The 248,873-nt window shown below is 37.2% G+C and overlaps 1 protein-coding gene across 1 annotated transcript; it reads right to left on the bottom strand.

Annotated features, from left to right (window-relative positions):
• Window positions 1-15,343: 15,343 nt before the first annotated feature.
• LOC137248664 (tyrosine-protein kinase receptor torso) lies at window positions 15,344-208,930 on the bottom strand. The gene is made up of 20 exons (XM_067779566.1): window positions 208,803-208,930; window positions 200,987-201,155; window positions 186,394-186,421; window positions 186,244-186,324; window positions 186,101-186,183; window positions 183,702-183,846; window positions 183,461-183,641; window positions 129,649-129,881; window positions 126,660-126,712; window positions 125,368-125,522; window positions 112,217-112,256; window positions 102,366-102,531; window positions 99,166-99,320; window positions 87,728-87,914; window positions 84,764-84,899; window positions 84,593-84,698; window positions 77,864-78,050; window positions 74,900-75,035; window positions 74,729-74,834; window positions 15,344-15,691 (listed from the first exon to the last, which is right to left on the bottom strand). Exons 2-20 carry the CDS (start codon window positions 201,098-201,100, stop codon window positions 15,344-15,346), a joined length of 2,640 nt encoding a protein of 879 aa, XP_067635667.1. The 5' UTR covers window positions 201,101-201,155; window positions 208,803-208,930.
• Window positions 208,931-248,873: the final 39,943 nt, after the last annotated feature.

Raw genomic sequence — 248,873 nt, 5'->3', positions numbered from 1 at the left:
GTGCTGATTTATTTTTAAAAAGTTGTTTTTAACTAAGGGACACATTTTATAAAACTAATGCGCCACAACGATTAAGTTATTCTCGTCTCAAGCCGAATTCGTATAATATGGTGATAGTAAACCTAACTGCCAAAGTGGATTATTGTGTATTATATAGTGGTGAGTGACTACAACGCAAAGTATCATGGCCTCATAAAAATCAGGACACTGATGCTTGAATCGACGTTACGATTTTATCAGTACAGATTACTGTGGCGAAAACAGCTGGTCTCGGTCGAACAAAACTCTTAAAAACTCTAGATAAGCAAGAAGTTTTGAACTGTGTCTTGCCACTGAAGTTACTATCTCAGTGAGAATTATTCTGTCTGGTTCGATCCTGTTGATTTTTGTTTCGACACTCCATAGCACATTTTTTAAAAAATCTAGACATTTTTCACCATTGGTTCTAGGCAAGGATAACGATTTTGAAATATTTTTTTAGAAAATTGTTTTTTTCTGAAAGTCCTCCAAACAAGTTTGCCTCGTTTAACCGCCTTCTAACAAGCCTTAAGGATATTTTTGTGCAAAATGACTGACAAATATCGGATGCTATCTGTAGAGATGACATAAATAGATAATTTTTCATCATCCTTATAATGGCAGCATCCGTTCGCGCATCGGTCTTTCGTAGTCTTGGCTTCCGAGTTTGAGCTTTCATCAGTATTTCAGGGTTATCCGCACACGAAGTAAATGCATATGACCCTTCTTCAATGCGTTAATTGTTATACTCAGTTGAGCAGAGCTCACAGAGTATATTAAGTTTGATTGGATAACGGTTGGTTGTACATATATAAAGGAATCGAGATAGATATAGACTTCCATATATCAAAATAATCAGGATCGAAAAAAAATTTGATTGAGCCATGTCCGTCCGTCCGTCCGTCCGTTAACACGATAACTTGAGTAAATTTTGTGGCATCTTGATGAAATTTGGTATGTAGGTTCCTGAGCACTCATCTCAGATCGCTATTTAAAATGAACGATATCGGACTATAACCACGCCCACTTTTTCGATATCGAAAATTTCATATATAATATTACATATATAAATAAATTAGCAGTATCCAACAGATGATGTTCTGGGTCACCCTGGTCCACATTTTGGTCGATATCTGGAAAACGCCTTCACATATACAACTACCACCACTCCCTTTTAAAACTCTCATTAATACCTTTAATTTTATACCCATATCGTACAAACTCATTCTGGAGTCACCCCTGGTCCACCTTTATGGCGATATCTCGAAAAGGCGTCCACCTATAGAACGAAGGCCCACTCCCTTTTTAAAATACTCATTAGCACCTTTCATTTGATACCCATATCATACAAACAAAGTCTAGAGTCACCCCTGGTCCACCTTTATTGCGATACCTCGAAAAGGCGTCCACCTATAGAACTAAGGCCCACTCCCTTTTAAAATACTCATTAACTCCTTTCGTTTGATACCCATATTGCACAAACGAATTCTAGAGTCACCCCTGGCCCACCTTTATGGCGATATCTCGAAACGGCGTCCACCTATGGAACTAAGGATTACTCCCTTTTAAAATACTCATTAACACCTTTCTTTTGATACCCATATTGTACAAACAAATTCTAGGGTCACCCCTGGTCCACCTTTATGGCGATATCTCGAAACGGCGTCCACCTATTGAATTAATGATTACTCCCTTTTAGAATACTCATTAACACCTTTCATTTGATACCCATATCGTACAAACGCATTCTAGAGTCACCCCTGGTCCACCTTTATGGTGATATCTCGAAAAGGCGACCACCTATACAACAACCACCACTCCCTTTTAAAACCCTCATTAATACCTTTAATTTGATACCCATATCGTACAAACACATTCTAGAGTCACCCCTGGTTCACCTTTATGGCGATATTTCGAAACGGCATCCACCTATAGAACTAAGGCCCACTCCCTTTTAAAATACTCATTAACACCATTCGTTTGATGCCCATATTGTACAAACAAATTCTAGGGTCACCCCTGGTCCACCTTTGTGGCAATATCTCGAAACGGCGTTCACCTATGGAACTAAGGATTACTCCCTTTTAAAATACTCATTAACACCTTTCATTTGATACCCATATCGTACAAACGCATTCTAGTGTCAACCCTGATCCACCTTTATGGCTATATCCCTAAATGGCGTCCACCTATAGAACTATGACCCACTCCCTCATAAAATACTCTTTAATGCCTTTCATTTGATACACATGTCATATAAACATATTCCAGGGTTTCCCTCGGTTCATTTTCCTACATGGTTATTTTCCCTTGTGTTGTCACCATAGCTCTCAGCTGAGTATGTAATGTTCGGTTACACCCGAACTTAACCTTCCTTACTTGTTTCCAATCAATTTAAATAATAAAAAACATGCTGATATCTTTAATCGAAACTTTTGTAATTTTAAAGAAAACTGTCAAACTAATGTTTGGATCATTATACGCAAAAAGTAATGCGAGAAGTAAGAAATATAGTCAGGCAAATAACAAATTTAAAAACTACACTATAAAATTAATAAATTGTGGGGAACTCATTTCCGTACCATACACTGGTAAATTTTCCAACAAAACTCAATAAAACCTTACCATAAATAAATTTGAAATTGCATCTTTTGATACTCAGATCAAAGAAAATAATTCTTAGACCTTTTTGATTTATTAGCATTTGAAAATGCTACGGTCGCGCCATGATTCTTTTTTTTTAGTGTATTTTGGGCAATATCGCCACAACCGGTTGCTATAGACAAATGAAATACGTCACATCTTAAAAGTCCTTTCGTGAGATCAATACTGGCGTAGAATGCCTTGAGGCCATCCAACTCCATACTTTGGTCAACATTTCGAAAACGAAGGCTAACATAGAAAAATGATTATAGTTGTATCCGCTCCGTTTCCCGCTTAAAAAAAAAATCGGCTTTAAAAATTGTACCTTAATTATCAAGGAAAATTTACCAAATCTTACGGTCGCGACAATTATAAAAAGTAAAAAAAGAATTAAACGGTCTAAGGTTTTCTATTGAAATTTTGGTATTGAAATGTTTAGTTGCTGTTTAACGCGTATGCAAAGAATTAAATTTGCGAAAGTTCTAACTCCCATGTTCTTAAACTTTTTCCCCTTTTCTGTTACGGTCGTGACACCACTTTTTTAAAAAATATATTTAGATACAGGCCCGTAGCTACGTACGGGCGTGAACGGGCCTTGCCCGTACAATCGAATTCTTTGCCCGTGAAGAGCCCGTACAGAGAGTAAGTACAATCAGTACCACTTTTAAAAATCAAATTCAAATATAACTATTTAATTTCCATTTTTACCTTTTTTTTACCGTGGAATCGAAATTTGATTTTTAAAAGTGGTGGTTCCAACCTGACGGACATTTTATGAGGGTTATAGTAATTATTATAGCGAGAACCAACGCAGTATCTACTGTAGCAATTTTTTCAGTAAAAATTTTGTCTAGATTCACACCAGTTTACTTAAGTTAAGCCTTGCCACGCAAAAACCTGCCCGGTATTTACGAAGAACATCGTACTTTGGTCAAATATTTCAAGACCCTCTTTAGGAAATTCAACTCAGGAAGTATCTATATAGTGCCAGTGAAACGCAATCGAGATAAAGTTTGCCTGACTTGAAACTGGCTGTAGATTGAATTAGCACAAAAAGATATCCAGCTTTTGGTAAGTGAGTGAAAAATAGCAGGTAAAGTTCATGATATTTTATTTTACCTTTTTTGTTTCAACATAACACAGTACATCGTGCAAACTTCGTCGCTACTATTTAAAAAATGCAAAACTCTTACTGTCAACTTTTGTGAAAAATGTAACACTTGTTTGTTTTGGTCCAACTTGAGTTCTATTGAATTTGAAATTTCTCAAAAACAAGTGTGTGAAATATCTTAAAGTTCACTATTGAAAAACTGCTTCTATGTTAAACTTCGGTGACATTGGCTGAAGTTGGTTAACTACTACCTTTTCTACAGTTCATTTTACATTAACATTTTCAAATCAGAAAGTGAACGTAAGTATCATTTCGATTTTCTGTTGGGGTTTCTGAAACAATTATCTTTTTCAGCTATTATGTGCATATAGAATTATTTCGGCGGAAAACGTCTCCGTTTAGAAGAGACTTCCGACGGGCCTTCTACCTCTTCATCCAAAAATACTATAGATGGCCAGGCTAGCTCGCAATCTGAATCTCAATCAACATTAACAATATCAATAAATGAGATAAAAGATTTACCTAAAAAGGGAGAACCTATCAAGCAAATAGTTTTGACGCAGTACCCTAAAAGTAATAACCGTTCTTTTCTATCCTCATGGTTCCACGAATATAAATGGTTGATGTATTCGGTGACAAAAGACGCTGCTTTTTGTTATGATGTATGCAGTTTAGACCATCATATTTGAAAGATGTGGCATTTACTTTGAGTTGCTTTAGAAACTGGAAAAATGCGAAAGATGCTAAAGAGGACAGGATCGCATCTTGAAGCTATGATTTTGTGGGAGGAAAAAAAGAATCGGCAAAATACAAACACAGAAATTTCAAATCTTGTCAATGACGAAACATTTGGTAAACATAGATATTACATAACATCAATTATTGAAGTCGTTCAATTCCTGGCGACCAATGAACTTCCCTTTTTAATTTTTTTTTACTTACCCTAAAATAAATCGAGTGACTGATGAAGTAGTTACCCAGTCTAAATTGTTCAATGGAGAAGAAAGAGCAAAAAGTATTGGAATCAAAACAGTCATAAAAAGGGAAGAATTTCGATTTTGTTTAATTTTTGCAAACAATTTTACATCCAGCGGACGCTGCAATGCAGTCACGAACAGCGAGCTTGAAAGACGGACTAGACGTCATAGATTCTTCAACAACTTCAAGTTATGAGATCAAGCCTGAAGGAACTTGAATTAATTTTGGAAGATGCGTATAAGTGAACGAAACAATGTCCAAATGAAAAATTAAATTAACTGAGCATCCAAGCTACATAACTGAGACCAGATTACCTTCATACTCTGCGAATCGCGCAACTGATGGGAACCTATAAGAGTCAAATAAGAAGCTGAAAGGAATTTACAATGAATGCCATGCTCTTATAATAAACGAAATCAAACGGCGCTTCTCAGAGAATCAAAAGCTAGTTACTGCGATTTCCAACATTAGCGAATTCAACACGGATGATTTGAATATCTTTAGAGAACTAGGTAATTCGAAACATTTACTATAAACGCAAAATTTGTCCCTTCCATTTTACTAGCACTTACAAATTTACATGTTTACAGGTTTGAAAGTTCCCAGCGAAGAAGAATTGACACTCGTGAAAAACTTTTTCAAGAATCGAAAGGAACAGGCTGACGATGGAACAAAGTTGGAGGTACTTTTCAGATTTCGTGAAGCTTTCAGTGATACGTTCGAGCTGATGGCAGCTGTTGAGACATTTGGGTGTAGTACAGCAACTTGCGAATCAACGTTTTCGGCATTGACCGCAATTAATAGGCCGCAACGCCTGTCGATGACCCATGCCCGAATGGCTGATCTCGTCTACTTAGCTTTTGAAAGACATCGCACACGTGCAACTAATATCGATAAGATTCTCCGAAAATTTAGTAATAACAAAAATCGTAAACTGCCATTGTACTAAGTATCTATTCTTAACAATATTTTTTGTATGTTTCTTTTAAGTATTAATTGAAAATTGAATTTTCTTATTTATTTTATTTATAACTATTTAATTGTGTATATAATAAAATAATTTATTAAAAAAAAAATTTATTACACAAATAATTTTAACCAATTATTCATTTAATTATTTGTTTTTGCAAACTTTTAATCCTGCCCGTCCTTCGATAGTGTCTGCCCGTACAGTTGGTTAGGTCTGGCTACGGGCCTGTTTAGATATTTACTGTGAGCAGTACGTACTTCCAAAGATATTGTGATTTGTTTCGATCATCGAGTGCTGCATCCTCCTTTGCCAACTTATCGGCCTTTTCGTTACCTTCTATTAGTTTATGACAGAGAACCCAGCCTAGCTGTATGGTCCGGCCTGAGCGAAGTCTCTCCAATGCTTCTTTGCATTTTAGGACACTTCTTGATGGAGTACTGTTTGAGATTATTGCCTTTAGGATACTTCAATGACTTTTGAGTTTTCGAGATTTCATTTTAAGCTTTATGTACCCCACTAACGTGTCAATATTCAATCAATGGATTTACTTTGACAATTTTTTTTTTACTTTCAAGTTATTTTTATTGGTTCTTTTTTATAATCATAAGAATCACTTATTATATTGTATAAAAACAAACAAAAAATTCGGATACATTTTTTACTTGGGTGCCCTCAATATGCGAAAAGGTCTTTCAATAATTAAACAAGGAAATCGCGTTTTCGGGATTTTTTCGATAACTTATCTATGACTTCATCAGCTGTGATTACAATGTGATGATGAATAGCCAGAGTAGCCAGTCCATTCAGGTGGTTCTACAATAAAAAAATAAGGCGAAAATTAATTTTTAATTTTAGAATAAAATCTAAAGATCTTAAAGTAAATATAATTACTTCTTACTGCGTTCCGCGGTTCATGTTGATACCGGTAAAGTAACTAATATCCTCAGCGATACGTTGATATTCGAAAAATTTTCTTCTGGACAATCCTCAAGCGCATCCAAAAAGTTTCCAGGTTTGATAACGCCTCTGCGAATCAAATATCTTTTCCACACTTCCGATTCGGCAAAAACAGCAGGTGGCCCCGAAGTGAGAAATTCCTGGTAAAACTCGACTGTCTTAATGAATTTATCAGTTACCTTTTCAATTTCAATCAAATCATGCCGAAAATCCTTCTAGTATATTTTCATGCTTAGTGAATCTTTCTCCAAGATCCATGATGTAAGATTCTAGGAAAGGATCGATCACTGTTACCCGAAAATAATCAGCCCTATTCTGCATTTCGACTTGGATTGGAATTTTTTCGATTTGGCAATTTTGGTATTCTGTGTTCCAATCTCTTTCGATCCAACTTCGAATCGTTCGATTTTTTGTATTCTGCATTTCGATCGTAGTTCCGTTTTTCTAAGTTGCAAATTTGTTGGCGGAAAAATATTTTCTTTTTATTTTTTTATTAATTTATAACAGAATTTTAACAAAAATGTAAGTAAAACTTGTTAAGAAACGTAGAAGGCTTGATGATTATTGTTTTTTATATGTTTCCAGGTCAAAAACAACATGTCGATGTCGAAGTCCTTGGACGTATTTGCCCCGCAAAAGTATCTAACACATACTTTAAAGCATCCTTGTTAAGTCGAACGTTTTTTTTTTGAACTTAATAAGAAAATAAGTCATTAAACTTTACCAATTTTAACTTCAATTTCTTACAATTCGTCACTCATCTCAAATGTATTACACAAATCTCGCTATATTTGCCTTTCCATTCTCGCCTGGCAATTTTCGTATGCGTTGCTTTCCAACTCCATAAATAATACCGCGGCTATTGATTCCATTATAATAGACAGCTATAATTTGTGTCTGTTCGTTGGGTCCAGTTATATGCCAAAGCAAGCTGCCGGCGTAGAGGAAGGTGAAGCGAAAACGTAAACAATCCTTGCGGAATGAATAAATGAACCTTTATAAAGTATTTTAGGCCAGTGCAATGAAATTAGCATACATAAAATTCAGAAAATGTCAACTATATTCGTGCGAGAATCCGTTTTAACAAAACTTGGTGGCCACGGCAGGGAATTGGCCAACAGAACGACACAACACACTTACAATTATGAAAGCACTTCACTCAAAAAAATATAACACTGCGGCAATATATTCTATTGCTTTTTTTTGTACAACATGGCGTGGATAATAAAATATAAACGTTTTTCAGTGTTTTTTACAAATTTTCTTTAATTTATTTTGTTCCAATGTTCACACATTCCGTACCAACAGCTGATTTCGAAAAATCATTTGCTCTTCCTCTTCTCTTTACGATTCCGTCGTAATGCAGAATACCAAACTTCGATTGAAGCGGAGCGTAGAACGGGAACGTAATCGAAATGCAGAATAGGGGTGAATCTTTTGTACTTTGAACTTCAGGATTTGCTCGATTTTTTTGTCTACGCGCTATTCGTTTGTGTTTAATCTCAATGTCAAGAGTTTCACCAATTTTTTTCGAAGCTTTTTTACTTCCTCGCGCAAATCTTTGGCGAGATCCATGGCTTGAACCAAATTAAAATTAACCTTTTGCAATTCATGACTCACAAGCAACGAAAGTTGAAAAATTACATTGATAATAGCCGTGTTTTTTTTTTACACATATATACATACGTCTACGTTTGCGGGTGAAAAAAACACTTATCTTCACTTAGATAATGTTTAGGAGACCCACTAGCGGCAACTGACTACAGAACATGTTGTACCGAAAAGTGGAGACAAAAACCTCTGGTGGTCATAGTGTATTGAAATTCAGGAGTACTAATTTTCTGCGCAGCAATTTCAGAAGAGTAGATAAAGTTTAACGCTTAGCGGTCCATATAAACTTTAAGCGTAAACGTATATAAATGTAAAAAAAAACACAGCTAATATGTAAACATATAAAAAAATTCAAAATCCAAAATGCAGTACATGTCGATTGAGAGTGTAGAATCGGGAGCGACTACTGGACTCTGATTCACATGCGAAACATTCGGCGCTGTTCTCTGGTTGATTGAACTTTGTGTGTATTAGTGTAGTCGGGTGGCGTCGTGACACAAATTCATAACTATTATGAAAGGATTTTTTTCTTTCTAATTTTAGAGCGATATATGTAAATGATTTAATACTGCAAGAAGGTTAATAATATTTCGAGAAATGAATGCATACATGAATACGTATTAGTACAATTTTTCAAAAATTATATTTTCAATTTCCCATGGGGGGAGAGGGGATCAATCCCCCACGACGTGCGTTATTTTCACCGTCACTTGTTTTCTTTTATTACATTTTCTATGAAGAATTTTGCATGTTCAAAGATTGCATAGAAATAATGTATGTATGTATATTTAAAAAAGTAGTTAAATATAAACATTTAAACAGAAAATGAGTGTATTAAAAAATAAAAATATATAATTTTTCAATTTTACATTTAGCCAAAATGTTGTGTTAATATAATATTATTTTAGTAAACCACTTAATTTATATTTGTTCATGTTACAGTTTTATGTTGTTGTTGAGCTGTGCAAATGACAAATTATTCGTTGCCACAGCATTTTTCTTGGCCACCGAAGAGTTAGTATTTGTTAAACATGCAAAAAGTTCACTTCTGTTTAGAAATTATAAAGGAAAGTATGATAGTATAATAAAAGAAAATCAAACAATAATAATATTAATAGCATTTGCGTTATGGTTTTATTAACAATAATTTACACACATATTATAATTTACATTAGTCATACTGTACAACAAAATTTAACTTTTTTCAAAACAGCAATTCGGTTAAAGGGCACGAAACCAAATAGACATAAATTATAGTTATATAGTTATCATCAGAATGGCATTTTTTGAGAAAGCTATCAAAATTCATTCCTTCTGGTACACTTCTTGATTCACTGTAAAATCCACTTGCCTGGAACCAAGGCCTAGAAATTCGTCTTTCAGATAATACGATGTAGAGCATTAAACCTTTGGTTTAAATTTGGGTTTGAACTTTATTTTAACATTGTAGCCACATTTGGAAACGCCATTTGTATAAAAGCGAATAACTTTCATCGTCTAAAACGTATGCTTTCTTGCTAAAATTCCAAATCATCCAGCGGCATTGCGACTTTATTTAAGATATTTGCTTGACCGTATATTCTAGTGGCCTATCTTTTTTTTTGAGCTTTATTTGAAGTTCTACCGATAAGTCAAACCGATAATCCTGGGTCAGGGTTTTTGATTTTGCCCCTTTCCTCTTTTTTTCTTTTATGTTTATTTAACATAAAGGCTATAAACATTGTTTACTATATAGTTTGACAACTTAACAACAAACAAATAATTTAAGTTTTCGAATCACAATAACGGTAAATTGATATATAAATGTCAAAAGCGTGTATTAGTGTGCGTTTTTGTTTAATTGAAGTTAGAAGTATATACAAAAATTGAAGAAAATGAGAAAAAGGTATCAGAAAAAAAATTTCGAAATTTTCTTTCATTTTCCTAAAGTTTAGGTCTTTTGATATACGCTCACATAGAATTCACAAATATATAACGACACGTTTATACCAAGAAAGTGTCTTTAAATTGTATAAAGAAATGAGTCACATGTGACTCATGCACTTATTTCAATACGCTCTTGTGAGTCACATATGACTCATTGTACAGGGAAGTTGTTAAATTGAGGTTATGTTGCGAATAGAACGGAAGGCAGTAAAAGAAGGCAATCGAATGGGGTGGAATGAAGAACAGCAGGAAGAGAAGAGTTACATTGCATCAATATACCTCCAATCTTTGAAGCAATATTGAAAAAAAAAAATGTTGAAAAAATAACTAAATATCTGAATATAAGCAAATATTTTCTCTTAATTACTGCAAATAAGGTGTCCTAAATACTATATTTTCCAAAACTATCACAGTTTATAGTTTGTCTAAAAATTTAACTTGAGTTTCTTTAAAGATTTTCGTAATATGGCCATTAATGATGTTTGTGTGTGTGCTAATTTTGGGCGATCAGCTGTTAGTTGCGCTACTTGGTACGGTTTACAATGGCTATAAAGTTGTATGTATGTAAGAACGTTACATAATATATAACGGTAAAATTTTAAAATAATTTCCATGCCAGCAAAAATATACGAACCATAATTATGAAATTGAAATGGAAGTAAAAAAAAATACGCAAATGTAACCACAATTTAAGTAGCTTAGTTTTGTAGTAACTTACAATTTGTAACAATACACACACATATACATACATACATAAACTAAAAGAACAAGTAAGAATATATTAAAAAGGCATAAGAAAACCTTTACAAACCATTTTATGTTTAAAATTATTCAAATTTATTTTATTTTTACGATCGATGTTATAATAAAAACCGGAAATAACAAATTAATACCGTCTATAAATAATAAAAATTACGAAAGTTATACATAAATCGTCGCCCGCTTGCCAGAAGCATGTATGTGCCAAAACGAAAATGTTGGGAAATCGAGTTTCAAAGTTTATTGCTCCCTCAAAATTAGAATAATTAGTTTCTAATGTAAAAGTGTATCTATATATTATATTCACACTATGCTCTTTCAACTGAGATAATCGCCCTGCTCGCATCCCTTCTATTTTCCGAGATTTAGCACATTCATTTTTCTGGCGCAACAAAAAATTTTAAAAACTGATAAAATTTTTTGTTAACAGCTATACAAAAAAATTAAAAGTAGTCGGGTCAGGTAATGCGACTTATGTTTTCTATACATTTTGATGCGCTGAATCCAAATACGCTATAAGAATTGGTCGAAGTGGTCATAGTATGGCCTTAACCTCAAAATACGTAAAAAAAAATCACTGCATATTGATTTTTGAATAATGTTAGGACCAAGCCAATACCTGCTAGGCCAATTCTGTTGCCGGATTGGGATTTGGAGCATCACAGTACTTGGGAAAACATCTGCGGCTTTGACTTATCGAAAGTATGTATGTAATACTGATTTCACACAGACGGCTTATTGAATAATATAGGCAGTTTTCTACATTAAGGCGCTTATTGAGCTCAATCTTCCCTACAAAATTCGAATCTATTATTATTTCATTAGTAGCTAATCGAATGCCTAATGAAGTCAAAAGCACAATGCAACTCTGTTGGCAGCGTTCCGCTTCCGTTTCCGCTTCTTAGTTTTCAAAGCAAATGTCATTGTCTGCATGGCGGAACGATACAAGGTGGCCGCATCGAACAGCTGATTATAACCCTTTTTATTTGATTTGATACATCAACTACCGGCGCAGTACGATTTTGACATTTGTCCATCGAATTTACAAGTACGTGGCATTTTTTTGTTTGTAGGTATGTCACCATGCTCCCACCTTGTATCGCTCCGCCATGATTGTCTGTCTCATCCTTCATACTAATCGAGCAGTTACTTCTGTGTGAAAGCAAAAATTTTACGATTTCATTAGCAGGTGAAATGAGATCATTAAGTTTCTGTGTGAAAACAGTATAAATGAAAAAGTTACACAGTCAATTCAACTTCATATACACTAATGTGTTTTTATTTAAGATATTATTGCAAACTTAGAACTAGTTCTTATTCTCATCAGAATCAGAATCTGCTGAAATATTTTGTTTGGGTAAAGCGTTGCCCTCAAGGTTTTTATAAAAATAATGATATTCTTTTGATATAACCAGTTTTTCACACAATTTTTTAAAGTATATTAGTTTTGATTCGAGAAGAGGCAACGGCTTCGAATAAATCGGTTTGTCTTCAATTAAACAACTATATTTTTTTCGGATATTCAGCTATTAAAAATTCTTCATCGGTATAATTTTTTATGAAGAATACCTTATACAGCTCATCTTTTGTGTATCTCAACTAGCATATATGTATATCGCATGGGTAGTTTTATAGATCCCTGAGTAAAATAATTATAAATAAAAGTATCGTCATACAATTGTGTGTGAACCTCGAAAAGTTTTGGTGAGTTACGAGTTGGTGCCCAACATTCAGGCACGTATACCGGAACATTCGAACATACCAATGTGTGCTGTTCTTACTTTTTTTCAAAAATTGTTTAGCCATATCAACGAATGTGTCATATAATCAGGAAAATCGTTACCTTGTTGCCAGTCAAAAACATGAATGTGGTACATTCATTTTTATGGCTCAACCTTGTGTGACTGAATTGTACATTCATAAAAATGGCACTGCAAATTATTGGGGTTTCCATGTTCGTAGGAAGCTCTAGATTTAAGTAGAACATAGAGAATCTAAAGGGTAATATAACGAGGCCTATAACACAAAATCAGAAAAATTGCACATTCATGCTTCTGGTAAGTGGGCGACGAAATATTAACTATTTCACTCTACAAACTAGTATCCGATCGAAAATGGACGCAACTCAGCACACATACCGGAAAGGCAAATGGATGAAAGCTTCCTTGCACGAGGTAGTTAGAGCTATCAATAAACAGTGTTTTTTTTTTTTTTAAGTCGGAAAATTCCGGGTACAAAAATTGTCCTGGGTGAAAGTTTATGGGATCCTGGAGATCCATACAGCATTTTCATGACAAATCATGCATCCTTGTCGTAGCCAAAGCACTAGAAACACTGGAAGAGAATAGCTTAAACTGCAACCGTGTTAAGACCGGCCAGATTAACCTAACCTATGCATTCTTTTTATCTTTCGAATTTTTTTTTTCAAAAAAGCCCACAAATAAAAGTCAAATCCGTACTTTTTTTTCAAGAACAGAACAAAAGTCCGGCCCAAAAAAATTATATGTAACTCTGCGTAATACAATGTCACAAATATACGCGCCAAATCTAGTTGGCATAGCTTCTTTAGATACTAAAATAACGTATGTTCTGTGTTTTATGTAATTTTCTATATACAAAAAGTGGGCGTGATCACTAGCCTATTATGTCTATTATCATACCGAATCCTTCTTGTTGCAACAGAAAGCAGTGTATCAAATTTCAAGGCAATATCTCAATTGGATCAAACTTTATGAGCTGCTCTTTTAGTTAAAAATTCCACAGTGGCTGAACCACCAGCGGAGTAGAAATATCGGGGAAGATTATTGCTTATTTGCGCATTTCATAATAACATATTTTTGAAACAAAAGCTCAAGCGCGTAATTTAAGGCTTTTTAATAGTAGCACACAGTTTCAGTTTTGAACCCAGTAAAAATGGATCACCCAAAAATTAATCTTTAGCTCGTATATTACTCCAAACCGTATTCATAAGCGAGGAATCCGAATTAGACATTTCATTTTTTAGTTATTGTACCCAATGGAAGAGCAAGTCATTATTCCTTTATTATTCGGTTGTGGTATTTTTTCCTTGGAAGTCTTGCAATAAATGCAGCAGCTAAGAGCGAAAAGAATATTTCGCACACATATAAACAGCAATAAATAAACAACTATGAGATACAGAAAAGAGAAACATGCAAGCAATTATACGAGACGGATGTTCGCGAAAAGTTTAGACCCTGGAAGAAATACGTGAACGAGGCAAATTGAGAGTATAAAAGAATCTTTAGAAATTAGTCTCATTGGCCATTATATCGATCGGATACTAGCGCTGCTTCGTCAGATACCGTTTTAAAAGCACTACATACTCGGATCCCTCCAAACTGGAGCTCGATGAATATTTGGCCGTCGTCGCTTCCGCCCTCTTGCATTTAACATTGTCCTCGATCACGACGTTACGGGTTTTGATGCCTTATCGTTAGCATATTCGAAATGGGTTTTTCTGTCTATCTGGTAGGATTTCTATGTCATGGCTACCGATTTTTATGGTCACTTGCTCTACTTTCTTTCACTTGCCTTTGTTTTTTGTTCGGCAAGCTGTAATTAGTGTTGGATAAGCCATGATTGAACGCTAACTATATTGTTTATCAGTCAAACCAAACACCGCTGTATAGCTAAATGGTTAGCGCAGCGTGCCTAAAGCGTACTTATGATGAAGGCTTAGCACCCTTCGAAATGGATCTATCTGCGCAGCTATGGCAGGTTGTATGAAAATTTTTCTACTTACTATTCCAAAAACAAAATAAAATTTTTCAATTATAGAAAAATTAAAAAAAAAACAATAATCATTACAAGATATTATTGTTCTGGCCTTGAGCTCCTTTCGAACCTTGTATATTGTGTTAGATTTGCTGTATATGTGGCTTAAGCGATTGGCTGTTACCACCAATGCTATATCACCCGCGAAGCCAATACATTTTACTTCACTGGGCATTTTGAGGCGTAATAATCCATCATACATAATGTTCCACAACAGTGGACCCAGTACGGACTCCTGTGGGACGCCGCCCTTAATGTGGATCTTCTTTGTGCCAGCGATATTTCAAATGTATTAAAAGGTATTATTTTGAAAATTAATTAAGCAGTTTTAAAACTTTTATAATTTTTGGTATACACAGCAACAGTTTAAATAAAGTTATCTTGTGATTATACAGCTTCTAATAGTGATTTGCGATGAAGTACGACTTTCCAGGTGTTGAACTCAAATGAGGACTCAAAATTGAAAAGTAGACAATACTCATTTTTCTGTCTAGTGCTATTAAACATACAAATTAAAAATATAAAATGATAACCGTTTTACAAAATATTTTCAGAATCAATTTTAATAAATTTGATTATTTTATCGGTGGAAACACATAGTCGTTACTTAGACTGTTAATATCAACATATGCTGCACTCGGACTTAGAATTTTGTAGAGTTCTACAAAGGTGGGGCGCCCTTCTACATTCTCATCCCAGCATTGTAACATAATATTGTAAAGCTGATTCGTGCATATATCCGGCTTTTCCAGCCTTTTCCCGGACAACAAATAAGGAATTAGTTCATGGTTACCAATGGTGGGATATGGCGAGGTTCCTAAAGTTCCAATTTCCCATAAAACGACACCATACGCCCAAACGTCACTTTTGTTGGAGTAAATATTATCACGAATCGCCTCAATAGACAGCCAGCGCAATGGTAACTGTAATTTAGATAATATGGATTAAAAGCATATACTCGCCTATGCGCATCAAGAGCTTACAAAAGTTTACTTAATGGCAGATTATTGAATCTGGTTTGAAAGCCTAAAAATATCACATCATTTGCAATTGTTTTACTATACTACTTTTAGTGTGGACGAAATAATGCAATACATATATGTGATCTGAGGACGATAAACTTGTCTGGCAAAAAATCTTCGTGCTATTAGTACATAATATCTAGGAACCAAATAACAGCAAATCGCGTGCAGTTTCATAAAGGTAACAGGATATATTATATGCACCTCGTGGAAGAGACCAAAGGGTAGACAGAACAGGCAGGCGGCCGCAGTGATGGGGAAGTAGCAAGTTTGCCTACCACACCGAAGGTCCAAGTCCCGAGAAAACAACATCAAATTTGTATAGAAAAGGATTTTCTAAGCCATGCCGGGTACATTCTGAGTGTATTTCTGCCATGAAAAGCTTATCAGCGAAAATTCATCGGTCTTTCACATGCCGTTCGTAGTCGGTATAAAACATGAAGGTATCGTCCCGCCAATCTCTAGAAAAAAAAATAAAAATAAAAAGTAGCACGGCGCAATTTGGAAGTGCAGTTCGGCCTAAACTTCCTCGGAGATATCTCCGCACCATTAAATTATTAATTTTTTTTTTTATTTGTTAGACGGCTCATGCGAGTGCTATGGTACGTTTATCAAACAACCACAACAATTTTGAAGAAATTTCGGCGTTAACGAGTATTGGGAGCTAGCCCAGAGCACTTCATAAAGGTACAACTATGCTTTATACGAGTGTAATTCTCTTAAGTATATTCTTTTTCAGCAGATGCAGCAGTAACAGTACCTTTTTCTTGTTTTAGATTAAACACCTTCCATAAGAAAAAGAATAAGGAGCAGTCTCGCTGAAAGCAGAGCTCCGGGGTTAACTGTTGCATTGATATAATAGCTCTTGGTGAAGGAAAAAGACCGAGTCACTCCGGGGTATATAAAAGGCTGTAGTAGAAAATTGCTTGATTGTGGATTTTCCATTTGATGTTTAAATGCCCCTGGGTGCCATAGAAATGCACCCATTAAAAAAATCCCGGGTAATTTAACTTTAAATTTAAACCTGGTTCGAGCACATCTGCACCAACAATACGATACCCCAAAATTGTTTTGATAGAGTGTAATAATCATGTCGGTACGAATAGAAAGCTTTTGAGTATGGCAACAGTATAGGTCGCGGCACAATGATATTTTTCATATAGATGCGTTTAATACAAGCTTATGCATTCCAATAACATCGCCACAATCAACCAAGATGTTGCGTTTGTAACTATGAAGGAACTTCAGACTTGGCAATTGAAGTTTATTACGCCTTGCCCATTCACATGCAAAATTTTGCGAAGCACTGTTGTACACATTCTCCCTATATAACAAAACTACTTGCTAACATATTTTGTGTCGTATTCGGTTATTATATTGCAGTTTTTAATTGCGAAAAATGTTAGAAAATTTACCAACCAGTGGGAAAATAAGTTCACTTGCAAAGTGTGCCAACTCCCTTAGCCAAAACAAATGTCAAATTCTTCTTATTATTTGCTTGCAGAAAAATTTGGGAGTTGGCTACTTTTCAATATCAGATGGTGCCAGTGTCGCTCATTCCACCGTTCTCCATTAAAATAAGTGCAATCTACTCATAATGCAAAAGCTTGTGTTAAACTCATCTATATCAAAAACTGCTTATGTGTCGGGTCTTTATTGCTTAAGTGCTTGATGGAATGTTGCTGATGCTCAAGCTGATAGTGTGCTTCAAAGTCCGGTGAACATTTTTATGTTGCGTGAACTTTGCTATTGATTATCTATAGATTGTCAACATTTCATTTAGTGAACGCGCGGCGTTGCCACAGTTGCTCAAACTTTGCGGAAGAACGTGTTGCAACAACTGTAGCTTGAACACACCCGTTCTCTGACATGAGTCTACTGTGCATGTCGGGATTGTTCAAATAAATTTTTACGCAGAAAATATTGTGGAATGTTTAACCAGAACAGACTAAAAACTACATATTTTCCAAATGTTTTTCAGAAAAAGCCATGTGTTTCAGATATTTCAATTGTTTTTCAAAAAATCTCAATTTTATTTTAGAAATGGTCAAATGTACATATTTGAGAAAAGACCAACTGTATTTTAGATTTTCCAAAAGTATTCCAGAAGACCTCAAATATATTTCGAAATACCGCAAATGTATTTTAGAAGATTGAAAAAGTATTTCATTAAACACCAAATTTGCTCAATCGATGCTCAATCCAATTGGCAATTCATTCGTAAAGACCAGAGGTAATTGAAAGAGGTTCGTACTTAATATATGTAGGAGTTTTTCAACAAAGAACAAACACGGTTGCAAAATTTGGTTGTGTTCGCGCGATACAGAACTCAATTAGTTTTGTTTTAGATGCTTCGGATCACGTTACATGTACATATGTCATGTAAGTAATATCGTTGGTTTCTCATTCCTTTTAATTCGCTACTTTTTTCTTTCTTTTAGCTTGGTTTACTTTGTATTTAGAATAAAATGTCATTGCTGATGGATTTTTATGGAATATTTGAATGACGCACACAAAAATTTACCGACAAATTCGATGACAGGCGGAAGTTTTTAAGTCTGGGGCAAACTCTTGTAAGAACGAAAACGGCGACCTTATAACCGATGTCCATAGAGTACTAAGTTTATGGAGGTAACACTTCTTTGCTCTCCGAAATGAAGACGGCGACGCACCGCACAGGGATGATGAACCCGATCCCGCAATCGATGATTCAATTAATGCCCCCAACCCGATTATGACGAAGTCTGAATGCACGGTCAAAAATTTTCGTTTATTTTTTAAACCGAGTGTAACTTCTACCTTCGATGGTTAATAAAACAGCAGAAACGTCCGGATTAATTATCTTAATACTTTATTCTTCATTCGTCAATCCAATAATGAACCGGAAGTCCACCATCTTCTCTTTTCTTCCTTTACAGTGATGTATTTTTGCTTACTCTATTAATTAGTTGACATGGTTGCATTTATGATCTTACAACTCGGCCAGCCTGCAACTGTATCGACCTCGATACATTATCTTAATTTCTATTTTCACTGTCATACATTTTTTAATCTGATACAATTCGCTATTTGTGTTCAGAGTTATAGCTCGTGTACTGTATTGACCTTGATACATTATAACTTAATTTCTATTGAAATGTTTGATTTAGAATAAAAAGATGTGAAGGGTTTGGTAGTCAAAACATTAATTCTTTTATTAAATAAATTCTTTCTCTTTTATAGTTATTTACTTAACCTATACATTCATAATTATCTTAATACTAATAAACTAAAAATATGTACATTGGTAATGGGGTATGCATACATGTAGGTTTGTATACATGCTTGCATACATGTAGATTTGTATGCATGCTTGCATACATGTAGATTTGTATGCCTGCTTGCAAAGTCAGCAGATCAATGTGAGTATTTGGTTAATTCACATTATTGGTTGTATGTAAGTAATAAGCAGAATTTATTAGCTGTGAACGGACAAGGGTTTCATATTCGGCATTCCATTGATGTTAGCTAACCGCTGTGTTAGTTCAATAATTTATGTTGTATAATATTGTAATATGATTGTTACTAAGAAGTTTTTGGCATAGAAGTTCATGATGCGTAATGCCGCAAGTGTATTGCATAGGTGGGTATGACGCATAATGCTACACCATACGCCTTAGAAAAAGAGGGTTATATAATTGTTTTGTGCACAATTGTATAAGACTCTTTGTCGTATTTTCAATGATTTTGATATTTTACTGTAACTTGATATTGTAGTGACAGAGGTTGTTTGCTTTGTTTCTGATTTGCTGACCTTTATATTTTCATTGTTTACATTTTATGCATATCCCTTTTTTTTAAATTTTAAGTTTAATGATTATCTTACTTAATTTACTTATTGTATTTATTGTATATATTTTATAGCCGGATTTTAAATGTGTGCACTCATTTAAAATCCTCTTTTTTTTGAAATTATTTTCTAATATTTATATGGAAATATGAAGCAGAAAAAAAAATTTTGTTTTCAATTGCTTAGATACGAATTATTATTAAATAACTGAGTAAGTTGGAATATTTATGTTTAGATTATTTTCAAGAGATATCTTAGATGGACTACTAATTCCTTATCTTTATTGCTTTTATTACTAGTTTCTAAATTATTTTTATTGTTCCTACCATTTTTATCCTACCATTATTTAGTAACTTATGCAAACTATTTTCCTATTAATATTTTCTAATCTATTGGAGCTAAAGTAGAGTACTTCCCTAATATAGAAAAATATGACCTTATGAGACCTAGGTATTAAATTATTTTATTTTATGTTATTCAAGGAAAAAGGATTTTTTTTCACTTGACATTTTTTTTTCGTTTATAATAAAGTAAATCTGTAATAAATTGTATTTACAATAGAGGGGTTGCTGATGGAAGAGCGGGGTAGCTATGTATTGATAGTAGTTTTATTAATGGATAAGTGGAAGGTACAGTGGGTGTAAAAAAAAATTTCGTATCTTTAAATTTTTAATACTTTCCCTATTTTCCAGCAATATCTTTGGTCTTATGTGATATACGATACGACAGGACCTTTCAGATTTTTAGCCAAATCTGTCAGGATCTTTTCCTCCAGCAAGATCTAGCTAATTTTGCTTAAGAGCAAATTTTCAGCTAATTTAAGATCAGGCTGGCAGGATCGCCATGAAATGTTTGTTCTAGAATAAAAAGATGTGAAGGGTTTGGTAGTCAAAACATTAATTCCTTTTTATTAAATAAATTCTTTCTCAATTTTTGTTGTTATATCGGCCTACTGATTTGTAATATCGCGAGTTAATATCGAGCTCAAGGCCTAACAATAATTATTTTATCATTATTATTGTTATAATATATTTTTTCTTAATTGAAAAAATTTTAAATTAGAATAGAAGAAAGAAAAAATTTTAGACAACTGCCAAAGCTCGTTGTATAGATCCATTTCGGGAACTGCTAAATTCCTTCATCGGCAACGTTTAGGCGCCGCTGCTATAACCATTCAGCCATCACAGCGGTTTTTTGTTTGTCTTCATTATTCCTACTTCAATTCTGTTCCTTGCCAATTGATATTCACAGCACTGCGACATCTGTTACAGAATAGTTGTGAAAATTGGACTTCGTTTATGGCGATGATGCCATAGTGTCATATTTTATTGACACTTTTTCCCCGTGCTCTGGGATGTATTAACAATTTTTGTTGTTATATAATTTAAAATTTTTTCAATTAAGAAAAAATATATTATAACAATAATAATAGGGGGACTCATGTAACCGTATAAATGTCTTATAAAGTGTGTAAACGTATAAATTTATCTAGTTTACGCACGAGCTGTCAAATTTTGTATGAAAAATCGTTTAGACAATTTGTATAAATTTACGCGCACATTTCATTGTGTAAACGCGGTAAACTCAAAGGAATGCAACCTTGCAGACATTACAGACGGCATTTTCATCAAAAATCTCCAACATCAGCAAGTAAAGGCGTTTTAGTTTTGATTTTTCACTTAATCTTGGTATTTTTTAATTTGTATAACAATCAAAAAAATTTGTTTGGAAATAATACAGCTGAAAAACAATCAAGTTTATCAAGAGTATTACTAGGTGCGTTCACATAACCGCGTGTGTAAATGGATATAATTTTACACCTTATAAGTTTACATGCTATCATGAGTCCCCCTAATGATAAAATAATTATTGTTAGGCCTTGAGCTCGATATTAACTCGCGATATAAATTCTTGCTCTTTTATAGTTATTTACTTAACCTATACATTCATAATTATCTTAGTACTAATAAACTAAAAATATGTACATTGGTAATGGGGTATTCATACATGTAGGTTTGTATACATGCTTTGTATATATGTAGATTTGTATACATGCTTGCATACATGTAGATTTGTATGCATGCTTGCATACATGTAGATTTGTATGCCTGCTTGCAAAGTCAGCAGATCAATGTGAGTATTTGGTTAATTCACATTATTGGTTGTATGTAAGTAATAAGCAGAATTTATTAGCTGTGAACGGACAAGGGTTTCATATTCGGCATTCCATTGATGTTAGCTAACCGCTGTGTTAGTTCAATAATTTATGTTGTATAATATTGTAATATGATTGTTACTAAGAAGTTTTTGGCATAGAAGTTCATGATACGTAATGCCGCAAGTGTATTGCATAGGTGGGTATGACGCATAATGATACACCATACGCCTTAAAAAAGAGGGTTATATAATTGTTTTGTGAACAATTGTATAAGACTCTTTCTCGTATTTTCAATGATTTTGATATTTTACTGTAACTTGATATTGTAGTGAAAGAGGTTGTTTGCTTTGTTTCTGATTTGCTGACCTTTATATTTTTATTGTTTACATTTTATGCATATCCCTTTTTTTTAAAATTGTAAGTTTAATGATTATTTTACTTAATTTACTTATTGTATTTATTGTATACATTTTATAGCCGGAGTTTAAATGTGTGCACTCACTTAAAATCCGCTTTTTTTTTTTTTAATTATTTTCTAATATTTATATGGAAATATGAAGCAGAAAAACAAATTTTGTTTTCAATTGCTTAGATACGAATTATTATTAAATAACTGAGTAAGTTGGAATATTTATGTTTAGATTATTTTCAAGAGATATCTTAGATGGACTACTAATTCCTTATCTTTATTGCTTTTATTACTAATTTCTAAATTATTTTTATTGTTTCTACCATTTTTATCCTACCATTATTTAGTAACTTATGCAAACTATTTTCCTATTAATATTTTCTAATCTATTGGAGCTAAAATAGAGTACTTCCCTAATATAGAAAAATATGACCTTATGAGACCTAGGTATTAAATTATTTTATTTTATGTTATTCAAGGAAAAAGGATTTTTATTTCACTTGACATTTTTTTTTCGTTTATAATAAAGTAAATCTGTAATAAATTGTATTTAGAATAGAGGGGGTTGCTGATGGAAGAGCGGGGTAGCTATGTATTGATAGTAGTTTTATTAATGGATAAGTGGAAGGTACAGTGGGTGTAAAAAAAAATTTCGTATCTTTAAATTTTTAATACTTTCCCTATTTTCCAGCAATGTCTTTGGTCTTATGTGTCATACGATTTCTGCGGCGGCCACCAAGACAGAAAAGTCATGACTTTTATGAAGAATATTTTTATTTTTATACCGGGATTGTCACATGCACAACCTCTTTGGTTAGTGCTATTATTTGATCTTAGAGAACTTGGTTAACAATTATTATTTTATAAATTCGCCTACTGCAGTAAATATTCAATTCTCTATCACCAATTTGTCCCTCAGGACAACTGTGTTTTTCCTTATAAATTTCAGGTCCTGTATTGCCGGCATTTCTTTATGCCTGGTCGAATATTGTCCTAAGTCAATAACTTCCTCAACAATCTGGTTACTTGAAAATTTTCTACGCTACCATTTTTCTATCCTAAGATGAAAACGAGCGCGAGTAATCTTTTATTGCAAATTTATATAGCGCTTTAATATATCTATATTTATATATAAGTTCTCTTTGTGACTTTTCTTCATTATATTTTTTTTTGTTGTTATGGGCTGGTTTTAATAGTTTTGTATTTTTTTTTTTTTGGTCTTAGTTTTTGCCTATTTCCACTGTTCTAGAATTTCCTATTGCTTCATGACCATTTTTGTCAGGAGCATTCAGACGTGTTATGCAAATTTTTGATTTGCTGTTCGCTTTAGGCAGGGCTGCCTTTACTGTCGATTTTGACATTTTTAGGTTTGCTATTTGAAATTTACTCGAATTGTTTATCGCTCTTCCTCAGCTTTGGTTTGGTTTAGGTAATGGGTTAGATACGAGTTGTGGCGGGTTTTACCAGTTTAAATTTGTGCTTCATATAGTTTTTGAGCATCATAGCTATTGTGATGATCAATAGCATGAATACACAACCTATAACTGCTAACAAAACATCTGGGATGTTCGGAGTATTTTCTGTATTTACCTTAGTTGGTGGCTCATACTTGATTATCTTGTTATCTGTTGTTTCAGAGCTTTCTTTACCTACCTCGTAGCCAGCTATGGCTACCATAATGCCTTGGGCTATTTTTGTCCACCAAGACATCTTGAAAGTTCTCTAATTTTAATAAGAAGTTAGATATTTTGTTTTATGACTTTTTATTTTGTGGATATTGTTGATTAAAAATATTTTTATAAAAAAAATTTTTATATTCCAAAAAAAAATTTTTCTTAGTGTAGTTTATAATATATTTGGAAATATTCTTATCTATTCGTATTAAATGAGCTTTTAATATATATATTTTTTCTTTGTTTTTGATGCTACTTAACATTTTGAATTTTCGGGGAACACTTTCCTAATCATACGCATTATTTCCTCTTCCCTGGTAGTAGGGTTTATAATGACCTCTATTGTGGGTTCCCTTTCCATTCCTATTATCTTCCACAATTTCTTTAATCCTTCTAACTCTTTTTGTAGGTCCCTAGTGTGTCGGGTATTTTCGTCCCACCAATAGAGAGGAAGATCTGAAGAGTTTCTTTGCATTTAAGTAGTTATGGTAATTTTAATTTTTAAACCTTATTAAAATGTTCTATGGGCTTTCTTTAGAGGATAGGTGAACTGTCTGAAGTTGATTGACTATTTTACAGAAGTGTCCTAAACATTCCAATTTACTTGAATTTTTTTTTCTTATAAAAGTTTAATTTAAGATTTTTAGCATTTTAGCCTTTTTTTCGAATAACAAATTTTTAATTTTCCTGCTACTTCTTTTTTCCATAAAAATTTTACTTAAAATTTTAACAAATTAGATTTTTATATTTTTTTTAAAAAGTAGATTTCTATGTATTATTTTTTTAAATTTTCAAGCAAAAAAAAAATTATTTAAAATTTAGTACATTTTGATTTTCTTGCTAAAAATTTTTTGTCAAAAGAAGTGTTTTACATTATATTTACTTTTTAATTCCTATTTTTAAAACTTTCGTTTTTGCTAATGGTTTAGCGTCCTTAAAGGCCGCTCAAATGATTCTAAAAATTTTAATAATTTAAATATACCTAATATACATAACATTCGCTGCACATATTATGATTATTCCACTCCATTTATGCGTTTAATTTATTATCGAGCTTCCATTATTTTGCTTCAAACAAACGTGCATAACTAATTGATCCAGATAACCACCATGAGTTTATTCCAAATTGCCAAAAGTCCGTTAAAATATTATTGGTAGTTGTCATACCAAGTTACGTTGGGTTGATCTAGCTTGCGATGTAATTATTGCTCCTTTTCCTCTGTGCAGGATTTTTATCCAACATGATCTCAAAAAAAAAAAAAAAATTTTCTCTATGTTTTGAACTTGGCAGGACCTTTCAGATTTTTAGCCAAATCTGTCAGGATCATTTCCTCCAGCAAGATCTAGCTAATTTTGCTTAAGAGCAAATTTTCAGCTAATTTAAGATCAGGCTGGCAGGATCGCCATGAAATGTTTGATCTAGAATAAAAAGATGTGAAGGGTTTGGCAGTCAAAACATTAATTCCTTTTTATTAAATAAATTCTTTCTCTTTTATAGTTATTAACTTAACCTATACATTCATAATTATCTTAATACTAATAAACTAAAAATATGTACATTGGTAATGGGGTATGCATACATGTAGGTTTGTATACATGCTTTGTATACATGTAGATTTGTATACATGCTTGCATAAATGTAGATTTGTATGCATGCTTGCATACATGTAGATTTGTATGCATGCTTGCATACATGTAGATTTGTATGCCTGCTTGCAAAGTCAGCAGATCAATGTGAGTATTTGGTTAATTCACATAATTGGTTGTATGTAAGTAATAAGCAGAATTTATTAGCTGTGAACGGACAAGGGTTTCATATTCGGCATTCCATTGATGTTAGCTAACCGCTGTGTTAGTTCAATAATTTATGTTGTATAATATTGTAATATGATTATTACTAAGAAGTATTTGGCATAGAAGTTCATGATGCGTAATGCCCAAGTGTATTGCATAGGTGGGTATGACGCATAATGCTACACTATCTTAACTATCTTAATCTAAATCTAATAACTAATCTAATACAATTCGCTATTTGTGTTCAGAGTTACCGCTCGGCCAATCTTACACTGTAATCGACCTCGATACAGTATAACTTAATTTCTAACAAATATTAGTGTGGTCTACTGTGAAATATTTTCTTTGAAAACGGCTCACTAATACCTTCAACTCATCAAGTGTTTTGGCCGGTAACAGTAGATGTGCATTTAGCACTACATTGCCTATGCCGTCTATTATGAAATCGGTGATTTCTGTTTCGCATATGTTTGCCCGTTTTCCTATTGCCTGCATCAATAGAACGTATAAATGTAATGACTCGCTCTTTTTGTCCCACTTACGTTTTGCCAACATCTTATAAACTTCGTTCCTCTGTATCGGCACGTCAAATTCCGTCGTAAGGGCCTTTTTTAACTCCGCATAGCTTAACGCTTTGGTGGTGGTAAGGAAAACTTTGGGTGTTCCCACCAGGTAGCGACGAAAAGCCAGCAATTTAAATCGTTCGTCTACTCTTGACGACTCCATTACTTCTTCGAAATCTTGAAGAAAATATCCCACCGTCACTGATGTATCATCACCACTGAACTTGGGCATAGTATGCTCTATATCGGCAAAATCCAGTCTACTTTGCTGTTGTACCCCAGTACTTCATTAATTTTAACATTTCCATACGTTTTCGTAGCGCCACCAGTTCGTCATCCACACTTATGGTCGTGGCTCTTGCGTCAACTGGGGCAGAGTTTGATGGGGCGGCAGCAAAAACATCGTGAACAGCAGGTGTTGAATTTAATTCAACCAAAACATCGGTAGTAGAGGCAGTTGGAACGGCAGTGGCGGCAGAGCAAACGGTAGCGGCAGCAGAATAGACGGCAGTGGCGGCAGTATGAACGGCGGTAACGGTAGTGGCGGCTGAGGAATTAATAGAAACGGCAGCGTTTATCTCAATCATTTCGTCCGGAATGTTCTCCGATATATTTGTGTTCGGAGTGGTATTCATCGTATTTGCGGAGCTATTATCTCCCACTCTAACTATATTTTGCAGTAATCTGCGTAATTGTATAATGTTGGCAGTAGGAGGGAAATCCACATTATTTTCAGTTAAAACTATGATAATGTTTTCTCGAGCATCCATTTTACAAAATAATTTTTTATAATAGTGCGCGAAGTTCGTTAACACACCTGAGATGTAACTTCTACCTTCGATGGTTAGTAAAACAGCAGAAACGTCCGGATTAATTATCTTAATACTTTATTCTTCAGTCGTCAATCCAATAATGAACCGGAAGTCTACCATCTTCTCTTTTCTTCCTTTCAGTGATGTATTTTTGCTTATTCTATTAATTAGTTGACATGGTTGCATTTATGATTTTACACCAGCAAAGTTTACTGCTGAGTTTAAGCTTTTTTCTAACTACATTTAAAACCACTGAATAGTTTTAAGCTACTTTTAAGATATTGGTTTAAATTTTAGCCCAGACACTTTAAAAATAAATTTTCGATGAAAAGTTTAAAGTTTAAACTAAAACGTTTTATCCGTACTGCGTTTTTAAACTTTTTTGGTATACATTGTAAACTATTAGAGAATTAAACCAATTTTTCATAAAAATTGGGATTTAATTTTAATCCACAAGTTTGAAAAAAAGTATTTCCAATGAAACCTTAAGGTCATACATTCTAAACTGGCAGGGACTCATTTTTAATATTTTTCGGTTTTTATTTTAGACCAATGAGTGGATATGACACATATCACCTCTTCGTCGATTTTAAAGCCGCCTTCGACAGCACGAAAAAGAGCTGCCGGAGCGTCTGAATTTAGTAGGCCCGCAATCTGAATTTAGTTTGCCCGCAAAACATATACCGCTGTGCAAAATGACGCAGAGCAACACCATCAGCTCCGTCAAATTGGGAAGGACCTCTCTGAGCCGTTAGAAACTAAACGAGCTTTCAATCAGAGTGACCCCTATCGTACGATTTCTATAACTTGATGCTGGAGAAATTTATACTAGCTGCGGAACTTAACAGCTCTGGAACAATATTCTATAAAAGCGTGGAAATACTGGCGTGGGCTGACGACATTGATATAATCGGTCTGAACACCCACGCTGAAAGTTCGGCTTACTCCAAACTGGAAAAAGAAGCGGAAAAGATGGGTTTGATGGTGAATGGGGAAAAACAAGTACCTGGTGTCATCAAGCAAAGAGTCAGCACATGTGCGCCTTGGCAGCCACGCCCTCTCTCTGACACACTACATGTCATTTATCGTACGTATCGACGCTCCGGCTAAGAAAGTATTTTTATCGGAACCCGCCTATGAAAGAAGAGGACTGGAGCGACCCCACTCCGCTGGAAGGTCCATTAGAAAATGGTTTAAGTTCCCTTGGTGTGATCAACTGGCGCCAGTTAAGCCAGAGGAAAAGCTACCGCCTTGCCTGGTTGGACGCCAATTTGGTAAGTAATCTGAAACTTTCTGAAATAAGTACATTTCAGATTTTCTGTAACACGTTTGACTTTTTCTGAAATACTTTTTCTATCTTCTGAAATACATTTGTGGTTTTCTGAAAAACATTTGGTTTCTAGAATACATTTGCATAATTTGAAATACAGTCCACTTTTCCTGAAATACACTTGAGCTTTTCTGAAATAAATCGGTGGTTTTTTTTTAACCATGTACCGTAGTACAAAGCTGCAAAAATAATTTCATTTTTTTACTTTCATTTATAGCTACTTTTTGTTTTTGATTGATATAGTTTTATTTTCCTTGCCACCACTGTTCAGACTTCAAAACTTTAAGTAACATAGCTCATGTCAAAAACATATGTTTTGAACTGAGTTATCGACACATCTTGGAAATGCAAGGGTCTAATATCATTTCCTGAAAAAATCATTTTTCTTTTCCTGTGGAGATCTCAAACAAGTAACATGGTTTGTAAAGTTGTCGCGGTCATATAACTTATTTATGTGTTAGAAGTGAAGCACAAGTAACGCTTTGTAAAGATAACTAAATAATTTAAATAGCGCCCGTGATCTACTAATATCTGATTAACAAAAAAACACCAAAAGCAGCCGTCAACTTCGGGCCGGAGCCCTTGCTACTTACTCTCTAAATTTTGAATATATTTACATGGTAAGTGTACAAACAAGTTCATACACCCGTAGGTGAAACATTTCCCCTTTTTTTAATTCTATATCAGTTTAAATAAAAATATAAAAACTGCGGTATTTTATTTATTCTACCAGATTTCTTTCGAGAATTCCCCGCAGAAAAGTTGTATCATATCGAGCCCTTCGCGCAATTTAAGTGTAACCAACAAAAATACAGATATTAGTTTTTTGCTGAAAACCGATAGTTTTGCATGATTTGAGTCATCTCACAAATTTTATAATAGAGAATAGTACCGTTATCAAGCTAAATCAAAACAAAATTTTAGTGTAAGTGAATTTTGAGGTTTGTTTACTTTTTTTGTGACCGCAAATTGCTTCTCTGTGGTATCTTACGAGTAATGTTTATTTTCACTTTTATCGTGTATATTTATAAGGTTCGCAAAATCACTGGTTGCAATTATACTGTATATGCATGATTTAAGCAACCATTTTGCAAAAAGAAAAAAATATGGCTGAAAACGAAAATATATATTTTAGTTTGATACAAATCTTCTCTGCTTAAGTTCGTGAAATCCAGTAAAATTGTTTTATTATTTTAATATGGAGCTTTTTCAAAATAAGGTGATTAATTATTTTATACTATATTTAAAATAAAATAACAAAACTGTGTTTTTATACCAATGAACGATCAAGAATAACTCACTGGTGCCATATAGCGATACTGAGTCTGGAAAGACATATTCTGGGGAATTAGAAATGAGATATGCGTTGGAACAAGAGGGTACAAGAAGGAACGAAAACTTCCTAAAAGACTTCGAGGTAAAAAGCGAAAGCTGTATGAAGTTAAACCAAATCCCTGCGTAGGTAAAAAGGGTGGAAACAAGTGTTGTGAAAAGCTTAGCGGTTAGTGCTAAATGAACACTTTTCGGGCTTAGGCAACAAGATACAACAAAGAGATTGGCTTCTATCGTGCATGACCCGGAAATGCGTTTAAAGGAGAACATCAGATAGCCTTAAAAACCAGTGGAGCTATGCATATTTCATTACCTATAACGAAAAGCGTTTTAAAGTTTGTCAGCATTTTTTACTCAAAACACTTAATATTTCCCAAAACACGTTAATATGTGTTAGAAAAAAACATAACTTTTCAAATACCTCTTGCCTGACCAAAAAAGACCTCCTCCCCATAATAAGTCGGACGAAATAAATGTGGCTCTTTTGAAATAATTCATTGAACACCTACAAGCAGTTCCTTCCCACTATTGTTGGAACAAAAGTACTAAGTTATATCTTCCACAGTGCTTTCGAAACGTGCCAACTTTGTATAGGTTTTACACGCAGCACTTGATAAATACAAATCAGGAGCAAGCTAAGTTATCCCTAAGAGTTTTTCGTACCATTTTCAAAAATGAATACCATATAGGCTTCCATTTGCCAAAAAAGGACAAATACATTATTTTTGAAAAGTATAAGAATTCGGACAGAGAAGCACAAAACCTTTCACAACAAACTGAGGAACATAAAATGCACATACGGGACAGAGATAAATCAAAAGAAATTTTCACAAATGTTTCACATTAAATTAACTTACCTGTTGCCTGGGCATACCATGATGCCCGTAGACTCCGTACATAGCACTATTGAGTCTTTTATTCGCGATAGAAATGTTTGGGCTCCAAGTGAATGGTATACAATTATTTCTAATGCAAGAACTATACCAGAAAATTATACATGCATTTCAATTCATAATTCGGATTTTAAAGATTGGAAAACCTTATCTCAAGCTTTGCTTCCAGCTTCAGTTAAAATATCATTTACGTCTTTGCGTTGCGCTATCTTCGAAAAAAATTCTCCATTGGTTAAACTACACTATGGTTATTTTGACGATAGCGAAAAAAAGGTATACAATCTCAGTACAATTGTGCGGTCAAGACGAAATTCTCTCATACTTAGTAAGGGTCCTGTTACCTTGTATGATCACTTCTTACACATTTCATCTTCAAAATATAACGACCTAAAAGCTCTCTGCAAAAAGAATATCATACCAAAACAATTTCACTATGAATATATTAGCTTATCCCATACTGGAAGGATAATAGATACATTGCCTGAGACAGACGAAGATGACTGAATTATTTTGTTTACAACAATACTGTTTAATGTATTGTATTCAAATTTGGAATTGTATAAGTTTCCTTTAATTTCAAATGTATGTATGTACTAAAAAATTACAATAAATACGCCTTTAATGTGCCCCTATGTAATCTGTAAAATGTAATTAAATAACTTAAAATTTAAGGTAACCAACAAAATAGTGTTTGGAAAGGGAGCCAACATGACAGCAAAAAAAACGTAAGTACAGATAACAGGACTTTCGGTACAGTGCGGTCTTAATTGTAGGCTAAAGAAATATTTTATACACATACCAAATTTCATGACAGTAGCTATTTTTTGTCAGAAGATAATTACAAAAAACTTTCTACTGTAAAATTTACTTTATGTTGGTTACACTTAAATTGCGAGAAGGGTTCGATATGCACAAGCACGGTTCGCACAAGCAACCTTCTCCCTCATCTCCCTGCATTTCGCCATCAAAAAATAATTCTACTAAAACGCTGCAAAAGTGGCTGAGATCCGCCTAGGGCCACTCTTGACCTACCTCCAAGTCCAGCTTCATCGAGTTTTCCCCCCCAGCTTTGGAATTTTCAAAATAAATGAATAGCAAATCCTCTCTAACATTTGCATAAATATTAAAATATATAAAAATTTAAAATTTGGCATATAGTTAAAATGTATGAAGAAGAAGAAGAAGTTAAAAGTTAGTATACCGAAAACAAAAGTCCTTAAATGCAACTAAACTGTGGAGCAAAAGGTTGCTAATATGAATGTATACGAGAGAAAGATGTTGCGAAATTGAAGTTATTATTATTTCCGATTAAAAACATCAATCAAAGGAGGATTATTCAATTAAATTAAAATAATACCTAGATTTAGTCCCATTTAGATTTAAACCCACTGTGGAAAACAAAAAAAGTTAAATTTTAAATATCCGTTAGATTTTCATATAATAATTATCAACGTGAATATGTAATGTAACTAGCGATCGCTCATCAACATATGCCTATGTTGTTGTTCGTGTACAGCAGCCTCTCAAACATGCGACAAATATAAATTGTAAGGAATGAGAATGATCGAACATGTTTGAGAGAGAGTTGTATGATGTGGTTTGAACCCAAATTATAGCTTAAAAAATTTTTTGTTGCGATCTCTCTTAAGCATTTTGTATGAATTCGGATGGTTACCGTCATTCGCAAATTTATTATATATGGGCAATTTATATTTAAAAGAATATTTGAATGCTTATGATATTCCTAATGCAGCAACTGCAAGCGTGAAGGCCTTCGATTCTATGTAGCAATGCAATATATATATATATATTTATATACTGTTATGAATATTAGCAAAACTAAGGGGTGCTGCCATCTCCAGGCCGATGCTAAGCAGTGACGTGAATTCACATCAATAATTCAATCATTATGTATCTACATAAACGAATCAATAATTGCGTCTACACATATGTACGTATACGAGCAGCGGAGAACCAATGCACAAACACATGCATATATCTTATCTGAGTTGTCACAAGAGAGGGCAATAATTTGTGCAAGTATTACTCAAACGAGAAGTTATAAACGTAGTTGTGGCTGGCGATTTTGTAGCTGAAACTAACTAGTATGTTCTGGAATTGAAAAGCCTAGAAGTATGCAATGAGAAATCAAAAAGTATAAAAGGCGCGACAGTAGAGGCGAAGAGAGAGTTTCATTTAAGCTATCTGTCAGTTTGGTTGTTAAGCCAGCTAGTTGCAAAGTATAAGTGTAGGTAGGTAGGTTGAACTGGCCGGTCCATGAGGACCTCACATAGACTGATTGAGTCCGTAGTGTTACCAGAAGTTTGTTTTAACGACCAAATTGCAAAACCCTATCAAAAACCAGGACCTATGTTATAAAATAACTCCGTCCTCTTAGCAAATACTAGAAGCTTCCTAGGACTTAAGCCACTTGCTGCTTCTAGATCTGACAGCTGTATCACTTCTAATAGCTGGAGTCTTAGCCTGGCAAGTGCAGGGCACGAGCACAGAACGTGCTCGATCGTTTCCTCCTCCAACCCGCACTTCCTACATCTGCTATCACTGACCAAGCCTAGTTTAAAGGCATGTGACGCCAGAAGGCAGTGTCCAGTCAGAATACCCGTCATGAGTCTACAGTCCTCTCTTTTTAATGATAGGAGCAACTGTGTTAGTCTAATGTTGTAAGACCTACACATAATCTTCGACACTTTACAGCCCCGCGCTTGAACCCACGCCTTTCCCGCTTGGTCGATCATGTGCACCTCTCGCCTTCGCTTAATCTCGCCCAATCTAATTGGGACATCTACGGAGCAAGCTTCAAGGGATGCGCCCTTTTTAGCTAGTTCATCCGCTTTTTCATTCCCATCTATTCCCATATGCCCTGGGACCCAATATAGATGTATGCTTCTCCCTGTCCCGATTCTCTCCAGAGACTGCTTACACTCTAACACGCATTTAGATGCTGTGCTATGCGAGATTATTGCCTTAATTGCTGCTTGACTGTCAATATAAAAGTTAACACGGTTGCAGCTTAAGCTATTCTCTTCCAGGGTTTCTACTGCTTTGGTTACGGCTAATATTTCCGCTTGGAAAACGCTACAGTAATCCGGCAGCCTGTAGGATCTACTTATTTCCGGATCAGCGCAGTATACCGCAGACCCTACTCCTTCCACTACTTTGGAACCATCGGTGTACACATGTATCGCCTCGTCCGCCATTTGCGCACCCTTGCGCCAACCGTCCACCGCTATTGTGGCCTTAAGATCTCCCTCGAAGCGCAGATAGGGAATCATGTAGTCTGTCCGTCTTGTGATTGATGACGCTATACTACTATGGCCATATGGTCGGCGCTCAAGCTGCCCCGAAGCACCAAGCCTGGTTGCGGTCGTTAACGCTTTGTTCTTTGCTACCAGGTCTACAGGTGGGATATGCAAAATGGCATACAGTGCAGCCGTCGGGGTTGTTTTCAGGGCTCCCGTAATGCTAAGCATCGATAGTCTGCATACCCCCTCTAATTTTTTGAGGTATGTTGTTTTTTGTGTGGCTTTCCACCAAACAAGAACTCCATAGTATAGAATAGGGCTTACAATCGCTGTAAAAACCCAATGAGAAAGAGAGGGCGATAGGCGCCATGTACACCCCAGCATTCTTTTACATGAGAAGGGTGCCGTTGAGGCCTTCTTGACCCTCTCCTCCACGTTGAGCTTCCATGACAGCTTACTGTCTAGGATGATTCCTAAATATTTTGTGCAAGGTTTCTCCTGTAAGGTCACCCCTCCTAACTTAGGCCTGGTCCAATTTGGGACCTTGTACCTCTTTGTAAACAAGACCATATCCGTCTTCTCCGCATTGACATTCAACCCGACATTAGATGCCCAGGTATGAATATCGCGAAGCGCCCGATCCATCAAAGAACTAATCGTTGGAAGGCACTTTCCACTTATGACAATTGCAACGTCATCTGCGTAAGCCGTAAGTTTTACGGGTCCCTCATCGAATTGCCTGAGCAGTTGGTTGATGACCAGCGTCCACAGCAGAGGTGATAGCACCCCTCCCTGCGGCGTGCCCCTGTCCACTGATTTCGTGGCCTCGTACAATCCCCATTGTGATGTAATCTTTCTGCAATTTAACATGCAGCCGATCCATCTGATTAAGGCAGGATGTACTTTAATGTAATTAAGACCATCCATAATCGCCCATTTTGCAACATTATTGAAAGCCCCGGCAATGTCCAGGAAGACTCCTAGAGCATACTCCTTATATTCCAGGGATTTCTCTATGCTTATTACCACCCTATGCAATGCGGTGTCTACCGACTTGCCTTTGGTGTACGCATGCTGTGTTGTGGAGAGCAGCTTTTCATCCACGTTGGACTTCATGTACACATCTATCAGCCTCTCAAAGGTTTTGAGCAGAAATGATGTTAAGCTAATGGGTCTATAGTCTTTGGAATACATGTGACCGATCTTCCCCGCCTTTGGTAGAAAAGCTACACGAGCAGTTCTCCAAGAGTGCGGTACATGATTCAGTCGTATGCACCCATCGAATATTATTTTAAGCCATTCCACGACCGCCCTACTTGAGACTTGTAGCATAGCCGGGAATATACCATCTGGGCCCGGCGATTTAAACTTAGAAAACGTCTTCACTGCCCACTCGATCTTGGTATCGGTCACCAAGCCCGGCACTACTAGCTCCGTGATCGGAGTGTGAGTGATGTTTGCTGGCTCCTCTAAACCGTCTCCCGATGGGAAATGTGTATCGAGAAGCACCTCAAGGGATTCCTCACTATTACGTGACCATTACCCGTTCTCTTTCTTTATTAGTCCCTGGACTATGTTTCCCTTTGCTAGGACTTTTTTCAACCGTGCTGTTTCGCTGGAGCACTCTATGTCCGTACAGAAACTTTTCCATGAGTTTCTCTTCGCCCTGGTAATTTCACGCTTGTAGATCCTCAGTAGATCCCTGTACTCGTCCCGACACGCTTCGCTTTCCGCGGTCTTTGCGAGCTTAAACATTTCTTTAACCTGTCTTCTTAGAAGACTCAGCTCATTGCTCCACCATGGCGGCTTTGCTTTTCCTCTGAATCTTCTTAGAGGGCAAGCTTTGTTATACGCAGTCATAAGCGTCCTTGTTAGGAATTCATTCGACTCTTCCAGTTCCTCTACATTAGCAACCTCTTTGGGTTGTCCCAGTTTTGTTTCTACATGTTTCTGGAATTTAGTCCAGTTCGTTGACCTAGGGTTTCTAAAGGTTCCTCCCTTCTCTACCCTCTTTAGGGGGATGTTGAAGCTGATATACGCATGGTCTATCAAGAACCATCCAATCATACCTTGATATATCACGCTCGGAGCTCAATGTAATATCCAGAACATTGCTGGATGTTGGACCAATGTACGCAGGGACATTTCCCCTGTTGGCTATCTGCAAATTGGTTTGCAGGATGTAACAAAACAGAGATTCGCCTCTCTCGTTCGTATCTGCTCTTCCCCACGCATTGTGGTGCGCATTTGCATCTGCGCCTATGACCAACCGCCCTTTGCGCCCTTCCTCCTGTACTAGCCTTTTGCACTCCATCGGTGGGACCACCGCAGCATGGGCCATGTAGCAGGACGCCAGGATAAATGCCTGCTTATTCTTTTGCTCAACGGCCACCGCTACGAGATCCTCAGTGGTGTAATTAGGCAGCATATATGAATGCAGCTGTTTCCTTACCATTACTACAGCTCGCACTCGTCCTTCCGTTTGCGCGTAGTAAACGCCAAACCCGCGCACGCTAAGTCCAGAAATCTTTCCTCCCGATGAGAGCCACGGCTCCTGGATCAGCGCCACGTCAAACGAACCCTCCTCAAGGGTTAGGAGGAGTTCGCTCGACGCCACTTTACTGTGTTGGAGGTTTATCTGTAGGACTCGCAGCACCATTGGGCTGTTTGTCCCCCTCCAGCACCTCCGTCTTGACGTCTTCGTCCTCCCCTTGCCCTTTTGGTTTAGAGTATTCGAGGCCCCCTTCAGCCTCTCGTGACTGTTGTGCAGGGTGTTCCTCTGTGCGAGTCACAGCACCATTTAGCGGTTGGTCCTCTTCTAGCACGTTCGTGGTGACGTCGGGGACCTCCACCTGTCTTTTTTCCCTTAGGCTTTTGAGGTCCTTTTCGACTTCGCCCACCTCTAGCGTGTTAGGGTTTTTATCCTCGGGACTTCTTTTCCTGAGTCGCATGTAAATTTTGCCAGTGCCAAAGGACATTTTACCAAGCTGCGTGTACAAAATATCCTCCGCCTGCTTGTTTATTTGGAAGATGTAGAACTGACCATCCTCGGTAGGCCGAGATACAGTAAGTATCTTCCAATCCTGTGTCGGTATGTTCGGATTCTGATTCTGCAGAAGTCGCAGTGTATCCTCCGACTTCATCACGCATGGTATCCATACCTTAACTTTTGGTACCGTGGGGATTTGCGCTTTATCCACCACCTCAAACCGCTCGTTCGTGCCTTGCCTTTGGAGGTTTGGAACCACTTCCTCCAGCCACTGCAAGCTCGCGATGTTGTCGCACGCTATCATCTTCACACCGTTATACCATCCCCCCGAATCAAAGGTTGGAAGGGGCTTACTTGGTTGTTCCCGCATCATCTTAAGCATTAAGCTAATAAGCTCCCTTTCCACAGATCTCCACCTTTCAGTAGTCATTTGTCCGAAAGGACTGCTACGATCAACCAGCGCCACAGTCAGTGACTGCTTTGCCACATCACTCATCTTCTCGGGAAAAGCAGGAGTCTTAGTGTTATCTCCCTTTGGCACCTCCGAGAAAGCCGGAGTCTTAGCGTTAACTCCCTTTAGCGCCTCCGAGAAAGCCGGAGTCTTTGCGTTATCTCCCTTTGGCTTATCTCCTACTTCCTTAATTGGAACTTCCCTCTGACTCGCAGCTTTCGAGGTAGTTGCTACCTCGCTATTGGAGCCCATATGTCTTACAGCTTTGGGCCTACTTGTCTTGTCTATGCGACTGCCCTGCCTCGCGGCTCTAGGACTGGGTCCTTTCTGCCTCTTGAAAGCAGGCTTATCGCCTTCCGCCGAACGCTGCCTCTTCATTCTGCCATTCGACGCTTCTTCCTACTCGTACCGGTTGCAGAACCGAGGGTTTCTCGCAGCAAACCTTTTGCACTGCCTTCGACCTACTTCTACCGCTTCATGGGCCCATTCCAAGCGCTCGATCTCCACTTCTGTTGGGTCGACCACTGCTCCCAAGCGTTGAACAATTCTCAGTGCTGCACGGTACTGCGAGAGAGCTCTTTTACTTCCTCTGCTCCGTACCCTTCTCCACTCTTCTACTCCGTTTTCATTTGTGTGCTTCTCCAACACGGAGCTCATTGAATCAGCACTACTCTCGCTCCCCGAGTCCGACGCATCGCTTAATTCGTATTTGTCGTCCTTGGATTGCGACTCAGTCCTCCTCTTTACATCGTCCTTATTACAGTCAGTTAATGAGTCGTTCATCTTGGTCGTGCGACCACCTGCCCGACAAGGCGGGCTCAGCGGTCCAGTATTATATACGGGGAAAGAACAGTCCGCCACAGCAGCGCCCCTTGCTGTGGTAAGGCCATTAATACTTCCCGAGGTGGCCCGGTATCGGGAAGGCTCCGTTCGAATACAGCCGAATTTATCCCCTGGCTGCAAATCGTCCAATAGGCACGGTCCGCATAACACCCTGGATTAGGGGGTTGGCAGTTCTTGGTCACCGACATCCCGCCGCCCTCGCATGAGGCGAAACGGCGTAGATGTCAGTCCTAACCAGCTCCGCCTCATAGTCGGGCGCTATGGAGTTCGGCTAAGCCCTCACACCAACGACAAGGTGCCTACCCTAGTGAGGGAAGTATAAGTGTTATTGTGAATTACTTTAATAAAGGCTATTTTTCCATTATTCAATATTGGAGTTATTTATTCAACAGTTTAGTGATTCGAACTCAGTAGAAGGTTGCAAATAAGGGATTTGCAAGTAAATTCGTTACAATTGGTATCAGAAGAGGAATTGTTGAATAAATTCCAGAGGACAACAAGGACATGGCAAAGGTCAGTGATTTGAAGAGCCAGCAACTGAAGAAGGAGTTGGAGAGCCGTGGATTGAATACAAGCGGCGTTAAACTCGAACTTCAGGCACGGCTACGAGAGGCAATGGAAGCAGAAGGAATTGATGTGGATGAGTATGTCTTTTATCCTGATGGGGACGAGACAACAACAAAAATTGAAGAGAAAAACGAAACATCACAGACAGTTACGAGCACAGACTTGAACATGATTTTAGCTGCAATATCTGCTCAAACAACGACAGTGTCATCTCAACTGGCAGAACAGCCACGTTCAACATCCCAACTGGAATCACAGGAGCCACGTATTACATCCAAGATGGAAACTCAACTGGCAGAACGGAAGACATATATGGTATCCCAAATGGAATCACAGGAGACACGTATATCCAAAACTTCGTCACAAATAACATCCAGGATTGAAACAAAGGAGGCACGTATATCCGAATGGCGTCACAAATAGCATCCAGGATTGAAGCACAGGAGGCACGTATATCCGAAATGTCGGGACAAATTTCAGCACAGGTATCATCGCAGATCTCTGTACAACTAGAAGCCCGTATGGACGAAAAAATATTGCAGTTTGAGAACAAAATCGAGGCTGAGGTAGATGCTTTAAAAGGTCGTATACAGGAGCTGCAACTAAATCGCCCAGTTATTTCAGCAAGCAATACGAAGGTAAAAACAACCATCCTTTGACGGTTCTGTTCCTTTCCAGGTCTTTAAGCTACAGTTTGAGAAGACCGCAGCAGTTAACAACTGGAATGTGGAAGATAAACTTGCCGCACTCTTCGTAGTATTGAAAGGACCAGCTACCGAAATCTTACAGACTATTCCAGAGTACGAACGGAACAGTTATGTCGCATTGATGGCTGCTGTAGAACGGCGATACGGAAGCGAACACAGGAAACAGATATTTCAAATAGAATTGCAAAACCGTTACCAAAAAGCTAATGAGACTTTGCAAGAGTTTGCTTCGGATGTTGAAAGGTTGGCTCATTTGGCAAATGCGGACGCACTCGTGGAATCCACTGAAAGAGTAAAAATCCAGAGCTTCATAAATGGCATACGAGATGTGGAAACGAAGAGGGCTACATATGCGAATCCAAAACTAACATTTGCTGAAACGGTATCCCACGCACTGACTCAGGAAAGAGCGTCACTTTTGAGTAAGCCTGCATACAAAGCTCATCGCGTGGAAGTGGAAAGGCCAGACTTGGTAGACACAATTTTGGAAGCATTAAAAGGAAAGCAGCAGAAAAACGATGGTGCCGTCAAATGCTTTAAGTGTGGGAAGCCAGGGCACATTGCACGTTATTGCAGTACCAATCCTAACAGTTCCAGCAATGTGGGTGGCCATAAAGGCAAAGCTGGAGGAGATGAGCAAGAGCGAGTAAGAGATAGAGATCGAGAGCTAGATCCAGCTATTGAATGCCCTGTGATATCTGTGTTGCAAATTGGTAGAAAATCGAGCAGTCTTACCGTCAGAGGGAATGTGGATGGTAAAGAACGTGTACTGACTGTAGATACGGGCGCATCTCATTCCTTGATCCGATCTGACTTGGTCAACAGGAGAATAAAACCGTTACCTGGAGCAAGGTTGCGTACGGTCACTGGCGAGTATAACCAAGTTCAGGGAGAAGTGATATGTGAAGTCTTGATTGGAAAGGTCACGGTTCTACACAAATTTGTTGTGGCGAAGATCGTTGAAGAAGTCATATTGGGAGTGGACTTCTTGGTTGACCATGACATCAAGATCGATATGCAGAGAAGGGTGATGCGTTATGAGAACCAGGATATACCACTTAACTTCCAGTTAGAGAAAGGGTTCAGTAGTAGTCGAGTAATGGTGGAGAAGACTCGACAAAGGACACGAAAGTCAAAAGGAAAGGTTGATGGATCGAATGGGCCAAATAAAGAGAAATTAAAAGTACCTGCGAGAAAAAGACCGGCATCGACAAACCCTAATGGACGCACTAAAACGACTGAAAGAATTTTTCAGAAAGTATGCAAGGGTGGTTTCAAGCCAGCGCGCACTACTGTTGTGAAACGTCCAGACGATAATGATGATGCAAAGTCAATCCGTCAAGTGCAAGCTCTGCGAAGAAGTTCATTGGCCAAACAACAGAGTGCGAGGGAAAGATCAAGAATAATGAGTAGTAAGATGAAACGCAGGTACAATGAGAACAAAAATTCGGAAGGTTTCTTGGAAGGAGATTTGGTACTGTTATACAACCCTCACCGGCAGAAAGGTGTTCCGTCCAAGATTCGGTGCAGTTGGGAAGGCCCGTACAAAGTTGTGAAGAAGATCAGTGATACCATCTACCGCATACAAACCACTGGGAAACCACGGAGTAGAAGAGTGGTACATCTGGAGATGCTAGCGGCGTTTAGATCGGGAGATTTGTCTGATCGGGACGATCAGACCAGGGATGGGCGTTATCAACAAATTTGAATAACCATTAACGAAAAAATAAAAAATTAATTTTTATTCATTATTCAAGAAAACTTGAGTGATGAATAACATGTTATTTTTTATTCAATCATTTCTTGAATAATGAATAACATTTTCTCGTTATTCAAAATATTCTGATTGATGATAACCGTTCATTCTTATTTTTGCAAAATTTGAATAAAGAGTTGAGTAATTATTCCTTATTTACAAAATATGGAATAACAATAAAATTTTAGTTTTTATTCAGTTATCCAAAAATAAAAAAATAAACCATCGAGATGCCCTGAAAATATACCCATATGCGTAACCAGTTCGTGTGTAGTTCTGAAGCTTCTTAGGGTAATATTGAGATGATTTTGGGGAGTATTCGTAGGGTTTTTTGGGGGCGGTTGGGGGGTAATTTCTGGGACACCCTGCGGATCCTCCCGGGCCTATTGGGGTCCATTCATTTTGGAATGGTTTAGGGGAGTACCACGGGGTCCTCCCGGGGTCATTCCGTGATCTTTTTGGGACTCCCTCGGGGTCATTTGGGGGTCATTCCGGGATGATTTTGGGGACTTCCTCGGGGTCATTTCGGGATGGTTTTGGGGACTCCCTCGAGGTCATTTCGGGGTCATTCCGGGATGTTTTTGGGGACTCCCTCGGGGTCATTTCGGGGTCATTCCGGGATGATTTTGGGGACTCCCTCGGGGTCATTTCGGTATGGTTTTGGGGACTCCCTCGGGGTCATTCCGGGATGGTTTTGGGGACTCCCTCGGGGTCATTTCGGGATGGTTTTGGGGACTCCCTCGGGGTCATTCCGGGATGGTTTTGGGGACTCCCTCGGGGTCATTCCGGGATGATTTTGGGGACTCCCTCGGGGTCATTTCGGATGGTTTTGGGGATTCCCTCGGGGTCATTTCTGGGTCATTCCGGGATGATTTTGGGGACTCCCCCGGGGTCATTTCGGGATGGTTTTGGGGACTCCCTCGGGGTCATCCCGGGATGATTTTGGGGACTCCCTCGGGGTCGTTTCTGGGTCATTTTGGAATGGTTTTGGGGACTGCCTCGGGGTCATTTCGGGGTTATTTCGGGATGGTTTTGGGGACTCCCTCGGGGTCATTTCGGGATGGTTTTGGAGACTCCCTCGGGGTCATTGATGGATGGTTTTGGGGACTCCCTCGGGGTCATTTGGGGGTCATTCCGGGATGGTTTTGGGGACTCCCTCGGGGTCATCCCGGGATGATTTTGGGGACTCCTCGGGGTCGTTTCTGGGTCATTTCGGGATGGTTTTGGGGACTGCCTCGGGGTCATTTCGGGATGGATTTGGGGACTCCCTCGGGGTCATCCCGGGATGATTTTGGGGACTTCCTCGGGGTCGTTTCTGGGTCATTTCGGGATGGTTTTGGGGACTGCCTCGGGGTCATTTCGGGATGGTTTTGGGGACTCCCTCGGGGTCATTTTGGGGTCATCCCGGGATGGTTTTGGGGACTCCCTCGGGATCATTTCGGGATGGTTTTGGGGACTCCCTCGGGGTCATCCCGGGATGATTTTGGGGCCTCCCTCGGGGTCGTTTCTGGGTCATTTCGGGATGGCTTTGGGGACTGCCTCGGGGTCATTTCGGGATGGTTTTGGGGACTCCCTCGGGGTCATCCCGGGATGATTTTGGGGACTCCCTCGAGGTCGTTTCTGGGTCATTTCGGGATGCTTTTGGGGACTGCCTCGGGGTCATTTCGGGGTCATTTCGGGATGGTTTTGGGGACTCCCTCGGGGTCATTTCGGGGTCTCTCCGGGATGACCCCCGAAATGACCCCGTGGGAGTCCCCAAAACCATCCCGGAGAGGCCCCGAAATGACCCCGAGGGAGTCCCCAAAACCATACCGAAATGACCCCGAGGGAGTCCCCAAAATCATTCCGGAATGACCCCGAAATTACCCCGAGAGAGTCCCCAAAATCATCCCGGAATGACCCCCAAATGACCCCGTGGGAGTCCCCAAAAAGATCCCGGAATGACCCCAAAATGACCCCGAGGGGGTCCCAAAAATGTCACGGAATGACCTCCAAAAGACCCCGAAGGAGTCCCCAAAGAGATCCCGGAAACACCCCCAAATGACCCCGAGGGAGTCCCTAAAACCATCCCAAAATGACTCCCAAATGACCCAGAGGGAGTCCCCGAAACCATTCCGAAATGACCGCCAAATGACCACGAGGGAGTCCCCAAAAAGAACCCGGAATGACCCCCAAATGACCTCGAGGGAGTCCCCAAAAACATCCCGAAATGACCCCCAAATGACCCCGAGGAAGTCTTCAAAAAGATCCCAGAGTGACCCCCAAATGACCCCGAGGGAGTCCCCAAAACCATCCCGAAATGACCATGATCCCGAGGGAGTCCCCGAAACCATCCCGAAATGATCCCGAAATGACCCCGGGAAGACCCCGAGGGAGTCCCCAAAACCATCCCGAAATTACCCCGAGGAAGTCCCCAAAATCATCCCGGAATGACCCCCAAATGACCCCGAGGGAGTCCCAAAAATGTCACGGAATGACCTCCAAAAGACCCCGAGGGAGTTGCAAAAGTCATCCCGAAATGACCCGAAAACCCTAGAAGGATCGCGAGGGAGCCCCTGGAATGGACCCCGGGAGGATCCCCAGGGTGTCCCAGAAATTAACTCCAAACGGCCCCAAAAAAACCCGCGAATACTCCCCAAAATCATCTCAATATTACCCTAAGAAGCTTTAGAACTACACGCGAACTGGTTACGCATATGGGTATATTTTCAGGGCATCTCGATGGTTTATTTTTTTATTTTTGAATAACTGAATAAAAACTAAAATTTTATTGTTATTCCATATTTTGTAAATAAGGAATAATCACTCAACTCTTTATTCAAATTTTGCAAAAATAAGAATGAACGGTTATCATCAATCAGAATATTTTGAATAACGAGAAAATGTTGTTCATTATTCAAGAAATGCTTGAATAAAAATAACATGTTATTCATCAATTAGAAAATTTAAAATGATGAATAATTTTTTATTTTTTATTTTGATTTGTTTCATTTCAAAATGACTCAACCCTGGATCAGACTTAGGTGGAGGGCAGTGTTACGAATATTAGCAAAACTAAGGGGTGCTGCCATCTCCAGGCCGATGCTAAGCAGTGACGCGAATTCACATCAATAATTCAATCATTATGTATCTACATAAACAAATCAATAATTGCGTCTACACATATGTACGTATACAAGCAGCGGAGAACCAATGCACAAACACATGCATATATCTTATCTGAGTTTTCACAAGAGAGGGCAATAATTTGTGCAAGTATTACTCAAATGAGAAGTTATAAACGTAGTTGTGGCTGGCGATTTTGCAGCTGAAACTAACTAGTAAGTTCTGGAATGGAAAAGTCTGGAAGTATGCAATGAGAAATCAAAAAGTATGAAAGGCGCGACAGTAGAGGCGAAGAGAGAGTTTCATTTAAGCTATCTGTCAGTTTGGTTGGTAAGCCAGCTAGTTGCAAAGTATAAGTGTTATTGTGAATTACTTTAATAAAGGCCATTTTTCCATTATTCAATATTGGAGTTATTTATTCAACAGTTTAGTGATTCGAACTCAGCAGAAGGTTGCAAATATGGGATTTGCAAGTAAATTCGTTACAATACATATATAATATATACCTATATCTACTTTTTTTTTGATGCCCCTAAATATTCAAGCACACCACGTACAAATGCATATCTAGTTATAAGATTTTATTAATGTTACTTAAATACATATTTTTCATAAAACATAGTTATTTTGTTGTTGTTGTACATACATATTGTATGTACATAAGCATGTGCGGATATACGAATGCAATTTCAACTTAAGTGAAATTCAATTATTTATAATGATAAATATTTTGTTTATGCAAAGTGAATTTTTTTCCATTTACACACATATGTATAAAGCTTTTTGGTGAATTTGAAGTTAAAGATAAAAAAACGAGTATGCTTGTAGGAATCATTATAGTTCTACCACCTCATACTTTTTGTTGTATTTTTATGAAATAATAGGCAAACTAAGCTAAGATCCTTAATATTGTAATGGATTGATTTTGATAAAGTAATAGTTGTTAAACAGGGTAGATAATTTGTGTTTGCTTTGGTTTGAGACACAGGAGTTAGTGGTAATGTATCGGGCATCAATAACATCTATGATGCCAATGGTAGGGCGGGTACAGAGGCAGCCACCCATCATTGCAACAATGAGCTGCCATGCATAAAGGTAGGTATACGGTGTGTCATATTGATGAAGTGTGGCATGCATGTGCGTTTGTGGTTTTTTTTTCTTATGGTAGAGTATCCCAGTGTACAAAACAAATTATTCTGTTTGAGCATTGACTGGGGAGAGTAGTGCTGTGCAGTGATCACGTTAAGGAATCCACGAAGCTTAAATTCTTGGCCTGAACGCCAGTGCACACGCCGTGGTCATTGCACCTTGTCACAAGCACTGCTGCTCGTTCTTAAATGTGCCAGTTGCACACTCAGTCGATGGATATCATAACAGATAAAATGGGGCCCAACGTGTAGCCCGATAGAAGAAAGCAACTTTTGTGTGCTTTAGTCAAATATTGGCTTCACATGTATGATTCACTCCTTGAATCAAATAGTCTGTCTGGTTTTGGAATTTTGTATTAGATTAACTTTTTATAAATTTTTCGATTTTTTTTCTCGATTGTTGTTGTGTTCAAACAGTTTTGTATGGATGCGAACAATTTTCGCAGGAATTGACCATCCTATAGGCTAGATGCTTTGAGATGCGTATCGCGTTAAAACTTCGCGTTTAGGGAATTATTTGAGCATAGCACTTCTTTTGGTTTTGTTGAAAAAATACATTATACGCTTTTTAGAAATTTTTGTCATTAAGGCTAAATGCCATTTGGCTTACCAGGCGTTCACGTTTGCTACAATCCAATAGAAAAATATATGCAAGTTTTCATTAGTTAATACATCTCAAACTCATAGTCGAGATGCCCCCTCAATTTTACACTTTTTTTATAATTTTAATTTAATTTATTTGAGAAAGATTGTGAATATGTCGGAATTTGTGAATTTAAATCAAATAAATCACAAGCGATCTATCTTTCTCAAAATGTTGCATGCCACAACACAGTCTGACATTATGCCCTTACTTACACCTTTGTGCAACATTACCACTACAGAGACTCCCATGGTCTCAAACCAAGTTTATTTTTGATGATTTTTTGTTTTTTTTTGATAAAGAACTTCTTTTTGCGTTGATTACCGAGCGAAAAAGCTTCTAATATTTTTGGTGATTTTTTTTTTTTGGTTTTCTTAAAAACAATTTTGTGTGCGTTGAACTACCTTTTTTAACACTGCGTTAAAGGGTAATATCATTTTTTTTTTTTGCAAGTGCAAATATACATATACCTTTTTTTAAACATTTTTTGGGAACATGCCATTGCGTCACAGCGACGAACACGCTCCATTGCAGGCTGGATGTTTTCTATGTAGGAAGGCTTACGAATAGGGATAACATACTAACTACCGCGTGTGACCACCGCTTCCACCGAAACTGCCTATTGCCGTGGCTTAAGAACAATTCTTCTTGCCCACTTTGTAGAGCTCCTTGCCGCTGTAGGGAGTTTAATCAAAATATATATAACACTAGATTATTGAAGACGATGTCCCAGGGCAACGCTGGTAATACTAGTAGGAGTGAAAACCTGCAAAAGTCCCATAGGGAAGAGGAGCATGAGCTGCAACAAAGATCCGAAAATGCCAATAATTTGTCAGCTGAAGGAGCACATGGTGGTGACGTACCACCAGTAAATAAGGACGAAGCTCGTATTAGGAATATGGTCTCGGCTATTGGATCAGCAAGGTCAGCAACCGTTTTAGAAGATCTAGAGAATCGCGTAGCGCAAATGGTAGAACAGTGGATAGAAAATACTTTATCCAGTTTTTTAGAACGGTTAAATATTAACCCTACATAAGCAGTCCCTGTAGGCAATGACATAAGCCAACCAGATAATTTTTCCACAGCTCAACACCCACCAAATAGGTCTTCTCCAGTATGCGTAGAGATGTGCCTCCATTGCCAAATAATACCAATACAAGTTTTCATAACCAAATTGACCAAATACGGCTAAGTGATATGTCGACCGTGCCGTACATGGGTAGAATAGCCCAATTAATTTCAAGTTGGGACGTAAAGTTTGACGGTACGTCTCGTTTATCTGTAGATAGTTTCTTATCGAGAAAAAAATTGTTAGTTATCGCTTAACGGCAATTTTAACCTTTTGTGTGAACACATACAAAGCCTTTTTATTAATGAAGCCAAAGACTGGTACTGGCGATACCGTAGATCTGTCGAACGTGTCACCTGGCCAGCTCTTTGCCAAGCGTTAAGAACAAATTTTCAACAACATAAGAGTGACTTCGAAATTAAAGAATCGATTCGTGCTCGAAAGCAGGGTCAAAATGAATGTTTTGACTAATTCCGTAAAGCCATATTGAAAATCGCGGAACCTCTTGAAACCACACTTTCAGAGGTAGAGTTACTCGAAATTTTAAAACACAATTTGCGACCTCGTATTCGGCAACAGCTCCTTTTCATTCCTATTCATTCTGTGGCAGAATTACGTAGACTCTGTTTGAAAGGTGAGAGTCTGCCAATGAAATTGCGAAGACAACGCCATCTTCACAAACAAACAGCTCTCGACTATTGCCTAGGAGACAAGTTAACGAAGCCTACCTTGACTTGGAAGTAGAGGATGACGCGATAGTGCAAAGTGAATTTGCTAAGGTAGATGCAATTTTTCAGCTAGCTTCCAACCTAAAACCTGGCTGCTGTAATTGCAACAAGGAGGGACATAGATATTATGACTGCCTTGAGGAGCGAACGGTGTTTTGCTACGGTTGTGGCGTAACAAATACTTATCGTCCCAAATGCCCGCAGTGTAGCCTGGGAAACTGCAAAACGAACGAGGAATCTCGACTGATCCCTCGCAACGACAGCAAACGCTAGACAGCAATATCTCACACAAGTATACGCTGTGAACCGTCAAGTATACACACTGGTGAATCTCAAATTTATACAACTCCGCCAAGAAAAGAAATTATTCCATACGAAGAACGGTTGAAGAGATACAATGAAGTTAGAAGAAGAATATTTAGTCCTGATGATAATACCTCAGAATTTCCAAAACGTTCCTCAACTCGTATGAAAGACTTTTGGATAAAAGTTAAAACAAATAGAAAAAACTTAAAGAAAGTTATTTGTTCGTTGCAGCGAAGTGAAAGTGATTTGAGGCCCTATGCCAAGGTTAGGTTATTGTAAAGCGACCACTTAGGCCTCCTAGACAGTGGAGCTCAAGTGTCTTGCCTAGGAGGTTTGTTAGCAAAGGAGGTTTCCAAACGTCCTTTACGAAAACACCAAATTCCATTCTGCACAGCTGATGGCAAGAATCAAATAGTTTTCGGTACTATAGACCTTACTGTAAAATATAAAAATAAAACAGAAATCATAACTTTTTTTGTTGTGCCGAGTATGTCACAGGATTTGATACTAGGTGTCGACTTCTGGCTTAAGTTCCAAATTGCGCCGAATATTATTTCGGAAATTTCACTTGATGAAAAGTATAATGACGAAAACTCGCTTTCGTTGAATATTGAGCAACAGCAGCAGTTAAGTTTAGTTAAAAATAGATTTCCAAGCTTCGTAAAAGAAGGCTTAGGAAAAACTTCTTTATTGGAGTACGAGATACAGCTCGAACCCCATGTCCGTCCGATAAAGCAGCGTTACTTTCCAATTTCACCAGCTGTCGAGAAAATCGTACATGCCGAAATTGATGAAATGATTAAGTTAGGTGTAATCGAGGAAGCTCCAAATAGTCCATGGTCCAGTCCGGTTGTGTTAGTGAAAAAGCCAGGTAAAGTCCGTCTGTGTCTTGATTCAAGAAAAGTAAATAGCGTTACCGTGAAGGACGCTTACCCCCTTCCTCATATTGATGGGATTCTTAGTAGTACACCCAAGGCAAAATTTACAAGTTCACTAGACTTAAGGCGTGTCTTTTGGCAAATTCCCCTAGCCGAACAGTCCCGAGATTACACCTGTTTTACCGTCCCTAATTATCCGCTTTACTGATACCGTGTCATGCCTTTCGGTCTTTGTAACGCCCCCACAAGCACTTTGTCGTTTGATGGATCGCGTAATTCCACCCAGTCTAAGAGATCAAGTTTTCGTCTATTTAGACGATTTATTAATTGTGTCAGAAGATTTTGACACACATATGTCCGTCCTTGCTTAATTTGCTCTACATTTAAGGAAAGCGGGGTTGACCATAAACGTCAACAAAAGCAAATTGTGTATTAAAGAAGTGAAATATCTGGGGTATATTTGTGGGCAACGAAGCTATACGTACCGACCCCGAGAAGATTTCTGCCGTAACCCAAATCCCAGTTCCAACGAATGTCAAGCAGGTTAGACGATTCCTGGGAATGGCGGGTTGGTATCGCCGATTCGTGGACAACTTTGCTGCATTGACAAATCGTCTCACTAATTTGTTGAAGAAGGGAAAAGGTTTTGACTGGAACGACGATGCTCAGCAAGCTGTCTGCGCTTTAAAAGAAAAACTTTGTACAGCACCAGTTTTGGCCAGTCCCGATTATAGCAAACCTTTCATCATCCAGTGCGATGCCAGTAAGCTAGGAGTTGGTGCGGTATTATTCCAAAATAATGCTGATAATAGGCGGCCACCGTGGTGTGATGTAAGCGTGCTCCGCCTATCACACCGTATGCCCTGGGTTCAACTCCCGGGCAAAGCAACATCAAAATTTTAGAAATAAGATTTTTCAATTAGAAGAAATTTTTTCTAAGCGGGGTCGCCCCTCGGCAGTGTCTGGCAAGCGCTCCGATTGTATTTCTGCCATGAAAAGCTCTCAGTGAAAACTCATCTGCCTTGCAGATGCCGTTCGGAGTCGGCATAAAACATGTAGGTCCCGTCCGGCCAATTTGTAGGGAAAAATCAAGAGGAGCACGACGCAAATTGGAAGAGAAGCTCGGCCTTAGATCTCTTCGGAGGTTATCGCGCCTTACATTTATTTATTTTTATTTTTAATGCTGATAATATTGAGTTCCCTATAGCATACTTATCCCAGAAGTTGAACAAAGCGCAAAGTAACTATAGTGTAACAGAGCTCGAATATCTAGCAGCTTTGCTTAGCTTGAAGAAATTCCGAGCCTATGTAGAGGGACAAGCAGGGCCGTAGAGAGAAAATCCGGGCCCGGGACTAAACAATTTACGGGCCCCCTATAAAAAATCCACTAATATATTTGATTAATTCGAATTAATGACGTCTCATTCATGAATCATTATTGAGGGATGACAGACCTTTATCAAAATTTGCTTCGTAAATGTGTTTCAAGTGAATTATTTCGCATTCTAAGCCTTGAGAAACGTCCGACTTTTATTTTTCGACCAATTTTGCTGCGCTCCCCCGAACCGTAGTTTCATCCATGCCCTCTATATCAACATTCAAGTTGATATTTTAAAAAAATCTTTTATTTTCGGTTTTAAATATAAAAATTTATTTTTGTTTATTTTTGAGTTTAAATATTTTCAAACTAATTAGAATTTTCTTTTTTTGAAGTTATTCAAAAATTTTAAGTTAACACGAAAACTCAATTAAAATTATTTTAAAAATTAAAGTAAAGAGTACAAAGTAGTTAACACTATATTTACTCCCCCTCCAAGAAAATTTGAAACAAACAAATTATTAATTAATATTAAATGTAACCTTTTTTTGTTTTTTGTTGTTTAATGTATTTGTATTTAAATTAGTGTTAATAAGTATGTTTGCTGGTTTAAGTAAATCAATTGAAATATTTTTGATAGTGTTTTTGTATTGAATTGTAAATGTTTTTTGTTTCTTAGAAATAACTTTAAAAGGTCCTTCATAAGGTGATTCTAAATTAGATTTACGAAGAACTTTAACAAAAACATACTCACAATTTTCTAATTGTTTAGGAACGAAAAAATTTTCTTTGTTATGATGAAAAACTTTAGAACGAACAAGCGAAAAATAATCTCTTATTTTATGAAGAGCGTCATTAGAAAAATCATGTTCTTTATTACTATTTGAAATAACTAATTCACCAGGTATTCTAAGTGTTTGGCCATAAACAAGTTCAGCAGATGAACATTTTAAATCTTTAATAGAAGTTCGTAAACCAAGTAGAATGAATGGTAAAATGTCAGACCAATGAACCGAGTCGTTTGATGCTATAATTGCTGCTTTTAAAGTTCGATGAAATCTCTCTATCATGCCATTTGCTTGGGGATGGTAAGGAGATGTATGAATTTTATGAGAACCTAAAAGTTTAGTTAATTCCGTAAAAAATTTTGAAGTGAATTGTGAACCTTGATCTACTGTAATATTTAATGGTATACCAAATCGTGGTATATAATTTTGAATAAAAGTTTTTACTATAGTATTTGTTGAAATATCTTTAAGTGGATAAGCTTCAGGCCAACGTGAAAATCTGTCAATAATTGTTAAAATATATCAATTTCCATTTGAAACTGGAAGAGGTCCAACAATATCCATATGAATATGTTCAAAAGGGCCTGATGGTATTTGAATTTTTTGCATAGGAGATTTAGAATGTCTTGAAATTTTGGATTTTTGACAATTGATGCAAGATGAAGTCCAATCGTTAATTTCTTTACGCATGTTAGGCCAATAATATTTATTTTGAATTAATTTTCTAGTTGTTCTTATACTTGGATGAGATAATGAGTGAATTTTGTCGAATATAATTCTTCTCATAGAATGTGGAACATAAGGTCGAAAAGGTTGTAGAGAAACATCACACCATATGTTTAAATTAATAACTGGAATATGAATTTCTTTTAAATTATTTTTAGAATTTGGATCAGAAATGGTTTTTTGTAAAAATGTATCAGTTTGCTGTTCTTTATATAAAGTTTCTAAATTTATATCTTGAGTTGAAATTGCATTTATTTCTGGAATACGGGAAAGTGTGTCGGCAACTATGTTGTCTTTTCCACGTATATATTGAATTTCATTTGTAAACTGAGCAATATATTCAAGATGACGTAGTTGACGAGGAGATCTATCTACTTTAGAATTTAGAACATGAATTAAAGGTTTATGATCAGTATAAATTGTAAAAGTTCTACCTTCAAGAAAATGTTTAATTGAATTATAAATTGCCAAAAGTTCACGATCAAATGTTGAATATTTAGTTTCTGTTGTAGTTAATTTTCTTGAAAAATAAGCTAAGGGTTCTAGTATATTATTGCTAGTTTGTTGAAGAACTGCTCCAATAGCAACATTTGATGCATCTACTGCTAATGATAAAGTACCATTTTTGTCGAAATGTGTAAGTAAAGTATTTGTAGCAAAAAGTTTTTTAACATTTTCGAAAGCTGTTGTGGTTTCATTTGTCCAATTTAATTGTTTGAGTTTATTTTTAATTGCATGTGTTAACATTTCATGCAGAGGACTAAGTTCTGTTGCTAACATTTTAATATATCTGTGATAGTAATTTATCATACCTAAAAATTTTTGTAATTTATTTATGGAAATTGGTTTTTCAAAATTTGTTATGATTTCAATTCTATCTAAAGATGGTTTAATACCTTCGCCTGAAATTTCGTAACTTAAAAAATTTAATTTATTTACACCGAGAGTACATTTTGAAGGTTTTATATTTAAATTATATTCTTCAAGTCTTTTGAAAACTGATTTTAAATGATTTATATGTTGATCTTCATTATCACTGGCAATAAGAATGTCATCAATGTATGTAAATACAAAATCGAAATCAGAAAATACTTCATTAATAAAGCGTTGGAAAGTTTGAGCACTGTTTCGTAAACCGAAAGGCATTCTTACGAATTCAAACATTCCAAAAGGGGTAGCTATTGCAGTTTTATGAATGTCTTCTTCTGCCATTGGAATTTGGTGGTAAGCACGCACAAGATCAATTTTGGAAAAATATTGTTTGTTTTTTAAATCAATTGTTAAATCGTGAATATGTGGTAAAGGATACCGATCTGGTGTAGTAATAAAATTAAGTCTTCGATAGTCTCCGCAAGGTCTCCAATCATTTGGTTCTTTTTTAGGAACGAGATGAAGTGGAGATGCAATAGGAGAATTTGAGGGTCCGCATATACCCGTTTTAACTAAAAATTCAAATTCAGCTTTAGCAATTTTAAGTTTGATTGGATCAAGACGTCTGGGTTTCGAAAATGGTAAAATACGTTTTGTTTCTATCCTGTGAACCGTATGGTGTTTAACTTTTTTAGTATAATCTGGTTCACAGGTAATAGATGGAAATTCATTAAGTAATTTTGAAAACTTATTTTCGACAATAGGAATTTTGAGTGAGAAAATATCAGAAAATCCCGAAGATCCAGCAACTTTAATTTTTGTAGTAGAATCCATTATTTCTTTATTTTTAATATTGACAATAATTCCGAATTTTTCTAAAAAGTTTGCTCCTAAAATTGGTGTATCAATGTTCGCAATAATGAATGGAAATTCAAAATCTCTTCTTAAACCTAAATCAATTTTAAGTAGTTTCGTACCGAAAGTTTCAATTGAAGAACCGTTTGCTGCGGTTAAAGTAAGATCCGAATTTCTTTTATAAATTTTAAATTTAGAAAAAGGAATAACTGATACAACTGCGCCGGTATCGATAAGAAAATTGAGTTTATTGAATTTATCAAATATGAATAGGCGACGAGTAGGTTTAATAATAGTTCCATTATCCGTCACCATCATAATGGATCGTTTCAGTTTAAATTTTGTTCGGAATTTGAATTGATTTTGATTAAAATTGCATGGGGGTATACATTTAAGAGCGTTATTCTTAAATTTTTTGTGATACCAACAAATATTTGTTTGTGAATTAAAATTACGATTGTTTGAAAAATTTCTGGATATTGAAAAATTTAGAGATTTAGATCTATTTATATCTTTAGATCTTGAATGAATTTGTAATTGATTAATATCATTAGAAATTTTATTTAAATTTTGAAAAATAGCCGTGGTTAATTCAGTTAAATTTTAACGCATTGTTCTAAAATATTATTATTTATACTCGAAGCTATAGGAGATTTGGAAGAATGAAGTTTTTTGATTAAATCAAAAAGTTTGTCAGCTAAAATAATTACTTCATCTTTATTTTGATTGTTACTAGAAGTTAAATGGATTTGTATTTCTTGTGGCAATTTACGAATCCATAATTTGAAAAGTAATTCTTGACTTACAATGGAGTCAGTACCTATAAGTGATTTCATAAATCTGAATAATTCAGATGGTGAACGATCACCAAGTTCAGTTTTTGAAAATAATTGTTCTAATCGTTTTTCTTCGCTAAGAGAAAATCTTTCACATAATTTTTTTTTGATTGTATCATATTTATTGAAAAGAGGAGGAGGGTTAATAACGTCAAAAATTTTAGAAATAGTATCTCGTTGAAGGGTAACTAGAACATTTTGAAATTTTAAATTATCATCAGTGATATTATTAATTTCAAATTGTCCTTCAGTAAGTAAAAACCAGGCATCAGGACAATCTTGCCAAAATTGTGGTAATTTAATAGATTTGGTAGAAGGAAAATTTGTAAAGTTATCTTGTGTTGAAGTATCTTGTGTTATATTAGAGTTGTATTGTGAGTCATGATGTTATTTGTATGGTTGTTATTTTGATTTTCACAATTTGTAAAATTACGAGTTCGTATTGGTGAATGCAGAACCATATAAAAAAAAAAAAATTAATTAAAAATTAGGAAATATTTAAGAATTTTTTTGGAAAGGGAGTTAACAACTTAAATAAAATATTTATTTTTATATAAAAAAAAAAAGTAAATTTAAATAATTTATATAAAATTGTTAAAATATAAAAATAATCTTAAAATAAGTTTGAAAATTTAAAGGCTTTAAAATTTTAATATGAATTATAATTGAAAATTTTAAATTTAATATTAAAATAAAAATTATGCTTACATAAAATTTAATTTAATAAAAAAAAAAAAATATTAAAATTAATAAGTAGTTGATTGAAGCGAATCAATTGCGTTTTTTTGACGTGATGATAATTAAATACATCGTTGTTGTTGTCTATGCAATGGCTTTGTTGTTTTGCAATGTCATTTATGATTTTGTTGCTCAATAAGTGAAATAGAATGTGAAAATTGATTTATGAATACAGCAGTGAATGACGTAAATATCTATCTGGAGATGAGGAAATTATTTTGTTTGTGGATGACGTTTCAGTTTTGTTTTTTAAATCTGCACTATGATTTTTGGTTTCTGTTCAATTTTTGAAAAATTTCTTTTTTTTTTTGTTGATTTTTATTTATCTTTGTATTGTTTTAATTTTTATTTTTTTATGTCGGAATTTTAGGTACATTTGAGAAATAATTTTATTATAAATTATATTTCTTTGTTGGTGCAATTTCATTTTGTTATTGTCTATGTCACGTTGTAAAAAAATTAAGTTTAGCACACGTTTTGATTAGTATATATATAACTGTTTGTCTGGTTACAAAACTTTTGTTATGAGCTTTCGTATTTCACAAACTACACTGGGTTGTCTTCATTTTTCTTTATATATTTTTAAATTCTGTTGAGCAATTCATGATCACTTGAACTAAATATGTCTTTTATATTTTAGTTTTGCATTTAATATTGACAAGACTGTTGAAAATATATTGAAACTTCTTATTAGCTTCTTTTAGAAGCTACTTTCAGTTAGATGGGAAAAATTGGTTGCGCGGAAGAATTACACCACTTTTGTCAAAAAAGATAAAATATATTGTTCTTGAATTTATTGCGATTTAATTGGTTCGATTGAGGATCGCCAATATATCAACATTCAAGTTGATATTTTAAAAAAATCTTTTATTTTCGGTTTTAAATATAAAAATTTATTTTTGTTTATTTTTGAGTTTAAATATTTTCAAACTAATTAGAATTTTCTTTTTTTGAAGTTATTCAAAAATTTTAAGTTAACACGAAAACTCAATTAAAATTATTTTAAAAATTAAAGTAAAGAGTACAAAGTAGTTAACACTATACCCTCAAATTGCTACAAAAACGTCTCGTTTAACTTCCTCATAGCTGCAAATCGTTCAATAATGCCAGTGATTACCGAATCAACGATCACCGTGAATATATTGTTTTTAAAATCAGACTCTGTGAAAAACTGTGAAAAGAGCTCGGTACATTTTTTTTGAAGATGTCCCATCGTTGTGGACTGCTGCTGAAAATAGTAAAACATTTTTGTACAACTCCGAAGAAAGTAATTGCAGCCGTACAACATTCTGCAGCATCAACACCACATAATTTGAGACTGTGGGTTGCACAAGGCGAGTAATCAGCATTCGAGTTTTTGTCGAGAATGTGACGTTGTGCTCCGTTGTAAGCTCCTTTCCTATTTGCGCCGTTATCGTACCCTTGTGCACGACAATCTTTTAATGGGATTTCATGTTTACCTAGAGTATGGCAAATTAAATCAGCGATTTCCTGATCAGTTTTTTGGTTACAATTCACGAATGCCAAAAACCGTTCTTGAATTGTAAAATTTGGTGCTTTCGAATTGAAATGGAGTTAGCGCAAAATGAACGTAGTCAACGTGACTAGCATCAGGCATAGCCAGTGCACGGACTTTACCACTTTATTGGTAGAACTACCAACTTTTTAGCCCATTTTCATTTTCTACCACTTCTACCACCAAAGCCCAAAAATCTACCAACATTTCAATATATTCGCATTGGAACCAAATACTGTGATCATTAGGTAAACGTATTTAATTGCCAAGCACACCCAAAGAACATTAAGAGGTGACACTAACCAATTTTGAAAAATTTGTGCAAAAATTCAAACAAGAAATAAATTTGTTTATGAAATAAATGTAGTAAATGAGCAGACAAATAATTTCGTGCGCTATTTTATTCAGATTTTTGTGAATACTTTTGAACGAAAATAAAAAAGTTTTAAGATCGCGGGTTCGAATCGAGCTCAAGGCCTAACAATAATTTTTTATCATTATTATTGTTATGATAAATTTTTTCTTAATTGAAAAAATTTTTAAATTAGAATAGAAGAAAGAAAAAATTTTAGACAACTGCCAAAGCTCGTTGTATAGATCCATTTCGGGAACTGCTAAATTCCTTCATCGGCAACGTTTAGGCGCCGCTGCTATAACCATTCAGCCACCACAGCGGTTTTTTGTTTGTCTTCATTAATCCTACTTCTATTCTGGTTCGTGCCAATTGATATTCACACCACTGCGACATCTGTTGCAGAATAGCTGTGAAAATTGGACTTGTTTGTTGGCAATGCTGCCAAAGTGTCATATTTTATTGACACTTGTTTTTCCCCGTGCTCTGGGATGTATTAACAATTTTTGTTGTTATATCGGCCTACTGATTTTAAGATCGCGGGTTCGAATCGAGCTCAAGGCCTAACAATAATTTTTTATCATTATTATTGTTATGATAAATTTTTCCTTAATTGAAAAAATTTTTAAATTAGAATAGAAGAAAGGAAAAATTTTAGACAACTGCCAAAGCTCGTTGTATAGATCCATTTCGGGAACTGCTAAATTCCTTCATCGGCAACGTTTAGGCGCCGCTGCTATAACCATTCAGCCACCACAGCGGTTTTTTGTTTGTCTTCATTAATCCTACTTCTATTCTGGTTCGTGCCAATTGATATTCACACCACTGCGACATCTGTTGCAGAATAGCTGTGAAAATTGGACTTGTTTGTTGGCAATGCTGCCAAAGTGTCATATTTTATTGACACTTGTTTTTCCCCGTGCTCTGGGATGTATTAACAATTTTTGTTGTTATATCGGCCTACTGATTTTAAGATCGCGGGTTCGAATCGAGCTCAAGGCCTAACAATAATTTTTTATCATTATTATTGTTATGATAAATTTTTTCTTAATTGAAAAAATTTTTAAATTAGAATAGAAGAAAGAAAAAATTTTAGACAACTGCCAAAGCTCGTTGTATAGATCCATTTCGGGAACTGCTAAATTCCTTCATCGGCAACGTTTAGGCGCCGCTGCTATAACCATTCAGCCACCACAGCGGTTTTTTGTTTGTCTTCATTAATCCTACTTCTATTCTGGTTCGTGCCAATTGATATTCACACCACTGCGACATCTGTTGCAGAATAGCTGTGAAAATTGGACTTGTTTGTTGGCAATGCTGCCAAAGTGTCATATTTTATTGACACTTGTTTTTCCCCGTGCTCTGGGATGTATTAACAATTTTTGTTGTTATATCGGCCTACTGATTTTAAGATCGCGGGTTCGAATCGAGCTCAAGGCCTAACAATAATTTTTTATCATTATTATTGTTATGATAAATTTTTTCTTAATTGAAAAAATTTTTAAATTAGAATAGAAGAAAGAAAAAATTTTAGACAACTGCCAAAGCTCGTTGTATAGATCCATTTCGGGAACTGCTAAATTCCTTCATCGGCAACGTTTAGGCGCCGCTGCTATAACCATTCAGCCACCACAGCGGTTTTTTGTTTGTCTTCATTAATCCTACTTCTATTCTGGTTCGTGCCAATTGATATTCACACCACTGCGACATCTGTTGCAGAATAGCTGTGAAAATTGGACTTGTTTGTTGGCAATGCTGCCAAAGTGTCATATTTTATTGACACTTGTTTTTCCCCGTGCTCTGGGATGTATTAACAATTTTTGTTGTTATATCGGCCTACTGATTTTAAGATCGCGGGTTCGAATCGAGCTCAAGGCCTAACAATAATTTTTTATCATTATTATTGTTATGATAAATTTTTTCTTAATTGAAAAAATTTTTAAATTAGAATAGAAGAAAGAAAAAATTTTAGACAACTGCCAAAGCTCGTTGTATAGATCCATTTCGGGAACTGCTAAATTCCTTCATCGGCAACGTTTAGGCGCCGCTGCTATAACCATTCAGCCACCACAGCGGTTTTTTGTTTGTCTTCATTAATCCTACTTCTATTCTGGTAAAGTTTTAGGTAAACAATAGCATGCCGAAGTCGGTTACTTTGTGGCAGTATTGTTGGGACATTGGAAAATTGTTGTTGTAATTAGACGTTTCCGTAAATTTTCGTCAGTATTTCAAGCTCGAAATACAGGAAAAAAGAAGGTTTCATACAGGCATAAGCTGTGTGTATACAAATTTACATGTATTTTCTTGTTGAGTTTACATGTTTTTTTTAAGTGTTATTTCCGCGAAATGTGCTTTATTTGTTTTACAATAAATTATGAATTGTTTTGTACAAATATAAACTGCAGCTATTGTTTTCTTGGAAAAAAATCTACCAACTTCTACTACTATTTTAATTTTTCGTCTACCAACATTCTTTTTTTAAAAGTCCGTGCACTGGGCATAGCATCAACGATAATAGCAAAATACTTGGCTTTCTTGCCTTGATCTAATATAGTTTCCCTCATGTGCTTTGCACAAATTTACATAACTAGTTCTGAATGTCTGGGGAAAGATAGTGAACTTGTAAACGTTTGTGCTGCTGTTGTGAAATCCTAACTTTCTCCAAATGATCTCTAAGTATCGGATCATAATGGCTTATGAGATCTTAGATGCCCAAAAAATTTCCATTTTTTCGTTCGCCAAGATATATACTTTTTCATTCGAAAGCTAGGCCTCTTTCACCCAAAAATAAAGTAGTGTTCAAAATTCTATATAAAATTTCTTTCCACTTTTGAGTTTCAGTGATTCAGCTGTTCATTGATAAGTGTATCTATTGTAGACTCTTTTTGAATTAGATTTTGTAAAGATCGCCATTGAATATAACATTTAATGTGATCTTGAGTATTTTCGTGTGCTGGAAGTTTATCGTATAGCTTCTTCCACACCTGGAATTTCGAATATCCGCCAGGACAACAAATTTTATGTCGATTTAAAGTATTGGTGCTTAACAGACGACATGGTAGGCAATAAAAAGAATTTCTACTGGCACTCCACACCAACCAGTCACGCTCCACTCTCTCTCCATTTGGCAAGATTCTGTTTAACAATGAGGTAGGAAATGCCTCGTCATGACGATCACGTGGAAAAATAACAGGACATTTCTGATCACCTCGACGAATTGTTTCGTTGACTTCTTCAGATCGCAAAAACTCACTATTCACGGTACCGGTATCAAAGTCGTTTAAATAATCTGGACTTTGATATAGAGTTGGTGGTATTGTTGGAAGACTTTTTGAAGATAAACCTTCATCATTGTCACACGAAACTTTACAATTTCGGATTCATGTAAACATACATTTTTGTTTGATGTTTTTATTGTCTCCCCACTGTTCGAAGGCCCAGGCAAAAGATCATTATCAGTATTCGTTGCTTTTCAAATTCGGCTTAAAAATTGCACATGGAACAACTAAAAACTCTCCTGAATTAAAAAAAATTTCTTAGTACATCTAAATCGCGGGCCCCCTCAGAAACCCCGGGCCCGGGGGTAATCCCCCATTCCCCCTCCCCTCTCGTCGGGCCGGGGGACAAGAGTTCACTATAGTTACTGACCACGCTAGATTGCAGTGGCTTATGTGACTAGCTGACTTGTCCAGCCGACTAGCGCGTTAGTCTCTCAAATTGCAACGTTTTAAATTTAATATTGAGCATAGGAAAGGTTCACTCAATGTGGTACCTGATTGTCTGTCACGACAAAATTTCGAGGAAGTAGGTGAAGTCCGTGAAATTGAGATCCGTCCGTTAGTTGATTTACAGTCGTCCGAGTTTTTGTCCGAAGATTATCAAAAATTGATAAATCATGTCCATGAGAATGATAGCAGATTGCCTGACCTACAGGTAATCGACAACCTCCTTTATAAAAGGACCGAACATGCTGATGGCAATCCGGAAATGGAATCGTTTAATTGGAAGCTTTGGATTCCCGAATCTCTAGTTCCGGGTGTCATAGAAAATGCCCACTGTCCACCAAATAAATGCCATGGTGATATTGCATAATTTGTATTGGCCAAATATGACAGTTGATGTCAAGAACTACGTCAGCCGATGTGAAACTTACAAACAAAGCAAATCGCCCAATGTTACGCTAAGACCACAAATGTCCGCCCAATACACGGTACAAAGACCGTTTCAGAAATTGTATGTAGACTTTCTTGGACCTTACCCTAGATCCAAGCAAGGAGACATAGGAATGTTCATTGTATTAGACCATTTGACAAAGTTTCCCACTTCAGTTGTATGCGACTTCCTCCAAGATAACGTCTTTAGTATTTTCGGAACTACCGAAATTATAATGAGTGACAATGGCAAGCAATTTAGATCCACCCAATTTAATACTTTTTTGTCGGCTCGTGGGATAAGACACGGCCCTAAATAGTCCCCAGGCCAATGCAAACGAGCGTGTGATTCGCTCAATCATTGCAGGTATAAGAGCTTACCTTAAAAAGAATCAATCACACTGGGACAGGAACATCTCTGAAATTGCTGAAGCACTTCGAAGTTCATATCACCAAATGATCGGTGTAAAACCATATTTTGCATTGTTTGAACAGCAGATGATGTCCCATGCAGGTGATTATGAACTATTAAGGAAGCTTAAGACCCTGGACGACACCGTACTGGAAAGAAGTGACAATCTTAAGCTAATACGAAGAAATATCAGCGAAAACATCACCAAAGCGTTTGAAAACTCGTCGAAACGCTACAATCTTCGTAGCTCTGACAAACGCTTTGAGATTGGTGATTTCGTTTTCTGTCGTAACTTTGTCTTAAGCGACGCCACAAAGAAATTTTCAGCAAAACTAGCCCCAAAATTTGTGAAGAGTAGAGTGCTTGCTATTAAAAGAATTGTATGTACGAGTTGGAATACGTAAATACAGGAAGAAAAGAAATCTATCACAGCAAAGACATCCAAGACAGCAATTAGGTCCAACCGCACCAACTCTCTAGGTGGGGGGATGTGTACCGTAGTACAAAGCTGCAAAAAAAATTTAATTTTTTTTACTTTCATTTATAGCTACTTTTTGTTTTGGTTGATATAGTTTTATTTTCCTTGCCACCACTGTTCACACTTCAAAACTTTAAGTAACACAGCTCATGTCAAAAACATATGTTTTGAACTGAGTTGTCGACGCATCTTGGAAATGCAAGGGTCTAATACCATTTCCTGAAAAAACATCTTTCTTTTCCTGTGGAGATCTGAAACAAGTAACATGGTTTGTAAAGTTGTCGCGGTCATATAACTTATTTTTGTGTTAAAAGTGAAGCACAAGTAAAACTTTGTAAAGTTAACTAAATAATTTAAATAGCGCCAGTGAGCTTCTAATATCTGATTAACAAAAAAACACCAAAAGCAGCCGTCAACTTCGGGCCGGAGCCCTTGCTACTTACTATCTAAATTTTGAATATATTTACATGGTAAGTGTACAAACAAGTTCATATACCCATAGGTGAAAAATTTCCCCTTTTTTTAATTCTATATCAGTTTAAATAAAAATATAAAAACTGGGGTATTTTATTTATTCTACCACATTTCTTTCGAGAATTCCCCGCAGAAAAGTTGTATCATATTGGGCCCTTTCCGCAATTTAAGTGTAACCAACAAAAATACAGATATTAGTTTTTTGCTTAAAACCGATAGTTTTGCATGATTTGAATCATCTCACAAATTTTTATAATAGAGAATAGTACCGTTATCAAGCTAAATCAAAACGAAATTTTAGTGTAAGTGAATTTTGAGGTTTGTTTACTTTTTTTGTGACCGCAAATTGCTTCTCTGTGGTATCTTACGAGTAATGTTTATTTTCACTTTTATCGTGTATATTTATAAGGTTCGCAAAATCACTGGTTGCAATTATACTGTATATGCATGATTTAAGCAACCATTTTGCAAAAAGAAAACTTCCTAAAAGACTTCGAGGTAAAAAGCGAAAGCTGTATGAAGTTAAACCAAATTCCTGCGTAGGTAAAAAGGGTGGAAACAAGTGTTGTGAAAAGCTTAGTGAGCAAGATCGGTTGGTGCTAAATGAACACTTTTCGGGCTTAGGCAACAAGATACAACAAAGAGATTGGCTTCTATCGTGCATGACCCTGAAATGCGTTCAAAGGAGAACATCAGATAGCCTTAAAAACCAGTGGATCTATGCATATTTCATTACCTATAACGAAAAGCGTTTTAAAGTTTTTCAGCATTTTTTACTGAAAACACTTAATATTTCCCAAAACACGTCAATATGTGTTAGAAAAAAACATAACTCTTCAAATACCTCTTGCCTGACCAAAAAAGACCTCCTCCCCATATTGAGTCGGACGAAATAAATGTGGCTCTTTTGAAATCATTCATTGAACACCTACCAGCAGTTCCTTCCCACTATTGTTGGAACAAAAGTACTAAGTTATATCTTCCACAGTACTTTCGAAACGTGCCAACTTTGTATAGGTTTTACATGCAGCACTTGATAAATACAAATCAGGAGCAAGCTAAGTTATCCCTAAGAGTTTTTCGTACCAATTTAAAAAATGAATACCATATAGGCTTCCATTTGCCAAAAAAGGACAAATACATTATTTTTGAAAAGTATAAGAATTCGGACAGAGAAGCACAAAACATTTCACAACAAACTGAGGAACATAAAATGCACATACGGGACAGAGATAAATCAAAAGAAATTTTCACAAATGTTTCACATTAAATTAACTTACCTGTTGCCTGGGCATACCATGATGCCCGTAGACTCCATACATAGCACTATTGAGTCTTTTATTCGCGATAGAAATGTTTGGGCTCCAAGTGAATGGTATACAATTATTTCGAATGCAAGAACTATACCAGAAAATTATACATGCATTTCAATTCATAATTCGGATTTTAAAGATTGGAAAACCTTATCTCAAGCTTTGCTTCCAGCTTCAGTTAAAATATCATTTACGTCTTTGCGTTGCGCTATCTTCGAAAAAAATTATCCATTGGTTAAACTACACTATGGTTATTTTGACGATAGCGAAAAAAAGGTATACGATCTCAATACAATTGTGCGGTCAAGACGAAATTCTCTCATACTTAGTAAGGGTCCTGTTACCTTGTATGATCACTTCTTACACATTTCATCTTCAAAATATAACGACCTAAAAGCTCTCTGCGAAAATAATATCATACCAAAACAATTTCACTATGAATATTGTAACGAATTTACTTGCAAATCCTCTTATTTGCAATCCTCTGCTAAGTTCGAATCACTAAACTGTTGAATAAATAACTCCAATATTGAATAATGGAAAAATGGCCTTTATTAAAGTACTTCACAATGACACTTATACTTTGTTACTCGCTGGCTTAATAACCAAACTGATTGATAATTCAAATTGAACTCTACTATTGGCCGCCAGATCGCGTGCTTAATCAATAACTGATTGATTGCTCAACACAAACTGAATTACTTCTTACTCGCCTGCCCCGCTTTTATAGTTTACGCTGCATACTTCTAGGCTCTTCCATTTCCAGAACTTACCAACTATATTCGTGTGTGTATAGTTCTCATATAGTTTCTACTTGTTACAATTGCCTACTTTTTAGCGCTTCTCAGATGTACATATGTGAGTTTGTAGTTTACAGTCTCCCGCACACACATAAGTGTATAAGTAAATTCATCTGTGTCTGTGACATCTCATCTCTCGCTGCCTTGTATGTAAATGTTGCTCGTCGGAATGTGTACATATGTGTAGACGCAATTATTGATTCGTTTATGTAGATACATAATGATTGAATTATTGATGTGAATTCACGTCACTGCTTAGCATCGGCCTGGAGATGGCAGCACTCCTTAGTTTTGCTAATATTCGTAACACTGCCCTCCACCTAAGTCTGATGGTCCCGATCAGACAAATCTCCCAATCTAAACGCCGCTAGCATCTCCAAATGTACCACCCTTCTAATCCGTGGTTCCCCAGTGGTTTGTATGCGGTAGATGGTATCACTGATCTTCTTCACAACTTTGTACGGGCCTTCCCAACTGCACCGAAATTGGGCTGGAACACCTTTCCGCCGGTGAGGGTTGTTTAACAGTACCAAATCTCCATTCCGAAAACCTTCCGAATTATTTTCCCTGTCGTACCTGGGTTCCATCTTACTACTCATTATTCTGGATCGTTCTCTCGCACTCTGTTGCTTGGCCAATGAAGAACTACTTTGTAGAGCTTGTTCTTGACGGATTGGCTTCACATACTCAGTATCGTTTCGACGTTTCCCAACAAAAGTGCGCGCTGGCTTGAAACCATCCTTGCATTCTTTCTGAAAAATTCTTTCAGTGAATTTAGTGCGTCCATTAGGGTTTGTTGATGCCGGTCTTTTCCTCGCAGGTACTTTTAATTTCGCTTTATTTGGCACATTCGATCCATCAACCTTTGCTCGATCTACTTTCCTTGACTTTCGTGGTCTCTGTCGAATCTCCTCCACCAGCACTCGCTTACTGCTGAACCCTTTTTCCAAACTGAAGTTAAGTGGCACATCTTGGTTCTCATAATGCATCACCCTTCTCTGCATATCGATCTTGATGTCCTGGTCAACCAAGAAATCCACTCCCAATATAACTTCATCAACGATCTCCGCCACAACGAATTTGTGTAGAACCATGACCTTCCCAATTAGGACTTCACATATTACTTCTCCCTGAACTTGGTTATATTCGCCTGTGACCGTACGCAACCTCGCTCCAGGTAATGACTTTACTCTCTTGTATACCAAATCAGATCGAATCAAGGAATGAGATGCGCCCGTATCTACAGTCAGTACACGCTCCTTGCCATCGACATTCCCTCTGACGGTAAGACTGCTCGATTTTCTACCAATTTGCAACACAGATATCACAGGGCATTCAATAGCTGGATCTAGCTCTCGATCTCTACCTCTTACTCGCTCTTGCTCATCTCCTCCAGCTTTGCGTTTACGGCCACCCACATTGTTGGAACTATTAGGACCAAGATCGCAGTGACGTGCAATGTGACCGGACTTCCCGCATTTGAAACATTTCATAACTCCGGCATTTTTCTCTTGTGATCCCTTCAGAGCTTCCAAAATTGTATCTACCCACTCCGGCCTTTCTACTTCCACACGATGAGCTTTGTATGCTGGTTTACTCAATAATGACGCCGTTTCCTGAGTCAATGCATGGGATACCGTTTCAGAAAATGTTTGCTTTGGGTTCGCGTATGTGGCTCGCTTCGTTTCGACATCCCTTATGCCATTTATAAAGCTCTGAATCTTCACTCTTTCCGTGTATTCCACAGGTGCATCCGCATTTGCAAGATGAGCCAATCTTTCAATGTCCGAAGCAAACTCCTGCAAAGTCTCGTTAGCTTTTTGGTAGCGGTTTTGCAATTCTATTTGAAATATCTGTTTCCTGTGTTCGCTTCCGTATCGCCGTTCCACAGCAGCCATCAATGCGTCATAACTGTTCCGTTCGTACTCTGGAATAGTCTGTAAGATTTCGGCAGCTGGTCCTTTCAATGCTACGAAGAGTGCGGCAACTTTATCTTCCACATTCCAGTTGTTCACTGCTGCGGTCTTCTCAAACTGTAGCTTAAAGACCTGGAAAGGAACAGAACCGTCAAAGGATGGTGTTTTTACCTTTGGATTACTCGCTGAAACTGCTGGACGATTTAGTTGTAACTGCTCGATACGTCCTCTCAAAGCATCCACCTCGGCCTCGATTTTATCCTGTCGACCACTGAAGCCTTCATGAAACTGGGTTAGTTTTTCTTCCATATGCGCTTCCAGTTTAGATGATATACGGGTTTCCTGCTCTTCTAGTTGTGTGGATATCTGTGCTGAAATTTGTGCTGACATTTCCGAAATACGCGTTTCTTGTGCTTCAATCTTTGATGTTATACGTGTCTCTTGGGATTCCATCTTAGATGTTATCTCTGTCGACATTTCTGACATACGCGTTTCTTGTGCTTCAATCTTCGATGTAATCTGTGCCGACATTTCTGACATACGCGTTTCTTGTGCTTAAATCTTTGATGTTATACGTGTCACTTGGGATTCCATCTTAGATGTTATCTGTGTCGACATTTCTGACATACGCGTTTCTTGTGCTTCAATCTTCGATGTAATCTGTGTCGACATTTCTGACATACGCGTTTCTTGTGCTTCAATCTTGGATGTTATATCTGTCTTTTGCGATTCTAGTTGTGATGCCATATATGTCTTCTGCTCTTCCAGTTGAGATGACACTGTCGATGTTTGAGCAGATATTGCAGCTAAAATCATGTTCAAGTCTGTGCTGGTAACCGTCTGCGATGTTTCGTTTTTCTCTTCAATTTTTGTTGTCTCCTCGCTATCAAGATGAAAGACATACTCTTCCACATCAATTCCTTCTGCTTCCATTGCCTCTCGTAGCCGTGCCTGAAGTTCAAGTTTAACGCCGCTTGTATTCAATCCAAGGCTCTCCAACTCCTTCTTTAGTTGCTGGATCTTCAATTCACTGAACTTTGCCATGTCCTTGTTGTCCTTTGGAATTTATTCAACAATTCCTCTTCTGACACCAATTGTAACGAATTTACTTGCAAATCCTCTTATTTGCAATCCTCTGCTAAGTTCGAATCACTAAACTGTTGAATAAATAACTCCAATATTGAATAATAGAAAAATGGCCTTTATTAAAGTACTTCACAATGACACTTATACTTTGCTACTCGCTGGCTTAATAACCAAACTGATTGATAATTCAAATTGAACTCTACTATTGGCCGCCAGATCGCGTGCTTAATCAATAACTGATTGATTGCTCAACACAAACTGAATTACTTCTTACTCGCCTGCCCCGCTTTTATAGTTTACGCTGCATACTTCTAGGCTCTTCCATTTCCAGAACTTACCAACTATATTCGTGTGTGTATAGTTCTCATATAGTTTCTACTTGTTACAATTGTCTACTTTTTAGCGCTTCTCAGATGTACATATGTGAGTTTGTAGTTTACAGTCTCCCGCACACACATAAGCGTATAAGTAAATTCATCTGTGTGTGACATCTCATCTCTCGCTGCCTTGTATGTAAATGTTGCTCGTCGGAATGTGTACATATGTGTAGACGCAATTATTGATTCGTTTATGTAGATACATAATGATTGAATTATTGATGTGAATTCACGTCACTGCTTAGCATCGGCCTGGAGATGGCAGCACTCCGTAGTTTTGCTAATATTCGTAACAATATATTAGCTTATCCCATACTGGAAGGATAATAGATACATTGCCTGAGACAGACGAAGATGACTGAATTATTTTGTTTACAACAATACTGTTTAATATATTGTGTTCAAATTTGGAATTGTATAAGTTTCCTTTAATTTCAAATGTATGTATGTACTAAAAAATTACAATAAATACGCCTTTAATGTGCCCCTATGTAATCTGAAAAATGTAATTAAATAACTTAAAATTTAAGGTTACCAACAAAATAGTGTTTGGAAAGGGAGCCAACATGACAGCAAAAAAACGTAAGTACAGATAACAGGACTTTCGGTACAGTGCGGTCAAAAACCGAAGTCTTAATTGTAGGCTCAAGAAATATTTTATACACATACCAAATTTCATGATAGTAGCTATTTTTTGTCAGAAGATAATTACAAAAAACCTTCTACTGTAAAATTTACTTTATGTTGGTTACACTTAAATTGCGAGAAGGGTTCGATATGCACAAGCACGGTTCGCACAAGCAACCCTCTCCCTCATATCCCTGCATTTCGCCATCAAAACATAATTCTACTAAAACGCTGCAAAAGTGGCTGAGATCCGCCTAGGGCCACTCTTGACCTATCTCCAAGTCCAGCTTGATTGAGTTTTCCCCCCAGCTTTGGAATTTTCAAAATAAATGAATAGCAAATCCTCTCTAAAATTTGCATAAATATTAAAATATATAAAAATTTAAAATTTGGCATATAGTTAAAATGTATGAAGAAGAAGAAGAAGTTAAAAGTTAGTATACCGAAAACAAAAGTCCTTAAATGCAACTAAACTGTGGAGCAAAAGGTTGCTAATATGAATGTATACGAGAGAAAGATGTTGCGAAATTGAAGTTATTATTATTTCCGATTAAAAACATCAATCAAAGGAGGATTATTCAATTAAATTAAAATAATACCTAGATTTAGTCCCATTTGGATTTAAACCCACTGTGGAAAACAAAAAAAGTTAAATTTTAAATATCCATTAGATTTTCAAATAATAATTATCAACGTGAATATGTAATGTAACTAGCGATCGCTCATCAACATATGCCTATGTTGTTGTTCGTGTACAGCAGCCTCTCAAACATGCGACAAATATAAATTGTAAGGAATGAGAATGATCGAACATGTTTGAGAGAGAGTTGTATGATGTGGTTTGAACCCAAATTATAGCTTAAAAATTTTTTTGTTGCGATCTCTCTTAAGCATTTTGTATGAATTCGGATGGTTACCGTCATTCGCAAATTTATTATAGATGGGCAATTTTATATTTAAAAGAATATTTGAATGCTTATGATATTCCTAATGCCGCAACTGCAAGCGTGAAGGCCTTCGATGCTATGTAGCAATGCAATATATATATATATATATATATATACATATATATATATATATATATATATTTATATACTGTTACGAATATTAGCAAAACTAAGGGGTGCTGCCATGTCCAGGCCGATGCTAAGCAGTGACGTGAATTCACATCAATAATTCAATCATTATGTATCTACATAAACGAATCAATAATTGCGTCTACACATACATATGTACGTATACGAGCAGCAGAGAACCAATGCACAAACACATGCATATATCTTATCTGAGTTGTCACAAGAGAGGGCAATAATTTGTGCAAGTATTACTCACCACCGTGGTGTGATGGTAGCGTGCTCCGCCTATCACGCCGTATGCCCTGGGTTCAACTCCCGGGCAAAGCAACATCAAAATTTTAGAAATAAGATTTTTCAATTAGAAGAAAATTTTTCTAAGCGGGGTCGCCCCTCGGCAGTGTCTGGCAAGCGCTCCGATTGTATTTCTGCCATGAAAAGCTCTCAGTGAAAACTCATCTGCCTTGCAGATGCCGTTCGGAGTCGGCATAAAACATGTAGGTCCCGTCCGGCCAATTTGTAGGGAAAAATCAAGAGGAGCACGACGCAAATTGGAAGAGAAGCTCGGCCTTAGATCTCTTCGGAGGTTATCGCGCCTTACATTTATTTTTATTTTATTACTCAAATGAGAAGTTATAAACGTAGTTATGGCTGGCGATTTTGTAGCTGAAACTAACTAGTAAGTTCTGGAATGGAAAAGCCTGGAAGTATGCAATGAGAAATCAAAAAGTATAAAAGGCGCGACAGTAGAGGCGAAGAGAGAGTTTCATTTAAGTTATCTGTCAGTTTGGTTGTTAAGCCAGCTAGTTGCAAAGTATAAGTGTTATTGTGAATTACTTTAATAAAGGCTATTTTTCCATTATTCAATATTGGAGTTGTTTATTCAACAGTTTAGTGATTCAGCAGAAGATTGCAAGTAAATTCATTACGATTGGTGTCAGAAGAGGAATTGTTGAATAAATTCCAGAGGACAACAAGGACATGGCAAAGGTCAGTGATTTGAAGAGCCAGCAACTGAAGAAGGAGTTGGAGAGCCGTGGATTGAATACAAGCGGCGTTAAACTCGAATTTCAGGCACGGCTACGAGAGGCAATGGAAGCAGAAGGAATTGATGTGGATGATGGGGACGAGACAACAACAAAAATTGAAGAGAAAAACGAAACATCGCAGACAGTTACGAGCACAGACTTGAACATGATTTTAGCTGCAATATCTGCTCAAACAACGACAGTGTCATCTCAACTGGCAGAACAGGAGCCACGTTTAACATCCCAACTGGAATCACAGGAGCCACGTATTACATCCAAGATGGAAACTCAACTGGCAGAACGGAAGACATATATGGTATCCCAAATGGAATCACAGGAGACACGTATATCCGAAATGTCGTCACAAATAACATCCAGGATTGAAACAAAGGAGGCACGTATATCCGAAATGTCGGGACAAATTTCAGCACAGGTATCATCGCAGATCTCTGTACAACTAGAAGCCCGTATGGACGAAAAAATAATGCAGTTTGAGAACAAAATCGAGGCTGAGGTAGATGCTTTAAAAAGTTGTATACAGGAGCTGCAACTAAATCGCCCAGTTATTTCAGCAAGCAATACGAAGGTAAAAACAACCATCCTTTGACGGTTCTGTTCCTTTCCAGGTCTTTAAGCTAAAGTTTGAGAAGACCGCAGCAGTTAACAACTGGAATGTGGAAGATAAACTTGCCGCACTCTTCGTAGCATTGAAAGGACCAGCTACCGAAATCTTACAGACTATTCAAGAGTACGAACGGAACATTTATGACGCATTGATGGCTGCTGTAGAACGGCGATACGGAAGCGAACACAGGAAACAGATATTTCAAATAAAATTGCAAAACCGTTACCAAAAAGCTAATGAGACTTTGCAAGAGTTTGCTTCGGATGTTGAAAGGTTGGCTCATTGGCAAATGCGGACGCACTCGTGGAATCCACTGAAAGGGTAAAAATCCAGAACTTCATAAATGGCATACGAGATGTGAAAACGAAGCGGGCTACATATGCGAATCCAAAACTAACATTTGCTGAAACGGTATCCCACGAATTGACTCAGGAAACAGCGTCACTTTTGAGTAAGCCTGCATACAAAGCTCATCGCGTGGAAGTGGAAAGGCCAGACTTGGTAGACACAATTTTGGAAGCATTAAAAGGAACGCAGCAGAAAAACGATGGTGCCGTCAAATGCTTTAAGTGTGGGAAGCCAGAGCACATTGCACGTTATTGCAGTACCAATCCTAACAATTCCAGCAATGTGGGTGGCCATAAACGCAAAGCTGGAGGAGATGAGCAAGAGCGAGTAAGAGATAGAGATCGAGAGCTAGATCCAGCTATTGAATGCCCTGTGATATCTGTGTTGCAAATTGGTAGAAAATCGAGCAGTCTTACCGTCAGAGGGAATGTGGATGGTAAATAACGTGTACTGACTGTAGATACGGGCGCATCTCATTCCTTGATCCGATCTGACTTGGTCAACAGGAAAATAAAACCGTTACCTGGAGCAAGGTTGCGTACGGTCACTGGCGAGTATAACCAAGTTCAGGGAGAAGTGATATGTGAAGTCTTGATTGGAAAGGTCACGGTTCTACACAAATTTGTTGTGGTGAAGATCGTTGAAGAAGTCATATTGGGAGTGGACTTCTTGGTTGACCAAGACATCAAGATCGATATGCAGGGAAGGGTGATGCGTTATGAGAACCAGGATATACCACTTAACTTCAAGTTGGAGAAAGGGTTCAGTAGTAGTCGAGTAATGGTGGAGAAGACTCGACAAAGGCCACGAAAGTCAAAAGGAAAGGCTGATGGATCGAATGGGCCAAATAAAGAGAAATTAAAAGTACCTGCAAGAAAAAGACCGGCATCGACAAACCCTAATGAACGCACTAAAACGACTGAAAGAATTTTTCAGAAAGAATGCAAGGGTGGTTTCAAGCCAGCGCGCACTACTGTTGTGAAACGTCCAGACGATAATGATGATGCAAAGTCAATCCGTCAAGTGCAAGCTCTGCGAAGAAGTTCATTGGCCAAACAACAGAGTGCGAGGGAAAGATCAAGAATAATGAGTAGTAAGATGAAACGCAGGTACAATGAGAACAAAAATTCGGAAGGTTTCTTGGAAGGAGATTTGGTACTGTTATACAACCCTCACCGGCAGAAAGGTGTTCCGTCCAAGATTCGGTGCAGTTGGGAAGGCCCGTACAAAGTTGTGAAGAAGAACAGTGATACCATCTACCGCATACAAACCACTGGGAAACCACGGAGTAGAAGAGTGGTACATCTGGAGATGCTAGCGGCGTTTAGATCGGGAGATTTGTCTGATCGGGACGATCAGACTTAGGTGGAGGGCAGTGTTACGAATATTAGCAAAACTAAGGGGTGCTGCCATCTCCAGGCCGATGCTAAGCAGTGATGTGAATTCACATCAATAATTCAATAATTATGTATCTACATAAACGAATCAATAATTGCGTCTACACATATGTACGTATACGAGCAGCGGAGAACCAATGCACAAACACATGCATATATCTTATCTGAGTTTTCACAAGGGAGGGCAATAATTTGTGCAAGTATTACTCAAATGAGAAGTTATAAACGTAGTTGTGGCTGGCGATTTTGTAGCTGAAACTAACTAGTAAGTTCTGGAATGGAAAAGCCTGGAAGCATGCAATGAGAAATCAAAAAGTATAAAAGGCGCGACAGTAGAGGCGAAGAGAGAGTTTCATTTAAGCTATCTGTCAGTTTGGTTGTTTTGTTGGAGTTATTTATTCAACAGTTTAGTGATTCGAACTCAGCAGAAGGTTCCAAATAAGGGATTTGCAAGTAAATTCGTTACAATACATATATAATATATACCTATATCTACTTTTTTTTGATGCCCCTAAATATTCAAGCACACCACGTACAAATGCATATCTAGTTATAAGATTTTATTATTGTTACTTAAATACATATTTTTCATAAAACATAGTTATTTTGTTGTTGTTGTACATACATATTGTATGTACATAAGCATGTGCGGATATACGAATGCAATTTCAGCTTAAGTGAAATTCAACGATTTTTAATGATAAATATTTTGTTTTTGCAAAGTGAATTTTTTCCCATTTACACACATATGTATAAAGCTTTTTGTTGAATTTGAAGTTAAAGATAAAAAAACGAGTATGCTTGTAGGAATCATTATAGTTCTACCACCTCATACTTTTTGTTGTATTTTTATGAAATAATAGGCAAACTAAGCTAAGATCCTTAATATTGTAATGGATTGATTTTGATAAAGTAATAGTTGTTAAACAGGGTAGATAATTTATGTTTGCTTTGGTTTGAGACACAGGAGTTAGTGGTAATATATCAGGGCCTCAATAACATCTATGAGGCCAATGGTAGGGCGGGTACAGAGGCAGCCACCCATCATTGCAACAATGAGCTGTCATGCATAAAGGTAGGTATACGGTGTGTCATATTGATGAAGTGTGGCATGCATGTGCGTTCGTTTGTTTTTTTTTTTCTTATGGTAGAGTATCCCAGTGTACAAAACAAATTATTCTGTTTGACCATTGACTGGGGAGAGTAGTGCTGTGCAGTGATCACGTTAAGGAATCCACGAAGCTGAAGCTCCGGGCCTGAACGCCAGTGCACACGCCGTGGTCATCGCACCTTGTCACAAGCACTGCTGCTCGGTTGTTCTTGAATGTGCCTGTTGCACAATCAGTCGATGGATATCCTAACAAACACATTTACAATTCTTTGATATTCATTTGATATTTTCTGAAATACAGTTCTTTTCCAACTGTATTTCAGAAAATAACCAATATTATTACAGTAATATTATTTTCCGTACAATTTGATAGCCGCTAAGAAAGAAGATTAATGCACATTTCTGTAGCTTGATTTTTTCTGGGGAAGCTTAAGCGAACTTTTGTAAGCCCCCTCGTGTATTACCAAATATACCAACCTTTCGGGTTTTTGTATTGGTATAAATACCATGACGTGATAAGCCAAAATCCGATACTTTCAAAGTCTTATTTGAGTCTATAAGTATATTGCGCGCAGCTAGGTCCCTAAAAGATGTAAAACATAAGAAAATAATAAATCCGCATACATATTATTATTAGGCACTTTTTACCTATGCGTTATCTTTTGTTCTTCTAAAAAACGCATTCCATTCACAATTTGTAGAGCAAAGTTATATAGTTCTTTATGATCCAAAATATACTCAAACGGTTCATTTGAAACCTCATTATCAATAATTGTGTAAGTGGCTATAAAAGTAGACAGACCTGTCTGGTTATATGATATATATCTATATAATTATGATTATACTCGAGCATACTGATAAATATCCCGCAAAATACTGTAAACAAATAAAATTGCAAAACTTATGGTCCTGAGGTCCTGTAGTGATTCCATCTACAGCGTTAACTGAGTTAAAAAAAGGAAATGGCTGTTCGTTCGGTAGGTCCAGACGAATAATTATTTTCTGATTCTTCCGGAATATTTCTTAAATTATTCGCAAAAATAGAAACAAACAATAACCACAAAAAAATTATTCGACCGGAATTTTTAGACAATGAAATTTCCTGGATGAATAGGGATTGTCCATCGTATAAGAATGAAAGTAGTTCCATTGTCAATTGCTCAATAGAAAATGCACAATCCTTATGATGAAAGGGCGGTCAAGTACACATCGCCGAGCATTCACAATTTCTAAAAACTGGTATAAAATACAACTCCTCGCTAGTAGCACTTTGGAAGAATAAAGGAGGACTAATGCAGCTTACAAGGCGTATATAACATAATCCCCTAGCCATATATGAGTGGCTTTTGATATGTCCCCGAAATTTAGAAATGGGGCTTCGTGAAACGGGTATCTCATTGGCACAAACCCCCTGCGACAAGAACAACAATTTCCAAAGCTGTTAAATTATATACTTTTTTTCAAATGCCAAAGAAGTTTCTTTCTTCTTGGTACAGAGTAATCGCACTAGAACTATACCCATAAATATCAACATAACATTAATTTTCCACTTACTAATTTTAAAAATTAATGAATAAACATATTTGAACTCATGGTTTAACTTCTATATGGTTGGCTCACTGTACAATAACAAAATATGTCTGTTCAAATTGTCAAAATCTGTGTATTAGTAGTGTTGGTCCGAATGGTATGGAATGGAAACATATAACTTAGCAGTTTTTGTATGTGTAAGAAAATGTTGCCAATGTGTTGGTTGTAATTTGAGTTTGCCATCTCCTTTTGACAATCCCATCGACCATGCAATGAAATAAATAACACCAGCTGATGAGATGAGCCAACCATATAACTGAGCCATGATTTTAAATAAACAAAAAAAATAAAGGAATCCGAAATATGTTTCAATTCCTTCTATGCTCTTTTTTATCTTTTACAAAGTACTAAAGATCTAGCATAAGCATTATATAAACAAGTAAGGAAGGCTAAGTTCGAGTGTAACCGAACATTACATATTCAGCTGCCAAATTACAGCTTGCAAAACTTTTAAATTACCTTCTTTTAAAAGTGGGCGGTGCCACGCCCATTGACCAAAATTTTACTAATTTTCTATTCTGCGTCCACCTACCAAGTTTCATCGCTTTATCCGTCTTTGGTAATGAATTATCGCAATTTTTTCGTTTTTCGAAATTTTCGATATCGAAAAGTGGATGTGGTTATAGTCCGATTTCGTTCATTTTAAGAAGCGATCTGGGATGAGTGCCCAGGAAATTACATACCAAATTTCATTAAGATAACTCAAAATTTAATCAAGTTATTCTGTTTACGGACAGACGGACGGACGGACATGGCTAAATGAATTTCTTTTTTCGTCAAGATCATTTTGATATATAGAAGTCCATATCTATCTCGATTAGTTTATGCCGTTACGGGTTACCGTTATGCGAACAAAATTAATATACTTTGTGAGCTCCGCTCAGCTGAATATAAAAATACCCAATATTAACTTAAAAAAAATACCCTCTCTTATATGTATTGGATTGGACATAATGACAACGGACTTTCTTTATTATTCCATGGGCATTGTGAATTCCTAGAAGTGAAGAATGTTTCTATTCCTTCAATGCCATACCTACTTGTCAAATAAACTGACAGGGAAAATAGCTGTTTCGAATGAAAGAAAGGTTTGTTTGTTTGCTCGCGGTAAATAAATTGAACTGCTTTGAATTGCCAATTTGTGTTACAAACCAACTTTTTTTTCAAATGTGTCTATGTCAATATGAAATATGAAATAAATATGTATTTTTAATAGAGAAAATATGAGCAGCCAGTAAAGCAAACATTTTAAAATTTATTTGTATTTGCATTATGCAAGATACCAGTCGTTTACAAAAATGTTTGAAAAGCACTATCGAGCAAATGATTTATGTTATCGAACAACGATCGAACAGGTGATCGAGGCTGTTTACTGTTGTGTTTTTCAAACATTTTCGACTCGTATGATTTCACAACGGCCATGGAGATGCAAAAAAAAAACATAACTCCAAAGCAGTAGGAGCGAAAACGGACCCCACCTATACAATCTTGGATAAGCCCCCGAATATGGAGTAAAATAAGAGGATACTACTTTACAACAGGGTAGACTGCAATACACGTCCAAAAACGTCGGGAAAGGTTTTGACCTTAGTATCATTAATCCGAAGGCGAAAATGTTGCGTCTATCTATACAAATTCACGAAATCCCGAAAAATGACTGGACCATTCCGAAACCAGGGGTGGTATCCGTCCAGAACACCTTTATATAAAAATATATATAAAAATATAAAGTAAAGTAGAAAAAAACTGAAATTAACAAAAAAAAAAAAAAAAAACAAGAAAAAGAAGGGAAACGAAACAAAGGAAAGGAATGGAAAAGAAAGGGAAGGAGAGGTAAGGAAAATAAAGGAAATCCAAAAATGGAAAGAAAATATAGGGAAATGAAGTGATAGAAAAGGTGATGAAAGAAAATTAAATGAAGGGAAAGAAAGTGAAGGAAAGCAAAAGTATAGAGCCGTTTGGAGTGGTTGAATTTCAATCACTGGTCGAACGAACTCTAGTACGAATACATATTATACTTACTCTCAGCGACGGATGATTTTGGATGATGATTTATATCACTTCTACTCTCTATTGATTGAGAAGACATTCGCAATTCTATGTATTTTACTTTTCCTTTCATTTGTACCTGCTTACTATTCGGAGAGTTGATTTTACCATTTATCTTGATATTGGAAGCATCCAAACGTACTGTGCGAAGATAGGTCAACTATAGCAATGATCATACATATTTAAATTAGTGAACTGAATCTGTGAAGCCAACTATTTTAAGGATAATTGAGAATAACGTTTTAATATTGCTCTCTAGCGTTACACAAATTTTAAAATTATGCACATTAAGGTAGAAATATTCAGTTTACGGTAAAACCTTGGTAAGAGTGTTCCATAGAGCTATCCAGCTCTAGACCACGCTCACTGTAACGATCCGGATCAGTTCTATGAGAGCTGGCAGCACTCAACTCATGTCTACAAATAATAGGGTGCCTGTTATTTACCAGCTTTTTGCTCCGAACTGCACCTAAATTTTTGGTTCAAAACTTATCGAAAAAAAACCGATTTCTTCGGTATCCACATTCGACTTAATCGGTGGTAGCTCCAAGCGATTTGTTTTATATCCTACTTAAATCAACCGGCAAAATCGGTAGTCTTTTACCGGAAAACAAGTTTTTGTTAGCATTGCTCATCCACTCATCACATCGATTTTTCAAAATATTCCAATTTTTTTAATATATTCCCTGGCGTTCCTATATGTCTACTGAATAGTATACATTCCCCAAAACCCATCTGCAACATCAACGGAGCTAACCGCGCACATCTAAAGTTGTATTGTATGCAGTTCTTCTAACCTAAATACTTGTTCACTTGTATAGCCTTAATCAAATCTAGTTACATTTTCTTTTAGGACAGGTAAATGTGTTTTTATATTCATATGTTAGATTATTCGACAATTTAGCGATTCGAACATTAGCAGAAGGTGCATAATAATCGGAATTCCCCAAAATTCGTTAGAATACGTTTAAGCCCTAGTGATCCGCCACTGCTCAAATTATAGGGGAATTGACAAACTGAGTGTTGTTCCAAAACTATTCGAGTTGATCATCACAAAGCAACTGTCGCATAAAGTATCGGCGGCGATAGGAGAGCTCAGGGAGATATGTAGCTGTTTATTTTATTACAAAGCTCATCGATGCGTGGGCCTGGGCCTGTGGAAATTATTGTGCAGTCATCGGCATAGTGACTGCTTCTCGTGGTGAAGGTAGCTTCGATATGTAGAAGTTAAACAAAACCGGGGATAGGTCACCACCCTATGGTAACCCCTTGTTTAATTCTTCTGGGTTTAGATATTATGTTCCTATTTTCACCGATGCTTGCCGACCAGACAGATAATTTTTGGTTCACCTTTTGAGACTTGTGAAAGGGAGGACCCTTGCAGTAAAGTGCTTTTGTTGACCGTATAAAAAGCTTTTGCTAGTTCAAGCCTTACGCGTACTGTTCTGTGTTTTTGATTCAATCCGCAAATTATCTATGTGTTGATGGCGTTTAGCGCGGTGGTAGTGCTATATTTTTCGATAGCCAATCTGATGATTGGAAAGACGCAAATTTGCAGTGAAATAGGAGGCAGAATGGCTTCAAGTGTCTTGGTTACTGGCGATAGGAGAGATATCGAAGATAGCATTCTCCTACGTTAGCTGGTTTCCCAGGCGTTAATAGCGGGACCACCCTGGCCATTTTTCATTTTTCGGGGATGACAAAGGTGGACAGGGACAGGTTGAAGACATGCGCTAGATAATTAAATCCCTCTTTGCCAAATTTTTTAAGCATTGGCATGGCTATGCCGCCTGGACCTACTGATTTACACGGTTTAGCATGAACGATAGCATCTTCAACCTCTTTGGCGGTTATGGTAATAGGAAACGCGCTGTGTTTATACTTGTGTCCGCGTCTGTTGGCCCGCCGTCTAGCTTTGTCAACCGTAGAATATTGACGGAAGTAAGCGCTCGCATCCGACACTATATCGCCAAAGGCGCTGGATATTTTGTCGTTGTACTTAGTCGGGTTAGCCGTATGCCCTGGGTTCAACTCCCGGGCAAAGCAACATCAAAATTTTAGAAATAAGATTTTTCAATTAGAAGAAAATTTTTCTAAGCGGGGTCGCCCCTCGGCAGTGTCTGGCAAGCGCTCCGATTGTATTTCTGCCATGAAAAGCTCTCAGTGAAAACTCATCTGCCTTGCAGATGCCGTTCGGAGTCGGCATAAAACATGTAGGTCCCGTCCGGCCAATTTGTAGGGAAAAATCAAGAGGAGCACGACGCAAATTGGAAGAGAAGCTCGGCCTTAGATCTCTTCGGAGGTTATCGCGCCTTACATTTATTTTTATTTTATTACTCAAATGAGAAGTTATAAACGTAGTTATGGCTGGCGATTTTGTAGCTGAAACTAACTAGTAAGTTCTGGAATGGAAAAGCCTGGAAGTATGCAATGAGAAATCAAAAAGTATAAAAGGCGCGACAGTAGAGGCGAAGAGAGAGTTTCATTTAAGTTATCTGTCAGTTTGGTTGTTAAGCCAGCTAGTTGCAAAGTATAAGTGTTATTGTGAATTACTTTAATAAAGGCTATTTTTCCATTATTCAATATTGGAGTTGTTTATTCAACAGTTTAGTGATTCAGCAGAAGATTGCAAGTAAATTCATTACGATTGGTGTCAGAAGAGGAATTGTTGAATAAATTCCAGAGGACAACAAGGACATGGCAAAGGTCAGTGATTTGAAGAGCCAGCAACTGAAGAAGGAGTTGGAGAGCCGTGGATTGAATACAAGCGGCGTTAAACTCGAATTTCAGGCACGGCTACGAGAGGCAATGGAAGCAGAAGGAATTGATGTGGATGATGGGGACGAGACAACAACAAAAATTGAAGAGAAAAACGAAACATCGCAGACAGTTACGAGCACAGACTTGAACATGATTTTAGCTGCAATATCTGCTCAAACAACGACAGTGTCATCTCAACTGGCAGAACAGGAGCCACGTTTAACATCCCAACTGGAATCACAGGAGCCACGTATTACATCCAAGATGGAAACTCAACTGGCAGAACGGAAGACATATATGGTATCCCAAATGGAATCACAGGAGACACGTATATCCGAAATGTCGTCACAAATAACATCCAGGATTGAAACAAAGGAGGCACGTATATCCGAAATGTCGGGACAAATTTCAGCACAGGTATCATCGCAGATCTCTGTACAACTAGAAGCCCGTATGGACGAAAAAATAATGCAGTTTGAGAACAAAATCGAGGCTGAGGTAGATGCTTTAAAAAGTTGTATACAGGAGCTGCAACTAAATCGCCCAGTTATTTCAGCAAGCAATACGAAGGTAAAAACAACCATCCTTTGACGGTTCTGTTCCTTTCCAGGTCTTTAAGCTAAAGTTTGAGAAGACCGCAGCAGTTAACAACTGGAATGTGGAAGATAAACTTGCCGCACTCTTCGTAGCATTGAAAGGACCAGCTACCGAAATCTTACAGACTATTCAAGAGTACGAACGGAACATTTATGACGCATTGATGGCTGCTGTAGAACGGCGATACGGAAGCGAACACAGGAAACAGATATTTCAAATAAAATTGCAAAACCGTTATCAAAAAGCTAATGAGACTTTGCAAGAGTTTGCTTCGGATGTTGAAAGGTTGGCTCATTGGCAAATGCGGACGCACTCGTGGAATCCACTGAAAGGGTAAAAATCCAGAACTTCATAAATGGCATACGAGATGTGAAAACGAAGCGGGCTACATATGCGAATCCAAAACTAACATTTGCTGAAACGGTATCCCACGAATTGACTCAGGAAACAGCGTCACTTTTGAGTAAGCCTGCATACAAAGCTCATCGCGTGGAAGTGGAAAGGCCAGACTTGGTAGACACAATTTTGGAAGCATTAAAAGGAACGCAGCAGAAAAACGATGGTGCCGTCAAATGCTTTAAGTGTGGGAAGCCAGAGCACATTGCACGTTATTGCAGTACCAATCCTAACAATTCCAGCAATGTGGGTGGCCATAAACGCAAAGCTGGAGGAGATGAGCAAGAGCGAGTAAGAGATAGAGATCGAGAGCTAGATCCAGCTATTGAATGCCCTGTGATATCTGTGTTGCAAATTGGTAGAAAATCGAGCAGTCTTACCGTCAGAGGGAATGTGGATGGTAAATAACGTGTACTGACTGTAGATACGGGCGCATCTCATTCCTTGATCCGATCTGACTTGGTCAACAGGAAAATAAAACCGTTACCTGGAGCAAGGTTGCGTACGGTCACTGGCGAGTATAACCAAGTTCAGGGAGAAGTGATATGTGAAGTCTTGATTGGAAAGGTCACGGTTCTACACAAATTTGTTGTGGTGAAGATCGTTGAAGAAGTCATATTGGGAGTGGACTTCTTGGTTGACCAAGACATCAAGATCGATATGCAGGGAAGGGTGATGCGTTATGAGAACCAGGATATACCACTTAACTTCAAGTTGGAGAAAGGGTTCAGTAGTAGTCGAGTAATGGTGGAGAAGACTCGACAAAGGCCACGAAAGTCAAAAGGAAAGGCTGATGGATCGAATGGGCCAAATAAAGAGAAATTAAAAGTACCTGCAAGAAAAAGACCGGCATCGACAAACCCTAATGAACGCACTAAAACGACTGAAAGAATTTTTCAGAAAGAATGCAAGGGTGGTTTCAAGCCAGCGCGCACTACTGTTGTGAAACGTCCAGACGATAATGATGATGCAAAGTCAATCCGTCAAGTGCAAGCTCTGCGAAGAAGTTCATTGGCCAAACAACAGAGTGCGAGGGAAAGATCAAGAATAATGAGTAGTAAGATGAAACGCAGGTACAATGAGAACAAAAATTCGGAAGGTTTCTTGGAAGGAGATTTGGTACTGTTATACAACCCTCACCGGCAGAAAGGTGTTCCGTCCAAGATTCGGTGCAGTTGGGAAGGCCCGTACAAAGTTGTGAAGAAGAACAGTGATACCATCTACCGCATACAAACCACTGGGAAACCACGGAGTAGAAGAGTGGTACATCTGGAGATGCTAGCGGCGTTTAGATCGGGAGATTTGTCTGATCGGGACGATCAGACTTAGGTGGAGGGCAGTGTTACGAATATTAGCAAAACTAAGGGGTGCTGCCATCTCCAGGCCGATGCTAAGCAGTGATGTGAATTCACATCAATAATTCAATAATTATGTATCTACATAAACGAATCAATAATTGCGTCTACACATATGTACGTATACGAGCAGCGGAGAACCAATGCACAAACACATGCATATATCTTATCTGAGTTTTCACAAGGGAGGGCAATAATTTGTGCAAGTATTACTCAAATGAGAAGTTATAAACGTAGTTGTGGCTGGCGATTTTGTAGCTGAAACTAACTAGTAAGTTCTGGAATGGAAAAGCCTGGAAGCATGCAATGAGAAATCAAAAAGTATAAAAGGCGCGACAGTAGAGGCGAAGAGAGAGTTTCATTTAAGCTATCTGTCAGTTTGGTTGTTTTGTTGGAGTTATTTATTCAACAGTTTAGTGATTCGAACTCAGCAGAAGGTTCCAAATAAGGGATTTGCAAGTAAATTCGTTACAATACATATATAATATATACCTATATCTACTTTTTTTTGATGCCCCTAAATATTCAAGCACACCACGTACAAATGCATATCTAGTTATAAGATTTTATTATTGTTACTTAAATACATATTTTTCATAAAACATAGTTATTTTGTTGTTGTTGTACATACATATTGTATGTACATAAGCATGTGCGGATATACGAATGCAATTTCAGCTTAAGTGAAATTCAACGATTTTTAATGATAAATATTTTGTTTTTGCAAAGTGAATTTTTTCCCATTTACACACATATGTATAAAGCTTTTTGTTGAATTTGAAGTTAAAGATAAAAAAACGAGTATGCTTGTAGGAATCATTATAGTTCTACCACCTCATACTTTTTGTTGTATTTTTATGAAATAATAGGCAAACTAAGCTAAGATCCTTAATATTGTAATGGATTGATTTTGATAAAGTAATAGTTGTTAAACAGGGTAGATAATTTATGTTTGCTTTGGTTTGAGACACAGGAGTTAGTGGTAATATATCAGGGCCTCAATAACATCTATGAGGCCAATGGTAGGGCGGGTACAGAGGCAGCCACCCATCATTGCAACAATGAGCTGTCATGCATAAAGGTAGGTATACGGTGTGTCATATTGATGAAGTGTGGCATGCATGTGCGTTCGTTTGTTTTTTTTTTTCTTATGGTAGAGTATCCCAGTGTACAAAACAAATTATTCTGTTTGACCATTGACTGGGGAGAGTAGTGCTGTGCAGTGATCACGTTAAGGAATCCACGAAGCTGAAGCTCCGGGCCTGAACGCCAGTGCACACGCCGTGGTCATCGCACCTTGTCACAAGCACTGCTGCTCGGTTGTTCTTGAATGTGCCTGTTGCACAATCAGTCGATGGATATCCTAACAAACACATTTACAATTCTTTGATATTCATTTGATATTTTCTGAAATACAGTTCTTTTCCAACTGTATTTCAGAAAATAACCAATATTATTACAGTAATATTATTTTCCGTACAATTTGATAGCCGCTAAGAAAGAAGATTAATGCACATTTCTGTAGCTTGATTTTTTCTGGGGAAGCTTAAGCGAACTTTTGTAAGCCCCCTCGTGTATTACCAAATATACCAACCTTTCGGGTTTTTGTATTGGTATAAATACCATGACGTGATAAGCCAAAATCCGATACTTTCAAAGTCTTATTTGAGTCTATAAGTATATTGCGCGCAGCTAGGTCCCTAAAAGATGTAAAACATAAGAAAATAATAAATCCGCATACATATTATTATTAGGCACTTTTTACCTATGCGTTATCTTTTGTTCTTCTAAAAAACGCATTCCATTCACAATTTGTAGAGCAAAGTTATATAGTTCTTTATGATCCAAAATATACTCAAACGGTTCATTTGAAACCTCATTATCAATAATTGTGTAAGTGGCTATAAAAGTAGACAGACCTGTCTGGTTATATGATATATATCTATATAATTATGATTATACTCGAGCATACTGATAAATATCCCGCAAAATACTGTAAACAAATAAAATTGCAAAACTTATGGTCCTGAGGTCCTGTAGTGATTCCATCTACAGCGTTAACTGAGTTAAAAAAAGGAAATGGCTGTTCGTTCGGTAGGTCCAGACGAATAATTATTTTCTGATTCTTCCGGAATATTTCTTAAATTATTCGCAAAAATAGAAACAAACAATAACCACAAAAAAATTATTCGACCGGAATTTTTAGACAATGAAATTTCCTGGATGAATAGGGATTGCCCATCGTATAAGAATGAAAGTAGTTCCATTGTCAATTGCTCAATAGAAAATGCACAATCCTTATGATGAAAGGGCGGTCAAGTACACATCGCCGAGCATTCACAATTTCTAAAAACTGGTATAAAATACAACTCCTCGCTAGTAGCACTTTGGAAGAATAAAGGAGGACTAATGCAGCTTACAAGGCGTATATAACATAATCCCCTAGCCATATATGAGTGGCTTTTGATATGTCCCCGAAATTTAGAAATGGGGCTTCGTGAAACGGGTATCTCATTGGCACAAACCCCCTGCGACAAGAACAACAATTTCCAAAGCTGTTAAATTATATACTTTTTTTCAAATGCCAAAGAAGTTTCTTTCTTCTTGGTACAGAGTAATCGCACTAGAACTATACCCATAAATATCAACATAACATTAATTTTCCACTTACTAATTTTAAAAATTAATGAATAAACATATTTGAACTCATGGTTTAACTTCTATATGGTTGGCTCACTGTACAATAACAAAATATGTCTGTTCAAATTGTCAAAATCTGTGTATTAGTAGTGTTGGTCCGAATGGTATGGAATGGAAACATATAACTTAGCAGTTTTTGTATGTGTAAGAAAATGTTGCCAATGTGTTGGTTGTAATTTGAGTTTGCCATCTCCTTTTGACAATCCCATCGACCATGCAATGAAATAAATAACACCAGCTGATGAGATGAGCCAACCATATAACTGAGCCATGATTTTAAATAAACAAAAAAAATAAAGGAATCCGAAATATGTTTCAATTCCTTCTATGCTCTTTTTTATCTTTTACAAAGTACTAAAGATCTAGCATAAGCATTATATAAACAAGTAAGGAAGGCTAAGTTCGAGTGTAACCGAACATTACATATTCAGCTGCCAAATTACAGCTTGCAAAACTTTTAAATTACCTTCTTTTAAAAGTGGGCGGTGCCACGCCCATTGACCAAAATTTTACTAATTTTCTATTCTGCGTCCACCTACCAAGTTTCATCGCTTTATCCGTCTTTGGTAATGAATTATCGCAATTTTTTCGTTTTTCGAAATTTTCGATATCGAAAAGTGGATGTGGTTATAGTCCGATTTCGTTCATTTTAAGAAGCGATCTGGGATGAGTGCCCAGGAAATTACATACCAAATTTCATTAAGATAACTCAAAATTTAATCAAGTTATTCTGTTTACGGACAGACGGACGGACGGACATGGCTAAATGAATTTCTTTTTTCGTCAAGATCATTTTGATATATAGAAGTCCATATCTATCTCGATTAGTTTATGCCGTTACGGGTTACCGTTATGCGAACAAAATTAATATACTTTGTGAGCTCCGCTCAGCTGAATATAAAAATACCCAATATTAACTTAAAAAAAATACCCTCTCTTATATGTATTGGATTGGACATAATGACAACGGACTTTCTTTATTATTCCATGGGCATTGTGAATTCCTAGAAGTGAAGAATGTTTCTATTCCTTCAATGCCATACCTACTTGTCAAATAAACTGACAGGGAAAATAGCTGTTTCGAATGAAAGAAAGGTTTGTTTGTTTGCTCGCGGTAAATAAATTGAACTGCTTTGAATTGCCAATTTGTGTTACAAACCAACTTTTTTTTCAAATGTGTCTATGTCAATATGAAATATGAAATAAATATGTATTTTTAATAGAGAAAATATGAGCAGCCAGTAAAGCAAACATTTTAAAATTTATTTGTATTTGCATTATGCAAGATACCAGTCGTTTACAAAAATGTTTGAAAAGCACTATCGAGCAAATGATTTATGTTATCGAACAACGATCGAACAGGTGATCGAGGCTGTTTACTGTTGTGTTTTTCAAACATTTTCGACTCGTATGATTTCACAACGGCCATGGAGATGCAAAAAAAAAACATAACTCCAAAGCAGTAGGAGCGAAAACGGACCCCACCTATACAATCTTGGATAAGCCCCCGAATATGGAGTAAAATAAGAGGATACTACTTTACAACAGGGTAGACTGCAATACACGTCCAAAAACGTCGGGAAAGGTTTTGACCTTAGTATCATTAATCCGAAGGCGAAAATGTTGCGTCTATCTATACAAATTCACGAAATCCCGAAAAATGACTGGACCATTCCGAAACCAGGGGTGGTATCCGTCCAGAACACCTTTATATAAAAATATATATAAAAATATAAAGTAAAGTAGAAAAAAACTGAAATTAACAAAAAAAAAAAAAAAAAACAAGAAAAAGAAGGGAAACGAAACAAAGGAAAGGAATGGAAAAGAAAGGGAAGGAGAGGTAAGGAAAATAAAGGAAATCCAAAAATGGAAAGAAAATATAGGGAAATGAAGTGATAGAAAAGGTGATGAAAGAAAATTAAATGAAGGGAAAGAAAGTGAAGGAAAGCAAAAGTATAGAGCCGTTTGGAGTGGTTGAATTTCAATCACTGGTCGAACGAACTCTAGTACGAATACATATTATACTTACTCTCAGCGACGGATGATTTTGGATGATGATTTATATCACTTCTACTCTCTATTGATTGAGAAGACATTCGCAATTCTATGTATTTTACTTTTCCTTTCATTTGTACCTGCTTACTATTCGGAGAGTTGATTTTACCATTTATCTTGATATTGGAAGCATCCAAACGTACTGTGCGAAGATAGGTCAACTATAGCAATGATCATACATATTTAAATTAGTGAACTGAATCTGTGAAGCCAACTATTTTAAGGATAATTGAGAATAACGTTTTAATATTGCTCTCTAGCGTTACACAAATTTTAAAATTATGCACATTAAGGTAGAAATATTCAGTTTACGGTAAAACCTTGGTAAGAGTGTTCCATAGAGCTATCCAGCTCTAGACCACGCTCACTGTAACGATCCGGATCAGTTCTATGAGAGCTGGCAGCACTCAACTCATGTCTACAAATAATAGGGTGCCTGTTATTTACCAGCTTTTTGCTCCGAACTGCACCTAAATTTTTGGTTCAAAACTTATCGAAAAAAAACCGATTTCTTCGGTATCCACATTCGACTTAATCGGTGGTAGCTCCAAGCGATTTGTTTTATATCCTACTTAAATCAACCGGCAAAATCGGTAGTCTTTTACCGGAAAACAAGTTTTTGTTAGCATTGCTCATCCACTCATCACATCGATTTTTCAAAATATTCCAATTTTTTTAATATATTCCCTGGCGTTCCTATATGTCTACTGAATAGTATACATTCCCCAAAACCCATCTGCAACATCAACGGAGCTAACCGCGCACATCTAAAGTTGTATTGTATGCAGTTCTTCTAACCTAAATACTTGTTCACTTGTATAGCCTTAATCAAATCTAGTTACATTTTCTTTTAGGACAGGTAAATGTGTTTTTATATTCATATGTTAGATTATTCGACAATTTAGCGATTCGAACATTAGCAGAAGGTGCATAATAATCGGAATTCCCCAAAATTCGTTAGAATACGTTTAAGCCCTAGTGATCCGCCACTGCTCAAATTATAGGGGAATTGACAAACTGAGTGTTGTTCCAAAACTATTCGAGTTGATCATCACAAAGCAACTGTCGCATAAAGTATCGGCGGCGATAGGAGAGCTCAGGGAGATATGTAGCTGTTTATTTTATTACAAAGCTCATCGATGCGTGGGCCTGGGCCTGTGGAAATTATTGTGCAGTCATCGGCATAGTGACTGCTTCTCGTGGTGAAGGTAGCTTCGATATGTAGAAGTTAAACAAAACCGGGGATAGGTCACCACCCTATGGTAACCCCTTGTTTAATTCTTCTGGGTTTAGATATTATGTTCCTATTTTCACCGATGCTTGCCGACCAGACAGATAATTTTTGGTTCACCTTTTGAGACTTGTGAAAGGGAGGACCCTTGCAGTAAAGTGCTTTTGTTGACCGTATAAAAAGCTTTTGCTAGTTCAAGCCTTACGCGTACTGTTCTGTGTTTTTGATTCAATCCGCAAATTATCTATGTGTTGATGGCGTTTAGCGCGGTGGTAGTGCTATATTTTTCGATAGCCAATCTGATGATTGGAAAGACGCAAATTTGCAGTGAAATAGGAGGCAGAATGGCTTCAAGTGTCTTGGTTACTGGCGATAGGAGAGATATCGAAGATAGCATTCTCCTACGTTAGCTGGTTTCCCAGGCGTTAATAGCGGGACCACCCTGGCCATTTTTCATTTTTCGGGGATGACAAAGGTGGACAGGGACAGGTTGAAGACATGCGCTAGATAATTAAATCCCTCTTTGCCAAATTTTTTAAGCATTGGCATGGCTATGCCGCCTGGACCTACTGATTTACACGGTTTAGCATGAACGATAGCATCTTCAACCTCTTTGGCGGTTATGGTAATAGGAAACGCGCTGTGTTTATACTTGTGTCCGCGTCTGTTGGCCCGCCGTCTAGCTTTGTCAACCGTAGAATATTGACGGAAGTAAGCGCTCGCATCCGACACTATATCGCCAAAGGCGCTGGATATTTTGTCGTTGTACTTAGTCGGGTTCGATAGGGCCTTTACGGTCCCACACCGGCATAGTGATTACAATTCTTAAGGTGCTCTTGCCATTTCGCCCGCTTGTGTTTATCCACAAGCAGTCAGATACGCTGCTTTATGTCCTTATTTGGGGTTCGCCAGGGTCGTGCTGTTTTATAAGGTCACGTTATCTCGCTAGAGTTGTGGCCTTCGCTGTAAAATGTGGCCGGATTTTCGAGATTCTTCCGGCAGGAATAAAACGAGCCGACGCGGGTTCGGCGACCTTGCGGAAAGTTCGCTCCCCTTGAAGGGCTTAATCGGGATTGGGACGGCAGCAACTTTCCTGTTTTGAAGTTGATAATAGTGCTTTTTTCCGTAGTGATATAGTCGGTTGATCGCTAGAGCGAAAGTAGTATGGATGCCAATGTTACCATCGCCTGCCAATTGACGCAGTTAACAAGTCCTGCGCTCACGATGGAAATGTCTGGCGAACTATAACAGCTTCGTACCACACTTGTGGGAGCGTCCCCGTTTATCGTGCAGAAGGCCGCTTCTTCAATTTGGTCCGCCAGCATCTCACCCCTGCTGTCCGCCTGTACATCAGAGTGCCACAGCTCGCTGTGGGCACTGAAATCGCCTAGAATAATGCGATTTTCACCAGTGAGTAAGTGCGCTGATGTCAGGTGACAGGGGGAATGTAGATATTAATAATTTCTAAATTTGCATCGCCTAACTGGACAGATATGCCTTGACGTTCCGGGATCAAATAGATTATATTGCAATAAGTGGTGGGTGATAAATGCTAGTTCGCATCCATTTCCGCTCCCGCGAACTTTTTTGGGGTTGTTGTAGCCATAGCAGGTCTGCAACGCAGATCTTTCCGTGAGTTGTCTCTTCGATCGCAGCAATTCGGATGTTGTGCCACTTCATGAAATTGACAAACTCTATGATCTTCCCAGTTAACCCATTACAGTTTAACTGCAGTATTCTGAAGTACAAAAAGCAAGACGGTAAAACTCTAGGAGTAAGTGAGGGGTGACTGCGCATGGGTAGGGGGAGGCCAGGCTGCAAGTGCTGAGACTGGGTGTCCTTGGGTACGCATCTTAGTCCCGGTGTAGTTGGGTTTGCGGGCTGACAAAATGGCGTGATGAAACCGGTGGGGGGGGGGGGGGGGGGGGGTGGTTGTTGTTGCTGAGACCGGAACATCTAGGAAAGTTGCACCGTCCAAGGCAACAACTGCATTGGGCACATTGTCGCAAACATACTGTAACGAATTTACTTGCAAATCCTCTTATTTGCCCTTCTGCTAAGTTCGAATCACTAAACTGTTGAATAAATAACTCCAATATTGAATAATGGAAAAATGACCTTTATTAAAGTACTTCACAATAACACTTATACTTTGCAACTAGCTTGCTTAATAACCAAACTGATTCATAGCTCAAATGAAACTGATTATTTATGCCTCAGCCTGTGCCGCTTTTATACTCTTCGGTTTCCTCGTTCACCCATTTCTCGTAAGGTCTAGTAATTTCGTGAACCTGATGCTTGTTTATGAGCTATATACACGTAAATTTGCAATTTGTATCCATAGGCGTGTGTATACGTGAGCGGCTGATGATGACATGCGCTTGTGAGTATCTCTCTCTGTTACCCCGCATGTATGTGTGCAGACATAATTATTAATTTGTTTACGTATGTACATACAAGTGTAGCTTGTTTCATTGTGTTGTGGCTTTATTTACTTAGTATTAGATTAGTGATGGGAGTATCACTTAGTGTCACTGATATTCGTCACACTGCCCTCCTCCTAAGTCTGATCGTCCCGATCAGACAAATCTCTCGATCTAACCGCTGCTAGCTTCTCCAAATGAACCACTTTCATTTTGGTTCGTGGTTTGCCAATGGTTTGTATGCGGTACACTACATCGTTGATCCGTTTTACAACTTTGTATTGGCCTTCCCAGTTACACTGCAATTTCGGGGACAAACCTTTTTTTCGTTGTGGGTTGTATAACAGCACCAAATCTCCTTCCTGAAACCCTTCCGAATTAATTGCTTTATCGTACCTCGCTTTCATCTTGTCACTCATAATCTTTGCTCGTTGCCTTACAAGATCGTGTATCTCTCTCAGCTCTTCTTCCAAGACACCAGTGGATTTCTTGACATTCCTCTCCGCATCGGCACCTATCCCATACTTCGAATCAGCTGGCAGTCGAAGGTCATTGCCAAAAATTACTTTTGCAGGGGTTTGGCCCGTTGTCTCATGCACTGCTGATCGGTAAGCCATCAAGAATAATGGTATGCGGGTATCCCACTCCTTATGGTACTTGTCTACTACTTTCCTTAAATGCTCCTCCAAGGTTCTATTGAAACGTTCCACCATACCATCGGACTGAGGATGCAATGGAGTTGTCCGTGTTTTTCGAATGCCCAATGATTTTCACATTTCTTGGAACACAGCTGATTCAAAATTCCTGCCTTGGTCAGAATGTAACTCCATTGGTACACCATACCTTGCAACCCATTCGTTTTTAACCACTTCTGCTACTGTTTCTGCTTCTTGGTTTGGGATTGGATATACCTCTGACCATTTACTGAAATAATCCATAACCACCATTACGTATTTGTTTCCGCGATTGCTAGTAGGAAATGGACCTGCGACATCCATAGCGATCCTTTCAAATGGTGCACCTGAAATATACTGCTTCATCTGGCCATGACTTCGTGTTTTGGGCCCTTTCGCTCTGTTGCATACCTCGCAGTTGGCAATCCACTCGGTGACCGACCGACGGCAACCAACCCAATAGAATCTCTGCTTAATTTTCTCGAGTGTCTTCGTGATTCCAAGATGACCTCCACTTGGACCATTATGCAGCTCGCTGAACACGTCAGGAATCCTCTTTCTGGGAACAACTATCAGTTTCTTCTTGCATTTACCATCCTCACTCTCCCATACTCGATGAGGGCAACCGGATATCAATTCTAAACTATTCCACTGTGCCCAGTATGACTTCGCAATGGGACTCACTGCTAACATCTCTTCTCTGCTTGGCCTTCCGTTTCGTTCGAGCCCTTGCAAAACATGTGACAGATCTGTATCTTCTAGCTGACACTTTCTTAGTTGTTCCTTGTCCCATTCATCCGTGCACGTTAGTCATTAGCCGGACATCTATAATGTCTTCTTTAGCCTCGGCCCTTGAACAGTGCTTGCATTCCAAACTGATTGGTCTTCGTGACATTGCATCGGCATTTCCATGGGTACTACCTTTCCGATACCCAATGGAAATGTCATAGCTTTGTAGTCGCTCGATCCACCGTACCAATTTTCCTTCCGGATTACGGAACTGCAGAAGCCATTTTAACGCTGCGTGATCTGTCCTGACACGGAATCGCTGGCCGCAGAGGTATTTATGAAAATGTTTAATGCACTCCATTAATGCCAACAGCTCTCCCCGTGTAACGCAATAGTTCCTCTCTGGTTTTCCAATCGAACGGCTGTAATATGCGACTACCTTCTCCTGTCCATCAACCAGTTCCAACCATCCTCTATCTTTTGATTTGCAGTGCAGATGCCCTCTGTCGTTACCTTGTGACCCAAATAATTTACTTCCTTTTTAAACAGCCACACTTTTTGGGACTTAACTTCAGACCAGCGCCAGCTATTCTCTGGAAAACTTCCTCCAAGTTCTTAAGATGTTCCTCAAAGTTCTTGCCCAATACGATGATGTCGTCCAGGTATACCAAGCATGTTTTCCAATGTAGACCTTACAGTACCTGGTCCATGAGTCTCTCAAAAGTAGCTGGTGCGTTACAAAGTCCAAAAGGCATTACTGTAAATTGCCAAAGACCATCACCGACACTGAAGGCTGTTTTCTCTTTATCTTCCTCCTTCACCTCAACTTGCCAGTAGCCGCTTTTCAAGTCCAGTGTGGAAAACCATTTCGTACCAGATAGCGAGTCCAGAGTGTCGTCAATTCTTGGCAATGGGTAGCTATCCTTTTTCGTAACGTCATTCAACTTCCGGTAGTCCACGCAAAACCTCATTTTTCCATCCTTCTTCTTTAAAAGTACTACCGGTGAGCTCCATGGACTAGCTGATGGTTCGATGACACCGCTGTCGCTCATTTCTTGTATGATTTGACTCACAACTTCCCGCTTCGCCAGTGGAACACTACGTGGAGCTTGACGGATCGGCCTCGCATCTCCAGTGTCAATCTGATGTTTCACAACATTGGTGCGGCCTGGTTTGGAACCATCCTGGTCAAATATGTTCGCGTACTTTAGGAGCAGTTGTTTTGCCTTACTCTGATAGGCTTCCTATAGCCCTTGCGTCCATGCCGTGATGTCATTTGAAAGATCAGTATTACTAGATGAAACGAGTTCGTGGAGCTGTTCACAGTTAATAACTACTTCGGCCTCTTGGCATCTTCCCAAGATAGCTCCTTTGGTCAAATTGAATGGTGACTTGAACTCATTGAGTACTCTTACCGGAATACGTCCATCTTGTTTTGTCATAGCCAGAGTTTTTCCTACAAGTATGTTCAGTTCTGATTTATTTGCTGCTTCCACAACCCACAATTTGTTTATCTCACAATCTCCATTAACCTTTGCCCAGGTGACTGCTTCTGATTTTGGTGGTATTTGCTGACTCTCGTCCACCAGCACTCGTTTACTGCTGTAGTCTCTCTCGTAGCCGAAACTAAGTGGCACATCCATGTTCTTATATAGCATCGTCTTGCTTTGCATATCGATTTTGATGCCTTGGTTGATTAAGAAGTCCACTCCAATTATAATTTCATCAACAATACCTGCCTTTATAAAATTGTGTAGTACCGTGACGTTCCCAATTGCTACTTCACATTCTACTTCTCCAATTACCTGGGTGTCCCCTCCCGTGGCTGTACGTAATCTTGATCCAAGCAATGGTCTTATCTTCTTGTTGACTAAATCTCATCGAATGATGGAATGGGATGCACCCGTATCTACAGTCAGTAACCGTTCCTTTCCATCCACATATCCTCCGACAGTAAGATTGCTTCACCTTCCAGTTTCCCAGATAGAGATTATGGGGCATTCAATTGAGGGAGCCAGCTGTCGCTCCTTGCGGCTGACTCTCTTTAGTTTAGCGATTGAGTAGACTTGGAGATTTGCTCATCTCCTTCAGCTCTGCGTTTACGACCACGCACATTGTTGGCACTGTTACGGTTGGTGTTGCAATGTCGTCCAATATGACCTGGGTTGCCGCACTTGAAACATTTAATAACTCCGGCATTTTTCTGTTGTGATCCTTTCAGTGCTTCCAAAATTGTTTCTACCCAATCTGGTCTTTCCACTTCCACACGATGAGCTTTGTATGCTGGTTTACTCAAGAGTGAGGCAGTTTCCTGAGTCAATGCATGTGATACCGTCTCTGCAAATGTTGGCTTTGGGTTTGCGTATGTGGCTCGCTTCTTTTCGACGTCCCGTATGCCATTTATAAAGCTCTGAATTTTTACTCTTTCGGTGTATTCCACGGGTGCGTCGGCATTCGCACAAATGTGCAAGCCTTTCGACATCTGACGCAAACTCCTGCAAAGTCTCATTAGCTTTTTGGTAGCGGTTTTGCAACTATTTGGTGTATCTGCTTCCTGTGTTTGCTTCCGCATCGCCTCTCTAGAGCGCTCATCAATGTTTCGTAGTTGTTCCGCTCTCCCTCGGGAATAGTCTGTTGGATTTCAGCAGCAGATCCTTTCAATGCCACGAATAGTGCAGCAACTTTATCTTCAGCACTCCAGTTGTTCACTGCTACGGTCTTCTATTGAATCTTAAACACCTGAAAAGGAACAGAGCCGTCAAAAGATGGAGTTTTTACCTTCGTATTGCTTGCTGAAACAACTGGGCGAATTAGTTGCAACTCCTGTATATGACCCCGTAATGTTTCAATTTTGGCATCGATTTTGTTCTCAAGTTGCAAAATTTGTGTGCCTTGCGCCTCCATCTTCGAAGAAATACGTCCTTCTTGCTCTTCCAGTTGTGCAGAGATCTGCGCTGATATTTGTGCCGACATTTCGGATATTCCTCTTGTACTTCAATCTTTGATGTTATACGGTTCTCCTGCGATTACAGTTGAGATGCTATACGTGTCTCCTGTGATTCCATCTGTGATGACATATACGTTTTCTGTTCTTCTAGTTGAGATCACATTGTCGATGTTTGAGCAGATATTGCAGCCAAAATCATGTTCAACTCTGTGCTCGTAACTCTCTGCGATGTTTCGTTTTTCTCTTCAATTTTTGTTGTTGTCTCGTCCCCATAAGGATAAAAGACATATTCGTCCACATCAATTCCTTCTGCTTCCATTGCCTCTCGTAGCCGTGCCCGAAGTTCGAGTTTAACGCCGCTTGTATTCAATGCACGGCTCTCCAACTCCTTCTTCAGTTGCTGGATCTTCAATTCACTGAACTTTGCCATGTCCTTGTTGTCCTCTGGAATTTATTTCACCAATTCCTCTTCTGACACCAATTGTAACGAATTTACTTGCAAATCCTCTTTTTTGCCCTTCTGCTAAGTTCGAATCACTAAACTGTTGAATAAATAACTCCAATATTGAATAATGGAAAAATTACCTTTATTAAAGTACTTCACAATAACACTTATACTTTGCAACTAGCTTGCTTAACAACCAAACTGATTGATAGCTCAAATGAAACTGATTATTCATGCCTCAGCCTGTGCCGCTTTTATACTCTGAGCGGCTGCTGATGGCATGCGCTTGTGAGTATCTCTCTCTGTTTCCCCGCATGTATGTGTGCAGACATAATGATTAATTTGTTTACGTAAATACAAGTGCAGCTTGCTTCATTGTTGTTGTTGTTGTTGTAGCAGTGCTTCGCCCCACCTAACAGACGCGACCGATCACAAACTGTCATCAATATCCTCTAACGGGAGTCCAAGGAAACTTGCTGTTTCAACAGGGGCGGACCATAGGGAAAGGGGTGTTAGAGGCGTTGGTTCCACATTACAATTAAAGAGATGGTTGGTGTCATGTGGGGACACATTGCAAGCGGGGCATACATTTTGTATGTCGGGGTTTATTCTGGATAGGTAAGAGTTTAACCTGTTACAGTATCCAGAACGAAGTTGAGCAAGAGTGACACGCGTTTCCCCGGGGAGTGTGCGTTCCTCTTCCGCAAGTTTTGGATACTTTACTTTGAGTACTGGGTTCACCGGGCAATGCCCGGCATAAAGGTCCGACGCCTGTTTGTGGAGTTCACCAAGGACCTGCTTGTGTTTTTTCGCTTCATACGGCTGTGTTCTCAGATGCCGTATTTCCTCAAAATGCTTACGGAGATGACTCCTTAAGCCCCTAGGCGGTGCTGGCTCGTCAATCAGATGTCTGTTGGGATGCCCAGGTTTCTGGGTATTCAACAGGAACTGTTTGGTCAGCATCTCGTTTCTTTCCCTGATGGGGAGTATTCTCGCCTCATTATGTAGATGGTGTTCTGGGGACATAAGAAGACAGCCCGTGGCGATTCTAAGAGCAGTATTTTGGCAGGCCTGTAGCTTCTTCCAGTGGGTAATTTTTAGGCTTGGCGACCATATGGGTGACGCGTAGCACGTAATCGGCTGGCTAATTGCTTCGTATGTAGTCATGAGCGTTTCTTTATCTTTTCCCCAGGTACTGCCAGCAAGGGATTTGAGGATTTTGTTACGGCTCTGAATTCTCGGAAGAATTGCGGCTGCGTGCTCACCAAAATGTAGATCCTGATCAAACGTCACACCCAAGATTTTGGGGTGTAGGACAGTCGGTAGCGTAGAGCCATCGACGTGGATGTTCAAAATGGTCGACATTTGGGACGTCCATGTTGTAAATAAGGTCGCGGAAGATTTAGTCGGTGATAATGCCAGGTTTAGTATCAGATTAGTGATGGGAGTATCACTTAGTGTCACTGATATTCGTCACAATATATATTCCGCGCTGGCAAACGGTTCACAAGGTGGTAGGGACTAAAACGACGGCAAAAACTAACCCACATGGCGCATGGTAGCGAATATCATAGCGTTTACAAATGCGATGAAGCTCAATGTCAGAAGCGCCATCAGAGGGAGCGTGTCATTATTCTGTATTACAAAATTCTGGGTGACAAAATTCTGTAAATTTCAAAAAAAATTTGCTTTCTAAGTGCGGCCGAAGGCCGCCTACGCAGAAGGACATCACCATGGCGGTAGCCACGGTTACACCGGACACCCGGACTTGGCATGGCGTAGCCCAGGGTTATTTTTATAAGCGCGGCCGAAGGTCGCGTATGCAGAAAGGTGTTCTACGCAGAATTACTGTGCATGGCTCACTTTTTCAAAATAATTACATGACCCCTTTAACATTGTTAACATTATATTTTAATACAGAATTTTGTAATACAGAATTTTGAAAGCAGAATTTTAGAAAGCAGAATTTTAAAAAAGCAGAATTTCAAAAAAGCAGAATTTTGTACATACAGAATTTCGACACCAACCCGTCATCAGATACTGAACGAACAGACTACCAGATCACAACGTAGGTATAAGGTTGGAACAATGGCGCTGAAGTGGGAGACAAAGCGATGCACATGCCAACCGATGGTCCCAACCTAAGGAAAGCCCAAAGTGTCGAATATCATGTGCAGTTGCTTGACTAACAAAGTTACTCTTATCACTAAAATAAGGGAACTGTTAGCTCATAGTGGGTATTCGTACTGATTGAGCATGTTGTATTTTAGGGTGCTGCGCTCGCAAGATTAAGACACCATTTATTAGGAGTCACGCAGTATCCGGTCTGCCAAAGGAACGGAGGTATTTTATAAATTTACTCCTGGTTTTTGATTGGGGGTTTCCGTTTGAACGTCGAGGAAACTTCTGGGAGCACTATGGACACAATCAGTTCATGTGAGATCCTTACGGACAGGCCGTTCAACCAAACCAAACCTAATACCGAAAAATGACTCAAAACAAGTAATATGTATTACGTTTTAAAGCCTTCTTTAAACTTTGTGCAGTAGGAAAGGGTTAGCAGCATGAGACATCAAACGTTTTTGCACTGAATTGAAATTAAGGCTGCATAATTCTTTGTGTGCAACTACTGTCGTACTTTCTGAAAAGTTTGGTAAAGCAAAGAAAATGACGTGCTCTCCACAGTAGATGTTTTCGGCCTCTTGAAAAATAATGATTTGGCCCCTTAAACCCTTATTCGCGAGTACCCTTTTGTTTGCGAAGTTATTCTTTTTTATAAAAGTTAATGATTAGGTCTTGATTTCAAAAGGTTTTGGAAATAGTGCGTACTTCGCACAATTGGCGTTTCGTAATAACCGCTTTTGATTTTTAATAAAGATAAACCTATCTACATACATACATAAATATAATACATTTAAAAAAAATATGCTAAATTTTGATAAATTTATGTAAAAGCATCTTACCAAATCACCGCGTCCTACAAACTCCATGATGATGAGATATGGCGCCCGTATTGTGCAACAACCAAGAAAGGAAACGATATTTTTGTGTGAACCGACTGTTTTTAACATTTCTATTTCGCTCAAAAACTCTGCTACTTCGTCTGCAGTGGGATTATCTGTAAAATATTAAAATTTTAATAGCTTACTAAATTACCTATGTATTTATAAAGGTATATTTGCATGCATTCTAAATAAGGATGCGTCGAGTTACCTATACCATACAAATTCGTATACATAGTGGAAATAATTGTAGGATATAAGAATTCTCAATTCTTGGTGATTCTTCCCGATTGCATTTTTTGAATAAATAGGGCAACCTAAAGCTTGAACCCCTCACATTTTCGGAGCCACAACTTTTGTGCGGCAGCGTTATTAATTTAATGTTACCGACGCGATTTTTTCAGAATGGTCTAATTTTCACCATAAATGGCCACGTCACAAAGAATTTTCTCGTCTTCATAAGTTTTAACGCAAGATGTTGCATTTGTAAATATAAACAGAATTTGAGACTAAGCAGTTGAAACTTATTTCGACTTCCCCATACCCATACAAAAATTTCGCGAAGCACTATTATAAAAATTCTGACTATACAAGAAAAATATTTGCTAACATATTTTGTCTCCTATTCTTAAAATGCAGTTTTTAATTTTGAAAAATGTTACAAAAGTACCAACGAGTGGGAAAAATAATTACACTGCAAAATCGGAAAGTATTCATAGTCAAAACAAATGCAAAATACTTCTTATGCTTTGCTTGCAACAAATGTTGGAAGTTGCCTAGTTTTGCATGTCAGATGGCGCTGCTGATGCGCTATTTGTCGCTCTCCATGCAAATACGTGCAATTTATTCATCTGTCCATGCACGATGCCGCATCAAAAATCTTCTGACTTTTAACTCTATTGTGGATGGGTTTGAAATCTCTTTGCTTACAGGCCTGTTTACGAATACGTATTTAGCACAGTTGTTAAGGAATGCAATCACGCTGTAATGCAATTCATGGATTCCCATTCATGGAATAACACTTTGGATTGCATCGTTTATTCGTTTTTTGAAATAATGATTAAATATATTTTACTCTTACTTATATATTTTACTCTTACTTTTTTTTTTTTATTTATATTTTACTCAATATTCCTTTTGTTTGTGCTTGTTTTGTTATTCCGGACTAATTATTCATTTTTGCATTCCTCACATGGAATAAAAAAATGGACAGCATTTCTCTTTTGGAATAACAAAATTAAAAATTATTCCTCTTATGAAGAATTGCCTTAACATCGATTTTTTTCGCATTGTTTCATGTTTAATGACCATACTTTGGCTTTTGCAATCAAAAGTTAAAATGCTTGATACCAAAAGGTCCAGTTTATCAGTGACAGTTTCAGCTACAGTTACCTTAGCGTTACTCTACCACTTTGGCCGTTTAAAGGGTCGTTGCTTAAGAAATAATGAGACGCAAATACATTTTTTGGCGAAACCGTGGCTCCCCTGTACACGTTTGTAAAAAAATCTTTAGCTAGCCGAAAGCGTATGTATTTTCTTGAGAAGTGGATACTGCTTGATAATCAAAAGTTTTCTTGAGCGCTTTATGTATGGAATTTTTCATTTCTTGCAATTTCACATGGAAAAAATGTTTTCTGTGCGACGAATATAAGTTGCATCAAATTATAAAGGTCTTGCATATTTAGTTGACAGTATGTTAAAAAAAAAACTATGCTTAATTGTATCAATTAGTATAAAGAAACATAAATTAATATTGTTAACTAATTTTTCGAATTAACACCCATATTCTGAAGCTCGGTGACTGACAATAGTTACAGTTTTGTTTTTATTGAAATATTATAAATTATGGGAACGAGCGTGCGAAAGTCTCTTATCAAATATCAACAGAAATCAGCTGTTATATTAACATACAGCTTGAGCTGCCATTTAGCGTACACTAACAACTGCCGGTAATGCAGTGCAAATATTCACAATAGTGCCATAGTATAAATAGATTTCTTTGTGTGCTCACAATCGTTTATTTTTAACAAATTATTTTAATAAAATATAGCTAAACAAAAGCACTACGACCAAAATTGCCCAAAGCTCGCTAGTATCCCGAATCTCCGTCTTTACAACCAAAACTTTATTTATAGATTTAGATTCCAAATAAGAGCGAAAAAGGGACCCGTACATAAAAACAGCAATTAGAAATAATATATCAGAGCCGGCTAAAAGTTGCACATTGTGCAATTTGAGTTCGTATTTTCACACAGACACTAACGATGTGCGATCACGATCGTTTGCTTTCGCTTGTCACTCACTAAAAGTAACAGTGAATGCAAAAGGAAAAGTCCATGGTACTTTTTGGGCACATAATAAAAACAATATGCTGCAATGTTAAAGTGACTTTTAATACGTTTTAGTTAGTATTATTAAGTTCCTTTGAACATACATATTAATATTGACAATTTAATATAAGTAAATTTTTATACGTTCTACTTAGTTTTACTAATTTTTATACATTTTTTTTTTTGTATAACTTTATGTTTTGAAAATATATACTTCTATCTTTACATTTACTTTGTTGTGTAGTTCTTTCTTAATGAAAAAGTTATTTTTTTAAGTAAATTTTGCATTGAAGAAACACCATACCTTCTTTTATATAAATTTTTATCTGGCTAGCTCGACCTCCACGTTCTTAGTTATATGAATATAAGTAAATATTGTTAGGATTAGCTTGAAATCAAATAACCAGAGTCGTTTTTAATTTCGAACTTCACAGTCCACATTTTCTTTTGGCACACTGTGGGGAGTTGTCACTCAATTTTTACACACACATATGCAATTGTTTTAGTTTTGTGTGGCCGGCTCTGATATCTATGATGTTAGTTGGAGCTTTTGAGTGCAGTTGTCAGTCACTCATAGCCGGAGCAAGGATGTAAATGTGATTTCCGCATTGAAAAAGATACAGATCAATGTATTTTTAATCATGCAAAGGATTACGGAATGAATTCCTTTTAGTATTGCACTCCAGTGAATAAAGAAATAATTATTTAGTCCGGAATAACAAAAAATGATGTCCTCTGGAGCTGTAATCAAAAGAATAATTATTCCAAATGGAATGCATTCCTTAACAACTCTGGTATGTATGCTCATATTTATATAAATTTATGTGGTACTTTTCAGTTGTTTCACCGCTACAACTGTATTGCCCTGCACTTGTCCCAAGTTTTCTGCAATGGCCTTGTAAACACGACCAAAGGCTCCCTCGCCAATTTCGGGACCAATGTGAATTTTAGTATGAGGGATTTCATAAAAATCCGCATGACATTTAGCTTGAGCTTCCTGAAAATAGAAAGATTGCAAAATTAATATGTTGTGCTTTTAAGTAAGACTTTTTTAAGAATTTACTACTGGCCATGATCTCCGTATTCTCTAATTCCTTTTATTAGCTGTGTTTTTTTACATTTATATACGTTTACGCTTAAACTTTATATGGACTGCTAAGCGTTAAACTTTATCTACTCTTCTGAAACTGCTGCGTAGAAAATTAGTACTCCTAAATTTCAATACGCATTATACTCAAATGCAACTGAAATATGTGCCGATGTTTCACCTCTATGTATTACCCTTACAAATGCTGTGTGTCCACTATTCACCGCAACCTAAACATTATCGAAGTGAGGATAAGCGTTTTTTTCCCCCCGCAAACGTAGACGAATATACAGTATACTGCTGTCCTTAACAAAAAACTGTAAGCTTTACTTATAGATACCTGTCTGTATTTCTTCGATTATAATAAAATGTTATTAAAAATAAAATTTAAAATGCTCCTATGATGAAATAATTTGTAGGTTTTGTTAAATATTTCTTTAATTCCTCAAGCAAGAAAGTAGTAAATCAATTACCCAGAAAGCAATATAAACAAACTGAATTCTGAAAATGTTTAGTTACTGCGGATAACATCGATAATTCCTTAACTCGTTATATGGTATCTTAAGGCGAGAAGGTTAGAAAATCAATTATACTTCATATAAATAATAGTTTTATCCTCGAAGAAAAAAATTACCTAATGGTCTAAACAGAAAAAATCACGCAAAATATGAATAGCGTCGGCGGAAAACATTATAATGAATTTCCCCCAAAGAGATTCTGGAAGAAATATATTGAATAGGTCACTTTATCCACGCGTTATCGTGGACAAGCACGAAAGGCCAGTGACTACGTTAATACGAATATCGTCACTATAGCTCTTCTGAATACACTTAAGACTGTTCCAGAATCATCCGTGGAATTAAAGAATAGTATAAAGCAAAAACTATAATATTTTTGGTCCGACGTCGCTTGAGGTAAAATAATTAGATGGTCCCTGGCTAGAATAAAACCAACTTCTTACCACAAAAATTCTTCCCCGATAAGCTGGTTCTGCGAAAAAAGAAACTGGATAAACTAAATAAAATTTACTTTGCACTAATAAGAGCATACTGTGACGAATATTAGCATCACTATGCTGTTAGTAAATAATCACAACAACAAATACAGTAAGCAACAAAACGTATGTACATGCATACACACAACTAGCATCTCGAAGTGAAGAGATATCTCACACACACATGAAGTCATCAGCCGAAGTTGTTACTCACAAATATACACGTATATAGCTAACTAACCATGTATGCGATACAACAGTTCTAGAAGGTGAAACGTCTAGACCTTAGGAGAAATATGCGGACGAGGCAATAGAGAGTATAAAAGCAGCGCAAGCTGAGGAATGACTAATATGTTTGATTTAAACACATTATTAGTTGTGAAGTGATGTATAACTGTGAAGTACTCCCAAAGTAATCTAAATAAAGACCAGATTGCAATACTGAATATTGGCATACGCGGGGGGAACTCTATTTTGTATTGACTGTAATGATATAATATATAATACTAATTAGAGTGCTTCATAAATGGAATCGTACAAGTGTATACAGTTGTACTTTTAGTTTTCCACCACTGTACTATATATGCACATTTGAGAATGAGTTGTGTCAATACAAGACAACTTGAATTTAGTGTTGCAACACAACTCGAACTCATTGTCAGGCGCAGCCATTTCCATTCGCTCAGTTTTACTCGTGTTTGTACCAAAGAGGATAAATCAACAAGAGACATCACTTAACATGTTTGCTTCGAACCCAAACTACTCGCTGATTAAGATTGGGGTTACTGACATTTCTTTTTAAGGCTGTCCGCAAAAACACGGCGAAAACCACAGTTGCCACTTCGGACTCTGTTTGGCGCGCTGGTACCTTTTTGTCAATTTTGGTGCTTTTTAAGCAAGTAGCCACGATTTTAATATTTTTGTCTTTTTCACTACTGCACAGATTCAAAAATCGTTCAATCATTTAATTGTTGCAAAACAAAGGCTATTCCGGCACATAAAGGAGTAATGTCGGATTTTCCAAAAAAACTATTTTTGTATATATGTACATATGTAGCTGATGAAACAACGGACTTATCAGAACGAGAGGTCTAGTTTTGGTGGTTAGATGTTTCGATCGATTAACAAACAAATTTCGTTATAGATTTTAGTCACAAGTTGAGCCTAATAAAAGTGATACAACACTGAATTAAAAATTTATTTCAAAATCACGTTTGCTTCTTGGTAATATTATAAAGCTTGCATTGATGGAGCCAATAAGATGGCCAGCGAAAAAATTTATTGAAAACAAAATTTTACATTTAGTACATTCAGGCGAATCGACTTGACTAGGTAACCTGGCTGAGTTTGTGATTTTGTAATGCCACGATTTGTATGCTGCCACGACTTTGTTATAAGAAATGATCTCATTAATTCTCATACATCAGATGATGAATAGCACTGTGGTATTGAAATATTTTGAGACTTATTTATGTATATGGGCAAGTTGCCTTTAAATTTTAGCTTTTATTCTTAGTGGCGGCCATCGTGGTGTGATGGTAGCCTGCTCCGCCTATCACACCGAAGATCCTGGGTTCACGCCCCGGACAAAGCAACATCAAAATTTTAGAAATAATGTTTTTCAATTAGAAGAAAATTTGTCTAAGCAGAGTCGTCCCTCGGCAGTGTTTGGCAAGCACTCCGCGTGTACTTCTGCCATGAAAAGCTCTCAGTGAAAACTCATATCCCCTGCAGATGCCGTTCGGAGTCGGCATAACAATAGTAGGTCAAGTCTCGCCAATTTGTAGGAAAAATTAAAAAGGAGCCCGACGCAAATTGGAAGAGAAGCTCGGCCTAAAATCTCGTCGGAGGTTATCGCGCCCTACATTTATTTATATTTATTCTTAGCTTTAAAAAATTTGACTTCGCTTTTTTAGCCTTTATTTTTTGTCTATATAGCCTTTTTTCTGCAAAGAAGTTCTGGCCACACTGCTCTAGTATTTTGACATCCGGCGAAAATTAAAACGAAAAGTGGGAAGCAACTGTCAGTAACCACAATCTTTTGTAGCGAGTGTTTGATATCAAACATCCGAACTGATGCCTCTTGTTATGTATGGCTCTTTGTTTGTACTGTCGTGTAAGAACTCGTGTGCCAACTCGTTTACCCACGTGTACACGAGTACTTTTCTTTGCTTGTTTGTTTGCTCAAGTATAACTTGCTAAGCCCGTATAGAAATGGTAAGTTAAATTTATGTTACAAAATATAGCCAATTTTTCTCAACCAGTGTGATTTCTTACTAAACGGTTATATTTTGATGAAATATCTTATAGAATGAAATGGAAATCAATAACCAATTCGATCGAAATACACTTAAGCAAAAGATTTTGAGTGGTTGCTTTAAAATAAGTGACAAAAGAGGGCGAAGCAAGGTTTGGGAAACTTTCGGGAAAATAATGAATGATACGGGCGGGGAAATAGACAGTCTCGTAGCATGTCGAAACTGCTATTCAATATCTTTTTTTTTTTTTTAAATAATAGCACCTCAAATTTAGTAAAGCACAAATGCTATATAAGTTCAAAAAAGTGTGGTTCGACGCCGGAAGAGAAAATTTAAACTGATGTGGAAACAAAAAAAAGTGTACAGAGAAAGTTACCGAATGGAGTTTGCAAAATTGCCGACTTTTCGGAATAGTTGGGGACGACGGTTTAAAAAATTTTGCGGAGTTTTTAATAGAGGTAATTGCGAAATTTGGTGCAAATTTTAATTTGGAAACTTTACTACCTCATCCGACGACGATTTCGAGAAATATCACTCGTTTGTATAAAATACAGTTTGAAAACCTTAATGCGGTAATAAAAAACGTAAAAGATATTGGATATGATCTCACGTCAGACATGTGGACTGATGACTACTATCACACTTCATTTGTTTGCTTAACGATGCACTACGTAAGAGAAGGACGATTACAAAATAAGCTGCTAGACATAAAATCGATGAAGGGTGAACCTTGCACATGTAAGTATTTTTTTTTTTTTAATACAATATTCTAGTATAAAGTAAACATAGAAGAGACTGTAAGAAATATAATTTCCAGATGTGAACATAAGAAATAAAATAAGCGAATTGCTGAACAGTTTTGATTGCGAACTGAACGAGCGTGTCATTGTTGTTACAGACAGGGGACCAAATATGTCAGCAGCGTTTCGACAAAATAATCACATAAATTGTTTCAACAATTTGTTGCACAATACTATTGAGAAATCAATTAATGAGCAGCCGCAAGTATCAGAAATATTTAGTACACGCACAAGACTAGTGAAATATTTTAAAAAAAGTGGTTGTAATTCTATCCTGAATACCTCTTTGAAGAGCTTTTCTTCCACACGCTGGAACACAATTTATTATTTACTGGATTCAGTAGCAAAAAACTGGATAGAAATTACCAATATTTTGACAGAAAAAAATAAGATTAATTTAATTAGTAATATAATTTGAGTATTGTGAATGAACTAGCAAACATACATACTTAAAATTTTCACAGAAACTTCAGAAAAGTTGGAAGGATCGTCTTATGTAACACTTCATTTGACTACAGATCACCTTTTGCATTTGAAAAATGCATGTTCACAGAATGAGAGGGATTTGGAAATAATTAAAGGTTTTAAGGCAGAACTGCTCATTAAATTAGAAATGGTGGTGGAAAGTAATTTATCAATATTCCACAAAATTGCCTTATTCCTTTATCCACCAGCTAATAAGCTCATACAATTTTCAGTTAATGAAAAATAATTAATTAAAAATGAAATAAAAAAATTTATGGAAATGCACATACATAAATAATAGTGAAAATCAAAACGATTCTTTAAACCCAGCATGCACATCGCGCGAAGCTGAACTTCTACAAGCTTTCCTTCAAGCTCCACACATAATGACGCAGCCTGAAGACAATATATTGAATGAGCTCCAACGATACGAAAATACTAACGTGTCATATTACGATGGTTTCGACGTTTTGCAGTGGTGGGATGAGCACAAGGCCCAATTCCCACTTATATTTAAAGTAAGTTGTCAGGTACTGGCTACTCCTGCAAGTAGTGCACCATCCGAAAGGACATTCTCTTCAGCTTAAAATTTACTTTCCGAAAAAAGGAGTGTTATTGGCTCCAGACCAACTCATTTTAACAAGATAATGTTTCTTCACTCCAATGTTATTAACAGTCGGTCAGATTAAAATAGTGTTTGATTTTTACTTTTATATATGAAGTTATTGTTTATATGTACATACATATGTATCTCATTTGCACTGAGCCCTTAAATGCAGCAAAATGGTTTGTAATGATATGCTTTGTGTTCTATACCAATTGAATTTATGGTTTATGTTTATACACTAAATGAATAATTTAAGTTTGTTACGTTTACACCTTTATGTTATTTAAAAGTGCCTTTACATACATGTTTTATTCGTTTTTTACTGTTTGCTAACGGGAATGTAAAAAGAATGTAGTTACTACTGTAACGTCTTTCTGCCTACATTCAATTAGGATTTTCAAACATTTGCTACAACTGTTCAGTTGTATACAACTGTTTTCACTGTAATACTCTTGTACTCGTGTAGAGGAGGTTGTATACAACTGATCATACAGTTCGAATACATTGTCTGAAACACACCCGCATTTCAGACAAATGCTACACTGCACGAACGTTATTCCATTCGGTGTGAGTTCGTACATGATAGAGGTTTACGCCGATCACTTTACGTACGCCGGTTTTCTTACTTTAAAAAGCTTGATTTTTCTATTTAAAAAAAAATAGTATTTAGGAAAGGTTTTGTTTTATGTATTTAAGGAAATCAACGTGTTGGCCATTTCGGAATGATCCGGGGTTTTTGTCTCAAGATCTCGTAGACCATTCAAAAATGGTCAGGAGAAGCTCCTTGCGGAGGGATTGTCCCTCGTTCACTTACTCCAGAGAGGCTTCGACGACTTACGGTTGCTATTAATGGTCTATTAATACTCATGACTCTCGTGGCACAGGGCACCTCCAGTTTTTTCGGCTGTTTTTAAGAGCTACAATTCCCGATATGCGAACAGTAGCAATCCCGACCACCAGTCTACCACGCCTCCTGACCCTCACACGATATGCCAGCACAGAATCTATAGGACTGCGACTTCGAACTCATACCTTGGTCGACGTCATTTTCCTAGAAGCTCTAGGTGTAGCTCCGAAGACTTTCCAATGGATGCTTTTGTCGCGCTATGCTGCCGAGCTACACCAGAGAAACACCTTGAAACGTTAGAGAGTGGCCATTATGGATGACCGCGTAGCTTCAGTTTTCAGACTGGTTCGACTATCCACTACGTTAGGGTAGTAGCACACACGGTCATTATTTCGACTGTCTTGGGAAAGCTTTTGCTTCACCACTTTGAGTGTTCTTGCGAAGGACAAAGCCTCACCTGTTAAATACATATATGTGCCTACGTATTCACATTTGTAAAAGGAGCCGTAACGTGTAGGTGGTTTTTAAACTTGATTGATAGGCTATAATCAATGTGATTCACTCCAAGGGACTAGTTTTGGATAGGGCCGCCATCTTTATGTCAAAGCGGGAGACTTGGGTGTTGAAGGATGAAGTGTGAAAATTAAAATTAACATTTCAGACGCTATTATATAGTTTCGCATATAAACAACAGATTTTTGAATGTAAGCCCAAATGATTTTTCAAAACCTTCTCATACGTACATATATCCTCACCTTAAGTATGAGGTCAGAATCACTTCAAAGGAGTGTTTATGCCCCTAGAACCTACTAAAGGATTTTGCATCACTGATTTGGCTTATTCTTTCAGCCAATCGCAATATAAATTTTTTTTAAAAATCGGCACCTTTTTTGCTTTTTTTTTAACAACTTGAGGACAATTGGAAAAAATTTGAAACGCCTTCGGTAATTTTATTTGAATTCATTGTTAATTTTTTTTGGAAAAAATATGCAAAGTGAGCATATAAGTTTATTATATAACTTTTCTTTTAGTGTTTTGTTTTAATATCTTGGTGAATTGGGTGATGCAAAGTCCGTGACATAGAAAACGTCTGTTTTTAACACGCTTTTATTAGCTTGGCCTGTATGTAATGGAATTTTTGAATTTAATTTTCACCGGTTTCTAGAAGTCTAATTAATTTGAAACTTTGCATAAGTATTAGGGACCGATGACAATGCATTAATGTGGTGGTGTGGTGACATAAGGTCAACGGCCTTATTACCACCTTGAATGGCCACAAGTTTGATTGAAACTTTGCACACGTAGCAAGGCTCGATGACAATGCATTAATGTGATGGTGTGGTGACATAAGGTCAACGGCCATAAGGTCAGGGGGATATCACGCGCCTCCACTGCCTTGAGGCGCGCGCCCGGATATACCACCCCTATCAGCGTGACGGCGACCTGGCGTCGTCACAGGCAATTAGCTTGACATTGCCCTGGAACCACCCTGCATCGGTGGAAGATGGCGGGGGGCCAGGGTTGTCTTTCTTAACCTTAACGGCCACCGTAGCGAGCGCGGCCTCGATCCACTTCCACTGTTGTTTCGGGATCCTGCCATCTTCGCTGCTCTCGTTTATAATGTCAATGATCTGCCGACCCTTGGCAATTTCGGCGAAAGACCGCGTCCAGCCTCCCTGTGTCTTGGCCCTTTTCGGTGCCGTGGGGTTGAATTCATCCATGGACCGCTGGCGTTTCGAGGTTTCATCACTCTCGACTAAAACTTTTAAAATTACTTGAACTAAAAAATTAAAAATAAATAATAGTTTAAAAAAACTAAAAAAAAACACGCTTTTATAGCTAACCGAACTAAAAGATAGAAAATAATTTTCAATTAAAAGAGTTTATATAACAGTAGTAGAAGGTCAAACAATCATTTATAGTTAATCACCTCAAAATAAAATTATAGTAAAATTTAAGTTATTAACAGAATAATTTAATTCACAGTAAAAAGCGTGGGGGTGCTTGATATTGAATGTTACAATCATTCTATTGACAACTATCTGAGAGGAAAGATATGAAATGTAGTCAAATGCACCCACGCTTTTTAATCTGAATTAAGTTATTCTGTTGTCGGCTACCGTGGTGTGATGGTAGCGTGCTCCGCCTTCCACACCGTATGCCCTGGGTTCACACCCCGGGCAAAGTAACATCAAAATTTTATAAATAAGATTTTTCAATTAGAAGAAAATTTTTCTAAGCGGGGTCACCCCTCGGCAGTGTTTGGCAAGCGCTCCGGGTGTATTTCTTCCATGAAAAGCTCTCAGTGAAAACTCATCTGCCTTGCAGATGCCGTTCGGAGTCTGCATAAAACATGTAGGTCCCGTCCGGCCGATTTGTAGGGAAAATCAATAGGAGCACGACGCAAATTGGAAGAGAAGCTCGGCCTTAGATCTCTTCGGAGGTTATCGCGCCTTACATTTATTTTTTATTTATTTAAGTTATTCTGTTAATAACTTAAATTTTACTATAATTTTATTTTAGGTGATTAACTATAAATGATTGTTTGACCTTCTACTACTGTTATATAAACTCTTTTTAATTGAAAATTATTTTCTATCTTTTAGTTCGGTTAGCTATAAAAGCGTGTTTTTTTAGTTTTTTTAAACTGTTTTTTATATTGTTGCGCATAGAACACTTCTGACCGTAAAATGGAAATTTATACGTTTTCTATGGTTTTTAAATAGAGAATACCCCTATTATGAAATAAAAAAAAATTCAAGGTTCGATTCGAGCTCAAGGCCAGAACAATAATTTTTTTCTAATGATAATTGTTGTTATTTTTTAACAAACCACCGCTGTATAGCTAAATGGTTAGCGCAGTATGCCTAAAGCGTACTGATGATGAAGGCTTAGCACCCTTCGAAATTGATATATCTGCGCAGCTATGGCAGGTTGTCTGAAAAATTTTCTATTTACTATTCCAAAAAAAAAAAAAAAATTTCAAATTTAGAAAAATTAAAAAATAACAATAATTATCATTAGAAAAAAATTATTGTTCTGGTCTTGAGCTCGAATCGAACCTTGAATCATTTATCAATAGGCCGATAAAAACAAAAACAATTGTTAAAAGAAATATCAAATAAACTTATAACAAAAAACTTTACAAAAACCAGAATTTGACATAAGAAGGCAAAAAACAAGAAATGCGGAGCCCGCCCACCTCCTCGTCACCCCCCTTCAGTTAGTAACGAGTTCCAGCAAACAAAAATATTTGAGTGAAAACAGTGACTACGCACCACCTAACTAGAAGGAGAAAAAATTTCTGTCAAATAAATTAGAAGTATTCGGTTAACAGGAATGCCAGAGTTGGGTTGATATCACGCATCTGTATTGAATTCTTAAGGTAGCATTTAAGTTGATTTTACTTATACATAGTATAACTAAATCTTTCGAATTAGTCTAATACTGGTACCAACATACATATATACATATCTGCCCGAAATCTGGCAGGGAATTCCCTGTCCGTAATATGTAATTTATAACAGTTGTAGATACTAGTTGGGTTTAATGCAGGGTATATTCGGATTTAATGTATAAGTAATGGAAATTTTAGAAATAAATTGAGTTATAACATTATCTTGCCTCTATATACTTATCTACGTAGTTGATATTGTCCTCCATCCTATAATAAGAAAGAAAATGTGTTAAGTACTTCTAAGGAAGTATTTTGGTAAATCCACCAAACCTTCAGCTGTTTGAGCAATCTTTCCTCTACACATGCACATTATACTAATAATCACTTTACCTTTCACGCTATCGTGTCCAAAACGATCGTCGTTCGGATCTTTGTATCACGATGAGAAATTCGATAGGCCAAACGATAACAGACGATTATTAAATTATTTCGTCATTCTCTATCACGAACAGCTGTTGTCAAGCGAAAACCAAGTGTCAGAAACAAAGGACGAAAAATGTTTACCAATTGCTCTAGGTTGACGAGTAACGCCAGGCTGGACGATGAGCGGAAACGCAAACTTGAGAGTACCATTAGCAGACGATATCGCCATCGCAGGTATCGTTCATTTAGCATCTCGTTCGGGCATAGCCAACTTGTCATATCCACATCCTATATCAGGATAGCATTATAAAAACGAATTGCGACAGTTTTCTGTCGAAAGCTTTTTACTGCGTAAAAGGCTAACACGTTTTCCAATGCATGACATTTTGGTTTGACATTTGCATACGTGTTTTATTTCGGTTAGGCCAAAAAAATCGTTTATGGTCGTGCGCAGTTCAATTTTATTAGGTTTGTCTGTAATACTAAAGCTAAGGCCACACTACGCTGCACTGTACTTCACGCAAAATATTCTTTACATGTATGCTTATGGGGCAATTCACATTTAGCGTCAGCAGAACTGCGCGACACGGTACAGCGGGTCAAATTTGATCAACTAGGCAAAATAGCCGCGTAGGGAACGATCGCTCAGTTCTGCTGTCGCTACCCTGCAAAAATCGCGAGTGCTCCATGCATGCATGTATGGAGCACTCGCTATGGACCAACCGAGTACTCCAAAATTAACCACAATTCATACAAAAAATATGGTCCAATTAACATTGCGATGTCCTAGGACTGGACCATATACTCCAGCTCCGCATTACATCAGAGTAATCCATGGAGTACCCACAGTCCAATAAACATCGTATAGTGATTACAATCGTTAAAAACGAGCAATGATCGGCTTACAATGTGTTCGTGTAGAAATATGAGTTGGTCCATTGCTGCATTACAGTGGAGTATAATGGTAAGTACTCCAGTGGACCACATGATCCAACGATTTTTGAAGGGTAGGTGTGAATTACTTGGCCGCATTACCCCCCGCGGCAAAATGTATTTGAGCGAATGAGAAAATGAAAAAAATAATATTTAGGCCGAAATATCCAACGAAATTAGAATAGAATGTGTTGCAACTGATGTTAAATTATAATCAATTGCGCAAGGACCTAATGAAGACACCAAAGGCCCAAATATCTTTTCGATATTTTTGCTATGGCTGCATCGATTCTCGTACAATCGTCACTCTTGTGCAAAAATGATGGATCAGAATTAAAATCGCAAATACAATCCATTAAATATGAAATTGAAAGACTTCTAGTTTAAATCGATATACATATATAAGATGTACATATATTAAACTAAAACAATGTACAATGGCTATCATAGTTACATAAATAAGTATAAAAATTGAACAGACTATTTTACTAAATTCATACAAATGTAGTAAATTAATTTGGGTTAAGTTTTATGTCGCCAATTGAGCGAACAAAGGGAAGTCAACCTTCCCTCACCGCTTTCTTCGAATTCAGGGGTCCCTTTACTTCCCTGCTGCTAAATGTGGGTGTCGATAGGGATAATTAAGGGGCGGACTGTCATCAGCTATTACCATTATACCGAGCCATGGCCGCGACTCTTTTCCTCTCCTTTCCTCTTCTTCGCATAAAAATGAAACTATTACAGCTTCAAACTCTAAGTCGTCCATTTCGCAAACAAAAATAAACACCAACTTTTGCCGCAATGTGAGGCTCAATTTCCGCTTAATGTGTTTTGCCAAAATGTGTCGTACTGCGCCCAACCCCACGGTGTCAAACACGGATCTAATTGCATGATCAGTGGCCCAACTGTCGGCTCCATGTTGCCTTCCTTAACACTTCTTAGCCGAATCATTGGTACCAAATTAGCTTGTAATGTTGATGTTTCAATAACAAGTTCTTACCTTGGTCTGATATGGAGTCTATCTAAGCTCCAACCAGTTTAAGGATAATGGCATCCGGTTGTAAGGCAACTCCACCTTGAATTCCAATACCGTTGCATGATGCTAGCGCCCATCAGATATTTGATACTATTCCACAATTTTAATACAAGTATTAGGGGATGTAAACAACCCGTCCTGAGCACCATTAATAATAACAAAACAAAACATGCTTCACAATTAAGGGAATGTGATAAACCTTTCCAACACATAATGAGCAAATATGTCCGTTCGCTGTGAATAACTACAACGACGTCATCTATAAGATCAAAATGCCCGTTCGTTGTGAATAACTACTTCGACGTTATATATAAAGTTGAAATGACTGTTCGTCGTGGGTAGAACATGGTTCTAATGCTTGTACTCAACAGAAACATGAACAGTCACAGGTACTAGCAAATTTACTTTAGATCAAATGCCACCGTTCAGCATAGCCTAACGCAGTTTCAATCATTTCAAAATGAAGGGTGGGGTGAACACAAACCCACTCTTACAATTATCAACTGTAATCAACAAACGATAGGCATCTGCTTTTAATTCTAAGAAGTCTCCCAACTTTTAATCATCTGTTTAACTCCATTCACAGTTTTAGGGATGTGATCAATCTTTTCTTTGACTTTCCGCAGAAGAGGCTTTGAAATAATAATGCTTAGGTTAGAACAGTATTGAGGTAGTTTACCTTGTGGTAAGGCCAAGAAGAAACTATATGCAACTTTCTATCGAAGAAGGCCGCATTACATCGAAGAGAAAATTTATTGTCTGATTCGAAGGCTGAAGCGACCGCATCATTCCGAAGAGAATATTTGTTTGCCAACTCCAACGAAAAAGAGACTGCAAAGCTTTATTAAGTATGCTTTATTGTCAACTTCCATAAATTCATTAAGGAAAAACCAAAATAAGTTTTTTTGAAACCAAAGCGCCCGCGATTCATCCGAAACCTCAAGGCAGGAGTCGAGACCTTAATACAAGCATCGTGCGATACATTATATCAGATCACAACAGGGCTGTCCTGCTCCCCGCGGTTCAGCTTTTATAACGACCGTGATAGGGTCGCACAGGCGGTACACTGCGTTCACTCTGCTCTCTTTCGAAAAAAACATTACTCATGGATTGGTTATGATCGCCTTTTACGATCGGTATACCTACCGCGGGTAAATTCTTGGCTCCTAGCCCACAGGGAGGAACGACTTGCTACAATTGCCGGTTATATTCAATCTACGGCTCTCCAACTCCTTTTTCAGTTGCTGGATCTTCAATTTAACTAACTTTGCCAAGTCCTTGTTGTCCTCTAAAACTCTCAAATTTATTCAATAATTCCTCTCCTGACACCAGTTGTAACGATATTTATGAATTCCTGATTATTTGCACCTTCTGCAATCGTTCGAACTGTCGAATAAATAACTCAGATATTCAGTATAGTAATATGTCCTTTGTTTACAACTCTACCGTAGTAATAGTACTTCACAATTACAATACTCGCGTACTTCACTAAGAGCGTTTTAAAATCAAACTGATTCCTTATTCCTCAGCTTGGATTGCTTTTATACTTTCAGTTGCCTCATTCGCCTACTTCTCCTAACTATAGACTTTTGTTTTCTAGTTATATGCGTATGTATGTGAGAGAAATAACTTCTGGTGATCCGGCAAAAATTGAAATTAAAGTGCATTAGTGAGAGTTAGAGCACGAGCATCCCAGCGGGAAATAAAAGTTAAAACTGCATGCAGATGATGTATTTATTAAAAACAGTTTCATAAAATTTTCGTGAAAATTTGATTTTGGATTCAGAAATAGTTTGAAATATTCTCAAGTACCTTTACTCATCTATTCAAAAGGTAACCAAATGTTTACATTGATTTGTCAAAGAGGTTTAACACGCAAAAACAATACCGACCACTCTCCTAAAAAAAATTTATCTCCGAAACTAATACAGGCGCCGTAACCAGAGTGTAGGATTATTTACTTGTAATAAATATACTTCGTTAAATTTCAAATTTATTATTATAAGATTGTTTTTTGTTAACTATCAAAAAATGAAAATATTTTCATTCAACAAAAATATCTTTTGTATGATTTAATCGGGGATTGCCCGTATTGCTTTTTTTTAAATGTATGAAAACATTTATTTACAACAATAAAGTTTAACTACACATATTATACAAAATTAACTAGAAATTTATTAATTTCTATATTAATTAGTAACATTTTTATGTATATAATATTAGATTGATTTAAAATTTTTAAAGAATAAAAAAAAATTATTTCAATAAATAAAGAAGATTTTTAAAATAAATAGTTTAATCCAAACTATAATTAAAGTAAATATAGGTTTCATTATTATGTGTCTACTTTGAATTTATATACTTAAAATTTATAAAATTATTTTATCATGTACACTTTTGTTCATGAATATTTTTTTATTTGAAATATTAAAAATCATAAAAAAATTTAATTCTTATAATATTATTAAAATAAAAATTTGATTACTAGTAATAAATATCTAACTTATACAGAGAAGTACAAAATATTAAAAAAAAATATATGGCTGCTTAAAAAAGATAAACATAAAGACACATTCAGGTAAATTTTTTTACTATTTCGCTAAGCTACTTTAAATATAAAACTATCATTTCGCTAAGCTACTTTAAACTTAAAATTGCTATATAGAATATAATTTTTTTACAGGGAAGAAGTTTAATTTTAAAAATTTCTTTTTTGGCTCAGAAAAAAATTGAGTCCAGAATGAACTTTTAATAAAATAATTAGCAAAAAAAAATTTTTTTCACTTTCAAATTTTGTTTTTGTTTTGCATGATGTGTTAAATAAATGAATACAGATTATAAAATGACATGACAAAACGAGGATTTTCCAAATTAAAAAAATTAAATAACTTACTAATAAAGTACAAGCAATATTTTCTGAAATGAAGTTCTTCTTTTATTCAGCACACTCGAGATAATGATATAACAACCATATAAAAATAGCCATAAAAACCCTACTTTCAAACCCACTTATTGCTGGTTCAATCTTCTATCGACCAATCCAAAGATTCGAGTCGTCTGGGCTTCGATTTACAGAAAAGATCGGGTATTTCCTCAATGTCCGTTTCTATTTCTTTGTGGACGTTCCCTAGTGCCAGACCAGTCAGTCGATTTTCAGACATGTTGACTCTCAAATATGTCTTCAAGCGCTTTACAACAGAAAAAGAACGCTCTGTGGTCGCTGATGTCACGGAGATAGTCGCAAATATTTGCAACAGTGTCGTCACGTTTGGAAAAAATGAAGAATAGTGTGCTGATTTAATGATTTTCAGGGCATCAGTCAGCTACTGACTGAGGATTCTTAAATGGATCACTTTTGCAATGGTTATGCCACAATAAAATCTCATTTTTCAGCACTGTCTCATTATGACTGGTGAGATCTTCTTTATAAACTTTAGCAGCAAGTACAATTTCTTCCATCGTTACTCCTTCAGAGTATGCTGGAATCAGTCCCTCCAGAGGCAGTATTTTCAAAAATTCACCTTTGAACCTTGACGTCAATGAAGAAATCATGTAGTCCAGGAAAGGGTAGTAAATTGTAGCTCTGTAATTCGGGTTTAGTCCCTAGCCCTTTTTTTGGCCCTCTTTCAAATGTTTGCCATTTTTTGGCTCCAAATCTATTTGGGCAACTCGGATTGTGAAATTTTTAATGTGTGTATCAAATGACATCGAAATTTTATTTTATTTTTTTCGTTATGATGATGTGGCAGCTTGGTAATCAGCTGATAATAAAACATTAATCAATTATCAAGTGTCATCACTTTCACAACGTAGAAATGAAGAGGTAAGGAAATATTTTGCATAAAACGCCACTAAAGAATTTTTTTATCAGATATTTAATAAAAAAAAGGTGCCAGCAACAACAGAAAACTTCGAAAATGAAGAAAGCGATGAAAGTGATGAAATGTTTCGATGACAAAACGAGCCATGTGTGCCGGCGTTAAGTTTTTTCTTATATTTGGCGGAACAAAGTAATTACTGCTTACTTAAAGTATTTTTATTATTAAAAATATAGTTCGAACGGAGGGGGGCTTTAGCCCCCATAGCCCTCACCCCCTAGATTCGCCACTGCCGAGTGGGGGAAAAATAATTTCACTTGCAAAATGTGTCAGCACCATTAGCCAAAGCAAATTTCAAATTCTTCTTCTTATGCTTTGCTTGCAACAAAAGTTTGCAAGTTGGCTACTTTTTCATGTCAGATGGCGCCAGTGTCGCTTAATCTACCGTCCCCATAAAAGTACATGCGATCTACTCATAATACTAAGATTGAGTAAAACGCAACTATTTGAAAAACTGCTTACGTTACGGTGCTTTAAAAGCCAGGCTCTACGCACTACAAAGGATAAATGATGTATGTATTTTCTAGACGGCAAGCAGCGGTGCAATTCAGAAATGTAATATCCAATCCAAGAAGTATTAAACAAGGGGTGCCATAGGGTGGTGTCCTATCCCCACTTTTGTCTAACTTCTACATATCAAAGCTGCCTTCACCACCAGAAGGAGTCACTATCGTTTCCTACGCCGATGACTGCACAGTAATGGCCACAGGCCCAGGCCCACAGATCGATAAGCTTTGTAACAAAATCAAAAGCTATCTCCCTGATCTCTCCAGTTTCCTCGCTTCATGAAACCTGACATTGTCACCGAATAAATCATCGGCAACTTTTTTTACAACATGAACACTCCAGGTGTCGACCATATTGAACATCCACGTCGATGGGCCCACGCTACCGACTGTCTTACACCCCAAATTCTTGGATGGGAAGTTCGATCACGATCTACATTTTGGAGAGCATGCAGCCGCAATTGTACCGAAAATCCAAAGCCGTAATAAAATCCTCAAAACTTTTGCCGGCGATACTTGGGGTAAAGATAAAGAAACGCCCATTACCACTTACAAAGCCATTGTTCAGCTGATTGCATGCTACGCGTTTCGATATGGTTGCGAAGCCTAAAGTCGACTCACTGGAAGAAAATAGAAAAGGTATGTCCTGCTTGCAATGTGTCCCCACATGACACCAACCATCTCTTCAACTGTATTGTGGAACCAACGCCTCTAACACCCTTCTCATTATAGTCCACCTATGTTGAAACAGCAAGTTTCCTTGGACTCCCGTTAGAGGACATTGATGATAATTTGTGATTGGTCGCACCTATTGGATGGGTGGAAGCACTGCTACAACAACAACAACAGTTGGCCGGCGTGGTGGCGTGCCGACTTTCTTACTTCCAAAATCGTGATTTTTCTATTTAAAAGAATAATTTCGCTGGATCACAAATTCCAATTTTTTTTCTGCACCAGAGACGCCATTATGAAATTCCTATGTAAAGTCACCCCCTGATTCCGAAAATCAGGGTTATTTTTAATTCTATGGTAACGTTTTTGAGATATTTACGAATAACGGTTTGGGTCCACTTAATCATATATATCTCAGGAACGACCTGAGCAATTCCAAAACGGTTTAAAGCTTTCAAAAGGTAATAAAATTTGCTATAAACGTTGAACAGACACTTTTTGCTAGGCTCTACAGATTCAAAGATAACGAACAATCATTACGAATTTTTTCAATTTTTGTTGTAAAAATATAAAACAATTTGTACTTTGCGAGGAAGGATCTCAAAAACTTTTTATTTTTTGCAGATTTTCTCTCTCTAAGCTCTGTTTGCTTATAATAGTACATGCGCCTTGTTCCTTCATAATATCTCGCCGGATACTGTTCAGTTTATAATTGCAGTTTATAACTCGTCATTTACTTAAAAATATAATATGAATAAAAGGACGCGAGAGTTTGCGTGTACAAAAGATCCAGATATGTTGTTTCATATGCGGTCAATTTATCGTTAAAAGGATGCGACGTATGTTTTCAAATCCTTTGAAATATACATACTATAAGTATTTTGGAATTGAGCCTAAAAACAATGAAAACCCATGGACACTGTGTGCACCACATATCGAGTCGGATTGATTTTTTCGGAAACCGGAACAAAAATGTGCGTTCTAAAAGTTAGGAATTTGCTCTCTTTTAATGCTTAGCTGACTAATTTCTAAAACTATCTATTTAGGCGACATATGAAATTTATTACACGAATGAAGTGGAGGGAACCAACTTGCCATTCAACGGACGTTGTTTTAAATTTGTACTACAAAAGTACTTGGGGTTTGAAAGTCAAGAAAAGTAACCTATGCGGGCGTATCTACAGTGTCATTGCCAGAACTAAATTCAACAGAAGCTACATTGTCAGAACCAAATTTAACTTTAGTTCCGGCTCCAGTTTCATTGTGAACAGCAATACCTGATTACGCGGCATCATTTTGTACTGGATTTCAAACGGAAAACGAAAGAAACTCTTTGTCACAAGCAGAACTCAATGATTGTATAAGGGATTTGGAATTATCACGAACAATTTTCCATGTACTATACGAAGGAGGACAGTGTTTGTTACTGCAAAGACATTGCTGGTCTATTCAAACAGTTTGGTGAACCATATGATTCAAAAGAGTGGCGATTGTTCATAGACGGCAATAAGTTAAGTTTGAAGGCCGTATTATTGCATATTGGCAACCAAAAGCCATCTATCCCGATCGCGCATGCAGTAAATTGGAAGGAAACGTATGAAATAATGCAAAAATTGCTCAAATTAATCAAATACGAAGAACATGATTGGAAAATATGTGCCGATGTTAAAGTCGTTGGAATGCCATGTGGTCTACAAAGTGGATACACAAAATACTGTTGCTTTCTATGCAAATGGGATAGCCGAGATCGTCAAGACCACTACATCATAAAGGATTGGCCAGAACGAATCGAGTTTCAAGTTGGGGTGGATAACATTAAATACTCCCCACTTATAAAGAAGGAAAAAATAATTCTACCTCCGCTCCACATCAAGCTCGGCCTTATCAAAAACTTTGTCAAGGCTTTGGACAAAGAAGGCGAAGCTTTTCATGATTTGAAGACAATCTTTCCAGAGATTTCAAAACCAAAAATATAGCAAGGAATTTTTGTGAGACCGCAAATAAGGAAAGTGATGACCAATAACCATTTCAAAGAACTATTGTCACCAGTGGAGGCAGCAGCGTGGTTCTTTTGAAAAGGTCGTTACTTCTTTTTTAGGCAAACACAAAATTATTAACTACGAGATGATAGTGAAGAACTTAATCAAAAACTATGGGGAAATGGGTAAATAAAAAAACATATTTAAGACCGTTTCCTCAGTTAATTTTAAAACCTATCTGCCCGATAAACAAAAAATTTGTATGAAAATTTTTAAATTTACATGAGAATATATAGCCCTAAATCTGAATTCATCGTCCAGTTCCGAACAAACAAGAACGAGAAAAATGTAAACAAAAAATTTGTTCTGAAATGAAAGATAAATACAGCCAAATAAAATTATATAATAATGTGTCACTTGTGTATTTATCTAATATACTTTTTTATTTTCTTTCAGGAGTAAATATGTCTTTAAAAATTCATTTTAAACACTCCCATTTAAATTTTTTCCCGCAAAATCTTGGCAACGAAAGTGACGAGCATGGCGAAAGGTTTCACCAGCAAATTAAAATTATTGAAAGTCGGTATCAAGGATTCTGGGATGTAGCTATGATGGGTGACTACTGTTGGTTTCTCATAAGAGAAACCGATCCTAATCTAAATAAGCGTCAAAACAAGACACATAACTTTTTCAACTATAAAATAAGATCATAGAGTTAAGGCAGAATCATATGTACATATGCTGTTATTTGTAGGGTACTTAAGTTTTACTATATGGATATATTTATTTGAATGCTTATGCCTTCTTTTGTATTAGTTCATCGATGCTGTTGAGTGAAAGCTTACTTTTTTTGTGCAATAAAATACAGCTTAGAGAGAGAAAAAAATCTGCAAAAAAATAAAATGTTTTCTATATCCTTCCTCGCAAAGTACACATTTTTTTATATTTTTACAAAAGAAATTGAAAAAAATCCGTAATGATGGTTCGTTATCTTTGAATCTGCAGGGCCTATCAAAAAGTGCTGTATGCACAGTTTATAGCAAATTTTGCCTTTTAAATTACCTTTTAAAAGCTTCAAACCGTTTTGGAATTGCTCAATTCGTTCTTGATATATATATGATTAAGTGGACCAAAATTTTTTTTTTTTTTTTGAAAAAACCGTTATTCGTAAATATATCAAAAACGTTAACATATAATTAAAAATAACCCTGATTTTCGGAATCAGGGGGTGATTTTACATAGGAATTTCATAATGGCGTCTCTGGTGCATTTTGGCTGTAAACCAGTGTATTTAGAAAAAGTTTTGTTTGTATGTATTTAAGGAAATGGGCGTTTTGGCCATTTCGGAAATATCCGGGGTTTTGCCTCAAAGTCTCGCGGATCGTTCAAAAAAATTTCAGGAGTAGCTCCTTGCGGAGGGAATGTCCTTCGTTCACTTACTCCGGGGGGCTTCGAACCTAACCCCGGTCTAAGGGACTGGTACTGCTGCGTTCGCCGAAAAAAGATTAATTACTTAAAATGGTCACACTTTTGTCTGTATATCTCGTACAAAGCGTAGTTTCACTGAAGGAGATGTTCTGGGCTAACTCCTAATACTCGTTGTCGACACGACTTCTTTAAATCATTTGTGGCTCCTTGCTGGTCACGCACAAAGGCGTCTTAATGGTCTGTTAATACTCATGCCTCTCGTCGCACAGTTTTAACGATGAGCACCAACGCTGGCCTATAGTTGATCGTGGAAAAGGATGCCTCTAGTGTTTTCGGCTACATATAATTCCCGATATCCGAGCAGTAGTAATCCTGTCAACCACCGTATTGACTGGTCCTCATACCACATGCCAGCACAGAAGATATAGGACTGCTATTTCGAACTCATCCCTTTGTCGACGTCACTTTCCTAGAAGTTCTAGGTGTAACTCCGAAGACTTTCTAACTGATTTTTTTTTTTTGTCGCGCTATGCTGCCGAGTTGGTGTGATGGTAGCGTGCTCCGCCTACCACACCAAAGATCCTGGGTTCACGCTCCGGGCAAAGCAACATAAAAAATTAAAAAAAAGTTTTCCAATTAGAAGAATGGTGTTCTAACGGGTTCGCCTCTCGGCAGTGTTTGGTAAGCACTCCGAGTGGAATCGTAACATACGATCACGGATCGAGAATGGTTTTCACACAAGCGAGTAAAATAAGGATATCCCATTATTTAAAAAATTATAATATATTATGGATTTAGTGAGTACGCGTTGTCCCTAGTTCACATATTTCGTTAATCCAATGCACAATTTCGGCGGCCACCGTGGTGTGATGGCAGCGTGCTCCGCCTACCACACCGTATGCCCTGGGTTCACACCCCGGGCAAAGCAACATCAAAATTTTAGAAATAAGGTTTTTCAATTAGAAGAAAATTTTTCTAAGCGGGGTCGCCCCTCGGCAGTGTTTGGCAAGCGCTCCGGGTGTATTTCTGCCATGAAAAGCTCTCAGTGAAAACTCATCTGCCTTGCAGATGCCGTTCGGAGTCGGCATAATTTGTAGGGAAAAGCAAGATGAGCACGACGCAAATTGGAAGAGAAGCTCGGCCTTAGATCTCTTCGGAGGTTAACGCGCTTTACATTTATTATTTTTTTTAATGCACAATTTCGGAGCTATAGTGATTTAAAAAACGGCATTCGATCACGGATCGAAAGAACGATTCGGCCCCTGGATAAACTGTATTTACATAAATGTAGACCAAAATTTGCAGACGCTTGTGTTCGAAACATTGATTTCAATAGTCCTCGTTGAACCAAAAGGATATTCAAGAATGAAATTCGACCGATTTTAAGTTGAAAAATGTTAATGTTAGGCTCCGTCCACACCGTTGTTTTCCTGCCTTTTGATACAAAAATTTATTATAAATAGCCACGAAGCTTCAGTTTTCAGACTAGTTCGATTGTCCACTACGTTAGGGTAGTAGCACACGCGGTCATTTGTTCGTCTTGGAAAAGATTTTGCTTCACCAATTTCAGTGTTCTTGCGAAGGACAAAACCTCACCTGGTAAATATATGTGCCTAAGTATTCACATATGTAACAGAAGCCGTAACGTGTAGGTTATATTTAAACTTGGTTGATAGGACATAATCAATGTGATTCACTCCACTGGGCTAGTTGGGGATATGGCCGCCAATGTTAGGAAAAGTCAAACCGGAAGACTTTGGTATTGAATGAAGAAGTGTGAAAATCAAAATTAACATTTCAGACGCTATTTTAGAGTTTCGCAAATAACGTTTGATATAAAGCCAACTGATTTTTCAAACCCTTCTCATACGTACATATACATATGTATCTTCAACTTAAGTATGATGTGAGTATCATTTCAAAGGAGTGTTAAACCCCTGGAACGTACTAAGGTATTTTGCATCACTGATTTCGTTTTTTATTTTAGCCAATAGGAATATAGAATTTTTGAAAAAATCGGCACTATTTTCGGGTAATTTCTTTTCTTAACAACTTAACCCTCTGATAGATTGTGGCGTCTGGCCAGACGAGAAGGCTTTATTTTCGTGAATAACTTTACTTCTACCCACCCGATCATGAAAAGCTTTATTGATTTTTTAAGTTTAGAGGCGGTCTTTATAATAATTCGGAAATACCAAAGTTGATTATGTCACATTTTAGCGTTGTCGTCTGGCTAGACGAACTCATTTCCACAGCCTATAAGACCTCATAGTTCGTATTCATTTCAAAATTGATCAATAAAAATTAAAACTTATAACACGAAGTAGCACGCCGAACGCCGTCGCGCCGATTTTTTTGACATTAGCCGGCGGCATCCGAAAAACGACTAAACTCGGCGGCGGCGTATATCTCTAATGTGTATCCCAGAGATAGGGAAAATATTGTTTTCAACTTCAAAAAAGTCAAGGGTTTCGTGGATTTCACCATTTATGTTAAATATTATTAGTAAGGATCAATACTTACTCGAAACTCCTAGAAAATTGAGATACGTATTTCATTTGTTGTTGTAAGGCATTATCTTGCACTTCAATTTTTTGTTTTCGCTTCCAGGAACAATATATTATTACCAAAGGTATGAGGCATGGAAAAAGTGCACTGAGAACAATTAGTACAATAACCTGTGGATAGTCAAGCAAAATTTTTAAATATCCGTCATTACTCCACTTCTGTGGTCATAAGCAGTTACCGCATAAGTCCCGTGTAAAAAGATAGGAATTAGGCCTGGTTTTTCAGTACAAGCTCAACTCAGTTTGTCAGTTAAACTACGCTTAAACATATTTTTCAGTTTTTAAGTCTATTTGAACGGAAGTTTAAGCTGAGCTTAAGCGGCTGATTTGGCAGAGTTAAACTTTAGTTAACCTATTAGTTATTTGCGTTCGTTCGCAGTGGCGTCAAGTACCGTTAAAGCTCATGTTGATAACAAGCATACTTCTAAAATCTTAATCGCTGTTTCGGAAAAGTGGCTGAACTTGAGAATCAAATAATCAATTATTTATGAAAAGATAGTTCACAACTTCTACTCAAGTGTTGATCTCGAATTGGACTCGAATGTAAGATTGCAATACTACAATAAGGGAGTTCAGGATTTTGTGCAAATGGTCTATCATCACATTACAAGCTTCCACAGCATATTCATTACAGTACACTAACAAAATACACGGCTATGCATTGCTATGACGTTGCAAAAAGTGTAGTTTATTTTTCCAATATTGGATAGCAAATCATCAACTGTCAAAACAAAAAAAAAGTGCAAAGAAAAAATATAAATTAAAAAAATTGGCTATAGCAAAGTTTTCAAAGTCAAATGCACAAAATTCCTAACTGCCTAAGTATTTTAACGAAAATGAAATAAAACATCTAAAATAAATAATAATTAATAATTATAAATTTTGCAAAGTTTGAATAGTAGTTCAAGGATGATGTTGGATATAACCTTCAAAACTGGATATATAATTCCCGAAGGTTAGAGAAATATTTTTTCCAAGTTTCTTGAGTAAACAAAATACAGCTGTTGCCGTATCTACAAAGTATCTAGAATATAAAAAACCAATGTTCCCGTACAAAAAAAAAATCTATCACACAAGCGGCCTTAAACTGTAACTTAAAATTTGCCCTGTAGTATAAATTTGACTAAAGTTTAAGCAAATTAAGTTTAAGCATAGCTTACCCAACTACTAAAAAACCGGACTTTAGGCGATTACTGCATGTAACCACAGATGTATCGAGCAAGCACTGAATTCAAGAGCTACATTTACCAAATTAAAATCAGTACTTTTTGAATTTCCTTGGGCGCCAAAAAACTCTGGAACTAGAAGGATTAAAATTTGTTAATACATTTAAGGTCACAAAATCATAAATTAACATGATTTTTAATACAAAATTCACAACTTTCATACATTATGATCAGCGGTGGGCACCACTACAACTTTATATATAAAAATCACGTGTCACTATGTTTGTCCGCGATGGACTCCTAAACTACTGAACCGATTTTGAATTTGTTTTGCACCCCGTGTGTAGTTTGATCTTACTTGAAATATATGATAGGTCATATCTCAGTTTGTATTCGCAATATTATTATTGCAATTTTTTTAAAAAGTTTATACGTTATAATAAAATGTTACGTATACGCAGCGGCACACATATTTTCAGGTGGTGCGGATATACTTCCGTGTAATTGCTTGTTGTTTAATTAAACAACCTGCTTATAAATAAAAAATATGATAGCGATTGATATCAAGTATAGCACATCATCAGGCCCGTCGAGAGAGGTGGGAGGGGGATTACCCCCGGACCCGGGGTTTCTGAGGGGGCCCGCGATTTAGAAGTACTAAGGCATTTTTTTTTTATTCAGGAGAGTCTTTAGTTGTTCCATGTGCAATTTTTAAGCCGAATTTCAAAAGCAATGAATATCTGCATTTCGTTTTAATATTATAGTGAAGTGTGAAAAATAAAAATCTATATTTATAAAAGGAGAGGATAAAATGTGTGTTAATTGGTCGCCGGTGTTTGAAGAGATGCGTCAGTCGATTTTGTTCAAATGTGGACCAGGGTACCCCTAGAATGTGTTTATAGAATATGGCTAACAAATGAAAGCTGTTGATGTCTACCTAGAATCCATAGAAAACGTAGAAAGTTTGCCATTTTACTGTCAAAACTTTTCTACATGCAACAACGAAACACATTTGTAAACAATTTTCTATGGTTTCTACATTTCGAAAAATTTATAAATGTAACAACAATGTTGAAACTTGAATTTTAGTTTAAAAAACTACAAATCTCTGTGCGAAGATGTTATGTAAATTTTTGAATACATAAAATAAAAATTTTCGTATTTAAGCTTTGACGCTAAATACAGAATCAGATCGAAAGAAAACAAGTAAAGGTGTCTAAGTTCGGGTGTAACCGAACATTATATACTCAGCGTGAGCTTCAATTGCAAATTTCATTTCAGACAAATTACTCTTCTACATAACACGTGGCACCGCCCATTTAAAACAAAAATGTCTCGCGATTTCCTCTCACAATAAAACTTGCTAAGTGAAATATCATTGATACAATACTATTTTTCGCTAAGATATAGCTTATTATTCTAGCCTACGACCCTTTTAAATTTCTTTTATATAGGCGGTCTCTTTAACCGACCCTTAAAAAAAAACGTGTAATATTTTCTAACTTTTTGTTATAATTCCATTTAGAAAGCAAAATACCATTAATATTAAGCTCGTTTCCGCAAAGGTGTAGCTTATTATATTCGTCTACGACCCTTTTAAAAGTCTTTTATAAAAATGTGGTCTTTAACCGATCTCGTCCACTTTTTCTAGAAATGTTGCCTGCTATAATTAAAATATGTGTACCAAATCTTATCACGATCCGGTAATTTTTCTTCTCGTTATGGCTCTCGAAACATAGAAAATTGCTTAGTCATAAAAGAAGCGGTGCCACGCCCTTTTTCAAAAATTTAAATTTTTTCCTATTTCTTGTTATAATTCCACTTTGGAAAATTGATATAAAGCTTTTTTTGCAAGGATATAACTTATTTTATTGTGTATCGTGGTCCTTAAGGAATTGAGCCGTGAAATATGCTTTTATATCGCTATAACTTTTGCAAATGGCGCCAAATATTGCTTCGGGTTTAATATTTTTGAAGTAAACAAAGACAAAATACAAATCTTTATAAGCAGGTTTACTCTTCAAGAATGAAAAAAGTTCAGAGGGAAGCATATCCGCGTCGCTTACTTTCTCGTTTTGATAGTTTGTACTGGCCGGCCAGATCACTCCATTGGAACCGTATGAGTCGGTTTTTTATGATTCTTTTTGAAGTCAGGGTTTTTGTGAATACAAATCTCAGACTCTCGACAGGGATGAATGAACCTGCCGCTTAAGTTCCAGCAAGGGTGATTTTCTTGGTTTATGGAATGAATTCTAATGGATTGAATGAACGCTTTACACAAGCCGAACCAAAATTTTGTGTTAAAAATGTAAGAACAAAAAACCTAGGGCTGAGTCCTGTATATGCCAATTCGGCAAAGAGTCTAAGAACTGACTTTGCTTCAGCCAAGGCGAATTCAGTACCAGGCGGTGTTATCCCAACAGCTGATTGCTCCTTCTTGATTATTTTCCATACAGCGCCTTGTACTTTAATATGTCAGTTAATCGAAATCAATTAAAATTTTCTTTTGACTTGACAATCTTCTGAACGGCGAATTAGTTGAATTCGTTTTGCCACCTGGTATGGATTCGCCTTGGCTTCAGCGAATAAAAATATAAAATTTAAAAATCAATCGAGGAACAAAAGGAATTCAAAAAACAAACAAAGTAAATATTCAAATTTGTTTTTGGTTGAGAAAAAAATATGTACATATGTGTGCAGTTGAGAACTTAGAATTTTTTCATTGCGGAAAAACGTCAATAATGTCAGAAACGGTTATACGTTGTAGGTGTTTGTATCGTGGTGGTTACGAGACATACTACATATAAAAAATATGCTGTTGCATACTTTGGGTTGCCCTGGTGATTAGCTATAGAACGATACGATTTTTCTCGATACTTTACCGAGTGCCGATGGCAACGCTTAAAAAAATGTTTCTTTCTCTTGTAAGCCAAACTTGGAATATTTTAATTTGAAAATTTTTATTTAATTTTTCTAATAACTCCATAAAATTTATATACAACATTGAAACATCACTCAGAGCCGGCATATACGTGTTAGCATGATTTTCTTATACAGAATGTTCATTTTACCTGTAACTTTGGTAAATTGCTCTGGTCCTCCACAATTTAAATCATCTATTATATATGAACGAAGCTTGAGCACTGCTTTCGCGACGAACTCCCTCGGAGAACGTATTTTGATTGTGCCTTGCATTGTGCCTTTATTGTTTGTGTCCGAAACATTTTGCAGAGGATATAGGCGTTCTGTTATTGGTATAAGTTTTCCGCCCCATGACAGTAACGGATTTGTTTGTTCACTAATACTGTAATAAGTTAATAATACAAGAAATAGATTCAGTGTTTTAACAAATAAGCCTGCAGAATAACGCCCACTTTTTAAAACTTCATATCTATGATTAGCCCGCGACCTTTTTCATGCGAATCCAAAATTTTTTTAATGCGAATTTTGCATCTTATTTACTTATTTTGTCTTGGGTTACAAGCATGGAATACTGACGAAACTTTATCACAAAAACAAATAATAAAATTAGTTTACTCCGTGCAAGAGAGTGTCCAATACAACACACAAAATTAATGTGTTTGACAAGTTCATTGTGGATTCATATCAGAGATCTCCTTTGAGTACTAATAAAATTTGTGCACTTAGTCATGATCCAACAAATTGTGTCTAAATGTGTACTTAGTTAAGTACAGACAAATACTATGAGTGATTAGCACACAAAATGGAAAATACATACGAGTACCCCGTAACACATATGTCTCATACATACATATATGACATTGTTGAGTATAAACTGATGTCATAGTCGCTTTAACTCAGTAGCACGATGATTTCGTGTGTAATACACTGTATACACTTCGCTTATCATCGGTGTTAATTGAGTTTCGTGTAAATCGTTATGTTGCTAGCGTCAGAAGTAACTTTATTCATTTTATTGCACTATTAGTCTTACTTATTCCAATTAGTGTTTTCGTATAACACAGTTGACTTTCTTGCTCAATAAGACAACTGAGTACTGGACTGCTTCGTGGCTTATGAGCGGTTATTCATTTTACGAAGCACGACTATGTAAATGTGTATTAGTGGATATAAGTGCTTGATATTCTTTGTTTGCATACGCACTAATACTCATTTTTTGGTTAGTCCACTAATAACCTTAAAAGGTGAATAATTGCAGCTCACTGATTCATATACCTAAGTGAAGAATATTTGAAAAATATATTCACAATGGTAAGCAGCCTGAATTCCCTGTTAAATCGCTGTTCGATTACTTAAATCATTTGCTCAATAGTGTTTTTCAACCATTTTTGTAAACGACTGATAAATTGCATTATTAACATATTTTAAAACGTTTGCTTAACTGGTCCCTATATTTTCCCTATTAACTAGAATTTAGTTAATTTAAAGAAGGAAAGTTAAAGGTGAGTGTTTGGGCCTGGCCTGGAATATTTTTGGCGGATCCTCAATATGGCGACCGTAGGCCGAAGCCCTGTAAATGCGGCGAGTGGCCATTAGGTAAGCTTCCCAAGCGTGAAAACTGGTACGCGGTTCCTAAAATGAACATTTAACAAAAATTAAAAAAAAAAATTATAAATTTTCTACAAAATTACTGATATTGCTCGCTAGATAGCGTCTTAAATCCAACTGATTGTCGCGCCTCTACTGTTGCTGCCTTTTATAGTGTTTGGTTTCCTCGTTGACATTTCTAGGCGGTTCTGTTCTTGAATCTACTAGTTGGTTATCTGCTTTAAGTTTCTCAGCTATAACTACAGATGCACAATTTTTATAGCTTCTCTCTCAGCGCATGCACGTGTGTTTGTGCGTTGCTTCTCCGCTGCGTGTACGTACATATGTGTAGACATAATGATTGAATTATTGATGTGCATACACGTCACTGCATAGCATCGGCTTAGAGATGACAGTACCCCTTAGTGTTGCTAATATTCGTTACAATACAATTCAGCAATATAGAGGGCGAAAAAAAATTATATAACAGCTTAATAATCAATAAAACTAATGAATTTTAAAAACTTTTATTAAAATTATAAACTTTTATACTGATATCTAAGCAAAACACAGGTGAGGTCATTTCGTGACCTGAATATCACATGTGTAAGTTTTTTTGAATGTAACAGAGGGGTAAAAGACTATGATTTCTTTCAACAGTACCAACAGTTTCGTGGTGGTAAGCTGTTGAGAAATCATGAAAGTTTTGTCAATTCACATAATAATTCGTTTTTATATTCCGTTCCTAAATCGGATCTAATAGCTTTCATTGTACCATATGTTAATATAAAGGTTTCAAAAATGGCGCAAGCAATAATCTTTGCTGATTTATCTGGTACAGCTACTGTTACCAGGTATTTAGAAAAGTCACAAATCATAGTAACGGCGACCTTATTACCATATTTTGACTCCGGAAGTGGACCTATTGTATCGACAATTACTATGTCAAAAGGTTTGCAGGGCGTTGGAGTCAAGACAAGATTTTCCTTTGTTTTTGATTTTACTTTGATTAAAAGGCATTTATTGCAATTTTTGACAAATTTCGCAATGTCTGTTGTCATATTTTTCCAATAGTATTTTGTTCTTAATTTTGAATATAATCGTTTTGTACCGCAATGACCGCCTAACAAAGGGTCCTCATGATAAATTGTCATAAGTTTTTGCTTTTGCTCTGTTTCTGTTACAGTTTCTACAGGGTCTGTTAGTATTATTTGTAATGATTTTAAAATTTTATTACCGCTGATTTTAAAATTTGTAATTGAAAAATATATAATTTTTTGGCCATTCTAACTGCTTAATATTGTGACTGCCGGCTGCTTTTTCAAGCCTCGAAAATAACTAATCTAAATTATTTGTTTTTCCGTTAGCATTCACAAAATTAAGTAAGTTTAGTTTTTTATGTTTTAAATGCGCATAAATTTGTATATTAGAGATCTCATTATTTTTATTAAATTGTGTAGTCGACTTTATTCGCGGTATCTTTTTTGAAAAATCGTATGAAAATTTGTCATAAACTTGTACTTTAGGCGTATCGCAAAAAGTATCAGTAAAATTATCGTCTTTATTTTGTAATTCCTTTTGTTTAGTTTGTGATCGCGTTTGGACTGCTAAAACATGCTTTGTAGATTCTTTTATTTCGTCTATACTAATGCGTGAAAGAGCATCAGCCACAACGTTAGATTTTCCTATACATATATTCAATCGTAAATTTATATTGTGACAGTTCTAATCGAATTCTAGAAAGTTTAGACGAAGGGTCATTCATGTTAAAAAGATAAACTAGTGGTCTATGATCGGATTTTACTATGAAATTTGTACCGTAAACATATGGACGAAAATGCTTTATAGCGAATTGTATTGCTAGGAGTTCTAATTCGATAATTGCTTTTTTCTGTTCAGCTTTATTAAAAGATTTTGACGCGAAACAAATTGGTAAATCATTATCACCATGCTTCTGGCTCAATATAGCACCACAGCCATTCTTAGAAGCATCCACTGTAATTATAAATTCTTTTGTGAAGTCAGGGTATTGTAGAAGTTGAGGAGACATTAATGTAAGTTTTAGTTTTTCGAAAGCGTTTTCGCACGCTTCATCCCAAACAAATTCAACTTTTTTCCGATTTAAGCGATTTAAATGCGCTGCCAGAGACGAAAAATTCGGTATAAATCGCCTGTAGTAATTTGCAAATGCGACAAATCGCCTAACCGCATCTTTGTCTTTTGGCTTAGTATAACTTTTAATAGCGTCTATTTTCGAATCATCCGGCAGCAAACCTTTTGACGTGTATTTATGGCCTAGAAAAGTTACTTCGGAACGAAGGAAGTTGCACTTGTTTGGATTCAGCTTTAAATTAAACTTTCTACATGTTTCGAAAACTTTTTCCAAATTTTTAAGGTGGTGTGTCTCACTACAACCAATGACGATAACGTCGTCAATATATATAAAAGCCTGATTTGGCGAAATGCCTGAAAATGCTATTGACATCATACGAGAAAAATAGTTTGGTGCTATATTTAACCCGAAAGGTAAAACTTTCCAACGAAAAACTCCAGGATTTGTACTGAAAGAAGTTACGTCTCTAGATTTAGGGTGAAGGAGTATTTGGTGAAAACCAGAAAAAAGATCTAAAGTTGAAAAGTATTTGGCTCTGCCAAGATTGTCGAGTATGTCATCAACGCGTGCTAGTGGAAATTTGTCGGCTATAAGCTTTTTATTGACTGCTCTGAAATCTACGCACATACGATAGGACTTTTTGCCTGTTGGATCTTTTTTCGGTACCAAAATTAAAGAACTGTTATAATTTGAAAAACTAGGCTCGATTAAACCATTCTGTAATAGGTTTCCGACTTGTTTATTTATTTCTTCGCGTTGTGTGTATGGCAAACGGTAATTTTTAATATAGACAGGAGTTTTGCCAGTTAATCTAAGTTTTTGTTCGTAGAAATTATTAAGCGTCATTAAGTCGGTTTTTAATGCAAAAATATCAGAATATTTCAAACATAAATCAAGTTATTTCTTTTTAGCATAAGAAAGCATTTGTTTTGCCAAAATTGATTTAAGCTCTTCTATGCGTTTTGAATCGATAGGTGTATCATTTATGCGATAGACGTTTTTAATGTCTTCAGTTTGAATGTTGAAATATTTTACGTACTTGACCTCGTCGGTGGTGTTAATAACTTTTATTATTGGGTTTTTTGTATCAACGATACATTTTGCTGTGAAAACACCGTTACAGAGTTTATGAGAATCTACAAAAACTGGACTTGTCGAATTTTTCAAACCAAAAATACGAAAAAATTAGCATCTTGGTGGAATTACAAGAGTATTTGTTGAAGTGCTATGCAAAATTGAAATATTTACCTTTTCTGTCCCTTTTCCGAATGTAATTGTGTCATTAGCATAATTGATTATGTATTTGTTAGTTTTTAGAAAGTCTTTCCCTATTATACCGTCCGAAGGAATATTGAAGTTGTCATTGACAACGTGAAGAGTCAAAGGAAAAAATTTATTTGATGCAATTGTGGAGGATCCATTTTATGGATCATATAAAATGCCTGGCGCGCACACCTGTCTGGCGCACACTACACACGCACACTACACACGCACTCACCTTTTAACTTTCTTCTTTATATTTCTTTTAGTAAAACATTTATTTTCGTTGTATCAGTATAAGAAAATCTTTTTATTAATAGCTTTTTATCGTTTCTTACACACTTTTAGTTTTAGATGTAAAATCGCGCACTTACGCTTTAGTTCTCAAATTTAATACAAAACAAGTAAGGAAGGCTAAGTTCGGGTGTGACCGAACATTACATACTCAGTTGAGAGCTATGGAGACAAAATAAGGAAAATCACCATGTAGGAAAATGAACCTAGGGTAACCCTGGAATGTGGTTGTATGACATGTGTATCAAATGGAAGTTATTAAAGAGTATTTTAAGAGAGAGTAGGCCATAGATCTATGGATGGACGCCATTTAGGGATGTCGCCATAAAGGTGGACCAGGGCTGACTCAAGAATTTGTTTGTACGATATGGGTATCAAATGAAAGGTGTTACTGAGCATTTTAAGAGGGAGCGGGCCTTAGGTCTATCGGTGGACGCCTTTTCGAGATATCGCCATTAAGGTGGGCCAGGGGTGACTCTAGAATGTGTTTGTACGATATGGGTATCAAATGAAAGGTGTTAATGAGTATTTTCAAAGGGAGTGATCCTTAGTTCCATAGGTGGACACCGTTTCGAGATATCGCCATAAAGGTGAACCAGGGGCGACTCTAGAATGTGTTTGTACGATATGGCAATCAAATGAAAGGTGTTACTGAGCATTTTAAGAGGGAGTGAGCATTAGGTCTATAGGTGGACGCCTTTTCGAGATGTCGCCATTAGGGTGGGACAGGGGTGACTCTAGAATGTTTGTACGATATGGGTATCAAACGAAAGCTGTTACTGAGCATTTTAAAAGGGAGTTGGCATTAGGTCTATAGGTGGACGCCTTTTCGAAATATCGCCATTAGGGTGAGCCAGGGGTGACTCTAGAATGTTTGTACGATATGGGTATCAAACGAAAGGTGTTACTGAGCATTTTAGGAGGGAGAGGGCATTAGGTCTATAGGTGGACGCCTTTTCGAGATATCGCCATTAGGGTGGACCAGGGGTGACTCTAGAATGTGTTTGTACGATATGGATATCAAACTAAAGGTATTAATGAGGGTTTTAAAAGCGAGTAGCCCTTAGATGTATATGTGAAGGCGTTTTCGCGATATCGACCAAAATGTGGACCAGGTGATCCAGAAAATCATCTGTCGGGTACTGCTAATTTATTTATATATGCAATACCACTAACAGTATTCCTGCCAAGATTCCAAACGCTGTTGATTTCGCCTTGTAGAACTTTTTCATTTTCTTCTACTTAATATGGTAGGTGTCACACCCATTTTACAAAGTTTTTTCCAAAGTTATATTTTGCGTCAATAAACCAATCCAATTACCATGTTTCATCCTTTTTTTCGTATTTGGCATAGAATTATGGCATTTTTTTCATTTTTCGTAATTTTCGATATCGATAAAGTGGGCGTGCTTATGGTCGGATTTCGGCCATTTTTTATACCAATATAAAGTGAGTTCAGATAAGTGCGTGGACTAAGTTTAGTAAAGATATATCGGTTTTTGCTCAAGTTATTGTGTTAACGGCCGAGAGGAAGGCCAGACGGTGGACTGTGTATAAAAACTGGGCGTGTCTTCCACCGATTTCGCCCATTTTCACAGAAAACAGTTACCGTCATAGAGTCTATGCCTCTACCAAATTTAAGAAGGATTGGTAAATTTTTGTTCGACTTATGGCATTAAAAGTATTCTAGACAAACTAAATGAAAATGGGCGGAGCCACGCCCATTTTGAAATTTTCTTTTATTTTTGTATTTTGTTGCATCATATCATTACTGGAGTTGAATTCTGACTTAATATACTTATATACAGTAAAGATATTAAATTTTTTGTTAAAATTTGAATTAAAAAAAAATTTTTTTTTAAAAGTGGGCGTGCTGTTCATCCAATTTTGTTAATTTTTATTTAGCACATATATAGTAATAGTAGTAACGTTCCTGCCAAATTTCATCATGATATCTTCAACGACTGCCAAATTACAGCTTGCAAAACTTTTAAATTACCTTCTTGTAAAAGTGGGCGGTGCCACGCCCATTGTCCAAAATCTTACTAATTTTCTATTCTAAGTCATAACATCAACCCACCTACTAAGTTTCATCGCTTTATCCGCCTTTGGCAATGAATTATCGCATTTTTTCGGTTTTTCGAAATTTTCGATATCGAAAAAATGGGCGTGGTTATAGTCCGATATCGTTCATTTTAAATAGCGATCTGAGATGAGTGCCCAGGAATCTACATACCGAATTTCATCAAGATACCTCAAAATTTACTCAAGTTATCGTGTTAACGGACGGACGGACGGACGGACATGGCTCAATCAAATTTTTTTTCGATCCTGATTATTTTGATATATGGAAGTCTATATCTATCTCGATTCCTTTATATATGTACAACCAACCGTTATCCAATCAAACTTAATATACTCTGTGAGCTCTGCTCAACTGAGTATAAACACTTTAAATTTAGGTTCTGTAATTTAACAGTAAACTTTTGGTTCTTATTTTTGTATATATTTTTCTTACAACCCTTTTTAGGTCACTCACTGTCAGTTGCGGATCTAAACAATTGAGCGTGTGTATTAGGTGCCGGTTTTCTTCTAACTGCCAAACTGCTGCTAACGCAACTGTAGCGCGGCAGTTTTTCTTTACGTTGCTTAGCAACGAAATTAATGATGTCGTCGAAATAAATCATGGCGTCGAGCAACGGCAGTTTCAGCCAATCAGAAACTCTCCAAGTAGCTCGACTCTAACAATTTTAGTGATGCCAATTGCATCTGATGTATGGTTGCATCTTGCATATTTCTGAAGAGGGTTGCCATCTACAATTTATTTTAATGCAATTTACTATGGCACTACATCATTCCCCTAAGAAAAGAAGAATTTGGTAAGATTAGTAATTAGTCTTGCCACATTCTTCTTTAGGCTTTAAAATGTTGTTGTAATGTTATGAACGAAGGAGTTTGCTAGCATTAGGGTGCTCTAACCCGGGACTCATTCGTTCATCGCAGTGCAACTTCTAAAAAGATGATTAAAAATGAAAAGAAAATTTTGAGTAAAGTGAAATATATAAAAGTTAGTTTGAAAATTGAATTTAATGTTTGAAGTAAACCGGTTTTTTTCTTCTTATTGTAAAATCTACTTAATTAAGTGTATACTTATTTGTTACATTTTTTTTTTTTTTTTTTAGCCTTCATTTGCGGATTTTTAAAATATATTTATATCTAAAGATTATTAGAATAGACTATTAGATTAGTTAATTTTTTGTACTCGATTTTTGTGTACAATATTTTCGTTTTCTTTACTTATCTCACAAATTGTTACATTTGGCCCATCAATATTCTTTACTATGTAGGGACCTTGATGTATATTTTTATGTTTATTTCTAGGTTCTGTTTCTACTAAAACTCTATCATTAATTTTAATTTCTAAAGTCTTAGCCGTTTTATCGTATAAATCTTTATTTCTAATCTTATGCTTATTAATCAAATTTTTTGCCATTTTATGCGATTTTTGCATTCTAAACTTAAGCTCTTTTGTGTAGTTTTCTACATTGTAGATCGGATCAATTTGCTCTTTTTGCAATTCATGTGGCATTGTAGTTTTTCTGCCAAATATTAATTCAAAGGGAGCAAATTTATTATCAAAAGCCGAACTACTTGTAGTATTGTGTAAAAATGTAAAGTATTTTAAATATGTATCCCAATCTGAATACGTTTCATTTAGATATGCACGCAAGTATTCGTTAAAGACAATATGATTTCTTTCAACAGTACCAACAGTTTCATGGTGGTAGGCTGTTGAGAAATCATGATCAATCCTTAAAAGTTTTGTCAATTCAGAGAATAATTCGTTTTTAATTCCGTTCCTAAATCAGATCTAATAGCTTTCATTGTACCATATGTTAATATAAAGGTTTCAAAAATAGCGCAAGCAATAGTTTTTGCTGATTTATCTGGTACAGCTACTGTTACCAGGTATTTAGAAAAGTCACAAATCATAGTAACAGCGACCTTGTTACCATATTTTGATTCCGGAAGTGGACCTATTGTATCGACAATTACTATGTCAAAGGGTCTGCAGGGTGTTGGAGTCAACACAAGATTTTCCTTTGTTTTTGGTTTTACTTTATTTAAAAGGCATTTATTGCAATATTCGACAAATTTCGCAATGTCTCTTGTCATATTTTTCCAATAGTATTTTGTTCTTAATTTGGAATATAATCGTTTTGTACCGCAATGACCGCCTAACAAAGGGTCCTCATGATAAATTGTCATAAGTTTTTGCTTTTGCTCTGTTTCTGTTACAGTTTCTACAGGGTCTGTTAATATTATTTGTAATGATTTTAAAGTTTTATTACCGCTGATTTTAAAATTGTTAATAGAAAATTCTTTGAAAAATATATCATTTTTTGGCCATTCTAACTGCTTAATATTGTGACTGCCGGCTGCTTTTTCAAGCCTCGAAAATAACTAATCTAAATTATTTGTTTTTCCGTTAGCATTCACAAAATTAAGTAAGTTTAGTTTTTTATGTTTTAAATGCGCATAAATTTGTATATTAGAGATCTCATTATTTTTATTAAATTGTGTAGTCGACTTTATTCGCGGTATCTTTTTTGAAAAATCGTATGAAAATTTGTCATAAACTTGTACTTTAGGCGTATCGCAAAAAGTATCAGTAAAATTATCGTCTTTATTTTGTAATTCCTTTTGTTTGGTTTGTGATCGCGTTTGGACTGCTAAAACATGCTTTGTAGATTCTTTTATTTCGTCTATACTAATGCGTGAAAGAGCATCAGCCACAACGTTAGATTTTCCTATATATTCAATCGTAAATTTATACTCTGACAGTTCTAATCGAATTCTAGAAAGTTTAGACGAAGGGTCATTCATGTTAAAAAGATAAACTAGTGGTCTATGATCGGATTTTACTATGAAATTCGTACCGTAAACATATGGACGAAAATGCTTTATAGCGAATTGTATTGCTAGGAGTTCTAATTCGATAATTGCTTTTTTCTGTTCAGCTTTATTAAAAGATTTTGACGCGAAACAAATTGGTAAATCATTATCACCATGCTTCTGGCTCAATATAGCACCACAGCCATTCTTAGAAGCATCTACTGTAATTATAAATTCTTTTGTGAAGTCAGGGTATTGTAGAAGTTGAGGAGACATTAATGTAAGTTTTAGTTTTTCGAAAGCGTTTTCGCACGCTTCATCCCAAACAAATTCAACTTTTTTCCGATTTAAGCGATTTAAATGCGCTGCCAGAGACGAAAAATTCGGTATAAATCGCCTGTAGTAATTTGCAAATGCGACAAATCGCCTAACCGCATCTTTGTCTTTTGGCTTAGTATAACTTTTAATAGCGTCTATTTTCGAATCATCCGGCAGCAAACCTTTTGACGTGTATTTATGGCCTAGAAAAGTTACTTCGGAACGAAGGAAGTTGCACTTGTTTGGATTCAGCTTTAAATTAAACTTTCTACATGTTTCGAAAACTTTTTCTAAATTTTTAAGGTGGTGTGTCTCACTACAACCAATGACGATAACGTCGTCAATATACATAAAAGCCTGATTTGGCGAAATGCCTGAAAATGCTATTGACATCATACGAGAAAAATAGTTTGGTGCTATATTTAACCCGAAAGGTAAAACTTTCCAACGAAAAACTCCTCGATCTGTACTGAAAGAAGTTACGTCTCTAGATTTAGGGTGAAGGAGTATTTGGTGAAAACCAGAAAAAAGATCTAAAGTTGAAAAGTATTTGGCTCCGCCAAGATTGTCGAGTATGTCATCAACGCGTGCTAGTGGAAATTTGTCGGCTATAAGCTTTTTATTGACTGCTCTGAAATCTACGCACATACGATACGACTTTTTGCCTGTTGGATCTTTTTTCGGTACCAAAATTAAAGGACTGTTATAATTTGAAAAACTAGGTTCGATTAAATCATCCTGTAATAGGTTTTCGACTTGTTTATAGATTTTTTCGCGTTGTGTGTATGGCAAACGGTAATTTTTAATATAGACAAAGGGTTTTGTCAGTTAATCTAAATTTTTGTTCGTAGAAATTATTAACCGTCATTAAGTCGGTTTTTAACGCAAAAATATCAGAATATTTCAAACATAAATCAAGTAATTTCTTTTTAGCGTAAGAAGGCATTTGTTTTGCCAAAATTGATTTAAGCTCTTCTATACGTTTTGAATCGATAGGTGTATCATTTATTCGATAGACATTGAAGTTTTTAATGTCTTCAGTTTGAATATTGAAATCTTTTACGCACTTGACCTCGTCGGTGGTGTTGATAACTTTTATTATTGGGTTTTTTGTATCAACGATACATTTTGCTGTGAAAACACCGTTACAAAGTTCCTGGGAATCAACAAATACTGGACTTGTCGAATTTTCCAAACTAAAAACACGAAAAACTTCGCATCTTGGTGGAATTACAAGAGTATTTGTTGAAGTGCTATGCAAAATTGAAATATTTACCTTTTCTGTCCCTTGTCCGAATGTAATTGTGTCATTAGCATAATTGATTATGCTTTTGTTCGTTTTTAGAAAGTCTTTCCCTATTATACCGTCCGAAGGGATATTAAAGTTGTCATTGACAACATGAAGAGTCAGAGGAAAAAATGTATTTGATGCGGTTATACTTGTATTAACTGCTCCTAGTGTTGTTACCGTGTCTGTTGTTACGCCTGTTATATTTATTACGTTACTATTGTCTACTTCTACATCGTTTGCCAAACTGGAAATTTTTATTAGTGAAATGTCTGCCTGTGAATCTACTAGAAAAGAACATATTTTATGAGAATCGCTACAAGCGACTTCGACGAAATCGGAAAAATTTAGATTTAGACAATATATTGTCTGAGACGTATTTAGTCGAATTGCTCCTGCTCCCTCAGTGTTCGCGCCTGAGGGGCTTCGGCATTTAAAGAACGAACATTGGATGAGTTTCTAAAATTTGAACCCTGATTACTGGAAGTTCTGTTATTTCCGGACCGATTATTATTGTTATTGTTGGAATTGCTATTGCCTCTATTGTAATTGCGATTATTGCCTCTTTTATAATTGTTATTCCGGAAATTTGTATTACTGTGTTGTCTATTTGCATTACCGTTAAATCGAAAATTACTATTGTTGTTATATCTGAAATTATTGTTACCTCTAGAATTTCCACGGAAATTACTATATCTTATCGGATGTGACCGAAACGCTAACACTTGCCGCTCTTTAACTTCCTGTTCTCGCTCTATAATCATTTTCGCTACTACGTCCTTTGAATCGTTGAAGGTTGTTGACGCAAGGATTGATTTCACCATATCTGACCTACTATTTAATCTACAAACGCTAATGGTTTGTTCAACTGCCATCTCATGGGTTTTTGCCTTCATCATACCTTCAATGATTAGACAGCGCTCTAACGAGTCAGAAAGCTCTTCTACCTGCTTTGAAAATTCTGAAAAATTGTTATTTGTTACTCTTAAGGCTGCAATTTTTCCCGCGACAACTTTCGAGTTGTCTGGCCTAATTGTACTACATATCGTTTCTTTAATTTGACTGACTGATTCTATATGCCTTGGTAGTGCTTCGCGAGCTTTGCCTTCGAGCTTGGATTTTAAAAATGCAATAAAAGTAGGAGTTAAATTTTCGTTAGAGAATACTTCCATTAATTCAACTTTATTTATAAATGAGCCAAGTGCTAACGGGTCTCCACTGTAGTTTTCTCGCATAATCGAGGCACACGTGCTAATAAACGATTTTTTCTCCTCGATTGTGGCCATGGTTGTACCGTTAAGAATAGGAGTTAGAATAGAAAAACTAGAATTTGGAATTACAGGTTGATCAGCAAATCCTAAAAAGTCTGCACTCAGGGATAATTTATAATTATGTTCACTTGTTAAGGTATCAGTTGACGATGCACTCGAAGATGAATCAGAATCTGAATTATTGGAATCTAAATCTTGTTCTGAGTTTTTGGAATCTAATTCTTGCTCTGAATTTTTGGAACTTGAACCTGGATGTGAATTTTTAGAAACTACCTTCCCGTTTCTTAGGTCCATACGTGTTGAAGCGAACAGACAAAATATTAAAATTTTGTTGCAAGATATGTGGAATTTGTTTATGAAGATTGAATATAAATTGAATTTAAAGGAAATTAAATTTGAACGAGTTGAGTTGAAAAAAGAAAATTACGAAAGTATTCTTAAAGGAAATTTATGAAAATATTTTAAAAGAATTTTGTGAAACTATGTATTTTTGAAAGCTTTTAGATTTTAGTTATAATTATACAATTGGTTAGCGAATACTTATTGCAAAAAAAGCTTTAGTTAGTGAATTTTTTGAAATACTAAAGTTAGTGATTAGTTAATAAAGGGATTCACGAAAATATTTACTTTACGCTTTTGTTGTCCGCAAATTCAAACCCAATGATTGAAATTAGCTGAAAATTTTTCATGCAAAACGGAAGTGGGAATTGGAATTCACATGCAATTTAAAAGATGTTGAATATATTTATTGAAATGTAAGGATTTTTAATTGTACAGAATGTGAAACAATTTTTGAATCTGAAATGTATGGCAAAATTATAATTTTATTTGAATTTAAATGCAAAGATTATAGAATGGCAAATATTTTTGTACAGGCTTTAAACGGACGCACCGCTTTTATCAAAATTGTCTTGTTTTTATTTTTATAGACACGGGCGTACCGCATCTTTCCAAAATTGTATTATAAAATGTATGTCATATTTTTACGCGGACGCACCGCTTACGAAAAGTGAAAAAAATAATTTTTGTATTTTTGTGTTGATGGAGCCCACTGTAGGGCAGGGTGGAACTACAACTAAAATTTTATTCGAATGGTTAATTATATTGGCAACTTCTTTTTTTTGATGACCAATTACTATAACTTATAAAATTTTCCCGTTTTTGTCCGACCCTGACCCACAGTGCCTACCTGTATATTTGTATGTTTGTGGAAAATTTTAATTTTTGTAGTGATTAATATAATTAATTAAGTATAATGTTTTGTAATTTTGAAATATTTATGAAAAATAATTTTTGAAAAAAATGGAAGATTAATATAAAGTAAAATTTTTTTTTTTTTTATTTTTTTTTATTTTATTTTATTTGTAAATATAATACATAATCCAAAATAGTTTTGTAATTTTGAAGAGTATTGAAAAAATGTAATTTAAGTGAATTTGTTAAAAGTAGAAATATTTTATTTCGCCATACCAACTGTACCGCTGCTCTCTGCTCTGCTGCTGATTACTTCCCGCTATATTGGGTCTCTTGTGGTTCCGTTATGAGCGTGGCTTGGCTAATGCCGTTTTTCCACTAAAAAATATATATACCATATTATGCTTCCGTTATGGGGTTGGGGTGGCTGCTGCCGTTTTTCGCCAAAAATTAAAAATGGTCAATTTTACTAATTTTAATGCCTGTAACTTTTGTATTAAGATTTTTCCATATGTATTTTGTTTTTTTTTTCGACTGGTGACTATTCCATTCCACCATGCTTTAGTAATTTATAGGTGTTTATGTATTTTTTTGTAGATATTTTCCAAAAAAAATTTTTTTGTAGTTTTTTTCGTTTTTATATTTTTTGTAATGGTTTTTAAATTTTATATATTTTTTTTTTTTTTGAAAATGGTTTTTTAAATTTTTGTATTTTTTTTTGTAGATTTTAAAATGTTTTTAGTTTTTTTTTTTGTAGGGTTTTTGTATATTTTGTATTTTTTTGTAGATATTTCAAATTTTTATATTTTTTTTTGTAATGGTTTTTAATGTTTTATACTTTTTTTTTGTAAATTTTTTTGGTTTTAAACTTTTTTTGTAAATTTTTTGATTTTGTAACTTTGTATGTATGGGTTTTTTGTTAATTATAAATTTTTTTTTTTAAATTTCAAATTTTAAGTGGGTTTTTTCAAATCCCACGCCTGTTGGGAGGCTTGCCTCCTCCCGGCCACTCGCCGCATTTACAGGGCTTCGGCCCACGGTCGCCAATGGAGGATCCATTTTATGGATCCTATAAAATGCCTGGCGCGCACACCTGTCCGGCGCACACTACACACGCACTCACCTTTTAACTTTATTCTTTATATTTCTTTTAGTAAAACATTTATTTTCGTTGTATATGTATAAGAAAATCTTTTTATTAATAGCTTTTTATCGTTTCTTACACACTTTTAGTTTTAGATGTAAAATCGCGCACTTACGCTTTAGTTCTCAAATTTAATACAAAAACACTTTAAATTTAGGTTCTGTAATTTAACAGTAAACTTTTGGTTCTTATTTTTGTATATATTTTTCTTACAACCCTTTATAGTTCACTCACTGTCAGTTGCGGATCTAAACAATTGAGCGTGTGTATTAGGTGCCGGTTTTCTTCTAACTGCCCAAACTGCTGCTAACGCAACTCTGTAGCGCGGCAGTTTTTCTTTACGTTGTTTAGCAACGAAATTAATGATGGCGTCGAAATAAATCATGGCGTCGAACAACGGCAGTTTCAGCCAATCAGAAACTCTCCAAGTTGCTCGACTCTAACAATTTTAGTGATGCCAATTGCATCTGATGTATGGTTGCATCTTGCACATCTCTGAAGAGGGTTTTCCATCTACAATTTATTTTAATGCATTTTACTATGGCACTTTACAATTATACTTGTATTAACTGTTCCTAGTGTTGTTACCGTGTCTGTTGTTACGCCTGTTATATTTATTACGTTACTATCGTCTACTTCTACATCGTTGCCAAACTGGAAATTTTTATTAGTGAAATGTCTGCCTGTGAATCTACTAGAAAAGGACATATTTTATGAGAATCGCTACAAGCAACTTCGACTGGGAATATTTAAATTTAGACAATATATTGACTGAGAAGTATTTAGTCGAATTGCTCCTGCTCTCTCAATGTTCGCGCCTGAGGGGCTTCGGCATTTAAAGAACGAACATTGGCTGAATTTCAAGAATTTGAACCCTGATTATTGGAATATCTGTTATTTACGGACTGATTATTATTGTTATTGTTGGAATTGCTACTGCCTCTATTGTAATTGCGATTATTGCCTCTTTTATAATGTTATTTCCGAAATTTGTATTATTGTGTTGCCTATTTGCGTTGTTAAATCGAAAATTACTATTGCTGTTGTATCTAAAATTACTGTTGCTTTGAAATTTCCACGGAAATTACTATATCTTATCGGACGTGACCGAAACGTTAGCACTTGCCGCTCTTTAACTTCCTGTTCTCGCTCTATAATCATTTTCGCTACAACGTCCTTTGAATCTTTGAAGGTTGTTGATCTGATCTACTATTTAATCTACAAACGCTAATGGTTTGTTCAACCGCCATCTCATGGGCTTTTGCCTGCGTCATACCTTAGACAGCGCTCTAACGAGTCAGAAAGCTCTTCTACCTGCTTGGAAAATTCTGAAAAATTGTTATTGGTTACTCTTAAGGCTGTAATTTTTGAGTTGTCTGGCCTAATTTTACTACATAGCGCTTCTTTAATTTGGCGGACTCATCAAAAATTATAAATTTTGGTGGAAACGCCACTTCCATAACGGCATCATTAGACGATACAGAAAACTACAACAAAATTGTTCATCAGAAAAAAACGGCACTAGCCACGCCGCTTCCATAACGGGACCACAAAAAGAAGAGAAGATAGCGGAAATTGCGCATCAGCAGCAGAGCAGCGAACAGTTACGCGGTGGTACAGTAGCGGCAGTCGGTATGGCGCACAGTGTGCAAATATATAATTTATAATACATACATTTCATACTATATTAACTTTTATTAACTTTTAAACATTTATCTTTCATGCTTATTAAAATGAAAATACAATAAATAAATAAATATAAACTTTTTCACTTTACGACATTCACGTTACATACTTATTATATATATTTTATATTATATTCATTTTCTGAAATTCTCAAAAGTTACTTTTCAAAAAATTTATATTTTTGCATTACATTTATTCAAACTGCACATACATATAGGTATATGTGTAACCTAACAGGTAGGCACTGTGGGAGAGAGTCGGACAAAAACTGCATTAAAACCTCATTCGTTCTTTTCGTTATTGAAACAATTGTGATTCAGTAAATTTTCAATAAAAGTTTTCATTAGTTTTGGTCCCACTCTGCCCCACAAAATTTTTTTACTTTTCTTAAGCGATGCGTCCGCGTAAAAATATGATACAAATTTTCTTTAAAGCGGTGCGTCCGTGTATAAACATGACATACATTTTTTAATCCCGGTGCGTCCGAGGACATTTATATTACAAGTTTGAAAAGATGCGGTGCGCCCGTATCTATAAAAATAAAACCATACAATTTTGATAAAAGCGGTGCTTCCGTTTCAGGCCTTATATGAAATTATTTGCCATTCTTTAATTTTTGCATTTAGATAATAAAAATTTAATTAAAAATTATAATTTGCCATACATTTCAAATGCAAAAATTTTTTTTCACATTCTGGACAATTAAAAATTCTTCCATTTCAATAAATATATTCGTAAACAATATTCAACATCTTTTAAATTGCATGTGAGGTCCAATTCCCACTTCCCGTTTTGTATGAAAAATTTTCAGGTAATTCTAATCATTGAGTTTGGATTTGCGTACAACAAAAGCGTAAAGTAAATATTATTGAATCCTTCTTTTCATTAAGTAATCACTAACTTTAGTATTTCAATAAAATTCACTAACTAAAGTTTTTTTGCAATAAGTATTCGCTAACCAATTGTATAATTATAAAATCTAAAAGCTTTCAAAAATACATACTTTCACAAATTTCTTTTTAAAATATTTTCATAAATTTCCTTTAAAAATACTTTCATAATTTTCTTTTGAGCTCAACTCAACTCGTTCAAATTCAATTTCCTTTAAATTCAATTTCTATTCAATCTTCAAAAATAATTTCCACTTATCTTGCTCCAAAAAAATTTTTAAAATTTCGTCTGTTCGTTTCAACACGTATGGACCTAAGAAACGGGAAGGTAGTTTCTAAAAATTCACATCAAAGTTCAAATGCCAAAAATTCAGAGTAAGATTTAGATTGCAAAAACTCAGAGCAAGATTTAGATTTCAATAATTCAGATTCCGATTCAGCTTCAATTGCATCTTCAACTGATACCTTAACAAGTGAACATAATAAATTATCCCTGAGTGCAGACTTTTTAGGATTTGCTAATCAACTTACAATTCCAAATTCTAGTTTTTCTATTCTAACTCCGATTCTTAACGTTACAACCATGGCCACAATCGAGGAGAAAAAATCGTTTATTAGCACGTGTGCCTCGATTATGCGAGAAAACTACAGTGGAGACCCGTTAGCAATTGGCTCATTTATAAATAAAGTTGAATTAATGGAAGTACTCTCTAACGAAACTTTAACTCCTACTTTTATTGGATTTTTAAAATCCAAGCTCGAAGGCAAAGCTCGTGAAGCCCTACCAACGCATATAGAATCAGTTAGGTCAGACAACTCGAAAGTTGTCGCGGGAAAATTGCCACCTTAAGAGTAACCAATAACAATTTTTCAGAATTTTCCAAGCAGGTAGAAGAGCTTTCTGACTCGTTAGAGCGCTGTCTAAGGTATGACGCAGGCAAAAGCCCATGAGATGGCGGTTGAACAAACCATTAGCATTTGTAGAGTAAATAGTAGGTCAGATATGGTGAAATCAATCCTTGCGTCAACAACCTTCAACGATTCAAAGGACGTAGTAGCGAAAATGATTATAGAGCGAGAACAGGAAGTTAAAGAGCGGCAAGTGCTAACGTTTCGGTCACGCCCGATAAGATATAGTAATTTCCGTGGAAATTCCAGAGGCAACAGTAATTTTAGATACAAAAACAATAGTATATTTAATAATTTGGGAAAAATTTTTCCCAAATTATTAAATAAATTATAAAATTAAAAAATTGCTTCAAATAAAATGTTTTCATACATTTAAAAAAAAAAGCAATACGGGCAATCCCCGATTATTAAATCATAAAAACAATAGTAATTTTCGATTTAACAACGCAAATGGGCAACACAATAATACAAATTACGGAAATAACAATTACAAAAGAGGCAATAATCGCAATTACAATAGAGGCAGTAGCAACTCCAACAATAACAATAATAATCGGTCCGTAAATAACAGATATTCTAATAATCAGGGTTAAAATTCTAGAAATTCAGCCAATGTTCGTTCTTTAAATGCCGAAGCCTCTCAGTCAATATATTGTCTAAATTTAAATATTCCCAGTCGAAGTTGCTTGTAGCGATTCTCATAAAATATGTCCTTTTCTAGTAGATTCACAGGCAGACATTTCACTAATAAAAATTTTCACTTTGACAACAGGCGTAACAACAGACACGGCAACAACACTAGGAACAGTTAATACAAGTATAATTGCATCAAATACATTTTTTCCTTTGACTCTTCATGTTGTCAATGACAACTTCAATATTCCTTCGTACGGTATAATAGGGAAAGACTTTCTAAAAACGAACAAATATATAATCAATTATGCTAATGACACATTACATTCGGACAAGGGACAGAAAAGGTAAATATTTCAATTTTGCATAGCACTTCAACAAATACTCTTGTAATTCCACCAAGATGCGAATTTTTTCGTGTTTTTAGTTTGAAAAATTCGACAAGTCCAGTTTTTGTAGATTCTCATGAACTCTGTAACGGTTTTTTCACAGCAAAATGTATCGTTTATACAAAAAACCCAATAATAAAAGTTATTAACACCACCGACGAGGTCAAGTACGTAAAAGATTTCAATATTCAAACTGAAGACATTAAAAACTTCAACGTCTATCGCATAAATGATACACCTATCGATTCAAAACGCATAGAAGAGCTTAAATCAATTTTGGCAAAACAAATGCTTTCTTATGCTAAAAAGAAATAACTTGATTTATGTTTGAAATATTCTGATATTTTTGCATTAAAAACCGACTTAATGACGCTTAATAATTTCTACGAACAAAAACTTAGATTAACTGACAAAACTCCTGTCTATATTAAAAATTACCGTTTGCCATACACACAACGCGAAGAAATAAATAAACAAGTCGAAAACCTATTACAGAATGATTTAATCGAACCTAGTTTTTCAAATTATAACAGTCCTTTAATTTTGGTACCGAAAAAAGATCCAACAGGCAAAAAGTCGTATCGTATGTGCGTAGATTTCAGAGCAGTCAATAAAAAGCTTATAGCCGACAAATTTCCACTAGCACGCGTTGATGACATACTCGACAATCTTGGCGGAGCCAAATATTTTTCAACTTTAGATCTTTTTTCTGGTTTTCACCAAATACTCCTTCACCCTAAATCTAGAGACGTAACTTCTTTCAGTACAAATCCTGGAGTTTTTCGTTGGAAAGTTTTACCTTTCGGGTTAAATATAGCACCAAACTATTTTTCTCGTATGATGTCAATAGCATTTTCAGGCATTTCGCCAAATCAGGCTTTTATATATATTGACGACGTTATCGTCATTGGTTGTAGTGAGACACACCACCTTAAAAATTTGGAAAAAGTTTTCGAAACATGTAGAAAGTTTAATTTAAAGCTGAATCCAAACAAGTGCAACTCCCTTCGTTCCGAAGTAACTTTTCTAGGCCATAAATACACGTCAAAAGGTTTGCTGCCGGATGATTCGAAAATAGACGCTATTAAAAGTTATACTAAGCCAAAAGACAAAGATGCGGTTAGGCGATTTGTCGCATTTGCAAATTACTACAGGCGATTTATACCGAATTTTGCGTCTCTGGCAGCGCATTTAAATCGCTTAAATCGGAAAAAGTTGAATTTGTTTGGGATGAATCGTGCGAAAACGCTTTCGAAAAACTAAAACTTGCATTAATATCTCCTCAACTTTTACAATACCCTGACTTCACAAAAGAATTTATATTTACAGTAGATGCTTCTAAGAATGGCTGTGGTGCTATATTGAGCCAGAAGCATGGTGATAATGATTTACCAATTTGTTTCTCGTCAAAATCTTTTAATAAAGCTGAACAGAAAAAAGCAATTATCGAATTAGAACTCCTAGCAATACAATTCGCTATAAGGCATTTTCGTCCATATGTTTACGGTACAAATTTCATAGTAAAATCCGATCATAGACCACTAGTTTATCTTTTTAACATCAATGACCCTTCGTCTAAACTTTCTAGAATTCGATTAGAACTGTCACAATATAAATTTACGATTGAATATATGTGTAGGAAAATCTAACGTTGTGGGTGATGCTCTTTCACGCATTAGTATAGACGAAATAAAAGAATCTACAAAGCATGTTTTAGCAGTCCAAACGCGATCACAAACCATACAAAAGGAATTACAAAATAAAGACGATAATTTTACTGATACTTTTTGCGATACGCCTAAAGTACAAGTTTATGACAAATTTTCATACGATTTTTCAAAAAAGATACCGCGAATAAAGTCGACTATACAATTTAATAAAAATAATGAGATCTCTAATATACAAATTTATGCGCATTTAAAACATAAAAAACTAGACTTACTTAATTTTGTGAATGCTAACGGAAAAACAAATTTAGATTAGTTATTTTCGAGGCTTGAAAAAGCAGCCGGCAGTCACAATATTAAGCAGTTAGAATGTTCAAAAAATGATATATTTTTCAAAGAATTTTCAATTACAAACTTTAAAATCAGCGGTAATAAAATTTTAAAATCATTACAAATAATACTATCAAACCCTGTAGAAACTGTAACAGAAACAGAGCAAAAACAAAAACTTATGAAGATCATGAGGACCCTTTGTTAGGCGGTCATTGCGGTACAGAACGATTATATTCCAAATTAAGAACAAAATACTATTGGAAAAATATGACAACAGACATTGCGAAATTTGTCAAAAATTGCAATAAATGCCTTTTAAACAAAGTAAAACCAAAAGCAAAGGAAAATCTTGTATTGACTCCAACGCCCTGCAAACCTTTTGACATAGTAATTGTCGATACAATAGGTCCACTTCCGGAATCAAAATATGGTTACAAGGTCGCTGTTACTATGATTTGTGACTTTTCTAAATACCTGGTAACAGTAGCTGTACCAGATAAATCAGCAAAAATTATTGCTTGCGCCATTTTTGAAACCTTTATATTAACATATGGTACAATGAAAGCTATTAGATCCGATTTAGGAACGGAATATAAAAACGAATTATTCTGTGAATTGACAAAACTTTCATGATTTCTCAACAGCTTACCACCACGAAACTGTTGGTACTGTTGAAAGAAATCATAGATTCTTTTACCCTTCTGTTACATTCAAAAAAACTTACACATGTGATATTCAGGTCACGAAATGACCTCACCTGTGTTTTGCTTAGATATCAGTATAAAAGTTTATAATTTTAATAAAAGTTTTTTAAATTCATTAGTTTGATAGATTCTTAAGCTGTTATATAATTTTTTTTCACCCTCTATATTGCTGAATTATATTGTAACGAATATTAGCAACACTAAGGGGTACTGTCATCTCTAAGCCGATGCTATGCAGTGAAGTGTATGCACATCAATAATTCAATCATTATGTCTACACATATGTACGTACACGCAGCGGAGCAGCAACGCACAAACATATGTGCATGAGCTGTGAGAGAAGCTATAAAAATTGTGCGTCTGTAGTTATAGCTGAGAAACTTATAGCAGATAACCAACTAGTAGATTCTAGAACAGAACCGCCTAAAAATGTCAACGAGGAAACCAAACACTATAAAAGGTAGCAACAGTAGAGGCGCGACAATCAGTTGAATTTAAAACGCTATCTAGCGAGCAATATCAGTATTATTTTGAAAAGCAGTTTCATTTAAGCAAGCTATTGGTTGTGCAGTCTCAGTGTTATTGTGAAGAACTTTAATAAAGGCCATTTTGCATTATTGAATATTGGAGTTATTTATTCAACAGTTCAGTGATTCGAACGTTAGCAGAAGATTGCAAATAAGGGGATTTGCAGTAAATTCATTACACTTGGTGTTAGAAGAGGAATTGTTGAATAAATTCCAGAGGACAACAAGGACATGACAAAGTTAAGTGAATTGAAGATCCAGCAACTGAAGGAGGAGCTGGAGAGCCGTGGATTGAATACAATCGGCATTAAACTCAAACTTCAGGTGCGACTACGAGAGGCAATGGAATTAGAAGGAATTGATGTGGACGAGTACGTCTTTTATCCTGATGTCGAAGAGCCAGCGAATAAAATGGAAGAGGAGATAGAGACTCCCAATCCATTGGCAAGTGTTGACACTAACGCGATACTAGCAGTGTTGAAGCAAATGTCGTCACAAATATCAACCGAAATGTCATCTCAACTGGAATCGCAGAAGACATATATGGCATCCAAGATGGAATCACAGGAGACGCGTATTACAGAAATGTCGTCGCAAATGTAATCTCAACTGGAAGAACAGAAGACATATATGGCATCTCAACTGGAAGAACAGAAGACATATATGACATCTCAGTTGGCTGAGCAGTTGAAAGCACAGGAGGCCCGCATATCCTCGCAGCTGGACGCGCAGGAGATAAGGGTATCATCGAAGCTGGATGCACAAGATACAAAAATAATGCAGTTTGAAGAAAAATTCGAGGCAGAGGTGGATGCTTTGAGTGGTCGTATACAGGAGTTACAACTTAATCGCCCGGCTGTTTCAGCGAGTAATCCAAATGTAAAGACACCATCCTTTGACGGTTCTGTTCCTTTCCAGGTGTTTGAGCTTCAGTTTGAGAAGACCGCAACAGTGAACAACTGGAATGCTGAAGATAAAGTTGCAGCTCTATTCGTGGAATTGAAGGGGCCAGCAGCCGAAATCCTACAGACGATTCCCGAAGGAGAGCGGAACAATTATGAAGCATTGATGGCCGCTGTAGAACGACGGCACGGAAGCGAACACAGGAAACAGATCTACCAAATAGAATTGCAAAAACGCTACCAAAAAGCTAACGAGACTTTGAAGGAGTTTGCGTCGGATGTCGAAAGGCTGGCCCATTTAGCAAATGCGGTGGAGTACACCGAGAGGGTAAAAATCCAGGACTTCATAAATGGCATAGGAGATGTGGAAACGAAACGAGCTATATATGCGAATCCAAAACTAACATTTGCTGAAACGGTATCGCATGCACTAACTCAGGAAACAGCCTCACTTTTGAGTGAGCCAGCGTACAAAGCTCATCGCGTGGAAGTGGAAAGGCCAGACTGGGTAGAAACAATTTTGGAAGCACTGACGGGGTCACTACAGAAAAACTCTGGAGTTATGAACTGTTTCAAGTGCGGAAACCCAGGCCACATTGCACGTCATTGCAGCGCCGGTCCTAATAGTTCCAACAATGTGGGTGGACGTAAACGCAGAGCTGAAGGAGATGAGCAAATCTCCAAGTCCACTCAATCGTTAAACTAAAGCGAGTCAGCCGCAAGGGGCGACAGCTGGCTCCGTCAATTGAATGCCCCATAATCTCTACCTCGCAGATTGGAAGAAGGTCGAGCAATCTTACTGTCGGAGGATATGTGGATGGAAAGGAACTTTTACTGACTGTAGATACTGGTGCGTCTCATTCCATCATTCGATCAGATTTAGTCAACAAGAAGATAAGACCATTGCATGGAGTAAGATTGCGTACAGCCACTGGAGAAGATAGCACGGTTCTAGGAGAAGTAGCATGTGAAGTCGCAATTAGGAACGTCATGGTAGTACACAATTTTATAGTGGCACAGATTGTTGATGAAATCATAATTGGATCGATAATAAGATCGACATCCAAAGCAAGATGATGCGATGTAAGAACATGGATGTACCACTTAATTTCGGCTACGAAAGAGGCTACAGCAGTAAACGTGTGCTGGTGGAAGAGAGTCAGCAAATACCACCAAAATCAGAAGCAGTAATCTGGGAAAAGATTGTAGGACTAACAAATTGTGGGTTGTCGAAGCAGCACACAAATCAGCCTGAACATACTTGTAGGAAAATCCCTGGCTATGACAAAACAAGATGGACGTATTCCGGTAAGAGTACTCAATGAGTTCAAGTCACCATTCAATTCGACCAAAGGAGCTATCTTGGGAAGATGCCAAGAGGCCGAAGTAGTTATTAACTGTGAACAGCTCCACGAACACGTTTCATCTAGTAATACTGATCTTTCAAATGACATCACGGCATGGACGCAGGGGCTATAGGAAGCCTATCAGAGTAAGGCAAAACAACTGCTCCTAAAGTACGCGAACATATTTGACCAGGATGGTTCCAAACCAGGCCGCACCAATGTTGTGAAACATCAGATTGACACTGGAGATGCGAGGCCGATCCGTCAAGCTCCACGTAGTGTTCCACTGGCGAAGCGGGAAGTTGTGAGTCAAATCATACAAGAAATGAGCGACAGCGGTGTCATCGAACCATCAGCTAGTCCATGGAGCTCACCGGTAGTACTTTTAAAGAAGAAGGATGGAAAAATGAGGTTTTGCGTGGACTACCGGAAGTTGAATGACGTTACGAAAAAGGATAGCTACCCATTGCCAAGAATTGACGACACTCTGGACTCGCTATCTGGTACGAAATGGTTTTCCACACTGGACTTGAAAAGCGGCTACTGGCAAGTTGAGGTGAAGGAGGAAGATAAAGAGAAAACAGCCTTCAGTGTCGGTGATGGTCTTTGGCAATTTACAGTAATGCCTTTTGGACTTTGTAACGCACCAGCTACTTTTGAGAGACTCATGGACCAGGTACTGAAAGGTCTACATTGGAAAACATGCTTGGTATACCTGGACGACATCATCGTATTGGGCAAGAACTTTGAGGAACATCTTAAGAACTTGGAGGAAGTTTTCCAGAGAATAGCTGGCGCTGGTCTGATGTTAAGTCCCAAAAAGTGTGGCTGTTTAAAAAGGAAGTAAATTATTTGGATCACAAGGTAACGACAGAGGGCATCTGCACTGCAAATCAAAAGATAGAGGCTGTAAAGGATTGGCCAAGACCACAAAACCTACATGAATTGAGAAGTTTCCTTGGGCTGTGCACATATTACCGCCGATTTGTACCAAATTTTTCCAGCGTAGCATAGCCTCCATGAGCTTACAAGAAAAAATAAAGCTTTTGAATGGAAGAAGGAGCAAGAAGTAGCTTTCCAAACATTGAAGGAGCGTTTGTGCACTGCCCCATTTTTGGCATATCCGATTCCAGGAGCAACATTTATTCTAGATACAGATGCGAGTGGATATGCTACAGGAGGCGTTTTATCACAACTGGTCGATGGACAGGAGAAGGTAGTTGCATATTACAGCCGTTCGATTGGAAAACCAGAGAGGAACTACTGCGTTACACGGAGAGGTGTTGGCATTGGTAGAGTGCATTTCACAAATACTTTTACGGCCAGCGATTCCGCGTCAGGACAGATCACGCAGCGTTGAAATGGCTTCTGCAGTTCTGTAATCCGGAAGGACAATTGGCACGGTGGATCGAGCCACTACAAAGCTATGACTTTTCCATTTAGCATCGAAAAGGTAGTACCTATGGAAATGGCGATGCAATGTCACGAAGACCATGTAGTTTGAAATGCAAACACTGTTCAAAGGCCGAGGCTAAAGACGACATTATAGATGTCCGGCTAATAACTATAACGTGTACGGATGAATGGGACAAGGAACAACTAAGAAAGTGTCAGCTAGAAGATACAGATCTGTCACATGTTATGCAAGGGCTCGAACGAAACGAAAGACCAAGCAGAGATGAGATGTTAGCAGAGAGTCCCATTTCGAAGTCATATTGGGCACAGTGGAACAGTTTAGAATTGATATCCGGTTGCTTGCATTGAGTATGGGAGAGTGAGGATGGTCAAAGAAAAAAGAAACTGATAGTTGTTCCCAGAAAGAGGATTCCTGACGTGCTCAGCGAGCTGCATAATGGTCCAAGCGGAGGTCATCTTGGAATCACGAAGACGCTCGAGAAGATTAAACAGAGATTATATTGGGTTGGTTGCCGTCAGTCGGTCACTGAGTGGATTGCGAACTGCGAGGTTTGCAGCAGAGCGAAAGGGCCCAAAACCCAAAGTCATGGCCAGATGAAGCAATATAACTCCGGTGCGCCATTTGAAAGGATCGCTATGGATGTCGCAAGTCCATTTCCTACTAGCAACTGCGGAAACAAATATGTACTGGTAGTTATGGATTATTTCAGCAAATGGCCAGAGGTATACCCAATCCCAAATCAAGAAGCAGAAACAGTAGCAGAAGTGTTTATAAACAATTGGGTTGCAAGGTATGGCGTACCAATGGAGTTACATTCTGACCAAGGCAGGAATTTCGAATCAGACGTGTTCCAGGAAATGTGTAAATCATTGGGCATTCGAAAAACACGTACAACTGCATTGCATCCTCAGTCCGATGGTATGGTGGACCGATTCAATAGAAAATTAGAGGAGCACTTAAGGAAAGTAGTGGACAAGTTCCATAAAGAGTGGGATACCCGCATACCATTATTCTTGATGGCTTACCGATCAGCAGTGCATGAGACCAAACACCAAACACCTGCAAAAGTAAATTTTGGCCAGCTGATTTGAAGTTTGGGATAGATGCCGATGCGGAGAGAAATGTCAAGAAATCCACTGGTGATTTGGAAGAAGAGCTGAGAGAAATACACGATCTGATAAGGCAACGAACAAAGATTATGAGTGACAAGATGAAAGCCAGATGCGATAAAGCAATTAATTCGGAAGGTTTTCAGGAAGGAGATTTGGTGCTTTTATACAGCCCACAACGAAAAAAAAGTTTGTCCCCAAAATTGCAGTGTAATTGGTAAGGCCCATACAAAGTTGTAAAATGGATCAACGATGTAGTGTACCGCATACAAACCATCGGTAAACCACGAACCAAAAATGAAAGTGGTCCATTTGGGAAGGCTGACAGCGTTTAGATCGAGAGATTTGTCTGATCGGGACGGATCGGAGACTTAGGTAGAGGGCAGTGTAACGAATATTAGCAACACTAAGGGGTACTGTCATCTCTAAGCCGATGCTAAGCAGTGACGTGTATTCACATAAATAATTCAATCATTATGGCTACACATATGTACGTACACGCAGCGGAGCAGCAACACACAAACACACGCGCATGAGCTGTGAGAGAAGCTATAAAAATTGTGCATCTGTAATTATAGCTGAGAAACTTATAGCGGATAACCAACTAGTAGATTCTAGAACAGAACCGCCTAGAAATGTCAACGACATCAGTAGAGGCGCGACAATCAGTTGGATTTAAGACGCTATCTAGCGAGCAAAAGCAGTATTATTTTGAAAAGCAGTTTCATTTAAGCAAGCTATTGGTTGTGAGGTATCAGTGTTATTGTGAAGAACTTTAATAAAGGCCATTTTGCATTATTGAATATTGGAGTTATTTATTCAACAGTATTTAAATTGGCGGCCACCGTGGTGTGATGGTAGCGTGCTCCGCCTATCACACCGTATGGCCTGGGTTCAACTCCCGGACAAAGCAACATCAAAATTTTAGAAATAAGATTTTTCAATTAGAAGAAAATTTTTCTAAGCGGGGTCGCCCCTCGGCAGTGTCTGGCAAGCGCTCCGATTGTATTTCTGCCATGAAAAGCTCTCAGTGAAAACTCATCTGCCTTGCAGATGCCGTTCGGAGTCGGCATAAAACATGTAGGTCCCGTCCGGCCAATTTGTAGGGAAAAATCAAGAGGAGCACGACGCAAATTGGAAGAGAAGCTCGGCCTTAGATCTCTTCGGAGGTTATCGCGCCTTACATTTATTTATTTTTTTTTTTTTTTTATTCAACAGTTCAGTGATTCTAACGTTAGCAGAAGATTGCAAATAAGGGGAATTGCAGTAAACTCGTTACAGTATTATAATTTGCTTTAGTTGGCACGTGAAGCATTGATCGAATGATTCCTTGATAGTATAAATGGGATGTACTACATATGCAGCAACTCCCTGTCTTTCGTGGATTATATTTTCTATTCTGGCCCTGCCACTATTGTGCCCAACTGGTTCGATTGGCTACTCAATAGCTGCAATAATACATAGGAACACTGCTTTCATTTTCAGACGCAGGTACTATTTCTTCATCGTTATCATAATCTAAATATTCGTCAGAAGATCCTTCTGATTCAAATTGTTCCACTATATAATCTTCATCCCCATCTTCACTACACTCATCAAAATCCTCATCATTGTCAATGATCTGCTCTATTTGGCTTTGATTCAAACGATTTGGCCTCTAAACCAAATTTTTATAAATAAACACACCAATAACAATTAGATATTATAATAAAAATACTTACAGAAGCTTGGAATCTTTCCATTTTTATAAGAATTTAACAAATACAAGCTTTTGCAGTAAAAACTTAACCACAAAAAAGGCGCTAAATATACACTTTATATGTAAAACAGCTGATGGTCACCGAATGACCTGAAGGTGCGCGCACGTAAGTTTTGATGTTACCATCTGTTTATTAAATCAAAATAATTTTTTTATGCTTTTCTATTGGATTTATGTCAGTACACAAAGTCATTAAAGGAAATTGTGAAATGTTTTTAATATTAGCAGATATAATAAAATTCAACAAAAAAAAGGTCATGAAATGACCGGAATGTAACAGAAGGGTTAACGAATACTTACGCTCATATCTAAACGAAACGTATTCAGATTGGGATACATATTTAAAATACTTTACATTTCTACACAATACTACAAGTAGTTCGGTTTTTGATAGTAAATTTACTCCGTTTGAATTATTATTTGGCAGAAAAACTACAATGCCACATGAATTGCAAAAAAGGCAAATTGATCCGATCTATAATGTAGAAAATTACGCAAAAGAGCTTAAGTTTAGAATGCAAACATCGCATAAAATGGCAAAAAATTTGATTAATAAACATAAGATTAGAAATAAAGATTTATACGGTAAAACGGCTAAGCCTTTAGAAATTAAAATTAATGATAGAGTGTTAGTAGAAACAGAACTTAGAAATAAACATAAAAATATATATCAAGGTCCCTACATAGTAAAAAATATTGATGGACCAAATATAACGATTAGTGATAGAAGTAATCAGAAGAAAAAATTGTACATAAAAATCGAGTACAAAAAATTAATTAAATTAATAGTCTATTACTAATAACCTTTAGATATAAATATATTCTAAAAATCCGCCAATGAAGGCTAAAATATATAACAAATAAATATACATTTAATTAGGTAGATTCTACAATAAGAAAAAACAAAACCGGTTTACTTCAAACTGTATATCAAATATTTCAAACTAACTTTTATATATTTCATTTTATTCAAAATTTTCTTTTAATTTTTAATCCCCTTTTTAGAAGTTGCACTGTGATGAACGAATGAGTCCCGGGTTAGGGCACCCTAATGCTAGCAAACTCATTCATTCATAACATTACAACAAATTACTAAAGCCTAAAGAAGAATGCTGCAAGATTAATTACTAATCTTACCAAATTCTTCTTTTCTAAAGGGGGATGATGTAGTGCCATAGTAATTGACTGCATTAAATTGTAGCTGGAAAATCCTCCTCTGGAAAAGTGCAAGATGCAACCATGCATCAGATGCACTTGGCAGCACTAAAAATGTTGGAGTCGAGCAACACGGATAATTTCTGATTGGTTGAAACTGCCGTTGCTCGACGCCATCATGAATTCCGTTGCTAAGCAACTGTAGCATTATACGTCACACCCACTGTATTGTATCATTATACGTCACACCCACTGTAACATACTTGCGGCATTACGCATAACAAATCCGAAATATATTTTAGTAATAATCATATTACAATATTTTCCAACATAAATTATTGAACTAACCCAGACGGCTAACCAACTTCAATGGAATGCCGAATATGAGACCCATATCCATTCACAGTTAATAAACTATACATACAAACATACAACCCATGGTGGGAAAATATCAAAACACTCAAATTGATCTGCTGACGCTGCTAAATGTACAAAACTACATGTATGGAGTTATGCATACAAAACTACACGTATACAAAGACTGTATACAAACGTACATGTATGCATAACCCATTTCCTATGTACTTATTTTTAGCTATTAGTATTAAGATATTTATGAATGTATAGGTTAAGCAAATTACTATAAAAGACGAGAAATTAATTAATAAAGCAAGATTTAATGTTGGACAACCAAAGTCTTCACTTCTTTTATTTTAGTACCTTTCATGGCGATCCTGCCAGTCTAGGTCAATAATTAGCAAAACTGCTAAAAGATCTAGCTGGCCAGAAGAGCCTGTCGGTTCAGTAAAATAAAAATAAAAATAAAAAATACAGGATTCACCTGTAAACGTTTTTTCTGATCCTGCCAGTCCGATCCTAAATAAGCATAAAAATTTGCTGAAAAAGCAAATATTGCTAAAAAGATCGACTGGAGGAACTCAGCCAGTTTTTAAAATAGACAATTAAATTTTATGGTCAATGAATCCAGTATAGAATCAAATCAACACGAGATCCTGCCTGTTCGCGTTGTATAGTAAATCATTAACTTCACTCAAGCAAGACTTAAAATTTAAATCCTGAAAAGAAAGAGGATCAATTATTTCCTTGTAACAACGGGTTAACATATTTTGAATCCATCGAAGATGATGAACAACTTAATACAGTAATACTTGGAGAATTGGCCATTAATCTCAAGGAACAATAAAAACCATCAAATGACTAGCACACAAAGAGGCAAAATATTACACGGTAACCAGCAGCAAAGGAAGCAGAATATTACCCGGAAAGAAGATTTTCATTGACGACATGACCGCATAACAGGGTGGAATATTACATGAAAAGAAGATATTGATGGCAACATTCTGACGGGCAGTAAGGCGGCGTAAATTTTTAAGTATCATAATTAATTTAAATTCTAGAAAACAAATTGGGCGGCCTTTATGGACGCTAAACAATGAGCAAAAACGAAAGTTTTTGCTTAGGAATTTTTTTTCTCTCTAAGTAGGAAACAAAATAAATAATATGAAAGCAAATTAGTTGAAAAAAAAAAAAATTTTTTTACGTTGAGCAAAATTTTTAACAACAAATACCGAAGATAGATTAAAATTAAAAGACAAGATAAGGGAATTGAGAAACAAAAAAAAAAATAAAAATAATTTTGATTAAATTGGAATGTCATCTAATCACAGGGAACACCCCATTACATGGAAAGATAAAGATATTAGAAATAAAAAAGAGATAGATTATGAAAAACAGCTCCTATGGTTAAAACCATTTTGGAAGAAAATAGGCATGAAAAGGGAACCTACAGTAGAAGACATAAAAAACCCTACAACAACAGAGGAAGAAATAGCTAGGATGATAAGAATGGTCTTCCCAAATAAATAATAAATTTTTAAACGTAATTACAAATTTTAGAATTAAAATCTAATACTAAGTCGTATATTTGCTGACGAATTAATACATAAATAAATAAAAACAATACAAATTTTCTTCATTACTTGTTAAAAATGGCATAAAAACTAATTTTTAAAATATTATTGAAAACATTTTTTTTATTAAAATACTGAAATTGAACAAATATTTCCAACACAAGTTTTCTTAAACGGTTATGTCAACTAAACAAGGAAAAATAATAAAAATAAAATGGAATGCATAGGATAAAGAATAAAATCAAAAATTTTATTAAAAATTAAAATTTAGTTCATTACTCATAGAAACAGAAAGATAGACAAAATGTCTTGGTGGACAAAAATAGCCCAAGGCATTATGATAGCCATAGCTGGCTATGAATTCGGCAAAGAAACCTCTGAAGAGGAAATAGTTGACAACAAATTAGTAAAATATGAGCCACAAGCCCAAGTGGACACAAAAACTACAGACATTTGGCTAGGTGCTTTAATATGCACGATAGGGCTATTAATCATAGCGATAGCCGCTATTCTTAAAAACTATATGAAAATCAAATATAGGCAAACGAATAACGTGCAACAACGCATATAAAATTTTTTTTTGCCCTTTCTACCCAAATTTCCAGACTCAAAGCTGAGGAAGAGCCATAAATAATTGGAGTAAAATCTCAAATAGTGTCTCAAAATGTCACAATCGACAGTAAAGGTAGCTCCGCCTAATGCGAACAGCAAATCCAAAATTCGCATAATTCCTTCGATTGCCCCTGACAAAGATGGTCAGGAAGCAGTAGGAAATTCTAGGACAGTGGAAGTAAGCAAGACATAACGAAAAAAAAAAAAAATAAATAATACTAATATTTTATAACCAGCCCATAACAACAAGAATGAAGAAAAAGTCACAAATAGAACATATATATATAATAAAGCGCTATATAAATTTGCAAGAAAATACTAGTCGCGCTCGTTTTCATCTTAGGATAGAAAAATGGTAGCGTAGAAAAATTTTCAAGCAACCAGATTGTTGAGGAAGTTATTGACTTAGGACAATATTCGACCAGGCATAAAAGAAATGCCGGCAATCCAGGACTTGAAATTTATAAGGAAAACATAGTTGTCCTGAGGGACAAATTAGTGAAAATAATTGAATATTTACTGCAGTAGGCGAATTTATAAAATAATAAATGGTACCCAAGTTCTCAAAGATCAAATAATTGCACTAACCAAAGAGGTTATGCATGTGACAACCCCGGTATAAAAATAAAAATAATTCTTCATAAAAGTCATGACGATTCTGTCTTGGTGGTCGCCGCAGAAATCGCATGACTCATAAGATCAAAAATGTTGCTGGAAAATAGGGAAATTATCGAAAATATAAAAATAACATTTAAAAGATACGAAACATTCTTCTTTGCACCCACTGTACCTTCCACTCATCCATTAACAGAACTACTATCAATACATAGCTACCCCGCTCTTCCATCAGCAACCCCTCTATTGTATACAGTTTATTACAGATTTACCTTATTATGAATGAAAAAAAGAAAAAATGCCAAGTGACAACAAAAATCTTTTTCCTTGAATAATAAACAGAATTAATTTAATAAAATAAAATAAATACAATCATTTATTGCCTAGGTCTAAGGTCATATTTTTACATATTAGGAAAAACAAAAGGACAATTATGATAAAAGTAGCACCAGTAAGGAAATAAAAATAGGAGATTTAGTATTAGTAAGAGAAGAAGATAATCATAAGCTAGACCATAGATATAAAGGACGGTATAAAGTAAAGAAAATTGAAAAATTACAAAAAAAGGCTTTGAAGAGATTTACAAGGTATAATCGAAACAGCTGTCGCCTTGTCCGTCCTGATGTCACGTTGTTTAAATTTTTCCCAAATTATTAAATAAATTATAAAATTAAAAAATTGCTCCAAATAAATGTTTTCATACATTTAAAAAAAAAGCAATATGGGCAACCCCCATTATTAAAAATCATACAAACAGACAAAATTGGTTAATTCGTTGTAGTTCTATAAATAGAACGAAAACAGCAACAAAACCAAAGTTTCTTTGAAAACCGCCGTACCAAGCATAGCTTTAACACATAATTGCATACGAAGTATGCAATGTGTAAAAGATTAAAATATGCAAAAAGAAGGCAATTGGGAAAGACTTCACAACAGGCATGACGTAGCTGAATGCGTTTACAACCATTTCAACTATCGTAGGGGTGCGAGTTCGACTCCCACTCCCGGGAGAAAAGGCTTTGAAGAGATTTACAAGGTATAATCGAAACAGCTGTCGCCTTGTCCGTCCTGATGTCACGTTGTTTAAATTTTTCCCAAATTATTAAATAAATTATAAAATTAAAAAATTGCTCCAAATAAATGTTTTCATACATTTAAAAAAAAGCAATATGGGCAACCCCCATTATTAAAAATCATACAAACAGACAAAATTGGTTAATTCGTTGTAGTTCTATAAATAGAACGAAAACAGCAACAAAACCAAAGTTTCTTTGAAAACCGCCGTACCAAGCATAGCTTTAACACATAATTGCATACGAAGTATGCAATGTGTAAAAGATTAAAATATGCAAAAAGAAGGCAATTGGGAAAGACTTCACAACAGGCATGACGTAGCTGAATGCGTTTACAACCATTTCAACTATCGTAGGGGTGCGAGTTCGACTCCCACTCCCGGGAGAAAAGGCTTTGAAGAGATTTACAAGGTATAATCGAAACAGCTGTCGCCTTGTCCGTCCTGATGTCACGTTGTTTAAATTTTTCCCAAATTATTAAATAAATTATAAAATTAAAAAATTGCTCCAAATAAATGTTTTCATACATTTAAAAAAAAGCAATATGGGCAACCCCCATTATTAAAAATCATACAAACAGACAAAATTGGTTAATTCGTTGTAGTTCTATAAATAGAACGAAAACAGCAACAAAACCAAAGTTTCTTTGAAAACCGCCGTACCAAGCATAGCTTTAACACATAATTGCATACGAAGTATGCAATGTGTAAAAGATTAAAATATGCAAAAAGAAGGCAATTGGGAAAGACTTCACAACAGGCATGACGTAGCTGAATGCGTTTACAACCATTTCAACTATCGTAGGGGTGCGAGTTCGACTCCCACTCCCGGGAGAAAAGGCTTTGAAGAGATTTACAAGGTATAATCGAAACAGCTGTCGCCTTGTCCGTCCTGATGTCACGTTGTTTAAATTTTTCCCAAATTATTAAATAAATTATAAAATTAAAAAATTGCTCCAAATAAATGTTTTCATACATTTAAAAAAAAGCAATATGGGCAACCCCCATTATTAAAAATCATACAAACAGACAAAATTGGTTAATTCGTTGTAGTTCTATAAATAGAACGAAAACAGCAACAAAACCAAAGTTTCTTTGAAAACCGCCGTACCAAGCATAGCTTTAACACATAATTGCATACGAAGTATGCAATGTGTAAAAGATTAAAATATGCAAAAAGAAGGCAATTGGGAAAGACTTCACAACAGGCATGACGTAGCTGAATGCGTTTACAACCATTTCAACTATCGTAGGGGTGCGAGTTCGACTCCCACTCCCGGGAGAAAAGGCTTTGAAGAGATTTACAAGGTATAATCGAAACAGCTGTCGCCTTGTCCGTCCTGATGTCACGTTGTTTAAATTTTTCCCAAATTATTAAATAAATTATAAAATTAAAAAATTGCTCCAAATAAATGTTTTCATACATTTAAAAAAAAGCAATATGGGCAACCCCCATTATTAAAAATCATACAAACAGACAAAATTGGTTAATTCGTTGTAGTTCTATAAATAGAACGAAAACAGCAACAAAACCAAAGTTTCTTTGAAAACCGCCGTACCAAGCATAGCTTTAACACATAATTGCATACGAAGTATGCAATGTGTAAAAGATTAAAATATGCAAAAAGAAGGCAATTGGGAAAGACTTCACAACAGGCATGACGTAGCTGAATGCGTTTACAACCATTTCAACTATCGTAGGGGTGCGAGTTCGACTCCCACTCCCGGGAGAAAAGGCTTTGAAGAGATTTACAAGGTATAATCGAAACAGCTGTCGCCTTGTCCGTCCTGATGTCACGTTGTTTAAATTTTTCCCAAATTATTAAATAAATTATAAAATTAAAAAATTGCTCCAAATAAATGTTTTCATACATTTAAAAAAAAGCAATATGGGCAACCCCCATTATTAAAAATCATACAAACAGACAAAATTGGTTAATTCGTTGTAGTTCTATAAATAGAACGAAAACAGCAACAAAACCAAAGTTTCTTTGAAAACCGCCGTACCAAGCATAGCTTTAACACATAATTGCATACGAAGTATGCAATGTGTAAAAGATTAAAATATGCAAAAAGAAGGCAATTGGGAAAGACTTCACAACAGGCATGACGTAGCTGAATGCGTTTACAACCATTTCAACTATCGTAGGGGTGCGAGTTCGACTCCCACTCCCGGGAGAAAAGGCTTTGAAGAGATTTACAAGGTATAATCGAAACAGCTGTCGCCTTGTCCGTCCTGATGTCACGTTGTTTAAATTTTTCCCAAATTATTAAATAAATTATAAAATTAAAAAAAAAATTGCTCCAAATAAATGTTTTCATACATTTAAAAAAAAGCAATATGGGCAACCCCCATTATTAAAAATCATACAAACAGACAAAATTGGTTAATTCGTTGTAGTTCTATAAATAGAACGAAAACAGCAACAAAACCAAAGTTTCTTTGAAAACCGCCGTACCAAGCATAGCTTTAACACATAATTGCATACGAAGTATGCAATGTGTAAAAGATTAAAATATGCAAAAAGAAGGCAATTGGGAAAGACTTCACAACAGGCATGACGTAGCTGAATGCGTTTACAACCATTTCAACTATCGTAGGGGTGCGAGTTCGACTCCCACTCCCGGGAGAAAAGGCTTTGAAGAGATTTACAAGGTATAATCGAAACAGCTGTCGCCTTGTCCGTCCTGATGTCACGTTGTTTAAATTTTTCCCAAATTATTAAATAAATTACAATTTTACTTTAATACCACATAGAGAGGAGTCTAGTAATAGGAACAGTAAGGATAAGGAATTAATAATCTATAAGAATAGGCTTAAACGCATATGAAATAAGCATTTCACGTTACTCATTGCACATTAAATATCTAAAAAAAAAAATCGAAAAAAAAAGAATTTTTTTTTCTTTCTCAATTCCATATTTACATAAATTATTATAAATACATAAACATTAGGGAATATATACCGACAAGCGGATTTTAATTGGGTGCACACATTTAAAATCCGACTATAAAAATGTATACAATAAATAAAATAAATAAAATAAGAATAATAAACAAAAAAAAAAAAAAATTTTTTTTCTTTTTAAGATAATAATAATGTAAACAATAAATATAGAGGTAATAAACATATCAAGGTCAGCAAATCAAAAACAAAAAACAAAATATCAAAACATTAACAATACGACAAAGAGTCTTATACAATTTATTCACATAGCAATTGTATAACACTCTTTTTCTAAGGTGGATGGTGTAGCATTATACGTCACACCCACTGTATTGTATCATTATACGTCACACCCACTGTAACATACTTGCGGCATTACGCATAACAAATCCCAAATATATTTTAGTAATAATCATATTACAATATTTTCCAACATAAATTATTGAACTAACCCAGACGGCTAACCAACTTCAATGGAATGCCGAATATGAGACCCATATCCATTCACAGTTAATAAACTATACATACAAACATACAACCCATGAAGGGAAAATATCAAAACACTCAAATTGATCTGCTGACGCTGCTAAATGTACAAAACTACATGTATGGAGTTATGCATACAAAACTACACGTATACAAAGACTGTATACAAACGTACATGTATGCATAACCCATTTCCTATGTACTTATTTTTAGTTATTAGTATTAAGATATTTATGAATGTATAGGTTAAGCAAATTACTATAAAAGACGAGAAATTAATTAATAAAGCAAGATTTAATGTTGGACAACCAAAGTCTTCACTTCTTTTATTTTAGTACCTTTCACAACGTAAGGAAAAAAGGTGCCTAGCTACAGAGTTGCGTTAGCGGCAGTTTTCAGTTTGAAGAAAACCGGCCATAGTGTACCTATACAAGTGTGTTCACTAAGCGATAAACGTCAAAACTACAAACAGCCTCGCTCACCTGATGCAAATCTCAGGTCTAGAGTTGCATTTTTTGTACGTAAGAGTACTTCAAGCTAAGTTGCATTTGATAGTTTAATAAAACTTTGTAGTATTTACAGATGAAATAGTTGCATATATTTCCGCGGAAATAAGAATACTGGAAGATTTGTAGCCTGTAATAATGCGGAAACATACGGAAAGCAAAATTCATAATATATAAATTAAACTAGAGTCAAAATATAAAGCGCCACACGTATAACATGGAAAAATTTCACTTCTAAGGCTGTTTACACAAATGCATAAGGGCAAAATTATATAAACGCTTTGGTCGCTTCAAAGCAAAGATAACGTATGGCGTTTCATTGTTTTTCGTATGGCGTTGTCAAAGCGTAGGCACGCAACCAAAGCATTTATGTAAATTATTCGATACTTCGCACGACAGATGAATTAATGAATGCAACACAACCAAAGCGTCTGTGTAAATCCGCCTTAATTTTTGTAGCTGTGAAAGTCTCCGGCAAATAAAATGGTGCTGTAAGTGCAAACAAATCAAACTAATATATGACACTACTTTATTTTCTATGTGTTTTTCTAGTATTTTCTCTTATATTTTTTGTCGATGGAGCCAATAAGGGTTCAGTACTGGTGAAAGTGTGTGAACTATATTTAAAAAAAACTAACGAAATACAAGAAAAATACAACGTAGTTCATTAAAAACAAACAAGCCAGGTTGTATTTCGATAGGGTTTTTGACATTAGGCCGTTTTTTTTTTTCTGACAAATGAAAATTTTGTTTTTAGTTTCAAAATTTAGTGCATAAAAACACAACTAAATTCATAGTGTAAATTGTGTGTGCAAATGAGTTTTCAATAAGTGTACATTTTTCAGTTTTTCATAGCTAAGGAATTGACCTCCAGATTCTTGTGTTACACAAATATAGTGAACTTTTGTACAGAAATTCAAATTAAAAAGTTTTTCACAATAATTTGAAAAACTCTACGTTTTCTCTGCTTTTTGCACTTAAAGGAGTAACCCTCCGTAATAAATTAAACTTTTAATGAAAATCAATAACTCTGAACTGAACACTTTTCGCCATGATATAAAATTAGAATACTGTGGAACAGGAGCAACACTTTTGTGACTACATAAACCCTGTTTCAATATTTGACGTCTCTGCACAGAACCCTAATTGTCCGTGTTCAACCGAAACAACAATGGCAACCCAGATTTATGCTCACTTAAGCGAGCGCCTGTCAGAAAGAAGTCAACACACTTGTACTTGTACACTATGAAACCGGCAAGCGCATCACTCGCGAAAACTAAAGAAAAGGAAAGAAGTGTGTAAACTAAAAAGTTATAGTTTAGAGAAGTACAGTAATTAAGAACCATAAAGGAACTAGAAAGTTTTAAACAAAGTTATAAAGAAGTTAAAATGTTTGAAATAAAGTTGTAAAAGAAGGAGAGAACTAAGTTTTACGGAAAATACAATTAAATATAACTTAAAGAAAAATATAAACAGTTTCTATTAATTTAAAGAAGGAAAGTTAAAGGTGAGTGTGTGCGCCTGGCAGCCGAGTGAGTGCACGCAGAACATTTTTGGCGGATCCATAAAATGGATCCTCAATAAAATCAATAAATTAGGTTTGTTGTTCTTGAACTAACCTAACCTTTTCAGTAAAATATATCGCACTTTCGTTAGTTCAACCGATTCTTTTTTCTAACGATGAAATTTTTTTGGTCAATTCAACAACTGTTGCCATCAAGCTAACAATAGCTGTGTTTCTTTTTACAAGTATGGACTGCCAACTTATCAATACTTATGACCATAACCCCTAATAGCTGGGACCTGAACCTGGCAAGCGTTAAATACGAACACATAACGTGCTCAACCGTTTCTTTCGCCAGTAATCGATGAGTTTAACAATTGCCGTAAATACCCAATGAGAGAGTTTGGTGCCAGTTGCCAGTTGCATCCTAACATCTCCTTGCACGCACACAGTGCCGCGGAGGCTTCTTTGCTGGCAAATAAGGACCTTATATTTCCTAATAATTAAAAGTAGAATGGGTTGTCCGTATTGGTGGTTAACCGAACTCCAGAGGCCCAGGCATGTACATCCGGAAGCCAGATCCATCAGAGAACTGATTGTTGTTAGGCGTCTGCCGCTTATGATGACTCACCATTCTTCCTTAATTCTTTCAACTTTTCTGCACAATTTGTAGCTTTTACGGAGACCTGGCTAAAGCCTGATAATTACAATTCTGAGGTTTTTTCAAATAAATATGCTGTTTATGGGCGTGATCGCATCTCTAGAGCGGGAGGTGTCCTTATTGCTGTTGAATCTAGCCTATCATCTGAGTTGATTTCGCTGGACAATATCTCTCATATCGAATTCATCGCAGTTAGGCTTTCATTCGGTAGCTATAGCGTAATTGCTTGCTGTTCGTATATACCACCTCGTTCGGATATGGATGTTTATACTAGTCATAGCTCTGCCATCTACGATTTACATTACTAGTTGGGTGATAACGATCGACTTGTTGTTGCTGGTGACTTTAACTTGCCAACAGTTAGTTGGGTTAATATAAGTGATTCAAACTTTTTAACTCCCACTGCTCAACATGAGTTTCTCAATTGCTTGTTACTCATCTCTTTTACAGATTAACAATGTTCCAAATAGTGGAAATAAAATGCTGGATTTAGTATTTGTGGATGGCTCGGTGGGTACTGCCTTTACGCAAATCCCACCTTTATCCCTTACAGAAGACCCTCTTCACCCTACGCTAGAGATATCACTTGATATCAGCCTACCCCATAGGATTCAAGTACAGTCCCGTCCCCGATCTAGATGCTTCCACAAAGCGAATTTCATTATGCTCAATGATCTGTTGGCTTCCCATGATTGGTCGGATCTCTATGCTTGCACTGATGTCGATTCGGCTATCTCTGTATTTTACAGTACGCTTGATGGCCTCTTTGATACCTGCATTCCTACTCGCTATACCCTATGTTCGAATAAGCCCCCTTGGTTTTCAAGGCAACTTATCAGACTTAATAACATTAAATCTAGGCTTTATAAGAGATTCAAGAAATCTGGAGCATCTACAGACCTCTCTAAATATCTAATAGCTCGTTCTAAATTTCACCGTCTTAATCAGCTTTGTTATAAAAATTACTTGAGTTGTTGTAAGTCCCAATTTTTTAGAAATCCAAAAAAGTTTTACAGTTTCGTAAATTCAAAGCCGAAAACGTCTGGGTATCCTTCCTCATTAACCTTTGGAGGTAAAAAAGCTTGCACTGATGACGACGTTGCTGAAGTATTTTCTGAGTTCTTTAAGTCCACGTATTCATCCAGTGGTTTTCATTCCGGTCAATATCCCTATCGCTTAGATAGCTCGAATTCCATTAGGAATCCTGCTATTGATGGTAATATTGTTCTTCAGAGTCTTCAATCTTTGAAGCCCACCTTTTCTCCGGGACCGGACGGTGTTCCTAGTTGCATGCTTAGGTATTGCGCCGAAAACATGTATGAGCCTATTTTAAAATTATTTGAGCTATCTCTGGGATCTGCGTCATTCCCGGCACTTTGGAAACAGTCTTTTATTATACCCCTGCATAAAAAAGGTAGTAGGTCAAAAGTTGAAAACTACAGGGGTATTGCTAAACTTTCAGTAATTCCTAAAGTCTTTGAACAGATTGTTACCAGTCAACTCCAATATCAGTGGTCTAGTCTTTTATCTCCATGCCAACACGGTTTCATTCGTCAAAGGTCAACCACTACAAATTTGCTTGTATTCACCTCTATAGTTATGGAAGGATTTTTAGCGAACAAGCAAACGGATGTCATCTACACGGACTTCAGCAAAGCATTTGATACCGTCAACCATGAGTTACTTATTCGTAAGCTTGATTTACTGGGCTTTCCGTTTCACCTATTAATGTGGCTGAAAAGCTATCTTTCTAACCGGACCCAAAAAGTCCTGTTCAAGCGCAATCTGTCGGAATTGTTCGGAGCTTCCTCCGGCGTACCCCAGGGAAGTCATCTAGGCCCTTTGCTCTTTGCCCTTTTCATTAATGACTTGCCACAGACAATATTATATTCCCATACTATAATGTATGCGGATGATGTAAAACTTTGCTACACTTACTGTCCTACCGATTTCAGTTCCTTGGATCTTCTTCAGGCCGACTTGGACTCGTTCCAATGTTGGTGCACAGCAAATTTACTAGCTTTAGATTTCTCAAATGTAAGCATATGACATTTCACCGAGTGAAGCCAGCATTGAAACCTTATGTAATAGATGGTACGCCTTTTGAGCGTATATCTATTGCAAATGATCTAGGTGTCCTTTTTGATCCGAAATTGAATTTTAACATGCATATTTCATCTATAGCCAACAAAGCGTTGGATTTGCTTGGATTTGTTAAAAGATGGGCTAAAGAGTTCGATGATCCATACCTCACTAAGGTTCTTTACACATCGCTGGTTCGTCCAATACTCGAGCATTGCTCATGTTTGGTCGCCTGTTTCTCAAAAGCATATAAAGCGTCTTGAGTCAGTTCAAAAGCAATTTTTGATATTTGCATTGCGCGGCCTTAATTGGGACTCAAGTCTCCACCTTCCTCCATACAGAATTATACTTCTTCTTATTACCTACTCTGGAAAATCGGAGAATCTTACTGGGGGTATTGTTCATCCATAAGCTCATTATTGGAGAAATTGATTCTGCGGACCTTCTCAGCCGCTTGTTTTTTGCGGTTCCCCCTAGAGTATCCAGACACTACGTTCCTTTCTATTTACCCCTTTGTCGACGAAACTTTGCTAAAAGTAACCATTTTCTTATCTGGTGCGCGCACTACAATGACTTGTATAGCTGTATCAGTCTTGAATGTACTTTTGCCACTATACGTAATGCAATACTTGCCTAACTAGTTTAAGAGATACAAGCTAATTTAATTTGCCGGCATTTTATTTCTTCCAGAAAAAACAGGAACTATTTCGTTTAAGGATGGAGGAACATTTATCAGCATGTATCATTAAGAACGAACAAGACAGTACTGTGTTGATTGGAATCTGGTGCATTCCAACAACGTAAAAAACATGCTTTTTCATGAGTCACTGACCGGCAGTATAATCTTATGGGTCAGGCATCGAGCTGATTGGAATCCGGTGCATTCCAACAACACAGGTCATGTTACTTTTTTATGCCTTGTGATGGCGTATCCTCATGACACTACTCTTAGGACTGCCGGATTCCCATGACATGCTGATTGGAATCTTGTTGCATTCCAACAGGAATATTGGAATCCACTGCATTCCGAAATCATGCTGAGCGGAATCTGATGCATTCCGCCAGTATAAGATTTCGGTATAAGATCTTATTTCTGCTCATATTTCTAATTATTATTATATTCTGAAATTAAAGAGTAATGTTCATTAATATATCTTTGTTTGTAATATAACATTGTTGAAATCTCGATATATCTTAACTTTTATCTTTTGAGTTGTATATTTATATATCTTTTATGTTATGCAATCGACCATAGTTTGTCGTCGACTTTAAATAATAAATAAATAAATAAAATAAACGGCATCTTCATATGCCGTAAGTTTGACTTGTTCTACGTCGAACCACCTAAACAATTGTTTTATAATCAGCGCTCACAGCAAAAACCCACCCTGCGACGTTCTTCTGTTTACAGATTTTGTTGCCTCGGAAAGACCCCATGTGATCATTCTGCAGCTTAATATGGAGTCGATCCAATTTTTTAACGATGGGCTTCAATCGAGTTGAGACTGTCCATGATTGCTCGTTTCGAGACATTGTTGAAAGCTCCAACAATATCAAGAAAACATCTTGGGCATGTTCCTGGTGTTCCAGGGCTTTCTCCATATTAAGATAACTGTTTTTTTCCGCTTTCGGTATGAAGGCTACTTCAGCTGTGGTTCAGTTTTATGCAACCCTCAAAGATTATTCTAAGCTATTCGAAAATTGTTCCACTTGCCATACGCAGCATAGCAGGAAATAAACCATTTGAACTCGGCGATTTGAACTTGGCAAAAGTTTTTACTTCCCATTCGAGTTTGTCATTTGTCACCAATCTTCGAACCTCTCGCTCCATATTAGGAGTGTAAAAGTTGTTCATAACTCTTTTGCATCATCTGCTGTTGGAAAGTGTGTGTTAAGTAGTGCCTCAAGGGACTCTTCACCACTGTGTGATCATTCCCCGTCGTCCTTTTTTATCAGCCCCTGAATCACATCTGCCTTGGATAGGGCTTTCCTCAGTCTCGGCTTTTCGCTGGAGCATTCTATGTCCGCACAGAATTTTTTCCATCAAACCCGATCCGACTTGCCGATTTCACGTATATAGATCTTCCACAGAACTCTTTATTCTTCTCAGCATACCTTGCTTTCTGCAACTTTTGCCAACTTAAAATTCTCCTTTATCTGCCCTCTAAGAAGACTCAACTCCTTACTCCACCATGGCTTTGCTTTCACCTTGAATCTTCTCAGAGTATAAGCTCTGTTATACGCAGCTGTCAGCACCTTTGATAAGAAGTGGTTGTACTACTCCAATTCCTCTGCCGTGGTAATCTCTTTAGGCTGAACCAGACTTCCTGATACGCATTTTTTAAATTTTTACCAGTCCTTTGCCCAAGGGTGTATAAAGGTTTGCCCCTTCCCTACACAATGCTGAAGATGATATATGCATGGTCTGAGGAGGACGTCCTGTTAAGGATCCTCCATTCATACCCCGATATATAATTCTCAGAGCTCAATGTGAAATCAAGCTTATTGACGTTGACCCTACATATAAAGGAACGTTACTCCTGTTAGCAACCTGTTGACTACTCTGTTAATATCGTCCCCTCCCCATACACTGTGATGCGCCTCCTGCTCGAATCGTCCTTGTTAGACCGCAGCATCATTAAGCTGTTTGCCCACTTCCAACAGCTCCGCCTATACCCTTATCTTTTCCTGCTACTTCCAGGTCCTGTTGTTGTTGTAGCGATACGGTTGCTCCCCGAAGGTTTTGGGGAGTGTTATCGATGTGATGGTCCTTTGCCGGATACAGATCCGGTACACTTCGGTAACACAGCACCATTAAGGTGCTAGCCCGACCATCTCGGGAACGATTTATATGGCCACATTAAACCTTCAGGCCATCCCTCTCTCCCCACCCCCAAGCTCCTCCTGGAGCCAGAACCTCGTCTGTTAGTGAAACAGGATTCGCCGCGGATAGATGAGGTTGACAGTTGGGTTCGGAGAAGCTATATATTGCGCTGGCAACCTAAAGGGTTGCGCTACACAGCTCCTTGATTCTGGTATTTTAGTCGCCTCTTACGACATGCATACCTACCGCGGGTATATTCTGACCCCCTAACCTGCTGGGGTCCTCTAGGTCCTTTTCTACTCCTCCTGCTTTTCTCATATTGTGGTTCTCAGCGCCATTGATCTGTTTGTGCACATCCGCCACTGGCCCCATGCCCCCATTCAGATTCTCGAGGTCCTTTGCCACATCCCCAGTGTGTAGCGTATTGAGGCTATTGTCCTACTTATAAGGTGCATATAAATACTACCTACGCCCCAGGACATTTTCCCAAGCTGTAAGTGCAACCCATCAGCCGAATGTGGAGGATGTAGAACTGACTGAAGAAACTTCCAAATCCGTGTCGGTATATTCGGGTTTTGACACTGCAGCTTATTAAGGGTGTCCTCTGCCTTCACCCCTAGGGTTTCCAAATCTTGGCCTTTGGTATTGTGGGGATCAGTGCTCTATCCACCACATTCAACATTGCGCTTTCTTGTTTTCGAAGGTCTGGAACAACACTCTGCAGCCTATCTAAAGTCGTATTTTGGAGCAGGTTATCACTTTAACCCCATTGTACCATTCAGCTATTTCGAAGGATGGAAGCGGTTTATTTGGTTCATTATGCATAGTTTTGATCATTGTACTGATCAGCTCCCATTCTACGCATCTCCACGTTTCGGTTGACATCTGCCCATTGGGATTACTGGAATCTAGTAGTACCACAGTCATACGTCTTTATTTCTTATTTCCTCTTCCTGTACTACAGCTTTTGATGTACATGGCTTTCCAGTACTTATAATCCCCCTTCTCTCCGCTTTGCAGATTTTGAGCTGTGGCTCCCGGCCAGTTTGCCTCCTGGTTCTGGGACTGACGCGTTTTTCCTCCTTCTGCCTCTTAAAAGCAGGCTTGTCAGGTTCAGCCGATCGCTGCCTCTTGCTTCTCGGGGCTTCTTTCCTAGCAAAGTGCTTGTCAGTGAACTGCCATCGGCATTCCTCCACTGTCTCTCGGGGCCCATGCCAAGCGATCGCTCTCGTTGTAGTCTTTGGATACAAGAGCTGCATGATTTATTATGCTGATTTTTTCGTATCAATAAAATTAGATTGAGATTGATTGATTATTTTAAATGGTCCTTTGTATATGCTCCTAAAAAAATAATCCGGAAAGTTTTTTTACAAAACAAATTATAAAAATGGTGCAAAAATTAATATGTTTTATATATTTTGTAGGATTTCTATACATAGAGCAACAGTTTGCACACAGTTTAAAGCGCAAATATGTCTTCATTCCGACGGAGTACAAGTTTTTCTTGTTCCAAAAATTTCAGGGTTTATTGCGGATTATGAGTATGATGTGTTTTGTAAACGTGATAAGGCACACATCTTGATGTATGTATGTCTTCTAAAAAGTATATTACATTTTTTTTTTGTTTAGTCACTCAGTGTAATTTGTCTATTAAGACCAATACTTCATTTTTACCTTTTTTTCATAATCGGATACTAGCAATGGCGATTTTTTTTTACTGGAAAAAGGCCGTGTTAAAAAATTGTCATAGGCGAGAGTTTATTAAATCTCGCATCATGCGACCTTTTTTATTTTTTGGACTTTCTTAAAGAAAGACCTCAAATAAAAGTAAAATCTAAAAAAAAATAACTTGTACCTCTTTTTTTTGCTATAAAGTTTGATCCATATGAGATTTTGACTTGATGCAACGTATTCTGGTGTAACCAGAAGGATTCTGTATGAAAAAAAACTCGCCTCATTTGGATGAGCCGTTCCATAGTTATAGAGCCGAACTTTTATTTTATCCTTAAAAAATAAAAGTCCGGATCTAATAATTTCTTACTACTAAAAAATTAAAAGTCCGATAATAACTTTTTCTGAAGGACTTTTATAATAAAATGAATACCAATTTTGGTCCCTGTTTTAAGCATTAAAATAAACATGGCCCATTTCGTTTTCACCACATACGTGCCACTTTTGTCCAATATGCATTATCTTTCCATATTTCATGTATCACATATTCGTACATCTATTTGGATTTAAATAATCATTCGCTAGTTATTATAATAATCTGAGATTGGGGTGGTGAGGTGGTGCATTAATGCACCAGCCTTCATTCACAATTGAGTGATGTTGCAAAAAATATCATCCTTACTCAGTTATAGTGATTGTTAAGATTAAAAAGATTTCACTAACATTTTTCTTCACTTATAGAAAACTTCCAAGAATGATTATTTTTGTTTTTCACTCAGCTGAGTGGTAATGAAAAAAATAAAATGACTGCAATAAATTTTTTTAGACGTAGTGGAGAAAGGCAGCACTATCCCTATCACATAAAAAATTGTGTGCACTAAAATTTTTCTAGTATAGTGTAATACTAATGAAATGGTAATGCAATCCAAATTTAGTGCACTACCCCCAACTAGGATTATCATACATAATGTTTCATATATGTATGTTTTCCACCACTAATAGTAAAATTTTCAGGTTGTTTTTGTTGCAGAATCAGCAACTGCAGAGTGAGGGGAAAAATCGATTAAAATTTCAAGTTCAAAACCATCATAGCAAACGAAATACGACGTTTTGAGTTTTATTATGACTAATGAAATAAAATTCAAATTTTGATCATTATTCCTGATTTAAAATAATTATAATATAATTATAAGGAAATGATTGTTATTAATCAAAACAATTAAAAGTCGAAGATAATAATTCTGGCTGCAGAAAAAAGTAAAAATCAGAAGTACTAATTATTCTTGAGTAAATAACTCATAATCAAAATTAATTTTTTTAAGTGGCCAAAATTTTAAAAATCAAGGAAAATTCTTATTTCTGATCTAAATTATTAAAACAAACTTGGATGATTATTTTAGTATCGTAAAATAAAACCCAGTAAATAATAACTATGCTTAATCATAATTATTCAAATCGAATAATAATGATTATTTACTGATTTTTAAGTTTTTTTAATCATAATGATTACATTGGCTAATTCAAAATTAAAATCAATTTAAGTCTACCAAAGTAAAAGTAATAAGTCTCTCAAAGTTCGCATTCATTTTTGATAATTTTTCTTGCATGCGATGTGTCCCCACATGATACCAAACAGTTTTTTTTTTGTTTTACTGGACGTTTTGGCAGTGCGCCCAATAACACCAGGCCAATCTTGTTCACGCGGTTAATTTTTTAAACGGTTTTATATAGGTTGACTTGACAGGCTGCACGACTGGCCGGCCAGCGCGAATTTTGTAATTAAAATTTAAGTAGCTTCCCGAAAAGCTACAAGCTTGAAACTTGGAATATAGTTCAGAACCCGATGACAATGCAATAATAAGAAAAAAAGCGCCGCTAGGTAGCGCAAGGATCGAGATATTCACAAAAATCGTATTTGTGGTCCGATTTGGCTCATATTTGGAAATCATATTTGACATACAGAAATAGAAACCGCTTTACTAAAAAAAATTCACGCTAGGTGTCGCAAAAATTGAGATATTCAAAAAACTCGTACTTGTCTGTCCGATTTGGCTCTTTGAACAAATATTATATACAGTCCGGTAGAAGTGACATCAAAATACTTTGGAGCACATAAGTTCAAATTTTGCTAGTGAAATTTCAGTATAATAAAATAAATAAAAAAAAAGTTAGTTAAACGGTTTTATTGAAAACAAAACTTGCATTAAGTAGTAATAATACTAAAAGATAGAAAATAATTAGATAGGTCCTAGGTACTAGTCATCACACTCCTCACCAATCTAGGGCGTTGATCAGACAATTAAATAAAAGCGTTGAACGTGTGAAATTTCTGAAAATGGGAGGCGTAGCGTAGCCTGATTAAGGTTCAGTTGGTCTTACTTATGACTATTAATAGAAATTTGACGTGCCCAACGCTTTTATTTAATTGTCTGTTCAACGCCCTAGATTGATGAGGAGTGTGATGACTAGTACCTAGGACCTACCTAATTATTTTCTATCTTTTAGTATTATTACTACTTAATGCAAGTATTGTTTTTAATAAAACCGTTTAACTTAAAATTTTTTTTTTATTATTTTATTTTAATATACGTTTTATTTTTCTTTTTGCCGAGTCGTTGATGGGAAGCGGTTTGTCAAGCGTCGATATCTAAAACTGCTCAGCTACAGAAGAAGTTCTAGAACCAGCTGAGCGTAATACTTAAGTTAATGAAACAGGAACAAACATGTTGTGGTGAATATTAGCATTACTATGCATCTATATGCACTTGTTAGTAAATAATTAGAACAACAAAAACATTAAAGCAAGCCACACTTTTGGATCAGTAATCAGTTTGATTTAAACACACTTTTGTGAAGTACGTGATATCGAAGTATAATTGTACTACTCCCAAAGTAGGCTAACTAAAGACCATAGAGTTGCAGAGCTCAACAAGGAGATGGCCAAGTTAAGTGATTTGAAGATCCAGGAGTTGGAGAACCGTGGGCTGAATACAACCCGCAATAAATCCGAACTACAAATACGACTACGAGAGGCGTTGGAATCAGAAGGAATCAATGTCGAAGAGTATGTCTTTCATCCTGATAGCGACGAGATAACAACAAAATTGGAAGAGAAGAACGGTAGTTCGAGTCAAGCCGCAAGCGGCGAGAATAATGCCATATTGGCTTTGTTATCTTGGAAAACCATAGAGGAACTATTGCGTTACACGGAGAGAGCTGTTGGCATTGGTAGAGTGCATTCAACATTTTCACAAGTAACTCTACGGGCAGCGATTCCGCGTCAGGACAGATCACGCAGCGTTAAAATGGCTCTTGCAGTTCCGTAATCCAGAACAACAATTGGCACAGTGGATCGAGCGACTACAAAGTTATGACTTTTCCATTGAGCATCGAAAAGTTAGTACCTATGGAAATGGCGATGCAATGTCACGAAGACCATGTAGTTTGAAATGCAAGCACTGTTCAAAGGCCGAGGCTAAAGAAGACATTATAGATGTCCGGCTAATGACTATAACGTGTACGGATGAATGGGAAAAGGAACAACTAAGAAAGTGTCAGCTAGAAGATACAGATCTGTCACATGTTATGCAAGGGCTCGAACGAAATACCAAATAGAGAGGAGATGTCAGCGGAGATTCTATTGCGAAGTCATATTGGGTACAGTGGAACAGTTTAGAATTGATATCCAGTTGCCTTCATTGAGTATGGGAGAGTGAGGATGGTCAAAGTAAGAGGAAACTGATAGTTGTTTCAAGGAAAAGGATTCCCGACGTTCTCAGTGAGCTACTTAACGGTCCAAGTGGAGGTCATCTTGGAATTACGAAGACGCTCGAGAATATTAAGCAGATATTCTATTGGGTTGGTTGCCGTCAGTCGGTCACTGAGTGGATTGCCAACTGCGAGGTTTGCAGCAGAGCGAAAGGGCCCAAAACCCGAAGTCATGGCCAGATGAATAAATATAACACAGGTGCACCATTTGGAAGGATCGCTATGGATGTCGCATGTCCATTTCCTATTAGCAACCGCGGAAAAAAATATGTACTGATGGTTATGGATTATTTCAGCAAGTGGCCAGAGGTATACCCAGTCCCAAATCAAGAAGCGGAGCAGTAGCAGAAGTGTTTACAAACAATTGGGTTGCAAGGTATGGTGTACCAATGTAGTTACATTCTGACCAAGCAGGAATTTTGAATCACCTGCGTTCCAAGAAATAAGACATTGGGCATTCGAAAAACACGAGCAACTGCTTTGCATCCCCAGTCCAATGGTATGGTGGAGCGATTCAATAGAACCGTAGAGAAACACTTAAGTAAAGTAGTGGACAAGTTCCATAAAGAGTGAGACACACACATATCCTTATTATTGATGGCTTACCGATCGGCACTGCATGAGAAAACGGCCCGAATCCTCGCAATGGTAATTTTTGGCAATGGCCTTCGACTGCCAGCTGATTTGAAGTTTTGGATAAATGCCGATGCGGAGAGAAATGCCAAGAAATCCACTGGTGTCTTGGAGGAAGAGATGAGGGAAATACACGATCTTGTAAGACAACGAACCAAGATTATAAGTGACAAGATAAAAGCCAAATACGATAAAGCAATTAATTTGGAAGGTTTTCGGGAAGGAGATTTGGTGCTGTTATACAACCCACAGGGTTGTCCCCGAAATTGCAATGTAATTGGGAAGGTCCACACAAAGTTTTGAAACAGATCAACCATGTAGTTTACCGCATACAAACCAATGGCAAACCACGAAAAAAACGAAAGTGGTTCATTTGGCAGCGTTTAGATCGGAAATTTGTCCGAACGGGACGATCAGACTTAGGTGGAGGGCAGTGTGGCGAATATTAGCATCACTATGATATGCACTATGTTAGTAAATAATCACAACAACAAAAAAATTAAAGCAAGCCACACTTGTGTAGATGAACACATCATCATTTACACACATACATACATACAAGGCAACAAAGAGATATCTCACACACACATGTAATAAACAGCCGATATAGTTACTCACACATACACATGCATATGGGTATAAGAAAAGCAGAAACTAGAGATATACATGTATATAGCTGGTAACCAAGCATGAGATACAACTGTTCTCGAACAGATTTTCGCGAAACGACTAGAATTTAGGAGAAACAGGTGAATGAGAAAACCGAGAGTATAAAAGCAGCGCAAGCTGAGGAATCAGTAATCAGTTTAATTTAAATACGCTTTTGTGAAGTACGTTATATCGAAGTATAATTGTTGTACTACTCCCAAGTAGACTAAATAAAGACCATATTGCAATACTGAATATTGGAGTTATTTATTCGACAGTTCAGCGATACGAACGTTAGCAGAAGGTGCAAAATATCAGGGATCTCCGAAATGCGTTACAATATTATATATTAATTATTAAGGGAAGAGAGAATAGTCCTTTTTATAGAAAAAGGGAGCACGAGCCATCAAATGTGTTTGAGTTGGAGTTATAATCTTGGCACAGACACCGGAAAGGTTCGTTTAGTTCGAAATTAGTTCTACATTATTTCAGCAAAAAGGTTTGAGGTATCTCGTAGGTCGAAAGGGAACACAAAAGTCTACTTCATTCAAAAGGAATGGGCTTGAAATCGATAAATTTAGTAGTTTTGTCATCAAGACTTGGAAGATTGATAAGCTTTAATCGATGAGTATAAGGTGGAAGATTTTATAAAGAGTCCCTTGAAAATTTCTTAAGGCAAATAGTAAAAATTGTTTTTGCATTGATTCGAGCTTGTCTACATGGACTTGGTAATGCGGGTTCCAGACTACTGAGCCGTATTCTAATATTGGCCTTATTAATGTTGTAAAAAGAGCTTTAGTTACGTAAGGGTCGTTGAATACTTTTGACCACCGTTTTTTTTCAATTTTAATGTGGAACTATTGTGAGAGGTAACACCCATTGAATGGGGCGAAGCATTGTTAACACAACAATAAAAACAAATTTTCCCCGAAGAGTGTTTTAGATTTTCTTCGAAGAAGGACTAAATGGCGGTGGTTTTTCTTCGAAAATCCCTAAAGTTGTATATAAAAAATGTTTATTTCCTCCCAAGCATGGACAATTTTTGCTCAAATTCCATAACTTGACAGCTCGAATTAAAAAAGTGCATCCTGTGGATAATCCAAAAAATCGATCAATAATAGATTAATGAAATACAAAATAACGATGCAATTAAATCATCAATTAAAACAAATGATTAATTGTTACAATCCCTATATATGACAAAACTTACATCACGCAGAGTTTCCAATTGCTGCTTGTAACATTCGTTGGGTAATTAATAAGGTCCATTCTCTTTTGGTACTTGATTGACCAATTAAAAATTATAGTTTTATTGTTGGGTATAGATAAAGATGATATGACTTTAGGTAAGTATTCAGCATGTTGACAGGAGCACAATCCCATAACACAATCTGCAAAATAAAAAAATTTGATGGTTTCAGCAGTAATTGCTATATATGTATGTACCTTACAAGGCACAGATACCGTCCCATATCCTGCTACCGACGCGTTTGCTGTTTCTACCTTTACTGAATAGTTGCACCCATATATGAAACCGCAGTCTTTCTGATCAACGTGAGCCATAGGATTTTCCGGTATGATGATTTGCTCCGATTTCTTTAAAAAAGTTTGACAAAAATCATATAATGCGACATGATTAACTTCAGAAGAAAATGGACGCGAGTGTATTTGACGGCGAAGAAAGACGCATAGATTTTTTGTACAGATAAAAACAAATTACTTACTTACTTACTTAATTGGCGCTTAACCGTTTAAACGGTTATGGCCGTCCAAGAAGGCGCGCCAGTCGCTCCTCTCTGCCAACCGGCGCCAATTGGTCACACCAAGGGAGTTTAAATCGTTTTCCACTTGGTCCTTCCAGCAGAGTGGAGGCAGCCATCTACCTCTGCTTCCATAAGAGGGTTCCGATAGAAACACTTTCTTGGCCGGAGCGTCATCTTTCATTCGAATAACATTGCTGCTGCGTTGTGCTGGGAACAAATTGTCAACTAAATACAAATACAATTAGAAAAAGTGTTGTAGGTTGATGGTAATTATTAATAATTTTCTAATGTTTTTCTGCTTCATGTTTAATTGAAATAATTCAGACTCCATGATGAAGATGTAGAAGAAAACTTCGAAACGCGCAGGAGAAGAGAGAAAAAGCAAAGCTTTTGTCGTTCATTCCATTTATCCTTCTTGAAATTTTTTTTAAAATCATACTCTGGCCCAAAATCAACAATAAATAAAGTTAAATTGAATTAAAACAAAAAACAAAAAAATTAAAAAAAAACTAAAATAAAACAAGATTAAATTTAATTAATTTATATAAAACAGATAAGTTAAATAAAATAAAATAAAACAAAGGAAGGTTAAGGATAGTAAAGGAAAGGATAGGAAAGGAGGGGAAAAGAAGGGAAAGGGAAGCAAGTAAAGGGAAGGAAATGAAAGAAAAGAAAAGAAAAGAAGAGAACAACAGAGGCAACTTTATCAGAAACAAAAACTTGGTGTAGCATGACCTACGACCCTCTTTATTTCAATGACTTGAAAAAAGTGTTCAAAGATGGTAATTTAAGACTGGCACCAAAAACTAGCACAAAATTGTTATCCTTTTTATACTCAGCGTGCTTTGCACACAGAGTTTATTAACTTTGATTGGATAACGGTTGGTTGTACAGGTATAAATGAATGGAGATAGATATAGACTTCCATATATCAAAATGAACAGTGTCGAAAAAAGTTTGATTGAGCCATGTCCGTTCGCCCGTCTGTCCGTTAACAGGATAACTTGAGTAAATATTGAGATATCTTCACCAAATTTGGTGCTCGAGCTTATCTGAACCCAGAATAGATTGGTATTGAAAATGAGCAAAATCGGATGATAACCACGCATACTTTTTATATATATAACATTTTGGAAAACACAAAAAACCTGATTATTTAGTAAATAATACAACTAGAACGTTGAAATTTGACGTGTGGACTGATACTGAGACTGATAAAAATTTGAAAAACAAATTTTAAAACGGCCGTGGCACCACCCACTTGTGATAAAATCAATTGTACAAATGTTATTAATCATAAACCAAAGATCGTTAAACCTATCGTAACAAAATTCGGCATAGAGGTTGCCTTTGCTATAGGGAATGCTTTGAAGAAAAATTAACGAAAGCGGTTAAGGACCACGCCCACTTTTATATAAAAGATTTTTAAAATGGTCGTGGACGAATAAAATAAGCTATATCTTTGAAAAAAAGAGCTTTATATCAATGGTATTTCATTTCCCAAGTGGATTTATAACAATAAATAGGAGACTTTAAATTTAAAAAAATGGGCGTTGCACGGCCCCTTTTATGACTAAGCAATTTTCTATGTTTCGGGAGCCATAACTCGAAGAAAAATTAATGGATCGTAATAAAATTGGGTACACAAATTTTCCCTATAGTAGATAATATTTCTAGTAAAAATGGACGGGATCGGTTAAAGAGCACGGCAACTTAGATATAAAACAAGTTTAAGAGGGTCGTAGACAAGAATAATAAGTTATAACTTAGCAAAAAATAGTTTTGAATCAACGATATTTCACTTATCAAGTTTTACTGTAAGTGGAAATGGGGAGAAATTTTTTTTAAACGGGCGGTGCCGATATGTAGAAAAGTAATTTATCTGAAATGAAATATGCAATTGAAGCTCACGCTGAGTATATAATGTTCGGTTACACCCGAACTTGGACACCTTTACTTGTTAAAATCTAATATCGTCTTTCTTCCCGGAAATATTTTATATGCGTCTTTTTTCGCTGGGGGCCAAAAACGTTTGTTAAGCATTAGCTATAAAACCTGGAAAGTAAAAATAAAAGCTTTTTACTCACTTTCATTATACCGTATACACTGCATGGGAGCTCGCTACATCTGGTTCCGTTTAGTACAGTGATAACAATATTGTATGAGGTATCTGTAAAATTTAATCAAAGAGATGTTTTCAAAATTTGTGAGGCATTCAAATATAAATTACCTTTCGGCATATTGTCGTCCCAGCTTATTAAAAACTGAATAATATCACCTCTTTCGTACAGTGTAACATTAGTGACGACTTCTATTTAGTAGAAAAATACAAAGACTTATTACTTATTCGTTTGAAATATTCATATGACATAGGTATTACTTGTTATTTCAGCAGGTTTTAACACACTCTGAAACGGTAAAAAAAAAAATATTCTTTAAGTACCTTTTCAAGTTCAGTATGAGAATATGCAAGGTTATGGTGAGAATGTGTGACGTTATAACGAAGAAGTGTAAATCAAGGCATGTCAGGCGAAAGATAACTCTCCGGCTAATTAAGTATTTTTATCGTAACCCGCCTGTAGAATCAGAGGAAAAGGGCGGCCCCCACCGCTGGAAGGGCCACGTGGCGCACGTTATTGGAGGACCGTAACCGTTTAAACAGTTAAGCGCCAATTAGGTAAGTATGTAAGTTAGTAAATCGAGACAAATCAAACAAGTTAGAAGTGACAACGGAAATATTGCGTTGTTGTAGGAATTCTTACTTCAAAAAATTGTAATAAAGAAAGTGAGTCTTCAACTTCAATAACATTAAAAACATTAAACCTTACTAGATGGGCAGGACGTTATTTGCTTTAAAAGCTCGGTTTGTTGGAGTCCAAAATGCGCTTACGAAAACATTATGTTAATTTGCAAATCCGATGAAATAAATAAAGCTGTTTTACTCAAAAACAAGATCGAAAACTAAAATTTTGTTATGTTATTGGTTTTCCATTGAAGGATCCTAATTGCTATCGATGCCATAAAACGTTTGAAAATTTGTCTAGAAGAATTGGAAAGGTATCGACATGAATTTGAAAATTTATAAATGGAAGCTAATAGTAGGCAGAAAAATTATCCATTGCTTCTAAATTTTCTTAAACTCGCCAGAGGATGATAAAATGCCATTTTGATGAGCTATGTGAAGATAAGCGTCTCCAAGATCCGGAAAGTTTGTTCAAAGCCAACATATTTTATCAGGTATTGGACATCATTATAAGCCAACTGAAATCGCGTTTCTTTCGAATGAATGAAATTGTTTCAAATTCCAGTGTTCCACTTTAAAAGTTTTAAATGACGGCGTCCGCCGTGGTGTGATGGTAGCGTGCTCCGCCATCCACACCGACGATCCTGTGTTCGTGCCCCGGCAAAGCATCATCCAAATTTTAGAAAAAACAATTTTTCAATTAGGAGAAAATTTTTCTAAGCGGGGTGGCCCTCGGTAGTGTCTGGCAAGCATCCGAGTGTATTTCTGCCATGAAAAGCTCATAGTGAAAACTCATCTGCCTTGCAGATTCCGTTCGGAGTCGGCATAAAAAAACAAGCAGTCCCGTCTCGCCAATTTGTAGGAAAAAACGGAGCACGACACAAATTGGAAGAGAAGCTCGGCCAAAAATCTATTCGGAGGTTATCGCGCCTAACATTTTGCTTTTTTTTAAATAAAATAATACAGACAAACAAAGAAATAAAAAAAATTGTCTTGTATAAGAGACCTTGCTGATTTATTAATAATTTTATGTCTTGCAGCTTTCCCGACGTTTGCATTGCATTACTGTTACCTTTTCACAGTTTCTGGTTTCTGTGTGAACGATTATTTTCAAAACTAAAATTGATAAAAACCTTCTTAAGAAACTCTATGAGACAAGACAGGTTATGTAACTTGGCTAATCAGTCTATTGAAAATTCTCTAGCCCGATCTTTAAATTTTTAAGGTGTTATAGACACTTTTGCGGAACAGAAATCTGGAAAAAACATTTTTCTTAATAAAGATCTTATTGAAATTAAATTGTCCTTTTCCACATTCATCTTTTTGAATGTAAATTGCCATGTCCACTCAGTATCTGCGTGAGATGGTAGTTCAGTTCACCGTGCTTCCGCTTATTCTATTTAGCTAAGTTTCAAACTAGCGTGAAGGTCCAACGCCCTTTACTCGAGGCCTCCCACCGTTCTTGCCACTTAGCTATTGTTTGTGTCCTTGCTCGTTTCTTGGCTTCTTCAGATGGTCGCTCGATATTAGTGTTATACAGATCGGCCATTTCGATTGGCAGTAAGTCCACTGGGATTTTCCGGGTGGAAACCAGGATCGCGTCGTCAGACACAGTCCGATAAGCACTTGTTATTCTTAAATCTGCAAGTCGGTACGCTGCTAATATATCTTTTTGATGGCTCCGTTTAGTGTGGACTGGTGCTGCGTATAGTATTATTGAGCTGATTACTGTGGACAATAGCTGACGTGTAGCTTCGCTCGGACCACCAATGTTAGGCATTATTCGCATAAGTGCTCCATTAACTTTGGTAACTTTCTCTCCCACCGCTCTGAAGTACTCTTTGAAAGTTAACTTAGAGTCAACGTGCACTCCTAAGTATTTTAGAGAATCCTTTGAAGTGATTTGATGATCCCCGACAGTTAAGACTAACTCGTTCGCCGACCATTTGGAGCTTAGTAATACCACTTTCGTCTTTTGGCTAGCCAACTCCAGTCCCGTATTAGCCAGCCATTCTTTCACTCTTCCTACGGCGTCATTACATAATGCTTGAATCAGGTCCAGTTTCTTGGCCACTACTACCACTGCAATATCATCAACATATCCCACAATTTGCGTGTTTTCTGGTATATCAATCTTTAGCACCCCGTCATACAATTACATTCCAAAGCGTTGGACCGAGAACAGATACCTGTGGGACGCCTCCAGTGATTTTGTACTCTTTTGCTCCTTGATCCGTGCCAAAAAGAAGTACCCTGTCTTTAAGATAGCTACCTATTATTCTGCGTAAGTGAGCTGGTGTGCCGAAGCTTCGCAGCGCTGCATTATCTGCATCCAGTTCGCAGTGTTAAAAGCATTCTTGATGTCCAACGTAATCAGTGCACAGAACTTCCTTTTATTTTGACCTCCGGAGATAGCTTCTCTAGCTATATTGACGACTGTTTCTATTGCATCTAGGGTGGATCTTGATTTGCGAAATCCATATTGATTATTCGATAAGCCACCTGGGCTTTCTAGAGTCAGCTGTAGGCGCTCGCTAATTATACGCTCGAATATCCACCATCCTTCGCTGGAAATAGTTTACGAATTGGAAGAAAGTTCTCGGAGTTGCACTACCACAGAAAACGACTCTAGTTTATATATTCGAATTTGCGATGGCTAATTTTAATAAACTCAACCAAATTTTATCTACAATAGTTTGGCCCAAATACGGTGCAGATATTGACAAAAACGTTTCTAACTTCAATGCCATCATTCACGCTATTCTGGAAGGACATGTACCTAAGCGTAAATGTGTTTCCACTGAACTAGGCCAAATATGGTACACCCCAAGAACTGAGATCTTTAAAAAACAAAAAAAAAGTGTTGCTTCAAGCTGTACAAGAAGACGGGTTAACACTCCGACTACTTGAAGGACTCTATATTGCGTCATAAATATTTTGAATTAAATAAGAAGTGTTACAATATCTATCTCTGTGCGATGAAAAAGGAAATAACTTGCAATCCGAAAGCTTTCCATGATTTCGTGACCTCTAAACGTAGGGTTAAAGGCTTTCCTTCTGGTATGAAATACCGTGATGATTTCTCTAGCTACGATCAATATATTGCTAACTTATTTGCACAATTTTTAAAACTAACTATCCCGCTGAATTAAGTTCTTTGTCTAGTGAATACCCGTATCCACTTAGCTCACTTAACGCAATTAATATTCCATCAATATCTCCAGAAGAGGTTCTTACATATTTAACTTCTTTGAAAGAAACTTATAAATACGGTCCTGACCTAATTCCCACATGTTTTTTCAAAAAATGCGCAGAACACATCTATCAGCCCCTAACTGATTTATTCAACAAGCCCCTAAAACATGGAGTTTTTCCTTCTGCTTGGAAGGAATCTTGTCTAATACCCCTCCACAAAAACGAGAGTAGGTCATGTGTAGAAAATTATCGAGGAATTGCAAAATTGTTTGCCATCCCAAAGGTATTTGAAGCCATTGTTACCAATCAGCTAACATTTTCCATTTCTGCATTGATTGCAGACTCTCACCATGGATTCTGTAAAGGCAAATCTACCATTACCAACCTACTTGGATTCACAACTTATGTTTCTAATGGATTTAGACAAAATCTTCACACCGATGTTATTTACATTGATTTCAGTAAAGCTTTTGACAAAGTTTTCCATTCATTGCTTATCCACAAGCTAGATCGACTTGGCTTCCAACCTGCTCTCACTCAGTGGATATCTTCGTATCTCTGCGGTAGAACGCGAGAAGTAATTTTTAAAAATACTCTTTCAAATGTCATTAATGTTCCCTCTGGCGTCCCACAGGGCAGTCATGTCGGTCCAATTCTGTTCTTGCTATTTATTACTGATATCTGTACCATAATAAAATATTCAAAAATTTTAATGTATGCTGATGATGTAAAACTGTTTAGGTCCTATGCGTCTATTGAAGAACGTCCCTTGCTTCAAACGGATTTAAACTGCTTAGTTGCTTGGTGCAACGCGAATTCAATGCCGCTGAACATCAATAAATGTAAGTTCATGTGCCTCTCTCGGAGATCTTTGCCAGCAGCCTCTTACGTAATTGATAATTTTTGTCTTGTATCAGTAAATTATTTTGTTGACTTGGGAGTCACAATGGATGCTAAACTTAGTTTCAACCTTCATATTATGACTACTGCCAATAATGCTAGAGGTGTTCTATCATTCGTGAAGAGATGGTCTAAAGAATTTAGTGACCCTTATAAAACCAAAGCCCTTTTTACCACATTGGTTAGGCCGATACTAGAATACGGATCAGTAGTCTGGAATCCGCGATAGCAAGTTCACGCAGATAGGCTTGAGTCAATACAGAAGCAATTTTTACTTTTTTCTTTAAGGAATTTTCATTGGGACTCTGCACATCATCTTCCACCTTATACTAGTCGGTTAAAGCTTATCAATCGCTAGTCGTAGAGAAATGCTAGGCGTATTATTTATGGCTAAACTACTGAATGGACTAATTTCTAGCCCCTTTCTTTTGAACGAAGTAAACTTCAATGTCCCATCACGAGCGTCAAGACATTACAAACCTCTTCTTTTGAGGCAGTGCAGAACTAATTTTGAATTAAATAAAACTCTCCGGTGTTTGTATCATGATTTTAACTCTCATTCGAATTAATTTGATATAACGGATTCACTTTTTACTATAAGGAAAACTGGCCTATCCTATCTTAACTCGTAACAAAATAAAAAAATAAAATAAAAAAATAAAAATCTTTATATGCTAAATCGTTAACTTATTTAACAATTTACTATATGTATAATTATCAACTGTTATGTATGTAATACTCAGCTGATGATTTTTATTCTGTAGCTGAGCAGTTCTATCTAGATCTCGACGCTTAACAAACCTCCGCCTATCAACAACTCGGCAAAAACAAAAATAAATCCGTGCGTCATGCGGATGCGCCCCTCGTGTCGGTTGGGCGGGCTTTGGAGGGTATTAATCCGTTGGGTTTATTATTATTATTAGAAAGTCTTTCATAGGGAATCCAGCAGACAAAGTGGCCTATATGAGGATGGTTGCTCCGGCTGTTTCCCACGTTTCAGCAATAGAACAAGTCTTTGTCGTTTCCACGGGCGAGGGAACACGCCTTCTTGCATACAGGCATTAAAAAGATCAGTAACCAATGTAGTCCTAGTTGCGATCGCGGCTTTAAGGGCAATGTTTGGTACTCCATCGGATCCTGGGAATTTTTTATCAGCAACTCTTTTTTCAGCGTCCAGCACCTCTTGCTCTGTACTTTCGAGATCCTCGCTTGGATAAGTCCAGCTTGGATAAGTTCCAGGGAAAAGTGATTCGACAATAGTAGTCATTAGTATCGGCCACGTAGGTTGCTGTGATATCGGTCCTTTAACTTTGGCCATCACAGTTATGTAGGCTGATCCCCAAGGATCTAGGTCGACACTATCCAGCAGTTCCCTAAAGCACAACTTCTTGCTCTTTTTTATGGCATTTTTAAGTGCCTTTCTTTGTGCAACATAGGTGCTGTGTAACTCCGCATATCGTGGTGATGAGCATGCCCTCTGCGCTATTCTTCGCGCTTTGTGACATTTTCTACGCTCTTCCGCAATTCCGTCATTCCACCAATATACCGGAGTGTGCTGGGCTTTTTCGCGACTTCTGGGCATGGCAGCATCACATGCCATACATAGCGACTTATTGATTTCAAACGACTGGTCTTCCGCATGCGATCCTCGTACTATGGCATCCTTCCAGATAATATCAAATATTTGTGGGTCGAAAAGGTGCTGTTTCCATTTCCTACTTTGTCGATGTTTTGCTGCCACCATTCGCGGAATTTCGAGCAGTTCTACGCTAATAGCTTTATGGTCGCTGTGTATGTAGACGTTGCTTATGGACCATTTTGCTCGTCTTGCTATTTCGCTGCTAGCGAAGGTGAGATCTATAATGGATCGTCTGGTACCTTTGTCGAAGGTATATATCCCTGGTTCATTTAGGAGTTCTAGCCCCAAAGAAGTAAGGCTTTCGAGGAGAACTCTCCCTCTTTCGTTGGTTCGTCGACTTCCCCACACAGATGACCAAGCATTGAAGTCTCCACACACTAAAAGCGGGTGTTTATCTCGTGCTTCCATGGTGATCCCATATATCATGTCTTCGAACCCGGCTATGGCCATGCTCGGAGGGCATAGCAACTGAAGACGTATATACAGTTCATTCTTACCCACGTGAATCCTGCTACCTATTGGCGTCAGATTTTCCTGTGGAAGAAATTTCCCAGGTGCCCAAATTGAGGCTTTCCCTGCGGAATCTGCGTGCCAACCCTGCTCCTGGCGATTTTGGTATCGTTCAGAAAGTACAACTATGTCATATCCTCCTTCATAGACTGTTTGGGATAATAACCCTTGGGCTGCCTCGCAATGGTTTAAATTGAGCTGCAATACCCTCATGAGACAGTCATTTTGCTGCCCTCTCGTGGTGGGCATTTAAAACTGTCCGCCGAATGTTGTCCCCCGCATAGTGCGCATTTCGGTGCGTTTTCGCAACTTGCAGCCTTATGACCTTCCTGACCGCATTTCTTGCATAGTCTAGACCTATCTACAGTCTCCTTACATTTCCGAGCTATATGCCCGTAGCCCCAGCACCTATAACAGCGTTTCTCTTGCTTGACCTCTCTAATCCATCCTACCCGGATGCTTTGCGTACTAAGAACAGCCTTGGCAACATTCCCCGTAAGGCTTATAAGTGCCCACTTCGTGCCACTGTACCCTGTGCCTATGCTTTTTATAGCATTCTCATCTGGAAGTTTGATGTTGCATTGCTGGTGGAGAGCGTCACAAATCTGCTCGGGCGTAGTAATCTCATCGAGATCTCTGCACTGTAGTGTGACCATTTGTTATAACTTTAGCCGAGTTCGAGGTCTAGTTTGAGCATATTATGTATAATGCAATGAGTCGTATTTTCTCGTGTGAACCAGAATTCGTATGATATAAGAGCATTCATTCACCTCAGTGAGTGAAAGTAAATCTGACTGCCTTTATGAAGCTTTTAGTATTATATAGTAGTAATGTGAATACCAGTGACTGGGGCGCAAAGTGTCACGGCATCATACATAATCTGGCGTTTAGGTTAGTTCTATCAAGGGGAAATATCGGAACGGTAACAAAGTAGTGCAGAATCTCTTGAGGAGTGTCCCGACCCACCTTTTATTTCGGGAGATTGTTCATAGGAGTATCTGTCAGCTCTTCTATTATATCTATTTTAATTATGAAAACTGTTTCAAAGTTTCAAGCTGGGTCCAGATGGGATATACCCCGCTATGCTACCAATTGCAGGTGGAATATTTGCGCTCCAAGAATCTCCAAAGCACAGAAACATCAGTCATTTGCACACGGAAGGCTGCAAGACAATTTGTTCAACATCTTTTTCACTCAAAAGCCTAACAATATTACGAGATGTGTGTTAGGATTACTTCACAATGAGGTCTTCGTGAGGCCATGAAATCAATAAAGAGATTAACTAGTATTAAATATAAGGGAACTTGTTGTTTTTATTGTTGTTGTTGTAGCAGTGCTTCGCCCCATCCAATAGCTGCGACCGATCACAAATTTTCATCAATATCCTCTAACGGGAGTCCAAGGAAACTTGCTGTTTCGACAGGGATGGACCAAAAAGAAAGGGGTGTTAGAGGCGTTGGTTCCACATTACAATTAAAGAGATGGTTGGTGTCATGCGGTGACACATTGCAAGCGGGGCATACATTTTGTATGTCGGGGTTAATTCTGGATATGTAACCTGTTACAGTATCCAGAATGAAGTTGAGCCAGAGCGACTCGCGTTTCCCTGGGGAGTATGCGTTCCTCTTCCGCAAGTTTTGGGTACTGTTCCCCGAGTAATGGATTCACCGGGCAATTCCCGGCATAAAGGTCCGACGCCTGTTTGTGGAGTTCACCAAGGACCTGCTTGTGTTTTTTTCTTCATACGGCTGAGTTCTCAGGTGCCGTATTTCCTCAAAATGCTTACGGAGATGACTCCTTAAGTCCCTAGGCGGTGCTGGCTCATCAATCAGATGTCTGTTGGGATGCCCAGGTTTCTGGGTATTCAACAGGAACTGTTTAGTTAGCATCTCATTTCTCTCCCTGATGGGGAGTGTTCTCGCCTCATTATGTAGATGGTGTTCTGGGGATATAAGAAGACAGCCCGTGGCGGTTCTGAGCGCAGTATTTTGGCAGGCCTGTAGCTTCTTCCAGTGGGTAGTTTTTAGGCTTGGCGACCATATCTGGAACGCGTAGCACGCAAACGACTGGCCAATTGCTTTGAATGTGGCAATGAGCGTTTCTTTGTCTTTTCCCCAAGTACTGCCAGCAAGGGATTTGAGGATTTTATTACGGCTCTGGATTTTCGGAACAATTGCGGCTGCGTGCTCACCAAAATGTAGATCCTGATCAAACGTCACACCCAAGATTTTGGGGTGTAGGACAGTCGGTAGCGTAGTGCCATCGACGTGGATATTCAAAATGGTCGACATTTGGGACGTCCAAGTTTTAAATATGGTCGCGGATGATTTAGTCGGTGATAATGCCAGGTTTCGCAAGGCGCAAAAACTGCAGAGATCAGGGATATAGCCGTTCATTCTGTTGCAAAGCTCATCGATCTTTGGGCCCGGGCCGGTGGCCATTATTGTGCAGTCATCGGCGTAAGAAACGATAGTAACTCCTTCTGGTGGCGAAGGTAGTTTTGATATGTAAAAATTAAACAAAAGTGGGGTAGGACACCACCCTGAGGCACCCCTTGTTTAATTCTTCTTGGCTTTGATATTTCGTTTCTGAATTGCACCGATGCCTGCCGACCACCCAGATAATTTGCGGTCCACCTTTTAAGACATGGGGGAAAGGTAGACCCTTCCAAGTCTTGCAGTAACGTGCCATGGTTGACCGAATCAAACGCTTTTGATAGGTCTAGCGCTACGAGTACTGTTCTATGGTGGCGCTTCTGATTTAAACCAAAATTTATCTGGGTGCTAATGTCATTTAGCGCGGTGGTGGTGCTATGGAGTTTCCTAAAGCCATGCTGATGACAGGCTAGCTGCAAATTTGCTTTGAAGTGGGGGAGCAAAATGGCTTCAAGCGTCTTGGCTACTGGCGATAGGAGAGATATCGGTCAATATACTCTCCTATGTTAGCTGATTTCCCAGGCTTTAGTAGCGGGGCCACCTTGGCCATTTTCCATTTGACAAAGGTGGAAAGAGACAGGTTGAAGACATGTGTCCTATGTTAGCTGATTTCCCAGGCTTTAGTAGCGGGGCCACCTTGGCCATTTTCCATTTGACAAAGGTGGAAAGAGACAGGTTGAAGACATGTGCTAAATATTTGAAACCCTCTTTCCCTAGGCTTTTAAGCATCGGCATGGCTATGCCGTCTGGGCCCACTGCTTTGGATGGTTAATATGACCGATGGCATCCTCAACCCCTTTGGCGGTGATGGTAAGTGGTGACGCGCGGAACTTATGTTTACGTGCGTGTCTGTTGGCCCTCCGTCTATTTTTGTCGACCGTAGAATGCATTATGTATTGTCGGCAGAAACCGCTCGCGCATTTTGTCGCATCCGACAGCACTTTATAGCCAAAGGCGATGGAAACTTTTTTCATTGTGCCTAGACGGATTCGATAGGGACTTTACGGTGGACCAAAGTTTACCTACACCAGCAGAGAGGTTACAACCGCTTAGGTGCTCCTCCCATTTCGCCCGTTTGTGTTCATCCACAAACAATCTGATGCGTTGTTTTATATCCCTTATTTGGGGGTCGCCGGGATCGAGCTGTCTTATAAGGTCACGTTCTCTCGCTAAACTTGCGGCCTCCGTCGGGAAGTGGGGCCGAATTTCGGGAATTCTACCGGCGGGAATGAAACGAGCCGAAGCGGATTCAATAACCTTGCGGAAAGCACGCTCCCCTTGGCGGGCATCAGTCGGGATAGGGAGGGCAGCAAAGTGGTTGTCTGTAAAGGATTTGTATTCGTCCCACTTTCCTTTTTTAAAGTTAATGAAAGTGCGTTTTTCTGCGACGATGAAGTCGGCGGGACGCTCGAGCGAAATAAGTATAGGCAGGTGGTCGGATGCCAATGTTACCATCGGCTGCCAGTTGACGCAGTTTACGAGTTCTGCGCTCACGATTGAAATATCCGGCGAATTGTTATAGCTTCCTACTATACGTGTGGGGGCGTCTCCGTTTATAGTGCAGAACGTCGTTTTTTCCATTTGATCCGCTAACATCTCACCCCTACTGTCCACCCGCAAGTTTGGGCATTGAAATCGCCTAAGATAATGCGATTGTTTCCAGTGAGTATGCCGCTGATATCAGGGCAGTATCCACTGGGGCAACGGGTGACAAGAGGGATGTAGATGTTGATGATTTCTAGATTTAAATCGCCCGACCGGAGAGATAATCCTTGACGTTCTAAGACACTGTTCCTGCGGTCGATGTCGGGATCAAATATATGATATTGCACAGTGTGGTGTATGATAAACGCGAGGCCGCCTCCATTTCCGCTCTCGCGATCTTTTTTGTGGACATTATACCCAGAACAGGTCTGCAATGCAGATCTTGTTGTGAGTTTAGTCTCTTGAATCGCAGCAATGCGGATGTTGTGCCGCTTCATGAAGTCGACTATCTCCGTGATCTTCCCAGTTAATCCATTACAGTTTAACTGCAGAATTCTGAAGTGCATAGGGGGAGACGTCGTCGCTCTGGGAGTAAATGACGGGTGACTACGCCTGGGTTGTGGAAGGCCAGAACGCAATTGCTGTTGAGGCCCTGGGACTAGACGTCCTTGGGTAGGCATTGGGGTACCCGGTCTATTTGGGTATGCGGCCTGGCAACATGGCGCACTGAAACCCGTCGGAGGGTTGCCGTCGCGGAGACCAGAACATCTAGGAAAGTGGCACCGTCCATGGCAGGAGCTGCATTGGGCGGATGGCGCAAACGTATATATTCTGTGCTGGCAAACGATGCAAAGGGAGGTACGGACTAAGAGTCTGTTTCCCTGACTTACACAATTGCTGCCGGAAAAGGGGGGAAGAAGACGGGGGCAGGGGCTGATGCTCGGCATTGCTCCCGACTCTACTACGTAGATTACACTAGATACACTGACAAAAGTATGACCGTCCTAAAAAGATTCTTTTCCGGCAGATGCAGCACGATCATTTCTCAAGACCGGGGTCAGGAGACGGACGGCTCCTTCCCGGAGCAAGAGAATATGGAGCAGTCCCGCTGCAAGGAACTGCTGGGAGGATGACAATTTGTGGGAGGGACGTAACAAATTAAATGGCATTACACTGAAATGGCAGTCCTTGGTCGGGAAAAATCCCGAGTCACTCCGGTACATAGAACCGACGGCCTTGGGAAGCGATATTTTGTATGTCGGGGTTGATTCTGGTGATTTTGTATGTCGGGGTTGATTCTGGATAGGTAAGAGTTTAACCTGTTACAGTACCCAGATCGAAGTTGAGCTAGTGACGCGCGTTTCCCTAGGGAGGGTACAGGATTCACCGGGCAATTCCTGGCATAGAGATCCGAGGCCTGTTTGTGGATTTCACTGAGGACCTGCTTGCGCTTTTTAGCTCCTACGGCTGTGTTCTCAGGTGCTTTATTTCCTCATAATGCTTAAAGGAACTTTAGACTTATCAATTGAAATTTATTTCGCCTTGTCCAAGCGAAAAAAAAATTTCGCGAAGCACTGTTATAAACATTCTCAAGAAAAACACCTTCTCTAGCATATTTTGTATATTTGTTAAATTGCAGTTTTTAACTGCGAAAAATATTAGAAAAGTACCCACAAGGGGGAAAACTAATTTCACTGGCAAAGTGTGAAAGCACCCTTAGCAAAAGCAAATATCAAACTCTTCTTTATATTCTTTGCTTGCAACAAAAGTTTGAAGTTTTCATGTCAAATGGCGCCAGTGTCGTTCAATCTGCCGTTCTCCATAAAGAATCAACTCATAATGCATAAGATTGATCTAAACGCTTCTATGTACATACATGAAAAACTGGATATGTGACGGGGCTTTATGAGGCGTAAGCAGATGACGTCTTAGTAATCATTAGTGGCCTCCATTAGGGTAGGCGCCTTGTGAGGGCTAGTCCAATTCCATGGCTGAGTGGTTTATGGTCATAGGAGGGCGGAGGGATGCCGGCGAACAAGAATTGCCAATTCCTTCCTCTTATTCAGGGTTTTATGCGGACCATGCCTATTGGATGATTTATAGCAAGGGGATATTTTTGATTGTATTTCAGCGGAGTCTTTCCGATACCGCGCCACCTCGGAAAGTATTGATGACATCACCACAATAGGAGCGCTGCAGTGGCTGACGGTTTTCCTCCCCATATCTAATATGGGCTCGACCTTTCGGGTAGGTGGTCGTACCCCCTACGAATCTACGAATCAAGGCGTCATTTTAATAAGGAGGATAAAGGATTTTAAATTTAGTCCGTATCTTAAATTTTCCAATTATAAATTCGATTTTCTCTGACGACGTGGACAGCAATGAACTACCTAGACTATCGTACAACTGGTTCTATTTGTCTACGACGAGCCTACCAAGAAGTTGATGTAACCCTTCTAAATATTTGTTAAGTTTTAATTTATTACCCATTTCTTGTCTTGCATTTTTCCGACAAACAATGTTCTATACAAATAGAATTATTAGGCATCTCTCTACTTTGCTGTTTAAATTAAAAACATTCGTAGCCAAGTATGGCACTTTCATATTTACATTATCACCATAATTTACATACCATTAGTACTATGTTGTTAGGTACTAGCATTAACATATGCATATATCTACATGTGTTTACCAGTGGCACATCCCTGCAAAAATGGCGAGTACTCCATGCATGCATGTATGGGGTACTCGCTATGTACCAAGCGAGTGCTCCAAAATTAAACACAATTCATACAAAAAATATGGTCCAATTAACATTGCGATGTCCTAGGACTGGACCATATACTCCAGCTCAGCATTACATCAGAGTAATCCATGGAGTACTCCAGTATCACACAAGTGTACCACATGATCAAACGATTTTTGCAGGGACGTGAGAGCTTCGTAGAGCTTTGGAAAATGATTCGGCATTAACCCACATGTGGTGTGAGCACAGCGACAGAAGCTTACATTACTCATAGCATAGACTTGACTTGGCAACGTAACCTTAATTATATTTACTTAGCACATACGGTCTGCATTGTACTTAATTTTTCCCACCGTCAGTTGAGTGCGCCAATCAGGTGCTATTAACTTGCAAAGTGCATTGATGGCCTGGTGCACTCAAACGCCAAGCCTTCAATGTGTGAATCGCTGATGATAAACCGTCATTGGTTTTGAAATAGTCGGCTATACGAACTTTGTTTTTTTGTGTAATTTACTAGTTTTCTATGTATAATAATTTAATATAATATAACTTGTAAAATATACATTTTACTAAAATAACAAACCTGGTCTTGAAGACAACAAATTAATATAATAATTAATTATTTACAGACCAAGAAACCCAAACATAACTTAATTTTTCCCAAAATTAAAAGAAAAACGCAAATAAACGTGTTTGTTTTCAAATAAATGCCAACATGTTCAAAGAAATATCAAAATAAAGCTTAAAAGCATAAATGGCATCCAAAAGTACCAACGCCGCTTAGAACTTACTACGTAGGCAAACAAAAATCAACAGACTTCTAAGTCAAGTCAAGTATTTCTAAGTATTGAGTAATCAGTTACATGCAAAGCTCATTAAACAGAACCATAAGTGAGAGTTCTTAAGCCAAGTCTATACTACGTATGAGTAACGGGGGCTAGATATTCAGTAAAACAAGCAGTCAATCAGTAGGGCTGATTACATTCAACACAGCTTCATGACAATCGTAGCCAAGAATTGGCTACTTGATTACTTTGAACGTGGCATCCACAACTATGTATAAATTATAGCAAACAATAGCGATAAGTTTTGAAAAAAATATTAAATATGTTTGAAAAACGCCCAAAAATGATTTTATTATCTGTTATTTACTCCTATTTTAGTTTTTATTGACAAAATAAAAAGGACGCCACTCACTGTCGCTACCTAAAAATAGAATTAGATTTAATCTACTACATACTACTTCAAAAAAATTTTCATTTGCTTTCGAAGCTCTGCCGGCGTTGTGCACCACTGGTGTATTCATAGCATATTATTTACCTTAAAAGGAGCGCCAGCCTCAATGACGCTCGTTGATTTTTGCAAAGTAACGGGTGGCAATAAAGAAAGCAACAAAAACGGAATGAGCTTCATTAAAAGGAGTTTCCAAAACATTTCACAGTTTAGCCAATATACCGACTTGTTTTCGTAATATCAAACTTTCCAGGGACTGTAAATAAAGATAATTTGATGAATTTAAACAAACAAAAATTATACTGAACGGGTAATTGTACCTGCATAAGTGGTACAGCAACACATGCCTTGATAAGCGGATTATTAGTAAGTGCATTGGATATCATTTCATTGTTGTTTATTATAAAATTTACGTTAAGTCATCATTATTTTATTTAACTGTTTTCTCAGAAAAAACTGTGCACATTTATCGACGCACAGTGGGGTCGGCGGCTCAAAATTCTGAATTACATTTTTTACATCAGAATCGCGTTATCTGCATCAAACCAGTTAATCTGAATGCCCTTAACCCTTAATGTTCATGGATTAACCCTCTGTGCCCATTTCTTAGTTCGGAAATTAAATTATTTGAATCAGAATCTAATAAGGTAGTAAATTTTCAGCATTTTAGCCCTTTAACGATTTGGAATGTACATGCCTGGGAATCTGGATTCGGGTTAACCGCCAATGCAAAAATTTGAAAAGCGTGGATGCACTGTATACGATAATGAAGGAATTCCATACGCTAATTGCAAAGCAAAAGATGGTGTATACAAATTTACATCTGGTTCGTCGTTAATGTGCAGAAGTTTTGAAACTAATGCAATAACTTGGCATCGCAGATTAGGTCATATAAATTTTCAAAGTTTGAAACAAATGAAGCATATTGTTGATGGATTAATATTTGATGACAAAACAATCGACACTAATTGCACAGTATGTGCACAGGGAAAACATTCAAGAAAACCCTTTCAGCATAGTAAGTCGAAATCAAAAGAACTTTTAGAGATCATACATTCTGACCTGGTAGGGCCAATGGAAACGCATTCCATTGGTGGAGCTAGATATTTCATCACGTTTATAGATGACTATAGTCACAAAGTACTTTTATACTTCTTAAAGCAAAAATCCGAGGCTATAGAAGCGTTCATAGAATTTAAAGCGTATGTTGAGCACCAGACACAACGTAAAATCAAAATTTTCCGCAAAGATGGGGGGTCTGAGTAATGTAGTAAACAATTTTTGCAAATTTTTAAATCGTCAGGTATCCAACATCAAATGACAAATTCGTATAACCCACACACAACAAAGCGGTACTGCAGAGCGTATGAATCGCACTTAAGTAGAACGAGCTAGGTGCATGATTTTTGATGCAAATTTAGACGATTCATATTGGGCTAAAGCATGTGCGATGGCAGCGTATATTGTGAACAGGTCACTTTCTTCAGCATTAGTTAACAAAACACCAGAAGAAGTATGGTCTGGAACAAAAGTACATTTCTCATTTGAGAATCTTTGGATCCACAGTGATGGTTCATATTCCAAAACAACTTAGAACAAAATGGAATGCGAAGTCAATAAAGATGATATTTGTCGGTTTTGTTGGTGATAAGAAAGGTTATCGCTGCATTGAACCCAACACTAAAAACTCACAGTAAGTCGTGATGTAATTTTTCATGAGAGCCCTCCAAAAACGAACATGAAAGTGGATATTAGTACAACGATTGTTGATTCGGATAAAGTGAGGGACGTGGACTTCTCGTATGAAGATTATCCGAACCAACAAATTGAAAGCATGCAAAATGCGAAAGATAGTTCAGTCTCAGGGAGGGATGACGCATTAGAAACTTTTGTGACGCGCATCCAATTGATAATACAGTAAGCAGTTTATCAGAAGTCGGTATAGATAATGAAACTAATCAATATGATAGCGATTATGTACAAAGTGACCCAAGTTATAAAGATTTGTCGATACAAGAAACAAGAAGGTCTTCGCGTAAGCCAAAACCCAAAGTTTTAGATGGGTATGTTTCATATATATCACGTAGCGAAAAATGTTCAGACCCGGCTACGCTAACTGAAGCCTTGAATAGCAAAGATAATAAAAGATGGCAGAAAGCCATGTAGGAAGAAATTATTTCGCACAATACGTGGACTTTAGCTGAGCTACCTAAAGGTCGAAAAGCCATAAAAGGCAAATGGGTATTCAAAACTAAGCGCGATGACAACGGAGATATATTGCGTTACAAAGCTCGATTTGTTGCGAAAGGTTGCGTTGAAAAGTTTGGTATAGATTACCAAAAAACATTTTCCCCCGTCGTTCGTTACACGACAATTCGTTTTTTAATTGCGTTAGCTGCAAAAAGAGGAATGAAAATCGATCAAATGGACGCTGTATCCGCATTCTTTAAAGGAGATTTAGCAGAAGAAATATATATCGCAAGTGGGCAAGTTGCATAGAGCCATGTATGGTTTGAAACACGCTGGTAGGCAGTGGAATCATAAGCTAATTACAGCTTTAAAGTCTTTCGGATTGATTCAGTCGAAACTTGTCCCATGTGTGTTTTTTAATACAGAACTAAATCTTATGTTAGCAATATATGTGGACGATATATTAATTTTTTGAAGTGATCCGACGGTGCTAGTCAAATTGAAATCAGCACTTAGTACATGTTTTAAGATGAAAGACATGGGATCAGCTACGCATTGTTTAGGTATTCGAATAAATTAAATAAAAGATTTTATAGAATTAGATCAGTCGAATTATATCAATGAAATACTCGAGCGTTTTCATATGGATAACTGTTAGCCGATATCTACGCCAAGTGATCCGAATGTTAAGCTATCTAAAAATCTTGGATCAAACACAGAGTCACTCATCTTAATCGCATCCCGTACCAAGAAGCAGTGGGTTGTTTGCTATATTTAGCACAAGGCACTCGCGCCGATATCGCCTTTGCAGTCAACGACGTGAGCCGATTCAACGCGAACTACAATTCATCTCACTGGTCGGCGGTGAAACGTATATTTCGATACCTAAAAGGGTGCATACATTTAAAACTACGATATATCAAACAAATCGACGATGGCATCTCAGGCTTTTGTAATGCAGACTATGCATCAGATGTTGATAACCGACGATCATGCAGTGGTTACGTGTTCAAGTGGTCCAACGCGGAAATTACCTGGAACAGCAAGCGTCAACCAACAGTGGCGTTATCGACAACTGAGGTAGAGTATTTGGCAGCTGCAGTGAGGAAAGCTATGTGGTTGAAACAATTTGTTAATGAAATCGATCCCATGCCTCAGAAGGCTATTCCCTTAAATTGCGACAACCAAAGCTCAATTGAATTAGCTGAATCCGACAATTTTAGGAATCGGACGTAGCACATTGACGTTAGGCATCATCATATCAGAGACATGAAGGTGTAATTAAAATAAACTACATTCCGTCCGAAGAAATGGCAGCTGATAACTTAACCAAAGCAGTACCAAAGGACAAACACTCTTTATGCGTCAAACTTTGCGGATTATGCTGAACTTACAAATTTCATATGAAATATATTCATTAAAGATATTCTATTGTAAATTGAAATATTTATTACATACATATTGTGAATTTTTGGATTTAATACTTTGATGAATATTCTTTCATAAATTGAATTAGTATATTAATTTAATACATTTGTCAATTCACCAAGTGAAAGTGTTGAAGTTAGTTTAGTTTACGCAACACTGTCACTCGTCTATATCTGCTAGAGATAGGTTTGCACAACACTGTCACATGCTCATCTCTATCTTGTAATGTCATTGAAATAAATTTTGTATTCTTCCCTTAATACAACAAATCGCCGAAGAATACACACGTGTTTAATTCAATATCTCCCAACAATTTTGTATTTACTTTACATTTACACTTATACTTTAATTTAAAAACTGAAATTTTAAATATTTTGAAAAATTTAGACATCATATATAGAAAAAAAGCGACGGAATACATTCGGAAATAGATTTACAGCACGTCAGATCGCAACCACTTTTACACTAATTGTGAATTACGCTTCTATAATTACGCTTACTCACACAAGTTTTGACATCTTCTGGAATCGAATTCCAGAGCCTAGCAGCATTAACAAAGAACAGCAGTGAAGAGCACAAATATTTATTATTGTGGCGAATATTATCATCACTAAGTGATCACTAATCTGATACTAAGTAAATAAAGGCACACCAGCAATAGAGTAAGCTGCCACTCTTGTGTAAATCTAATCAATCATCATTTACTCACATACATAAAAGGCAACACACAAACACATGTTAGAATAATATTTGAATGATTTTCACATTAATTTTCTAATCATATTCGTGAACATATTTCAATCGTTTTGGTTGAGATTTTTGAATCATTTTTGAATACGATTACGATGCATTTATTCTTCATATCTCATTCAAAATGAGATACTACATAATGATCTTATTTCATCAGGGGAAGAAAGAATGCGGAAGTGAGCTACTTGGACCACAGGTCACTCGTAAACAAACTTGACCGATATACACCTCGACTACAACATCCAGCATCAACTATGATTGCCAACATCTTGAAATACGATATGGTACGAGATGTCGAAGCCATATCCAGGTACATACATATGTATGTCAAGAGAGTTCACTTACCTGGGGTTCACAACCTTTGTATTGTCTAATTTGTATTTTCTGGGAAGCCGAAGGTGGAGAAATGGTTGGGGACATCTTTTCTTAGGAGCAGTATTTACATTATTTCTTGTCTTGAAGAATAAAGTTTTAATATATTTTTTCTGAACTTCATGATTGAAAAAATGTGAGTATGTGAAAAAAATAAGATCTTCAATGAAAAGTGAAATTTTAACAAGTATAAAATTCATTATTCAGTCAACCAAGATAGTCAGAAAAGATTCAGAAAGCTGAATGAAAAATGATTAAAAATTTTTGATCACCTAAAGTAAATACGTTTGATTCAAATATGATTCCAAAATTTGATTGAAAAGCTATATTGAGTTTTTGATCATCAAAAGTATTCATATTTGATTATTTCCTTTGTTCAATTGTATGATAACTCATTATTTAGTCAGAAAGAGTAATCAAATTGTATTGATATGTAGGGAAATTCAAAACTTAATCACCTAAATGCTGAGTGGGGAATAACTAAATATTCTATAAATTCGGAAAAACTATTTTTTTTACATTCATTGATGCCTTTATACCATTTTTGACAAATATTCTGCTTCCATTTCATTTATACAACCATATATGTAATAACTCCTATCCCACTCAGCATTTAGGTGATTAAATTTTGAATTTCCCTACATTTCAATACAATTTGATTACTCTTTCTGACTAAATAATGAGTTATCATACAATTGAACAAAATAAATAATCAAATATGAATACTTCTCATGATGAAGAACTAAAAAGCATTTTTCGATCACTTTTTGGAATTATTTTTGAAGTCCTTTGATGATTAAATTTTAATATTTCATAAAAATCAACAAAAAGAATAATCAAATATGCTTACCTTTGATGATCAAAAACTAATATAGTTTTTCAATCACATTTTGGAATCATATTTGGATCAAATGTGTTTACTTTAGGTGATCAAAAATTTGAATCATTTTTCATTCAGCTTTCTGAATCTTTGCTGACAATCTTTGTTACCTTTGGTTCAAATAGCTCAATTCCACATGCTTTCTTCCCCTGATGAAATAAGATTAGCATGTAGTATCTTATTTTGTATGAGATATGAAGAATAAATGCATGATAATCGCATTCAAAAATGATTAAAAAATCTCAACCAAAATGATTGAAATATGTTCACGAATATGATCAGAAAATGACTGTGAAAAGCATTCAAATATTACGCTAAAACAATTAAAGTCCAATTTTACAATGATATCAGATATGAACAAAAAGCGTTTCGAAATATGAATCATAAATGATTATTCAAGAATAATCACATTTATGGAACATTTTTCTCCCGACGATACGTTAATTTTCGAACAGAAAATGCCTTTAAATTTGAACGTTTTTAATCATCTTGGGGTATGATATTTGAATATTTTTTGATTGAAATTTTCAAAAACTGCTGGCTGGGATATTGCTAATAGAAAATGCTCACAATGTGTTTTGAATTCGAAATCAAAATAAGACAGCCTATAAAAAGTTTGTGATTGTAGCAGCATAAGTGTGACAAGAAAAATTTTAAATTTAGGTACATTCGATTATTGAATACAAAAACAAAAACGTTTAAACGGCAGTTTATGGGCACTCTGATGTTTGGGAATGTACTTAGCCTTTTGTAGCAATAAAGGAGTATTACATATATGTATATGTCGGAGTTACCTCGACGTTTTCATTTGATTCCGTTGCGCTGGCACGATTATGTTCTGAAGGCATCATGATTAATATTTGTTTTATGAAGCGTAATGAGTACCCGAACGATGTGTCGATATTGCTGCCAATATAAAAACTAACTCTTCAAAAATCTGTCATGTATTTCAGCTAACTCCACATATCTGAATCATATATTTTCATCATATACTCTTTGCAATTTCAACAAGTGGTTTTCATCATAAAACTCTCTTTGACACATCACTCAGGGCCACATTCGATAGAGCAATATTACTCTACCTTGCTTCTAGCAAAATAATATCTCGGTAAAAAAGGAAAGATCACATGTTCCTTTCACCGCATACTATGTTACAAATTTAATTCAATGACGCAATACCAAATATGCAAAGTAGATTCTAACACAGTAGTTGAATGTCCAGACACGGCCTTCCTGACTATCACACGCCCTCGGGTGTATTCATAACACGCTCAACTAGAACATTAGCACGACGTGCATCGGTAGCTATTAAATGTAAATCCATTTTTTTGCGAGGTACAAAAATCACGTAAATCTTTACTAGTGAAACATCTACCCTGTTTTAGTAAGAATGTTTATAACAGTTTTAGCCGTTCAAACGCTTTCTCCTTAGTGATCGCAACTACCATAATATCATTCATATAGACTATACAAAAGAATGAGCAATATCACCTAGAGCTGACTTAACAGACCGCTGAAATCTGAAGGAGCATTTTTGAGACCGCAAGGCATAGTCAAAAATTCAATAACGAAAGCTGTACGTTCCACAGAATCGGGATGTACAGGAATTTGATAAAATCTACTTGCCATATCAAGACTAGAAAAGTATTTTGCTCCACGCAGTCTAGATATCTGGTCTGATATGAGAGAAAGTGGGTATTTGTCATAGATAGTGTTGGAATTTACTCTCTCGTACTCTTTCTCTGACTTCTTTTTCCACTCAACTAAGTCTGTAAGGTCGCCTCTGTACCGTTTTATTTGAATCAATCAAACATACATCTAGCCGACCAGAGTTGACACGCATTTGTGGAATACCATCAATGAACCAAATAGAATATTCTTTTAACAACTGCAATAACTGCTTTTTATCACACATATCTAATTCTTTATCATTATTAACAAAATCCTTAATATTCACTGTAACTGAGCACGAATTTATATTTTGATTTCTTGATAAAAATATATCAAATTTGTCAACAGTCATTATAACACCGAAACCTTGACTTAAAATTCACGGCCAAGCATTATATCAAATTTTAAATAACAATCCGAAATAACATGAAACAAAATTTCTAAAACATGGCCACTTATTACAACTTTAGATAAAACTTGTAACGTACTACATACTGCAATATTACCGATACCTCTTAATACTGTAACATTGCTAATTCGCTTTCCATTAAATTTAACCGAAATGGAGAGAACATTCAGCACCAGAATCAAAACAAAACTTATATGACTCACCAGACTGAAGAAGAACTCCATTTGGTTCAACCGCTGAACACGCGTTCACCCATATTTCTGACATATTTTCTTTTTTTTTAGCTAAAGCCGAACTGCTACTATTGAGGCACGTTGTTGCAATGTGTCCAACTTCACCACATTTAAAACAAGTAGATGATTTCAGAATCCTACCTGTAAACGTTTCGCGATGTACTTGATTGTTGATTGATTTTGCTTTGTTTTTAAGACGACAGTCAGCGACTTTATGGCCAATTTTCCCACAAAAATTATACTTGACGTAGGCAGGCAGCTTTAGTTTCTTGTTCTCAGTACCGCAATAAATGTCTTCCTGGACCTTACGCTTACCGAATGCTGTAGCTGACTTCTGCTTTTGATGTTCGTTGTAAATACTAGACGATGTAAACGCTGGTCTAAATTTGCAGTGTTCGCAAGAACCACAGATATCGCAATTTCGTCAGTGCTCATTGACTTCCACCGTGATTGCAAAGATGTAACCAAACGACTCCCATACAGTGAAAGATATTCCCCATCTCTTGGACGACCATTCATAATATTAATCAAAGTAGCAGCTGGTGTTTCAACACCCACAAAACTTTTCAAAAAATGTTCTTTGAATTGATTCCACGATATACCGGTGAACGACATTTGCGACAACCATTGCGATGCACTTCCCTGCAAAGATTTGCTCAACGCGACAATAAGCTTGCTACCCGCTAAAGGATTTTCTAACAGAATCATGTCCACTGTTGAACACCAGGACATTCAGGATTGAATTTCGGTAGTGCAATTATTTTGCCCTCTAGATTTGACGATTTCTGCATTTGCAAGGCATTGACCAGCTCAAGGAATTTACGGTTTTGGGCCTCCAATAGTGCACACCAATGGTTACTTTCATTTTCTTGGAGCGCAGTCCATCCAACTTCTAATGTCGGAGTTACCTCGACGTTTTCATTTGATTCCGTTTCGCCGACACGATTATGTTCTGAAGGCATAATGATTAATATTTGTTTTATGAATGAGTCCCCGAACGATGTGTCGATATTGCTGCCAATATAAAAACTAACTCTTCAAAAATCTCAGTCATGTATTTCAACTAACTCCACATATTTGAATCATATATTTTCATCATATACTCTTTGCAATTTCAACAAGTGCTTTCCATCATAAACCTCTTTGACACATCACTCAGGGCAGTGCACGGACTTTACCACTTTATTGGTAGAACTACCAACTTTTTAGCCCATTTTCATTTTCTACCACTTCTACCACCAAAGCCCAAAAATCTACCAACATTTCAATATATTCGCATTGGAACCAAATACTGTGATCATTAGGTAAACGTATTTAATTGCCGAGCACACCCAAAGAACATTAAGAGGTGACACTACCCAATTTTGAAAAAATTGTGCAAAAATTCAAACAAGAAATAAATTTGTTTATGAAATAAATGTAGTAATTGAGCAGACAAATAATTTCGTGCGCTATTTTATTCAGATTTTTGTGAATACTTTTGAACGAAAATAAAAAAGTTTTAAATAAACAATAGCATGCCGAAGTCGGTTACTTTGTGGCAGTATTTTTGGGATATTGGAAAATTGTTGTTGTAATTAGACGTTTCGGTAAATTTTCGTCAGTATTTTAAGCTCGAAATACCGAAATACAGGAAAAAAGAAGGTTTCATACAGGCATAAGCTGTGTGTATACAAATTTACATGTATTTTCTTGTTGAGTTTACATGTTTTTTTAAGTGTTATTTCCGTAAAATGTGCTTTATTTTTTTTCCAATAAATTATGAATTGTTTTGTACAAATGTAAACTGCAGCTATTGTTTTCTTGGAAAAAAATCTACCAACTTCTACTACTATTTTAATTTTTTCGTCTACCAACATTCTTTTTTTAAAAGTCCGTGCACTGACTCAGGGCCACATTCGATAGAGCAATATTACTCTACCTTGCTTCTAGCAAAATAATATCTCAGTAAAATAGGAAAGATCACATGTGCCTTTCACCGCATACTATGTTACAAATTTAATTCACTGACGCAATACCAAATATGCAAAGTAGATTCTAACACAGTAGTTGAATGTATCGACATATACAACTGAATGATTTTTTTATACATTCTTAAGCAAACATTACATCTATTTATCATAGGCATTTCAGCAGATATATGTGTTGCGGGGCCTATTGCGTTCTCGATCCCTCGCCCGGAGGAACATAAACAACCTATTTTTGAGACACGATAACCTAAAGGTGTGGAGATTCAGATTTTAGCTGAGCTTCAATGAGTTCACTCCGAAATATTCGCCTACTCTTCACCACGATGGGTGCCTGTAAGGGCATAAGTGGTTTGCTTTATAAAGTGGCGCGTGTATTACAGAGTTCTCCTTTAGATTTTGGACTTGCAATATTGAAAACAGTTGCAATGAATTGCGAAAGGAAAAAAACTCGTATGATCCTTTAAAAACGGAAAGATGCTGGGACAAGCATATGAAGCGGCTGTGCCCTTAATAGGAAAGGCTGCGATGGCGATGCCATGCCACCGTTGATTTTCTAATGTAAACAAAGTCTCATATCACTCTCTTATCACAGTGTCCATATAAATGAGAGCATTTCTGGTGCTGGATTTCTATTCGGATAGGGGCTTCCCGACAAGTATTTCGGTTCGTGCCTTGTCACGATACCGCACAGCTGCACAAAGCGATCATAAACTGTTCCTATAAGCGATTAGATGACAAGTTCCATACATGTGAGCTATGTAAGAAACACTTCTCTTCATTTTTAAGTACCAATGGAGAAGTTAATGTACATAAACGAATTTTGGTTTCGTCGCCCGACTTTATTTATCACCGCTATAATTAGTTGCGAAGGATAATAATTATGAAGACATATACATTAGGGCAGGTCGATTTGTATGGACGAAAGTTAACCGATATCGCGCCATCGATTTTTCGATAGGATTTGGGCTCAGGAAAAAAGTTCCACTACGCATACCCGAAAAAATAATTTTCGAGGCTGCGAAATTTTATTTTTATACTCAGTTGAGCAGAGCTCACAGAGTATATTAACTTTGATTGGATAACGGTTGGTTGTACAGGTATAAAGGAGTTGAGTTAGATATATACTTCCATATATCAAAATCATCAGTATCGAAAAAAAATTTGTTTGAGCCATGTCCGTCCGTCCGTCCGTCCGTTAACACGATAACTTGAGTAAATTTTGAGGTATTTTGATGAAATTTGGTATGTAGGTTCCTGGGTACTTGTATCAGATCGCTATTTAAAATGAACGATATCGGACAATAACCACGCCCACTTTTGCGATATCGAAAATTTCGAAAAATCGAAAAAGTGCGACAATTCATTACCAAATACTCGTTAAGCGATGAAACTTGGTAGGTGAGTTAAACTTATGACGCAGAAAAGAAGGTAATTTAGAAGTTTTGCAAGCTGTAATTTGGCAGTCGTTGAAGATATCATGATGAAATTTGGCAGGAACGTTACTCCTATTACTATATGTATGCTTAATAAAAATTAGCAAAATCGTAGAACAACCATGCCCACTTAAAAAAAAAAAAATATTTAAGTCAAATTTTAAAAGAAAAGTTAATATCTTTACAGTATATAAGTAAATTATGTCAACATTCAACTCCAGTAATGATATAGTGCAACAAAATGCAAAAATAAAAGAAAATTTCAAAATGGGCGTGGCTCCACCCTTTTTCATTTAATTTGTCTGGGATACTTTTAATGCCATAAGTCGAACAAAAATTTACAAATCCTTGTGAAATTTGGTAGGGGCTTAGATTCTAGGACGATAACTGTGTTCTGTGAAAAAGGGAAATCAGTTGAAGCCACGCCCAGTTTTTATACACAGTCAACCGTCTGTCCTTCCGCTCGGCCGTTAACACGATAACTTGAGCAAAAATCGATATATCTTTACTAAACTCAGTTCACGTACTTATCTGAACTCACTTTGTATTGGTATAAAAAATGGCCGAAATCCGACTATGACCACGCCCACTTTTTCGATAAAAAAATACCATAATTCTATACCAAATACGAAAAAAGGGAAGAAACATCGTAATTGTATTGGTTTATTGACGCAAAATATAACTTTAGAAAAAACTTTGTAAAATGGGTGTGACACCTACCATATTAAGTAGAAGAAAATGAAAAAGTTCTGCAGGGCGGAATCAAAAGCCCTTGGAATCTTGGCAGGAATACTGTTCGTGGTATTATATATTGTGACGAATATCAGTGACACTAAGTGATACTTACATCCCTAGTCTGATGCTAAGTAAATGAAGTCACAACAACAATAAAGCAGACAGTCACTTGTATCTACATAAACGAGTCAATCATTATGTCTGCACATACATATGTATGCAGGTACACGCAGCTGAGAAGCAACGCACGCCCACATGCATATATCTGAGATACTCCCGAAAGTATGAAATGAGAGAAGCTATAAAATCGTGCAATTGTAGTTACAGCTGAGAAATTTGATAGCTGATGGCCAACTAGTAGATTCTGGAAATGGAAGCGCCTAGAAGATGCGAACGAGGAAATCAGAGAGTATAAAAGGCAACAACAGTCGAGGCGCAATAATTCAGTTTCTATTAAGCACGCTATCTGTCGGGCAATAGTAGACTTATTTATTGTGAAGTACTTGAATAAAGGCCATTTTGCATTATTAAATATTGGAGTTATTTATTCAACAGTTAGTGATTCGAACTTAGCAGAAGGTTGCAAATAAGAGGATTTGCAGTAAATTCGTTACAATTGTTGTCAGAAGAGGAATTGTTGAATAAATTCCAGAGGAAAACAAGGACATGGCAAAGTTCAGTGAATTGAAGATCCAGCAACTGAAGAAGGAGTTGGAGAGCCGTGGATTGAATACAACCGGCATTAAACTCGAACTTCAGGCACGACTACGAGGGGCAATGGAAGCAGAAGGAATTAACGTGGAAGAGTATGTCTTTCATCTTGATGTCGACGAGACAACAACAAAAATTGAAGAGAAAAACGAAACATCGCAGACAGTTACGAGCACAGACTTGACAGAACATGATATTGGCTGCAATAACTGCTCAAACATCGACAGTGGTATCTCAGCTGGAATCGCAGTCGAAACAGATTACATCCAAGATGGAAACTCAACTGGAAGAACAGAAGACATATATGGCATCCCAACTGGAATCACAAGAGACATGCATAGCATCTAAGATTGAAGAACAGGAGACGCGTATTTCCGAAATGTCGGCACAAATTTCAGCACAGATATCATCTCAGATCTCCACACAACTAGAAGAGCAGGAAGTTCGTATATCATCGAAACTGGAAGCGCATATGGAAGAAAAACTAACCTAGTTTCATGAAGGCTTCAGTGGTCGCCAGGATAAAATAGAGGCCGAGATGGATGGTTTGAAAGATCGTATACAGGAGTTGCAACTAAATCGCCCAGCAGTTTCAGCAAGCAATCCAAAGGTAAAAACACCATCCTTTGACAGTTCTGTTCCTTTCCAGGTCTTTAAGCTACAGTTTGAGAAGACCGCAGCAGTGCACAACTGGAATGCGGAAGATAAAGTTGCTGCTCTATTCGTAGCATTGAAGGGACCAGCAGCTGAAATCCTACAGACGATTCCCGAAGGAGAGCGGAACAACTATGAAGCATTGATGGCCGCTGTCGAGAGACGTTATGGGAGCGAGCATAGAAAACAGATATTCACAATTGAGTTGCAAAACCGTCACCAAAGAGCGAATGAGACTTTGCAGGAGTTAGCCTCGGATGTTGAAAGATCGACTCATCTCGCAAATGCGGACGCACCCGTGGAATACACCGAGAGGGTAAAAATCCAGAGTTTTATAAATGGCATACGGGACGTGGAAACGAAGCGAGCTACATACGCAAACCCAAAGCTGACATTTGCTGAAACGATATCACATGCATTGACTCAGGAAACTGCCTTCCTATTTAGTAAACCAGCATATAAGGCTCACCGTGTGGAACTAGAAAGACCAGAGTGGGTAGACACAATTTTGGAAGCATTGAAGAGTACGCAGCAGAAGAATAATGATGAAGTCAAATGCTTTAAGTGTGGGAAGCCAGGGCACATTGCGCGTTATTGAAACACCAACCCTAACAATTCCAACAATGTGGGTGGTCGTAAACGCAGAGCTGAAGGAGATGATCAGATCTCCAAGACCAATAAATCGTTAAACTAAAGCGAGTCAGCAGCAAGGGGCAATAGCTGGCTCCCTCAATTGAATGCCCCATAATCTCTATCTCACAAATTGGAAGAAGGTCAAACAATCTTACTGTCGGAGGACATGTGGATGGAAAGGAACGTTTACTGACTGTAGATACGGGTGCATCCCATTCCATCATTCCATCAGATTTAGTCAATAAGAAGATAAGACCATTGCTTGGAGCAAGATTACGTACAGCCACGGGAGAGGACACCCAGGTAATTGGAGAAGTAGCAATTGGGAACGTCACGGTACTACACAATTTTATAGTGGCAGAGATTGTTGATGAAATCATAATTGGAGTGGACTTCTTAATCGACCAAGGCATCAAGATCGATATGCAGAGCAAGACGATGCGATATAAGAACATGGATGTGCAACTTAATTTCGGCTACGAGAGAGGCTATAGCAATAAACGAGTGCTGGTGGAAGAGTCCGCAAATACCACCAAAATCCGAAGCAGTCATCTGGGCAAAGGTTGATGGAGATTGTGGGACAAAGAAATTGTGGGTTGTCGAAGCAGCAAACAAATCAGCACCGAACATACTTGTAGGAAAAACCCTGGGTAAGACAAAACAAGATGGACGTATTCCGGTAAGAGTACTCAATGAGTTCAAGTCACCACTCAAACTGACCAAAGGACCTATTTTGGGAAGATGCCAAGAGGCTGAAGTAGTTATTAACTGTGAACTGCTCCAGGAATACGTTTCATCTAGTAATACTGATCTTTCAAATAACATCACGGCATGGACGCAGGGGCTAGAGGAAGCCTATCAGAGTAAGGCAAAACAACTGCTCCTAAAGTAAGCGAACATATTTGACCAGGAGGGTTCCAAACCAGGCCGCACCAACATTGTGAAACATCAAATTGACACTGGAGATGCGAGGCCAATCCGTCAAGCTCCACGTAGTCTTCCACTGGCGAAGCGGGAAGTTGTGAGTCAAATCATACAAGAAATGAGCGACAGCGGCGTCATCGAACCTTCAGCTAGTCCATGGAGCTCACCGGTGGTACTTGTGAAGAATAAGGATGGGAAAATGAGGTTTTGCGTGGACTATCGCAAGTTCAACGACGTCACGAAAAAGGATAGCTACCCATTGCCGAGAATTGACGGCACTTTGGACTCGCTATCTGGTACGAAATGGTTTTCCACGCTGGACTTGAAAAGCGGCTACTGGCAAGTTGCGGTGAATGAGGAAGATAAAGAGAAAACTGCTTTCAGTGTCGGTGATGGTCTTTGGCAATTTGCAGTGATGCCTTTTGGACTTTTTAATGCACCAGCTACTTTTGAGAGACTCATGGACCACGTACTGAAAGGACTACATTGGAAAACATGCTTGGTGTACCTGGACGACATCATTGTATTGGGCAAGAACTTTGATGAACATCTTAAGAACTTGGAGGAAGTTTTCCAGAGAATAGCTGGCGCTGGTCTGAAGTTAAGTCCCAAAAAGTGTGCGCTGTTTAAAAAGGAAGTAAATTATTTGGGTCTCAAGGTAACGACAGAGGGCATCTGCACTGCGAACGAAAAGATAGAGGCTGTAAAGGATTGGCCAAGACCACAGAACCTACATGAATTGAGAAGTTTGCTTGGGCTGTGCACATATTACCTCCGATTTGTACCAAATTTTTCCAGCGTAGCCCATAGCTTCCATGAGCTTACAAGAAAAAATAAAGCTTTTGAATCGAAGAAGGAGCAAGAAGTGGCTTTCCAAACATTGAAGGAGCGTTTGTGCACTGCCCCAATGTTAGCACATCCGATTCCAGGAGCAACATTTATTCTAGATACAGGTGCGAGTGGATATGCTATAGGAGGCGTTTTATCACAACTGGTCGATGGACAGGAGAAGGTAGTTGCATATCACAGGCTTTCGATTGGAAAACCAGAGTGCAATACACATTTTCACAAATACCTCTACGGCCAGCGATTCCGTCTCAGGACAGATCACGCAGCGTTGAAATTGCTTCTGCAGTTCCGTAATCCGGAAGGACAATTGGCACGGTGGGTCGAGCGACTACAGGCAGGAATTTCGAATCAGCTGTGTTCCAGGAAATGTATAAATCATTGGGCATTCGAAAAACACGGACAACTGCATTGCATCCTCAGTACGATGGTATGGTGGAACGTTTCAATAGAACATTGGAGGAGCATTTAAGGAAAGTAGTAGACAAGTACCATAAGGACTGGGATATACACATATCATTATTCTTGATGGCCTACCGATCGGCAGTACATGAGACAACGGGCCAAACTCCCGCAAAGGTAATTTTTGGCAATGACCTTACTGCCAGCTGATTTGAAGTATGGGATAGATGCCGATGCGGAGAGAAATGTCAAGAAATCCACTGGTGTCTTGGAAGAAGAGCTGAGAGAGATACACGATCTTGTAAGGCAACTAGCAAAGATTATGAGTGACAAGATGAAAGCGAGGTACGATAAAGCAATTAATTCGGAAGGGTTTCAGGAAGGAGATTAGGTGCTGTTATACAACCCACAACAAAAAAGGGTTTATCCCCGAAATTTCAGTGTAATTGGGAAGGCCCATACAAAGTTGTAAAACGGATCAACGATGTAGTGTACCGCATATAAACCATCGGTAAACCACGAGCCAAAATGAAAGTGGTCCATTTGGGAAGGCTGGCAGCGTTTAGATCGACTTAGGTGGAGGGCAGTGTGGCGAGTATGAGTGACACTAAGTGATACTCACATCCCTAGTCTGATGCTAAGTAAATGAAGTCACAACAACAATAAAACAGACAGTCACTTGTATCTACATAAACGAGTCAATCATTATGTCTACACATACATATGTATGTAGGTACACGCAGCTGAGAAGCAACGCACGATCACATGCATATATCTGAGATACTCCCGAAAGTATGCAATGGGAGAAGCTTTAAAATCGTGAAATTGTAGTTACAGCTGAAAAATTTGATAGCTGATGGCCAACTAGTAGATTCTGTAAATGGAAGCGCCTAGAAGATGCGAACAAGGAAATCAGAGAGTATAAAAGGCAACAACAGTCGAGGCGCAATAATTCAGTTTCGATTAAGCACGCTATCTGTCGGGCAATAGTAGAGTTATTTATTGTGAAGTACTTGAATAAAGGCCATTTTGCATTATTAAATATTGGAGTTATTTATTCAACAGTTAGTGATTCGAACTTAGCAGAAGGTTGCAAATAAGAGGATTTGCAGTAAGTTCGTTACAATATATAAATAAATTAGCGGTACCCGACAGATGATGTTCTGGGTCACCCTGGCCGACATTTTGGTCGATATTTCGAAAACGCCTTCACATATACAACTACCACCACTCCCTTTTAAAACCCTCATTAATACCTTTAATTGGATACCCATATCGTACAAACACATTATAGAGTCACCCCTGGTCCACTTTTATGGCGATATCTCGAAAAGGCGTCCGCCTATAGAACTAAGGCCCACTCCTTTTTAAAATACTCATTAACACCTTTCATTTGATACCCATATCGTACAAACAAATTCTAGAATCACCCCTGGTCCCCCTTTATGGCGATATCTCGAAAAGGCTTCCACCCATAAAACTAAGGCCCACTTCCATTTAAAATACTCATTAACACCTTTCGTTTGATATCCATATTGTACAAACGCATTCTAGAGTCACCCCTGGCCCACCTTTATGGCGATATCTCGAAAAGATGTCCACCTATAGAACTAAGACCCACTCCCTTTTAAAATACTTAACACCTTTCATATGGTACTTATTATCGTACAAACAAATTCTAGAGTCACCCCTCGTCCACCTTTATGGCGATATCCCTAAATGGCGTCCACCTATAGAACTATGGCCCACTCCCTATTAAAATACTCTTTAATACCTTCCATTTGATACACATGTCATACAAACACATTCCAGGGTTACCCTAGGTTCATTTTCCTACATAGTAATTTTCCCTTATTTTGTCTCCATAGCTCTCAACTGAGTATGTAATGTTCGGTTACACCCGAACTTAGCCATCCTTACTTGTTTTTTTTTTTCACTTTTTTTGGACTTCGAGTTTTAAGGTTTTTTTCATGACCTACTAAACAAATTTTTATTTGATTGTAAATGATTGTCTGACCCAAAATTTAAATGAGCATAGTCCACGAACTCATTTTGCATTTCTTCTACATCGCGAAGCAAGAGTTTGGATGCCTTGATCATGTTGGATCCATTATCAGTGGTTGTGGAATATATATGTTCTAGGCATATTCCGTAACTATCTAAGCACTTTGATATTTCATCCTTGATGAAACTTGAGCCATGTCTTTGTCGTAATTGAATCATACCAATTGTATGGATCATAATTTTATAATCTTTTATGTATTGAACGTTTATTCCTAATATGTTATTACCCATTCGGCTTGCCAGATCTATTTTAAGACTTATAGTTCTATCTTTTAAAATATGTCTTAATTGCGTTTTTATTTTAGTAGCACACAAGCTTAAATGCTCAGTACAATTTTTTGAATTTATAGTTAAAGAGTAGGTATCGCTATATGGCTGAAGCAATCTCTTAAAGTATTTTTCATCGTCAAAAGGGCATGTTTTTAATTGTTACTCCAACGCAGCAGTTCCAAAACTCATCCCTGCTTATCTTTAATGGTGCCTTCGTTAATTGACGCCTTCTTACCAGATCTGTTTCGATGAAATTAGTACCAAAATTATGTTTAGATAGAGATGTCCTTTTAATTCTTTTTCAAAACGAAGATACTAAGACAAATTTGTGTCTGCATTGTATTGCACTAATTTTGTTTTGTCCATATGTGAAACTCTGCCCATTCAAGTCACTAGTTCACACAAAACACCGTGTAAAGAAATGATATGTATGATCTGTGAAGGAAACTCTTTGAAGAATGAAAACAAATGTTTGATTTTCAATTAACTCTTATTACAAATGAAAAATTAAATAAAAAAATGTCAAACATTTGAGAACAAATTCCTGTGCTTACTCAAAAAATTCAAATTTTTATAATGATAAGAACAAACAATTCGAAGCAAGTGTTTGCTATAAAGAGTAATTTGTGAAAAAAATTATATTTTGAACATTCTCTGAACCCTGCTGAATATTGGAGTTATTTGTTCGACAATTTAGCGATTCGAACGTTTGCAGAAGGTGTAAAATAAGCGGAGTTTCCTTAATTCGTTACTTTGTTATCAGGTTATGATTCCCTTTTGGATTTAGCAATTAATTCATCTTAAAATTGTATACATAAATTTAAAATTTGTAGCCGCAAGGTAATCGGAGCTAGTGCATCCTAGAATTTTAGTTTTTCATGCACTGATATGACTGTTTATTTTAAATCAATAGACGTAACGCATTACATTGTTAAAAGAAACATCGATTTTTTCAGAGAAAATAGAATCTAGCCTGCTATATACTAGCTTAGCGTAGGTGATGTGAGGCAAAAGTGGCGTAAATGAGGCCGACATTCGTAGTCTACGTAGAACAATATACATATTGTAACGATTTTAGTGCAATTCCGCTTATTTGCAACCTTCTACTAACGTTCGAATCACTAAACTGTTCAATAAATAACTCCACTATTCAATAATGCAAAATAGCATTTATTAAAGTACTTCACAATACTACTACTTCGCGACAGATAGCGTGCTTAAATCAAACTCATTCTGATTCTCAGCTTTACCTCCTTTTATACTCTGTGATTTCTCGTTCGCATACTTCTAGCCGTTTCTATTTCTAGAATTTACTTCTCGTTTACAAGCTATAAATTCCTCAGCTATAACTACAGAGGCACGATTTTATAGCTTCTCTCATAGCCCATGCGCGTGTATATGTGAGTGATACTTGCACAAATTATTGCATACTTTTAGGAGTATCTCAGATATATGCATGTGTTTGTGTGTTACTTTCCGCTGCTTGTTTGGACATATGGGTAGACATAATGATTGATTTGTTGATGTGCATACAAGTCACTGCTTGGTATCGGTTTAGAGATGAGAGTATCCCTTATTGTTGCTAATATTCGTCACACCTAATTCTGATCGTTCCGATCAGACAAATTTCCCGATCTAAACGCCGCCAGCATCTCCAAATGAACCACTCTTCTATTTTGTGGTTTCCCAATTGTTTGTATGCGGTAGATGACATCACGGATCCTCTTCACAACACTGCACGGGCCTTCCCAACTGCACAATTTGGATGGAATACCTTTCCGCCAGTGAGGGTTGTATAACAGTACCAAATCTCCCTCCAAGGAACCTTCCGAATTATGGTTCTCATCCTACCTGCGTTTCATCCTACTACGCATTACCCTGGGCCGTTCCCTCACACTGTGTTCTTTGGCCAATGAACTATTTCGCAGAGCTTGCGCTGGACGGATTGGCTTCACATAATCAGTATCGTTCCGACATTTCCCAACAGTAGTGCGCCCTGGCTTGAAACCACCCTTGCATTCTTTCTGGGAAATTCTTTCGTTCGTTTTAGTGCTTCCATAAGGGTTTTTCAATGCCAGTGTTTCTCTCGCAGGTACCTTCAGTTTTGATTTCTTTGGCCCATTCGTTCCATCAACCTTTGCCCGATCTACTTTCCTTGACTTTTGTGGTCTCTGTCGAATCTCCTCCACCAGCACTCGCTTACTGCTGAACCCTTTCTCCAAACTGAAGTTAAGTGGGACATACTTGTTTTTATAGCGCATAATCTTTCTCCACATATCGATCCTGATGTCATGGTCAACGAAGAAGTCCACTCCCAATATGACTTCATCAACGATCTCCGCCACGACGAATTTGTGTAGAACGATGACCTTCCCAATTAAGACTTCAAAGATCAATTCTCCCAGGACTTTGTTTTACACTCCTGTTGACCAAATCAGATCGAATCAAGGAATGAGATGGGCCCGTATCTACAGTCAGTACACGTTCTTTGCCATACACATTCCCTCTCACGGTAAGACTGCTTCATTTCCTTTCAATTTGCGACACAGATATCACCAGACATTCAAGGCAAGTTTTCGTTCTTTACATCTGACTCGCTCTTGCTTATCTCCTCCAGCTTTACGTTTACGACCAGCCACATTGTTGGAACTATTAGAACCGGTGCTGCAATGACGTGCAATGTGCCCTGGCTTTCCACACTTAAAACATTTGATTGCACCATTATTCTTCTGTTGCGTTGCTTTTAAAGCTTCCAAAATTGCGTCTACCCACTCTGGCCTTTCTACTTCCACACGGCGTGCTTTGAAAAGTGGCTTACACAGAAGCAACGCTGTTTCCTGAATCAGAGCATGTGATACCGTTTCTGCGAATGTAGGTTTTGGGTTTGCGTATGTCGCTCGCTTCGTTTCAACATCACTTATTCCATTAATAAAGCTCTGAATTTTTCCTTTTCGGTGTATTCCACGGGTGCGTCCGCATTCGCTAAATGTGCCAGCCTTTCAACATCCGACGCAAACTCTTGCAATGTTTCCCCAGCCCTCTGGAAGCGGTTCAGTAACTCCATTTGGTATATCTGTCTCCTATTCTCAGTTCCGAATCGTCTCTCTAGAGCGCCGATGCTTCATAACAGTTCCGTTAGCCCTCTGGAATGGTTTGTAAAATCTCAGCTGCAGGCCATTTCAATGCCATGAACAGCGCAGCAACTTTATCTTCCGCATTCCAGTTGTGCACTGCTGCGGTCTTCTCAAACTGTAGCTTAAAGACCTGGAAAGGAACAGAGCCGTAAAAGGATGGTGTTTTTACCTTCGGATTACTCGTTGAAACTGCTGGGCGATTTAGTTGCAACTGCTCGATACGTCCTCTCGAAGCATCCACCTCGGCCTCGATTTTTTCCACAAACTGTAAAATTTTTGTATATTGCGCCTCGAACTGCGAGGAAATACGTCCTTCTTGCTCTTCCAGTTGAGCAGAGATCTGCGATGATATCTGTGCTGAAATTTGCGCCGACATTTCGGATATTCGTGCCTCTTGTGCTTCAATCTTCGCTGTTATACGGTTCTCCTGCGATTCCAGCTGAGATGACATTTGCGACGATATTTCGGATATGGATGCCATATATGTATTCTGCTATGCGCGTTTCCTGGGTTTGCATTTTTGCCGATATCTGTGATAACAAAGCCAATATCGCATTATTATCGCCGCTTGCGAGTGGACTCGGACTTCCGTTCTTCTCTTCAATTTATGTTGTTGTCTCGTCCCCATCAGGTTGAAAGACATCATCATCCACATTAATACCTTCCAACTACATAGCGTCCCGTGGTCGTGCCTGAAGTTCGAGTTCATTCAAATATGCCGGTTGTATTCAATCCACGGCTCTCCAACTCCTTCTTCAATTGCTGGATCCTCAATTCACTCAATTTTGCCATGTCCAAGATGTATTCGCAATCTTCGGAATTTATTCAACAATTCCTCTTCTGACACCAATTGTAACAATTTTAGTGCAATTCCGCTTATTTGCAACCTTCTACTAACGTTCGAATCACTAAACTGATCAATAAATAACTCCACTATTCAATAATGCAAAATGGCCTTTATTCAAGTACTTCACAATACTACTACTTCTCGACAGATAGCGTGCTTAAATCAAACTCCTTTTATACTCTGTGATTTCACGTTCGCATACTTCTAGGCGTTGCTATTTCTAGAATTTACTTCTCGTTTACAAGCTATAAATTTCTCAGCTATAACTACAGATGCACGATTTTATAGCTTCTCTCATAGCCCATGCGCGTGTATATGTGAGTGATACTTGCACAAATGATTGCATACTTTTAGGAGTATCTCAGATATATGCATGTGTTTGTGCGTTACTCTCCGCTGCTTGTATGGACATATGGGTAGACATAATGATTGATTTGTTGATGTGCATACAATTCTCTGCTTAGTATCGGCTTAGAGATGATAGTATCCCTTATTGTTGCTAATATTCGTCACAATATTAATAAAAACATTGTTTATGTGATCTGAACTGGACATAACGGAGTTTACAACAAATCCTAAATTGTCTACCTTTTCAGTGAACACTAGACCTGAATTACCAATAAAGCAAAGGCAATTAAATATATGGTAGATCACAGCTAATTTCATAAAACAAATTTTTCACAAGACCAACACAACTCGATAAAACACAGTTAAATATCATCGAAATAGGCGTGAACCCTGACATGTGGCATACAGAGAATACATAATTGACAAAGAGACTAATTAAGAGGGGACCGAAAACAGATCCTTGTGGTACACCAGAGGTTACCATAATAGACATAGGGCACAGAGCTGCAGTTCAATTTCTGAGTCCTTCCAGCAAAATAGCTGGCCATAAGATATAGAGCGATATCAGAAAATCCGAAAACACATTTAAGCTTTTTGCAAAGGGGTGAGAGATTTCCTTTGTCGAACTATATTCTTATGTTATACATTATTTTCATCATAGCTGTGTTAAGGTCGAAATCCTGATGGTGGAAAGTCAATTAGTACGTTTAACAAAAGCAGAAATTCGTATTGCAATTAAGAAGTCAGATACTTTTGAAAAACCTGGCAGAATGCTTATCGGTCCATAATAACATGAGCTCGTGGCATTCCTCCTTTTTTTGAAGAGATATATTTACAGACGTAGTGTGGTGCTAGCGTGCTCCACCTACCACACCGAAGATCCGGGGATTTGGCAAGCACTCCGAGTGTATTTCTGCCATTAAAAACTTCTCAGTGAAAACGCATCTGCCTTGCAGATGCCGTTCGGAGACGGCATCAAAAATGTAGGAAAAATTAATAAAGGATCACGACGCAAATTTGAACAGAAGCTCGGCCAAAAATATCTTCGAAGGTCATCGCTCCATACATTTATGAGAATTTTGGCAAACTAGTAATCTTCTATTTGGTTTAAGTGCAGGGATATAAGAGAAGAAGGACGGTTTTTGAACGGTTTTATTTAGTTTGACTTGACAGGCCTGCTGCACGGCCGTTGTGAACGAATTTTGTAATTGAAATTTAAGTAATTTCCTGATAAGCTACAAGCTTGAAACTTGGAATATAGTACAGAACCCGATGACGATGCAATAATAAGAAAAAAACTTCGATAGGTGGCGCATGGATCAAGATATTAAAAAAAATCGTATTTGTGGTCCGATTTGGCTCACATTTGGAACACATAATACATACAAGAATAGAAAGCGATCTATGAAAAAAATCGCCGCTAGGTGGCGCTTGGATCCAGATATACAAAAAAATCGTATTTGTGGTCCGATATGGTCTATATTTGGAACACCTAATACATACATGTATAGAAAGCGACCTATGATGTCCGATTTGGCTCGTATTTGGAACAAATATTACATACAGTCCGGTAGAGTGGAGTTCGAGGAAGGACAAGAAACATACGTGGCGCAGAGTCGAGTAAAGTCTTTGGAAGGATTATGTATTGAGGACTTAGATTGTAACAAATTGTCAGGAAAGAGTCCTTGTAATAATGAGTCACTAAATGAACTAAATAGGATGAGAAATAATAGGCAATTAAATAAAGACTAAAAACTTGAAAATAAAATAATTAAAAAAAATATTAAGTTAAACGGTTTCATTGAAAACAATACTTACATGAAGTAATAATAATACGAAAAGCTAGAAAATAATTAGGTAGGTCCTAGGTACTAGTCATCACACTCCTCATCAATCAACTAGGACGTTGATCAAAAAATTAAATAAAGGCGTTGGACGCGTAAAATTTCTATTGATAGTCATAAGTAAGACCAACTGATCCTTAATCAGATTATCCTACGCCTCACATTTTAAGAAATTTCCTAGATTGATTAATTATTTTCTACCTTTTAGTATTATTATTACTTAATGTAAGTATTGTTTTCCATAAAACCGTTTAACTTAAAAATTTGTTTTTTATTATTTTATTCTCTTGTGAACTTTAAAAAGCAGATTGGCCTCTATACACAAATTCTGCGTTCGTTGGACTGAGAAACCTTAAAGTTCACTTGGTTTTCCTGAGCTTCTAACCTTATTAAGGAGTGTTACCAAAGTTGATAGTCCTTTGCCGGGGATAAGTCCGGTACGTTACGGTGACAAGCACAATTAAGCTAATTGCCCGACCATGTCGGAAACGGGTTTATGTGACTGCGTTGAACTTTCCAACGAACTAAAATTTATTTAAAAAAACTTAAAAACGTGCCGCCTACCCACTAACGAAATACTCTGCCACTAATGAATCACGCTATTAAATCTTTCGATATTTCTAATTGAATTAGAAAAATTCACATTAATGTGAAATTGTTTGATGTATTTTTCTGCTCCCGGAGAAAGTATTACTCTTTCAAATTGAATAGAACAAATCATCATGTACATACTTAATAACATGATTATCATTATGTAATTGTCGTTTAACCACCTATACGATTTTGGCCGTTGCGTACGAGTTCCCTCAGTTTTCCTTTCTTAGCAATAAATGCGCCAATTAGGGGCACAAAGGGAGATTAAGTATTCGCCCAGCTGTTTCTCCCAACTCAGTGGAGATCATTGTTTACTATATAGTTTGGCAGCTTAAATAGAGCTTATGTTGCGAATAGGGTGGAAGGCAGTGGACTAGGCAGTCGAATGTCATATAATGAAGGAATTGATGTTCGGAGTTTTTTCAAAATTTGCCCGAAATCCTGAATCACAAAAGGGAGTGTAGTTAAGTACGAAAATGAAAAAAGTAGTTAGGTTTTGCTCCTTTTTTAGCAGGAGATTTTCATTTTAAAAATGTAGTATATAAACCAATGTTCCTTCTATTACTCATTTTATCTATGGAGCTTCACATGCACTTTATAAAAACGTGCTTTTTATTTGTACGAACTTATTCCTCAATGAAAATAAATGAAACACGTATTAATGTAAGCATTAATCATGTTTCTTACTTCTTAAATGTTCTTATTAAATATTATAAATGTGTTAAAAGTAGCAGGACTAAAATAATATTAGCCGTGTTTTTTATCACGCGTATATCAGTTTACGCTTAAACTCTATATAGACTGCTAAACGACAAACTTTAAATACACCTCTGAAATCGCTGCGCATAAATTTTGTCCTACTAAATTTCAATACGCATTATACCCAGATGTAACTGAAATATGTGTATTTGTTTCACCCTCTATATTAATTCTATGTATTCTATGTGTGTCCACAATTCATTGCAACTGATTCAGCTATATGTTATACCCTATGGCCATCAGAGCGTTGTGTCTCCGCTTTTCGGTACACCCTGTTGCTGTAGCTAGTTGTTTAACCACAGCCGCTAGATGGGTCTCCTAAGCATTATCTAAGCGAGGATAGGCGTTTTTTCTCACGCGCAAACGAAACGTATACGCGTGTAAAAAAAAAAACACGGCTATTGACAAATCTGATATGTCAAACTAATTTTATATAATAAAAATGATTCCATAAATTGCGTGCATTTTATACATATGCATTATATTTTAAATTTTCTCTAACTATTCGTTTTGTGCTGACTAAATTTTACTTATGCATAACTAACAATTCCAGGGACCGTTTTCACTATCTTCGGTGAACGCTAACAAACACTTTATTTGAAAGAAATCGTTCAGTCATTCGTCAAATAAGGGTTACTTTAAAATAACGGACATTAAAAGTTCCCCTGTCACATGAGGAAAAATGAAATACAACTATTTTTATAACATGAAGATAGATAGAAAATTTATTGGGGATTGCAATGCGATCGTTGATCTATTGTGCCCTCATCAGATTGCGTCGCGTTCCAGGGGGATATGTTCCGTCTCTCCTGATCGATCACGAAATCGACATGAATACAAAATTATGTTTTTTATTTAGTTAAACGGCGATAGAAAATCGGTTTTTTTTTTCTAAAATGCAATAAACTTCAAGAAGAACGTAAGTTTTTAATTATTTGTGTGTTGCTTTGACGTTGGCGTTGCGTTGCTTATGGATTGAAGCAATTAAAGCACATGTGTTCAAAGTCACATGTAGACGCAACGCAACTTCCAAAACGACGCAAAAGTCACCTTAAGCGTATTTGCTTTAGGTGTTATTTATCAATATTAATTAAAAAGGTTAGATCTCCTAAAAAGTTGAACTTAGGGAAGGTACACAAGAGGCGTAGCTTCGTAGACGCCTGCAAAATATGGCATGCAGCTAAGATCTCTCTACTTCTCAAGATTGCTTATGCTGCGCCTAATACGCGTCATGAAGCTACGCCTCGTGTCCATCTTCTCTTAGATTATATTTCAAAGACATTTTTCTTAGCTTTAAACTTTGTTCATAATATTCATGTACGTCAGTCTACTACTATGGCAGCCGCTTGCATACTACTATTTCATTATTTAAAAAAAATTAAGATCGAAAAAATGCAACCTTGCCACGTGCATTCTCAAGCACGGTTGCCACACCATGTTGTCATTTCGGACCAAAATTTATGGAAAAAAGGACCATACCTCAAAAAAAGGACCAAATTTTAGTTTTATTTTATTGGTATCCAAACAATTCGGCAAGTTACTAGAGTATCGTATTTGTTGTAAAAAGCGAAAATTGTAGGATGTTTCAGGGGTGTCCTATATAAAATTTTAATAAAGGAGACACTTGGCTTTAGTTCAAACTGCACAAACAAAAATAAAGTGTACCTTTAGATATCACATCTTCAAATTTTTAGGATAAGACTATGTCTTTCACCAATCTAACGTTGTGAACCTAGTTTTGCTTGATTGCAATGAAATCAAATGTATAGCGCAGTTTGGTTTTAGTAATGAACGGTTAAAAAATTTGCGTTGTGGCAAACTCAATAAATCGTAAATTAAATTAAGCAACTGTTTTAATGCTATTTTTATAGATGATTTCATTTTCATTCACAGTTTAAACTTCATACCAGAGCCTAGATACAGTAAGTGTGAGTTTTGAACTCAGACTGAAAATGAAGCGTCTTAAAAGGTTCAACTGTATAATAATTGAATACCGATCGAAATATCTAAACACTAAAACAACTCATTTTCTGATAAGTGCGTTGTTTCATCAAAAATTAATGACATGTGTTTGTCCGAACATTCAACACTTAATTTTTAATGCCTCGCTTAAATTATCTCCCAAGTGAAATTTTCGTGGTAAGAATTCCATTGGAGTAAATTGAAAATTATATGTGGGTAATAGATTTGCGGCAATTTTTTACAGTGTTTTGAATATTTTTTTTCAGTGAAAAAGAAATAAAAGTACCAAAACCGTGCCGAAAAAGAACCAAAATTGAGAAAAAGGGTCCGGTGGACCATTTAGGGGGGGAAGGGAATGGACTGAAGTGGCAACAGTGTTCTCAAATGCAAGCTTCCACATCAAATACATATACATATAAGTACTTCGACCTTACGAAATACATTGTCGCGTTGTGAGGCTAAGTATTTTTGCATTAAAGCTTTTTGACCACCACAATACCACAGATTAAGTATAAAATTTCACAAAAATAATAAATTTTTTCGAAAAATCACACAGAATATCCACAGTCATTGTTTACGTATTTAGAAACAATGAGAATGGCAAATACGAACGTGTATGAAATGTAATGTCAAAACGTATATGCACATGGTTGTCTTTATATGCACGAAAATGCTTTAAAAACGCATGAAATTGTTAAAATAAAGTCCAAAAATAAATGATAAAAACTTTAATATAAATAAAAAGATTCTTTTAATAACAACAAAAACGCCTTATATATTGTATATATATATCAATTGGTAAGGATTATCTCACTTTAAAATTTAAGCTAAATAATCTAAAGTTTTTTTTTGAAACTGAGTCGAGAACTGTGAGTGTGAATGTGCGAATTTCACCGATCAGCTGTTAGTTGCGCTACTTGGTAAAATTTACAATGGTGGAGATATTCCCCTTCCACTGCAGCCAAATCCGTTTGTCTATAGGAATATTTTCTTGAGCCGAAGCGTCAGTATACATACAGCAGTTGTTATCTACATACATACGTAAGTATTTATCAGATTCACTTATTGTAAATATTTATTTACAATTTTGAAGATTCATTATACTTAACACACTTTTTGACGTATTTCTAATGTTTTTACCGAAATAGTTCGCTTTACTGTTATCTAGTTATTTTTATGTTACCTGTACTGATTGCACTTCAATTTACAGAAATATACTTAAAATAAATATATGTAAGGCGTGATAACCTCCGGAGAGTTTTTAGGCCGAGCTTCTCTTGCAATTTGCGTCGTGCTTCTTCTAATTTTTCCTACAAATTGGCAGGAGGGGACCGACTTGTTTTATGCCGACCCCGAACGGCATCTGCAAGGCAGATGAGTTTTCACTGAGAAGCTTTTCATGGCAGAAATACACTCGGAGTGCTTGCCAAACACTGCCGAGGGGGGCCCCGCTTAGAAAAATCTTCTCCTAATTGAAAAACCTTGTTTCTAAAATTTTGATGTTGCTTTGCCGGGGCGCGAGCCCAGGATCTTCGGTGTGGTAGGCGGAGCACCCTACCATTACACCACGGCGGTTGCCAAACTATACTTGATAACTTATATTTGTATAAAAACGTGTTACATAGTATGTATTTAGACACATCCATACATATCCCAGCAAAAATCTTAGAGAGTAATAAGGAGTACTCCGAGTTGGACCACAATTTATGAAAAAAATAAATAAATTTGGCCAAGTTATCTAGCAATGCAGAAGGACAGTATTAAATATTTACTTAACATATTGCGATTAATAGCATTCGCTAACACCGACTGTTGCGAAAAGTCGCGTTGGCAACCCATTTCGCCTTTCACTTTCATCCTCTATCCGTCTTATTCGCCAATTTATACTCGCTAATTTACATCTGTCACGTTATATTAAATTTAGTTCTTTTCCATTTTGATTGTTAACCAAAGCGCATGGGCGCAGTAGAAATACAAGGTGTAAGTAAATTTCTTGATGAATCCTAATGAATTGTATATCTGATAGACTTAAATAAAGTTTTCATCATTTCGATATCTTGCAAACAAGTTGCGGTCTTTTATTTCTGCTGGATTCGAAGCTTAAGAAAACGCTACCACTGCGCCGCACTGCCTACGTTAATATTCTGAAAAACTTTACATTATTGGAAGTAGCTAGCATACAACAAAGCCATACAAATGGAGAACGTTCCAACGACCACATCGCCCGCGCAGAGTGGAAACCAGCAGGAATTTCCCGCAGATGAGGCTGACAAATTCGACCATGCCACCAGCGTAGGTATTACCACACCCACCACCGGCACCGCGCCTAATCGTCACGCATCTACGCCCGTCCAACAATCCGCTCAATTTGTACCAACGGGTAACGTAGGAACAACACGGTAGGGTAACACGCTTTCTTCCTTGTACGGCTCGTCGCCGCTTTATACATTCACTGGTTCTCACACTACAGAACAAACAGGTATATTTGCACCGTCCAGCATGCACAATGTCCCCCCTAACCTCAATAGTGTGTTAACATTTCCTTATGCCACTTCTTCATCTGGTACCATGCCAACCATGCTGCCCAACCTAACCTCAAATTCGACGTTTTGCAATGTAGCACCAGTTACTCAGCAATTTACCTCGTACGCTTCCATGTACCACCCATTCACTTCTACTGGCGCAGCAGGATTTTCGTACCAGAATTATATGCCGAATCAAACTACGCAATTCGGAGTGCAGTCAAATACTATTCCTCCATACAGCTGTGCATTGTCTAGCACAGCCGAAGTTAATTTAACAGCTATGCACATAGCAAGTCGTCAAGTGCTCACGAAAGATTTGCCAATGTTTTCAGGTCGACCTGAAGATAGGCGATTATTTATTACCAACTACGAGCAATCAACAATTCGGTGCGGATTCATCGATCAGGAAAACCTCATCAGATTGCAAAAGTGCCTTAAGGGACCAGCTTTAGAAGCAGTTCGTGAGAGACTGATGCTTCCGTCAACTGTTGGGTTAGCAATCAGCACCCTCCGTATGTTATATGGCAGACCAGATGTCATCCATCAGGCAATGCAGCGTAAACTGAGAGAGGAGCCAGCGGTCCAGCCGAATATATTAGAAACACTCGTATCATTTTCTTTAAGCTGGAGACATTGGTGCTTTATCGGTAACCGTATCGGTAACCTTATAACAGCTGATTCGACCAACCTTATGAGAATCAATGCAATCGATTATTGGTGCCGCTAAGGTCGTAACCGTATCGTACCCAACCAATTGGGTTTTGATTTACCGTCGTAACGATAAACAGCTGATTACGTTAGGGATACGGATACAGCGATACGACATACGGCACCAATGACTCCAGCTTTAGCCGTGCAAAATTATTGCTCTACGATGCAAGCAATCGGCTTAACAAATTATTTAAACGACCCAGTTCTACTCAAGGAGTTAGTCTCTAAGTTGCCATGCAGTCAAAGATTGAGTTGGAGGCAGCGATGCATGTCGCTGAATCGCGCTGATATTGTCGCCTTTGATGAGTGGCTTTTCAGTCTCGCCATATGTGCAAACCAAGTGACGTCTCTGCAGCCGTTATCGCCAGCGTCTGTGCAAACTAACAGCGAAACGAAAAGGGCAGTCGCGAATCACATAAGGCATGAATAATGGTACACGAAGTTACGTCAAGTGACAAGACAAATAGCTGTGTAAAATGTAGTGCCAGTCATAAGCTTGCCGATTGTTGTGAATTCATTGCGCTCTCTCCAAGTAATAGGTGGAAATTAATACGTGAAAAGAGATTATGTTTGCGCTGCTTCAAGCCACACTTCATTCGGCGGTGCTCTTCTAAAAGATGCTGCGGTGTGGACGGCTGTAAAATGGCTTATCTCCCTCTACTACATACTACAACTTCGGAAGCGGTTGAAAAGCGAGAGCAAACAACGTTATACCACCAGCCTAGTAATACAGCTGAGAAAGAACAACAAAAAACACCTTTCAGGTATGTGGAAGTTACTCTGTATAGTAAAACGAAATCAATAAATACGTTTGCGTTGATCGACGAGGGGGCATCGTGTACGTTGATTGAGACTCAACTAGCAGAAGATCTCAATTTGGAAGGGCCAACTGGTTCGTTATGTTTGCGCTGGACTAACCAAATCACTCAAAGCGAAGTAGACTCAAAATTTGTTAACCTTGATATTTCCCCCATTGATAAACCCTCTCAAAAGTATACACTTTCAAATGTTCGTACCATCGTAAATCTTGGGCTTCCTTTGCAGTCACTTCACAAAGACGCGATTACTAATCACGCACATTTTAAGGGTTTGCCTATTCGACCATATGAAGCATCTAGGGAACGAATTTTAATAGGTCTAGATAACGTGAAAATTGGGGTCCCTATGGAAATAAAAGAAAATACTGAGTCACATCTTATCGCTGCTAGGTGCCGTCTAGGTTGGAGCGTATACGGACGTGATGCAAATAGCTCCACCAAACATTCATTGCTTCATATTTGCGAGTGCAGTGCATCTGTAGAAAGCCGCATGGACGAGGAGATGAAATCGTATTTTTCAATCGAATCAATAGGAGTGTACGCGCCAACGAAGCCTCTCATCTCTGATGACGATGAGCGCGCTCTTCAAATTATGAAAACGACTACACGTTTTCTTGATACGGAAAAAATATGGGAAACGGACCTGCTTTGGAAATACGATGTTTTTCAACTTCCAGACTCCCTTCCTATGGCAATCAAGCGTCTTTCATGCCTGGAGAGCAAAATGAGGAGGGATGTGTCACTAAACCGTTTTTTAGTTGATAAAATAAAAGAATACGAACAAAAGGGGTACGTAAGTAAGCTAGCCAAAAATGAGATAAGGGATGGCGCGAGGTCATGGTATCTACCCATTTTTACTGTTTTAAATATTAACAAAAATAAAATGAGATTGGTTTGGGATGCTGCGGCAAAGGTTAAGGGCATAGGGCTCAACGACATGTTACTTAAGAGACCAGATCTATTAAAATCTTTGATGGGAATACTTCTGCGCTTCCGCGAACGGCCTTTCGCGGTCTGCGGAGATATACGCGAAATGTTCCATCAAATCAAGGTCGTAACAGAAGACCTAGATGCGCAAAAATTCCTGTGGCGGAATGGCGATCAATCTCGCGACTGCGACGTATACGTGATGAACGTGATGACGTTCGGTGCTTCGTGTTCTCCGTCTTTAGCAAATTATGTAAAAAACCGCAACGCTGAACGATTCTCTGACAAACACCCTGAAGCCTTTCAGGCTATTATCGAAAATACTTTCGTCGATGACTGGCTTCAGAGCGCTGATTCTGAAAACGCCTTAGCTTCTCTCGCAACTACTGTTCGTTGGATTCATCAAGAGGGCGGTTTTGAAATGAGAAATTGGATATCCAACTCAAGTCGGGTAATGTCGGCACTCGATGCTAGTCGTACCGCACGTAATAAATGCTTTGATGAACCAGAAGCCGTAATAGAGAAAGTACTTGGGATGTTTTGGTTGCCAAATTCAGATGAACTGACATTTTTTGAACGATTTTCGGAGGAAAACTTTGATCCTAACGCGATCGTATCGAAGCGTCAAATTCTGCGCACCATAATGACGAATTTCGATCCACTCGGTCTACTTGGCTTCGTTATCATTCAAGCAAAGATTATTTTACAAGACGTGTAGCGCTCTGGAGTCAGCTGGGACGATCCAATAAAAGAAGATGAACGTCACTGCTGGTTACAATGGGTAAAACGTATTCGATCGATAAATGATATACGAATTCCCCGCTACCTCTCGGTTGGTAAAACCAAGAAAATACAACTCCATATATTCGTAGACGCTAGTTTGAAAGCCTACGCAGCACTTGCCTATATACGTTCAGAAGCGGATAACCAGATATGCTGCACTCTCGTTGCATCGAAAACTCGCGTCGCGCCATTGAAACCAATTTCCGTGCCAAGGCTTGAGCTATTAGCTGCGGTTTTAGGGTTACGACCAGGTAACTTCATAGAATCAGAATTGTCCATCAAAGTAAACCGCCGATTTTTCTGGTCTGATTCCAAGAACGTTTTGTTTTGGCTGCGCTCCGACACCAGGAAGTTTAATCAATTCGTCGCCTTGAGAGTAGGAGAAATTCTTGAAGGCTCCAACATCAAGGAATGGAGGTGGTTGCCATCTCGGGAAAATATCGCGGACGAAGGAACTAAATGGAATGATAACCGTGACTTCGATGACAACCAGCGTTGGTTCAGCGGACCTAAGTTTTTACTCGAGGATGAGCTGTATTGGCCTGAAACGATAATTTATTTAATAATTTGGGAAAAATTTAAACAACGTGATATCAGGACGGACAAGGCGACAGCTGTTTCGATTATACCTTGTAAATCTCTTCAAAGCCTTTTCTCCAGGGAGTGGGAGTCGAACCCGCACTCCTACGATAGTTGAAATGGTTATAAACGCATTCAGCTACGTCATGCCTTAGTTGTTGTAAAGTTTTTCCCAATTGCCTTCTTTTTGCATATTTTAATCTTTTACACATTGCATACTTCGTATGCAATTATGTATTAAAGCTATGCTTGGTACGGCGGTTTTCAAAGAAACTTTGGTTTTGTTGCTGTTTTTGTTCTATTTATAGAACTACAACGAATTAACCAATTTTGTCTGTTTGTATGATTCAAATAAAATGTTTTCATACATTAAAAAAAAAAAAAAAAAAAAGCAATACGGGCAATCCCCGATTGAATCTGAAACGATAATTTCAAATGACGATGGAGACATGATAGACGCGTTGCACCACGCCGCTTCTGAGAATATTATACCATTTCAGATATCCGCAATTACGCCAGACGCAAGAAGATTTAGTTCTTGGCAGAAACTACGCACCACTCAGCGCTTTGTATTACGATTCATTCGTTTAGTTACAAAGGGTAAGCAATGCTCACAAGCGGTGAAGAAGCTTATCGAGACGGACGACCTGGTCAATGAGCTCGCATTGATGCTTAAATGTCAGAGAGATGTTTATGGTGAAGAAATCAGCCAGCTGAATAAGGATGGACGAGTCACTAGAAGATCTCACCTCTTCAAACTCTGTCCCTACCTCGATATGGGTTTACTCCGCGTAAAGGGAAGAATCGATGCTGTGGATGGGATCAAGATCGACTCGAAGCGGCCTATTATTCTCCCGCGAAATCACGACATGACTCGACTAATTGTAAATTATTATCATCAGAAATTTCATCACCATTTCAACGAAATCGTTGTAAATGAAATAAGGCAAAAGTTCTGTATATCTGCGTTGAGAAGATTGGTAAAAGAATGCGCGGCCAAATGTCAAACGTGTCGCAATCGCAAAGCTAGACCACAACCTCCTCAGATGGGCGATTTGCCCATTGAACGCCTATCATCATTTACCAGACCCTTTACATTTACCGGTGTGGACTATTTTGGACCCATTGATGTGGCCGTTGGACGCAGGAGGGAAAAGCGCTGGTGCGCCTTATTTACATGTCTTACCACTGGAGCAGTTCACATCGAAATTTCGCCGTCTTTATCTACCGAGTCGTTCCTCTTAATCTTTAAACAATTTGTGAGCCGCCGCGGCGTACCTAAGCGAATTCTCTCGGATAACGGAACAAATTTTAGGGGTGCTAGCAAGCTTATCCTGACTGAAATCGAAAAGTTATCATCTGAGGATTTAGAGAGAAAGTATCCTGAAATCGAGTGGGTATTTATACCGCCAGCTTCGCCGCATATGGGAGGTGCATGGGAGCGCATGATACGTTCAACGAAGTCGATATTGATGGATCTTCTTCCGGGAACTTCGACGACTCCAGATCTCCGCTTCGTAGAAATTATCGAATATCCTGTCAGCTGGCCGATCAATTTTGGAAGCGCTGGGTTCGGGAATAGCTGCCATGCCTTACAAGACGGTCAAAATGGTTTCAGCCACCGCCGAATCCAATTAAATTAAACGACATTGTAGTTATTGTGGACGAAAACTCGAAACAAAATACGTGGGCTAAAGGAATCGTGATTGACCTCCATTTCGGTAAAGATGGCCAGGCTCGAAGCGCAGTAGTAAAGACTGCGAACGGATTGTGCACGCGACCGATAGTAAAGCTGGCGAAGCTCGACGTAGAGGCTGAGAGGAATGTAGTAAACGTCCTGCATGGAGCTGCATGAGATTTACGGAGGGGGGTGTTGCGAAAAGTCGCGTTGGCAACCCATTTCGCCTTTCACTTTCATCCTCTATCTGCCTTATTCGCCAATTTATACTCGCTCATTTACATCTGTCACGTTATATTAAATTTAGTTCTTTTCCATTTTGATTGTTAACGAAAGCGCATGGGCGCAGTAGAAATACAAAGTGTAAGTAAATTTCTTGATGAATCCTAATGAATTGTATATCTGATAGACTTAAATAAAGTTTCAGCATTTCGATATCTTGCAAACAAGTTGCGAAGTCTTTTATTTCTGCTGGATTCGAAGCTTAAGAAAACGCTACCGCTGAGCCGCACTGCCTACGTTAATACCGACCTTCCCAATTTTCATACGCAGAAATCTGATCGGTGGTTTTGCTGAAGTCCAGGTTTATGGCGGAAACCATGCAGATATAGGCAAGGCCGAGAAAGGTCAAACTCTTAACAAACATTACACATAACTACACTTTCCTAAAATCTATATTATGTTAATCTGCTCCGTAACTACAGAAACTACCCCAGAGTACTTGCTCCATGAGGCCTCTAATGTTGATTGTTGTTAACTGTCCAAAAATTGATTTGCGCATGCGTGCAAGTTCACTTAGAATGCATATTACAATAACTTCCCTGCAAAAATTGTTGGATTAGGTGTTCCATTTTCTTCATGTTGGAGTACTCTAACAATACTCCTTTGCAATGCGTTTCCGGACCACCATCAGCCGATCATTGCTCGTTTTTTAACGACCATGATCACGACACGATGACGATCGAACAAAAGTAATATATTGCATACAAATAACTGATAATAAAATTTTACTATGGCAACTCTGATAAAATGCAACCGCGCACTGGTTTTATGTATACATACTATAGTATAGAGAAATATTAGTTTCTTTATTCACGCAAATGCTAAATAACATAAGAATATTCGTAGTATAAAATATAAAAGTTGTATTGCCCCTCTTCATTTACTTTCATTTTAAATTAAATTCACTCCGATAATTCTTTCCGACACAATTCCTCTTTAGTACTTTGGCATATAATCCTCTGTGGGTGCTCCATGGAGTACTACAGTGAAAGTACTTTGGAAAGTACTCTCACGTATGTACTCTATGGAATACTCACAAACAAAGCGAGAGTGGGATCACCTACTCCTCTCCTAGGACATCGCAATGTTAATTGGAGCACATTTTTTGTATGAATACAGACTAGTTTTGGAACACTCCTATACTCCCAAAGGAGCATTCCTTACATTATTTATGGAGTACTCGCGTTTTTTGAAGGGTTGTTTCCATTACAATCACAAATATGAAAATTTACGTATTTGAAAAAATGGAGTAGTATAGTCCGTTTCTTAAGTTCCAAATGGTGGATCCCATTAAAAAATATATCAAACAAGATTTGTGAAAATATCATGGACTACAACTTTGTAATGTAACGTCCATGGCAGATGACCTGATGCAATAAAGTCAGAAGTACAGCAACCCAAATTTTCGACCATAATAATCCGATCCATATATATGTAATACAGAGTGCCGATATATTATTCTTAAAATGTTGTAATATGATATGTAGTGATAGAACCAGTGTTGTCATTTTGGTGCTTTTGGAGCCAGATCTAGCCCTTTTTTGCGTTTAGCTCCAAAAATTCCGGTTTAGCCCCTAGTTCTTCTTTTGGCCCTCTTTAAAATGTTTGCCCCTTTTTGGCTCCAAATCTATTTCGGCAATACGTATTGTGAAATTTGTAATGTGTTTTATTTGATCCTTTCGTTATGTATGATGTGGCAACTCGGTACTCAACTGAAAACAAAAACTTAAATCAATTAACTTTGTCATTAGGTTGTATATTTGCTTTCCAGCTTGCGCAACAGCATAGTGTCACCTTTTGAGTTTCTACCCTTTAACTTCAGATTATAATATATTTTTGTCTCCCGTGCCTTATTATACTCAGCGTGCTTTGGACACAGAGTATATTCACTTTGATTGGATAACGGTTGGTTGTACAGGTATAAAGGAATCGAGATAGATATAGACTTCCATATATCAAAATCATCAGTATCGAAAAAAAATTTGATTGAGCCATGTCCGTCGTTCCGTCTGACCGTTAACACGATAACTTGAGTAAATATTGAGATATATTCACCAAATTTGGTACTCGAGCTTATCTGGACCCGGAATATATTGGTATTGAAAATGAGCGAAATTGGATGATAACCACGCCCACTTTTTATATATATAACATTATGGAAACACACAAAAACCAGATTATTTAGTAAATAATACACCTAGAATGATGAAATTTGACGTGTGGACTGATATTGAAACTCTTGATAAAAATTTGAAAAAAAAAATTTAAAATGGGCGTGGCACCACCCACTTGTGATAAAATGAATTTTACAAATATTATTAATCATAAATCAAAAATCGTTAAACCTATCGTAACAAAATTCGGCAGAGAGGTTGCCTTTACTATAAGCAATGCTCTGAAGAAAAAATTAACGAAATTGGTTTAGGAAAACGTCCACTTTTATGTTTTTTTTAAACGGGCGGTGCCCTGATGAAATGACGAGATTACAAATGCAGTGGAAAAATATCTATCTTCAACATTAAGTTTATGGTTTAATGTTAAACAGTATAATTCCAAAAACTTGTCCATTTTGTGCTTCCACTAAGTAATGCTGAAGTTGCAAGAACGTTTTCAAACATGAGTTTGATTAAAGCAAACACAGAAATAAAATGAGTTTAGTTATGTTGAATTCGCTTCTGACAATAAGAAGTGGTCTTAAACGGCTGAATAAATGCTGTCATTACTTTGACATAAACAACGATCTCTTAAAATTAATGAACACAAAAAATATTTATGAGTGTAGCAAAAATAATAATGCTTCTTCTGAGGACGACATCATAGTTTTGGAAGTCTAAGGCCATTCAAACATATCTCGTCCAAACATAAACTTGAATATCGTACACGTGTATTTTAATGGTATTTCGTACACCCGTAAGACGTTAAAAATTAAATAAAAATAAAATTAAAGAAAAACCTTTTAAAAATAAGCTTTTCTTATTGGTTAACGAAATTAACTAAAAAGTAAACAAGTAAGGAAGGCTAAGTTCGGGTGTAACCGAACATTACATACTCAGTTGAGAGCTATGGAGACAAAATAAGGAAAATGAACCTGGGGTAACCCTGGAATGTGGTTGTATGACATGTGTATCAAATGAAAGGTATTAAAGAGTATTTTAAGAGAGAGTAGGCCATAGTTCTATGTATGGACGCCATTTAGGGATATCGCCATAAAGGTGGACCAGGGCTGACTCTATAATTTGTTTGTACGATATGGGTATCAAATGAAAGGTGCTACTGAGCATTTTAAGAGGGAGTGGGCCTTAGGTCTATCGGTGGACGCCTTTTCGAGATGTCCCCATTAAGGTGGACCAGGGGTGACTCTATAATGTGTTTGTACGATATGGGTATCAAATGAAAGGTGGTAATGAGTATTTTAAAAGGGAATGGGCTTTAGTTCTATAGGTGAACGCCTTTTCGAGAAATCGCCATAAAGGTGGACCAGGGGTGACTCTAGAATATGTTTGTAAGATATGGGTATCAAATGAAAGCTGTTAATGAGTATTTTGAAAAGGAGTGATCCTTAGCTCCATAGGTGGACGCCGTTTCGAGATATCGCCATAAAGGTGGACCAGGGGTGTTTCTAGAATGTGTTTGTACGATATGGGAATCAAATGAAAGGTGTTGCTGAGCATTTTAGAGTGGGCATTAGGTCTATAGGTGGACGCCTTTTCGAGATATCGCCATTAGGGTGGGCCAGGGGTGACTCTGGAATGTTTGTACGATATGGGTATCAAACGAAAAGTGTTACTGAGCATTTTAAGAGGGAGTGGGCATTAGGTCTATAGGTGGACGCCTTTTCGAAATGTCGCCATTAGGGTGGGCCAGGGGTGACTCTAGAATGTGTTTGTATGATATGGGTATCAAATGAAAGATGGTAATGAGTATTTTAAAAGGGAGTAATCCTTAGTTCTATAGGTGGACGCTTTTCGAGATATCGCCATAAAGGTGGACCAAGGGACACTCTAGAATGTTTGTACGATATGGGTATCAAACGAAGGGTGTTACTGAGCATTTTAAGAGGGAGTGGGCATGAGGTCTATAGGTGGACGCCTTTTCGAGATATCGCCATTAGGGTGGGCCAGGTGTGACTCTAGAATGTTTGTACGATATGGGTATCAAACGAAAGGTGTTACTGAGCATTTTAAGAGGGAGTGGGCATTAGGTGTATAGGTGGACGCCTTTTCGAGATATCGCCATTAGGGTGGGCCAGGGGTGACTCTGGAATGTTTGTACGATATGGGTATCAAACGAAAAGTGTTACTGAGCATTTTAAGAGGGAGTGGGCATTAGGTCTATAGGTGGACGCCTTTTCGAGATATCGCCATTAGGGTGGGCCAGGGGTGACTCTGGAATGTTTGTACGATATGGGTATCAAACGAAAAGTGTTACTGAGCATTTTAAGAGGGAGTGGGCATTAGGTCTATAGGTGGACGCCTTTTCGAAATGTCGCCATTAGGGTGGGCCAGGGGTGACTCTAGAATGTGTTTGTATGATATGGGTATCAAATGAAAGATGGTAATGAGTATTTTAAAAGGGAGTAATCCTTAGTTCTATAGGTGGACGCCTTTTCGAGATATCGCCATAAAGGTGGACCAAGGGTGACTCTAGAATGTTTGTACGATATGGGTATCAAACGAAAGGTATTACTGAGCATTTTAAGAGGGAGTCGGAATTAGGTCTATAGGTGGACGCCTTTTCGAGATATCGCCATTAGGGTGGGCCAGGTGTGACTCTAGAATGTTTGTACGATATGGGTATCAAACGAAAGGTGTTACTGAGCATTTTAAGAGGGAGTGGGCATTAGGTGTATAGGTGGACGCCTTTTCGAGATATCGCCATTAGGGTGGGCCAAGGTGACTCTAGAATGTGTTTGTACGATATGTGTATCAAATGAAAGGTGGTAAGGAGTATTTTAAAAGGGAGTAATCCTTAGTTCTATAGGTGGACGCCTTTTCGAGATATCGCCATAAAGGTGGACCAAGGGTGACTCTAGAATGTTTGTACGATATGGGTATCAAACGAAAGGTGTTACTGAGCATTTTAAGAGGGAGTGGGCATTAGGTGTATAGGTGGACGCCTTTTCGAGATATCGCCATTAGGGTGGGCCAGGGTGACTCTAGAATGTGTTTGTACGATATGGGTATCAAATGAAAGGTGGTAATGAGTATTTTAAAAGGGAGTAATCCTTAGTTCTATAGGTGGACGCCTTTTCGAGATATCGCCATAAAGGTGGACCAAGGGTGACTCTAGAATGTTTGTACGATATGGGCATCAAACGAAAGGTATTACTGAGCATTTTAAGACGGAGTCGGAATTAGGTCTATAGGTGGACGCCTTTTCGAGATATCGCCATTAGGGTGGGCCAGGTGTGACTCTAGAATGTTTGTACGATATGGGTATCAAACGAAAGGTGTTACTGAGCATTTTAAGAGGGAGTGGGCATTAGGTCTATAGGTGGACGCCTTTTCGAGATATCGCCATTAGGGTGGGCCAGGGGTGACTCTAGAATGTTTGTACGATATGGGTATCAAACGAAAGGTGTTACTGAGCATTTTAAGAGGGAGTGGACATTAGGTCTATAGGTGGACGCCTTTTCGAGATATCGCCATTAGGGTGGGCCAGGGGTGACTCTAGAATGTTTGTACGATATGGGTATCAAACGAAAGGTGTTACTGAGCATTTTAAGAGGGAGTGGGCATTAGGTCTATAGGTGGACGCCTTTTCGAGATATCGCCAATAGGGTGGGACAGGGGTGACTCTAGTATGTGTTTGTACGATATGGATATCAAATTAAAGGTATTAATGAGGGTTTTAAAAGCGAGTGGCCCTTAGATGTATATGTGAAGGCGTTCTCGCGATATGGACCAAATTTTGACCAGGTGATCCAGAAATACATCTGTCGGGTACTGTTAATTTATTTATATATGCAATACCACTAACAGTATTCCTGCCAAGGGTCCAAGGGCTGTTGATTTCGCCTTGTAGAACTTTTTCATTTTCTTCTACTTAATATGGTAGGTGTCACACCCATTTTACAAAGTTTTTTCCAAAGTTATATTTTGCGTCAATAAACCAATCCAGTTACCATGTTTCATCCCTTTTTTCGTATTTGGTATAGAGTTATGGCATTTTTTCATTTTTCGTAATTTTCGATATCGATAAAGTGGGCGTGGTTATGGTCGGATTTCGGTCATTTTTTATACCAAGATAAAGTGAGTTCAGATAAGTACGTGGGCTAAGTTTAGTAAAGATATATCGGATTTTGCTCAAGTTATTGTGTTAAGGGTCGAGCGGAAGGACAGACGGTGGACTGTGTATAAAAACTGGGCGTGGCTTCTACCGATTTCGCCCATTTTCACAGAGAACAATTACCGTCATAGAATCTATGCTCCTACCAAATTTGAGAAGGATTGGTAAATTTTTGTTCGACTTATGGCAATAAAAGTATTCTAGACAAACTAAATGAAAATGGGCGTAGCCACGCCCATTTTGAAATTTTCTTTTATTTTTATATTTTGTTGCATCATATCATTACTGGAGTTGAATTTTGACTTAATTTACTTATATACAGTAAAGATATTAAATTTTTTGTTAAAATTTGAATTTAAAAAAATTTTTTTTAAAAAGTGGGCGTGTTCTTCATCCAATTTTGCTAATTTTTATTTAACACACATATAGTAATAGTAGTAACGTTCCTGCCAAATTTCATCATGATATCTTCAACGACTGCCAAATTACAGCTTGCAAAACTTTTAAATTACCTTCTTGTTAAAGTGGGCGGTGCCACGCCCATTGTCCAAAATCTTACTAATTTTTTATTCTGCGTCATAACCTCAACCCATCTACCAAGTTTCGTCGCTTTATCTGTCTTTTGTAATGAATTATCGCACTTTTTCTGTTTTTCGAAATTTTCGATATCGAAAAAGTGGGCGTGGTTATAGTCCGATATCGTTCATTTTAAATAGCGATCTGAGATGAGCGCTCAGGAACCTACATACCAAATTTCATCAAGATACCTCAAAATTTACTCAAGTTATCGTGTTAACGGACGGACGGACGGACGGACGGACGGACATGGCTCAATCAAATTTTTTTCGATCCTGATTATTTTGATATATGGAAGTCTATATCTATCTCGATTCCTTTATATATGTACAACGAACCGTTATCCAATCAAACTTAATATACTCTGTGAGCTCTGCTCAACTGAGTATAAAAATAAATTGACTGTAAAGAAATATAACACTTTATAAGTTCATTGTAACCTTTAACGATAATTTGGCTTTTTCGTCTGCGACAAAAAAATCCATATTGTACATAATTATATATTTTTAACATTAAAACTTTACACCTAAATTGTAAAATCTTACAGTTTATATCACAGTCCTAATTGTTCTAATAAAAGCGTGTTAAATTTTGATGGTATAATTAAGAACATTTAGGACCTCCTTTTCTTGCTATCACAATGCCCCAAAGAAATTTTTTTCTGGCAGCACTGGATAGAACTTTTAGAAAAATTATCGATAACAGTACTCGTGTGAAATACTCGGATCAAAGTATCGATACTCGTGCCCATACTCAGTACAAGGTATAGAGTGTACTCGATCAAAGTGAGTACTTCGGAATTTTTACCAAAAGTGAAGAAACGTTTTTTAAAATGAGATCGTATGTTTTGAATTTAATAGAAAACAAATAAGGAAGTTTAATTTTGGACGAAACCGAACATTATATACTCATTTGTGTGCTCTTACATACATATATTTTAGGGTTACATTTAAAGAGAAACGTCACAAACATTAAATGATTTGAAAAATGTTTAATCGACTTATAGCGTTTACAAAAAAATCAAAAATTTGTTCAGTTAGAAACAAGTTTTTTTAAAAGAGTCGCCGCTCGACAGTGGTTTGGCCGAGTGTATTTGTTTCATGAAAAGCTTCCAAGTGAAAATTCATCTGCCTTGCAGATGCCGTTCGGAATCGTTATGAAATATGTAGCACAGAGGAATTGGAAGAGTAACTGGGTCTAAATATCCTCGGAGGTAAAGCGCATCATGTATTTTTTATGGCATTAAAAGTTTTGTAGAAATATTAACTAAATAGAACTTATGTACTTTGCATTGGCATATCGCTACTGGTTTTTGTTGTAATAGGGCTTCGCCCCATCCAATAGGTGCGATTCTGGATAGGTAAGAGTTTACCCTGTTACAGTATCGAAATCATAGTTGAGCTAGAGTGACGCTCGTCTCTCTAGAGAGATCGCTTTCCTTTTCTGCGAGCTCAGGGTATTTAACTTTAAGAACGGGGTTCGCCGGGCAATTCTTGGCATAGAAGTCCGCTGCCTTTTTGTGGAGATCACTGAGGACCTTTTTATGCTTTTGCCATATTTGACCTGGGAGGCGGGTTCCTTTAATTAGATGTCTGTTGGGATGCCCAGGTTCCTATGTATTGAACAGAAATTGTTTGTTCAGCATTTAATTTCTCGCCCTAATGGGGAGTACTCTCCTATGACATATGAAGACCGCCCATATCGGTTCTGTGAGCGGTGTTTTGGCCTGTGCTTTCTTCCAGTGAGTAACCTTAGCGATCGGCCAATTGCTTTTTAAGTGGTAATGAAAGCCTTTAATATTTACCCCAAGTGTTGCCAGCAAGAGATTTGAGGACTTTGTTACGGCTCTGAATTCTATGCACAATCGTGGATGCATGCTCGCCAAAATGTATATTGTGATCGAACGTCACACCCAGTATTTTTGGTAGTCGGTAGCGTAATGCCATCAACGTGGATGTCCCATATGGTCGACATTTATTTTGTGTATTATTTAAATAAGGCCGGCTATGATTTCGCCGGTGACAATGTTGGATTTCGCGAGGCGAAAAAAAAGAAATCAGGGAGATAGTTGTTTATTTTATTACATAGGTTATCGATGAGTGGGCGGGACCTGTAGCCATTATTGTGCAGCCATCGGCGTAGGAAACAATCCTTAACTCCTTCTAAGAGTTAAGAGAGCTTCGATATGTAGAAGTTAAATAAAAGCGGCGATAGAACACCACCGTGTTTAATTCTTTTGGGTTTATATGTTACGTTCCTAAATTGCACCGATGCATGCCGACCAGACAGATAATTTGGGGTCCACCTTTTGAGACTAGGATGAGGAGGGGACCCTTCAAAGTCTTGCTCTAACGTGCCGTTGTTGACTGTATCAAAGGCTTTTGATAAGTCTACCTCTTCTGGTAGTATTGTTACGAACCATATATTTATTAAACATTTTGTTAAAATTAAAGCTGTAAGCCCCTTTTCTTTAAATCAGATTTGGTCCTTATCCGCTTTTGATCGGATCTATATATAATACTAAGAACCATATTTGCGCCATATTACAAAGTGATATCAATGTATTTTGATTAATGGCTTGCAAAACTTTTAAGTTTTCTTGTTCCTTTTCCCCTGAAAGTAGACGTGGATATAATCTGATGTCGACCATTTTCAATACCAATATATGGTCCACGAAGCTGTAAAAGCTGCTAACTCCATTCACCAAAATTTCACAGTAGAACGAAAAAGCTGTATTGCATGACAAATTAAAATGTATTGAAATTTTATAGAGTTAGCAGCTTTTAATAATTGTGTTGGAGTTATTGATTCTAGACAATAAACACATACTTTTCTTTTACCATCATATACAGAAATCGTCTCCCATTCCACCACTATCAAAAAGTCGGTTCAAGTTAATCGCGGAGCTTTTATTGTATCTTTCCTTCTATCTGCAAAAACCAGAGTTCAAAAAAAGTTATTTTGTATATTTTAATTATGATTCGACCATGGCTCAACTATATGGTTGGTTAATCTCATCAGCTGACTTAATTTTTTTAATTTCACTTTAGTAGGCATTGTCAAAAGGAGAAGGCAAACTCAAATTACAACCAACACATTGACAATATTTTCTTACACACACAAAAAATGAAAAGTTTTATGTTTTCACTCCATTCCATTCGCCTAACCCAAATTTTGACTATCTGAACAAAGGTATGTTGTTGCTGTAGAGATGAGTCAACCTAATAGTTAAGCCATGGATTCGACACAGAGTTTGCCAGTTAACTCTCGAAATATTCTGGGTTAAATATTTAACTTTTAAACTCTTGTGTTAACTGCTAACTCGTCGTCATGCAAGGCGGTTTATACTTTTGCCCCTCATGTCATGCGAACTCTAAGCTAAAAAGATAACTTGCCGTTCTGCAGGTGAGCCTAACATACAAAACCGTTCTTTTTTTTTATTTTTAAACCATTTTCGCTTGTAAAAAGTTACAGATGAACAAGTAAGGACGGGACTGATACCTTTCAATTATGGCTAAAGAATACCCTAGTCAATAATCAAAAGTTCATAATATCTGAATAACCAGATGTATAAGATATTTACATATGCAGAAGAGATATAAATCTCAAAAAGGAATTGATTAGCAGTCCCCGCACAAAGTTTCACGATTGTTGGTTTCTATATGAAATAGTTATGACGATGAGCCTCTTATCTAAACATTGTATGGTATATATTTTTTATAAACAACCGATATGCCATATACGAAAGTCTCTGGTGAAATATGAAGCTTCGAGCTTTTGAAATAAGAAAGATATAACCAAAACCCTCATATCGGAAAAATCGATGGTATAAGATATGTACATGCTATAGTGGTCCAATCTGGTTGTGCCGAGAAATGTCTAATCGGACATCAAAAGATACCCGCTCACCAAATTTCATCAAGATGTCACAAAAATTGAGCGACTAGTTTCCGTTTCAACAGAGCGATAGACCAACGGCGGCTGTCTCCTTTAAGGACAATTTTAGGATTCAGACCAAACTTAATATACCATTTCATTTTTATGAAAGATATAAAAAGAAATTAGGATTATACTATTAAATAATTTTAATTTCATATCGAATGGGTCTAATCAGTTTAAGTTGCACCTACGCAGTCGAGTAGGGCGAAAAAAATGGCTGCCATTCTAAAGGTGTTCGAGAAAGACCTCAAATATTTGGTCTGTAACCCCCCCTTGCCAAAGGATCATTTTATTTTTTAGGTCGTTACAATTCAAATATTTGATGTTTTTATGTCTATTTTTATAAATTTCTTTATAATTCTGCTACGTATTTACTTTGTTGGTGACATTATATTTTTAATATGCGAGCATATGTATGTACGAAGTGAACACTTATATTTTAATCATATTCTGTTTAATAATTCTGCAATTTATTAAATATACAAATGTACATGTTAACTTTTACTATTATTTCATAAAGAAGTTTCCTTGTAAATTTGCCTAACGACCATCTATATACATATCAGAGAACAGCAAAAATCGAACACAACAACGTTCGATTACATTCGGCAACATGATCGTGTTCAATGATCCAACTTGCTTAAACGAACATAATCGACATTGATTTAAAATCAACCAACTTATTGCATGCGTGAATATAATCAATTCGAGCGTTTGCTCGTTTGCCTCAACCGCGATTACATTCATCGGAATGAAAAGGCAAATATGAATACTCCATGCATTTGAATATTTGCATGATTATTCT

This window comes from Eurosta solidaginis, chromosome 4 (genome assembly GCF_040869045.1).
Source record: "Eurosta solidaginis isolate ZX-2024a chromosome 4, ASM4086904v1, whole genome shotgun sequence".
NCBI classification, from domain to species: Eukaryota; Metazoa; Arthropoda; class Insecta; order Diptera; family Tephritidae; genus Eurosta; species Eurosta solidaginis.
This window is presented reverse-complemented; position numbering and strand designations above follow the sequence as displayed.

What these genes read in the sequence shown, in the direction of transcription:
- LOC137248664 (XM_067779566.1), bottom strand. Translation starts at nt 201,100, where the DNA reads ATGTTTTGGAAACTCCTTTTAATGAAGCTCATTCCGTTTTTGTTGCTT. An exon ending in AAAGTACTGATTTTAATTTG is followed by an intron (nt 125,523 to 126,659) that starts GTAAATGTAGCT and finishes GACTATCCACAG; the next exon opens with GTTATTGTACTAATTGTTCT. An exon ending in AGCGGTGAAACAACTGAAAA is followed by an intron (nt 99,321 to 102,365) that starts GTACCACATAAA and finishes AATATTTTACAG; the next exon opens with ATAATCCCACTGCAGACGAA.